The 288,358-nt window shown below is 38.5% G+C and overlaps 1 protein-coding gene across 2 annotated transcripts; it reads right to left on the bottom strand.

Annotated features, from left to right (window-relative positions):
- Positions 1–46,715: 46,715 nt before the first annotated feature.
- Pdgfc (platelet derived growth factor C) lies at positions 46,716–210,045 on the bottom strand. Of its 2 annotated transcripts, none has more exons than XM_028880127.2 (6): positions 209,482–210,045; positions 119,211–119,406; positions 91,975–92,155; positions 58,452–58,659; positions 53,925–54,142; positions 46,716–48,366 (listed from the first exon to the last, which is right to left on the bottom strand). In XM_028880127.2, the coding sequence occupies exons 1-6, from the start codon at positions 209,597–209,599 to the stop codon at positions 48,250–48,252; spliced, it is 1,038 nt and encodes a 345-aa protein (XP_028735960.1). In that variant the 5' UTR covers positions 209,600–210,045; the 3' UTR covers positions 46,716–48,249. The 2 variants fall into 2 exon arrangements, with proteins under 2 accessions (XP_028735960.1, XP_037062576.1); XM_037206681.1 differs by lacking the exon at positions 209,482–210,045 and adding an exon at positions 120,157–120,287.
- Between the last annotated feature and the right edge of the window lie 78,313 nt (positions 210,046–288,358).

Genomic DNA, 288,358 nt, shown 5'->3' with positions numbered 1-288,358 from the left:
CAACATCTAGACCTGAACACCAAAAATTGGAAGAAGCAGAAGAAAGTAGCCTTATGAGTAACTTCATGAAGAAGGTAGAGGCTTGTGTAGAAGAAAAGACAAGAAAATTGGAAGAACACTGTAAACAACTAGAGGAAAGGGCAAACAAATTAGAAGAAAACAATAAAGCCCTCCAAGAAAACAATAAACTCCTGGAAGAAAACAATAAAGTCCGGCAAGGAAACAATAAAGCACTGAAAGAAAATCATGAAAAAGTAATGAAACAAACAAAGGAAACAGTCCAAGAACTGAAAAGGGAAATTGAAAAAATAAAGAAGACACAAACAGAGGGAATGCTGGAAATAGAAAACCTGAGTAAAAGATTGGGAACTTCAGATGCAAGTATAACCAACAGAATGCAAGAGATGGAAGAGAGGATTTCTGGCATTGAAGATACAGTAGAAGAAATAGTTTCATCAGTCGAAGGAAACACTAAAGCCAACAAAGTCATGAACCAAAATGTCCAAGAAATTTGGGATACCATGAAAAGACCAAACCTACAAATTATAGGGATAGAAGAAGGTGAAGAATACCAACTCAAAGGCACAGAAAATATATTCAACAAAATTATAGAAGAAAACCTTCCCAACTTAAAGAAGGAAATGCCTATGAAGATACAAGAAGCCTATATAACACCAAACAGACTAGACCCCCCAAAAAAAGTCCCCTCAACACATAATAATTAAACAACTAAATGTACAGAATAAAGAAAGAATATTAAGAGCAGCCAAGGAAAAAGGCCAAGTGACCTATAAAGGTAAACCCATCAGAATAACACCCGATTTCTCAATGGAGTCTTTGAAAGCCAGAAGGACCTGGACAGATGTAATGCAGACACTAAGAGACCATGGATGTCAGCCCAGACTAATATACCCAGCAAAACTTTCAATCATCATAGACGGAAGGAACAAGACATTCGAAGACAAAGCCAGATTTAAACAATACCTATCCACAAACCCAGCCCTACAGAAAGCACTAGAAGGAAAATTCCAACCGAGGGAAGTCAGATACACACTCGAAAACACAGGCAACAGATAAAGCCACAACAGTAAACCCCAAAGAAGAGAAGTACACACACACTACCACCAAAAATAACAGGGATGAACAATCACTGGTCATTAGTATCCCTTAATATCAACGGACTTAATTCACCTATAAAAAGACATAGACTTACAGAATGGATACGAAAGCAGGACCCATCTTTCTGCTGCATACAAGAAACACATCTCAAATTCAAAGACAGACACTACCTAAGAATAAAAGGCTGGGAAAAGACTTTCCAATCAAATGGTCTTAAGAAACAAGCAGGGATAGCCATCCTGATATCCAACAAAATAGACTTCAAACTAAAATCAATCAAAAGAGATCAAGAAGGACATTACATCCTCATCACAGGAAAGATCCACCAAGGTGAAGTTTCAATTCTGAACATTTATGCCCCAAACACAAGGGCACCCACATATGTAAAAGAAACATTACTAAAGCTTAAACCACATATAAAACCCCACACATTAATAGTGGGAGATCTCAACACCCCACTTTCACCACTGGACAGATCTCCCAAATCGAAACTTAACAGAGAAATAAAGGACTTAACTGATGTCATGACCCAATTGGACCTAATAGATATCTACAGAACATTCCATCCTAACAAGAAAGAATATACCTTCTTCTCAGCACCCCATGGAACTTTCTCTAAAAATCGACCACATACTTGGCCACAAAGCAAATCTCAACAGATACAAAACAATTAGAATAACCTCCTGTGTTCTATCAGACATTTTTCTGGATAGGTACCACATACCTAAGTTAAATCAAGACCAGATAAACTATTTAAATAGTCCAACAACCCCCAAGGAAATAGAAACAGTCATTAAAAGTCTCCCAACCAAAAAAAAGCCCAGGACCAGATGGTTTCAGCGCAGAATTCTACCAGATCTTCAAAGAAGAGTTAATACCAATACTCTCTAAATTGTTCCACATAATAAAAACAGAAGGAACATTACCAAACTCCTTCTATGAGGCTACAATTACCCTGATTCCTAAACCTAACAAGGATGCAACAAAGAAAGAGAAGTACAGACCGATCTCCCTCATGAACATTGATGCAAAAATACTCAATAAAATACTGGCAAACAGACTCCAAGAACACATCAGAACAATTATCCACCATGATCAAGTAGGCTTCATCCCAGGGATGCAAGGGTGGTTCAACATACGAAAGTCCATCAATGTAATACACCATATAAACAAACTCAAAGAAAAAAACCACATGATCATCTCACTAGATGCAGAAAAGTCATTTGACAAAATCCAACACCCCTTCATGATAAAAGTCTTGGAGTGATCAGGAATACAGAGAACATACCTAAACATAATAAAGGCAATATATAGCAAACCAACAGCCAACATCAAATTAAATGGAGAGAAACTCAAAGCAATTCCACTAAAATCAGGAACGAGGCAAGGCTGTCCACTCTCCCCATACTTATTCAATATAGTACTTGAAGTTCTAGCCAGAGCAATAAGACAACATAAGGAGATTAAGGGGATTCAAATTGGAAAGGAAGAAGTCAAGCTTTCCCTATTTGCAGATGACATGATAGTATACTTGAGTGACCCCAAGGATTCCACCCAGGAATTGATAAAGCTTATAAACACCTTCAGCAACAGAGCAGGATACAAGATCAACTCAAAAAAATCAGTAGCCCTCCTATATACAATGGACAAAGAAGCTGAGAAGGCAATTAGAGATACATCACCTTTACAATAGCCAAAAATGACATAAAATACCTTGGGGTAACACTAACCAAGCAAGTGAAGGACCTATATGACAAGAACTTTAAGTCCCTGAAAGAAGAAATTGAAGAAGATCTCAGAAAATGGAAAGATCTCCCATGCTCATGGATAGGCTGTATTAACATAGTAAAAATGGCAATCTTACCAAAAGCAATTTACAGATTCAATACAATCCCCATCAAAATACCAACACAATTCTTCACAGACCTGGAAAGAATAATACTCAACTTCATATGGAAAAACAAAAAACCCAGGATAGCTAAAAGAAAGCTGTACAATAAAACAACTTCTGGAGGCATCACAATCCCTGACTTCAAGCTCTACTATAGAGCTACAGTAATAAAAACAGCTTGGTATTGGCATAAAAACTGACACGTGGACCAATGGAATCGAATTGAAGACCCTGACATTAACCCACACACCTCTGGACATATAATTTTTGACAAAGAAGCCAAAAGTGTACAATGGAAAAAAGAAAGCATCTTCAACAAATGGTGCTGGCATAACTGGATATCAACGTGTAGAAGGCTGTAAATAGATCCATATCTGTCACCGTGCACAAAACTTAAGTCCAAGTGGATCAAAGACCTCAACATAAATCCAGCTACTCTGAACCTGCTAGAAGAGAAAGTAGGAAGTAGTCTTGAACGCATTGGCATAGGAGATCACTTCCTAAATATAACACCAGTAGCGCAGACACTGAGACAAACAATCAATGGACCTCTTGAAACTGAGAAGCTTTTGTAGAGCAAAGGATACGGTCAACAAGGCAAAGCGACAGCCTACAGAATGGGAAAAGATCTTCACCAACCCCACATGTGACAGAGGACTGATATCCAGAATATATAAGGAACTCAAGAAATTAGACATCAAAACGACCAACAGTCCAATTGAGAAATGGGCTTTAGAATTAAACAGAGAATTCTCAACAGAGGAAACCCAAATGGCTGAAAGACATTTAAGGAATTGCTCAACATCCCTAATCATCAGGGAAATGCAAATCAAAACAACTCTGAGATACCACCTTACGACTGTCAGAGTGGCTAAGATCAAAAACACTGAAGACACTTTATGCTGGAGAGGATGTGGAACTAGGGGAACTCTCCTCCACTGCTGGTGGGAATCTAAGCTTGTACAACCACTTTGGAAATCAATATGGCGCTTTCTTAGAAAATTGGGAATCAATCTCCCCCAAGATCCAGCTATACCACTCCTGGGCATATACCCAAGAAATGCTCAATCATATCACAAGAGCACTTGCTCAGCTATGTTCATATCAGCATTGTTTGTAATAGCCAAAACCTGGAAACAACCTAGATGCCCTTCAACTGAAGAATGGATAAATAAATTGTGGCACATATACACAATGGAATACTACTCAGCAGAGAAAAACAGTGACATCATGAGGCTTGCAGGCAAATGGATGGATCTAGAAAAAATCATCCTGAGTGAGGTAACCCAGACTCAGAAAGACAAATATGGTATGTACTCACTCATAGGAAGATGCTAGATGTAGAACAAGGATGACTGGACTGCTACTCACATCACCAGTGAGGCTACCTGGAAAACAGGACCCCAAAAAAGACACAGAGAAAATGGACGAGATCTACATGAACAGCCTGGTCATGAGTGGGAAAAATGAAGGGCGACAGTCGAGGGAAAGAGAGTGGGAGATCCTAGCTGGATCAAGAAAAGAGAGGGAGAACAAGGAATAGGAGACCATGGTAAATGAAGACCACATGAGAAGGGGAGGAAGCAGAGAGCTAGGGAGGCCCACGGAGATCCACAAAGATACCCCCGCAAAAGACTGCTGGCAATGGTCAAGAGACGGCAGGAACTGACCTACTCTGGTGATGGGATGGCCAGACACCCTGATAGTTGTGCCATAAACCCCATCCAAGGACTGAGGAATCTGGATGCAGACATCCACGGCTGGGCCTCTGGTGGAGCACTGAAAGTCTAATTAATGAGAAAGAAGAGGGTTTATATGAGCGAGAATTGTTGAAGCCAAGGTTGGATAAAGCACAGGGACAAATAACCAAATGAATGGAAGCACAGGATCTATGAACCAGAGGCTGAGGGGCCCCCAACTGGATCAGGACCCTGAATGGGTGAGACAGTCATTTGGCTTGATCTGTTTGGGAGGCAGCTGTGCGTTGGTGCCGGGTCCTGGGCTCGTTGCATGAGTTGGCTGTTTGAATCCTGGGACTTATGCAGGGACACTTGGCTTGGTCTGGGAGGGGGGGAATGGACCTGCCTGGACTGAGTCTACCAGGTCGATCCCGGTCCTCGGGGGAGACCTTGATCTGGAGGAGGTGGGAATGGGGGGTGGGCTGGGGAAGGGGAAGGGGGCGAGAGGGGAGAACAGGGGAATCTGTGGCTATTATGTTGAACTGAATGGTGTTGTAAAATAAAAAAAAAATGTTTGTGAACTGTGGGGCGTTTACCCACCACCCCCACAACTTCCCAGAGTTTTCTTGAGTGCAATCAGCAGGAAATATTAGATAGAAGGATTTATAGTGGAGAATCTTGCGGAGATAAACAGATAAAAAATAAAGGATAGCCTTGAGAGGGCCTGGAACCTATTCCAACGGCCCCCGACTATCTCTGGCCCAGGGTTTTTATAGAGACACCAAGGGGTGGAGCAAAAGACCTCCTCCCCCAGCACAGCCAAGTGCAGACCATCTCAGACACCTGCACTCAGGCCCGTGGTCCTGATCATCCTCTATTCGGACCTGCTGGGTAAAGCCACGAGGGACCCGAGAACGGGCTCCCACAGTGAACCCAAGTAATGCCTTTGTTTCAGAACTTTGAGCAGAACAAGCCAGCAGGAACAGACCTTTAATTCTCCTTGGTGGAAATTTAATCATTCTCTGCTTAACTTTTCTTATTTTTCATCACAGATAGGAAAGGCAATCTAAATTTCTTAGATTTCTTGGAAGATGTTTCATGACCTGTTTCCTGTCTATGGCTCTGATTTCTTTGCTCAGAAATTAACTGAATATTAATCACATACTCTCTTCTCAGATATGAGGCTGCCACACTCATTACAGGTTTTTAACTTCTTCGGTGACTTTGCTCAGCCTGAAAAGCATATTGAGAGGGGCTTTGAAAAAATGAAGGATGAAAGAAAATTCATCCTGAAAAAAAAATGACAGAGTGTGATTGTATCATTCAGCCATCAACCAGCAAGAAAGAACTGAATTATCACAACTGAAAAATGAGATTGGCCTCGAACAACTAAAGATAAGCACCCCGGAATTACACTCCCTCACTCCGGACAGAAGGTACCTTCTCTAGTTCCACTCACTTCTATTGGAGAAGATGAGAGTAGCAGCTGGAGAGATGTCTCAGAGGTTAAGAGCGCTGGCTGCTCTTCCAGAGGTTCTGAGTTCAATTCCCAGCATGTGGGTTCACGACCATCTATACCTGTAGTCCCATGGGATCTGATACCATTTTCTGGTGTGCAGACATACATGTAGACAAGACACATATACATTAAAAGTAAATAAATACATCTAAAAAAATAGATGAACAATTAGAAAATTGTCTCTTTCTGGCTCCACCCCTCATTTGCCATATGGCAGTCTGGTGGTAAAGAAAGCCCCACCCTCCCAACACACACACACACACACACACACACACACACACACACACACACACATCGCTCAATGTCTGAAGAGGGTGGGCGAGCTGGCCCTGAGGTTGTAAGAACTGTAGAGCTGCCCCTGCCCCTCGCCAGCTGCAGCACTCGGGAAAGAGGCCATGCATCTCGCTGGGGCAGCATAGTAGAGCTGATCTGTTGGCAAAGGTTATGAGTCACCAAGCTCTGAAGCTGAGAACATGGGAGAGCAGTCCCCACCACTGTCATGTGGCAGCATGGGCGGGGGAGAGATGTTCCTCTTTATCCATCTCTGCCTGTGATAGACAGGGGGCTGACCCTCCCCCCTACCAGCTGCAGTCCTCAGGAAAGCGAGCCCTGCTCCTCACCTGGGCAGCACAGTAGAACCGACCCTGTTGGTGGAGGCAGAGGTGAGCTGGCCCTCAGGGTTTGAGAGTGGGATAGCTGGCCACACTCCCCTTCGCTGCCATGTGGTGGAGAGGGCAAAGGAAAGATACCCTCCCCGATTTGTCCCTTCCACCTTGGTGAGGTAGCTGACCTGCCCCGCCCTTACCAGCTGCAGCACAGCAGAGCTGACCCTTTTGACAGGGGTACAGGTGAACCAGCCCGGAGAATGTGTGATCTTAGGAAATCTGCCCAGACCTCTCATCTGCCATATGGTGGTGTGGGCAAGGGAGAGATGTCTGTGTCCCTGCCCCGCTCCGCCCCCCTCCCCAGCTGCTTATGGTGGGTGGAAGAGCTAGCCCTGAGATAAGAGCTAGAGATTTGTCCCTGCCCCTCACCAGCCACAGCACTCAGTAGAGTGGCCCCTGTGCCTTGTCTGGGCAACACAGTGGAGCTGTCCCTGATGGTACAGGTATGGGAGAGCTGACCCAGGAGAGCTGGTCCCACCCCTTGCTCATTGCTGCAAGGGATGCACTAGCCTGGACAATGCTGGAAAGCTCACCAAGGGTGTTGAGGACAGGGGAGAGCTGGCAGGCTGACCAATCAGTCCTACAACTACCCAGACTCAGAACCAGGGTTGTGAGTTGGCCCACCCCAATATCTACTTCATCTATGATCTATGGGAGCAACTGAAAGGGCCTGTCCTGCACACCCAAAGCTGCAGGACCTCCATGACACAGGGAAACAACAGGATATCCAAGAGGAGCCCCAGTGAGGGCTCAGCATCTACAGTGTAGAAGAAATCAGAAGCCTTGAACCAGACCAATGACTCTTTGCAAAGAACATTTGCAAGTAAAGCTATATGGATAAAGGGGTTTACTGAGTGACTCACTGTGACTTGCTACAGCTTCCAGGATGATATTTTTTCTTTTTTTTTTTCTCTTAAATTTTATTTTATTTGGTGGGAGGTGGTTTGCAAGGGCAGAGGGTGGATACAAGGAGACTGGAAATGAATGGGATTGAGATGCATGATGTGAAAGACACAAAGAATAAATAAAAGAAAGTTAAAATTCTCTCCTTTGGGACAACGCTGAGTTTTATAAATAATTTTGAATTTTTTTTAGTTTTGTGAAGATTTGAAAATTGACATTTTATGGTGATGGGTATTAAGGCAAGGGCTTAAAAATATCAAACATCATAGATAAAGTGTTCAGTTGTTTATCTTTTGGTTATATTAATCCAACTGTAACTTCTATGCTTTTCTAGAAATATGACCACTATTAAAGAAGAATTGTATTAACAATAAAGAATGAAGTTGTTATCAAGAAAACACAAAGTTCTTAGCATGAATATTAATATTTAATTCCATAATAGTTTGACCTGTTGGCATGTGCCTGTAATCCCAGCCAGAACTCAAGAGGCTGAACAAGGAGGCCTGCAGGTAGATAGCCAGTCTGGCTATACAAAATACCTTATTTTATACAAACAGATAAATGACCATAAAACACCATTTCAAAGGCTTGTGGTTAAGCTCTGGGTTATAATACTTACTTGTGATGCAGGAGATTCAGGATTCAATCCCCAGCACTGCCCCCTTCACTCCAGTGCATCCTATTTCACTTGCCCCATTGTAGTTTTCCCACTAGTAAAAACAAGGGGAGCAAAGCATTGAGATATAATTACCTAAGATGAGCTGAGCTGTAAGTTTAAAACTGAGCTTGTACACAATCAACACCACACCCATGGTGTCGATCTCCATATAGTCTTGCTCCTCAGAGTGGTTTTATTTTTGCCAAAGAAAATTAAACCATAAAAATTGTCTTAGAAAACTTTCTGAGTGATAGAATTCATAATAACATCATAAAAGCTAACTTCAACCATTATTACAATCTGAGACAATTCTATGTTTTAACAACTTGTATTTTTATTACATGAACTTTGCTGAGTTCATTTTTTTTTCTAAGATGATTGAGGCATCATAAGGTTTATATGCCATTAACCGTTGATACTGGACACCACCACAAGCTTCTCGGTCCCCTCCCCACCCTATCCTATTTCCTTGTGGTGAAGCCAAGTCTACAACCCAGCTGTCAGTCCTCTCCCCAAACCATGATCTGCTGAAGTCAGCAGTGCTTACTGACTGAGACCAATTCAATTTCAACCCACGAGGACATCTGCATGATACTCAAACTATCCCAACTGAGAATGTTCTGAGGGCACCCCACTCCCTGACTTCCCCATAGACAAAGCTGAGGTGCTTGTTAAACCTGTAGTGCTCACCATTTCCTCTGTCCTCTGGTGCTTGCTGTCCATTCCAGACATTCCCAATGAGCATTCTACATATTCATCTGCACCTCAGATGCTGCATTCCAGACAGAGCTGCACTGCCATCATTTTATAGTCCAATCAAGCTAGAAAATGACAACTTTTGCAGCTATCACCACTGTGAATGGAAAAACTTTCTCTTCTTTAAAAAAAAAAAAATTGCTCCCCAAAATCAAAAAAGCAAAAAAGCCTGGATTGATTATTTAAATTAGATAGATAGATAGATAGATATAGATAGGTTATATGTTGAGGCATAGATTTGACAAGATAAAGAAACTGCTGATCAGAAAGACAATTTAGTTTTCAGACACCATGATTAAAATGCACTGAAATATTTTAATGTTTTTATTATCATTTCTTTATAAAATACAATAAACTAGATTCAGTTTTAGAAATAAAACTAGACATTAAGTTTGTTCTTAAATATTTTATTTTATTTCTTAAAAGATGTTAAATTAAGAAATCTATTTTTGTACATGTGTATTTGAATTCCTGTATAGTGGTGAAGCAGGTTAGAAAACGCCCACCAAGCTTTTCTCTGACGCATTAGATCTGAAGGGAATGGGCAGGGGTCTCACCAACACTTTCAAAAGCATGCCTCTAATGACTTAACATCTGCCAGCCATGCTGCTACCTTCTTGAAAGTTTCATCACCTTCCAACAGTGTCATGAAATGATGCCAAAGCCTTTAATACATGAGCAACGAGAGGTAATTCATTGCCAAAATTATACTATTTGAAGAGAGAGAAACTGGCATATATAAAAATAGACAATAGGGATGCTCTTTTATGTGAAGACATTTGAGAAAGATAGCCATCTTCTTTCACCCTGTATTCTTCCCTAGACTTGAAGGTCCTTATTAATATATCAACACTATCTGGATGAATTGATTTTCATAGCAGTGCCATGAGAACAGAGCATGACAATAAACTGTATATGATTTCAACCAGGCATGCAGGTACCCCTCTGCTATTACCTCCATTCTCTGGGGACACTGAGGAATTTAGGTGCTAGGTGCAGACCCAGCTTTCCTCCATCCTGTGAATCCTCTCAGCCCTCTCTTCTAGCCATTCCCATTACTTTATGTCAGTTGCCAATACCTAGAAACATTCTCTGCTGGGCACCCAGTAGCCATACCCAGCGGGGACTCACTTAGGTGATTTTCATTTTCCTTTGTATCCTCTATTTCTCTCTCCAGTTTCATCCTCAGCCCTGTAGCAGCCTGCCTGCTGATGACACTCCATTCACTGGAGACCCCAACTCTGGATTCAGACCTAGGGTCCCCCAAGGCCTTTCATTTCTGTCTCTCCAGATTATTCTTCATCTGAAACCTACTTGCAGGAGTGCCTTTTCGCATCACACTTTGAACTCCCTAGGTGTTTTGCCACTATGTATGGACAGAATACTCTTACTTTTTCCCAAAGCCCCCTCAGACTTTTCTCTGAACACATCTCTATTCTCTCTGCTACACATCGACCTGCAGAAGCATAGGCTTCTACCAGGCAACCTACAACCATCACACACAGTTTCGTAAGATCCAGAAAGGTCAAAAATAAGAAAAAAGCTAAATAAAGCAAGGAATGGACCATCTACCTGACAAAGACAAGATCAGGTATCACTACCTAGAATCACCTCAGCTATGTTAACCTCAGATGCATAGACACCAGTATAACACACAAACATGAATACCAAAGACAATATGTCTGCACCAGAACCCAGTGACCCTACTGCAGTAGCCCCCGAGAAATGCAATAGAGCTGTAGCACAAGAGAAGAACTTCAAAATAACAAGTATGGATATGTCCAAAGATGATAAGTAAGCTGTGGATAAATCCCTTAATAAAGTCTATGAAAACACAAATTGTGGAATGAAATACTGAAAAGAGTTCAAGATGTGAAAGTAGAAATAAAACCACTACAGAGCCCCAAACTGTGATAAAACTGGAAGTGGAAAATTTAGGAATATAAACAAAACCTCAGAGGCAAGTTTCACTTACAGACATGGAAGAGTGAATCTCAGGTAGTACAGACAGTAGTGGAAATGCTTGTCTCGGTAAAAGAAACTGTTAATCTAAAAAGAAAGCTTAGGTACAAAACATGCAGGTAATCTAGACACTATGAAAAGACCCAATCTATGAATAAGAGTAGAGGAAGGAGAAGAAACCAACATCAAAGGCACATGAAATATTTTCAAGAAAATCATAGAAGAAAGTTTATTTAACCTAAAGAATGAGGTGTCCTGTAGCTAGAGTTTTCCTGCCTTGCCCACAATCAGACAAATCTTTGTCACCCGCCAGTCCCACAGCCACTCAGACCCAACCAAGTAAACAAAGTGACTTATATTGCTTACAAACTGTATGGCCATGGCAGGCTTCTTGCTAACTGTTCTTATAGCTTAAATTAATCCATTTCCATAAATCTATACCTGCCACATGGGTTGTGGCTTACCGGCATCTTCACATGCTGCTTGTCATGGCAGTGGCTGGCAGTCTCTCTACCTCCTTTCTGTTCTCTCAATTCTCCTCTCTGTTAGTCCTGCCTATACTTCCTACCTGATCACTGGCCAATCAGTGTTTTATTTATTGACCAATCAGAGCAATTTGACATACAGACCATCCCACAGCACTTCTCCTCCACCCCCTTTTTTTTTTAAAGAGGAAGGTTTTAACTTTTACACATCTCCAAAGCCAGCTTGGTATATTTGGGAATTTGGGCATAGCTTTTCTTATTACTTCCTGCTGTATCTTATGGGAACACAAAGAAAATTTTAGAATTTTGTAGTAGCCCGTGAGGGTGTATCATCTGAGCCAGTTGCCTTGAAACAGTTCTGGATGTTGGATCATCTGGGCCTTGGTGTCATCAGAGACCTTTCAGGGGGTCTTGGCTGGTCAAACCTGATGTATCTTAATCTGGAACAAATCCATAGCCTCTTCTTTCTGTGGAAACAAAAGCAGAGCCTCCTTTCCAAAGCAATATATCCTTACATCCAAATTTTGAAGTCAAGGTACCTTTAAAATATACATTTTGTCATAACTCAACAGCTTTTGCAATCAAATGTTTTTCTTCAGTTACAAATACCAAAGAGGACATAATCCAGATTCTCTGTATGGTAGCCATCTTTACGTGGCTTATTTTCTATATTACCTTGAGCATATTGCTTTAAACTGCAGCCTTCTAAGCCTGAAAAGGTGCTGTGGCTGCTGGCTCTGCCCACTTCAGCTTCTCAACATGGCGGTGGTACATTTTCCACCTGCTCTGGGAGCCATCAACTCTCAGAATTAGTGGGTCTATGCTTCTACCAAACAGCCTGTAGCCCAGAAACCACTTTTTGTTTTGTACTAGCAAAGGCTAAATCCATGATGCAGCTTAATGTGCCACTTGCAGAGGTCTCATTCCCGCCATATTTAAGGTCGAGTGCACACACCAGGAACCTGCCATAGTAGCTCAAACACGTAGGCTGCCGCTAACTTGAGAGAAACAACTTGGAACTGTTTTTAGCTCCGTTTTAGAATCTTTTTTCTCAGGTTTTAGGTAGAAACTCTTGCCAACACGTTGGGCGCCAGTGTCCCCATGGTACTGAACTAGTACCTCTAGATAAGTGAGACAGTTGTTTGGCTTGAACTGTTAGGGGGCCCCCAGGCAGTGCGACCAAGACCTGTCCCTAGTTCATGAGTTGGCTTTTTGGAACCTAGTGCCTATGCTGAGACACTTTGCACAGCCTTAGTGAAGGGAGGAGGAGCTTGGACCTGCCTCAACTGAATGTACTAGGCTGTGCTAACTCCCCATGGGAGACCTTGCCTTGGAGGAGGTGGGAATGGGGGTGGGAGGAGGGAGGACAGGACAATCTGAGGTTGATATGTAAAATGAATAGAAAATCTCTTAATTGAAAAAAATGTGTCTATCAAGACACAAGGATAATATTGATCACCAAATGGACTGGACAATGGTATAATATTCTGCTGTTAAAAAAAAAAAAGCAAAGAAATCATGAAATTTGCAGGCAAATGGATGGAGCTAGAAAAGAGCCATTCTGAGTGAACCCATTAATCTCAAACACCAAGAGACACATATGGTCTGTATTAGTTTATATGTAGATGTTAGTTTTTAGGCCTTTGATGGGCACACTACAATCCAAATAACCACAGAGGTTAGATATAGAGTATGGGATTACTGGAGAGGGGAGCATCACCCAAGTAGAAAGAAATAAGTAGATTCAAGGAGAGATGGGGGCAAACTGGAACATGAGGGTTATATAGGGAGGCAGAGGAGAGAGAGGATTAAAGGAGGGGACATGGTGAGGAAAAACTAACACTAAGGGTCATTTGAGTGGGCCGATGGCCACTGACTACTATAGAAACTTCTCAATAGATGGATATGAATGAAATCTAAACGGAATCAGCAAGTAACAAGGTAAATAATGCCCCAAATAGACATCTTTGCCATCAAATGAAACTTCCAGTGCCAGGAATGGATTATATCTAATTGAGTTGTCAGAGGAAGGGGCCCCATGGAAAGCCCCAAACAACTCAGACTACTGCCGAGGATACCAGTTGCACTTCACTAACTGATGATAAGGACATATTGCTGAAGAAAACATTTATGTATTTCCTTGAATATGGAAAAGTCAAGCTCCTGCCTAAGTAGAGCCTTCACCCTTACTGATGAGTGCTCATGATAGTGGAAAGTAATCTGCATGCTATCAAAGGAAATAGGTAATTACTGACCTAGCTACAAACCTTGTGATCTACATCAGTGATCTGCAAGATGTGCTAGTGTAATAGTGACACAAATGTTGTAGAAGTAACCAGTCAGTATCTGACCAAATTTTAGGCCCACTCCATGAGATAGAGCCCATGCCTGTCACTGCTCAGATAGCCAAGAACCTTAGACTAGATATGCCATGAGGAAAACCAAATGCTAATATTCTGCTGAAGGGACACCATAATGCTGAGAAGAACTAATAACATTCTGCTATACCTATAGATCAACGTTCTCCTCAGCCATCTTTGGAGAAGATTCTTCTTGCAGTAGATGGCGACTAACACAGAGACCCACACTGAACAATGTATAGATGCTGGGAGGTTTTGGAACACTAAGTCCTAAATGGAATGTCTTCATAAAACCACTTGACTTGGGGCTCAGGGAGCCAGCTATGTGAAAAAGGAGGTGCAGAGTTTGTAAGAGCCTGTTGGGATGGAAGACATCAAGGAAACAATGCCTCTAGATGGAACAGAACTGATGCACATATGAACCCACAGAGACTGTACAGACCCAAGCATGCCAGGGTCCCAGTGCTAAGAGGTGGGAAGGGGACATGATCTCCCATCCTGACTATGATGCTCTCTCACACTGACATCTGCTTGTAAAGAAAAAATCAGTTTTCTCCAGTGGCGTCTCACTGAGTATATAAACCACACTTACATGTAGTCTCCATGTATAGCATTAGATGGCCAACACATAATAAAATTCAATGTTTTTGTAGATGTTTTGTCTCATACTGCTTTGTTTGGGCTTTCTTTAAAAAATCTTACTTTCTTTTGTTTGTATATTATGGTTTTTTATTTTGTATTTTTATGTCATGCACACAAATTTGTGTGTGTGTATGTGTGTTTCTTATGATTTTGGGTTTTTATAAAAATTCTGGTTTCTTTGGTTTTGTTTTGCCAAAGAGAGAAAGAAAGCATAGTGTTGGGTTGTGGAAGGAATCTCAGAAGAGATGGGACAGTGGAAACCATGGTCAACATGTATTTTATGAATTTTCAAAAGAAAAATTAAAGATGAATACAAAACATATTGAGTAAAGGAAAAAATAACAAAATCATCCTAGAAAGTTCCACATTTAACTAACTCATATCTGTAAAATGGTGTGTATGCATTATTGTAGGAATCCTCATAACCATCTTGCTATTTATGTATTACTTATAATTTTTAAAAATAAATTTACAAATCAAGAGATTGGAATTTGGCAGAAAAAAATATTTCATTCAGAGACTTGCATAGGTCCATCCTTTCAAACCAGATTACCAAAAATAATTATGACTTACCAACACTTACTGGGTTTTTATATGCCAGACCCCATGCAGCTTTACAATTATTATCTCCTTCTTTTATAATTTTTTTTTTGGTTTTTTGAGAAAAAGTTTCTCTGCATAACAGTCCTGACTGCCATGGAACTTACTTTGTAGACAAGGCTGGCCTTGAACTCACTGAGATCCTCCTGCCTCTGCCTCCCAAGGGCTGGGATCAAAGGCATTCATCAATAAGTGAAATATTATAACTATTATCTTAATCATTCTTTCTATCAACCCAACCACGTCAGGGCTACAGATGGAAAACCGAGACTCAGAAGGGTAAATATTTTGCTTAAAATTATATAATATTAGGAAACAGTTCCCACATCTGTGAAGCAATCAGCCTCAGGCCACCTCTTCAGACTCCTCACTGTATCTTTTTCATAAAGAAAGAGATCACCAATTAATGACCCCTGCTTTTCATCCTATCCAGTCAAGGGAGTACTACAATCTTTTGATTTTTTTTTCCTCCACCTTGACTATTCAGTATCTTCAATTTATTTTATTAAATTATTTCATCCTTTCTACTTCATTTGACCCTTTCTACTTTATAAGAAAGTTTAGTCACTGTCCTTCACTGTCTCCTACATGCATCCCATCTTATCTAGTTTTTTCCATTAGCATATGTATTCTCAAATATTAGCTCCAATTCCTCATCAAGCAGTTTAAGCAGTTAGCAGAAAAATTCCCAGCAATACCAAGCGAGGTGAAGTGCGTTTGGTGATTACTTCCTATCCCCAGGATTACTCTACTCCTTCCACATTCCCACATGCATGTTATCACGAAGCAAGGTCTTTAGCTATTTGCTCAATAACATTTATTCATCTTATTCCTATTGTTATCACTAAAGTTTGATGAACTCGATATTGCTTTTACCATTAATTATCAATGCACATCTATTCCTCATATCTTTCACTTTCCCAATAGACAGATTAATCCTTTTAAGGAATGTAATCTCCTAGAACAGTACTTTGATCATATATTTGCTATTGATCTGAATTCTTGTGGCCTAGGGTAAGGTAGAAATGCTTTCATTCCATTTCTCAGGCTGTGAAAGTCTGAAATTTCACTTCAAGTTACCTTCCCATCCTCACACCTCTCGAAAATACATATGCCCAAATATTTCTTCCTTATACATTTTCATTCTACAGTACCATCCTTTGATCTGTCTATCGTTAACTGTTTGTGTCTATGCATGGTACATTCCCAGCATTGTTTATACCACTCCCATTCTTTCCAATCCCTCTGATCCTCTGCTAAGCATCCAGTTCAGTTCCCTCCAGAAACCTTGCATCAGTTTGTCAAACATTAGATGTCCTAATTTTATGTTCCATTTATTTAATCCCTGTAATTTTTTAATCATTATTTTAAATAATGAATATTTGGCTTCTTTACCAAATTCATGTTCCCGTAAAATCTTATGGAAAGTATACTTCCTTTTATCATCATAATGACTGCCTTTATTACTCTTCTACTTCTGTCTCTACCACATACAATACATAGCATCAATGCCATTTCCATGACAGGCCACTTTCACTAGAGCGGTCCTCATTTTAACGGCTGTCTCTGCTCCCCATCATACCATTACTGTTACTGCTTAAATAAAATAAATGTCTTTAAGCAAATCCTACACATTTGAACATGTGATAGTTAATTAGGAATAATTGATATGAGTTCAGTAGATTATTAATGGTGTATAAGTTCAGTAAGAATTAAAAATTGTGTTTTAATGCTGCCTTGTTAAAAGTAAATTAAGTTTCTTATTAAGATCTATTTTAGGACTCCATCTATTGGACTTGCTTCCATTTTCATCGTTTCCACCCAATAGAATCGATTTCTGTCTCTCCCATTTGTGTACTGGAGCAGCTGAGTCTCTGGCAAATAGTCTACTGTAAATTCAAATTGCTAGAGCACTAAAGTGTCTCAGCCCATTTCAAAGAATACTCTACTCTGGTCATAAAAAACTGAAATAAAATACAGCAGCTTCCATGTAGTCCAAAACAAATAGTAGCAATAATCACCTGAATGTAATGATCTGCACCAGTTTCTCCAAAGGCAGGCTAGTAGACCTCCATCTCTGTTCATTCCTTTTTTATGTTATTCTCAACCTCATGACCCTGTCTGACCTCACAAAAGTCATATCAATACCAACAAAGTCTTGGCCCTCTTCATTTTTTATCCTTAATTTTGGAGGCTAATTTAGAAAGAAATAATAGCAAATATATAAAATACATGGTAAACCAAGCAATATGTCCAGCTTTTAATGAACTTCTACTAACTCATAATTATCTGCCTTTTAAATGAATTGAACTATATCAGAAGGTAGAATGCTGGGTGCAGTTCTAACTTGAGAATTAAGAATGGTTTTCTAGAACTTCAGTCTCTATGGGGTGAAATCTGTGTAAATCACTGTGGGTATGTGGATACAGGCCCCGTCTCAAAACCAAAACAGTAGCAATAAAACAATAGGAAAAAAAAACCCACAAGGAACCACCAAATTTCATTCAAATATGTTAAACTGTAGCAATGGGGCCTACTAAATGTCAAGATGGTCTACATTGAAGCCACACATTATTACAAGCACTTTGGAAATTATTCACATTTTAATAGTAACAGTTACAAAATGAGGAGACATAGGAACAGAATTTGATTAAATAATCTAGATAAATCAGCACTACTTTCATTAAACATCATTCTGTTATTTCTTTTCTGGAATACAGGAATAAATAAAATCCTCCCCATTTCTCTCCATAAATATAGTAACACTCTCAGTGTCACCTGTGAAATAAAAAGAAGAATGTTCTGGTAAATGGAAAGGAGAAGAAGCCAAACAAGGATCACTGCTATGTGAACTGGACTCCTGGCTTATATAGCCTAGAACAGGCAGAGCAGCTGCTAGATAAGGAAATGACCTGGAAATGACAGTACATTGGGAGCACAACTTAAAACAACTCCCAAGAAAATACTTCTTTCTGTAATCAAATGATAGGAAATGAGAAGCTTAGAAAACAGACAATTTTAGAACCTAGCTCCTGGAATTCAGCCAAAGATTACAGAAAAAGCTACAGTACTTCGTTTCCCTGCCAGCAAATTCCAAATGGAGAGCTCAGACCTGTGTCCTCACAAGGACACATCAAAGACTCCTTGCCCTGGGGTAGGGTAACGGAAGCCTGGGTGGAGAGCCTTTCACTGATGAGATAGTATGACACTTTCCTTTCTACCTGACAATGCTGTAGAGAAGGCCAAGTGGAGACACCATCAGTATGAGGGGGTGTCATCATAGTGTGCTGTGGGGAGAGGTAATAAGGCACCTCAGTGATATTAGCCATTGACTTCTGTAGTCTTAGAGTTCATACCTTCACCCAGAACTAAGAATCATGGAGCCTTCTTACTACTTCAGTAAGGACCACATTGGAAGCCTGGACCTCTCTCCTTATTGAAGTACTAAAACTAGGTTCTCTTCCATGGTCAAACAGACATTGAGAGAGCCCTTCTAAAGATATTTAAAAAATAATTATTTTTCCCCATTTTTTTTTCTGAAATTATAATACAATTACATTTCTTGCTTCCCTATCCCCCTCCAAACCCTCCCACATACCCTTCCCTATGCTCCTTCAGATTCATGGCCTCTTTTTTCACTAATGATTTAAAGAAATTCAGAGTCACATAACATCAAAAATATCTAACTCTTAGGGACTCTTGGGTACCAAGAAACAGAAAATTTTCAGACTGAATGAGAGAAGACAACCCCCGGATATAAATACAGATGCTGATGCATTATGTTCAAAGGTTGAAGCTAATGTTATATGATGTGTGAATACAATACAATAGTATTATAGTTAGTGGAAGCTAGAATGGTAACGTCCACACTCCACTTGGAGTGCCAAGATGCTGCTATTAATATACTGTGGTAAGTTATGTATGTATAATGACATAGAGCCAAAAACCTGAAGCAACCACAAAAAACGTTATCCTAAAGGATGTGTTTAGAGACAGCACGGTGAACATAACAGAGATGCTAGCTCCGAGGAAGTGAAGGAAAAAGGATTTCAAGTATGAGAACAGTTACATGGCAAGTTCCACATGAGCAATCCCTTACTCAGAAGAGCTACAAATGTAAATGTCAAGAATTAGAACTGAAAACACCACAGAGATAGAAACTAGATCAATGGTGGGAGGAAATGAGTTCAGGGAAGGTGGAGGGAAGGTGGCTGATGATACAAAAGAGTAGTTAGCAGCTCTTAAGTGGATGAAGATGTTTTCTGTGTGAATGCTACAGTGGTTGCATGCCTTTCCATATATAATAGCATCACACATACACGAATGTGTAATTTTGGTATGCAATCATCATAGGAAACTGGGTGATGGGTATATGGTCCTCTAGTCTACTTTTGTACTTTCGATGTAGATTAAGGCGAAAGTATGCCTCTAACTACTCATCCTTGTGAGAGAAAAAACTTGAGAAACAAGGCACTCTAGAGTTCTGACTGCAGACAAAAGCTGTCAATTGGTTCTGTTTAGGAGTATCACGAACATCTATCCTTAAGCCTCCACAGTCTTGTATTGGGTTTGGTTGTATGCCAATTGCTGTTGTCAAGAAAATGGAACAATGAGGGTCCTCCTTTGGATGGTGGTTGTTGCTACTCCCAACCAAACATGTAAACATAGATAAGGAAGGATATGCCACAAATGGTTCCATGGTTTTCTTACCAGAAGAAAAGGGGAGATTAATTTACTGATATAAGTAATAGATGGTCACTAGAGCAAACTATAATAATCATGGTAAGATACTCTACTGCTACTAATACCATGTCAAATGGGCTATGTGTTTCTTTGCTCTTGAGCAATAGTTGCTTATCTGACTAAAGTCACAGAAAGCACATTGTTCAATACAATCAGTTATCAGTATACTCTTCATTGAAGAGCTGGCCTACTAAAGAATGAAGAAACTTCTCACAGAAGAAAAAAACACATGGAGAAAATAACATGAGAGAAACAGAAGAAATTCTTTCTTTAAAATCAGAAAATTTAAGAAATATAAAACCTTAAAAATATTTATTTAAAACTAATTGTTCCACAAAAAAGCTAACAATTGATAAGTCACACAATATTTTTAAGACAACAGCTATCTGTCCATAACACTGTTCATCTTAGATGATGAAGACCTCTAGATGATGATAGCTAGATATGATATGATATGATATGATATGATATGATATGATATGATATATAGACCTATGCAGGCAGGTAGACACAGATACATTCATACATATAGGCATAGATAAAAGATATGTTTATTTATACAGACAAATTGACATAAATACATAATATACATATAGACAAATACAGATGCATACGTACAAGCAGAAAAAACAGATATATGTATCCATATAGACAAAAAGAGATCCATATAGGTATATAGACAGATTCATGCATAGATATAGACAGACATAGATACATACATACATATAGGCATATATACAATTTTTAAATTGGTGATACTACACTGCAGAGAGAAAATGTTAAACACAAGGGTAAAACATATGTACATCTGTGTGTGTGTGTGTGTGTGTGTGTGTGTGTTGTGTGTTTAGGTACATATGCATATGTGTGTGTACATATGCCTAAATATGTAAGTGCAAGCTGCTTAGTCTGTATAATGTTACTTGTATATACTTTAGAGAAGAGCAAGGAAGGGTTACCTGGGAGGGTTTGAAGGGTAGACAGGGAAGGGGCACATTATATTATAATCTCAAAAAGCAATAATTAAAAAAAAAGAAAAGAAAAGCAAGCAGAGAACACATAAAATGATTCTAACAGCATCACTCATCAGTTTATCATTTCCTTCATCTCTTCCATTTCAGCTGGTAAAAGGGTTCTCTAGCATGCAAGTTCAATCCCCAGCATGATGTAGTGCCCTGTGATCTCAGGCACTGGCCCAGCCCCTCAGAGTGTGGGTGGGCCAGTGTGGATGTGCATGTGGAAGTGTTTCATGGGCTTGTTTCTCTTCTTTCCCTTAGGAGTGAAGAGAATAAAGAAGGAAATACATTAAAAGTATACCACCCAGACATCATTCAGGGTGATTCCTTTGTGTTTACAAGAGTTTAAACCTCAGCTACTATATTTAAGACAGTGCCCAGACTCTGGCACCATGATTGAGTGTTGTTTTTATAGCCGTGATACGCTAATGCTAGTGCCACAGAGCAAGATGTTTATACAATGAGCCTTGTTCATGGCTTTTCTACTGTAAGGAATGTTGCACTTATTTCTTTAAGTGCCATCTTAAAATGATGGGAAAGGGAATTATAATGTACTTTAAACAAACATTTAGCTTTACATTTTCAAAGGAACAAGCATATGCATTAGTGTGCTTTAAAGGAGCAAGAACCAGAAACTATTTTAAAGTAAAGATTAAGGAGTTTTCATCTCTGATCAGGAAGCAAAGTCACACATTGACTTGTGTAGATTTAACTCAAGTGTGCTACTATGGTGTGATTAGTGTAGAAAGCTCATTTTGTTCATCACAGCAGGCTACTGTTTCCAACTTCTAGGTTTCTAGAACTTTCAGATATGAATGACTTTTTTTGTTATATGAATGCAGCAGCCTTTGAACCATATTATAAAAGCAGTTTGCATTTCCAAAGCCAGTATCTGAATATCCATTACGTGTGGGGGGGGGGCGGGGGGGTTCTATACTACGGATAGAACCCAGGGTCTTATGCACTCTATCACCTATCTATACCATACAGCAACCTTCTCTTGCTACTTGTAGACCATTTTAACCTTCATGCATCTGACCTACATGTCCTTCTGGGATGTATCACAGAAGATAAAATTCTTGAGTGGGCAACAGGCATAGATCCATTACATTCTCAGAACAGGAAGATTTGGGGAGTTTTGTTTCACCTTGATCAGTCTTGTCCACAGTTCTGTCACTTCTCTCTCTCTCTCTCTCTCTCTCTCTCTCTCTCTCTCTCTCTCTCTCTCTCTCTCTCTCTCAGAGGTAGTGATAGAGTTGGAGCTGGAGCAGTTGAAATGGGGAAGTATAACCTAATATGAGTCTTCATGGTTAATTTTATGACTCTAAACCAGCCCCTCAGGTCTGAACACTGGGGCTTCTAGGGTTGTGAGTGTGTGTGTGTGGGGTGTGTGTGTGTGTGTGTGTGTGTGTGTGTGTGTGTGTGTGACTGAGAACTCCCTTGCAAGTTCTTTCTTGTCCTGAGTTAAAGAGAGCACACCTTTCCAAAATACCTCCTCCATGTCTTAAAATGCTTATGTGCCCAAGGCAACAAAGGCTCAGCATTCTGGTCCCAATTAAGAACATCCATGAAGCATATCCACTGTAGGGCCCCAGAGAGCTTGGCTCCTCTACTCACTCAATTCAGCAGATTCTTTTTCACTGGTAATAAGCCTGCAAAGGCTGGCAATAAACTCTTTTCATAGAATACTGTCTTCCACTTGCTTTCTGAAATCCAGTCTGTGACATCAATGATGTGACTGGTCTGATTTTTAGATGGGAACTTGCTTCATTCCAAGTTTGGAGCCATAAAATTTGATAACAAAAATTAAGAATTTAGAAGTAAATGTAACAGGATGGTGTCTAAAACTAAAGGACTGCATAAGGGCAGCTACATTGGACCTTACAGGGGCAAAGAAGCCAATGAAGTCAACAGGGAAAGGAGGATAACAGAAAAGAGTTCCTGGAGGAATAATGGACCATGTGCTGCAGAGGGAGGCTTCCTATTTTTACATCATTTTTCTTCTGAAAATTTCATGCATGTATCTAACATATCTTGATCATATCTACCCCTCACTTCTCCCTTCAACTGCTCCCAGGACATACCTCAACATATCATCCTCAAAACTTCATTTCCTCATTTAAAAATGAATTATTGTTTTAAATCCACTATTTCAAATTAGTGCTGCCCATATACACATGCATGGATGTATCCTTTGAAACATATAAGTGGCCAGCCACTACATTCCCCCAAAGTGGCTCTGAGCAGCCATGAACTACCAAAAGCTCTTCAGCCAGATGTGAACTCTAGAGAGTCTCCCCTCATCCACGTTGGACATTTTAACTAGATTCATTTTGTACAGGGCTTGTATAAGTAACTAACTCTTATGAATTCATGTGAGCAACGGTCACATCATGAACCAAAGAAAGCATTTCACAGCTTTCTTCTCCATTCTCAGATCTTACATTCTTTCAGCCCCCTCTTTCTATGGTGTTCCATGAGCATTGGAGGGGGTTGATATAATATCATCTATTGCTAAGCACTCAGTCACTTACTCTCTGCATTTTGAACCACCCCCCCCCCACTGCCATGAGAAACTTCTCTGACCAAAGTGTGGAGCTGCACAAATCTATGGATAAAAACATTAATATTTAGATGACTATTTAGAAGAACAGTATCAGAAGGTTCCCCTCTTGGGATCTGTGACTTCTCTAGCCATGTATCCTTAATCAAATTTTATAATTTAGTGAATAAATTCCAACTAAGACTTTGGAGATTCATTTTTCAGTGAATTTTTATGCTTTGTTACATATAACAAGATCTTGAAAGATTTTCTGATGGCTTTCAAAAGATGACAGTCTAGAGGGGATGCTGCACAGGGTGGCAGCATAGAACACTGGAAAGAAATGAGGTATAATAAATGTTCCATGAGAGGTCAGGCAAACTAAAACACTCAATTTTCATTTCAACTCATATAGCTGGCTTTCAAATAATTTACCATTTTAACATTTTCTTTTATAGATCCTATTATTTATAATACTCTCTATTAGTAAAGTAGTTAAGTTGTGATATTAAAACCATTATTTTTTTTCCAGTAGAATCAAAAGTATGAGGGTTCTGAGAAGACCTACCATTGCCTGCCTGATCTCTCAACAACTGTGGTTTTCAGCTTCTGAACTTTTCCTGTCCTCTGCCTATAGTCCATAGGCAGATCCCCCTGCTATACAGAAGTCTTGTAAAGAATTTATCCAGTGTTCTTCAGGGATCTACATCCTTCTCTTTAGCCTCCTATCCACAAATACCCTTATGCTCACACATTATGCAATATCAGCCTTAATTTCACCATAGTTAGCTAAAGGCTTCAAAAGTGTTCTCAGATTAAGGTCTAGTTATGCCTACTTTCTATTATTTCATCAACCATAAAATGCTGTGGATATGAGCAAACAGTTTCTTCTTGACTCATCATGAAACTATGTCCAAATAAAATCATCCAGTAGCTGTATCAGGATTATGTCACCAGGAGCTAAGAACTGTTAAAATTCCCTGTAGCTGATAGTTGAAGGGAGCAATTGTTGAAGCAGTCAGTCCAGGATCTCCAAATGTTCAGGATAATACATTAAGAAAACATTAGTTATCTGGATGAAAATAAAATTTTGAATACAACTAATTGATCAAAATATGTCTGTTCTAGAACAGTAGTTCTTGACCTTCCTAATGCTTCCTAATTAAAATCCTTCAATACTATTTCTCATGTTGTGGTGACCCCTAATCCTAAAATTAATTTTGATGCTACTTCATAACTGTAATTTTTGCTATTGTTACGAATCATATGTAAGCATCTGTGTTTTCCAATGATCTTAGGCCAGTCCTGTCAATGGGCCCTTCAACTGCCAAGGAGTCGAGATCCATAGGTTGAGAACCACTGTTCTGGAGCTCAGCATACTGGCCCCAGGATAGCCCTGAATTTGAGACCAGGCTGAGATCCACAGAAGACAGTCAATTCCGGATCAGTCTGAGCTACTATTAAGAAAAAGAAAAAGAAAATTTGTTCTAGATGCTGAGCTGTTTTATGTTTTTTTTTAAGATGCTTTTGATTAGTTCTTCATGTAAGCATAGTAGCTAGCTCCTTTTATGTCCCTATTATCTGTAGCTGAGGTATGTGATATTTACTGGCATTTGTCCTGTTTCCCCAGGCAACAATGCTGATCCTTGGTGATGAGGGTTTCAGCGGCATCTGCCCTCATCCTGGAGCTCCACCTATAACCTGCATGGGTTCATGAATTTTCACCATGTCTCTAAATGCTATAACAGCAAATATGTTATTGGAGTGCCCAGAATACTATAAGAAACAAACTTGTTTTACCAGTATGAGAATGGTGTAGACATACAAGAGAAACAGATTTTATGGAAACCATCATCTGTCAAGAAGGGAATGTGAATGAATTCATCCATGAAAGTACAGTGGAAGGTGGCTATATAGCCAAAATGCTGCTCAAAAGTGTTTAGCAGAGGCTCCTTCTGGCTCTCTATGTCAAGGGACATGAAGCAATCCCACTTCTCATTTAGGTACAAATGAGAAAAGGATACACTCTTAGAAATGTAGCATTTAGTGATTTAGCTCCCTATGCCCCAAGGACGAGTTGTTAAATGTGGAAAGACATGGGGTGTTCTTAATGAGGATGTGTCTCTCCACCCAGCAGCACTCAGGGAGAAAAGAAGTTAAAGGAATCAAAATTTTAAAAATAGGACTTGGGGTGTGCCTGCAGGATTTAGGGTATGATACAAACAGTGGAGGAAGGAATGTTAGGTGGGGTAGGAGACGTCATCATGAAAAATTTCCAGATGGATAGATCTTGAATGCAAAGCATCTTAAACACTTGATCTAATCTCTGTGTTTGATCTGAGCAAAATTGAATTATGTTAGATAAAACACAGATTCCACAGAGTCAAGGGAACACTAGGAGTGAAGGCACGAGAGTGTTGCAGTTCTTTGCTTTGGTTATTTACATTTTACATTCATATTTTTAACAGTTTGAGCATCCATCACGTGCTGCATTCAGTTCCAAAATTTCCTCAATAGTTTTAGAAAGCAAAACTCAATATTTTATTCATTCATTTGAAATTCCCTATTTAGCATGTTTTGATATTGTTCATCTGTATGTACAGTTGTGCGTGTTGTGTGTTTGTCTCAGTATATTCATTAGTGTTGGGAATGTGTCAAATTGTATGAATTGCATAAAAGTTCACAATCTCACATGCAGTTTTTATTCTCACTATTTCTGTGCATTAAATATACAACTTTTTCAAGAGGGATTTTAACTCAATAATGAACACATGACTGTCACCTATGAGGTCTTCCCTGGGTATGACGTCTAACACTAAAAAATAAATAAATAAATAAATAAAATAAGGATATAATATGGGAATGCAGAACTAAGGAGATTTGTGGAAGGAGGTTTTCACTTAAACCTTGGTTCTTTCCCCTGGAATCCTGTCTATTGTGTTGCAAAAGCCCTGTAAAGTTTTCAGAGGCAGCCTTCATACTGTTAGCTAAGTCAGGTCTACTCAGTGCCATGAAGGCTCCATAAACATAGGAGCAAGTCTAGCATGACTTAAAAGTATTCAGATCTAAAAATCACCAGTAGGGAAAATATAGATAATTTTAGTGCTGTTGGAATGGCAAGAGACTAACTACAGGTGAAAAAGGTCACCTGTGCCTAAATATGTTCCACAACGATTAAAAAATAGCAATAAATTTATCAACCCACACAAGACAGCAAGACATTCCTGGAACTCAATTCATTTCCTACTTGAGCTAGAAGGCACATTTAAAGGTGAAGGTGAGTTTTATTCATATTTGATTATCAAATCATGGATGAATTCCTATTTTTATAAATATGAGCAGGTAACAAGACTATTATTCTCTTTCTAGTCATTTCATTATCATCTTTTAAAAGCACATATATGTATAAATACATATTATATACATATATAATGTATGTGTATTATAATCATATATATGTATAATTTTTATTGATTGAATATTAGATATCCAGTGCAGGGTGGTAAGTCTTGAAACCATTTAAACATAAACAGCAAACAATGAAAACAGACACAGTAGGTTATATTTTTACATATTTGTGCATATATATACATATATGCTACACACACACACACACACACACACATATAACAGTAATAATTAAATAAAAACAAGTATCAATTGAGATTGAGAGTGAGGGGAGCCATGAAAGTGAGAGTATCTGGTAAAGGATGGAAGCAAGAAAGGTGGGGACAGAGAAAGTGATGTAATTATAGAAGGCATTTTTTTTAAAGAGACAAATGGAAAGAAAAATTATTTCTCCAGATTAATGATCTGTGTACAGGACAAGAAGAGCAGACACTATGCACTAAGAGGAAATTTACTTTAAAAAATTAACCTGCAATGTAGACAGAATTTTGATGAAGTAGACTTTCAGAGAGCATTAAACAACTTAATTTCACTCCTGCTTTGACATGGTCCCAATATTATACACAAATTAACATGTAGAAAATGTTTCTTGATGAGAAGAACAGGCCTGGATTCACAAACAGCCAAATAACAAGAGACCCTTGCAAAGTTTGCTATTTGTATGTATTATAAACAAATAATGCACTTGTGTTCTGCTGCAATTTATTCATAATACATTTTCCATAGGGCCAACCTCATATTGAATGTGATGGGAAGCAACTCAGTAGTAGATTCAAAATGAGTTTTCTGAGTAACAGAAGACACGAAAAGAACTTTAACAGAAAGGGAAGATAGACATAAAATTATATATCCAGGTATTGTGATATTATGAAGCTATTCAACTAAATTATAAGACTTTAATCAAATGGAAAAAGAGCTCATCCCTCATTACTAACCACAAAAATCAGAAAGTGACATTAATATTTTGATTCAAAATTTATTAAAGTTGATTGGAAAGAATTATTCAAGTGTTAACATGAAGAAATACTTCATTGCTAGATATTCATTCAAGGTATGCTTCTCAAGTTTGTTTTATTAGAGATTTTCCTATTGTTTATTTTGTATTATCTGTCAGAAGAAAGGGTTTAACATGAATTGTCATCTGTGAGTTATTTGAAGATGGGATGGACCTTTGGGAACTAATATGAAACTAATTTTAAACAGAGAAATAACACAGAGGACAGCTAACAAATCGAAGGCCTACTGTGGCCATGATCCAGGCAAGAATTCTTTTTCTATTTTTGCTCTCTAAATCAGGATAATGTTTTCTAAGCCACATGGCTTTTTTCTGGGCATGTAGAGAGGAGGTCTGCATTCTTAGGGACTAGGAGCTTGGTGTGGAAAGATCCTCAGTTTTAATCATGTGGAAAATCAGGTGGTCACTATGTTGGAGGCAAGTCCAAAATTGAGCAGAGGTTAATATGCTTAAGCCTTTGTTGTCTGCCCTGTCATCTCTTTCATAATTTCACCCAAGCAGGTTCTGTTTTCCTTCTGAGTAATTATCTCTGACATACATCTGGCAACTTAATCCTTGAGAATCTCTCTGCAGTTCTGCAAGGAGTGGAGTTCCCTGAGTGCATCACAGCATCCTTGAACTGAACTGTGGTGAGAATGCTAGCCTGATTCCTACTCCCACAGACACTCAGAGTGGCATTGATTTGTAGGGCTGCTTTCAGGGGTATTAAAGTAAAGTTCACTGCAGAGCAGATGAAAAAGATAATGTCTTAGGGAACCGTGTTCCTTCCTGCTGTGTGGCCTCTTCCGATAGATCAGGTTCCCTCTAGCCCACGAAGGGGGCAGTCTTATTCCCATCACCTTTCTTCAGAAATGCAGACTTTAACAGATGTGACCACATGACCTTCTAGCTTCCTTTATTGGTCACATTATGGATTCATAATGTTGTTTGCATCAAGAATCTTTTAACAGCATTAGGAAACTATCCCTGAGCAGTCTTACAAATGTTTCCTTGCCACCTCTTGTAATCCTCAGACACTGTGCAGTCAAGTGCACCCATGGGCCCTCATCTAGGAGTTCTTGTTATAGGTACTAAAATATATAAACAGATTTTTCTTGTAAAGTTGTTTGGTTGTGTGTGTGTGTGTGTGTGTGTGTGTTGTTTGGGACCCCAGTACCACATGCATGTAACATAAAGATTCTAGCCCTGAGATGCATCCACAGTAGCTATAATAGAATTTTAATATAAAAACTATCCTATTTGAGAATTAGGTTTGTTTCCTGGAAAACTACGTGATGGAATAATGATTTCTCTCACAATTTCTGAGATTGATTACTACTTATTGTTTAGGAAAAATATGATAAAATAATATTTTAATTCCAAAATCTCTGAAAAACAGTGATTTTCCAGTAGCCCTTTATCAATAAACCATACATTTTGAAATTTGAGAATGAAACATTAAGTCACTGGATGGAGAAAACTAACTTAATTGGATAAATACCTACAGATTTTTCTTGTAAATAAAATTACAGTGATTTGACTCATCATCTTTCTAGCTTTTTATCAAAACCCATCTCCAGCAGGTGAGGTGACAGCATGGGTAAACTGGGTGATTAAGTGAAAACCTCTCAAAAGTAGAGACGGCTCCCGTGGGAAGAAGAGTGGTAGAGCAAATGCCAGAGAAACAGTGGCAAGAGTAACTTCCAGACTGAGCACCTGTACACAACTGCATAGAATATGCCCCATAAACAGCATATATTAAAACAGTGAAGGAATGAGAGGTCCGTGTCTATGACCACAACACAATTGAGTCTAGTGAGCGGCTGTGGACGCAACATGATTGATAAGAGGAACATGGGAACGCAAGCATAGCTTTTATTAAAACAAACACAAGAGTCTGAATCAAACCACCCTTGCTTGGTCTTCCAGCTACTTGAAAGGCTGAGGCAAATTATTCAAGACCAAGAGTTCAGAGGGACCCACATATAAGAATAAAAATAAAGAAGGAAGAAAGGAAAGAGGGGATAAAGGAAGGGGAAAGGAAGGAAAGAGACAGGAATAAAAAAGCAAAAGAAGGAGAACCAAGAGAGTAATGTAGGAGTTCCCAGGGTAAATAAATGATGATGAAGGGAAGCATGCTGGGACTAGAGAGATGGGTCAGTGGCTAAGGGCTGAAGGGCACTTGTTACACTTGTAGAAGACAGAGGTTCAGTTTCTCAGCAATCACCTGGCAAATGAAAATTGTTTGTAACTTCAATTTCATGGGATCTGGTGCCTCTTCTGACCTCCGCAGGCTCCCTCATGTGCATGATACACATACACCAAGGCATGCACACATGTGCATAAAATAAAATAGAGAATAATTGAAAGCAAAGCAAAAGCAAAAGGGGCATGTGTGGGTGGGGGAACAGGCAACTGTGCCATCTAAATGGCTTGCCAGTGTTGTTCCATTCCTGTTACTGAGCAAGCACTGAGACACAGCACAGTACTAGTGAAGGCTCTTGGTGTAGCAAACATTTACTACTGCCCATTCAAAGATAAGATTAAGACACTGAGTAAGAGTTCTCCCTCTTCCAAGACTCTTTCACAACCTGTAGAGATGAGGACTTCCACAATAGTCTCAAATCATAAGGAGGGAGGGAGCAAATAATTAGTAACAATTATTGTATACCAGCCACTTGGCTTAACACTATTCTTAATCTGTAGATGCCCCTCGATCTCTGCATGTTCATTAGCAATCTGTAATGTCAACATAAGAAATGGTTTCAGGTCCTATTAGTATTACAAATGTCTTGCCTGTGAAGTCACTACAGCCTGGTTGTTTATAGGAGCCACTCTCTTCAGAAGGAAGCACCCAGGCCGGGCGGTGGTGGCGCATGCCTTTAATCCCAGCACTCGGGAGGCAGAGGCAGGCAGATCTCTGTGAGTTCGAGGCCAGCCTGGGCTACCAAGTGAGCTCCAGGAAAGGCGCAAAGCTACACAGAGAAACCCTGTCTTGAAAAACCAGAAAAAAAAAATGAAATTACTTATAGAACTGGTTTTGTGTTACAAATGGAACTGTTTAAATGGAGAGACTTGAAATCAAAACTAATCAGAGGAGATGTGGAATGACACTACATACTCATCAAAGGAAAAATCCACCAAGATGACATTTCAGTTCTTAACATCTGTGCTCCCAAACACAAGAGCACCCACGTTTGTAAAAGAAACCATATTGCAGATTATATTAAATCAAATATTGTCCATTACACACACAGTAAAATGGGAGAGTTAAATACCCCATACTCACAATGAACAGGTTATCCAGATAAAAACCTAAACAGTTAGCTCCAGCATTTCTTGACTTTATAAACTGTATACCTTGGCTCTATAAATCAAGTGGACCTACAGATATTTACAGAACATATCACCCAAATTAGAAGAATATACTGTCTTCTCAGCACCTCATAGAACTTTCTCCAATATTGAGCATATACATGGACACAAAGTGAATCTGAACATATATAAGAAAACTGAAATAACATCCTTCATTTTATTTGACCATCTTGGACTAAAGTTGCTTACCAACAACAATAATAAGTTTAAAAATTCATGGAAACTGACCCCCCTCACCATTGGATAAAAAAATGAGTTAAGACAAAAATTAATACAAAAATTAAACACATTCTAAAATTAAATGAATATGAATACACAGCAAACCCAAACTTATGGGACACAATGAAGGCAGTTCTAGGAGAAAAAAATTTATAACACAAAGTACCTAGATTAAAAAATTAGAGATATCTCATGCTAGTAACTCAACACACCTGTAAGCTGTAGTGCAATAAAAAATCACACTCAAAAGGATTAGACATCAAGAAATAATCAAACTCAGGACTCAAAACATTAAAATAGAAACAAAAAACCCACAAACAAATAAAAGTACAAATAATCACTAAAAAAAGAGTTGTAGCCGGGCGTGGTGGCGCAAGCCTTTAATCCCAGCACTCGGGAGGCAGAGCCAGGCGGATCTCTGTGAGTTCGAGGCCAGCCTGGGCTACCAAGTGAGCTCCAGGAAAGGCGCAAAGCTACACAGAGAAACCCTGTCTCGAAAAACCAAAAAAAAAAAAAAAAAAAAAAAAAAAAGAGTTGTATCTTGAGAAAGTCAATATGATTGGCAAACCCCTATCGAAATTAGATAAAGGGAGAGGAAAATATCCAAATTAGCAAAATCAGAAATGAAAAGGGGGACATGACAATAGACAATTAGAAAATACAGAGAATCTTAAGGATATATTTTAAAGCCTTGTACTCCACCAAACTGGAAACTTTAAAAGAAATGGATTGTTTTCTCAATACATACCATTTACCTAAGATAAGTCAAGGTCAGATAAACAATTTCAACAAACCTAGGACCTCAAGTGAAACAGAAGTTTTAAAGTCTCATAAACACAAAAATCCCAGGACCAGATGGTTTTAGCACACAATTCTACCAGACATTCAAAGAAGAGTTAATATCAATACTCCTCAAATTATTCTGTAAAATAGAAGCAGAAGGAACATTGTCCAATTCATTTTATGAAGTCAGTTACCCTTAAAACCACACAAAGACCTATGAAGAAAGAGAATTACAGACCAATTTCCCTTATAAACATAGACACAAAACTTACCAATAAAATACTTTCAAACTTAATCCAAGAACATATCATAAATATCATCTACCATGATCATATTGGCTTTATCCTAGAAATGCAGGGGTTGTTCAGCATGAGTAAATCGATAAATGTAACACAGCATATAAACAAACTGAAAGACAAAAATCACATGATCACCTCATTAGATGCAGAAAAGGTCTTTGACAAAATTCAACATCCCTTCTTGATATAAGTCCTGGACAGATCAAGGATACAAGAGACATACCTCAACATAATAAAGGAAGTTTATAGCAAGTCCATAGCCAAACTCAAAGCAACTTCACTAAAACTTCACAAGACAAGGTTGTCTATTTCCCCCAATATCTATTCACTATAGTAGTTGAAGATTTAGCTAAAGATATTAAACAACAACAACAAAAGAAGGACCTCAACAGGATACAAATTGGAAAGGAAGAAGTAAAGGTATCATTATTTGCAGATGATATAATAATATGTACAAGTAACCCTAAAAATTTACTTGGAAAATCCCACAACTGTTCAGTATTTTTAACAAAGTAGCTGAATTCAAAATTAACTCACAAAATTCAGTAGCCCTCCTACATACAAATGACAAATGAACTGAGGAAGAAATTACAGAAACAACACATTTTACAATAGCCTCAAATCATAAAAAATATCCTGTAGTAACTCAAACCAAGCACATGAAATACTTGTAAGATGAAAACTTTGTGACACTGAAGGAAGAAATTTAAGAAGTTATCAGAAGATGGAAAGGTCTTCCATGTTCATGGATCTGTAGGATTAACATAGTGAAAAATGGCTATCTTTCCAAAAGCAATCTACAGATTCAATACAATCTACATCAATATTCCAGAACAATTTTTCACAGATCTTGAATGAACAATCTTTAGTTTCTCATGGAAATCCAGAAACTCAGAATAGCTAAAGCAATCATGAATAACACAAGAACTGCTATAAGTATCACCATCCCTTATCTCAAGTTTTACTACAGAACTATAGTAATAGAAACAGCCTGGTATTTGCACAAAAACAGACACATCTATCAATGGAATCAAATTGAAGATCCAGACATAAATCCACACATCTATGGACAACTGATAAACAATTGATTTTTGGTAAAGAAGCAAGAAATACACACTGGAAAAAAAGACAGTCTCTTCAACAAATTTGTGCTGGTCAAACTGGATGACTGTACATACTAGAGTTCAAATAGGTCCATACTCATCACGTAGAACAAAACTCAACTCCAAGTTGTTCAAAGTCCTTGATGTAAAACCTGGTACACTGAACCTGATAGAAAAGAAAGTGGAGAATAACCTTGAACTCATTGACACAAGAAAATACTTTCTGAACAGAACTATGTTAGCTCAGGAACTAAGATCAGCCATGAATACATGGGACCTAAAGAAACTGAAAAGCTCCTGCAAGGCCAAAAACATTATCATTAAGACAAATTAGAAGCCTAAAGATTGGGAAAATATTTTTTATCAACTACAAGTCAGAAAGAGGGCTAATATCAAAAATATAGAAAGGACCAAAAAATAGATGCAGAGAAAACAAATAAGCCAATTAAAAATGCTGTACAGATATAAACAGAATTGTCAAAGGAGGAGAATCAACTGGCTGAGAAACACTTAATGAAATGTTCAACATCTTTATTCATCAGGGAAATGCAAATTGTAACAACTTTGAGATTTCATCTTACTCCTGTCAGAATGGCCAAGATCAATAAAACAAAGGACAGCTCATTTTGTCAAGAAGATGGAGCAAGGAAAAGACTCGTCCATTGCTTGCAGGAGTACAAACTTGTACAACCACTGTGGATATCACCATGGCAGTTCCTCAGAAATCTGGGACTCAATCTAATTCAAGATCCAGCTATATCACTCTTGGGCATATATCCAAAGGACGCTTCATCCTACCAAAGAGACACTTGCTCAACCTTGCTCTCTTTCTGCTCTCTTTCTAATAGCCAGAAATTTGAAACAAGGACATCCTCAACAGATGAATGGATAAAGAAAATATGGTACATTTACACAATGGAGTGCTAATCAGCTGATAAAAAATAACATCATGAAATGTTCAGGCAAATGGATGGAACTAGAAAAAAAAATCATCTTGAGTGAGGTAACCCACTCACAAAGGTAAACATGGCAGAAGCCCAGAATAATCATCATAGAAATGCTCCATCCAACTGATGAAAGCAGATGCAGAGACCCACAGCCAAACAATAAATGGGGTTTGGTGAATCTTGCAGAAGAGAGGGGGTAGGAAGGATTGTATAGCCAGAAGGGTCAAGGACACCATTAGAAAACCATCAAAAATCAACTAACTTGGACTCACAGTGGCTCAGAGATGGAACCAACCATCAGGGAGCCTCTATGGGTTTGACCTAGGTCCTCCCAATATATGCTATAGTTGTATAGTTTGGTCTTCTTCTGGGACTCCTATCAGTGGGAGTGGGGGCTAACTCTAACACATTGCCTGCTTTTGGCATCATTTCTTCCTAGTGGGTTGCCTAATTCAGCCTTAATATGAGGGGAGGCACCTAGCCTTATTGTAACTTTATATGTCATGTTTGATTAATCCCTGGGAGGCCTGCCCTTTTCTGGAGGGGAATAGAGGAAGAGTAGATGGGAGGAGGGAGGTATTGGGAGAAGGGGAGGGAAAATGCACTTAGGGTGTAATATATGGGAGAATAAATGAAAAAGAAAGAAACCATAAAATTCACAGGTAAATGGATGAATCCAGAGAAAAGACAAATATAGTATATATATTCATGTGGATATTAGTTGTTAAGTCAATGCTTAAAAAGATACATTTTGTAGAACCACAAAGGTTAGCTCTAGAGTAAGGGACTGAGTGGGGAAGATAGACCTCCCTAGAAATGAATAATAGAATAGATAGTTATAAATGGATATGGGTTGGGACAGGATCAAATGGAGAGTGGTTGAGAAGAGGAGAATGAGGGGGCAGATAGATCTCCCTAGAAATGAATAAAAGAATAAATAGTTATAGATGGATGGGGCCTGGGACAGGATCAAATGGAGAGTGGTTGAGAAGAAGGGAATGAGGAAGGGAATAGAGGGAGAGACAGCTAAAATTAAGGGTCATTTGTGGTGTAGTCTGTAAACCTAAGATAGTAGAAGCTTCCTAAAAAAATATACATAGATGAAGGCAATCTAAATGAATTCACCAAAGAGTGGGGGAGACAGAGACCCTAGTGGCCACCTCTTATCAGCAAATGAAACTTCCAGCACTGGGACGGTATTACAACTAATTACGTTGTTGGCCAAGGAAGTCCCATAGTTATCCCAAGAAACCCTGTCTGTTGCCAAGACTACAAGTTGTTCTTCACAAGCTGTCTGTGAGTCCTTGTTGCTGAAGACAATACTACACAACTAATTGAAAATGGAGAAGTCAAGTTGATGTCTCTACAAAACCTTCCCCCCTGTGTTCTAGCCTCTTTAGTATAGGAAGGTACTCTGCAAGCTACCAAAGGAGAAACTTAAACACCAGCCCAGCCATAAATCCTTTGATCTACAATTGTCTCTTGCCTGCAGCATATACTAGTGCAACTATGGCACAAAGTTTGTGGGAATAACCAACCAATATCTTATTTGATGGAAGGCCAACTCCACAGAGAACCCATATGCAAAACTGCTCGGCTGACCAAGTACTTGAGACTAGATAGCCCAGAAACCTAGGGAAATGTGGAACAGAATATTACTTTAACTATATAAAGATGTGTTACATTTGTTTATATTGTGGAATATTGCTTTAACTATTCAAAGGTATGTTGTATTTGCTTAACTAGGCAAAGATGTGTTACATTTGTTTATGTTGCTTTTGTTTCACTAGGTAAAGATGTATTGCTATTTTACCTTGCCTGCCTAAGGCATCTAATTAATATAATAAAAAGCTAAATAGCCAATAGCTAGGCAGTAGCTAGGGTTGGCAGACAGAAAGAATAAGTAGGAGAAATCTAGGCTCCAGAAAGATAAAAGGAAAAGAAGAGAATGAGGAAGAAAGAGAGGGAGATGCCCAGGGCTAGCCAGCTAGGCAGCAGCCAGCCAGCTAGATGTGGAGTAGAACATACACAATGCAAGAAAGGAAAAAAGCCCTGAGGCAAAATGTAGTTGAAAAGAAATAGGTTAAATTAAGTTATAAGAACTTGCAAAAAACAAGCTTAATCTAAGACTAACCATTTATAACTAATAATAAGTCTCCATGTCATGATTTGGGAGCTGGATGGTGGCCCACAAGAAAGCATGCTATAGGGTAAAACCAAAAGAAGCAATGATATGGCTCCTAATGACACTCTGCTATACTCAAAGATCAGTGTCTTCCTCAGTCATCATCAGAAAAGCTTCCTCTTGCAGCAGATGGAAATAAATAGAGGTTCACAAGTAGACATTATGAGGAGATTTAGGTGTTGGAGCACTCAGTCCTAAGTGGTATGTCTGCATAAAATCCTTCCCCTTAGAGCTCAGGGAACCCTGCAAAAGAGGAGGCAGAAAGAGTTTAAAGGTCAAAGGGATGGAGGAAACTGAGGAAACGTGGCCCTATAAATCAACAGGATCAAAGCGCGTATCAACTCATAAGAGTATGAGGCAGTGTGCCCAGGGCCTGCATGGGTCTGCACCAGATGTGGTCCAAGAGGTGAAAGGACAAGTGGAGACATGTCCCCATCCTTAACCAGAAACAAATTCCAATTGATAACCACTTGTAAGTAAATATTTAGTTTCCTCCAATGGAGGTCATTTAATGTAGGCTACAAAAGTAGACAGCCAACAGAAAACGAACTCAATGGCATCTTGGGAAGTACCATGTCTCACATGTTGTGTCACAGCTTTTCCTTTTTTATATGTATTAGTCAGGGTTCTCTAGAGCCACAGAACTTATGGAATGGTCCAGAGACAAATATGTGTAGCTCTAAACAGAAGATCTCATTGGAGCTGGTTGTCTATTCATACATTCCATAGGAGAGTTTTATTAGTAATTAAATAAAAGTTTGGTTTTGTCCCATCCCTGGGATATCTTTATAACTAACAGTAACCCTGACAGCAAATAGTGGTCTGTCACTTAAAAAACAAGTCTTGGACATATACTCAAAAAACTGCATAACCTACCACAAATATACTTGCGCAATCTTTTTTGTTGATGTTCTATTCACAATAGCAAGGGAATGGGAATCAGCCTAAATGACTATCAAGAGACAAGTAGATCACAAAATGCAATGAAATGCAATTGAGCTATAAGAAAAATGTAAATTAAGAAATTTGCAAAAAAATTGATGAATATGAGAAATATAATGTTAAGAGAAGTGAACCAAATTCAGAAAGACAAAAACAGCATGTTCTCCCTTATATATGAATCCTAGCCTGGACAGCAGGTTACACACACCACAAACACACACACACACACACACACACACACACACACACACACGCACACATTAGTATAATATAGGTGTGCATAGATTACATCTAAAGAAACAGGAAGGAGACTCGAAGAAAGTAAGAGAGGATGATAAGGAATGATGGGAAGAACAAAGGGAGACATGAAATATAAAAGAGAGGAAAAAAGTACTGGGGGAAATGGGTAGGAGGGGTGCAGTCAAGTAAGGTTTGTCTACTAAAATAGTCTTTGTAAACACCATAATAATGTCTAATAACCTGTATCTCTATTTTGAAAATTAAAAACATAAGGCCTTTTTAATTTTTATTGAAGTATTTAATTATAAATTAAATCACTTAAGATTACTGTAAAACTTATGACGTGTTTTTTCCCAAGTAGATGAAAATATACTTTTAGAAGATTGTTTCAAATTTAGCTCAGGAAATTATTATGCTCTTTGTCCAAGATCTGTGGAACAATTTATCTTACAAATGAGAAGGTATTGAAATCCCAGTGGTCCCTACAAATGGGCCGAGTAGCCATAACATTCTCAGTGCTAAGTAATATTAACGATGCTTCATAATAAGTGTATTTCCAGACTGAAATGCAGAGTACATGTGTTTTTACAGACATATATCCTATTTAATTCCTCATCAAAAAATGGAAATAATTTATTTTAGCATCAAAATAGATGTAAAAATTATTTTAGGATCACGCCAATACAAGACAGTGAATATTTTTCAACAGCACTGTCATAGTTGTGAACGGAAGTTGAACAGCAGAAACAACATCCTGACATGAACTAATAGTACCTAAGGAAGGGGCGTCCCTTTTGCTATAAACTTCAGAATGAAATCACTTGGGAGGCTTAGGGCAACTCACACCTTAGCCTCTCCTTTCAGAAAGAGCACTGAAATAAACTCCAGCCCCCTTACTGGTGTGGCTGGCTTGAAAGAGCACTTAAGGAGGTAGCATTATTATTATTTTTTCCCTACTTGAGTGAAAGGAGAGGAAAGAGGATTCTGGCAAGCTGGCTTCAGATGTAACATGAAAATTGAGAAGTTGGAACTGATGCCCTGGGATGAAAGCATAGCCTCCAGGTCTTCACACCGAGTTATGAATAAGATCTGACTTGTATTTTATCTGGCCTCTGTGCCTCTCATGAGGAATGGATGCGTGCCTCTGCCAGGGTTAATGCCAACAAAACATCTTTTCTGAGGAAGCTGAGTGTAATTACTTCATCAAAGTTCCTCTTTCAGCCAATCACTCTCAGCACCCTTGTCCCCAAAGAATTTCAAATTAAGTAGAGTATAACTAATCTTTTGTTGTTTTGTTTTCATGTTTCATATTTTTGAGTCAGGGTTTCTCTGTGTAACAGTCCTAGCTGTCCTGGAACTCACTTTGTAGACCAGGCTACCTCAAAGCCACAGAGACCTGACTGCTTCTGCCTCCTGAGTGCTGGTATTAAAGACATGCACCACTATCACCTGGCAAGTTTATATATAAACTGTAGTTCATTTTGTGAAAGAAATATTAGAAATGTGAAAATAGAGGCAACCCTTTCCTCTTTCTACAGCAGAGTAAATGAAGGTCTGGACAACTGTGCCCCAGTTAATGATCAGGAGATTGCTTAAAGGACTAGGGATTATGAAAATACTTTACATAGAAAAAGAAGATAGAAGGAAAGGAGGGGACATGATGGAGAAGAGAAAGATAAAGAAGGCAGAAATGGTCAAATTTCTTTAGAGAAAAAAAAAATAGAGCCTGAGTTAAGATTAATTGGTAGAGCACGAGGGAGAATTAAGCTCTGGATTTAACCTTCATTGCCACATAAACTAAATGTGGTGGGGATGCACTTGTAATCCATGCACTTGTGAGAAGAAGGCTGGAATCATAAATTCAAGGTCATTTTTGGTTATATAGCAAACTTGAGGCCAACCTGAGGCCCCACAAAACCCCATCTAACCAGAAGAAGTTGAGAAATATAAAGGCTGAGGGCACTAGAAGAAAGTTGAGAGATGCAGTGTGGGTAAATATGGACAAAATACATTGTATAAATGAATAAAATTTCAAAGAGCAAATAAAATATATATAAAACAAAGCAGCAGGAAAAATAAAGATGTGAGCATTTCACATTGTAGAGATTTTTATTAACACATAAACAGCATCGTGTTTCCTACATTCTTTTAACTTGTTTTAAATTTGTTAAATATTGGCATGTACTCACTCATTAAATGGTAAAACAAACACTATAATTAGCAAAAAGGAAGGTGATTATTTTAATGGTAGATGGAACTGTCAGTTAACCAACTCTCCCTTCTTAATTCATGTAAGATCAGGTGCTTTGTAACTTATTTTGTCTCTTTAATAGTTTAGTAACATTTTTGACATTCATTAAGATTCTTTTAAAGAGTTCTATGTCTATGATGAAAACATTTCCCATCATGTATGGTAGCTATTTTGTTGTTGCTGTTGTTATTTTTGTCTTCTAGCTTATTTGAATATTTTTGTATCTGAGTTTCAGGTGAAAATATCTACAGGACTGTATTACTACAAAAATAAAGTAGTGTAGTAGGGTGGTTATAGTGCACTCCTTTAATCCCAGCACTTGGGAAGCAGAGGAAGGTGGAGCTCTGTGTGTTTGAGGTCATCCTGATCTACAAATCCAGGAACTGTCCTGAGTTCCAGAACAGTCAGAGCTGTTATACAGAGAAACACCGACTTGAAAAAATTAAGATAGATAGATAGATAGATAGATAGATAGATAGATAGATAGATAGATAGATAGATTAGATAGATAGATAGATAGATAGATAGATAGATAGATAGATAGATAGATAGATAGATAGATAAAGTAGTGTGTTGGGGCTTGAGATATGGTTGAGTAATTACTGTGCAAGTGTGAAGAACTGAGCTTGAATACCGAGGACCCACATAGTGTACCATCATAGTAGTTACAGTAAGATGAGGGGTGGATACTGGGATCCTCTGAGGCCTCTGGCCAGTTATACTGAACTATAGCTGTGAACAACATATAAAAGATACTGCCTCAAACAAGGTGGAAGGTTCAGGTTCACAGTACAGTTTGGCCTCTGACCTCCACACACTCATTGTTGCATGCATGGGCCCACATTTACAAAAACAAATGTGTAAATAAGTGCATAGATATGTGCACACACCAAGTAGTATGCATCATTTGGTCGCATTTTTAATGAAATACCCCTTGGTGGATAACTGCCATAGTAATGGACAACAGATACCCCTAACATTTTGGTGACTCCCAACACAAGGCGCTATCTTCTCACATAAGCATCTGTAGGCTGCTTATACTAAACTGAAGTTGATTCCAGGGCAAGGATTAGACTCAGATGTGCACCTGGTGCTTGTGACAGCAGCATAACCTGCTTGTGATGATGACGTGTGTGAAAGTGAGAACATGTACCCACATAAGTGTGACTGCAGTCTTTGCACAGAGCACATAGGCTCTGCCTGTGCTTTGACTAAAACAAGATGGCGGCAAAGAAAGCAGGAAGTGACTGTCACCAGTGTTCAGCCTTGGCAAAGACAGATATGAGTGTGAAACATTACCAAATGGGGCAGCACCAAGACAAGTGATGACATCTTGCCCTCTAGCTTTTTAGGCTGCATACCAAGAGCAGGAAGCAGAGAGAAGATACACTTTTAGATGATCTTTGTCTTATTTTATTCCTTGCTTCTGGGATGGCATTGTATCTTAAATTTCACATTTTCAAAAACCAATTACTTAGGTTAAAGTAAATGGGTCTCAAAACAAACCCAAATTCATGAACCTGGAAAAGGGACTGGTATGAATGAGTGGATGTGAAGAGGAATGGGATGGAGATAAGAAAAGATGAGGAGAGAGTAATAAGAATATATTACATATATGTATGGAATTTTCAAATAACAAAAGTAACCAATAAAATATGTAAAAACAATAAAATGCAGTTCTATTGAGATATACTGCACACACCCAAATCACTTAGATTCAGCTTTGCATCATCAGTGCTGGTTTCAGAATACTTCCACCACTCTAAAAGAAATTGTCATTACCAACCACATCCAATAATCCATTCCCCATACCTTTGCAAACTAATATACTATGTCCATGTATCAATTTATTGTGTTTTTAATTTATCTGCAAATGGACTCACATGGTATGTCATCTTTTATGAATGGTTACTTCTTCTTTTTTTTTTTTTTTTTTTTTTTTGGTTTTTTGAGACAGGGTTTCTCTGCGTAGTTTTGCGCCTTTCCTGGAGCTCACTTGGTAGCCCAGGCTGGCCTCGAACTCACAGTGATTCGCCTGGCTCTGCCTCCCGAGTGCTGGGATTAAAGGCGTGCGCCACCACGGCCCGGCATGAATGGTTACTTCTATGTAGCATGTTTTCACTCTGCTGCATTTACTGATATGTCATTATTCTTTCTGATAGCATATTAATATCCCATTGTTGCAACATGACAAGCTGTTTTCCTTATCATTGGATGGATGTTGGATATTTTCTACTTTTGGAGTTTTCTCAAAAATCTGCTATGTACTTTATTGCTTAGGCATTTTGGTCCTTTTGGATTTCATTAATTGTTGAGTCATATTTAAACTCAGATGGTCATAGTGTTTTGTAACAGGGTTCTGATTTCTTTACACCTTCACAGAATGTGTAACTGTCTTTTCAATTCTAGCTATGTCAGTGAGTGTGAAGCATCTTATTGTGAATTTAATGTCCACTGTCCTGATCACTGATGGTCTTTTTTACATGTTTGTTGGTTATTTGTATATTATTGTGTGAAGTGTTTATTCAAGGCCTTTTTTCATTTTTAAATGAATTGTCATATCATTAAGCTGTTAGAATTATTTGTGTTCTTATCCTACTTTAACATATAACTTACACATATTTTATTGCACTGCATGAATCACTTTGTTTTGTTATCACATCAATTGAAACACAAATGTTTTTCATTATTTCCCTGTTTATCTTTTATCTACTTTTCACTTCTTACATTTTTGTAAGTATGCCTTACAACCAATTCCACGTCATAATATCCTTTCTTTGATTTACTTTCCTCAGCTTTGAGATTCTGAGTTTGGTGAGAATAGGATCCACATCCTTTTGCACGTGGCATCTATTTGTCCCAGAATAGTGTCCCTACTCTTTCACCACCAAACTGGATTTTCATTCCTGTCAAAAATCAACTGACCACAACTTCAAAGGTTTATTTTTGGATTCTCAGTTCTATCACATTGATCCATGTGTCTAACATTGTTAACCATGTCATAGCATTTCTGTGACTTGGCAGCAAGCTCAAAAATCCTGAATCTGAATCTGCTCATTTTGCACCCCTATATTCAAGATTTATCTGTCAGCTTGGCTTCCCCACACTCCTATATGAATATTAGGAGTATCTTATCAATTTCTATAAATGAGCCAGCTGGACTTAGATTGATATTTTAAAAAATAATAAAGGTATTAATCTTAAAACATAATTCCTAGGAAAGGGATATGTCTCATCTTTAAATTTCTTAAGGACTTATACTGGGCAAGATTTTCTGTACTGAGTTATGCAACAAATTGAATCTGGTGTAGATACAGTTGCCTGCTGAGGCAGTGCTTAAAAGATGAATCAGCATTTTACTAATTGCACATGGAGTGACTAAGGTAAATGCAGGAACGGAGCTTAGCATGGGCGTCTAGAAGAACATCAGTGTGTTCAGTGAACTGGGTGTCTCAATGTTGATGAGTCATAATAATTAAAAAAGATAAACTGTTGGATTACAGGTCATTAGCATGGACATGCTTTCTTGTTCAGAGTTTAAAGATTGTTTTATTCTGACAACAGTGTATCATAAGTAACTGAGATAAGAATAGTCTATGAAGGAATTATGAATCTTGACTTGAAAATAAGTAGCATGAAGTAAGGTTAGTGTGACAATCATCAACCAGAAAACCAACGTTAAAATCTCAAAATAGAAAAATAATTTTTACATTTATTTCTCTCTCTCTCTCTCTCTCTGTCTGTCTCTCTCTCTCTCTCTCTCTGTGTGTGTGTGTGTGTGTGTGTGTGTGTGTGTGTGTGTGTGTGTGTGTGTGTGAAGGTGCACCTATGGTGGTCATAGGACAACTTGTGGGAGTTGGTTCTCTTTCATCTTGTGGGTCATGGGTCTTGAACTCAGGTAGTCAGGCTTAGCAGCAAGCAACTTTACATACCAACTAATCTTCTGGGCCAAGAGAAAAGTAATTTTATAACCTTGCATCATGAGCAGCAGACAAAAGTCTCCCTGCTGTACTTACTGTGGCAGCTTCACTGCCAAAATAGTAGCCTCAACTGTGGAGAGCTGAAACGTCGCAGCTTCTGTCTCTTGTGTTCTTCATTTCACAGCTGAAGGCAAAAGTATCTAACAGCCCCAGGGTTTCCGAGTTCCAGTCTGTGCTCCACTTAACATCATTTACCCTCTTGTGCTCTCACCTCACCTATTCATTGATGCAGATTGTTAACTGACTCCCTGTTTGATTCAATGCCTCATTAGGCATTGGTGAAAGAATAATAATATAATTCCTGCTAAGATTCTCATTAATGAGAAACCAAAACAAGGTAATTTTAACTCAGTACAACACTATTTACAGTTGAACTATCCTTGTGAGTCTGTGCATGTGGAGAGAAGGGAACCAAGCTTGAGGGACTAGTGGTGTTTGACAGGGCACTTGGCAGGAAGCTACTGAGAAGGGTATGTGTAGGAGCTGTGCTCTTAAGAGAACGCAGTACACACTAGCATACACGGGAGCGGATGCTGGCATTTTTAGAAAACCACAAATATCCACCACAGCTGTGTCAGGCTTGATGGTGTAAAATGAACAGAAAGTGGTAAACAGTGAGATTAGGAGGGATTTGGTGTGCCATATGAAGATTAAAACGGAATCTTGTGGAGTTCTATCGGGGAAATTCTACCCATCATACATCATTGGCTTTGTTGAAAGGCCAGGCTCTTAGTGGTGTGCAGGATGAATCCGAGAGGAGAGAGTCCAAAGACACTAGAGTGGGGGAATTCAGGCTGTTTTACTAGATGGGGTGAGCCATGAGGCAGGGCCAGAAAGAAGGAAGCTATAGAAATGGGCTGTAGATAAAAATGTGAGAGAGGAAAAGGCAGTCAATGAGATCTGCTGATAGCGCAGGAAGTAGGAAAATAAAGCAAAGGTTGGGCTCTCAGAAACAGGACTGTACGTTATTAAAAAAATGACTTCTGAGAGTTCACTTAGCCTCAATATCAAATGTGAGAAGAAAGTGGACCACTGAGGAAACCTATTCAGACAGTATGATTTTCTGAGGGCTCACTGTTTTGTCCTTTGCACATTTACACGATATATATAAGGAATATTCAATGAGAAGGAGAAAGTAACAATGAGATGCAGAAATAAAAAAAAAATGTGGTCAGTAACACTGCTTCAAATAACTGTTCTTCTTCTTCTTCTTCTTCTTCTTCTTCTTCTTCTTCTTCTTCTTTTTTTTTTAATACACGTCACTATGAAAAATGGGCCTTTGCTCAGAAACAGAAGTCTGAGCCATGGATATGACATACTGAAAATATTTGTGGTCAATAAAGTCAACACGTCATGGACTTATGAGAAACTGCAGTCACCTTCTGTATGAATGTGTTAGCTTCTGTTGGCTTTGGTAAACACAATGTTATGAGAGTAATTGATCATCAGCTGTTAGTCTTGACACTCACCCTCACTCACCAGTGGTAGGGGATAGACTACTATCTTTATAATCACTTCGGGCCACCAAAGAAAACAACAAATATTTTAAAGTGTACATGGAATTGATAGAAATACCAAGGTAAACACATCAAGTAGGTAATTCACTGCAACTCATTACAGTCCTTGCTTTGCCACATCATAAACTACCAGCTTCTTTGCACTTTCTGTGATGCTTGGTGAAATTATTTCTGGGCCTTTACAGGGATGGGACAAAAGGGCAAAAGATTTAAAGAAATGAGGTAGAGAACAGGTTTATTTTGTGTACTTGTTTCTTATGGGGAAGGAGGCAGGGCAGGGCAGCCAGCAGTAGGAGAGCAGACAATGGGTGCTATTTGGAAGCTCAGCCTGGAGATACCAGGTCTGCACATGTGGTAATTCCATCAAGCCCAGGGCTAAGTGCTGAAGAAACCAGATCCCAAGAGGTCTGTGCCTGGAATGGAAGGACTCTACTTTGAAATAGCCTGGGTAATTCACAGACCAGCCGCTACTCAGTCCAGGCAGTTGATGCCACGGTAAATGAAGACAGGAATAGAGGCTTATGAAACCTACCCCACCTTCATCTCATCACATGGCATATCACTAAACATTTTACAGTGCACATGTAACTGTCAGGTTCCATGCAATATAATTAACCTGAAATTACTATTAATACCCCCGAAAAAGGGAACATCATTACATCATTGCAAAAAGACACTAGAAAGAAGAGGAAGCCAGGGGAGGCTCAGCTGAAACACTTTCTCTTCCATGTATTCTGAACAGATAGATACTTTTGTACAACGCAAATGATGACAACATCGGACTTTATAATCTTCATTTTCTTAGAATCCTAAGAGACCGACATGTTCACACACATGTACATGGCAGACACACACACACACACACACACACACACACAAACACACACACACACACATACACACACACACACACAGACTGATACTTCCACTTGTCCCCAAAATAGCCAGATTCTTTTATTTGATGATTCAATACATTTTAATCCAAATAGTCACCACATAACCTAGGCACAGTATTTAGCATTTACAAGCACTGTATTATGCTGATTTTCCTTTCAATTGCCAAAGAGTAGAGTAAGTGAACTCCTTAAATGATATACTTCTGTACATAAAAATATCCATGTATTTATACAAGTGTATGGAGCAGAGTTTAAAGGTAATAAAACCCTAGCCTCACAATAAATAGGATGTGTCCATACAGTGCAGCACACCACAGAGCGCTGTCGGGAAGTGGTCGCTCTGTTTCAGGAAGATGCCTCTGTGTTTCTCTGAGCTCTGCTCCTATTTCCCACAGAAAGTGTGAGATTAGCAATGACTCCATGTGAGTGTATACACATCTTCTGTTTTATTTGTATCGCTAAGAATAAAAGTGGGAAATGATAATAATTCAGTTGTTATCAAAATGTTCCTGCGACCTATCAATTCTATTGACTTCCCCATTCCATCTTTTCAAATACAGATGACTCTAAACTCTAGCACCATACAAGAAAGAAATACATGTGTTTCTGTCAGAGAAGTAAGATTTTATACCATCTTTGTTCCTCTGGCTATAGCAATTCTGTTTAGAAAAATTTTATCAAGCTAAAAATAATTGATCTAGGTTGTCATAAAAAAGAATATTAAATACCTTTGGTAAAAATAGAAATATTTAACAAGATTAGAAAAGCCAACAGTTATAATGTCAAAAGGAGAATATAAAAATGTACACAGTGAAACACATAAACCACCTCAGAGGGAAGGAAAGAAGGGAAGGGAAGGGAAGGGAAGGGAAGGGAAGGGAAGGGAAGGGAAGGGAAGGGAAGGGAAGGGAAGGGAAGGCCATTCCTCTGTGCAGGTGTGCCTCCTGCAAACCAGGACTGTACTTCTCTTCTTCCAAATGGCAAAGAAGTTACCAAGCATGAAAAATCCAGGCTTTCTTATCAGCACATTTAATTAATAGCAACATAGCTGCTATCTAAAAGCTGAGTTTGTAGAACATAGACCATTCGGATTTGTATATGCAAACATGAAGAGGAAATCCAAGTTTTTCTGCATTGATCGCAATCAGCTGTGAGTTTTCACCATTTTCTGGTGTTCATATCACTTGCCCATATCACGACAACTAAATTATAGCAATGCTGTCAGTGGAAAAGAAATGCTGTCAATCTGGAGCTTGCTAGGGATCCACAAACACTTGATTTGTTTCTGTGGTTGAAGACCTCTTCCATCCTTTGACCTTCCTCTAAAAAGCACTGCTGTGGAACTCCTGACTCCTCCCGGTGCCTCTTCTTTCAGAACACTTTTAAATCCTGCAAGTGGAAGACTGTTGAAGCAAACAACTGAGATTTTTGGATGGAGACAGTGAGTAAGATCTTTACCACAGCCAATGGCAGCATCTGACAGTCCTGTGGCAGATGCTGGTGGGGATGTGGGAGTCTAGTGGGGGGTTCAGGATGCCAGTGGGGATGTGGGCTGCTGTGGGGGATACAGTTACCCTCCTGTGTTTCCTTTACACACACAGTCACATTCCTCATGGTGTTCCAGGGCCACATCAGTGAGTGACTTATGCAACCCTTTGACTCCAAGTTTCGGTCTCAACTGAAGGACCTATAAGGGAATAAATATGCGACCTTTAAAAACCAATCTTTTTCCATGTTTGACATCAAGGACAAGTAACACTTCAAACAAAAAAATATGAAACCTTAAAACCTAAGAAAGACATACACACTTTAGTGTCTCATAAAGAAGGTGTATACACAGTCCTCCACTCTAGCCCCCAAGTCATCCACTATTGTCATTTCATAAAAGAAAGGGTGTGTTAATGGCAAAAGTTTCAAAGCACACTCCTCCCAGAATGCAGAACAGCTCTCAAATTGAAAGACTCACCTTGTGCCTAGTAATTCTAATTGTAATCATAGAAGAGACAATTTAACCTCAAGTATATTGAAACCACTAATACACAAATTGTTTTTCTGTTGTTTTAGCTTCTTATTCTAATACATTAATACACAGGCTGCACAGATATTTACCCTTGATACAGTACACTCAACCACGGAGACAGTTCGGAAAGAAACTTGATCATTCCACAGCTGAGCCTGCCCAATTACGCCACTCATTAATTTTCTTGGCTACATTTCAAGTCTTCTATAAACTTGATGAGATGGATTAGATGTACTTCATAGACATCATCCTCAGCCACAACTAAGTTTCTGCAGCTGAATCTTACTGGGCATCTCTAAGGAGGCTCAGCAGTAACAACGATGCCTTTATTAATTGAACTTATTCACAGTTTAGAGTGTGCAGGTTTCAAATAAAAAATATGGGCACCAAAATTAAAAATGTATCTTTGTAGTGCTGTGACTACAGGATCTAGTTGTGTATTCTATTAAAAGTATCTGAAGTATTAGACAGTCAATATTTCTTATAACAGAAACTATAAATTCTAGAAATTATGTTACTTGGTTTATGAGTGAAGACCAGGGCACATAATAACATAAATGTATTCATTTTCTCTGCTTTCCATGTATAACACAGATAACTCCATGAAGTGACTATGGAAATTTCCCATTCCTGTAAGTTGTCATTAATCCACAGAGACCCAAGTTGTCTTCTGTTTGTCTGAAGACTTACGAAATAAACCTGGGAAATGTGTACATAACTTTTGGAGCACATGATTCTATCAGAGTTTAATTAGCTCACATATTTTGAATACTTACTGTGTGCCAGGCACAATAATAATGTGTTTACATACTTCAACTCAACAATCCTATGAGGTAATCTATGGTTATTACTTTTCTTTACACATGAGTGAGTAGATTTAGACACACTTTGGGAAATAGTTGTTATTTGCACCTAGGCCAAAAGATGAGTTATTAAAAGTAGAACAATAAATAATATTTGGAAGAAGCTTCAATAACATTGATCATCAGTTAATTTAGCAGTAACTTACTTTCTTGAATGATAAAACTTCAAAGTCTTACAGTAAGTGTCAGAATGCTGAGCTTTGAAAGTAGTTTTCTCAGTCTATTCCATTTCCTAATTCTGGAGCACATGTCACTATATATGTATTCATGTAATTGCAATAATGACTAACTAGATAATTGGATATTATTTTACGTCACTAATGGCTGTTTTAAATTAGCTGGGGTGTCATGAATTATAAAGTTTACAATGGTGTTATTCCTTATCATATTCTTGTTTCATGTTTGTTTTCTTTTTCTGTAATAAGCTTTTTCATGTAAATCAGTATAGTATCAGTGTAACGTAGCATCAGTATAGTCAATGTCATCAACCCCCACCTCCACCTCCGCATGTTTCTCTATCCAGCAGGAATGAAACACAGTACAACAGGTGAAGTTCCTCTACAGTCTGGAGGGTTGCCCTGAGTTGCCCTTCTACCTCCTTCCTGACTCTCCTATGATGCATCTACTAAATATCGTCAAAAGGAGCAGAATGCTCTTCCTCCAGTCACCTCCTTTAAAGAACAGGTTAAGAAACTCTAGAACAGGGAGGGGGTATTCTGGAGGCAGAGGCAGACAGATCTTTGTGAGTTTGAGGCAAGCCTGGTCTACAGGGTCAGTTCCAGGACAGCCAAAGCTATACAAAGAAACCTTGTCTTGAGACACAAAATAAAAATAAAATGAAATATTTGAAGGAACTCTTGAGATGGGCCTTAGTTATATTGTACGGTGTTTACAGAGAATGAGTAAAACTGGGTTCACTCCTGTTTTGGTCTAATATGAAATGTCATTTTCAGACTCCTGTATTGGGCACTTGGCAACTGATGGAGCTATTTTAGCAAGTGACTGAAACTATAAGTTTCGTGGTCTAACTGGAGAATGCGGGTACAAAGGTTTACACATGCTCATTCTCTCTCATTTTCTCTCCTCCATTTTCTCCTGTCACCAAAATGTGAAATGAGTAATTAAATTTATGAAGTTATAAATAAGGAGAAATTATTGGGCCAGTTATGAAAATAGAAAAGCAAGAAAAACGTTCCTGCTATCAGAGTATCATACAGATTCTTTAGTCTCAGACAGCTGCCTTTCCCCAGTGTGAATTCACTCCTTCACTAATCATTCACCATAATAAAACACCAGACACAGAAGAAGATAGTTAATACTATATAGGAACGACTTGAAGTGTGCTGCATCTCATTCAAGTGTTTTGTACAGAATAACTCAACGAATCTCCAATACAACGTGTATGGGTATGTGGGATGGCAACCAACAGATAAGGAAAACGAGGCCCAGGGGGATTAAATAACTTCCTTAGAATCACACAGCTGAGAAATGTGAGAGGCTGCGAGGCATGGCTGACACTGAAGTTTGTATTTTTCAGTACTACACTGTAATGAGACTTACTTTCCACACATTTCCACTTGGCAGAAGCAAGAAATCATATGCAATTTTTATTTCATTTTAATGTATTTGTGTGCAGGGTGTGTGTGTGTGTGTGTGTGTGTGTGTGTGTGTGTGTGTGTGTGTATGGCACAGTGTCTATAGAGTTCAGAGGATGATCAGCAGGGGTCAGTTCTTTCCTTGTGCTAGGTGAATGAAGCTCAGGTTTTTTCGTCTTGGTGGAAGTAGTCTTTACCTGTTGATCCATCTTGCTAGCCCACAAATAATGATTTTGGAATAGTAAACTTCTCCCTAACACAGGCACCTTTTAAAGTCCTGTACATGGTGGATGCAGTGCTAGATCAGTGGGTACAAGCATTGACTACTCTTGCAGAGGTCCTGGGTTTGGTCCCCAGCATTTACATGGCGGCTTAGAACTGTCATTAATTCCAGTTCCAGGGGATCTGATGCCGTCTATGGCCTCTATGGCTTGAAATATCCATGTCATGTTTACATATGTGCACAAAAAACAGGCATACACATTATAAAATGTCCTGTACATATCTAAAGGATGACTTGGTTAGATATAATATGACTGACAGGGCACTAAAATGTGTTTCAAGAAAGATGTGATGTGCAAGTTTATGGACTTGCAAAGTTCCTGACCCTCTTTTCAGAAAAGTTTTACTTATGAAATAGAGAAATTGTGAAGGAATTACATTTACTTTCTAACACATTTTCTAACAAAGGGATCTGGTGTCTGATACAAAAGCATTAAGAATCATTAAAAGAGTTTAACATATCTATCTATCTATCATCTGTCTATTTGTGTGTGTGTGTGTGTGTGTGTGCCCGCACGCGTGCGAGCACACAAGTACATGTGGTGTGACTGAAAGTACATTTGGGGTTCAGATGTGTCCAGTCTTCCTGGAGTTTGATTGATAGTGGTTGTGGTCCAGTTGACATGGGTGCTGGGGATAGTAGCTGGGTTCTCTGCAGGAGTAGTGCATGCTCCTAACCATTGAACCATCTTTTCAGCCACAAGGATCTTATTAACAATATTGTATTTATCAACAGCATCATGGCAACAATTTTATTTTATAATTTATTTGTCTATCATTTATTCTTTGAGAAAATGGTCTCTTTTTTCCAAGCTGGCATTGACCTGGTTATGCAGCTGAGGCAGAAAAATCAGAAGGTCAAGTGTTATTTTCATTATTGAACTTTAGGTTAGAGGACTATTATAAAAGGTGGGTTATTGACATAGCCTTCCTGGAGCTCCAAGGACCATGTGCTACTGACAATCTACTTGAACCTGGAGCAGATATTCTGATGCTGGCAAGGGGACATCTGGAAGCAGATGGCATGAGCACACATGTAGAACAGGTAGAATGGTTTGTAAAGTCAGTCCTACTGTAATTACTGGATGCCAATTTTAGACAGTGCCTTCTAAAGGAAGGTAACTAACTTCAAATATGATGCCTAAGAAAGGGCTAGATGATTATCAGATTTATAGCAATTGTTTCTTATTGGAAGCTACAACAAGCTAATGGTAGATCTGAGTAGAAATAGGGTTGCTTATCTTCTGCAGCTTCCTGCTTTCTCCTGAACTTTCTCAACCACTAACATAGCATTATTGAAAAGCATGAAATTGTGTCATAAGAAGAACAGTTTATGACACCACTTTATGCAGAATCAAGAGTAGATGGTTTCACTGATGTCATGCTGTACATGAAAAATCATCCTTTGGGGTGCAAATAATAATTATCAAATGAAGTTAAACAAAAGTCACATCAGAGGATCAGACTTAATCAAATGCAGTCTGAAAAAATTGTAACAATTAAATCTGAATGACCAAAAAAGTATCTTCTCTGAACACACACACACACACACACACACACACACACACACACACACACACTGGTAGAGAAAGTGGGATATACTCAGTTATTCAGCATGAATGAGCCTGAGTTTTTCTGTGTTGCCCAGGTTAGCTTTGACTTCTGGGCTCAAGTGGTTCTCCTTCACAGCCACCAGGTAGCTGGGGCTGCAGGTGTGCGGCACTCAGCCTGCCTCCACTCATGAAGATTTTGAATATGATGGATCCTAAGGCTCTACATTGCAGTAATTGCTAATAGTTCAGATTATGTTTTTATGAAGTAAAATATCAAAGAATTCATAAAATTTGGAGCATGTTTTTTGAGGCAACAAGTGTGATAATGAATATCAGCCTAACTATAAATATGCCCTCACAGCATTTATGTTCTGACACTGGACCATATGTAAACACAATTATTAAAGGTCTCATTGCTCAAAATTAGACAGTGAAATGTTTCTCTGCTTGTCTTTAAACTATTCTCCTTCAATAGTTTGAAAATAAATTATAGTTAAAAAGCTTCACTCTGTTTTTCCTGGGAAAGGTGCTGTGTGCTTGATATAAGAAATAAAAATCTTGTATCATTGGGCTTGAGGTGGTAGTTCAACAATGGGGCACTTGATAAGCATACACAAATCCTGAGCTTGAACCCAGTATCACAGAAAACAACAAAAACAAAAACAGTTCAAAAACAAACAAACAAAAGAACCAAAGCTTCACTGATCAGCTACGATCTACCACTACATGTACTTTCTAAATTTTCAATGTCTGTGTCTTAAAATTAAAAGCCTTGATTTTAAAAGTGAAAATAGGAGCACTTTGTAGACCTGGTGCTTAGTTTTTCAGTGATGGGAAATGTCCTTCTCAAACACCTATGCATTTTAGATTCAGTCTTTTGTTTTTAGGAAACAAAATGTCCCATAAAACCACAAAGAAAATGATCTACTTACCTCATGGTACTTTTTCGTAACTTTACGTGGGACACACTGACATTCATTGCAATTATGGAGGCAACAGGCACAATTTCCTCCACAGCGCTTAACCAGGAGACAACCTGGCCAGAAAATGGTATCTGTCCTCTTTAGCTCTTCCCGTATGGACACTGAGAAGTTCCGAGGCGTGCAGCTGTAGAGTCGTACCTCCTCTTTGAGAAGGTTCAGATTCACCACTATGGGGCATAAAGAAAAGCAAGAGGGAAAAAATGACACTCATGTTTTGAGCCTGCTTCCATTTCTTTAAGCTCTTTTTATAAAAGAGATCTAGTTATTCCATGAATGATCACCCTAACAATATCCCTTCTCATTTTAACTAGGTTGTATGGCTCTACAGCTCACAAATTGAACTTTCTGTTTCACAGTAAACAAAGCTTCATTATGACTTAGTAACCAATGAAGAGGTGGTATTGTGCAATATGAAGAAAAGAGCCAACGAAAAGTTGAGAACTATAAATAGGAAACTTTATATAGAGAAAAGGGGCTACACCTTTTAACCTTAGTCAAAAAGCAGACAAAGAGAGCATTGCAGGGAAGAATAGCATGTAGGAGTATGAATGCTTTGATTAAAAGGCCAATGTAATTTTAAAAAAAGATTACAGGCTCTTACAATTAGTGCAGGAGAGCTTTTTGAAACCCTCCCACAGAACTTCTACAATCTCTGTGGCTATCAGGAACACAAAATATAAAGAGAATGAAGAAAATGTGGTTTTGAAGACAGCTGAATTGACAATACATGAAAGAAATGATACATTTGTCAGAGTGAGAACACTTGCTGGAAAGCTGATCTTCAGTGTGTTAGGAATTGGTGTTTTCTGAAATGTGGAACAATTGGCTTCCTTCAGATTTCTTTTGTTCCCTTGTTGAAAGATGGAGGCCTGTCTAATTCATAACCACAGACTCTATTCTTTCTAGGGAGTTGTTTAATTACACTATCTTTTAATTTTTTTTTTAAAGAACTGCTGTTGGCTAGGCAGTAGTGGCACACACAAGCCTTTAATCCCAGCACTCTAGAGGCAGAGGCGGGTGGATCTCTGTGAGTTGGAAGTTAGCCTGGTATTCAGAGCAAGATCCAGGACAGGCACTAAAACTACATAGAGAAACCTTGCCTTGGAAAAAACCCCATAAATAAATAAATAAATAAATAAATAAATAAATAAATAAATAAATAAATGCTTTTGATGAACGAGCAAAATATCCTTTCATTAGATGCACAAAGAAATTCTCTCATAGGACCATAGTATTTATTTACATGAATATTGCCTCAGGAAAGCTATATAAAAACAATGCCATGTTTACTATGAACTTATGCAGAAAAAGGAATTATAGGATATATATTCTAATTTCATTTTGGTTTGTGTTTTATGGCCTTGCCTATCTTATTTCTTAGAAATATTCCAAGTGTAATGAAATTTAAATGTTTCAAACCCATCTATTTTTCAAATTCTTTTTTCAAATTTAGTAACTATCTAAAATATATTGTTATAAAAATATAAAGAATTGGGTTTAGTATCTTTAAATTAATATTGGAAAAATTATAAAATAGAAATAAATGTGCTTTTTCTGAGCAAAAGATGTTTTAAATAGTAACAATCATTGTGATATACCAATTCTGAAAAGTAACAGTGACGGTTTTTAGTAGTTTTAACATGTGGTGGTAAATATGAATAAAGCACTTGTTTTCTTGACTTTATTAAACTAATACAGTTTGTTGAGGGGGGCTTTTAAAAATTCTAAGGAATATATTAGATTATGAATATTTAATTGCAAGTTATAACCATATTCAACTATAGGAGTGACCAAAAACATAGGTCAAGTCTATGAATGTCCAAAGCAATAGTAAAGGGCCCGTGTCAATGATTTTCTCAGCTGAAAATGTATTTATTAATTCAATATGAAATCATAATTTTGATTACTTAAGGATTTCATCTGAAAATGATCCCATGAAAGCAAAGCATTTTAAAAACTAAAAGCAAATGAGTCAATTGCTTGAAAGCCCCTGTAAAGACTGATTATCCATTATTAGTAAAGTTAATAGAGTTGCTATGTGAATGAGGCTACTGAGTCTACAGCATTCCATCTTGCTGAATAATATACACATATATTATATATATATAATACCTTTTCATTTTAAGGCTATGTGTGATTTTATTTGGCTCTTTTCTCTGCAAAGTTATGAAATCTGGACTGGGAGTGGAATACTTTTAAAAGGGACAATGCAAAGACTCACTGCCACAGTTTGTATGGTCTATCTAAATCTTCTTTGGAATGTGGATGAAGCGCCCAGCTTTTAAAGGACCCTCACCTACCACACACACACACATTTAAACAGCATTTCACAAAGCTAGAAAGGGGACTGCACATGTTCTGCTGAAAATGTTTACTTAACCACAATAAAGGGCTAGGGTGGATTTCCCAAGTGTGCTCTTGTACCTGCTACAATGTGAAAATTTAAACACACTTTCAACCCCGCTTCCACTCATTTATCATGCTTGACTCACAAGTCAAAAGGCTCCTTTGAAAGTGTTCTTAAGCATGACTTAGAAAATACCTTATTTAAGTTTTCTTTTCTTTCTTTTTTTTTTTTGTAGCCACATAATATGAATGAAAACTCTTGAGTTAGAGGAAGGGCTATAAAGAAAATAAGTCAAAACACTCTAAGTTTTTCCAGAGAGGATAATACTGACAAAAACATGGGTACATTTTACTTTGTTAGCTGTTCCTTCTTTTGCAGATATTCAATCCGAGGCTATCATATTACAGTAGTGCAATCTGAGGGTGGTCTTTCTAAAACCAGTGTGGTAACATTGTGATATGTTTATTCTGGGAAAAATCTATTTCAAGGTCTAATTAGACACTTTTAAAAGTATTTCCCTGTCCCTTTTTAGAAAGGCTTTTGCAGGGAAGCTGATTTGTCTTGAGATCTTAGCCAACACTTGCATTTCAGTGTGTAAAGTCCTAAAAGTATTCAAGACTTTTCTCACGCTTACTGTATGAATTAAAAATCTTATGTTTTGGCAAACTGCAAAGAGTTTCGATAGCGAAGGTGTTAAACGAAAATGTGAAAGACCTGGATCAACCTCAGATTCTTTTCAGTATAAGCTAGCATGTGATCAAATCTATGAGCAGCAGGCATGGGGATCCAGGCTTAACAATATGACTCAAAAAAGGTCCTAGGTTGAAATCCATAATCACTTCTCCAAAACTCTATGTATGCTTAAAACCAATTTCTCACTCCTGCTTCTTGTGGATGCACCTCATCCTCTAATTTGTATTGCTAAGAAAGGTACAATTCATGGGACGTTTGCCTACTTGTACAGAGCTTCAACTTCCTGTTCCTAAGTGCAGAAAAGGGAAGTGCCATTGTAATTTATTCATCAAGATCAGATCTGCTAAACATGTAACAGCATCCAGCATGTGGAAAGGATTCAGCTGCCCATGCCCTTGAACACAGCCATGTTCAAATACTTTTAAAAGGAAACCATGTCTGTCAGCACACTGAAATACCACGCCTGGGCAGGTCCAAACGTGACCTGCTGAGATGAAAGCTCATGATCTGGAAGGCTGCAAGGGCGTGAAGGAAAGGCAGGAATCAAGTTTCTTCTTACAGGATTTAGTAAAAGACTGGTGCAATCTGCTACGGTGAACGGCTCAAATTAGCCAAACACTGTTCCTTCCACATAAATTCTTACTGTCCTTCTAGTCTCTGAAGTATTCCCGAATGGACACTTCTGACAGACTGCAACCGTGTTTTCTGAGTGCAGTCTAATTTTCCTGCTACTTCTCTCCATTGTCATTTGTGTGATACAGCTCTCTCACAATCTCAATGTTCTCGTGAGAACTAGCTAACTTCACTGGAATCTTGGTTGATATCTTAACTTTTGCCCTTAAAAGAAGAAAGACCAATTTGGTCAAAAGTGATGGTTTCAAAGGAAAATGCACCAGGAGAAAAGTTCCCATTGCATGTTCCCCTGTAGGCTGCTGTCTTCTTGCTGTGAATCCTACCTTGGGAACTTCTCTCTCATCAAGTTGAACAATTACAATTTCCCCTACTCTTTAGAACTTTCTAAGTTTACAAAATGGATGCATCCTTGACCCAGGGAACACATAGCAAAAATGACTTCTATAAAATATCACCGTTTTTTTTTTTTTAAACCCTAAACCTGATTTTTCATCTCTAATCTTTTCTCTTGAATCTCAAAATGCAGATTAGCTTACTAGCAATGATTCTTATCAAACCCAATGGAGCGCTCAATCAAAACAATGTTTGACGAGACAGGAAGAGACTGGGATTTTCAACAGAAGTGTCTGATATCCCTCTTGTTTATATCCTCATTTAATATGTCCCTGTGCTTAGAAGATAATAAGATGGGTTGTTTTAGCATATCTCCAGAGGCATTGAAACTCTCCATTTCAGAAACTGTGGCAAATGAATCGGAAAACATCAGTCACTGACAGACATCGTAATCTGAAGAGGAAGCTTACCTTTGCTTTTTTTCCCATAAAGAAATGCTTTGCCCACAATCTGCCATGCTGGTTTGTACAGGCTGTCCAAGTCCATCTGCCATCGGTCGGGCTCTAGATACCGAATCAGCTCTTCCAAGGTACTGAAGGCGGTCACAGCATTATTAAGCAGGTCCAGTGACAACGCCGAAGGGGGCAACACTGACGGACTCGTGGTTTCGGTGACTTGCTGAAAGTAAAAGAAATCCCTCATTAACTGTTTTAGAAAGTGACAATGTATTCCTTTTCCACATGTACACCAAGATAGTCAGACTACTGCTGGAAGAACATGGAGAGCAAAACTACTTTCAAGCCAAGTCAGTAGCAAGCCTTCTGAAGCAGGTATATAACTGAAATACCATAACACAGAAGAAGGCTGAGACAGGAGGATTGCAAGCCTGAGGCCAATCTAGGATTCACTTATGATATTTTATCTATTTAAAAAAAGAGAGAGAGAGCCGGGCGGTGGTGGCGCACGCCTTTAATCCCAGCACTCGGAGGCAGAGGCAGGAGGATCTCTGTGAGTTCGAGGCCAGCCTGGGCTATCAAGTGAGTTCCAGGAAAGGCGCAAAGCTACACAGAGAAACCCTGTCTCGAAAAACCAAAAAAAAAAAAAAAAAAAAAAAAAAAAAAAAAAAAAAAAAAAAAAAAAAAAAAAAAAAAAAAAGAGAGAGAGAGAAGAAAAGCAAAGTGTAATTGTTTTACAAAACTCTATGTAGATGAATTTTGAGGAACGGCCTGTAAGAGTAAGACACTTATTTCCATCATCACAAACTAAGGGTGATGTGAATATTATTTATTCATATTAGACAATTAAAAGTACATGCTCTATATGCTAATCCATGGCTCCCCTGGAGCCCAGTGCCAGGTATGAGTTATGAGTTTAAAAATTCAAAGAGATAAAAAGATGAAAGATCTAAAGGTCTAAATTCATGTCTAATACAGATTAAGTCTTTAGAAGAGCAAAATAGACTCTCCACATTTCCATAACTAATGCAAGTCATTAGTTCTCTGATTCAGAAAGCACAATGGCTCCAAAAGTATTACAAATAAAGCTTTACCTGCTCACCTGAAAATATAAAAGTAAAAAGCATCTAAGCCATGAATGGCCAGCTTGAAAAATTTCCTCTACAGTTTTATTTTTAAAAATTCAAACGTATGATTAAGGTTAAAGAGAAACACCAGGAAAATACCTTGTTGATCTATACATCTGTTACAAAGTTTCTAACCAATGCCTCTTTTTGGTCAGTGAGGTCTCATAGATCCCTCAACAATGCAAGGTATTCTCTCTTGGTTATCCTCCAAAATCTTATGATAAGACTCTGTTGCTGAAGACACCTTATGATTTAATCACAGGACATGTGGAAATCAACCTGACACTGGCATGGAGCTTTCATCCTTACAGTCTACTTTTCACAGTGGTGGAAGATGATCTTCACACTACTCGGGGCAAAATAATCAACAGTCTTGTCCAGCTATAAACACAGTGACCAAAAATTACACCCACTGGTGCAATAATGGCACACATATTATGTAGATAACCATTCTCTGATTGGATTTAAGTCCCATTGCACAAAAGAAACCAAAACCTGGTACCATTATTTGTTCAAGAACCCGTGGCTAGACAAGTAGGTTGTAGAGGAGAATCTGCAAGTAATAATCTGCCAATAGTGAAACATATCCGATAGCCATGAGAAGGTTATTGCACACATGAGCTCATAGTGGCTGTGACTACACTCCCAAGGCCCACACAGGATCAAATCAGCCCAAATGCCAGCATGGATGAGTGATTTACTCATGAAGTTCCATCCCTAACTGAGGAGCTGTTGACAACTGATGGCTGTTGAGAGGGTAACAGTGAGTTTCCTTCATGGATGAGGTCCCATAGAGGCTACTTATGCTCCAGTAGATGGTTCTACAGCCATGTACATGTAGGAAGCACTAAGTGTGCATGTGTGTGTGCATGTGTGTCTGTGTGTGTGTATCTCTATATATCTATATCTGTATCTATATCTATATCATATCTATCTATATATGAGGTTAGGAGGGAAAAGTAAGAGAAATAGAAGAAAATTAGAGGGGAGGGAGAGAGGTGAATTCTATCAAAGCACATTACTTTAATGTATGAAATTTCAGAACAATAACATTAATACTATCTCTACAGTTCAAACATAGACTCACATTGAAAACTCTTGTACATTATATCAACTTTCCTCTTATTTTTCTGCTCTTCACTTTCCTTAACTTAGAAAATGGCCTTGTAGTTAATGTATGATCATGTCAGAAGAACTTAAACTTAACTCTGAAGTTAGAAGTATCTACTGTTCTTACAGAGGACCAAAGTTTGGTTCCAATACCAATATTGGGTAGTTCCCAACTATATACAACTCCAGCTCCAGGGGATTTGTCATCCTCTTATAGCTTCTAAGACAACTGCACTCAGGTATCCATGCACACAAAGACAGAGGAGAGAAAGCAATGCAAACACATATTTAAAAATTATAAAACTTAAAAATAAACTATTACAATCTAAATCACTGAAGTTCAGTGTGAGAAATTACCCTACATTCTTTTAATATAATAGAATTAAGGCACAAGGCAGTCACTTGGAGCATGCTGCCATGGATATCTGTATGCTGTGAATGTGTTGCTCTGATTGATTGATAAATAAAATGCTGATTGGCCAGTAGCCAGGCAGGAAGTATAGTATAGTCAAGATAAGCAGAGAGGAGATTTCTGAGAAGTGGAAGGCTGAGTAAGGAGATGCTGCCAGCTTTTGCCAGGTGAAGCAACATGTAAAGATACTGGTAAGTCATGAGCCACGTGGCAAGGTATAGATTAATAGAAATGGGTTAGTTTAAGATATAAGAAATAGAGAGCAAGAAACCTGCCACAGCCATACAGTTTATAAGTAATGTAAGTCTCTGTGTGTTTACTTGGGTCTGAGCAGGACTGGAGAAAACTCCAGCTACAACATGCCTTATCAAATCATGACTGTCAGTAGGCTAGTATCTAGAATATATCAAAAAAGAGATAATCAGATGGAAGAAATGAGCAACCTACAGATGAAACATTGAATAATCTGTAAGCTTAAGAAAATAAAACAAAATCCATTAATTCATGCAGAACAAAATGAAGTCATGTTTGCATACTAAGGAAGATATACAATTTCATATGCATGGTTTAGAAAATGTTACAAATGTGCTATTGATGGAGTGAGTGAACTGGAATTCCTTAACTGCGCCTACATGGGTGAATGTATGGGAGCATGCCTCTTCAGAGCTGAAGCTGAATTCAGTGGAGACCAGAGACTGGCATGTACCATGTCCCTGTAATTAAAATGAGTGCAAACACACTCATCACACTGTTACTTGAAACAGAGAAGCAATGGAGGCAACCTACATACCTACGTAGAGGAGAATTCATTAGAGCACCATAAAAGGAAAAACAGGAAACAAAATAAGTTGGTAATTTCAGGAAAGGTGGGGAAGTTTGAATTTTTTTTATCAGAAGCAGTAAAGTTCACAATTTTGTTCAATTTTTAATGCTGACTCAAGGTAAGATTTGCCATATCATAATTAAAGTGAAAATTAGGCCAAAATCAGTGCATGAACAAGTGCAGGATTTTCTACAATGTAAATGATATCACTTATCCAAATAAATGCAGGAGGCAGAATATCTAACAAGACACTTGTGTTGTTTCATGTTGATTTATAATGATATTTAAAATAATGAAAATGTGAAAAATATAAGCTTATAATATTAGAATAATGTGCCTTCAAAGTACAGAATGCTGGGAAGCCAATAAAATGACATCCTTCAAGAATTTATATTAACAAAAGAAACAATAAAAATTATTCTTAAAATATCCTCAATAAATGGTGATTTCAACATGCATCAATTAAAACAAAATAAAAATTTACCAGTAATGTCAAAGGATGAGAATGATTGTTTTTCATTGTTTTCTCATATATTCCTCTTGTTTTCATTTTTTTTCTATTGCAACTATGGATTTCTTTGGGAAATCCAATGAAAACAGCAACATCTATTATAATAAAGTACCATTGTATCAGATCTTCTTTCTCATTGGTAGTATTTGTGTACACCAACTCTGAGCCTTGTATCCTGAGTTCCTTCACACTGCTTTTGCCTGTAACTTCTGTTACTGAAATGTGGCTTAATTCACCAAAAATAAGATATCACTGACTGTGTGATTTCTCCTCTGAACCATAAAATCCAAATCCTCATCCAATATCCAAGCCCCACAATTAGCCCTTTTGCCTATTCCCTGCTCATGAAAGATGTGGACACTTTGTTCCCTTCATCCAGTCTCTTCCTAACACATATTGCACTCACCCCAGGCTCTGCCCACTCATTTCTTCCTTCTATGGATGGACATAGACTCATAACAGCTTCTCAAAGAGCACTCCATCCAATCATCTGTTTGTTTTCAGTAGCCTGGACTTCCCTAACATTAGTATAGGACTTACTACAAAGTTTGGATTTTTCTGAGAGATCTGATAAATGAACTCTGTGTATTCTGTGTTTATTTTTTAATATATATAATATATATATATATATATATATTATATATATATATATACTCTGTGTTTTCTCATTGTCCAGGTAACACATTTCTTTTGGTAGAACACACATAATAACCAGGAACTATGTTAAGGATAAAATTAATGACCTAGGAAAGGTATTGTTTTTCATTTTACCACTTTGGCTTTGATTAATTAACTATCCAATATGAAAGCACAATGAAAAATATTTTCAAATTTTAAAGATATAAAGCAAAATGTATATATTTATATGAAATGTAAGTTAAGAGACTCTTCAGAAGTTAATAGCACACATTTCATGATTATGAAAATTCGAAATTTTATAATCTGTCTACAAAAAATAACATGATGTTTTGAAAAGTCAGGCAATATGCATATATTAAAGTGCCAGATGGAAGATGGGGTGTGAAGAGTGATTTGAGAGATATACAGCTGACTGCCATCCCAGGTTGTCAACTCTCTCTGCTGCTTTCAGGTCTGTGGGAATCTGAGTAGAAAGGCTACAGTTGGAACCAAGGTGACAGTACAGCCAATAACATCAATACAAAAGAAAACTTCAAAAACAGGCCTATAGTATTGGGTCAGCAAAATAGATGAATCTTGATTTCAACGAAGTCTCCACGTCAAAGCCTTTCAAAAATGAGGAAAGTTGGAAGTAATGCCTCTTGCCATGTGTATGTGTAGACTGATTGATTGCTCTGCAAAATGCTTCAGCTTTCAGAGGGTTAAATTGAACAGAATAAATGAAAAGTACCCCCTCCCTGGAAGATTCCCCACCAATAATAAAGCATGGAAAAATTAACAGTGTACTTTTCTCTGGGTGCAGTGAACAGTCTGTGGGCAGAAGAGAGGAACGTCTGCATTTTCCAAATTTTGCTTCTCCTGGGTGGCTTATGTGGATTTTCAGAATGAGCAGACAATGGAGAACAGAAGTTAGAGAAAAGAACACCTTCTAATTTCTTTCCTATTGCAAATGGCCATTGTTCAGACCAGACTTTCAGACTTTTTCTTCTATATTTAGCACAGTGAAAATTCAAACAATATGTTTGATATTTAAAAGTATTTAAGGACCAGTATAATGACTCAAATTTGATAATCAGGTCTTTCCACAAATTATTCCTTGACCTCTACAAGTGTGTTTCTGCATGTACAACCCACCAAACAAACAAACACATAAATATAAATAAATAAATATTTTAAAAATCTTTAAATATTTATGATTGGATTGTTAAACTTGAAAGATGTAGAGGGCCCCTTGGACTTGATTTTCTATCTTCTGCTTTTTATTTCCTTTATCTCATAAAGATAGGGATCCATTGTGGGCCAGTAGGTGGCCATATTCTGGAATGTCAACAAATAAATGAACACCCTATGATCTACAGCATGGTTTTCAGCTCTTCCCTTCAGGACAGTGATGTCACCAATCTTACTCTAATCCATCTATTGACTCATTTAGCAAACATTTTCCAGAAGCCTACAGGGTGGGCACTATGCACCAGAGTGTAGAAGGTTTAGCCCTTATGAAGTTCATGTATCTTAAGACAAATATTCTGCAGTCTTCTCTCACTTAGAGATAACCAACTGGACAGTTTTCTGCTGTGAATCATGTAAGTGTCCAGACAAGTATTACACAAACCGTGGTAGGTGCAGATCACAAAAAGTGAACTTGATATAAAAGAGGAGCCGTGAGACAAATACATTTTCATTTCTATTATTGAAAAGTATCTGGCAGCCCATAAGGTCAAACAAAGTACTAGTAGTGTAATGGAGTGAATTGGTGTTACTGGAGCCAGGCAGCAAGCCTGGTTATGAAAGCAAATCTCCTCAACAGCTTCTCCAGTGAGACATTTGATACCCAGTGTTTTAGTGCTCGGTGTTTATTGTGGCTACATTAAGTGTTTTATGCACTTATTATCATCTTTGCCTCTTCTTTAGAAAAGAGAAAAGCTGCCTCCCTGCTTGGAAAAGTACAATCTGAACTGCTCATAAATTCACAATAATAGTAACTGCTTTCTAAAAGTCTCTAGCTTGTCATTTCATTGGGGTTTGCATGGTGAGTGCTATTTTAAAAGTATGGCGTTTACAATGAGGCTTCTCTGGACAAATACACACAAATATTTATCTTGAGTAGCATAGCAACTGCAAAATTATAGTGTCAATTATGATTTATGGTACGGTGTTCTCAGTCAACTGCATGCAACATATTTTAGACTGATAAGGTTTACACTTCATTCATGCCTAACACAGTTAGGAATGCATATTGGGCTGTGTTATAGTAGTTAAAAGTAAAACAACCAAATCAAAAAAGTTCAAAGTCAGGTATGTGCCGGTACTCCCTGCTGCTCAAGAGGCTGAGCCCAGGAGTTCAAGGCCAGCCCAGGTAGCATGGAGAAGATTCATCTCAGAAAGAAAGGAAAAGGATTTCAAAAGTCAAGCCTTGTGTAGCAGCCTTCACAGAGGTGTCTCCAGCCTCATTTATATAATGTCAACCTGATATATTGCACATAGCTTTGATGTTAAGCGCTTAAGCTGCAGACAGGGCATGCAGACAAAACTGCCTGCCAGGAACAACTGACAGGCAGTTCACTAAATGCACAAGAATGCCCTGGAACAATCCATTTCAGCGTGCTTCTTTTACTTTCCCCTGGCTCTTATCTAAACTCATGCAAAAAACTAATCTGGGTTTTGTTTTTAAATTATTTCTAAGCCAGCAAAGGAAAGCCAATGCTTGCATTCCGATGGAGGAACAGATGTTTGATACTGTGTGGGTGATGGAGATTATATATGTGAGTGAAAATTCCTAGGGAAGATAGCCAGTTGTGGTATATCAAGACTCTAGAGAGAGAAAGTCTCATAAAAAGAGCACTGTGATTGAATTTACCTTGATAAGTCTCCATCAGACTTTGAGACCCTAAGAGTAAGTAACTGGGCTTAAGCCAGCACTTCGAAATAGTGACTTCCCTTTGAAGCCTGAGATGGCTATTTGGAGGCCATGAACTTCACAACTCCATAAAATTCCCAAAGCAGTAAGATCTTGCCTAGTCTCATGTATTAAAAAAAAAAAATAAGATGGCAAGGTTGACCAAAATTAGCTTAAATGAAGTGCTGTTCATGTTCCTAAGTACCATATCTTCCAAACTTGGTGGGTTAACAATTGCAAGGGGCTCTTGTTTTCTCATCCCCTGATACTTGAGCCACAGGCTGTAGCTATGTTTGTAAAACAAGGCACCTTTACCTTTGAATCTCTCTCCCTAACTTGTTTGCAGTGCAAGATAAAGAAGGAACTGCACCTTGGTGTTTGCACCTGAGATTTAAGCTCCAGGGAAGCACTCCATGGAAGCAGATGCCTTGCTAAGCACAAGGTGGGATAGCTGGCAGTTGGTGAGTGTGAGTCAACTATTTTCACTTTTTAGGTAAAGTTGTACCACAGGAGTAACTATCCCCCAAAGCACTTTCCACAGTGGCATCTTTGGGAACCCAAGGCAAGTTTGTTTTGTTTTGTGCTAAGCTCTGAGAAATTTTTTCCTATAAATGAAAAACAATGACAGGCAAAAAAACAAAAAACAAAAAAAACAAACAAAAACAAAAAACCAAACAAACAAAAAAAACCTGAATAGCTCTTGGTAGCTGAAAACACTTGTGAGTAAAGTGTCATGTGACCTTTACCTTACCACACTGAACACTCGTGAAATTGTTCTTTATAGTGCTTAAGAAATGAGAGATAGTAAGAAAGAATATGAAGTAAAAACAGTTAGAAGAAAGCTAACACCCCCTTGCAAAGGCTTGAAATGGTGTTCCCTTCACCCCAGAATGCAAGAGAATGCATTCTCACAGAGATCTCTCTTCACTCAACATTTCACTCAGCAGCCATTGAGAAGAGCTGTGCAATGTGTAGTGGGATCCTAGCCCAGAGAGGTCGCTGTATTTGATAGATGTTCTTAATTGTGTGTTCAATATATTTAACAGTCAAGAGAAGAAACACCACTTCATTTTAACATTGTATGGGTCTTAAATGAAGGAGGTTATTCTGAGTGTTTTTATTTAAAATAGACTAATCAGGGAGCTGGGGACATGTCTTAGCAGTTAAAAACACTTTTGTTCTTGCCAAGGACCTGGGTTCCATTTCCAGCAGCTCACAACCATCTGTAACTCCAGTTACAGGGGATGCAGCACCCTTTTCTGACCTCCAAGTCTACTAGGCACCCATGCAGTGTACATTCATACACTCAGGCAAAATATTCAGACACATAAAACAAAATAAATTTAAAATAATTTAAAGGGACTAGCACTACAGTGTATAATTAATGAAAATTTAGACAGTAATAAATCACGCCTTGGCAATTGCCGCAGAGGTGGTTGGAATGGCTTTGAGAGTCACGTGTGACACATAGGTGGCTGAATCTCATGGTCTCACGTAGGTGTAATGCATTGTGCTCTATGGGTTTGCTTTCTGCCTGTCAGTCTGCTGTTCACAGGCTCTGTTGCCTGGTTCCCCCCCATCCCCAATTCTTCCTGCATGGATGGGACTTGTCTGTATTGTGCTTTCATTCTTTCCATTGATAATACCTGAATTTTCAAAGCACTGGATGTGATTTACATGAGAACTTCATCCTGCATGCTTTACTACCTCAGTAAACAGCAATGCTGCAGTTGGCAGTCACCCTTTGCTCCTTTCTCTGTCACACCAAGTCCCACAAAAGGTCACTGTGGTCCTATGCTCAGACAATGCCTAAACTTTGACAAGTTCCAGTCTAGGCCATCCTCTCAAGCAATCTTCTAATTGGTCCTTCTTTTACTTTTATTGGCAATTAACAATAAACAAGATAATTCTACACATCCTATCACAAGTGGCAAAAGGGTATTAATACAATTCTAAAAAATTAAACATTTAATTTTTCTAGAAATATATATCTGGTTTTAAAAATTAAACCTCAGAATTACCCTTTACTTTTAATACTGTTGAGATGGTTTACTGTGTAAGGTGTGTACACAGCTTCCAGAAATTTTAGTTTTCCCAAAGTGCTTCTGAAACCTGTTGCTTATGCTCCAAGAGGTACATTCTTTCTTGCCTAAAGGTGTTCACTAACTCTGCTATGGGCTGCTGCAGATGTGAACAATGCTTTCTTCTTTAGATGGGAAGACCAAGTCCAACTAACCATGACAATGAAATAGCCCTCTAGATTACACTCTACATGCCTTATTTTTGTGTGCATCTACAGGGATATAGTTTCCAAGCAAAAGTGAAACAACTTGCCTAGGAAAATTGTTATAAAGTAAAGCAAAATAATAGTTATAATTTTTAACTAATAAGCCTTCTCTATGCTTAGAAATTTCCATATACACAATGTTTATTGTACTTAATTATCTAAGTTGTAGTATTTTAGCAAAGAAAAATAATTATTGAAACATGATTTGATAACTTATGCTGGTCTGTGCTGTGTAAAGTGACATTACCTATTGGTGTGCCTTGGCATCTCTGTTCAGCACTTGGTTTACACACATAGATTATCTGACTCCACAGAGGAGATCTATGAACAAATTTCTCTCTTTGCTAACTGAGATTTACATTCACTAGCTGTTCTGTCAAAGAGGGAATTAGTGTTTTACAATAGTGAGCCCTAACATGACATTTGAGTCTGTTTATGGCCATGATGACCTCTATGCTAAGGAACTTAGCTATGGAATCTGTTTAGTTCACATCTCCTATGTCAGTTTATAAATTCATATTCATTGCCTTTCTTTACATGAAATAAGATAAAATTCCACCAAAAACAATTTCATTGGTCATGTCTACTGGACATGACTATCTTAATTACAAAGAATTGTGCTTTAATAGATGTCCATAATGTAACAAGTAATCATGAACTTCTCATGTCAACAGAAGCTAAGGTACCAGTGGCAAATGTTTTGGCTAATATTATCATTTATTTTCACATTCTTTTGCAATCACTCTATGACATTCCTATTCTGCTGTGATGTCTTTAGTTTTAGTTCCCAGATTTGAGCACCTCCCCAAATTGTAGAATAAACAATGTTTTGTTCTTGCATTGTGTTTTCTCATGTTTGAAACTCCACTGAAATGAACTTATATTACATAGTCAGAATTTACACAAGTCACAAAAATCACCTATGGCAACAAAGAACACAAATATTCCTGTGAAACATTACTGTACCACCCCACACTCCTGAAAGTGTCTACCATATGTTAATATAGTATGATATGGCTTTCAAAGGGGAGTAAGAAAGAAGGTAATTTGTTCAACAGACTGTTCTGTGTAACTGGTACATTCCGCACTAGGACACTGATGACGAATTCCAGAGCCACTGTAATGTTCTCATCTCTCTATGGACAAACTATGACCTTTAGGTAAGAGCCACAACACAGAGAAGGTGCCAAGTGCTATGAGAGCAGCTTCAGCATATAAAAAACATTCCAAGAGTAAAGCAGAATGGTGCCATATGGGTATTACAGAACTTGGGATGCTGAGACAGGATCACTGTGAATATGAAGCCAATCTGTGTCAATAGAGACATCCAGTCTGGAAAAACAAGCAAGCAAGCAAAATCTATCACATTTCGAGAGAGAGAGAGAGAGAGAGAGAGAGAGAGAGAGAGAGAGAGAGAGAGAAGAAGAAGAAGAAGAAGAAGAAGAAGAAGAAGAAGAAGAAGAAGAAGAAGAAGAAGGAAGAGGAGGAGGAGGAGGAAGGAAGGAAGGAAGGAAGGAAGGAAGGAAGGAAGGAAGGAAGGAAGGAAAGAAGGAGGGAAGCCAATAAACCCCAGACCCAATGAAAAAACATGCAAGTGCACCTCCCCCTCCACACACATACACCCACACACACATGTAGTTTGGGCAGTTGGGTAGGGTGGGAGATGGCGTGTTTTAAGAATACAAGGTCAGGCCGGGCGTTGGTGGCACACGCCTTTAATCCCAGCACTCGGGAGGCAGAGCCAGGCAGATCTCTGTGAGTTCGAGGCCAGCCTGGGCTACCAAGTGAGCTCCAGGAAAGGCACAAAGCTACACAGAGAAACCCTGTCTCAAAAAACCAAAAAAAAAAAAAAAAAAAAAAAAAAAAAAAAAGAATACAAGGTCACTTGCATAGATTAGAAGTAATGTAGACACTTACAAGTGCTTGACAGGGGTGGGTACGCCTTTGACCCAGCAGCATATACAAGAACATTGCTCTTGGTTGAGGAAAGGATGCAGGCTATGAGGCTACAGAAGATAGGAACAGTCTGAGTTGAAGGCTGCTATGTGTTTGATTATGGAATCTGGACATAAATGGAGTCAAGAATTTAAGAAAAGTGAGATGATCTGAAGCTTGTATGGTTGGTCTTCTAGCTGTACTCTATGTGTGCAGGTATTTTACTGGAAATAACACTCTGGTGGGAGCCACAGAATTTCCCTTTGTGTGTAATCTCCTTCCTCTCTGTCATTAGGAATCATCACACATAATGGAGAAACCTGCTTTTGTAGCAGGCTCTACTAATAACTTTGTTTTTCTCTTCAAGGACTTGATCATAATAGTCCACAAAAAGAGTTTACTTTAAAGGCAAACTGACAACAATAGTTTGAGTTAAACTTCTGTATCAGAAACGCAGAAGAGTGAAAAACACATACTTGATTTGAGCACTCATTTGCTTTTACGGTGAAATTAACAGGCTTTTTTTTAAAAAAAAATAACGTGTGTGTGTGTGTGTGTGTGTGTGTGTGTGTGTGTGTGTGTGTGTGTGTGTTATGCATGGGTATAAAGACCCAAGGAAAAAATGAGGAAATCAATGCTTTCCTTCTACCATGTGTACCCAGGCATTGAACTCAGTTCATCAGGGTTAGGAGAAAATATCTTTACCTGTTGAGATGTCTCATGTCTTCCCAAAAGGCTACTTGTCTAAGCAGAAAACAATAATGGCAAAATTATATTTGGAACATTCACTGCTGCTAATTAATTAGCTTATACAAAGCCTATTTGGTTAAAATGATTAAATGCATGAAAGCTTTGAGACTTTTGTGCTTTCAGATTTTAGAGAGGGTGAGCTAAAATGGATGATGGAAATGCACAGGCAATGAGTATTGTAAACCCCTTGTCAAAAACAGTTATTTTTGATTATCTCAGTAAAGATTCTAAAATGCAAAGACGTATTTTGGTTTCTGATTGTTTTGTATGGATTATTATGGAAATTATTATACTGGTACCAAGAAGACAGCATTTTTCTACATGCCCACCCACCATGAATCTGTTTTGTGCTCCTGATGCTGCTCCTGATAGTCTGGGAAGTGGTTCATTCTATTCCTTTGATTAGAGTTCAAGATGATATAATTGTTGACACTGGGATAACCTCATTCTTTGAGAGTCAGAACACGATATAACCTTTTATCAAATTGGTAAAACAGTTTCTTGGTGAACTTTGGACACACTTTAGTTTAGTCTACACCCTGAAAGCATGTACTTCCCATGCAGACCAGAGTGACTCAAATTCTAGGACGTGAGGTTCTTTATGTCCTTAATCAGACATAGAGTACAAGGAGAAAAATGTATGGCCCTTATACAGATTTCCAGAAAAAAAATAAAATATCTGATTGCACTGATTCAAGATGTACAAAATAAAAACAAGGCTTATAATTCTTCACATGACAACTTAGGACTCAATTGTAAATGATATATGCTTTTAAAACTGGGAGAAAGTCAGGGTTTTATGTGTATAAATGTATATGCATGCATGCATGTGCACACACACAGAGGAATGCATGCACACATGGAACACACACCAATGGAAGGACAAGCTGACAAAACAAAGTGACATAGGAATAGTGGAAATGGAGCACATAAAACTGACCTATACTCAGAACATCACTGGGAAGAATACTTGTGATTTTAAGAGTCATAGAAAGGCATGAAATTTTGAGTCAGAGAACCCAGGGATGAACCCAGTGTCCCCATTTCCTACCTGCCTATGTGATTATTGAAAAAAAAATCACTATTTTTCCTGTGCTTTAGAATATTTGGTTGTAGATAAAAAAATAATAATATAGAACAACCATCTTTCTGTAGATTGCAGATGATATGATGTATTATGTCTATTTTGTAAAGCACCCATGAACAAAAATCTTGCTGATTCATTTGTTTGAAATTGTAGTGGTTGTTCTATGTGCTAGGTGCTCTGTTATAAAAACAAAAGAAAGTAGTAGATCTATGGTTTGAAAGCATTTAAACTCTGGCCGTTCCTAAAAATGTATAATTTTTTTATGGTTTGTGTTCAGCTTATCATGCTTTACTATGAGCTAGATATAAAATAGAACTGTGTTGAGGCTGACATACCTCAAGAGGCCTAATAAAACACATTTCTTTTGATGAAGGACTATAATAAAAACTTTAGTAAATAAAGAAGAAAATAGATAAAATAATGTAAATTATATCCCCAAAGGCCTAATACACAAAGGCTCAAAAAGAAGTAGGGGATTCCAAACTATTGATTGACATGTGAACTGAAGAAAAAAAAAATCTGAAAAATAAAATCTTACAGAGTGTGATGTAAAACAAACCCCCAATGATTATTTACCTACTTATATGGTAATTATGTAGCTTCAGTTACTTAGTGTTAATCCAGTTGCTCTTAGATTATACAAAAGTCAGTTGAAGTAACCTTGCAGAGATAAAATTCTAAGGCAAGTCTTAAAACGTTAACAACAGGTCTCAATGAGTAATGCCTAGATGTATGCCAGCAGCAATATAATTTCCTGACTAGCCTGAATATGGAAACTTCATATCTACTTGACACTGAACATTCCAGTATGCTTTCACAATAGAAACTTTGACATGTCTAATGATACCCTCCTGTTTGTTATTAATTGAGAGACTAAAGGGAATAAGAGAAGCAGTCACAGAGCTTTTAGGTGGGTAATCTTTTTCTTTCAACCCAGAGAGTCTAAGAGAAAGACTTGGAATCCTTATGCTTAAAGTAAATGTGACAACAAATTAGACTTGTTAATGTTCTCAGAGACATAGCTTTGGGGATGGGTAACTGGGTAAGAAATCAATTAAATAAATACTACTGTTAACATGATTCACAATTTGAAGAAAAAATGAAGCAAGGATTTCAATGGAGATATGTTCCAAATATAGGGAGGAAAATGTAAACCTATGAATAAAATTCATTCATAATGCAAATGCGATGAGTAGTGTGAATGACTGGAAAAGTTGAACCAGACTGGAAGTGAGTTAAAACCCAAAACCACATTCCACGAAGAATGAGACAGCAGACGATTAAAAACAAATCATGTCAAGATCAGAACACAGAAGAGAAAGAAACCAGGTGAGCATGAATGAGGAGAGAACTGCTCGGAAATTCCAGAATCTTTGAAACAATATGTCTCCCCTAAGTGACAAGCCCTTTCTATACCAAAAGAAAAGAAAGAAAGAAAAAAGAAAAAGCATTATCTTTAGGCAGAAATATGATAAACAAACAGAGCAGAAGCCACTAAGGGCCCAATGTTGTGATGAGTGCATAGTTCAGGAAGCAAGCAGACCTGTCCAAACTCTCCAATATCTTTTGTCTGTTTCTTCAGTTCTACCAAGAACAAGAGAAGAATAACTACTTCCTACATTTCTTAGCACTCAGAAGGAGTAGTTCGCCTTGAGTCATAGCTCTAGTCTTCTCTTTGATTTCACTGAAAACTTAAGAAGAGCTGTGAGATGTACAGGAAACTCTTTCTTTGACCTGGGCTTGTGTTACTGACTCTGAATGGGGGACCATCTGGCTGCTAAGCTGTTCTGTAACTAAACCCTGAATTTCTGTGTCAAAGGGGGAAGTGGGGAGGCAGTGCAGTCCAACAGTACGAACACAGCAAGCGGTCTATGGCAGGGTAAGTAGGTGATCAATCATTTTCATTATCACTAAATGTATTAGTACAATTCTTTTTTTTTAAATTTAATTTTACAATACAATTCAGTTCTACATATCAGCCACGGATTCCCTTGTTCTCTCCCCTCCTGCCCCCTCCCCTTTTCCCCAGCCTATCCCCCATTCCCACCTCCTCCAAGGCAAAGCCTCCCCCAAGAACTGAGATCAACCTGGTAGACTCAGTCCAGGCAGGTCCAGTCCCCTCCTCCCAGGCTGAGCCAAGCATCCCTGCATAAGCCCCAGGTTTCAAACAGCCAACTCATGCAATGAGCACAGGACCTGGTCCCACTGCCTGGATGCCACCCAAACAGATCAAGCCAATCAACTGTCTCACCCATTCAGAGGGCCTGATCCAGTTGAGGGCCCCTCAGCCATTGGTTCATAGTTCATGTGTTTCCATTCATTTGGCTATTTGTCCCTATGCTTTATCCAACCTTGGTCTCAACAATTCTTGCTCATATAAACCCTCTTCTTTCTTGCTAATTGGACTCCTGGAGCTCCACCTGGGGCCTAGCCATGGATCTCTGCATTCAGTTCCCTCAGATTTTTAAAAATCATCCAGGTCAAGTTGATAAAAGTCATAATGGCTGCTGATGGAAACTTTGAACCTAGACTTTCAGGAATTCCTCCTGGGTTTTCCAGGTTAGAATAGAAAGTATTTTTGATTTCAAGTTGGGAATTTTTAGAAGTGATTTGTACCCATTTTGCTATAGAACAAAAATAAAGAAAAATGGACAAAGAACACAGTGTTTTGCAAGGTCAAGGGTGAATTCACAGCCACTTGTGTGCTAAAAACCCACTTGACCAAAAGTTCCAGCTGCTCCGGGGAATGTGCTTCTCATAGTCAATGTCAATCTGTTTCCAGCTCCAGTGGTACGGACTTTAAAGTATGTAAAATTGCAAATAACAAATATAGTAGCAGCACCAATCATTTTATACACTAAAGTTAACTTTTCCTTCCCTACTTAATTCCTTCTTCTTTTTTTTTCCTTAGCAGCCTAGGTAAGCATTTTACCCCTGAGCTACAGTCCTCAGCCCTTTTTAGTTTTTCAATGCTGAGAACGGGGTCTTGTCACATAGTTAACCTGACCATTAATCTGGTAACCACTAGCCTCCATGACTTGAGGTGCTGTGATTACAGTCATAGGCTGCTGCTGCCAATATGACATTTAAAAACATGGTCTCCTGTATATATACATACAGCATGATGACACTTTTCAAATTTTCCTTATTGTAGGTCTTGGTCAACAAGTACAAGAAATACCCATTTAGAAGAACAGTGTCTTCAGATCAAAACTTGTCAGTTTTGACCTGAAATAAAAGTAATAAATACTTCCTGCCCTCTGCATGCCAAACATTGAGCTAAGAATTTTATAAATAGTCCTCACAACAATGTTGGCAGAAACTTTCATTCTCTATGTCTTGTGTATAAGCCAGTTTGCTGGAAGAACTATACATTGCACAGAGGACAGAAAATCAAGCTAGATCAGAAACATTCAGAGCCACAGAAAGAAAGCAGACACAGCTTGGGCTGAGAGGCTTCACTGCTATGGCTACTGCTGCTTCCTTGTACTGTGACTCAAGCTCTGCACTGTATTTGATAGAATGTAAGGAAAAATAATCAGAGGATTATATTGAACCATGTCCCTTGCTTGATCTGCATGCATGCAGCCTTCACGTAAAGACACAATTGAGAAGTTAAGTGATGAAGGAGCTTGGTTGACATATTCCACTGTCTTTTTCCTTACTCCTTGAAGTGGAGCACACCTATGTTGGAAGAGTGTATTATACATTAGGAAGCAGAAACATTCACAAAATAGAACTTGGCTTTTTCATAAAGAAGTAGTGTTATGGTGAAGTACTGATAAAAGTTTTAAAAGAACTTTCAAAATAATGCAAGTAGATTATAAGGGTATATTTTCAAAGAGAGAGAGAAAGGAAGGGAGGAGGAGTGCTGTGGGATGTTATCTATGCTGTGAATGTGTTGCTCTGATTGGTTAATAAATAAAGTGATGATTGGCCAGTAGCAAGGCAGGAAGTATAGGTGGGACAAAGAGAAGAATTCTGGCAAGTTGAAGACTGAGAGAGGAGACGCTGCCGGGTGCCACTGCCATGAGAAGCAGATGTTAAGATACTGGTAAGCCACGAGCCATGTGGCAAGGTATAGTTTTATAGAAATGGGTTAATTTAAGATGTAAGAACTAGATAGCAAGAAGCCTACCACGGCCATACAGTTTATAAGTAATATAAGTCTCTATGTGTTTACTTGGCTGTGGGACTGTCTGGTGAGAGAGATTTGTCCTGACTCCAGGCCAGGCAGTTCCAGGAAAACTTCAGCTACAGAGGAGGAAGAAGGAGGAAGAGGGGGGACGAGAAGGAAGAGGAAGAGGAACCAAGATGGGGTGAGAAGAAAAGTGGGGAGAGGGAAGACAATTCTCCATCTGGAGCTCTATACACATTATCATTACTTTAGTAGGAAAATCAATCCTTCCCATGCCAAAAATCCTCCAGTGAACTAGTCTATCATAGATGGATTGAAAAATACTGAAGTTAAACCACAGGATAATTATGTAAAGGAACAAAGATGGATAACATATGCACACTGAAAGAGATATGTCTTCAGCTACCTTAATGCCCCAGGAAGACCCAATTGCCAATTACCTTTGTACTGACCTCATGCCCTGAACTGCACCTTCCAGTGACACTGGGCCAGGCAGAGTCTACCTGGAAACTGCACAAAGGACAAATGTCCTATTGTCATAATCGTCTCCCCAATGGCAGAAGAGCTTGATTGATGATGCCCACAACTCACTAAGCAATAGCTACCGATACTCTGTTCCTACAACCACTTGAACTGACACTTACTGATTCACATTTTGTTCCCAAGTGTTTATATCAGTAGTGCTTTTTACTACAATTATTAAGCTAGTTAAGCACTATATAACCCAATCAAATGTGGGTTCTTTGCTCCATGAAACTGGCGTGAATGCTTTGGAAGTACTCCATATAAATGAGCTGCTATAAAATTTGGTATTAAATTAGGTATGCAAGATACAACTATAGAATGTAGGAGGGAAGGCACTCATAAAACACTAGAAGGATCCACACACAGATTGCTTTTAAGTATTTTGGAGTTCTCATTTGTACTGAAAGAAGACCAAGATGAAAGCTGTAACTGAAGCATTATGACTGTGATGTTGTTTGAAGAAGGAGGACAGTATTTAGACTAACAAATTGTGCTTCTAGAAGGTCCCTGACCCTAACTGCAGAGGAGTGAATGGAAACTCGGTGTTCATGATATGTATCTCATTTTAATGATTCTCCTCTTGAACAATCAAGTCACCTCATGCACCAGTCTCCAAAGGCATTCCTCAATTCTAAAATGAAGAAACAAGTTGGGAGTGTACCGTCTTTTACTTTGAAAATGCTTTGACTCTTAGTTATTATACAGTTACATTGAATATGTAAATATTACCACATACCATACCTGTTGAAACCAAATTCTATAATTTTTTTGTATGAGAAGTGATTTAGTAAAACTAAAGTCATCAATCTCTTCTGGAGAAATGAAGGTGTTTTAAGCAATCAGTTCTGAGTCTTGACATTAGTTTAAAGCTATAGATTATATCTTGAGCTCTTAGCATCCTGAAACTTCATTAATCTCTGTCTTGTAGGCAGAAAGGGCTCATTCATGGATTTATGTATTGTGACTATTTATGTTTCACACATTCGCTTTGGATCCAACATCAAGAAGAATGCTTTATGGTATTACTTTTATTTTGTAATCATTAATCTACGATAGGAATTCCATTCTAAGTTGAAAAAAAAAATGCCTCCATACCACACCACAGACTTTTTTTTCATTTTTCTTTATTAAGAAATTTTCTACTCACTCTACATAACACCCACAGATTCCACCTCCTGCCTCCTCCCATCCCCCAGCCCTCTCTCCCAAGCCACCCCACATTCCAACATACCCAAAATCAAAGTCAGCAGAGGCTGGTACACTGAGCCTAGGCAGGTGCAAGTCCCTTCTTTTAGATGAGAATGTTTATGAAGGTACCAAATTGAGGATAAATATTTTCTCTTGAACAGTTGATACTTTTGAAGGACTCTTTTGAACCAAGACACATGTTCTCTATTTTAGATTGAACCAGATATATTTTCACTCTTATTTATGGAATATTTTTCATGTACTTATTACCTGGTAGGGTGCTTTGAACTTTTTTCTCATTCAGAGAAGAAAGAATCAAGATGTGGAGGGTGGGGGTGTTGCACTGACATCTCAATATCTATTTCAAGGTTGTAGTGTGATACACCAGTACTCTTCAGTACAAAACAGTTCCATGCTAATAGACCAATTCTTATTGGGAAATGTCTGGTTTAAAAAGCACGCAGTCCACCTAACTTACTCAGTTGCCAGACTAAGCAGTAAATCACACAGCGGGTTTGTCCAGCTGGCCTACATGACTGTCTGGGCACTGTGGTTGGCTACCATGGTTCAGCACCTCAAGTAAAGGTCTACAGATGGATCATATCAACAGGCTTTGGAAAGATCAAATGAGTATAATCTGAGAACCACCTACGTACACCTGTGCAAGATGGTAGTGTCTTTTGAGGAAAAAATAGATGAAGGGTCAATAGAATCTCTGATTTCTTACAAATTAGAAATAATCTCAAAATAAGTAATTTTTTTACATAACAAAAGTAATTTGGAAACATGACATTATGGCTAAAATTACAAGTTTTACTACAGCATTCTGCATTTATTTGCGATGAAACTTGGCAAGAAGTAGTCTCTATGGAAATTCTTTCTCTTATGTGAAAGAAAAATTTTTCTATGGTTTCTGCCAAAACTAAATGAGGTGACTTATAGAAAGAGTCTAATAGAACAGTAAGTGTTCAGGAAGTGCCGTAGGCATGCCCTCACTGATAGCACTAAATAGGTGAAGTGGGTGTTTTAAAGAGCACACAAGGGTGGAAGGGAAAAGAGGTAGGGAGGAACTAGGGGAATGATTTAATCCAAATGGGAGTGAATTTAATCAAAACACAGTATATTTGTGTACAAAATTGAAAATAAGTACAAATATTAAAATAAAACCATGAAATGGTGTACTAGAGCTGTTTCTGGAATATGGCTCAGTGATAGGGTCATTGCTTAGTGGATACCTGGTTTCCAGACTCTGAAGAAGATAAACATCAGCTCTAATGAATGAATCCTTTCCTTAAGCAATACTGCATCTTACCACACACTGATAAGTTAAATAAGGAAGAAATAAGTCAGGAACAAAGGCCAGAGGGAGGGAAATGTCTAAGGACTATATGTTACTGTGTGACTACGTGTGTGTGGCTGTGTGACTCTGTGTGTGTGTCCATGTGTGTCCATGTGTGTCTGTATGTCCCTGTGTGTGTGGTGTCAGGGCTTCAAGTTGTAGCCCAGGCTATCTGAGTACTTACTGTATAGTCATGGCTGGCTCCAAACTTAGCCTCCTATATGCTGGGAGGATAGGTCTGTGTCAATATCATGCTGCCTTTTAAAAAGTTGAGTGTGTTTTCTTTTTTATTAATTTTTCCATGTGTATGGGTGTCTTGTCTGAATATATGTATGTGTAACACCAATGTGCCTGGTGCTGCTGAAGGTAGAAGGTGGCATCAGATGCCCTGGAACTGAAGTGACAGATGGTTGTGAGCTGCTATGTGGATAGTGGAAACCAAACTCAGGGAGAAGTAACAACACTCTTAGAGCTGAACCACCTCTCCTGTTCCAAAAGGTGAGAACTCACATTAAAAGTTGAGATTCTTAAATTAACACCTAATGAAATGTGAGGTGAGGCAGAAGAAACAATGACAAATGTCTAAAGCCCTTGCAGCATAATTAACAAGTCCATTATGTAAGGAGACACACAGGATCCCATGACTTTGGGAAAACAGCTTAAATACATGGTAATTACACAGATCTTATCAGGGCGTTTCAATTACACACTCCAGTGAGGTGACATTTAATGGCAAATATTAAGCTTCTTTTAGCATTCTAAAGGTGACTCTAAGGGACACATAGCACTTCAGTTAGAAATAAATCCATTCTCTGCAAAAGAGTAAGTCAGAAGGGGTCCCAGGAAGTCAAATGAAAATAAGTCTTTGGTAGACTTGGGAATTCTTTGTGTTACATTTATCAGTAATGGATTAGGACAACCCTGGGCTTTGTCACTCATCATACCCCATAGAGAAAGGAAAATACTTATGTCAGAATGTTTGATATGGCTTTTAAGGACCTCATCCAGAGTATGTGTCATCAACTTTAATACCTCCCCATTCAGGTGTTGGAAGTCAAGCCTGGGCATGCAGTGTGCCTCATACTTCAAGGTCTCACACAGTTCTTTCTCTACAACAACTAATTACATTTAATGCTATTTCAATACCTTACAGCAGCATGAAAGTGACTTTTTGTTTTACCCTATCAAAATGTTTCTCTACTAGAAAAAGCATTTCCTCCACAGCAATGCAAGATAATATCAAAGCACAATATCAGAGGCAGTATTAAACACTGCATAGATTGATTTGGAGATGCATTACCAACTCCTACCTCAGATTTTGTTTTAAAGTCTTGGATCATTACCACTTTAATGGGTTTCTATTATCCTTTCATTTTAAAAGCAAAAAGAAGCAAGGCCTGGTGGCATCCTTTAATCCCAGCACTCAAGAGGCAGAGGCAGGAGGATCCCTGAGAGTTTGAGGATAGCCTGGTCTACAAATCAAGTTCCAAGACAGCTGGGGCTGTTACACAGAGAAACTCGGTCTTGAAAAACAAAACAAAATAAGAAAAAGGAGTTTCTAGCACAAGCCCTGGCTTTCTTAAGAAAGTACCTTGGAAATACTTGAATAATATAGTCCATACAGCCTTTTTATGTCAAGACATGACAGCCTTAATGTTCCACCTACAAAACTACCTGCAATGGAGAAGTACAGGAAAGAACTCTAGCCACACACTCACCATCTCAACATTACATTGACCTACATGGAAACAAAGCTAGGCTTAACAAGAATGCTGGTACCTGTGCACAGATAGGAACTCTGGACTGGGGGCTTGCAGCTTTGGCACCAGGCATCCTGCTGGCAGAATTTCCCTTCTAGATTCTCTGGGAACCTTGGTGGCCTAGAGTCAGTCATTGTTTATAGAAGCAGATACACAGCAAGGCTCATGCATATATTAGTCCTCTAATTTCATTTCCTTTTTTATTTATTTTAAACATGTATTGAGTGCATGTTCTATTTTAGACACTGTGCAAAAAGTGCCTCTTTTCAAACTAAAATGCTATGAGTCTTTTGTAGTTTAAGGCATTTTATTAAGTAGATACTTAGCAAAAGATGATTTCATTTGTTTATTATTTTAGGATATATCAAACACAGTGTGAGTGTGTGTGTGTGTATGTGTGTGTGTGTGTGTGTGTGTGTGTGCGTGCTTGTATCTATCTGTGTGGGCATATATGCACACTAGCACAAATGATCTTGAAGTGGTGAGATGCCTTGTGATCAGAGTTACAGGATATTGTAAAGACACTATACTGAGTGATTGGACTCAAACTCAGGGCCTCTGCAAGAGCATCACTTCCCAAGAACTTCTGTCTTCCTTGCCTTTGCATTGTAAGGTTACTCTAAGCAGACTACACAATTTAAACCCCATTATTCATCACTTTGCTGTTTATGATAACAATAGAAATAGTATGTAGTATGTTTTGGGATGATCAGAGAGGTTCAATTTGCTTTTATTCCTGAGTGATTATTCTCTGACTTCCAAAACCGGTCTTTAGAAATATCCTGGGATCTAAAATCGATTAAAAAGAAATTAATTAGTACGTTTATTTCTAAAATGTTACCTTCTCTGGATTTTAAATTTCAAATAATAGTATCATTACATCATGGTCATTAGATGACATGAAGTTGGGTGTGGTAGTGCACCCCTATAACTGCAGCAATATGAAGGTTGAGGCAGGAGGATCTTGTATGCAAACCCCAGCCTTGTCAACAAAATGAGTTCAACAGAACTCTGTCATTAAATTAAAAAAAAAAACAAGCAAATTAAAATTTACAAATAAGAGTAAATAAGTAAGAAAAAGAATGAAAGATGAAGAAAAATAGAATAAGGAAGGAAAGAAGGATGGAAGGAAGGAAAGGAGAAGGAAGGGAGAGTGGAAAGGCAATGAGAAAGACATAAGAACATCCATTACAAGAACAACCATTGGCATTGGTTTCAGTCTGTGTCATTCTTTTCCACATGACCCCAAAATACATACTCATTGTTTTATAAGGTCATTCTATCTAGACACACTGCAGGTGGATTTGAAATAATATAATTAAAATGTATTTAGTATTGGTGACATACTAAATATGTTAGCATACAACATAGACCTGCTTACTAGGAACTGGCCCACTGCCATGGCCACCAAAATTCAGGAGCATTGTGTCACCTGTCACACTGACAGTTAAGGAAAGAATCAGAACCTAAAATTTCAAGCAGAATTCCAGACGAAAGCATGCTGCTGAACACCATGCTGCAGCTGAAATCAAATCAGAAGTGGAGCCATTGAGAGTGGAGGACCTTGAAGTTTTAAGAACTTCTTTGATGAGCATTTATAATACATTCACTTGTCAACATTGATCTCTTTATGAGTATGAAATGCTAATTGTACTTACTTTTTGATTTTCATCAAAAACTAAAGGAAGACATAAAAACTGAGTTTATCCTGATCCTACTGCCAGGGGCCCCTTAAACAGACCAAACTACACAACTGTCTTACTTATGGTTCATGAGCTGACTTTTTGGAGCTCATTACCTACCGTGGGACACCTTGCACACCCTTGATGCAGGGAGGAGAGGCTTGGACCTGCCTCAAATGAATGTACCAGGTTTTCCTGACTCCCCATGAGAGGCCTTGCCTTGGAGGAAGGGATGGGAGGGTGGATTGGGGGTAAAACTTGGGTGAGGGAGCAGAAGGAAGGATGAGAGGGGCATCTGTGCTTTGTATGTAAAATGAATAAAAAATTTCTTAATAAAGGAAAAAAAATTGAGTATGTGTGTGTGTGTGTGTGTATCCATCTGAATTCAATGTAATCTTAACACATAAACAGTATTATTGAAATAGACAAATACTTGTAGAATAAAAGCCAACAAGGTTTTTCAATTACATATATCATATTGATCACAGACGACAGAACATTAGGGCTTGTAGATGAAATAAAAGAGTTGTATCAATTACATAAAGTGATAATTGTTAATAGTCCCTGTGCCTCATGAACAGAACATTCAGGAACACTGGATGCCAGGGTAAATGCACCAAAAATGAACATGTAACTCTTGAAGAGACATGAGGACTACATACATCTATACACAAATCCTTATATTCATCAGTTTTTGTTACCCAGTCAAGAAGCAGCTTTCCCCATCTCCATTCCCACCAATTCCCTCCTTATGAACTCAAAAGAAATGCATTTAAGCAAGATTATTGTCTCACTAGTTACAGAGGGACATGCTTATACGTCTAAGAATATACAAACAAATGGCTGAATGAAATAATTCAGGATATGAAAATTGAATTCAATAAAAAGGAATACTAAAGAAAATTCAAATTGAAATAAAATTAGAAATGAAACATTCAATAAGTCTAATTAAAAACCCTTAATGGGAAGCCTTGGCAGCACAATGGCTCGCACAGAAGATGGAACATTAGGGTTTGAAGATGAAATAAAGAAAATGGATCAATTAGAATAAAATGTTAATGGATAATAATCCTTATTCAGGGACACTGGGATATCATGAATAAACAACATCTCTAAGTTGTGGGAATAGAAAAAAATCCAGGTCAAAGGGATAGAACTGAACTTCAATGAAATTATAGAAGAAAACTCCCCAAATTCAGGGAAAGAGATGCCCAGTCAGGTACTAGAGTCATGTGACTCACATAAAGGTAAATCCATCAACATAACAGCTCAATGGAATCTTTAAAACCCAGAATAAGTTGCAGGCATGTGATGGATTTAAGTTCTGAAAGATGCTAAATATACCACTGATCTGACAAAACTATTGGTTATAAATGAAAGATAATGAAAATCTCATGATATCAACAGGCTAAAGAAATTTATAATCACCGAAGTATCTCTACAAAGAATACCAGAAGGAATATTTTGATGCAAGAACAATGTACATACTATGGGGGGAAAACGAATGAAGCTAGGATAGGGGTTATGTGAAGTAGGTCAAAGAAAAGAAGTACCATAAAACCAACAAAATGATAGCAATTAAATTATTAATCTATCAATAATAATTCTGACTATCAGTGGTCTCGATCTCTCAGTCAAAAGACACAAGCTTATTGGCTGAATCAGAAAGCAAGATGCATCGCTTTTGCTATCTCCAAGAAAAAAACATCGCACCTTCAAGGACAGGTACTAACTTGGAGTAAAAGGTATATAAATGTTAGAATTAAGTGACATTGTAGACTAAATGGACTTAATAGGCATCTACAAAATATTCCAGCCTAACATGACAGTATACAAATTTTCTCGTTTTTGTAAAAGAGGCCATGTATTAGGACGTACTGAATAAAACGAGATAAATACCAGAAGAAACTATAAATTGTACAAAACTCACTCAGCGTGAACATGCACTATTGAATGATGAAAGGGTCATCAGAGGATTAAACAAAAAAATAATTCTTGAAATTAAATGAGGTAAAGAACAGAAAGTCAGAAGGGTGGATGTGTAGTGCTAACTGCCCACATCAAAACACCAGAAAGAGCAGACTGATTGATTTACCTCAAGAATTTGAAAGAACAAAAAGAACAAATCAAAACCAGTATCAGTGCATTTGAAGAAATTATCAAAACATGGGCAGAAATCAATGGAAAAAAAAACACAATAGATCAATGAAACACAGAGTTTGTTCCTTTTAAAAGATAATCAAAATGTACAAGCCCTTAACCAGGTTAGCTAAAAAAAAGATAAAGGAGACTATCAATGACTACCAAGAGAGGAATAATCAGTTTTCTTCGGGGATAAAACCCTGGATAGATTATCAATCCCACGAGGTCAGCCTTAATCACTTGTACATACAAGAAACACTAAATGGGCTCAGTAGGTTGGACACACACACACACACACACACACACACACACACACACACACACAGAATGATTAAAGAAGAGGTCATGAATTTGACAGGGAGTTCAGTGAACTGAAAGGACTCAGAGGGGAGTGAGGAAGAGGAGGAGGAGAAATTATGTAAATACAGTAACTGTGTATAAATTGCCCAAAAATAAAAAATAAGCAAAAATACTAAGTTAAACAAAAGTTAAATGCAATGGCAAAGTATGAAGAAATGAAAAAAATATTTCCTTTATCTTATTTTATTGAAATGTTTCTTCACATAGTGGAACGAGAGAGTATCTGGTTTAGAACCATGCTGTGTGCTGGAATCACAACATCTGTGAAGAACCAGATAAGGCTAGTGCTGAGCAAGAACAAAAACAGAGGGTAATCCATCATAGCATTATGACTAACAGATACTGACAGTTGACAAATTGATAGTCCGACATATGCATCTTAGGAAAGTTGGAGCATGCAGGCAAGTGCTGTGATCTGAAACACGTCCTATAAACGCTATGAGAAATTCCTACCACTCTTTCTGCATGCTAAACAGTAACGAGGAAATACATGATACACTAGATATTAAATATGTACACAGACTCCAAGTCCAGTCACAAAATAAGCTTATTTGTTTGACTATAAAAACATTTCTCCAATGCTGTAATAAAACTCCTGCCCAATTTATATTTTACAGCCATTGCCCCATGCTTCCACCCAAAGCAATGGCAACAGATCAATGCCATACACAGTTCCTTGCATCAGTATCTCTAAGTAAGGCTGATGGAAAAACAACTGGTATCATTCCAGAACAAAAGCGAATCTATGACAAGTGAAAATAGGCATTTACGATAAGCTCTTCAGAGTTGTTTATGTCATATTTGATATCAAATTCATGCTGAATCATTGTTCAAGGTTTTATTAGTGTGATTGTTCAGTCTTTCTTTAAGAATTATGACATTCTTTACTTCTCAACAATTCCTCTACTATTTCTTAAAAAATGTCCCAAATCACTCACATGGCAAATTATATATTTATATGGATTTTTTTCTTTAAAGCAAGATAGAGTCAAAGTACTAGAATTTGGGTAAATATTAGCATATATATTTAAATTTTCTCAACTCCCTAGGGGAGACCTTGCCTTGGAGGAGGTGGGAGTAGGGGGTAGGTTGAGGGAAGGCTGAGAGGGTGGCAGGAGGGAGGACCAGGGAAACTGTGGCTGATATGTGAAATTAAGTTAATTATAAAATAAAAATACTATATAAAAAAAGAAATCTATAATTAAAAAAATAAACTCTGGATTTCCAAAATAATAATAATAATTTATTCAACAAAGTTTATTGAAATAATTCATGTGAGGGTTGGAGAGTTAGCAAGGCAGGTGAAGTGTTTACCTGGGTTCTATTCCCAGAACCGTCATTATTAACAACAAAAGACAATATTCCACAGGCACAGCGGCATGCCTGGAATATCACTCCTGGAGACATGCAGAGGAGAATGGCTGGGGGTCTCTAGCTGGCCAGCCTGGCCTACCTGGTAAGTTCCAGGTTGATGAAAAACCACCTCAGGGAAAAGGGAGGTGTCATTCCTGAGTTGATACACACGAGTTTGTACTTTGGTCTTTACATGCAAGGCACATGCATGTACTTATACACACACACACACAACACACACACATACACACACAACACACACTCACACATGAAAACATATACTCATCAAGACACATACACACACACTCACACTCATACACACATTCACACATGCACACACACCACACACACATATACACACACTCACACATGCACACACAACACACACACATACACACAATACACATAAATACATACACACTCACACATGCACACATATACACACCAACACACACACACACACACATGCATGCATATATGTGTGTGTGCCTGCAAGATATACACAGAAAAAATCCAAATGAAAACACAGTGGGGCTTCAATGCAAACCCCTCAATTTATAATTCCACTTACATTAATCTTTGGAGTACAATACCTTCTACAAGGTCTGGCTCCTGAACTAACTCCAATTTTTCCAATCTCCCTGGTCTTAGGTATATAATATTGATTTTTGAAACTCAAACTTCCAATTGTTCATGGCTTTTACTTATAACTCCATTCAAATATCTACCTGCCTTCTGCATATGCTGCAGGAGTTCTGGCTATATTCTCTAAACAGTGCATGTGAAGCCCCTTCTTGGAAGGCATGAAAGTAACCACAACAAAAGAGTCAGTAGAAACCAGAAAGGTGTGATTATGTCTTGTGAAGAACATTGCCCTTGGGTGGAAGTCAGTCTGATGATGGAGTAAACCACTTTTAGTGAAGTTCAGTCTCTGCAGCAATTGTGAAATATTCTTGATTCAGTGACCTCTCATCGTTCCTTTCCTAAATCCATAAGAATCTTGTGTATTTTTAAAGAATCTAGCTATGTGACAGCTGCTTGCAATGCCCTTAAAGTATTCAAACCTACTAAGACCTTTAAGACCATCATCAGTTTATTTGTTCTTTGTCTATGTAAATTAGAATTTGTTTTGAAAGCAAGTTCTAGTTTAATAGCGCAATGTGGGAGTGTGAGGCAATGAACTGTTAAGTTTAACGTTTTGGAGAATATTGACATATTCTACCACTGAGGACTGCCCCCACAGTACCTGTATGTAGGTACCACTCCAAGGAGTTTGTTGCTTTTATTCTAAGTAAAAAAGTGAAAACTGAATTTGAAGGCTTCCTTAAAGAGTCAATTGGAGTATTTCTTCACCTAATCAAAACAATGAATTTTGTCGTCAGACTGGAGACTTCTTTCTTCAGAACATTGACATGAAATGTCTCCTAACACAGCCAGAAGGAAAGGACAACAGCCTCCCTCCTTCCTCTCCCAACTCCAGTATCCACTGAATTGCTTTGTTCTCTGTCTGCATAATTAATAACTGTCCTGGCAATCAGTCATGCATTCCTCAATGGCACCTCAGGCACCAAGTGTCCTTCTAACCCCTCCCCACAGAAGAAACCACCACAATGGCTGTACACTGATTTAACTCAGGACAAGTCATTTACAAACTTGGTGTGAAGAAATACAACCTGGTTCTGACGCAGTTATAAGCAGAACCAGGGCTGCACTCCCCCATACAGCACAGCAGGGTTTTGATTTTTTTTTAAATTTATTGAGAGTTGCATTAGTTTATTTTCTTCTTATATAATTCTACTAACAAAAATAACAAAAACTTCTATTGCCAAGTAGGTGTCATTGAATAGGCATACTTGGAAAGAGGTAAAACATTAAAAAAAAAAAATAGGACAAATTTGGTAGAATCTTAAAGGTCGCTGGTCTGAAGTGGACGTGAGTGATGTGCCCCATTCATTATTTGCCTAACTGCCATCCACATGCCCCAGAAATAAAGAAAATGGTGGTGATACATGGGAGTCAAATGCGATGGTAGCTGCAGGATCTAGTTCTCTCAATATAGATCAATACCCATCAAATGGTAAAACAGAGTAAATAAATTGCTAGAAGTATTATCTTGTTACATCTCAGTAACTTCAAAACTGTTAAAAGTGAGATTCAATAAAATTACTTAAGAAAATATATTATTAGTGCAATAATTAATCAAAATTTTCACCCTATTGAAAGGAGAAAAACTAAAGCCCTCACATTTTGTAAACATTAAAAATAGCATTTTATATGCAGCATTATACTCAAGAAAAATTGTTTTATATATTAAGAAAAGGAAAACCCCTGAAAAGATGCAGACCCAAATTTATACATTTTTACTTAAAAACTCAGATATGCTTTTTTGAAACAGTTTCCTAAAAAACTGAGAAATAAAACTTTTAATCAGATATTTGATACTGGATGAAAAAAATTGTTCTGTTTAGGCTTTGCTTTTTTGTTTGTTTTTACCATTTTAAATAACGGTGTTGGTGCTGTACTACAGAACATGGCATACATAACCTAATACATGTTACTCCAACATTAAACAAGAATTTTTCTTTCTAAGAGATTTGACTTATGCTCAGGCTCTCACTGTGTGTGGGCTTCGAAGGGAAACAAGGTCCCAATGTTTTCATTTTTCTTAAACAATCTCTCACTACTAATCTACCAGGCTGTGTGTGTGAGCACTCCCCCCCTCCTTTTCTCTTTCTCTCTCTCTCCCCTCTCATCATAAAGGGGAAAAATACCAATGACATTATTAACTTCTTGTGAACAGTCATAAAACAATATATCATTTACTATAAAATTTACACAGATTTATCTTTCATTATTTATCAATGATACATGACTAGGGAATTATATTTCCATAATATTTTATTTGAAATAGTATTAAGATGTTAAAATTTTAAACCTATGTAGTATTTTTTTAAGCTATAACTCATTATGACATTACGTCAACATCTCACAGTGGTAGCTTTAAAACTAAGCCTAGCTAATGACACCAATATAACACAGAAAAATAGAGAGACACATTTAATTGGCATTATACCAAGTTACTTGGTAATCCAAAAAATCTGTTTCAACATTTCAGCAATATAAAGAAAACTATATTTATAAATCATGAAATATTCATTCAACTTGTGTTATTCAAAATAATCCAGAACTCCTTGCTTAGCTCTAGGGTAAATCATTTTACAACAGTAGACACAATTACTTAATGGGCATGCGTGACCAAAAAAAAATGCTTGTAACAAAAATAGATCTTTGTATACTTTTCTTCTATGACATGGTAATTTGAACCACAGAGAGTTCATGGCAGACCAGAATCTGATATCCATTCCTTTTCACAAATGAAACTACAGAGCAAGCTCCTTACTTTGAAAATATAACTCACTTTAAGGTACATTTTTGTCCTGTAGTTTGAGATTTAAAAATCATTCACTGACTTAAGTTTTTTGTGGCAGGTTGATGTAAAATATTCATATCAAGTTATATCAATCACATATTCATATCTATTTAGATAACCAAAAGCAGAGAAGGCTGTTTATATGGATGATTTTTATAAATAATAAAATGGTTTAAAAATGGATAGTGTGTCCTAAGTTCATTGACTGTAGTGGATATATCATTAACTGCCCCCCAACTCAGGCCTCCCCTTTACCATAACAAGGGAACCCAGACAACAATGACACCACAGTCCAGCTGTATCCCTAGTACCACAGACTAACACATGAGCAGCATCTGGAAAATACATGGCATCATTGTTGTAACTGGGGTTCTCTAATGTGTCTTCTCTGTCCTTAGTGACAACAAAGGTAACACACAACATCAGAGACATTAGGATATCCCACTCCAGTCTTAGACAAGTCTGTGGGAAGACGGCCAAATTTCCAGAAAAGCGTAATGCTGTGGGACTGGTATTAAGCTAGGTCTGTGCAACACAACTTAGTACAGAAAGCTAATGGTCTCCCGAGGCCTGTGGTTCATGCTATTTGCATCATTACCAAAGTAGAAAGCCATTGTGGTCAGCAGTACAGCAGGTCCTGCTTTGCAGCTAGGACTCTGCAGTCAGTCTGGTCATCACTTGTAGGGAAGTGGGGATGTCAATAAGAAAATGCATCCATGACAGAAGGAAAGAAGTGAATGAGGGATAATGCAGGGACAATTGCCCCTGAGCAAATACCACAAGATCCTTTAAGTCGGCTCTCCAAGAAGTATGCTTTCTTCCTTTAGGCTTTCATTTATCTGATTCATGGCTCAGACTGATGAATCTTGCCTGGCCAGGGTTAGCACAGGTGTGGGTGAGGGAGGGAGGGTGATATTTAGCAACACACAGTGATAATTCAAAACATTCTGCCAGGCTTGAAAGCATAATCACCTGTCACATTGTCACTCACCAAATCCCACTATTCGGCAGACAGTTACTGAAAATGGAATGGATGTGTTTCTAAGAAAGTAGTGAGGGGTACATGAAGCCGAAATGATAGGGTAAGGAGTGGCAGGTCAGCTACCAAAGTAAATGTGAACACAAATGAGCCAAAGTTTGTGGAAGTGGAAGAAAAAAAAATAGCAATTTTCTAACATCATCAGATTACACTTCTTAGGAAATGTAGGATTCGACCTTCATATTCTCTTGTTTCTTTCAGCCCATAGCCTGCTGTTTCCATAAAGATGATTAGAGTAATTATAACATCTTCATCTACTCATACAGTTCCATCTCCTACAGCCCAGTTCAGGGCAGTTTAGTGGCCAGAGTAGGGCATCCTGGTTGAGAGATGCTACAGGAACTGAAGACAGAATACAAAATCTGCATGCATAGCTCATCACACTCAATATCATTTAAACATGCATTGAATATGATTTTCATGTTGGAAATACTGACACAAACATGACCTAGTCCCTCAGGTTCACTGTGGACACATTACTTGCAAGTTTCAAGTAATGAATCTAAGTGAGATCTCAGGATCTTGAGTTTTTGAGGCAGGATCTCTGACTGGGCAGGAGCTCACCACCTAGGCTAGAGACTGGTGGCCAGAGAGTCCCAGGCACGTGTCTTTCTCTGCATCCCCAGAGCAGAATTATAAGTGGCCATGCTTGGCTTTTTAAAGTGAGTTCTGGGGATTGAAATCTGAGTTTCATTTGTTCAGGGTAAACATTTTACCAATTGAGCCATCTCCCTAGTTTGCTATCTTCCTATAACTATAAAAAACCCACATATTTCATTTTACTACATATTTAAGGCACTTAGCATTTCTAATCATCTACAGAGAAAACACTTCAGTTGATTATAACAATTATAGTGAGACCTTTGTGGTAAAAAAAAAAAAAAAGAATCCAAGCTAAAGAATGGTTTTGGATGTTTTGTATTCTGATTCTCATTTTACAATGAGGAATTGAAGTTAAAAATAGCTGACTTACTTAAGTAAGGATAATCTCAAAGTGGTACTTACTGGCATGACAATACTGTAGTGGATGCAGAATCCAGGTTCAGATGGAAAATACTCATCAGATACGAATCTTATCCTGATTTGATTTCCTTTAGAAGTCTGCTTTCCTGGCACAGTCCCAGAACCACACCAGCATCCTAAAATACTTCCATCACTGGGCTCCTCAACTTCTACAAAATCATACCTGTGAGGAGGCAAAGGGGTAGAAACATCATTGCTTATCTAGGCAATGAAAATTTTATATGTGCAAAACATCTATGGAGCAGATCAGTGTGTTGTTTCCAAGTAGGCCTGAATGAGAGCTCATTAGATGCAAAAGTTAAAGAGAACAAGAAGTGAAGACCAGTTCAAAAAATATGAAATATTTTTCAAAGCCTTCAGATTTGCTATTATCAAACTCAAGATTGATCAGACACTTAAAATTTAAATATTTTGTATAGAACAAAATTACATGACATTCAATCTATTAATAATTCAATTCTAGTTCCTATCTTAATTCCTATTATCATTGTTCAATTTCCCTAGATAGGGAAGATGTATTTTACTTAGAACTTTGCCAAAAGTTACTAATTTAGAAAAGCATAGTACCAAACAAATACTGAGAAATCTACTAATACTTACCAAGTAGAAGCAAACTACTGAAAACTTATTTATATTTTTAGGGTAGTTGATAATATGCATCTAGGTAGCAGCACACATTATTTTCTTCTAAAAATCACTTTGCTATTATTCCAGCTTTCTCTTTTACTTCTGGACATTGGGTCTAACACTTGCTAAGAAAATGCTCAAATACTGAGGAATACATCCCAAGCTTCACCTAACACAGAGACCATTTTTTAAAACAACTGCACATATAAATAAATGATGGCTTCTCTAGATTGAATATAAGATAATAAAGAGAAAGTTACAAAGATTTTAATGAGAGAGAAGTCTGACATGCTTGAAAAAATGATTGATAGATTTTAAAATACAATGTACTATAAATACACTAGATAGAATCAAACCCAACATTTTATATAGTATTAGGATTAAAGAAAAAAGTATTAATAAAAAGACAACATATGGGCCAACTATAGTTATGTTATGAATCTTCCCCTTAAGTAATGCAACAACATTCTTTAGTTTCATTTTTCTCACATAATTTTAGGAACTAAGACATTTTTAAATGGAAAAGCTTAATATATTTAAAGTCAGTTATTTTCTCTCATGATTTACACAAGGTTATGTTTCTTACTTTGTTTTCCCTGACCAGATGCCTTCAAAAGAATATGGAATTCATGAGAAGCTGTTTGTTTACTGTTTACTAATATAGGTCAAAACATCATGAAGAAAAAGAAGAGAGAAACAAATGAGAAAAACCATACATGTTGGTTGTATTGTCTGGTCTTGTGTGTCAACTTGATACAAGTTAGAGTCATCAGAGGAAGGGAACTCAGTCTAGGAAATGCCTCCATGAGATCTAGGTGCTGGAGTGTTGGTCCTGGGTTCTATAAGAAGGTGGGTTGAGAAAGCCATGGGAAGAAAGTCAGTAAGCAGCTCCCCTCCATAGCCGCTGTGTTAGTTCTTGCTTCCAGGATCTTGTCCTGTTTGAGTTCCTTTCCTGACTTACTTAAGTGATGAACAGAAATGCTGAAATATAATCGTAATAAACCCTTTTATCCCCAACGTGCTTTTTGGTCATGGTGCTTCATCATAGCGATAGAAACCTAACTAAGACATAGGGCATAGTGAAAGGAATGGGAAATTTAAAACAAGCCATTCCTACCTGCTCAGTTGACCATACTGGAGACACGGTAATCCTTACAATACACTCCCAGGTATTAATTTTCAAGGTGAACAATTGCCCATACCACTATTTAAGGGATTTACTCAGCCTATTTTATGAGCCAATCAAACATCACATTCCCAGTGCAACATGATGCAGCACACACAGTGCAAAGTGGCTGGGAAAGATCACTCCCTGTCTCTGCCATACTCCTGGGACCCTGGAAGGATTTATGTTCTTTTATGTTTAACAAACAAGTCTAATGTTGTAGACAAAATTTTCATTCTCCTGTGGGAATGTAGAAACTGCGAGGATATGGGAGCTATTTTCTTACTCCAAAGAATGTAAGGAGTATACCAGAGAAATAAATTCACCTGTAAACATAATTGTCAGACACCCAGTTTCTTTCAACAAAAATAAACCAGCCCTGCAGAACAGGCTGTCTCTAGTTCATACTGACTAAAACCCTGTCAATTAAACCTGTCCCATGAATTATCAAGCCTGACAGTGGTGAGAAACGATGCCAAACAAGTGTGGATTATAGAAAGCCTGGCTCTGCAAGTGTCAACTGGATCAGGAGCAGGTTGGGATAGGTAATAAAAATAATAAGATGGCAATTACTGTACAGAGCTTATCGGCTCATACTTTTGCTACCCAAACACAAACAGAATCTTCAGACTCCTATTCAAAGACTAGATATTCTTCTAGAGTCTAATTAATACTGAAAAGGCTTTGAAATAATTATCTACTTATGAGGTGATTACAATATGTCAGGCACTTTTTTTAAGTGCTTCTGAATTATTAACCCAATAGATCCTCTTAGCAAACCTAATTGGAAGGTTCTGATTATGAGTTTATGAGTTACTAAATATAGAGAGGTTAAACAATTTGGCTAAGCTTACAAGGTAACTAATTGTAATGTTACCCCTTTAGTTTCAAAGGCCAAATCTTAAACTCCAACGTCTTAGAATAGCCATTCTCAACCTGTGGATCCAAACCTTTTGAGGATCAAACAACCCTTTCACTGGGGTTGCCTAAGACCATAGAAAAACACATATTTACATGGTATTTCAAAACAATAGCAAAATTACAGTTATGAAGTGGCAATAAAAATAAATTTATGGTTGGGTTCACCACAACATGAAGAACTGTATTAAAGGGTCGAAGCATTAGAAAAGTTGAGAACTACTGTCTTAAAAGATAAGACCTGCTGGGTGATGGTGGTGCATGCCTTTAATCCCAGCTCTCAAGTGGCATAATCAGATGGATCACTGTGAGTTCAGGGCCAACCTGGTCTACAGAGTGAGTTTCAGGACAGCCGGGGGGGTTACACAGAGAAACCCTGTCTTGAAAACAAAACAAAACAAAAGTAAAGAAAAATAAAAGAAAAAGAAGAGGAGGAGGAAGAGGAGGAAGGAGAAGGAGAAGAAGTATCAGCTAAGATACTACTCACTATATTTAAAATACATCTCTATAATTAAATTTATTCTATTTGGCTAACTAACTATAGAGAAATTGTAGGTTTCTACACAAAAACTGACCATGAAGTCATGTTTAAGGGCTGGAAAACACAGACTATAATGAATGTAACTGAACATGTACCTTGCTAATTTAGGTATTTACTATAATTAATTTGATAAAGTTTATTATGAGTGACTCTAAAATCTCTGTAGAGAATTTTAAAACAATGTAGACTGTGGGAGCCAAACATAAAATCACAATTCCCAGAACTAACAACAAATAATGGAGAGATTCTCACAGGAACAGGAGAGTGCCGTGGGATGTCTTTCTGTATGCTGTGAATATGTGTTGTTCTGATTGGTTGATAAGTAAAATGCTGATTGGCCAGTAGCCAGACAGGAAGTATAGGCAAGGCAAGTAAACGAGGAGAATTCTGGGAAGAGGAAGAGCTGAGTCAGGAGTCACCAGCCAGACACAGAGGAAGCAAGATGTCAAGGCAGAACTGAGGAAAGATATCAAGCCACATGGCTAACCATAGATAAGAATTATGGGTTAATTTAAGTGTAAGAGCTAGTCAGTAATAAGCCTGAGCTAATGGCCAAGCAGTTATAATTAATATAAGCTCTTGATTGATTATTTTATATGCAGGCCACGGGACTGCAGGGGCCTGGTGGGACTGGAGAAGCCTTCCAGCTACAGGACAGCTCACCCTATGAGAAGTGGTTCAAGTTGCCATGGTATGAAGTTAAGATTTTAAATTCATCTTATTACTAAATAAAAGTAATGCAACTGTACAAGCCAACAGTTCAACTTACAAAACTAAGAATAATTAAGGACAAGAGAAAAAGTAAAAAAAGGACAACTACTAGAAATAAAATCTGTTAAGAAGTATAATCAAAGGCAAAGTTAATATTCATAATTAAAAACAAAAACTGGGAGTAAAAGAGAATAATGAAAGAAAAAAAGAAATGACGATAAACACAGCCACTAAACCAGGCAGAAGATATAATTACACTTAAGAATGTGTCTATCTGGGTAACATTGGCACATGCCTTTAATACCAGCACCTGGGAGGCAGACCCAGATAGATCTTTGTAAGTTCAAGGCCAGCCTGGTCTACAGAGTGAGATCCAGGATAAGCACCAAAACTACATGGAGAAACCCTGTCTTGAAAAACCAAAAAAAAAGTATCTAAATTTTATAGTTTATGAAATTTTTCACTGAATATATTTAGAAAATTGTATGAAATAGGTAGCTAAAATATGACCTGTCAACTTAGTAAAAACACTTAAAGTAAATAACAACTCTTAGAGAAATTTAAAAGTTGTTCAAGATTTGTCAGTAGAAAGGATGAAATGAAATGAGGTTTTATGAGACCTCTATTAAACTATAAACAAATATAAATTCCAATTTCTCATATATAATTACAAAACATTGAAAATGGTAATCTTCCCAATTAATAGCAAAATAGCAACCCCCCCCCCAAAAAAAACCCTAACCTAAACCTTGTATTGAATTCTCTGAAATGGAAATAGTTAGCATTCAGAAATATGGCCCATTTCACTCATGTAGGCTATTGCAAAAAATTTCTTATCTCTCCGCCATCAATAGATTACATGATTAGAATAATTGGCCCAGTATGAGATTTATCCATAAATAAAAATGAATGTAAAAATGCTCTACAAAATATTAAAAGGAATAACATGATCAAAGTAGTAAGTGAATCGCTAATATGGCTTAATTAATTGCTTATTAAAAATAACAGCAGAAAACTTTCAAATTTGCATGAAAAATTTCCTAACAGAAACTGACGGCATGTATTCTGTGAAATGAAGCTAGCAAACTTGATCATTACAGCCAAGCAGAGTGAGGGTTCCCATTACTACCCTGGGGTTTCAGAGAAGGAGTGTAGATAAATTTGAAATGGAAGAAACAAAAGTGTTGTGATAAGAACAGCGAAAATAAACAAGCATCCTTGGTTGCTGATAGATGTGTGTGTGTGTGTGTGTGTGTGTGTGTGTGTGAGAGAGAGGAGAGAGAGAGAGAGAGAGAGAGAGAGAGAGAGAGAGAGAGAGAGAGAGAGCGCTAGTGCATGTCTGTGCATATTTGCACCTGTATGAGGCCAGAGGTCAATTTCCTGTGAGACCCTGAGGAATGCTACCCACTTCCTTTGAAATGGGGTCTCTCATTGTCCTGGAACTCCACTAAGGAAGCTAGAGGCTGACATCATGATGCTTTCCTCAAGGGCTTCTCCAGTTTAGTTTTTGAGTCAAGGTATCCTGTTGAAGCAAGTGTTTGCTATTTCTGCTAGCCTGGCTATGCAGCAAGCCCACAGACATCCTGGCAGTTCCTTTCCCAGTATTATAAGGATATGTCACACTTGGTGTTTTTGCATCCATTCTGGGGACTGAGCAGATCTTCACCACTGCAAGTCAGGCATTTTACCAGGAGAACCTTCCCTACTCCCAGCCAATAGATTTTGAGAACAAACTTCAATAGTGTTAGTAGAGAGGCTGAAAAGCATAAGCAGAGGGCAGCAGGATTGGTGTGCCATGGAGGTAACTGTTACACATCATCTCTATTGAGTAGATCTAACAAGAGTGGGTGTGGGTCAGGAAAGACAGGAATCAATTTACTTTAAACTTTGAGCTTTTAGAAGGATTGAGAATAAATAAGAAAATTCAGTAAATGTGATATACAAAGATCAATATGTTTTGTTTATGACCTAATGCTGTGGATATCACTCTATATAAATAAAACACTGATGGCCAGTGACCAGACAGGAAGTATAGGCGGGACAAGGAGAGAGGAGAATTGGGGAAACAGGAAGAAGGGGAAAGAGACACTGCAGCCACCGCCAGGACAAGCAACATGTAAAGACACTGGTAAGCCACCAGCCACGTGGCAAGGTATAGATTTATAAAAATGGGTTAATTTAAGATATAAGAACAGTTAGCAAGAAGCCTGCCACAGCCATACAGTTTATAAGTAATTTAAGTGTCTAAGTGATTATTTTATACTTGGATTGTGGGACTGTGGGGCTTAGGGAACCTGGAGAGAAGCCCTCCAGCAACAACCTAAGACTCAGAAACTTCATGGAGAAAAAATGTAGGTCACTGCAGATGGCCAAACAACAAAGAAATACATTTAGCCAATAATGAATGACCACCTACTGTCTGAGAAAATGTATTACTGAATGACAAAAAAGTCATGGAATTTTTTTAAATCAAAATCTTGATAAGGTTTCTAGAATATTTGTGTAAAATAGTAATTACCCTAACACACAAAACATGATGAGGCACATACAAGGAACTGGTGCTTCACAAATACCAGCTCCATCGCCAAACAAAACTCATCTGGTCACTCCGACTATGCCCATGGCAGGGATACAAACAGGTTATGAAATAAAACAGTCATACATGCAAGAATGATAAAGGCAGAGGCAGAAGCCTGGCTGTAGGTTAGGAGTCCATGTTTGAAAGAATCATGCTGTCTCTGATTAAACAAGACACAGTGAAGAATCATTCTACCCTAAATGGCACTATTTATCACTAACTTTCTACAAGTCTCTTTTGAACACTGCCGAAGCTCTTTTACAAAACAAAGATAACAGTCATTAACTCAGAGAAAGGTTTTGTGAGGATTAAATGAGAGAGAGTACTTATACATGGTATGATCATAGCATCTAACAATAAACTGTTTAATAAACACTATCGTTTGCTTTTTAGGGGGTAGGCATACATGACTGTGGCTGGCATGCGTGTGCAGATGTAAGTGTCCTACAGCTTACCCTCTAAATTGGACTGGCTGGCTTGCAAACTTCAGGGATCTCACTATCTGTGCCTCCCCAGCACTGGTGATATAATGGGCACTGCCATACCTGACTTCTTATATGAAATCTGGGATATCTGAACTTGAATCCTTGTGCTTGTACTGAAAACATTTAATACACTGACCATCTCCCCAGCCCAGCAAATACCACTTCTTAAAGATAAAAATTGCCTTAATGTGACATATAAACTCTAATGAAAGACCAGCCCTATGGAAGAACAGGCTAGAATTCTTTATGCATTTATAAGCTAAGTGGTTATCTTGCCTTTAATTATAATGTTGGATTTATTTTCAAAGCACCAGGATATAGTTTCAAGTACAATATGATAATTTATACAACACTGGTTGTACAGTTAATTTAGGAAGTAATAAGGAGGCTTCTCAAAAAACATTGCAGAATTATGTATATCCCACTTTTGGATATAATTATTATATACGATTGTAAGCCAGTATATCAAGTAAACTTCTGTACTCTCATCCTCACTTTGGTGTTACTCACAATAGCAAAAGCATGGAATAAATTTAGTTATTATATACAGATGAGTAAATAAAATGTGGGATGTGTGAAAAAATGATTTACACATTTAAAAGGGAAAATGCTTAAAGTTCTGTCATTTACTACAATATATGAGGACATTATGATAAATGAAATAAGTCAGGCACACAGAAAAATAATGTTTAGCCTCACATATACCTGTTATCTAAAAAAAAAAAAGTCCACCTTTAACAAAACGGAGTAAAAAGATGGTAATCAGAGACAGAGCAAAGGGAGAGGTGATGCAAATGGTAGTTATTGACCACAAGGAAATGTTTCATTTAAGGTAAAGGAATAGGTTACTAATCATGGTACTGCACGGTAAGGACAAGCCACAGCCCTTGCCTGGCAACAGAGGCCAGACCCAACTCCTCTTATCATTTTCTCTGTGGAAACAGTTGTCTTGAATCTAGCCTGCCTAGAGTGAGATCAGAATGTAGATATATTCTTTTAACAGTTGCTCCTCTTGTAGTAAAGGGCAGATTCATTGGTCGCTTACAAAATCTCTGAGGACTTTCTTTTGTTTCTTTGGGTATCTATGTTGCTCAGTGTGGGGATTACCAGACCAAAGGATAAAAAGCACTTATCAAGAGGCTCAGAATCTCATTTCTAAGGTGGAACAGTTTCTGAAATACATAGTTACCCATCCTTACCCAGCTAATCCTAGGAATTTCCACTTTTAATGAAGTTCACTTTGTATCACAGTACTATTATTGACAGGAAGCCATGGTTTGGACAGCAGTTGTAAGTACAGACTCAAGATGGTTCCCAAGAAAGCATGCTACTAATAAGGCAAGGTGCAGAGTACTCAGATCCCTCTCCTCTAAGGAACATGTCCTTTACTTTCTAACACAGTCTAACTTGTAAGAAGTTTTACAAAAGCATCTCACTAACATGTGATTTTTTTGTGTGTGTGTGTGTGTGTGTACAGCTGTTCATTGCACCCAGGTTGTGTGAGTCACTAATAAATTAGTCACAACTAAACAGTTTATATTTAATAGACTGCCTTTACATATGTGGTGATAACTATATTGGGCATTAGTAAGGTCAAGTCAAGGAGCTTCATTTAAGAAATGAAACTATCATTCTGCAGAGGACCTAGATCCCAGTCATAGGGCAGTCTATGACTCCAGTTCCAGGGGTTATGACACTTTCTTTGGTCCCTGTGGGCAACAGCATGCACGTGTCGCACTAATATATGTGTAAGCACTCACACATGAACCTCAAACACTTTAAATGATAAAATGGACTTGGCTGTAGAAGGGGTAGCTCATCCCCACTGGATGAAGACTGAAATCAGCAAAGGAGACGTGGTGTACACACAGTCTTTATACTTTCTGGGAACACAAGTCTTGACAGAGGACAATAATTGATATTTTTCCATAAGAGACTTGAATCTCAGAAAGCAAGTAAATAAAATATCCTAATTCTACCTCACATGAAAAGCATAGAAACAGGTTTTTTGTTTGTTTGGTTGGTTGGTTTGGTTTATTTATTTTCTGGGATTGCCCCTTGGCTTTGTTTACTAGGACAAGGGATGAATGAGATCTGTGGGATTCTGTTTTTCACTGAAACCAGTGATTGAATAACGAGTGGTTATCCATCAAATGTTTTCATTTCCAAAGAAAGGAAACAAAGCAAAAAAGCTTTATCTCAAAGGGGCCAGTCCGGTTGTCAGGTGATGCAATCAGGGCTGTAAGTCCTGCTAAGGCGATTACTTCTTATTCCATGGTGTGAAAAGGGAAATGAGAAACATCAGGCTTAGTGCCCACTTGGATAATTCACCCCCAGACAAGGTCCCAAGGCAGGGATTATTTGGCAACAGTTTTATTTTATTTTCTTCTTGTTCCGTTTCAAATACTCTTTCATCTTTGCTCTCTATTTCCTCCCTCTCTGGTTGCCCCTTCCTGTTGCTTTTACACCAAAGACTCCGCCATCGTCTTTCACAGGTTCTCACATTGCCAGAAAACCTAGCAGTTTTAAACCATTTCCCACAGGACACTGCCATGTCTTCTGAATCTCATTAGTCTTATATATATATGATGTAAGTCATTAGTATGAATCTCAAAGCCATTGGTTGTAGGATAGCCTTTCATTAGTAAGACTTCAGTGATGTTTATAAAAGTAAACAAAAATTAAACTCTTTTATTTCAGATACAAATATGAAAAAAAAGTGCTAACTATCATACACACAGGTAAGGCTGGGAGACAATAAATGGTCATTCCTGATAATTTATTTACCTTAATTTCAATTGTTGATTTGTTTATATTTTTGTTTAAGCTAGAGCTTAAATATAGAAACTACACTGTAGTCTTAAAGAGAGAACAGACCAAAGACAATTCTAAAGATATTCCTGAGTATTATCTTCATGACTTTTGTTCGTTCAGTTGTTTACTACTACAGTGTGAGCATAAAAGACTCCATTAGGCTGATCTGAGAATGAAGGTCTTCAAGTTACCCAAGAGAAAGGCACACACACACACATCTGCTCTCTCTTGTCCCGCCGCCTTCAGTCAGAAAACCTTTGAAACTTTGCAGACAGCTCCTCAGTCTACTTGAGGGCTTTTGGGCAACTGAGTCATTGTGAACTACTTAAGCCTTTAGTCATTATGAACCTCAACCTGGGCGAGACAGCGTATTTCAGCAGATGGTAAATATGACCGCATGTTTTGGTACAGTGATTCCAGCAATAATGGCCCTGTCATAGGTCAAACACTTTATGTCACCAGATTATTACTCAGGGGTTCCAAGCTGCACAGCAGTACATTTCTTTGGATATGCTGAGAAAATGCCAAGTAGTAACTTTCAAGCATTACATGTCAATACTTTAAAAGTTATGTATCAAGTCCCCTAATGCAAGATTACCTGCCCAGTTCGCTTGACATAAATTCTACCGCCTCAAACTTCATCCACATAGGGGTTTCTTAGGCGAAGCCTTCTGGGAGTTCCAGAGGCTGAGGCAGTGAGTTCTTTGCAACATGGTCCATACCACACCCATCACAATTTTAAATTTTATTTTTCCATGAACATTCTTTTGCTTTTCAATGCTTCTGGAGTCCAAAGGGCCATTGAATAATCTTTGTAGCCCTCATATGTAGCATGATACTTGGTGGATGCATAGCAGGGTGCATGACGGCTGGCAGAATGGGAGGATGAGTAAGTACACACAGAGACAACAAGGCAACAGATTTATAGACAAATATCAAGAAACAATTTTGCCAAAAATATAATTCTACATATGGGGTTGCCATAGAAATAGCTCATATTTCTTAAACATTCCACTCATTCTTTTACTCCTAATTCCAGATATTTACATTAAATGCAAGCTAACTGATTTTTCTCAAGTGTAACTACGTTGTTCAGAGTAATGAGCTGGATATAGTATTTGAAATTTGTTTTGATGTTAATAGTCTTCCATTGCTCACTTGCTCGAGATGTCCATGGTAAGTGCTGAGCTCTGTGTACACGTCTCTCACTCTGGTTTAACAACTAGCTATGAGACTTGCTATACTTTAACCCCATGGTCTAGCTTTCTGTATCTTCATCCTTATGTGTCCTCAAGGCAATACATCATCAAGCAGTACTGGACACACGGCTAATTGAGAGCATACTTATGCTTATACATCCCACCTAGACAGTCCTTCCTGTACTGGATACAGAACTGGGAATGAAGCATTAACCACAAATTCACAAGTGATTGAAAACTCGTGTTCCTGATTAATCACTTTCTCTGACCAAATATTTTGCTTTATTTATTTATTTACAGGAAGAAACTGGAGAGATTGTAGTTAAATATTCTGATTTACCTCATATACTTTTAAAATAGGAGACAAAGGAATTCTAAAGAAGAATGTGACTAATCTTCAACCTCCTTCAAACAGCCACGATAGAAACAGTTATTTCAAATGGCTTTATTTAATATATTTTGTCTCTCTCCTTCCTATGTATTAGAAACCTACAATATAAGGTCCTTGTCATCTTACTACAGATGGACCCTCATAAGAACTCTGAAGTCTCCTCCTCTTGCACACTCCTCTCCAATATCACCAAGGGCTTGCCTTCCTTAATAGCATGTCTTAATTGGTCATGCTACCTTCTTAAAATACAAATTTGGGTGTCAATCATAGCTATTTTCTTTCAAATCTGGATCTCTAGGGTCACCCCTTCATCAATATGTGTTGCATTTCTTTCTGTTTTCTACACTGATTATTTTCCAGGAGCCTGTAATTGAGCAACTCAATAACAGTTCGGTGGGTGGTGCCAAGCAGATGTTGAGTCATCCCTGCTAAAAGCCATATCCCAGTGCAGAAATTCATGAAGGTGAACGCCAATGTTTGATGTTTCTTTGCAGCCAGCTTGCTGATTATCTGCAAATCTCTTCAGATCGCATTTCTGTTTGCACGTCTCTACTATCAGTCAGCTACCTGTCATTATTACAAAATACCTGAGACAACCTACTCTCTTACAGAGAAGTGCTGTTTTGGCCCCCATCTTTGGAGGTTTCTGTTCATGAATGGTTGTGCCGCATTGTCCAGCCTGTGATGAGGCAAAACAGCATAAAAGGAGAACAGAGTCCAGCAAAAACTCTCCTATCATGAACCAAGGAGGAAATGCACAGGATGTCTGCAGACATACAATCCCCCTTAAGGTTAGACAAATATGTCCTAATGACCTCCTACTAAACCCTACCTTTCAGAGGTTCTACTACCTCCCAGTAGTGTCATCTGGTTATCAAACTTTAGCACAAACACCACTAGAGGACATTCATCATCCAAACCACAGAATACACTTTCTTTTCATCATCCTTATTATTATTTTTATTTATTTATTTATTTTTGGTTTTTCGAGACAAGGTTTCTCTGTGTAGCTTTGCACCTTTCCTGGAACTCACTTGGTAACCCAGGCTGGCCTTGAACTCACAGAGATCCGCCTGGCTCTGCCTCCCAAGTGCTGGGATTAAAGGCACCATCCTTCTTCTTCTTCTTCTTCTTCTTCTTCTTCTTCTTCTTCTTCTTCTTCTTCTTCTTCTTCTTCTTCTTCTTCTTCTTCTTTTTTCTTCTTCTTCTTCTTCTTCTTCTTCTTATTATTATTATTATTATTATTATTATTAAGAAATTTTCTGTTCATTTTACATACCAACCACAGGTGCCCCTTTCCTCTCCCCACCCCCCCAACCCCATTCCCATCCCCTCCAAGGCAAGGACTCCCAAGGGAAATCAGCAGAGCCTGGTACATTCAGTCTAGGCAGGTCAAAGCCCCTTCCCTGAACCAAGTTTGTGTAAGGTGTCCCACCACAGACACTAGGTTCCAAATAGCCCACTCATGTAGCAGGGATGGATCCTGATTCCACTGCTAAGGGCCCCTTAAGCAGGTCAAGCTAACAACTGTCTTGCCTATGCAGAGGGCCTAGTCCAGTCCCATAGAATCTACAGCTATTGGTCCGCAGTTCATGAGTTCCCACGTGTTTGGTTTGGTTGTCTCTGTATGTTTCCCCATCATGATCTTGATGCCCCTTGCTCATAGAATCCCTCTTCTCTCTCTTTGACTGAACTTGTGGAGCTCAGCCCGGTGCTTGGCTGTGGATCTCTGCATCTGCTTCCAACAGTTTCTGGATGGAGGCTCTATTATGACAGTTAGGGTATTCACCAATCTGATTACCGGAGTAGGCCAATTCAGGCACCTTCTTCACTATTGCTAGTAGTCTAAGAATACCCTTTCAAATCCAAATGATACTATATACTACATCTACTCTGTAAGTATATTGATTCTTTTCAAAACAGCCTTTTATTTCATACTTTCTTGCTTCTGTTTTTGTTTGACAGGCATACTAAGTATTCTTCTGAGGACATAGGTTATACTAATGCTTCTAGCCTGCCACTCAAGCTTACCTACTCTCTATAGATGTGCAGTAAGCATATATTAATGCTGGTATAGAACAGGGACTTCCACCTGATCTGCATGTAACAATCTGGAGCATAACATCCATATTAACAGATTGAACATGTAATGAAATATTCTAAACGTGAGTCTGCCTCACTGCCATAATGACCCCATAGGAAGGCAACAATTCATATGATGGTTGCCCGTTAGTAGATAATCCGTAGTTTTGTTTTTATTTACTTTCTGGATAAAGAGAAAAGACAGAATGGATTTTGTTTGACATGGGAAATACTAAAGCCGTGAATAACAATAGAGAGAGTGATTACAGATTAATCATCATTATTATTATCATCGTCATTATCACTATTATGTAACCTGTATGAGTGTTTAGCCTATACATATGTGTGTTTACATATGCACATGCCAGAGGAAGTTATTGGATCCCCTGAATCTGGACTTATACCCCCTTTTTTAGCTGTCATGTTGTTGCTGGGAACAAAACACAGGTCATTCTCTGCCTGAGCAGTGAGTGTTCTTGACTGCTGAGCCCCAACCGTTTGACTGCTGTGTGTGGTGACACACTTACAGCTGGGAAGCCATCTCTACTAGCTCTGCAAGATCAGGCACATTGCTTTCACCTCTGATCTTGGTCTGAACCCTCACTGGTTGAGCAGGTAACAGTAGGACTACATGAAGTTACTTCCATGTTGATTCGAAAAGATCTTTTCCTAGATGTAGAGAAGAGACTAGGATAGGGAGAGACAGGTGAGTGCATAGGATAATTTCTTGTGTTTTATTATATAGTAGTGTGACCATAACATGATGTATATTTCTACATAGGCACAGGAATTTATGAGTGGTCTCACCAATAAGGAAGAATAAATATTAGAGGTGACAGATATGCTGAATGTCCTGATTTGATCACTGCATAGTATACACATGTCTCAAAGTGGTCCACTACTTCCATACATACATGCAATAATAATTGAATTTAAAATAATAGCAATCTCTACCACCATAAAAGATCCATGAAAGTTTGGAGTTGCTGTAGATATCCACGATAATTCATGCCACTGTTGCTTGATAAATAGTGGGAAAGCATGTCTGGTTGCCTTGGTTTCTCTAACCCAGCTCCCCAAAACTTGAAAGCATCCGAAAGACATACAATGTGCAAGCAGTTTCAACCTACACATGTTATGTGTTATCTTTTTCCATTCTCCCCCTTCCCCTTCTCCTCTTTTTCTTTCTTTCCTTTCTGTCTAAATATGTCACATGGAAACTTAGCATATACTTTTGGATGTTCCTTTTCGTCATGTGAGAAAGACAAATACACAAGGGTCTGAATTTTGCTAAGCTTAACAAAGAATGACCACAATCAGCAACCTGTTTTCAAATTACTAAGGACAGTATTTGGAAGTTCTTAATCAAGATAAATAGCAGGGAAACTGAAATGAAAGAAATTTTTCTCCTCAAAAATCGCTGTAATAACATAGAGTGAAAGCCTCATTTCCACTGAGATGATCCCCAATGCCTCAGCACAAACAAGGCCTACCACAATCCCATGAAATAATTTTAGAAGCAATAAATTATGGTTCATTCAATTTACACAAATATTTTGATATCTTGAACTGGCTTGCTTGTTCAAACCGACCAACTGAGATGGAGAACTACAGAGAGAGAGTACACAAAGAAACTTTTTTTCCAGTCAATATGGGGATTTCTGGTGAGAATTGGGCAGGAGCCTGAATCAGCTGCTGCCTGGGATGTCAATTGTCTCTCCTCAGACTGAGGGCAAAGCTTACCTGAAGACTGAAAATTTACTTAGACATTTCCCAAGTTATTCCAAAAGCTATGAGGAATAACTTTCCAGGGCAAAAATGTTTCAAAATCTGCTGAGGGTGACAGGTGACATGGTAGCATTTCATAAACATAAGCACCATGCTGAATGGAAGATTTCTTGGTTTCATGGGTTCAAGTCCTATGGTGAAAAGCCGGGTAAGATGCACACTGACTGTTGTCTGAGAAGAGGTGTGTAGTGAGGAAATATGTCAGGAATTTGTCACAACAGATTCCCTGCAAAGAAATTCTTTTCACTGAACTGACTCCAATATGGACTTTGCTGTTAATTTAAGCATTTTCCATTTAAAAACTAATGTTGGATTAGATATGAATTTTAATGTGAGGAATTATCAGTGCATCAAATTGGTTTAGAAACTAGAGTAATATATCTTCATTTCTAGTCCTCGCAAAGTATTTTTATTAAAAAAAAACTTGAATATTTTCAAAGCAGATTCATAAAATATTGTTTACCTGGAGACAAAATTCTTTGTATCTTATTATATATTTAAAACCTTCAAAAAGACAAAAATAATAGAAATCTACCCAGTGCTAAAAAGAACTGTATCTTCTATGCCAATATAATCCATTTATTTTAGTGTATTCTAAGAATTTATTGATGTGGCTCAATACATTTAACAGGTAGAGTGCTTGCTTAGCATATTATCTTAGTCTATTGATGTGAAGAGACAACATAACCATAGCAACTCTTATAAAGAAAAGCATTTAATTGGGGCTGGCTTACAATTTCAGACGTTTAGTTCATTAGCATCATGGCAAGGAGCATGTGGCACACAGAGAGATACAGTGCTGGAGAGGTAGCTGAGATTTCTACATCTGAATTCCCATGCAGTAGGAAGAGAGAGACTCTGGGCCTGGCTTGGGCTTTTGAAAACCTCAAATCCTAGCCCCAGTAAAACACTTCCTCCAACAAGGCCACACCTCCTAATACTTCTCAAGGAGTGCCACTCCCTGATGACTAAGAACTCAAATCTACAAGCCTATAAGGACCATTCTTATTCAAACCACCACATATATGTAAAGTTCTAGTTTCATTCTCAGTACCACAAAACAGCAACAAAACAAATAAAATGATTAAGTAGGCAAAGTGCTTTAGCCAAGACCATCCTGCTAGTAGCAAGTCACCTAAGTGAATAGAAGACATGACAGGCATCCTAAATAGACATTGTTGCCAATAAATTGAATTCTTACATGCAAGCAGGTTTCCAATTCATCCTAAACAAAAGTCAAGGAAATCAATATGCTGAATGGAGCTAACATTTGCAATTTCCAAACCAGTTGTTCCCTTGTGTGGGTGCTAAAAACTACATTTGGGATTGGGATTTGACCTTGATTCTGACAAAACAATCACCTTTTCTTGGGTGTTATATTAGATTGTAGTAATTGTAACCCTGGCAGGAACACAAACCTCGGTATACTAATGACTTAAGTGTGCTCCCAACAAAAACCAAAGATGAGTTCTAGATTTCATGCCCATGCAAACACATACATATACATCCTCTCTCTCTCTCTGTCTGTCTCTCTCTGTGTCTCTCTCTCTGTCTGTCTCTCTCTGTGTCTCTCTCTCTGTCTTTCTCTGTCTCTCTCTGTGTCTCTCTCTGTCTCTCTCTCTCTCTTTCTCTCTCTCTCTCTCTCTCTCTCTCTCTCTCTCTCACACACACACACACACACACACACACTGGCACATGCATTCAAATACAAATCCCACATGCTTTTTCTCTCTTTTGTTTGCAGTACTGAGGACTAATCATAAATGCTCAAGCACTCTACCATGGAGCAACAACATTAACCTGAGAAGGTGCATACTTACGTAACTGAAAATGTAAGGAGGTATTCTACGTGGAGCAAATTTTACTATCTACATACAGAGAAGGGCACCCCTATGTTGTCTTTTATGTTTACACTCTAAAACTAAGTTCACAGAGAGCTCTGTCTAGGAGAAAAAGGACATCTGGCCATCTGGCCTCCTACACTGCCCACCTTTGGGTAAACGTCTGTGAAAAAGGCAAGGCATGGCTTATACAAGCATGTACCATGACCGCCACTCAGTTTCAATAAATCTTAAGCAAGCCATAACCACCATATATCTTTACTTCAGCACACTGCACAAAGATTCCCCTTTGAAGTGAATTAATGAAATGTTACATTTAAATGAGGCTTTTCCTATAACATTTGTACTCACAAAGTTTTGATCTAATAATGAATGCTGTCTTTAATTCCGTGTCTATATAACTATAGAAATCTTTTCTTCATTTTTAACATTTATTTTTCAATAGACACATGGGGGCTGTAATTTTATGAGGGGCATTATTGCAATGTGAAACACATCAACAGTGTGGAATGTGAAACTCAGGAGCAGTGGTACTTCTATCTCCTCAAATATGAGTGCCTGTGTACCGGGTGTGGATCAATACTCCTGTAAATTGTTGTCCAGTCATTGAACCCTCTGGAGGCTTTCCTAACGATGCAGGTCACTGTCATTTTTAAATTTATTAAAAATTGACAAAATCATGTTTTTATCCAATATACTATGATCATATTTCCCCAACTATCCTCTACCATGCCCCTACTCCTAGTAACCCTTATCTTTTTCCAGCTACTCCCCATATAGTCTTATGTCCCTCATTCATATTCTTTCTTGGTCTCTCTATCTCTCTTTCTATTTCTCGGTCACTCTGTTTCTGTCTCTGTCTCTCTCTGTCTCTGTCTGCCTGTCTTCTCCCTCTCTCCCTCCCTCCCTCCCTCCCTCCCTCCCTCCTTCCCTCCCTTCCTTCCTTCTTTCCTGGCCCACTGGACCCAAGGCTGTGGCCACTGGACACTGTGATTTTCTTTGCTGCCACCCCTGGCTTCCCAGACTTATGGAACTTCTATCTTTCTGTGGTTGATATCCACAGCCCTTCCACAGCATTCACTTCAAAATACAGTTATAAATTTGTTGTTTTGGTATCTCTGTTTAGGGGAAGAGAGGTGGACACAACTATTTAGCCATCTTGAAATCTTTCCAGGTTTTCTGCTGTTTTGTTACTAATTGTCAGTAGGGCTAGCAGCTACTTCTGACTCACTGGTATATTAGATTGTAGTAACTGTAACCCTGGCAGGAACACAAATCTCTGTGTACTAATGACCTAAGTGTGCTCCTGACAAAAACTAATGATTAGCTCTAGAGCTGATGTATGCTCACTCACACATGCACACGTGTGCATGCCCATGCAAACACACGAACACCACACCACATGCACTCACATACACACTCCTACATGCGTTCTCTCTCTCTCTCTCTCTCTCTCTCTCTCTCTCTCTCTCTCTCTCTCTCTCTCTCTCACACACACACACACACACACACACACACACACACACACTTGTAGTACTGAGGACTAGGCATAGATGCTCAAGCACTCTACCATGGAGTAACAACATTAATCTAAGAAGGAGCATACTTACTACAACTGAAAATTAAAGGAGGTGTTCTATTTTGGGTAAATCTCAATATCTACATTACAGAGAAGGGCACCCCTATATTGTCTATTTTGCTTTTATTTTTAAAAACTGAGTTCACAGAGAGTTCTGTCTGTACATAGACAGCAGTGTACAGGTGCTCCCTGCTCCCCCTGATGAGAATGAACATCCTGCCTTCTCTGAAAATGGTGGCATGAAGATGCATCTTGGGTGAGTCGCTTCCATCAACTTCTCTCACAACCAATCAAATGCAGTGAAGAGGCCCTTAGTGTCAGTGCTGTGTCCCTCTGTTCATTTAACCCTGATCAGTTGCACACAAACACCGATCCTTTTGCACAAGTTGACTTTCTTTTCCATTCTGTCACTTTTCAAAGGAGAAGATCAAATGACTTAGAAATAAATCCATCTAATAATGAGACGTATATCTTAACCAGCATCTGTCTGCATTATAAACGACTGGGGAAGCAGGCTACCAAAAGACTAACTTTATTAATAGGGAGCCTTTTCCTTTTAGACAGGTGGGACTTCAGTGGAATCTAGTTTCCAGAAGGCAGGTAATTAAAATGCCAGGTTAGGTCAAGAATGTGTTAGATGTGAGCCTCAAGGTTTCTCAGCCGATGAAGTCCTAATCACCCTAGTCCCATCCCTGGGAACAGCACAGTGGAAGGAGAGAACCAACTCTGGAAAGTTGCTCTCTGATTTCTACATGTGCCAGGCAAGTGTGCCACGCCTACCACACACACACCAAAAAAGTATTTGTTAAAAAATATGTTATTTGAAAGACCATATGGCAAAATGAAATGAATGCTTTAATATCAGAGACATAATTACATTACACACACCATGGAAAGAGAAGCTGAGATGGAAAGGCTAACACAGAGTGTACCATTTCAAGTTTACTCATTCCAAAGTCCTTTCTTAGCCAGCCATGATCCTGGCTTCCACTGCTTGTGCTTTCTTTCTGATTAGACAATCCGGGTTAATTACTCATTCAAACAATGAACTTACATTTCTTCAGTCCTATGTTGTTGTTGTCCATATACAAGCCAATATGCCACTTAAATAGCCTAAGTAAGTGGCTTCATCATGACCCCCAGTAAGACAATGTAAAGTAAGGGCATGTCACAAAGAAAGCTTCCAGCAGCCCAGAATCTCATAGCCTACAATCCATCAGGCTCTGCCTGGGTCAGTGAAGAAAAGAGGCTTCTGGGTAACACAATCACCAGGAATGTGGGCAAGGGAAGACTAGCAGAAGGAAATGCTGGGATATAAGAAGAAGGTGTAGGGAAAATAGCAGAGCCTACGGAGAGACAAATACTAGGGTAGGCAGACAGGAGTGTGGGGCATTACAAACACTTATTTTTTTTTCTACTAGGAATGTTGATTTTGAACTTTTCAAAACATAAAACCAAAACATTTCATTAGCTAACAGCATATCCCTTTGATCTAGCCTTATTCGAATCCCCACCCATCATTTTAAGTCCTCTGAGGAATGTTTTTTGTTTTGTTTTGCTGATTTTTTTAAACTATGAAAGTACATTCTACAGAGGTCAAAGGAAAACAAAGCTATAAATTATGCCACTGAGCTAACTATACTCAAAAGAGTTGCTGGAAATGGCAATTGCCCTCCAAAAGGAGCTTTATTCTGTGGCCAAAAGTACAGGTGGGAAAACAGTAACTGGGAATTTGAAAGCTGCATGGCAGTCTTGACTGCCCTTAGCACCAAGAAGAGGCACTACTATTTTTGTACCACCTCTTCCTCTCTAAGTACAGAGACAGGTTTGCTTTCAGGAACCCAAATCACAGTGCATCACCTTGACTTGGGGAATGGGCATGAACTGGAAGATTGCCAATCCTAGTAGCACAGTTTCCAGTTCCAGTTACTGCAAGTCTTTTTTTTATTTTTTTTATTTAGGCCTTAGTACTCCATTCATACCCTTCCACACCAAAATCCCTCTGACAGCAATTACAAAAATAGCTCCTTTCCCCATAGCTTAATTGGCATCTGAAAAGAACAGGGATCTAGAGAAGGAAGTCATCTAGAGAGGGAGACAGAGGCAAAAAAGAGTAGCAGGCACCATCCTGTTAGTTCAGCCGCTGGATAAAGTCACCACTGAAACCTTCAGCGACATGATCCAAACTGGTTGTCTTCCCTAGAAAGCTTTTGTGGCTGGCTGAAAAATAATCCCAATAATACTCCTCGAATTGACCTCACTATCTTTCCAGTCAGGCCACTGACTATCTAGGGAAATGAGTTTTAGTACTGCACAGCTCCAGCAGCATGTAAGATTATTCCCAAACACCCAGTCAGCAAGGGCTCTGGGCCTGCTCCAGTGTTTTCTTGATGTTTCCACCCTGTAGAAGGCAGAGAGAGAAGGAATACCTCTCCACAAGACCACAGAATGGCACGATCTCAAGGGATTTTCTCTAGTGAAAATTCTAGCAGTGTTGACAATATACAATTAGCTATTTTGTCTTGAAGCAACAGATAACAGATTTTAAATAGAAAACACTGAAGTCCTGTAAATTCTCATCGCACCCAAATGCATGAGTACCCTAGCTCCTAGTGCATCAACGGGAAAAAGTATAAAGCAGTAGAAGTATGTTCTTTATTTTTGGAGCAATTGAAAAAGAATCTGCTGAAGTGCAAGACTGAAGAGTTACAGTCATGTAAGTTTGGAGCTAGGGAAGTCAAAACTGAAAATCCGCCAAGAACTCTGACCACCTGCAGTCTCTCTTTGGATGCATGCATTCCCAGAAATGTCTTCCTATGGATCAGAGCAGGATTCTTTAGCAACAACAGCCTTGTCTTCATACAGCATGAGAAAAGATGCTCATAACCAGCTCAGAGTTCAACGATCTTCACCTCAAGACCCCAGCCATCACTGCAGATTCTCCACTCACCATGGCATTTCTCACTCCAGCCAAACCCCTTGTTCTCACAGTGCCTACATTTCCCAGTTCTGGCAAACTGAGCCTTCACTTCTAAATCATGCAGCCATCAGTTGATTTTGAGTAACTTTGATGGGGCACACCTCATACACATTTTGGAGCTGTTCTCACTAGAACCTGTCCTCCTAAATTTTAGTGCATGTGAGTCTCTTTTTAGTCACACCATAGCAATGTCCAGGTGCCATTGTTGCCTCCTCCCCTTCTCCACAGCTTCAGTGAATTGTTTTGGGAACATGAGTGATGTGAATGTGTGTAACTTCTCAAAATTCCTCTACTAATCTATAACTCCTAGGCTGTGATGGTGTGTTAAGACAGAAAACCTTGGGTGGTGATGAGATTATGAATGTCATTGTTATCCTCACAAAAATTAAAATAAATACCTCATTCCTTGTGCCATGTGGAGAGAGAGCAAGAAGACAACATCTGTGGCCAGGCTGCCATCACCCTCCCCCACCGAGATCTCTTGGCACCTCAAACTTGGACTTTCATTCAGAACTGAGAAATAAAATTCTGTAGCTTATAAGCTACCTGCCTATGGCATTGCGTTACATTAGCCTAAATGGACAGAGACAACAATGAGCATCTTCATACCTCAGCTCAGGGTGCCTCCTAAAGCAAGGTCTGGAGAGGTCAATGATGCTGCCAGCCATTCTGGCTGCCCCTGTGAAGACAAGCTAGCCACAGAGTTTCCATGACATCTAGGGTCCAGGAATACAACCATCTCTGTCTTCTAGAAGATGTCCAAAGCCTCCCTCCAGAAGCACTGCTTTGTTTGCTCCTTCTGTCTTGTGTGCGCATCAACATAAAACTGAAGTAATGAGTTACAGTATACCCTGAATCTGAATCTTGGGCTCAGGTAGGGAGAGGCTGGACATAGGGTATCTAAAAAGATACATGGAGTGGCTTTGGCTTTCTCCAGTATCAAATATGGAATTGTTTAAACCAAATATGAACTATTAATAGTATGGCCCTCTTTCCCTCAGTCCTTTTAAGGATCCCCAAAACCCATTTTGCTTGGGAAGTCCTTGTGATACACTTAAAGGACTCCGTGGTTAGTATCAGCCACATAAACAACACTGTCTTTATTTAAGCTGTATGGCCACCAACTAAGGCATGTTTTATTGTTTGCATAAAGTGACATTTCCTCAAAAATTTTATGTTGCACAACTTGCAAAGGTTTTATTAAACTGGTATAAGAAATCTATGGCATTCTCAAACACAGAAGTCAGGGTAATACACAAAAAAATTGATGTTTGAGATGTGAGGTCTGTGTGGAAAGTTTAGTCTACCCATCCTATGTAGAACTGATATTTATTTATTTGTTAGCCCAAATACCCACTTATGGTATGATTTATAAAATGGACAGCAAAGCAGTGTAAACCCAATCCATTAAAGTAAGAACTGTTCTGTCTGTGCACTGGGTGAGTAGCATTTTATCTTGTCTGTTTACTAGCCTTTACCCTAACTATGAACTATGTGAGGGCACAGACATCTCCTGCACACTGCTGTCATCATATTACCCAACACAGTGCTCAATAAATATTTGTTGAATGTGGGAATAAATAAATGAGTAAATAATAAGGCCACATTAATTCTACTATAAACAGGAGGGAGACAAGCAAATGTCTAGAGGGAATGTTTTACTTTTAGAGAAAGGCTGTAAATATTTGATAATCTTAAATTCTAAATATTAAAAAATCTCCATTTAATTTAGGAAATTCATCATTTCCATAATCCACTAAGTTCCCTTCATAATCAGTCCCCACTCGTTTGTTCCAGTGTTCCTACCTAAAAAAGCCAAATGTGGTGAACCATTACTGTCAGTCAGATTGGCAATTAATAAATCCTTCTCAAATGCCATCTCTTTTGATCTTTCTTACTGAAGCTTATGTGCAGTGAAGATATTCTTTATACCAGAAAAAGGAACAAACAAAAAGAAATGTTATAAAAAGTTTCCTACTAAACTCTTCTCCTTGGCACATTACATCTCTCTAACATCAAAATCCATGGAAGAAGAGGGTCAGTAAATAATATATTAAATATGACTGTGTAGAATGGAGGGCCATAAGCCTCTTAATACAATCATCCTTCTCCATATCAGCCCACCTATTCAGATAGACAGACAGACAGACAGACAGATAGGAGCAGAGACAGAAAGACAGTTAAAAAGCAAGAGAAACTGAGAAAAAACATCTCCTGTTTATATAAGGCAGTAGATGCATGCATATGTGCTTATAATATTCATCTGCCCTATTTCTGCATGACCCTCCCAAATCCTACCCCACCGGCTGCATATTGTATTGGCTGAAGCCAATGGTCTAGTCCTGCTCACTGTGTATATCAACACACTATTACCACAATGCTGCCTTCCATGGAGCCCAGGGATTCTCCTGTACCCAGGTAAACAAGGCTACTGTTGATTCATGGATCATACTTGCCTAAAGCATGATCTATTTTCTTTTCTTTTTTTTTTTCATGAAAAGCAGCAGCAGTTGACATTGACAAACACAGCCAGCCCCTTAGGTCACTGATTCAATGCTGCTACATCCAGGTCCTTATGTAACTGTAATTGTGAATTTTAATTGTCAAAGTGACATGGTCGGGAAAGAAGAGAATATCAGTGAGGGACTGTCTGGACCAGGTGAGCCTGAGTTCATGTCTGTTAGAAGCAGTCTTGATTACTAAATCTTAACTGATATAAAAAGTCCTTGCCCACTGTGTTCACAACCATTACCTGGACAGAGGCTCCTGAAATGCGTAATTGTAAACAGTGGGCAGAACCCTAACAGGAGCATGTTTATTTCTCTCTCTGCTCTTCACTGTGCATGTGGCATGCTGTTTTAAGTCCTTACCTTGACTTCTCAACAAAGATGGACTGTAACCTGAAAAAACCCTTTCTTCCTAAACTTGCTCTGGCAGAGTACTTCCCTGCAAAACCAATCCATCTCCCATCTCCATATCCCCACAATGAAAGAGCCATCTGAAGCTCAATTCAAGCGTACCACCAGTTTGAGGATGACCTGAGTCACATATCAAGTATCTGTCTCAAAAAGATTTGCATAGGAAATAAGACCAGAGGCAAGAACAGGCATTTCAAAGACCAGGAAGCAAAGGTGGCAAGTAGTAACTATGAAATGTCTCAATTTCATAAGAATTGAAATTCATCAGAAAACAAAATTCAAGTTAACGAACACGTGCAATTTCATACTTGCTGTGTTATCAAAAATTGAAAGAAAGACAAGGAAAAAATTCAGAAAGAAAGCTACAAAACAGAGATCTTTGTTTATCAGTGGTCGATGTTTAAAATGGTCACTGTTAAAGGTAATTTAATTCCCTTAGTCAAGTTAGGAATATAGTATATTAGGCCTGCATTCTGACCATTCTTAGACATAAATGCAAAAATTCCTTGTGTGATGTAGAAGAATGCCAGATATTCCAATGATTCGCTGCAGTGGTGGGAACAGAGGAAGGTTGGCTAGGGCCTGTGGGTATCATTCAGGGGCACAACACTTGTAGGAACGAGATAATGCAATCAGAGAGGAAAGCATAGGAAGAGGGGCTTCTTAAAGTTGAGCTCCATGCTGGATGAAATCTTATCACACACTGGTAATGGCAGATAAGATAATAGTCATCTTCTAATTGTTATCTAAAAACATATGTTTCTTAGGCAGCATACACACACATTATGCTCTCTCTATGATAACCCTGTCAGTTATACACATGTTTCTGGGGTCCCTTCTACTGATCTAGATTAGGGCTTTTCAACTCACTGGGGTAGACCTCAGTCTCTTCATGTGCTTCACAAGACTTGGAATTCTTATTCACAACAAAAATATCTAAAAAGAAACCAAGAAACACAAATTTTCCTTTGTGTTTAGGTACAGAATATGTGTCAGTTCCCAGGCAGTCACTCACTCCTCTCACATGCATGATACCCTATAGAATGCGGGATTGAATCCTGGTCATCTCGGGAGAGCTCCTATTTCTAATGGTTTATATTACAAATAGAAGGAAAATCACAGTGCAAACCTGAGTCATAGACAGAAGAAAGTCTGGGAAATGATGCTAAAGCTAAAAGCTGACTACAAAGTATGAAATTTAGTTGACATGCACTGAAATATTTATCTGTAATATATGACAAAAAGAAATTTCTCTTTTACACTAAGGACAGGTCCCAATCCCACTGCCTGGGGGCCTCCCAAACAGTTCAAGCTAATCGACTGTCTCATTTATCCAGAGGGCCTGATCCAGTTCCCTGGGGGCTGGGAGGACAGGGGAATCTGTGGCTGATATGTAAAATTAAATTAATTATAAAATAATAAAAAAAAACATTAAAACTCAAAAAAAGAAATTTCTCTTTTAACTTGCATAGCAAAGAAGACACAAGGAATCCAGCAAAGACCATCAAGTAAAATATTTTCATGATACACAAATGGCCCTGAAATGGAAATTCTTAAGACCACCAACCTTGACAGGCATAGTCACATGGGATTGAAAGAGGAACATTGGTCTGACTTAGAGTAGTACTTCTAAGTGGATGAACTATCCCACCTGACCAGATCTTGAATGCTGCTGAGAACCATGGTGCATTCCTACATTTCATTTTTATCCTGAATGTCAAAGTCTGCTCTTCAAACTGTATGCCTTCCTTCTTATGAGACATAGGCTTCTTAGATCCTCATGCATGTAGTTAGGTATCAGTGTTTCATATAAATAATGTACATCTTTAGATACAGCTTTTGCTTGTGCACATACACGTATGTGTGTGTAAGTGTGTGTGTGTGTGTGTGTGTGTGTGTGTGTGTGTGTGTGTGTGATATATTCATGTGTAAGTGATTTGTGGGTGTACATGTGTGTGTATGTCTGTGGAGGCCAAAACCCAATACAGGGTGACTTACTCAGCTGCTTCGCTACCTTAATATTTTGAGACAGGATATCTTTGGTTGGACCTGGAGTTCACAGCTTCAGATACGTTGACTGGCCAAAGAGTTGCACAGTTCTGTCTCTGTCCACCCCAGCTTGAGATTTGACACCAGCTACGTGGGTGCTAGAGGTGTGAAATCAGACATTCATGCCAGCAATGGCAAGTTTACCCACTGAGCCATTATCCTGACTCTCTTCAAATATCCTCATCTCAGTGACTTGATTTTCAGGAAGCTCAAATATAAAATTAATGCTAGTGGTAATCCAGAATGTCTGATATAAGTACAATCCTTTAAATAGCTCTTACTATCTATTTTCTCTTATAAGCAGTTGCACTCAGATATGGTTTTCACAAATTATATCAAGGCAGATAGAAAGACAGAAATCAATCACTGAGTTTGTGCATGCATGAGGATTCTGATTCTTTTAAAAGAAGGCCTTAGTGGAAATAGAATTTGAAGTGTTTGTAAACTGAGGTTCATCAAAACAAACCTAAGATTCCATTTAAAACTATATTATGGAAGCAGCTTGAAAAACACAGAGCTCCATGCTGCTGGAACTGCAAATGTGCCACTCACTTGCAAATATCCTCTTCAGGGTCTTCCAGCCCAAATCTCTCATCAAACGTCAGCTGGATCCGCATGTTTTCATCAGCTGCAACTAATCTCCACACCAGCACCGTATTTCTTGGGTAAGTATGTGGAAACTTCGGGCTGTGGATGGTCCCATTAGCAGAGACAGTGACAACTCTCTCATGCTGGGGATCTTGCACTCCTAAAGCAAAGAGACAGTCACGGGGACACTATTAGAACAAATGTCTCCAAAATCACAGGCTTTAAGACAATACACTACTTTTATTATTCACATTTGATTCCAGGTGTTGAAGTCAAGCATGCCTTCTACAATATAAATCAAGTGTCAATCCTTTCAAAATATATCATTTCTTTTAAAGCTATGTATTTTTACTATGGAAAGAAAATGGAAAATCAGTCTTTTTAATATAGTTACTGAACTGTAAGTCACTAACTTTTTGGATTCTAAATGAGTTTGATATAATTCTATAATTTTATAACATTATTTTTTTTAAATAGGATCCCATGTAGCCCACACTATCCACACACTCACTATGGAGCTGGTTTTAAACTCCTGATTATCCTGTGTCCATTTTCCAAGTGTTTGGAAGATAGACTTGAGCCATCAAACCCAACAATATAATTACATTGAAAAAATACAAATAATTATTAGCTTCCTAAATAATGATTGCTTTGGCTAGTAAGGGTGTACTTATTTCATAGTTTGCATAAATTTTATTTATGAGAAAATATGAAATGCTTGGAGAAAAAGAATTTGAGGCTACATAAGTGAAATGGAACACGATAGAAAGAGGTCATCATTGTCTCCCATATCTGATGGCATTGTCAACAGCAGACCACACCACAAGCTTGCAGACCTGTCTATCTGCTCTAATTCCCAGTGCCTGAGAAACAAACCAACAAAACCAAAACGATGCCAATAGGAGCTTACTATTTCTACCCAGATGTATCCAGTAGAAGCTTAGCATTTCAGAGGAGCTGGAATTGCTGACTCCACATCTTAGATGACCTTCCAAAACAGAGCTTCTCGACCTGTGGGTAGCAACCCCTTTGGGAGTTACACATCAGATATCCTGCATATCAGATATTAACATTACAATTCAAAACATTAGCAAAACTTCAGTTATGAAGTAGCAGTGAAAATACCTCTATGGTTGGAGGTCATCACAACCTGTGGAACTGTATTAAATGGTCACAGCATTAGGAAAGTTGAGAACCATTGTTCTAAAGTAAAATAAGAGCAAAGTGATGGCCTTGATTTTTGTTACAAGAGAATTTTGTGACCAAATAAAGACAACAAAATATAGCCAAGCTTGCAGCGTTTCTCAATGCTTTAGCTGGTTACCATTTTTTTTTTTAATTTCTAAAAGAATATATTGTAAAATATGATACCTGAGGTTCCCTGGTTGGGTATTTTCCTATCGGTAAAATGAGATATTCATATATCTCTCAAACTACATGGCTGATGATATCTTTTTTTTTCTTTTGATGTGTTTGTAATTACATAAAAAAGCAGACTTTAATCCACTTAGAATAAAGACTAAGATAGTGAAGTCTTCAGGCCGTTAAAATTCATTCACAGAGGAAAACAAATAAGCAAAACTAGCAAACTTTTAAACCATCCTTTATTCAATTTCTCATATAATGCTATGAAAAATGTTACAAAGGCTAAATGTACCTGAACACATGAAGGAAGGAGCATGGCAGGATACGTGACAAGATGGGTTGGCAGTTTCTATCCTCACAGTAGCATCAGGCCACTTATGATGGCAGGTCCAGAGGACCACTCACATAGAGAAACACTACAGCACAGTGGGCCCTCTTGGCAGTTGGATTCCAGAGAGCTGAAAGCATCCTTATCTTAAGGCATCACATTGGAGCCTGATTGTCGATGACTAGGAGCTTAGATGTATGGTTACCTACAGTAAGAGAGTAAGTTCTTGATACCAACCTTTGGTTATGTCCCTTCGGTCTACAGCAGTGTTAGTACAGCCTGTTACACTGTCACATTTCAGATGCAGCTGGGCACTTTCCTTTTCTTTTTGTGTTTTGATTTTCTGACATTTACTTTTCTCACACTTTCCCTCTCTATAACTTTTTAATCAATTTCCTAGTTTTCTTATTCTCAAGTCATTCTCATTTTTTAATTTAATTTTATTATTTTGTATGTATGGGTATTTTGCCTGTATGTACGTCTGTTTATCTGGTGCCCACAGGGACCAAAAGAGGATGTCAGATCCCTTGGAACTGTAGTAACAGATAGTTGTTAGCCACCATTTGGTGCTGGGAATCAAACCTGGGCCCTCTAGCAGATTAGCCAATGCTCTTTCTTAAAATTACAGATTTCACACTAGTAACCTCACTTTCTTAGTGATAGGAAGGAGTCTCACATGTCTGTCCATCAAGCCATCCTGGCCTTGTTGAACTCTGCTCAAATGTGGGGCCTGCTGACTCAGATCAATCAAGAGGCAGATTTCTTGTAAGGATATAACCCAAGTATATAGAACCCATAGAAGAAGTTTGGGTTCATCTTAATCTGAGAGAAATCATGCAGTGTGAGGGATTCAGTGGGAGAGGGATTCTTGCTTTGACCATGTAAGATGTTTTAAAGCTTGAACAGAGGACCAGGGATGCTAGGCAGCAGGGAAATATGAATCTTATTCTGTAACCTCAAGAAACATGAAGGCATTGACGGCAATCTCTTTTCAGCTACCCCCAGGAACAATGATAATCTAGTAGACCAGTTTAGGTCTCCTGAGATGCTGAGCAGGAACTCTGTTACACAGAGCTTTCACTGGCCACATAAAAAAGTATGAATGAATATGCAGACATTCCTATGTTACTAAATTTGTGTCAATTTCCTATACACTGTTAGAAAACTAACAAACATTCTATTGTACAAAAAGCTTAGATTGCAAACATTTCTTTTTGTTCCCAATCTTCAACAGTAATTACAGCAATTGAATCAAAGTTTTCCTTAAAACTATGTTACTAAAACCAAGTTGATAAAATAAAATTTAGGAATAATGAATTTTTAAGGTGAAAGAGCAAACGGTTTCATCCTTAAACTACTCAGGGTGAATTTTTCATGGTATTAAATAATGTAGTGCCATATTTTTCTCCATACTTTGACTAGTCCTTGGAAGCAAGCCTTTGTTCAGAAAGTTTTCCTCTTTCTGGGTGTTAATGACGGATACTGTTTTTGACTATGCTTACTTACATAAAATAATCATGGCTCGAGGCTAGCTCTGTGGCAGAACACTGGCCCAGCAGATGCAATGACCTAGATTCCATCTCCAGTAGCACACATACAAGAGTAAATAAATAAGTAAATAAATATATGAATAAATAAATATAAATATATGCATAAATAAAACCACTATTTCTCTAATGAAAATAGCTTGACACCAGTATATTTCTTAGGATCAGAGAGGGATCTAGCCTCATAAATTTTATTTTAAAAATGACCATGAGCTATTGAAATATTCACAGATTATCTAAGTTTTATTAATTAATTAATTAATTAATTAACTAATTTTACATCCTGACCACAGCCTCCCCTCCCTCTTCTCCTCCCACTCCATCCCTCCCTCATCCCGTTCATACCCGTCCTATCCATGCCTCTGCTGTAATCACTCAGAAAGAGGCAGGCCTTCCATGGGCTTCAGCAAAGCATGGTTTATCAAGCTGCCATAAGACCTCCCCCTGTATTCAGGCTGGGCAAGGTAACCTAGCATGAGAAATAGGTTCCCAAGAGCCAATCAATTGACTGAGGTCAGCCTTTGGTCCCATTGCTGGGAGTGCCACATGTGGACCAAGCCACACAAATGTCACATATATGCAGAGGTGGTTGATTCAGACACTGAATTCCCATAAGCCAGGCTCATGGTTTCTGTGTGTTTTCCTGCCTTGTTGCTGACACCCCTGTGTCCTACAACTCCTCCTCCCTCTCCTCAACAGGATTTCCTGAGTGGGTGCCAATGTTTGGCTATGAATCTCTGAATCCACCTCCATCAGTCACTGGATGAAGGCTTTCAGATAACAGTCAGGGTAGTCACCAATGTGATCATAGGGAATATCTAGTTCAGGTTATGCATCCTCTGCTGCTTGGTGTCTAACCTGGGGTCATCCTTGTAGACTCATGGAAGTTTCCCTTATATCAGGCTTCCATAAATCACCCATTCTAGTCATCTTTCTCAACACTGTCCCCTTCTGTCTACCCTCCAACCTGATCTCTCAAGTTCCCATGCCCCCTCCCCCCAGTCCAATCAGATCTCCTCTATTTTCCCTTCCCAGGGAGATCCATAAATCCCTACTTGGGCCCTCCTTGTTACCTAGCCTCTGTGTGTGTGTGGATTGTAGCATGGTTACCCTTTACTTTACAGTTAATATCCAGTTATGAATACGTGCATAGCATGTTTGTCTTTCTGTGTCTAGGTTACCTCACTCAGAATTATTTTTTCTAGTTCCATCCATTTGCCTTTGAATTTGCCCTTATGGTAGGATGGCATGTCCTTTGGATATATGCCCAAGAGTAGTATAGCTGGGACTTGAAGTACATCAATTCCCAATATTCTGAGTAACCACCATATTGACTTTCATCAAAAATGGAGGAGTATTTCCCCTGCTCCACATCCTCCAGTATAGGCTGTCATTTGTGGTTTTGGTCTTAGCCATTCTGACAAGTATAAGATGGAATCTCAGAGTTATTTTGATTTGCACTTCTCTGATGACTAAGGATGATGATGAATATATTTCTTTGAGTGTTTCTCTGCCATTTGAGATTCTTCTATTGAGAATTCTCTATTTAGGTCAGTACCCCATTTTTAACTTGGATTATTTGTTGTGTTTTTTGATATCTAGTTTCTTGAGTTCTTTCTATATTTAGAAGATCAGTCCTCTGTCGGATAGGTGAAGATCTTTTCCCATTCTATTGGCTGCAATTTTGTCCTATTAAAAGTATATTTTGCTGTACAGAAACTTTTCAGTTTCATGAGGTCCCATTTATTAATTATTGCCCTCAGTGTCTGTGCTACTGGTGTTCTATTCAGGAAGTTGTCTCCTGTGCCAATGCATTCAAAGTTCTTTCATCCTTTCTCTTCTATCAGGTCCAGTGTAACTGGATTTATGTTGAGGTTTTTGATCTACTTGGACTTGAGGTTTGTGCAGATTGATAGATATGAATCTATTTGCATTCTTCTACATGCCAACAGGGTTTCAAGATAGGGTTTCCCCATGTAAAGTCTTGGTCATCCTGGAACTCACTCTGTAGACCCAGCTGGCCTTGAACTCAGAGATCCATCTGCCATTGCCTACTGAGTACTGGGACTAAAGGCATGTACCACCATTGCCTGCTTATATTTAAGTATTTTTAAAGTAAGCTATCTTTCTATTTTTCAGGTTTTTTTGATAGCCCCCTACATGTGTCAGAGATATATACAGCAGTAACTTGCATAGCAGCTAATATTTTAATGAACAATTTTTCTAAAAACATCTATTAATATTCAATATATATCCTACTATATCTCAAAACACATCCCTTATATGCAATATGTACTTGATAAATTTAGCATCCATTGTCATATACAACTTGGAATAGTGGTTCTCAATTTGTAGATCACAACCCATTTGGAGTCAAAGAAACCTTTCAACAGTGGCCTTAGTCGATGAGAAAACACAGATATTTACATTATGATACACAATGGTAGTACAATTACAGCTATGAAGTAAAAACAAAAATAATTTTATGGTTGTGATCACTGCAACTCTATTTAAGGGCTGTAGTATTAGAAAGGTTGAGGACCACTGATCTGGAACAAAACTGCTAGCTATTAAAAGATTATAACTCTATTTTCATATACACAATCAAAAGTTCATGACTAAAGTACATATACTTAGTTCTCTGTTACTTAGCTCTCTGTTTACAGTTTTTTGCCTTTATAGTTCATGATTTCAATAACCATCATTTGAAGAAAAAAAAACTCTAGCCCCTCTTTGTGGTAATAAGAATTGTAAATTTTAATTTAAGTTAAAATTTCAGCTTCCAAAATTCACTTCAAAAGGTGAAGTAAACAAGACATACCACCAACCTATGTGATTTGCAGGTGACAGTCAATGTTTCATGTAGATCTCAAACAACTAGGCCTATAATCAAAAAGGAAAAAAGAAAGAAAGAGGGTGGAGACAACAACAAGCATTACACTCTACCAAATTAAGCCTCGGCACTACAATTCTGTGGTCTTTACAGCCATCGCTCCAAAATATAACTTGACTGGGAATGTAAGCATAAACACGTCTACAGTAACGTACAGAGTGTGTGCCTAGTTTAATGAGCATTTGCTTTGCTCAAAGCCAGTGACGAACACACCAAAACTACCAATAAAAATCATGTTTATAGATAAATGACTCAGCTACCAACATAAAGGCTTGCAATGTATAAGAAATAACAATCCTTGTATATCATAGACAAGAGGAAAGACTACATGAAAAATCTAGATTTTTTAGAATTCGTAATTATAGCCAATGCCATATTATCTGGCCCAAATCCTCTTAAGGGAACAGCATTCAAAACCAAAATGAGTCAAAAGCAGAAAAAAAGGAAAGAGTAGAGATTAATAATGTAAGTACTATAAAAATACTGACTACATATATACAGCTGAAACTCAATTATTCAGACATTAAAACAGTTTATTATTAAAGAAAAAGAAATTCCTTATTATCTTCCATGCATTACATATCAATGATTCTTTAAAAGACATACTTGATATGGTTGGCAGGGAGTAGTATAGCAAGAAGATCATAAAATCAATAAAATTTGTAATATTTCAACATCTATTATTGGTAAAGATAACATTTAAATGGTTTATTGATAATATTTAACTCGTGAAGAAAGACAAATCATCCTGTCTCTTTGCTCACACATACCCCAAGTGCTGGGATTACAGGAGTGTGCCACCATACCCAGTCTAATACGTTAATATTTTACCCTGATATTAGCAAAAAAAAAAGACTATAGAAATTAAAGTTTGGTAAATAAAATCTGGCTTTTTCTATGAACTCTAGCACATTCTGTGTCTGTCTGGCAGAATCAAGACCGTTATCAGCAGTTTGTCACCACCCACAGGCTGGCAGACTTCACAGATGGCCTGTGAGATGTGCAACATGCTCCCTTCCAAGTACATGTTATTTTAAAATGTTCAAAACATTTCTTTATGAATCAGAGCATCAATTGCTAATCCTCACTTGACAAGCTCATGTAGTCACTAGTCCTATTTGTGCTTTGGTTTGCCTATCTTTTGATTACGTATTTACTTATCTATCATTTTGCCCGATTATCACCCTTCCTTATCTTCATCTTGATAATTTGTGTATGTGGCTAATTAACAAATTTCATTTTAAGAATAGTGAAAATCCTTTGACATACAGCATGGATGTTTGTACAAATCTATTCATTGAGTCCAAGAACAGAAACTAGTTTTTCTAGAAAAGTCAGAATGATGTCACCATCCTCTTATTTGTTTATTCAGAGAAAAGGCAAACTTGAATTTCACAGCAGAACAAACACTTCCTATCCATTTTGTCTATATAGAAGAACCCCACAAGCACTATGGAGTCTTAATATTCTACATAAAAATAAATGAGTAAGATAATACAAGAAACAGGAACCCTGGATTTTAGCTTTTGTCTTACCATTATTTTAACCATTGTTTTAGCAAAATCTACTATTTCCAGTGTCTTTAAAACTGTAGCAGAACAACAGAAAGATAATCAACAAGCCTAGAGCCTGCTCTCTATCATAGTTTACTTGTTAGGAGAGCAAATGGCTTCTAACAGGGAGTGAAAGAAGGGATTGCTATACTAAGTGTACAACAAAAACTAATATAATTATTATTTAAGATATGCCCAGCCGGACGGTGGTGGCGCACGCCTTTAATCCCAGCACTCGGGAGGCAGAGGCAGGCGGATCTCTGTGAGTTCGAGGCCAGCCTGGGCTACCAAGTGAGTCCTAGGAAGGCGCAAAGCTACACAGAGAAACCCTGTCTCGAAAAACCAAAAAAAAAAAAAAAAAAAAAAAAAAAAAAAAAAAGATATGCCCAATTAAGGTTCTTAGACATACTGTAGCTGATACACTTTTGTTCCCCCTAATAGGAGTAAACTACCAAAAAAAAAAAACTGTTTAACAACTTTGAGACATCAGAAACTAAACAGAGCCCAGTCCTCTTAACATTGTAATTAGTAGGGCTAACTTAGTTTCATACTTGGCAGTCCAACTAAGGATATTCAGCTACCAAAACTGGCTGCAAATGTAACCTTTCTACAATGCACTCAATGTTTCCCACTGTCTGCTACTTTAGATCTGCAAATGTAGAGTATAACAAGACATTCTGGTGCTTTATTTTTTTCTTTTCTGCTACACCATGACTTTCATAATGCAAATGGTTTTATAGAATTATGTAAATGTTATCTAGTCTCTTTCCTAAGGGTGTCACTTACTCTCACATGCTGATATAATAAAGAAATGTGTATCCCAGAACATTGCAGAAAAGAGTGCTACACATTATTTCTGCATTTAAAGAGTTCACCCTCCAATCCTCGGTTTACAAAGATTATACCTGATAAGGATACTAATGGTTCACTCAGCACAGTTAAATTCCATAATTTATGTTATATTAATTCTTAATTAAATCCCATCATTTGTATTAGAGATCTTAGCTAAAGTTCATCTACATAATGTATACATATGCGAGCCAAGAACCTACACTGGAGAGTACTCATTATTGAGATTGAACAGTTTCTTAATGTGAATGCTTATTTTAAAAAAAATAAAGCATGTTCAGTAATGTTACATACTCTGGGAATGTATAACACAGTATTATAGTACTTACTTTACTTAAGCTCTAAAATATGAATCAATCAAAGACAAAAATTCTGATATTTGGGGAAAGCCATTTGATACTTGCTTTTTATTAACTGGGGATAATCATATACTATTAAAAAATTATAATATTAAAAATTGCATAGCTATATATAAATGAATGAGAAAAGCTGCTCATAACACTCTAATTCAAACAGAATGAGGAAAACGTTAAACAATTATCACGTTTCTTGATGCCATTAATCAGAAGGCTGTTATGTGAAGCATAATGCAGTATACACACACACACACACACACACACACACACACACACACATATATATATATATATATATGAACATCCCCTATTTCCCAAGAACAAGTCCATGGAGCTGCAGCTGTGACTTCTAGGCAATGGTTTAGGAATTTGATGAGGAAAAGCAGCACTTTATCTGAAATGTGCTATGACACCATCATTTACAAAAGTTTACAATTCCCTTAAATCTAAAGATATTTACATTTCTTTTGAACCTAAGAAATTGTAAGAGTGGAGGTACTTAGTGGATGCTTATACCTGGGAAGTGTTCATGCACAGTGAGGAAAAGTTAAGCATAGAGAGTCTCCTTATTTGTTACTCTGAAGAAGTAGGGGATAAGGGTTGTTCTGGTCCTACCCACAATGACGGTGGAAAATTATTAATGTAAATTGAATTTTGTCATTGTCCAGATCTCATTATTGTGGCATTTGGAATGAACTCAATGGTCTCTTCTCAGTATTTGAAAACGAGATAATTTGAAGGTAAAAATGAGATATTAGCTATGCTGGCTCTTCAACTATGACAACAGAATATATAAATGTGATGATTTTAAGAGAATAGAGACCATAAGTGAATAATAAAATTTACATAAGTTGATGGAAAATGGGGTGCTTCAGCTATGTTTCTTGAGTGATATATATTGTAAAAACAACAAAGTACCCAGTTGCAGCAAGCTATTGAATCACAGCTTATTTTACCATCTCCAGGGCCTGTGGAAGAAGAGTGAAGATGTGTAAATATGAAGAATCTCTTCATTCCAGAACAAATTTGAATCTATCCACTGTCAGTTTCTCGGCAACAGCTATCTTTGCAAGATAATTTTAAAAATAGAGTCAAAAATAAAAACACATTCATCCTAAGATGAGGAAAGGAAGGCTTAGAGTCCATAAAAGAAGCAATTTTGTTTCAAAGAGCAACTGAATCTGACTTTCCCAAGTCCACAAGAATGTCCATCTGTGAGGGAGGTTTTCCTCTGATGCTCTTGTTATCACTCCTCCTTTGATCATTATTGAAAACTCCGTATCGTCTAATCTCAGGAGGCTATTTCTGTCAAGTTGGATGCTGTTAGATCTAGATCTTCTGCTGGAAGACCTGAGATCTCTCTTTGTGATATTATTGCTGTTTATGTTAGGCTAATCCCTCAGCCAACAAATGGACCAGCTGCATTCATGACCTCCCAGGATGTGAGCAGACCTGTTTGAACAGAGCACTTCCTTGCAAATTCTTGTCCTTGCAATCTAATTCTAAAGTTGAAAACTATTCACTCTTATTCCTTATAAATTTACTTACTAAATAAATGAAACTGCTAGGAGAATTTGAACAACCTGGTGAGCAAATCTGGGGGAGGAGGGACAAGGAGAAGAGAATGGATAGGAAAATTCTTTGAACCATGCTCAATTTAGTAGCAGCAAATGTAGTAGTACCAATTATCTTGACAAATGGCTGTTACTCCAAATCTTAAGTTGAGATAAAGATTTGCAAAGAAAGTTGTGCATGGGAAAAGCCTAAGGACAACTATTCCTAACATTTTTAAATACATATGGAGGTCTTATGAAGATTCTGTTGTAAACCACACCAAGCAAAAACTATTTCATTGCAGCTACATTTTATATATTTTATAGCAAAGCAGTATAGATTATATACTGCAGTTTCATCACAATGATGCAATCTTGATAATAGTAAGCCAATACAATTCCAACAAAACCAAAATACCAAATCCTCTCTCTCTCTCTCTCTCTCTCTCTCTCTCTCTCACACACACACACACACACACACACACACACACACACACACAAACACGTATTTGCTAAGACTGACTTGTTAATTAACTAGGAAGCTTGATTCATTTCCTTCTACAGATGAAAATACTAATAAGTGAAGGCTCAGAAAATATTCTAAGAATTCTAAGAAACACCAGAGGGAAAAACGTATATCCCAGAAAGAAACATATTTCTACTCTCTCTAAATTCTCACACTTCAAATAATTAATTCAGATAGTGTTCTCTTTACCATGTCAGAGAGTCTACAGAAGTGAGTATATTCTATATGCATTTATGTGATGACCGGAAGACAGGACTCAATCATTAGAATGACCAGATAGAAACTCAAAGTTACCCAGACATAAAAGACTGTCATGATGAAAGAAAAGCCTTCATGTCTATATCTATTCACATGGGAGGACCAGCCAAGAGTACTACATCACCTGAACTTCTCTCATTCCATGATGGCTCCTTATAGTAACCGTCAGTACTGGGACATACAACACAGTGTGTGACAGAAAAGTGTACAAATTCAGAGGAAATAAAAATGTACATTCAGCTTACCTTTTAATGTTCTTTCTCCTCTTTTCTATGCCAGTCCAGATGCTGGGGTATAGTTCCTCCCTGCCAGTAGATGGAGATAGTAAAATTGAGTCTTGGTGACCTCAAATCCTAATCTAGGTGGTTCAGAATTTTCAATTTTGGATTTTGGAAGTTAAAAAAATTGAATAATTGAAAAACACAAAGTTTGTAAAACTGTCGGAGTCAGTCAAATGAACTTTTATTTGTGGATATTAGTGCTAATTTTTATGGGAGAGGGTCTTGGCTGGCATAGAAAAAATATAAGAAAGAGCATTATTTGGTAGAATATATAACTTACACACTTCAGTTCTCTCGAAACTCTCTCATTCACTCAACTAATACCTATATTTACTCTGAATATGTTACTGGCCAAATGTTTAATATACATTATTCAGTTAACATTTTAATAACCCTGTGAATTTATTCTTCCCCGAATCCATGCTGTCCCAGAAACTGAATTTGTTTAAGTCCAATGTGGTGATTCTTGCATGCCACGATTCTCAGTACCCCTAAGTATTTAAAGTGTCCTCTTCGTTAGGCTACTAGGCTCTTCTTACTACTGATGAAGGGGCCTTAGCATTACAAACCACTTTGATTGTGTTAAAAACTGGTTTTGTATTTTTTTGTTTCAAATCAACATATCCTTTCACAATTATCCAGAGCGAAATTCATAAAGCCAAAATGTCATCATTTGTAGAGATTAGATGGATTAGCTTTAAAAGAACAAGAGGAGCCAAGGAACAAGATACACGACTTTGTTTGAGGACTGCATTCTTGAGACCAAGTTTAAAGGGAAAACCATAAAAGTCTGTGCTTGTTGGCAACACCTTATGGAAACAATGTGGATACTGTCACTTTCAATATCTAGTGAGGCCCCCTTGATGATGATAAGGAAGCTAACTGAAGGCTGTTTTAAACTGAATTTAACACCAAAGGAATGATGAAATCACCGGTCCTCCTTTCCTCGCTCAATATATACACCCACTGAACCACTGTGAACAGACATCACTCCTCTTCTATGTCCCAAGCACAGCATAAATGCCAGTGCTACTTGTTGACATGATCTATTCCTTGCTTTCAATAAAGCCATGTTGTGGGAAAACAGCATTGTACAGTTAATCAAATAAAAAATATTACAAATTTATTCAAAAATGACATTCCTGAAATAGAAGTATATCCTTTTATAGAGTTACCTCATCACTCTTTCCAAATGAGGAAACTATTTTTAACAGTGTTTTATAGGTCTTACCATTTTTAAGTTGCAAAAGTATTTTCCAGAGAGGACAATGGCCTTAAATACTAATCATATCAACAAGAGTTTTCCTATGGAAATAGCATTATTTTTCCTAACATGGGTGGTCATAGAAGATTTTGTTTAAAGCAATACATTCATTTTTCTATATTTTAATTGTGTGTGTGAGTGTGTGGTATATGCACATATGTGTGTAAATGCACTTGTCAGTGCAAGTATGAAGAGGCCAGAAGAGAATGCCAGATTATCCCTCTGTATCACTGTGTGGCTTCTTTTCTTGAAATAAGGTATCATACTGAACCCTGTGCTAAACTGGAGAGCACTGTGCACCATTGATCCTTTGGTCTCCAGTGCTGTCCCAACATTTCAGTAACAGGCATGTTCATACCATCACCCAGCTTTATATGAGTTCTGGGCATTTGATCTTGGGTCCTTATGCTCTTACATGTTGAGGCATATCTAGAGCCCATACCAATATATTTTTCAAAATAAAAGAGAGTGACAGTGTAATATCAGATACACAGATATAAACCATAAAATGGTTCCATAAAACTTAGATATATGGTTATCTTAATAGCAAAAGACAGCATCAACCTTCAATCCAAATCACCCTAGTATAATGGCTATCAACTCCCTTTCCATCATATTAAATATCACAGATCATGTCTACAGTAACACTGGCACTTGCATTCTGTTTGAGACAGTGAAGAGGAATGATGCTCTTTCACAGTGGGTTGGGTAGATGTCCTGTATTGAGTAAGAAAAGGACGACCACTGATTCCATCATTCCATGAGAGTAAAATTCAGGTTCCTAAAGAATGTAGGTTTTCCTTTTTGCATCCTCTTCAGTTTAGCTCATTGAGTAAAACTTTTTTTGTTTTTACAAATTTGGTAATATTGCTTATAGTTACGGTATTTTACTCAAATAGGTTAAAACAACAACAACAAAGTGACCCCATAATATTCTTTGTATGCTTGGCTTTACTAAAATTGTGATCTGGGAACATATATTGCCAGTCATTACTGATCTGCTAATTTCTGGAGTCTTTTCAATGCAATGACCCTAATTCAACCTCTGAAAGTAGAGATTATTCTGGAACTTAGTATTCCTTAAAAGGTGTCAAATTTCAAAGATCACTTAAAGGGTGTTAAATAATCAGGTGTTGGAGAAAACAGAGAAAGTAAAATTGCCAAAATTAGTACTTTCTATCCTTCAAATGATCATTTAGTTATTTGATTATTTCATTTTAAGAACATGTGTGACTTTTATAACAATCTAAAAAAGACCCTAGATTTTGCAAATACTTTTTGTTCTTTCCATTTACCCTCGAGTCACCCAAAGATCATCACAGTTCCTCATACCACACAGACAGTAAGTGTGTATGAACCGGTTAGATGTCTAAGACAACACCACCTGCAAACACATCTACAAAGAAAATTTAGTAAATTAAAAGAATGGCATATGAGTTGATTTGGGGACTTTCATTGATATCCAAAAGTTACCTTTAGAGAAATGTTTTTATTTCAGCTTAAGTAGGGGTCATGATTTACATATGAAATGGCACCAGCATCCCTTCCAGTGACTGAAAATTCTATTCCTTCAGAATGCAGTTATATTCAATTAATGTTTGCAAATAGACTCCTGTGTTCTTCAAGATCTCTAATAAAGCTTCCAAGATGTAATAAACATTACATTCTAAAATCAAAAGGCACACATTTATTTTTAAAAAAAGGAGTCTTTGTGCTATCAGCCAGACTTGGGAAGTGACTAAATAATAATAACCTGCAATAAGGTTCTTGAACGATTGTCACAATCCCAAGATCAAAATGTATCTTAGATAGGCTGATTGTTTTTTATTTTTCTGTGGTAGATGAGGTATGAGGTGAGGGGTTAATGAGTGATCTAAAACATGAGGTAGGGCTGGATAGCGAAGCTTCATCATCATAGTAAAGTGCTTGCCTGCAGGATGACCTAGACAAAGGAACACAGAGATGTTCAGAAGCTTTTGAGACAAATGCCCACAGTCTTTCTTGCCTTTGTAATTGCTCTTATCACAAAAGCATCCTTCCAATTCCTCCAGTATGGCAAACTTTGAACTAAGTCTACAGAAAAGAAATGCCACATTTTAATTTTTATATCATGAGTTTAAGAAAGTTTTGGGATTTATAAAAGTCTAGATGCTCAAACAAGAAGATTATACATCGGATTATGTATTCTAAAATAGTTTTCACACAAAAGAATGTAGAGTTTTAACTCTGCCCTTGGAAGTTACCCTTTAACTTTTTGTTGGCCAAATTTTCTATTTCTCTGAAAATAACCTTGTCACCATAAAGCAAAAACAAATCTATTTTTTTCAATATGAGAACACATAAGCAGCATGTGAGTCATTTGTTTTTTGTAGCTCTGTGGATGGTACACTCTCCTAGCCCATGATGGGTAAGTGTTTTTACCCATGACCTATACTCCCAGTTTCAAGTCCTTGAAAAGACAGAAGGAATGGATGGGTGGCTCAAGTTTTTGTGTAAAATAGATACAATTTCACATATTCCTAATCAACTATTTGTAAAAAATATATAATACACTCCTTGAAAGAAAATGTATTTTCAGTGCATAATTTAAAGCAACCTAAGCCAAAAAAAAAATGATGCCCAATGTGTACTTGCAAATGAAAAATTAGTTGTCTTTAATGGAGTATCACTGGGTACACCATCCATTTTTAAGGCCAGGCCCCATGCTCAGCAGTAGATGGCCAACACAAAACTGATTACATGGCAGTTTTAGAGACAGGCCTTCTGTATGTGTGTGTGTGTATAGTTTCTGCTTTTGTGTGTTTAAAGGATCTCTGTGTATGAGACTGTGTGTATCACAGAGTTTACATGTTTTTTATGCTTTGTCTTTAGCTCTTTTTCTTCAGTTCATTTATTTTGATCTATTTTTTAAATTTGTATTATTTTATTATCTTATTTTTTAGATGCCTACTTGTACTCTAATGAGATATGGAAAAAAAAGGCATGGAATTGGGTGGGTTTGGAATTGGGGAGGAGCTTGGAGGATTTGGGGGAGGGTAAACCATAATCAGAATATATTGTATGAAAAAAATATTTTATTTTAAAAAACAAAACAAGCAAACTAAGATGCCTTTACAGTTATCAATTTAAAATATAATCCATGGGACTGGAAGGATAGCTTAGCAGTCCAGAACTCTTGCTACTCTTGGAGAAGACTCAGCTCCCACATTACAGATCACAACCGGCTAAACCTCCAGTTCCAGATGATCCAACACCTACTTCTAGCCTCCATCAGCACTGGGCATGCATGCATATGGGACACAGACGTACATGCAGGCAAAACATTTATAAAAATAAAATAGAAAAAATTTAAAAACTATCAAGGCTGAGAATGCAGCTCTTTGATAGAGTACAGGGAGTACAAGTCCATAAGTAACATTCCAAGCAACTAGTTACCCTCCAATAATGTTTTCAGAAGAAACTATGTAGGTCTGTCATAAAAAAATGTATGTTTACTAAATAAAGAACATTATAGTAGAAAGTTCACCTCCCATGACTTTATTCCAACATGAAGGAATTAAAAAAAAAAAAAAAAAAAAAAAAAAAAAAAAAAAAAAAAAAAAAAAAAACTCTTCCCCAATCTGAAGCATGGCATCTTTTTAGTATAAATAAAAAGGTAAGTGATGAACACATCCTAACTAACTATTTGCACTATTGTTTTCTATTAATAAACCACCAAATGCAAATTTAAAAATAGCAGTGACTGGCTAATTATTGAATGGATTTATTCTCCTGTGTTGTCTGGCCCTACTTTGTATTTCTTTTCCAATTGTGGGTATTCTTTTGAAGGGCCTCCTCCTAAATATGGTACTAGCTCTTCCCCAAGCTATCTTCAGTCATCCTTCCATAATCCCAAATCCCTACTGACCTCAGGGACTTCTTACACTTAGATAAACACTATCCCTAAGCAGAGATCCTTTGAATCTGCATCAGAAGCTCGGGACTCTCTTTTAAGTCACAGGATCACATTCACAAATGCATTTCCCCATTTGGATTCAATACATCAACTCGAGATGCATACACAATTTATGAGCTCTACTCCTTTCCCACTTCCTAATCCCCAGGATTGGACTTGCCATTTCACCAAGCAGGCCACCATAAACATTTCATTATAACACTGTTCCACTGACCTTGGTTGAGATAATGTTTAAGTGACACATCACTAAGCACACACTCAGTGTTCTACATTTCAGTTGTTTCTGCAGTTGTCTTCAACAGGAATTATCCTCCCTTTCCTAAATAAAAGGCAAGTGTTCCATCCTCCTGACAAAGAATTTTGTTGCCTTAAATGATCTTTGTATTTTTATACCAGTTGGACACATTTATTAGTTTAAAATGATGTGTAAATAAAGAGCTAATCTCATACTTTCCAAAATAATCAATTTAAGAGGTAAGATTATTTCAACAAGTAGGCCTATTCACATCTGTTCTTATTAAGCTAAATGGTTAAATAGGTCAGCAAGATGGCTTAGACACTAAGGGGTCTTACCACCAAGGCTAGTGAACTGAGTTTTACATCAGGAACCTATGTAGACAAAGGAGAAAATTGATTTCTCATAAATATCTTTTGACCTCCAATTGTGTGCATTAGAGGACATGTGCGCATGCGAGCGTGCACACGCATGCATGCATGCATGCATGCAGAATGACAGGTAAGTGGACAGACAGACAAAAACATACCTTTAAAACAAATGACTGAGTAAATAATTTCAGTATGGGACTAGTTCTAAATTAAGTTATTCTTCAAATTTTGTTAATGTTTTATTTCCTTATACCCAAAGGCTTAACTTTAATATAAAAGAATTTATTTCTAATTTAAGAAAATATACCTTTCATAATAAGAAAAAAACATTCAGATTTCACCTCTTAATGTTTTAACTATTTCTGTACATTATGGATTGTGTGCAACGCTGTCCAGCATACTAAAAACCATTCACTGCACAGTTCAGACTCCCCATTTCGCCTCCTGTCATATTACTTCGAAGAAACACGTTGCTAGTTTCTAACAGGTGTCATTAAAAACTCAGCTAACATTGACCCTTCATTCTTCTTTATTCTCCTAGTTGAACCCAAAATCTCATGCATATTAAACAAGTACTCTACCACTACTCAGTTCAAACACTTACTGATCTAGTTCCCCAAGAAACTCATAGTAATTATGTTTATTTCATAAAATTATTTGGGCACTTTCATGTAGCTATATTATTAAGTTTACCCACCAATAAGCATGGCTTCTCTGTCTCCATTTACTCTGACTTCCTGTTTCCTTTTCTTTTTAATACTAGCTGAATAACTGGGAATATAGATACTGGAAATAAAAGGGACCAAAATAAAACTGCCCATAATAACCAATGAGTAAAGGCTATGTACGGGATCCCTGTCAACTTGGAAATTGCCCAAGCCACACTGGATCACCTTCCATAAACTGATCACTGATCCAAGATAGAAAATATCAACAATGGGACAGTAGAAGTTAACCACTTCTGTATCCTTCAGAAATCCCTGTCAATATATTCTAAATATTAGCTACCTCTCCCCAGTTTAAAGATATTAATCCTAGGTTAAGCCACAGCTACTACCTTAATAGTTCTGTAGCTGCTGTTAACTTTTAAATATTCCCGTATCTTATTTTAACAGTTGGATCAGTGGGATTTTTATTCATTGTTTTTATCATAGGATTCTTTGTCACATCACTTTAAGTTTTATGGTCCTGAGTAGTAGGCATCTCTGACATTATCTTGTTCAACAGAACTGACTTTGTCATCCTCTCTCCAGAGCACATTATTTAAAGGCAAGAGATGCAGTCTGTTTTGTTTATTGCTAAGTCTCCAGCAGCTAGAAGACTATAGGGGTGCACAAAACATATTAACAGATTAGTGTTTATATAATGACATGGTTTACTCGTATATAGTCAGAATTTGTCAGACCAGCTATACAAAATCTTAAACCTCTTATCTTTTAAAGAACAACAAAGAAACTCAAGATCGCCAATGGATCAGAAGACTCAACTTCACAAAAATGACTGTCTTTCTTAGCCATGTCTTTCCAAATTATCATTACCTTTACTTCCTTCTATATTCTAACTGACTTTTTATAAATCTGACTTTTTTTCTGTTATTCAGTTGGGATGAGGTTTTTCTCTTTCCTCTCCTCCGATCTTTTGTCATATATCTCATTCATAGGAATTTCTCTAGAAATTAGCTCCAGAGTGCTTTAGGACAGAGAGTATTGCTCAGTATTATAAAGCTACAAGGACATGTCTTGAATGAAAAGATGAGCATCCAACATAGTACATGGTATTTTTAGGAGTATTTCCTTTGAGGCATACAGCATCTGTAGAATATGTTCTTTTCTAGAGACTTGAAGTAGGAATTATCCCTGCTCTGCCCAGTAGCCACTCCCCTATAAACAAATTGTTTTCCTCCTCTATAAACAAATACTGTAAACTCACTTCAACATGATTGTTAATTCAATCATTTAATAAATACAGTATAGATTGAGTGCCTTAAAGAATGTTCAGTCTCATGCAGTTGGTACAAAAATACCCTGAAGATTAAGAACTCTTTTTAATACAAAACCACTTCCTAAAACTAACTGAGGGACCATCCAGCCCACTGTTGACATAGTTTTCCATAATATCAGCTGTTTTTTTTTTTTTTTTTTTTTTTTTGGCTTTTTGAGACAGGGTTTCTCTGTGCAGCTTTGCGCCTTTCCTGGAACTCACTTGGTAGCCCAGGCTGGCCTTGAACTCACAGAGATCCGCCTGCCTCTGCCTCCTGAGTGCTGGGATTAAAGGCGTGCGCCACCACCGCCCGGCCAGCTGATTTTAATATTATATATTTACCATGCATTAGATTTTTGTTATATGACCAAAACGATGTAATGTATGGTAACATGGTTCAAAACTTGAAGAAATTATACAAAAAATTAAGTTAATTGAAATAATAATAATAATAATAATAATAATAAACATATTGAATGCTAAGAGGTACAAATGCTAAAGTTCACATGGTGAGAAATCCTAAAAGGAAACAGAACCGCTGCATGCAGGAACATGTTTAGGTTCTGTGTCTGGCAAAGAAGCAAAGTAAGAAGAAATGGTAGATGCTTTGGAGTTCACTTTGCTGAAATGCCATTGGAGGCAGAGCTGTGTCTTCCTTTAGCAGCACTGAAAACAGGGATTGAACCAATTGTCAATGGAAACTGCGTAAGAAACTCCTGAAAAACATTAGAAACAAAATATTGTCCTGGCAAATACTGCAGAGAGAGAAAATAAAGGCTTAATGATAAGAAATCAATGAGTCTAAGCAAAGTGTCCATGTGCTGTTCTGAGGGTTTGACTGAAGAGAGCAAGAGCTGCAGTTAGTTAAAGTGACGGAAGAGGCACACAGACAGACAAGTGAGCCCTCTGGAGAGTCCCCTTCTGTCACTGCTCTCCTATGTGTCAAAACCTTCAGTCATTTAGCTGAGTATGTACACATTTACATTGGTTTTTACATATGGATTAAATATGAAGTATCCTTAAAACACTTTGTGTAAATGAAAACTAGTTAAGACATGTTTATGAAAATAATTTTGTGTTCAGATTATTTCATTCCGCATTATTTTTCTGTCTGATTAGATTTTTGTTATGTGACAAAAAAATGTAATATGTGGTGAAATGGCTGAAAAGCTCAAAAAAAAAAAAAAAAAAAACTACACCAAGGTTTATTTATATTGAGAATAATAGGAAAAGTTCATAGACTGGCTGTGAATGCCTGCTTTAGCTCCCTGAGGGCTGGCATCACAGACACAAACAAACCCAGTGAACACGGCATGTTAAAAAGAAAGCATGTCTGACAATAAACTGCTTACAAAATGTAGGCTGGGCTTTAAACTAGTTGCTTTAAAAACAGTATTTCAGATTAAACTGCATTTTTGAGTGATACATGGGTAAAAGGTTCCATACAAGTATTTTTTTCTTACAAATAAACTTAAGAATATCCCTCATGTTTGTCCATGGGAAGAAAGGGCTTTTTCATATTTTAAGACATCTATAGGATTTTTAGGCTTCCAAGAATTTTTTTTGTCATTGTTCTTTTTTTTTTCTTTTTTCTTTTCTTTTTTTTTTTTTGGTTTTGGTTTTTCGAAAAGGGTTTCTCTGGGTAGCTTTGCACCTTTCCTGGAACTCACTTGGTAGCCCAGGCTGGTCTCGAACTCACAGAGATCAACCTGGCTCTGCCTCCCGAGTGCTGGGATTAAAGGTATGTGCCACCACCGCCCAGCTAGCTTCCAATAATTTAATGGAAAACTTTAGAGAAACGATAAGTGAATATTAATACTGTAAATATCCTGTTTATAAAAAGAACACTCTTAATAAGATGTTGGACACATGGAAGAGAGCTCTCATTTACCTCTATAGACAAAATAATAATAATAATAACAACAACAACATTGTCTACTCTGAGTAAATCATGACAGGCACAGTTGCTCCAAAATTTTATGCTTGTTTATTTTATATGTCATAATATGTTGATAAAATGAAATGTATGTGTAGGTGTACATACACATTTATACACAGTTGAATACATATAGGCAAACAGACAGACAGACAGACAGACACACACACACACACACACACACACACACACACATCAATAAATCTGAATGGTTTATCCAGCAATGGAAGAAACAAAAACAGGACTAGATCTTCCAATCCAAAAATCTGACTAAGGATTTCTTGTTTCTAACACATCCATCAGCAAACACTGCCAATGCACTCCGACTGGGATACCTTGTTGACTCAAGACTTCAAAGGACCAGTGAGTCTGATGTGTTGCATAAAGCCTGGGATACACAGCACACAATGATCTCATCCCCTCTGGATGCCCAAGGCACATCTTTCAGACTCACATTATGCAAGTGAAGCTTGTAGGTCTGATCGCTCTATAATTGCCGGATATGTTTAGGTTTTTCCCCCTTCTTAACTAGACTGGAAATAACTTAAGGCTACAAAACATGTCTTAGGATTATATTCTTTCAGTGTTCCTGGTACTGCTACTGGGTACATTTCAACTTGATCTTGCAAAAAATAAACACTTAACTTTAGTCACTTTAGAAAAGCTGTGGGGAAAAACAAAACAACAATACCGACAAAAAAAAAATTTTCCCTTCCGGGCTACTGTTGGGGGGAATTAATTATTATAGGGGAAAATGCACATATATGTGATACTGACTGCATAAGGAGATTAGAGACATGTAAAATGCATACTGTTTATTACAAACTCTACACTTCAGGGAAGTGTTTTCATTACTCATCAGTGTCAGTAGCTCATCAATAACTGATTTTGGTTTAAGAGCAAGTTTAACAATAGCACTAAGCCCCTACCAATCAATTCCTAAAATGGCCACGAGAGCCAACATTCTCCCAGGATGTTCAGCTCAGCACTGGGGCTCTGAAACATGGTTTCTTAAAGTGACCTATGATACCACCAGGCTCTGAGTGAGGTTGTTATATAATACATAAGAAGTTATGCTTGCTAACAACTGGTGATGTATGTTATATATAATAAATGTGTATATATATATATATATTTCTGTGATATATAAAACACTAGATGGGCTTGCTAACTGTCGATATTCTACTTTATATAATTGTTTATGTAGACATTTCCCATATCTTCCTGTAAGAGTCGGAGCTGGAGCAATAGCAGAGCTGTTTAGAGCCCTTGCTGCTCTTCCAGAGGATCTGTGTTCAGTTCCCAGCACCCACATCAAGTAACTTTTTACTTCTTGTAGATTTAGATCCAGAGAATCCAACACCACTGGTCTTTGAGGGCACTTGTGCTCATGGTCATATAACCGCCCCCAGAGATACATATATATATGCATATAATTAAAATTCAAATAAATCATAGAGTCTTCATCTAGGAACTGATGGAAGCAGATGCAGAGATCTACAGTCAAGCACCAGGCTGAGCTCCAGGAGTCCAGATGAAGAGAGAGAAGAGAGAGTCTATGAGCAAGGGGCATCAAGATCATGATGGGGAAACCTATAGAGACAACCAAACTAAACTAGTTGGAACTCATGAATTTAGACCAACACCTTTGGAGCCTCTATGGGCATGGACTAGGCCCTCTGCATATTGAGACAGTTGTATAGATTGATCAAATTAAGGGCTCTCTGGCAGTAGGATCAGAATCCAACCCTGGTGCATGAGCTGGCTTTTTGGAGCCCATTACCTATGGGGAAAGACCTTGCACAGCCTTGATGCAAGGGGAGGGCAGAGCCTGCCTCAACTATGCTAACACTGGGCAGGAGGACACGAGGATTCTTGGGGCTCATGGGCAGCCAATCTATCTAAATGGATAGACCTGTCTCAAAATATAGGTAGGTGAAGAGAGTGAAGAAAACATCTGACATTGACCTATGGCCTCTATGTAGGTATGCACATGCATGTACATATAGACACACATGTGAACAAGAACACACACACACACACACACTCCCCTTAAGTCATCTTTATACATTTCTCAGGGTCTTTGTCATCACAACTTCCCTTTAATATAACTCCTGTATGTTTCCTAAAACAGAGGATGGTAGCAGCAATCATTTCCTTGTGATGTAAAACTTCTGATGAGGACCTTAGTAGATACTTGAACTCTATAACCATAAGTTGCCCTTTATACAATAGGGTGGGATGAGTGTCTTTATCAAAGTTGTGGAACTTAGAAGCTTATCATATTGTTTAGCACATTTTTTAATTTTTGAAACAAGAAAACTATTTCATCACAATTCCAAAGCACAATACAAAACTGTGTCCTCTTTCAAAATAGTGTAAGTGCTAAAGCACATCTTAACAAATCCATGAGTGTGTTGCATCAACAATCAAGAACAATCCCAAATGCCAAAAGAATCAGCCCATCTCCTGGATCATCTCAACCTCGGCAAAAAACTAGCAGTTTATAAGTGTCTAGCCTCATTTCAACATTACTGTTCTTTAATATTAAATGTATCCATGAAAAATGGATAATTCTGTTTTCATAAAAATTACTCCTTTCTTCTTAACTCTATCCTGTGTCTGGCAGGGCTTTCCTCGTCATCCTACTTAACAAGTATTTGAGAAATAAGTAAGTGAGTATGTGGGGGGCTGATATATCCTTCATGTCTAAGCACTTTTTACAATATATCTGTCTAGACCCATCTCAAATGCACAGTTTTCAGTATTATTATATTTTCTATTACTACATGATGTTATATAGAAAGAACTTCAGAAGTCATTAGTTCCAACTTGTAATTTACAGATGAACATCCAATTGTTCAATGAAATAATTGGGTCAAAGTCATTCGTATTTGGAGAGGGATTCCAAGAGTGAAAGTGTCCCAAGACGATTGTCAGAATCTTGGGCTGCTTGTCCCAGCCTGCTGAATTATCTTCTATTCAACAGGTTTACTTCTGCCATGGCCCCAATATTAAATAATAAACTTCAGACAGGGGCTAACTGACTATATTGGAGAAATGCATAAGGCTTGTGTGGTATTTTGTTAAGCTACTGTCTTAACAGATTACATTTTCTATTTATAATATGCAGAAGAAAACAAATTCGTTTGAGTACAGCCAGACACAACTGACTATTGCACAGACTTGAACCACAACCCTCCCAGTGTGTTCTCCTAACATTCTCAATAAAGATAATAGCATCTTTGAGCTCATGGATTTTTCATATTTCACATATGTGTGTGTGTGTGTGTGTGTGTGTGTGTGTGTGTGCGCGCGCGCGTGTGTGTAAAACTGTACCTAACGGTATCTTCTAAATTGTTATGTCAAGTGACTGAAAGTACAGCTAACTCTGTCATCTTAGCTGAAAGGAGTGTTTCAGGGATTTTGTTACTACTTCACAGTTGTCTGACACTTTTGCTTTGCATTTTCGGTCCATGCTGGATGCATTTCCACCCATGGGGTGTGAACTGACTGGCAAAGTGTTCCTATGTTAATCTTGAAAAGGAAGTAAAATTCTATCTGTCTCCATTGAGCACTCAGAATCTTCTAAGGACTCTGCTTTTAGTAAAAGGTTTAAAATCAGGTAATTGCCTTTGGTTCATTACTTCTTCCACTCTGTAATGTCCTATCTTCCAAAAAGGAGAGCTAAGGCTGATCAGGTGGGGAACAAGGGCAACAGAGGCAGAGGTGAGGATAGCAGTGCCTTCTCTGTATTTGGTGTAAGCACTTCCAATCTTTGTGCACGAATTCTCTCTGTTGCTGCTAAAATGATGAAACTTTCTAAGGTCCGGCCTAGGGTGGTTTCCTTGTCAAAAAAGATAAGAAGGAGAGCTAGTGTGGGAGGCCTTTCATGGTTTCCAAGGCGAGTCCACAGAAATTCAGAGGGGAGGTAATAAATTCTGTCCCTTCTGCCTGGAAGGCATGCTTCTACCTTAATACCCAAAGTCCAGCCTGGCAGAAGTTACATATCGCTCACTAGAAGAAAGCTTGCCTTTCACAAATAAGTTTCCCTTTCTAACAGGTAAAACCTTAAACAGTTAAGTATCTGGGTCAAAATAAATAAAATAACAATTGGATCATGCTTCTTCATGCTCCTAACACAAAACACACATAATTGAGCTGGGATTGATGGTGAGCAACTGCAATCACAGCACTTGGAAGGTAAAAGGAGAAATTTCAGTATTTAAGTGTTTTATTTGATGATATTAAGTACCTTCTAAACATTTTTATTCTTATGTTCAAAGGAAAAAGAGAAAGTTTAATGCTTAATTTAAAACACATTACAAAATTCAAATTGTTAATATCTAAATACACCCACACTACATAAATGTTAAGAAACTAGCTCAATAAAAGTGTCATAGTGAATTATAAATTAATAAATATGTGACTCTATTCTATGATAGATCATGTGTAATAGTAAATTTTCATTGGCAACTTGGCTAGATTTAGATTCACCATGGAAACAGGCCACTGGCATGCCAACAAAAATGTTTCCAGAAATGAAAAAAGATGATCCAACCTAGATGTAAGCAGCTATGTAAATGGGCTAGAATTTTGGAACTATGATAAAGGAAAAATAGAGATAAGAACCAGTGTTCACCTCTTGCTGTTGTCTGATTATGGATGCAATGTGAACATGGCACCTGGTCCACTAAGGCCACTGTTGCTAATTCCATAAAGAGAACAAATTAAGAAACTCAGTTACTACACTGGTGCATGCCTCTTACCTATCCTTTGACTTTGTTCTCTTATTTTTATTTTATAGAGTAATTTACATGGCCAGGTGCAGCCACACACACCTATAATCCCAGTACTTGGAAGGCTGAGGCAGGAGGATCCTGAGTCAAAGCCAGCCTAGACTCAGTCTTCTAAGTACCAATACATAAATAAAGTTATATAACAAATGCAATAGCTGTGAGTTGCTCCAAAAGTTTTTGGGTGCTTACTGTTTATGCCAATTTTGGTGATATTTTTCAACCTCTGAGTTCTTGGTTCTCATTAAAATTCAGCCTTGGCATCCTTAGAGAAATATAGATGCAGACTCTATATTGCAGACTCTATATAGAAGCAGCAACAAATGCATTGCTTACAGGGTTTAGTGAGTGCTCCCAAGCTCTCACATATTATTTTTGCATTTAAATCTATTTAGAGTCCATAACAAACATCAGATTCATTTGCTTTATATTCAATAACCTCTAGTGAATTCAGTTAATGTGTTTTTTTGTTTTTTGTTTTTTTTGTTTTGTTTTGTTTTGTTTTTTTTTTTTTTTGGTTTTTCAAGACAGGGTTTCTCTGTGTAGCTTTGCACCTTTCCTGGAACTCACTTGGTAGACCAGGCTGGCCTTGAACTCACAGAGATCCGCCTGCCTCTGCCTCCCAAGTGCTGGGATTAAAGGCGTGCGCCACCACCGCCCTGCTGAATTCAGTTAATGTGTAACATTTGTAAAATGTGAAGAATTCTTATCCTTCTTGTTGCTACCCTTGTCTCATAAGAGAGCTAGATTATGAAATCAAGCATATACAAGCACAGTATGCTACAATATAGAGTTTATTATTTGTTTCTGTGACCGCAATATATATGGCTATGTGGGTAGAATGTTTAGTGTCAGGTGTCTGACACAGACAGAAAGAGACTTCGCTCACTTGACAGGAGAGTACGGCAGATGACTTTGTTCTGTCCCCAAGGTCAAATATGCTGAACTATTCCTATCCCAAATCAATTCAAAACTTCCCACTCTCCTAAAATATGAGAGAAAATTTACTTATACAAGCTAGTGTCAAGATGAGCATTATTTTAGGAATTCCCAGGAGCGAAAGAGACACTTCAGGTCCAAACCTCAAGCACAAGCACAATATAACTAATCCAATCGTATCATGAAGATACAGTTTAGAGACTCCCATTGTCAATAAACTGTAAACAAACACAGACTACTTCACAATGCATGGAATGTTCACAGAGACAAAATAATCAGCTGCTGTAACACCCTGCTTCCTATAGTAAGACTTGTGTCTAGTGGAGATTTTTTAACTCTATAGTTTTGGAAAGATTTTATTGTCTAGCAGGTTATAGGAAACATTTTAAATTAATATGTTTCTGACACATTTTATCACCAACTCAATTCTCTATATCAGTTAGCAGAATCTCAATTTTATGTCTTGTCTTCAAAGGATCATATCTTGAGAAATGCTAAACACCACTCCAGGTCCATTGGTGAAGTACAATTATATAATAACATATAGCTATGGCAAATATAATTAGTCCAGGTCTCCTCAGGGAGTATTGCTCTGAGTGAAGCTATGGGATCCAGTCCTCACCAATAACAGAGAAGTTGCTTTACAAAGACACAAAGATGTGGTTGTAGAAAAGTTCGATTTTTCCAGTGTGGACTTGGTTGGGACAAGCCTGAGGCTTCAAGGTAGAAAAAGATGAGGGGAAAGTTTCATGAGCCCAGCGATGCCATCACTACATCCTCAAATTGACCCTTTATCTGAATTCTAGACTTCTTATTCTATGAGACACACATTTAAGTCTAATTTGGGATTTCTTATTATCTGCAGCTAGAATCATCATAAGTTATAATCCTCTGTTAGAAATTCTGTCGGTATGTGCACACGCATACAAATATGTACCCTAACACAGAGCTGTGTTACTTACTGATAGAGAACCAAACCATTTGTGTATTTACACATTTGATCACACATCCAGCAGGATGGGAGAAGATGACTATGGCAACCCATGAGCATCATTCCTTAGTGTCGATGTAAAAAGTTGCTATAGATTTATAAATTATTCATATACTTATAAGCTAGAAACCCATTAACCTAATAAACCTGAGATTTCCTCTCATTCTGCTTATTTTACAAGTGATGCATGGAGCACAGGCCTGCCATGTCTCTCTGCCATTGTCCATCTACAATATTGATGTTCACAGAGTAACATGTTATGAATTTGAATAAATATTAATGTTTCTATAGCTTGCCTGAAGTCACACGATTTTCATTATTTCTAACTAATAAGTAAATTGGTATTATCAAAGATTATTAACGTTTTTCAAAAACCAAGCCTCCATCAATTAAGAAAAACTTAAGTATCCATGCTTGTATCAAGAAAAAAAGTGACATGTGTTTGAGAGAAAACTAATAAAGGAAAAATAGAAAATTTGTTGTTTTCTATGATGCCTTGAAATAGTTTAGAGTAAAACAAATGTTTATATACCACTCACTTTTAGAAAACATTTTCTTAATAAATATCAACAGAATGTTTAAGTATGTCCAAAGGGTTATATACACAATTCCACAATGCTGTAGTCATTGAAATTCATGTCAGATGTGACAGGGCTCCTGTGGCCCCTCGGGTCTACACATTAGAGCTTACTTGCTGCCAGGGATTAAGTAATGAGATCTCAACTCTGCTCTAGTGCTAACATTGGACACTCTTATCTTTATTTCGTATTTACTTGAAATATCACATGCATCTTGCTAAAGAGTAAAATGTGGGCAAAGAAAACTTCGTATCTCAAAGTATAAGCTTTATCTTGTTATAATTAATCAATTACCACTACACACACATTGTTATATAGCTTAATTTTGTGCACACGTTTATCCTGTTTAAACATTTGCAGTTTGATTTAGATTCATCATGCCTTTTCAGGCCAACCAGGAACTTCCACATGTAGGCAAGTGCTCAGCCACTGGCTGCTCTTCAGCCTCCTGCCACATTTTTCTAGTTGTGCATCATCCAGAAGTCTTTATTTGGAATTTCCTCACTTTAAAAACTAACCTTTTTTAACGACACTTTTTAACTGTTAACTTGCTCTCACTCTTCCTATAGCATTTTCATTTCCCAGATTTGCATTAATTGCAATTCATGTTTTCACTCAGTTTTATTCTCATGCCCTGGGATTTATACACATATCATTTTTATATTTATCATTGGTCATTTTAAAATTTCTTATCCATTAGTTTATTAGCCTCTGGTTGGTGCATATGTTAAGCATTTAAAGTGCTGTAGAGGAAAACCAGGCACATGTAACTTTTGCACAATTAGAGAAGGTATTGCTTAACCAAGAACTCCATGCCCAGGAAATGGGAAAAAAAGGAAAAAAAAGAAAAAAACAATTTTAAAAAGTATGTTCATTACCTTGATACTTTAAGTTACTCCTGTGGAGCAGTCTAATGTTGAACTTCATCTCATATTAATGATTCCTCTGTGAAATTCCCTCAGAACTTTGAAAGAATAAACACTCCTACTGAGTGATAAGGAATTCAGAAAAGCATCCAGACTCTATCCTGGAGGATTACAAACCTCTCATCTTTCACTCAAAGTTATTTTCATCAGAAATCTCATTTTCATGCCCAGACAGAGGCCTAGCCTCCCCTTGGCTGTGATTTCTCAACATGGTCCGTTGTTACTTTTCTCTCATCCTTTTACCTAACCCATTACCCATTGCGACTACAACATCTCCCACACAGGTGTGGCAACACCCCTAAACTTCAAATCTGCATATCAATCCCACCTTTGATTGTAGCACATTTTGCCCTTTCTAACATAAAAAGCTATATAAGGTATCAGGCATCTCTTACAGTATGCCAGAAATACTCAGAAAGAAAGGATATTATTGTCATGATACATGGAAGCAAAAAGTACTTAGCCTGCCTGTTAAAACTGGGTTTCAAGTCAGTTCTTTAAGCTCCAGGCACTTAATAACCATTTGTCCAGATGTACAGGTAACAATAGAATAAATAGGGTTTATATTTTACAAATGTGAGCCTGTAATGCAGGTGTTTTTTTGTTTTGTTTTTTTTTTTTTAAGTTCTTAAGCCAGTAGAGCTCCATGCAACTCACCTCCCCAGAACCTTTCAGGGCAGCTAAGCTTAGACATCTCAGAACTAAAAGCAAACCTGTACCTGGCAAGCACCATTCTGTTTTATTTTCTGATCTTGAGGTTTGCTCAATTTTTAACAGCAGTCAGTTTTCTTTCATGAGGAACAGATTCTAGCGCAACTGTACATCTAAATTGCAACTTCGCAGGTTTGCTTATGTAGGATTGACTATAACTGAAGTTGTGTGCTTACAGATTTTTACTATACTTATTATTTTAAGATTAATATAATTACAGCATTTCCCCTTCCCTTTCTTCCTTCCAAGCCCTCCCATATACCCCTTCCTTGATCTTTTTCAAATTCTTGACATCTTTTTCATTAATTGTTGTAACATACAATACATATATGTGTATTTTTAAAATGTAGAATGGTCCAAGTGTTGGATGACAGGAAAAATGGTGAATTTTTAAATATATATATAAATATTTACATATAAATTATATTACTTGGTAATTTATTGTGTGTAATGTATTATAATTTATGTCATTTTATTGGTTATTTGGTTAATTGCTTAATGATTTTTTTTATTCATCCATCCTTAAGCAGATCTCCTAAATTAAGGCACAATGACACTTATCTGGGTTCATACGTGCAGTCCGACTGCATTTTCCCAGTCTTTGGTTACCATGAGAGTGAGCCTTGGTCTGGAACCTGTGTGTGTCAAGTGTGGTGACAGAAGCAATGGGAAGAGGGATGAGTTGGAAGCAGTATTCAGAGAATAGAATGGCCAGGATGGAAAAGGTCCAACTGCTATTTGGCACACTGTGTTCCTCCTCGTACTCTTGAGTCTTGGTAATCCATAAATGATTATCCACTGACTGTAGCCCTCAGCTACTTGAGTCAAGTGACTATCCATCAACAATCCCAAAACCCGTTGCTTCAGCATTTGGCACACACTGCTGCCAAATGTCCTTTTCTGCCTGACCCATGCCTTCCATCACTGAGACCTAGGAAAAGCCTTTCTGGAGACTTCACGAGCTCCTGTGGCCTGCCACCACCAAGATTCCCAACTTACTGGAGGTTCAGACTTATTTCCCATGCTTCCAAGGTACATGTGCAATGTTTTGGTTGGTTTATTTGTCACTAAACTGGGAAACCCTAAACACAGAAACAAGATTTCGTGCTCTTGTACCAAGAACTTAGCACACAATAAAATTAAAACTAAATGAAAGTGTTGCTAAAAATGCCACTATAGAACTACACTAGTAAACTATACAATAACACAAAATTGTAAAAGCATCTTGTACAATGCAATATTTCTTAAAAAGTATTCTTTTAGTATTGAGGCTCCTATCCCCAAATGTATACATTTGGTAAAATGTATATGTGTTTGTGTATGTGTGTATGTGTATATATATATATGTGTGGTGTGTATGTGTGTGTGTGTATGTACATATATACTATATATTCATCTGGTAAAGTATATATATATGTATATATATGGCAAAAGCATGGTATATTCATCTGGTAAAGTACACACACACACACACATACACACACACACACACACACACACACACATATATATGGCAAATGGTGATTTGATGAAAATATATACTAAACTCTACTTGCAAACTATTTCAGAAGATTATAAGATCAGAACTAGGTTTTTAAGACAAGCATCAGTTATCTTCAGTTAATATTCAAACCTTTTTCAGTGAGGACTGCCAAAGCCAAAGCCAGTCTCCAGTCTAATGGAGTGTGTTTAGGAATAGTGACTCCCACCAGCTAGTACCAACAGATAAACTGAGACTTCAGATTAAGCTTTTATCAAACTTTTATGGTGCTCAGATAAATAAGTTGAGTGCAGATTCAGCAATCGAATATAAGTCAGGCCCCCCTTGGCATGTTCTGAGAAATGGTGGCAACTGAGTAAGTCACCAGCCATTAATGTCAAAGAGAAAGTTTTAGCTGTGGGTGTTCATTTTCCACTAAAAATGAGATCTTCCACTGACACCGCTGTATATTAAAAATTTCATGATTGAAAAACTTGGAAACAAACATAAATCAGAACTCATATTGCAAAAGACACTATAAAAATGAGGAAAGATTTTATTTGGACACAATGCACATAGTGGTCTTGTATTTACTCATCTCTCAGTGGGAGTTTTGGAGAGGATTAGAGCGAGCTCTGAACACCATCCTGAGTAGACACAGATGCTGTGGTGCCACCTATCTAAGTGCACAACAGAGCTCTGACCTGGAAGCTTTATCTGTAGAACTTGGTAAATAATACCTTCCTCATAGGGTAAAAAAAAAAAAAAATAGGTAAAAAATCAGTAAGTGATAGAAAATGATAGTGGCAGATGTCACAACAACAACGATGCCCAATCACCTTACTAGATAGCAGTCAAGTTCAGGTAGCATTAACAAGAGTGATACATGTTTCTCAGTTCAGGTATTAAACCTCACAGGCAGCAACAATTCAATGAATCCCAGAAAGAATTAATGGTTCCTTCCCCCAGAAACAGCTCTGAGGGTTTATATTTTTGATGTTGTAATTGTTCAGTTTTTAATTTTTTTCTGGCAGTACCATCTCTCTTATCCAAACTCTCAACTAGAAATGAAATTACATGATAAAACATTCTCCTAATTCATGGAAAGTGTAAACCGAGAAACCCCATAATATGAACATCTGCAGGGATAACTAGGGTGGGAATAGTTCAGGGGTAAAAAGACTACCTATAATAAGAAATTTAAAAACAGATAAAAATGTCAAAATATAGCTAGACATCATGGCAAACAGCACTTGGGAGGCAAAGACAGGCAGATATCATGAGTTTGAAGCCAGCTGGGTTTACAGAGCTAGTTCCAGGACAACCAGGGCTACACGAAGAAACCTTGTCTCAAAAGAAGGTAGAAAAGGAAAGACACTGTTCTTAGAAAAACTGCAATAACTGAGCCATTCAGACAAAGGATTTCTGCTGATCTTGTAATTTCCCAGCAAGAGCTGGTGACATCATTTCCCATTGCTCAGGCATGTGTGCCCCATAGCTACTGCCTACAGGTGGAGCACCAGGTAGCTGGCACTCAGACTATTTCCTCCTGTGTCAGCCTGCAGGTTCTCACGACTATGTCCTTGCTGGCATTTTAAAGGACTAAATCCTCTTAGTTAATGCGTTGGTTTACAAACTACAAAACCTTGACACTTATCGGATGAAGTCCTCACCAACTGCTGCCCACACCACAATGGTTCATTAACTAACACCTCACAACCTTCTTGCCTACTGGCCTAAACCGTGTAGTTGGTACTCTAACTTGCAATAGTTAGAAAAATAGAAGCCATAGGCTATCATCTGAAAGTGGCTCACCTGGTGAATGCTTGGCCCCTAGTTACGATGTTATTTTGAAGGCTGTAAAGCTTTTATCACGTGGTACCTGGCTAGTGGAAGCAGATCTTCTCCATCAGGCCTCGGAAGGCTATCTCTGCCCTCTTCCCAGCTTGTTTCTCCACTTAACGGTACATGTAAGAGAAGCATCTGCCTTGCTCCCAGGCCACCCATGAATGCTGCAATGATAGGCTGAAACTACTCTGAGATCCTCAGCCCAAACAAACATCCTTCCCTTCTTTCTGTCAGATTTTGTCATTCTATGCCAAAAATAGCTAACGCACCATATCTGTTATATTTTTAATTATTCTCTATAAATAGAATAACAACTAGTTAACAAACAGAAAATGTTAAGATACGATCAGAATTTGTTTTTCATGCAAAAATGACTACTCAGTTTATTACATGCAGTGAGAGAGAACCATGCACTTGAACTTTCAGTCCTGAGATTCAAAATAAGGCAGACTCCATACGTACAACAAATAAAAAGGCCATGCTACATTTACTTATGAGATCGCACATTACCATTAAAAATAGATTTTGCAAGTGGTGGTGCACACCTTTAACCCCAGCACTTGGGAGGCAGAGGCAGGCAAAACTCTGAGTTCAAGGCCAGCCTGGTCTACAGAGTGGTTTACCCAGGATAGCCAGGTCTACCCAGAGAAACCCTGTGTCAAACAAACCAGATAAATAAATCAATAATTTACTAATTTTACTGAAGCCATAATGGGGACTTAAGTGTGTCAGTTTCTATGCTTGGCTGATGAGTAATGAGCTGAATAAGTAAATTCCATAGTGATAAAAACACACACTTTATATACTCAAATTCTGACATCTTAAATGGAAAAGTATCAATTATATCTATATTTACATAGACACATCCTATTTTTAAAGTCATCCACGAAAATCATACAGACTGTCACATTTTCTCTCTCACAGGAAAGTTAATGGCCTTGATTTACATGGCATTTTCCTTGATGTTCACCATAATGTAATATTCACCTTTTATTACTGACTTTGCCAAGGTGCTTAAGATGTAGCAGGAACTGAGAAACCATTATTGAACTAGCTTATCCATTGCTTAACCCATAGCTAACAGGACAGTTATACCTAAATTCATCCCTACTTCAGCAAAGGCATACTAATTAGCAACAAGCATGTTGAATTCGTATCCTCCTCTGGGCAATTCTGAGTAACTATTTTATTTTCATAATCTTGACATATTGTTGGGCTATTTTGATGTCTTTGGAGAAGTAAATAATCTAATTATAGTCCAAACTGAATAACATAGAATATTATACCCTGTATTATTACACTACCTTCCTAACTGGACAGACTAATTATTCACACACACACACACACACACACACACACACACACACACGCTGGGCATAAGCAAATGAATCTCTCCACAAACAACACTGCATCATTACCTCTGTGTGTGTGTCGTTGTGAATGACCCATGTCAGCAAGGCTGATCCTACCTCTACTGGTGGGTGCATTAGGCATAGAAACTAATTAATCACATCCTAAGAACATTTTAATTTCCAAAACAATGTACTCAAAGCCAATTAATCTTATTTATAGGCAGTATGTGCAAATAGGAAATTGATAGTATGAGGTAGGGGCATAATTGAAATTCTATCAAAAAAGAAATTAAAAAGACTCTGGTTAATAAATCATTAGCCTTTTTCTAAAAAAATTAATGCTAAAAGTGAAATTAAAAGCAACAGACTCTTAGTCACTTTGGACACATTGATTCAGGCTTAAATTCTTTCTATATTTAGATCCAGGATCATATTTATCAATGAAACTTGTCTAGTTTTTGCTAACTACCCTCAAGATTATCACAGCCCCTTCCTACACAGTCAACTAATTCTGCAAACACACTAGTATGCCATCACATGACGCTATTTCCATTTCCTCTTTATTACTATAGTGTCCTTGAGTAAAGTATATGTTCTTTGAATTCAGACAATACAGCATATTTTTCTTGTTTCCCTTACAGATTGCACTACCTCTTAAATGATATAGGAGACACCCCAGGGTAGCCATAGACAACATCATGCATACATGCTTTTGGTACTACATAGGATCTCTACTAGTAAAGATGTAAGATAGAAATGGGCAAAAGCAGCATATGTTGCTTGCTTAATTCTCAAAATAGTCTATCGCTACATAATCTCAAATATTAGAATAATTCAAAACATGTAAAATAGTTTAAATACTTTCTTACACTTCTAATTTACTTTACTTTTTATTTCTGAGATTATAGTATAATTACATGTCTCCCTTCCCTTTTATCCCTTCAAACCTTCTCACACACTCCTCCCCCCTCTCCTTCAAATTCATGGCTTCTTTTTATTCATCATTTGTTAGTCTATGAATCTGTGTATACACATATATCTTTTCCAATACACATGCTCAGTCTATATAAGGTACTTGTTCAGCTCTGATCATTTGGTATTAAAATACCTCTCCTGCTTTCAGGTTTCTTCAGTTTCCTTTAGTTTTTTTCTGTAAGGTTGGGGCCTTGTGGTCTTTATCCATCCATTTTGACATGTCCATTGGTATTGTCCTTGGTATTATTATTATTATATTTTTTATTTACCATTTTACATTTAAAGGACAACTTGCAGGAATTGTTTCTCTTCTTCAACCATGTGAGTTCCAGGGACCGAACTCAAATCCTCAGACTTGACAGTAAACAATATTAGCCCGAGCCACCTTGTCTACCCCTCAAATTGAAATATAGTTACATGCAATAATATATAACAATCAATAGGAAAGAACCTATATGTCCAGCACTGTTGCCAAAAAACAATAAATTCTACCTGTTCCTCAAAGAGATTAACAAATATGTGGCCTGAACTGAGAAGATAGACCAGTCAAACTGCTTGTCATTCGAACATGAGCATGGGAGTCCAGACACACAACACCAACACAGAAGCTGAACTGAGCAACTTGAGACTGTAATCTCAGCTCTGGGTGGCTGGGGTGCCTAAAGTTCACTGGCCAAGCAGTCTACTCAAATCAACAGGCTCAAAGTTGAATGAGAACTCTTGTCTCAAAAAATAAAATAAAGTAGACATGGAGTGAGAATGACAGCCAGCGCCCACCTCTGGCATCCTTGTGCACCCACACACACTTACACACACAGGAACATGCACAGACACCACAGATGTGCACAATGTATTTCCACATGTGTATATGTCTGTGTATATGGCACATAAGTGACTTTGAACAAAGCATGAGACGAGACTCACAGGAAGACCTAGAGTAAGTAGGAAAGAAGAGTGAAACAAAAGTTAATAAGGCCACAAAAGAGCTGAGTGATGATTCACTGAGACAGTAAACACCACAAACCTATTAAAGGTTAGCTCTGCTGCATTAATAATTAATCCATTTTCATTAGAGTGAATCAAAACAAGCTAATGTAGCCAAACTTCCACAGAAAACAAGTGAGGTTAGATGACTGTAATATTTTAACTACAAACTTCAAAGAAAGAGATACCAGGATTAAGGGATCCTGGTTAATTAAACATTAATAAAAGCAACAAACACATCAAGTCTAATGTACATTTACCAGATACATTGTTTAAAAACATACAGGGAGTAATTGAAGATTTTTTAAAGGATAATTCAACAGTTCTTAGCAGTCTAAAGTATAAAGTTTGTAGAGTTAGATCTAGAAATCATTGCCATGAAGTTTGTTTATGAGGACCATCAGCTCTTAATGAGTCTCTGTAAATACATCGTTCACAGCTACAGGCATACTAGATGCGTTCATACACTGACTCACATCTTCACTTATTCTCCTAAACTAAGAATTAACAGTGTTGTCAGTTTACAGAAGCCACACCTGTGGATCAAGGGACCCCTTGCTCTTGAGTACACAGCTGTCTAGACTAGATTGTAAAGGAAAATATCCTCTGTGGTGGATTCCTCTGTCCCCATGCCAGTTTCCATCAGCAAAATGATGACAACTGTTATTTGAATTTGAACATAAAGTTGTATTTAGCATATTAGTAAGTATTTAATGTAAATAAATAGAATTTAAGTTGCATGATAGAAAACTCATGCTTAAAACATTAATTGTACATTAAAAGCTGAAAATGAACAAGGGAGTAACTCTGGCCTAATGTGTCCACACGAAAGGGCCTGAGCTCCACACTGGCTTTACAAATAAAACAGAGGTAAAAACAGAGGAAAACACTGCAAGACACCACTGTGCTTTCTGAACAGCAAGTAACTGTCGTTATCAACTGAAAGAAGAAATGAGAATGTCATTCTATCGGGGACTATGGGGGTCCAGCCCCTCGATAGTCCCCTCCCAGGGTCCGGGGAAGAATCTAAAACCAGCTGATAATTAATCTTTGATGAAAATAAATGAATCTATGTACAAGAAACTCCTTAGTTCGTACACTTTATTATTATTCTGTGATAGTTCTCTACACAGCTTCTATTCTGCTCTCATGCCTAGTTCCTTCCTTGCTTGATTTCTCTATATTTGTCTACTGTCCCCTCTAGGTTCTATCTTAATTCCTTCATCTAGTTCTGTCCCTTCTAGGTTCTCATCTCTCTAGTTCTTTCTTCTATCAGCTCCTCTCCCGTCTCCTTCTCTCTCATCTGGCTCTTCCTCATCTTGTTCTTCCCCATCTGGCTCTTCCTCATCTTCCATCTTGTTCCTCTTGTCCTCTCTTCTAGCCCTTCAATCTAGTTCTTCCCCATCTCAGTTCGTTCCTCTCAAGTTCTTACCCATCTAGTTCTTCCATTCTCTTTTCTCTTCTCTGTCCTCTCGTGCCCTGGAAGTCCTGGTATATATACACTTACAAGCAGTATTCCCTTAGCAGTGCAAAACCAGGCTTCCAGGGTCAAATGGAGGGTTGATAAGAATCACATAGGGAGGCAATAACCATTAATTATCATTTGCAACCCCAAAGGGAAGTTATCAATGGGGAAATGAATTAACTAAAGGCTAAATTCAGGTAATATCTAGGGCTCTTATGTGCTCAACTATAATCTTAGAAAGTGTTAAGAATCTATAAGTTGCTAGGTCAATGGGAGAAAATAAAACTGTCTTCTTTTTTTTCCTGTGGCTCCTATCTGTTGAAGCTATCTGCCATTTTTCTGCAGGGTGGGGGAAAGTGTGCTCGGTCGCTAGGCAACCTGTGTACAGCTAGATGCCTCTGGTGATAGTTAAAGGGAGATCTGGAGCTGGAGGTAAGGTTTGGGAAAGGAGGAAGTAAGGCTTAATTGGCACATCCGCCAGGCCTTCTCAAACAGGTAGCCTGGATGCTTAAGTCTGTTCTTAGAGAGTACAGAATATCTCTGATAAAGTACTTTCATCCAACTGGGGATGGACCTGGCCGGATGCTGCTAATGATAATTACAGGGAGGCTTGAACTGGGGTTCTGGCTGAGCATAGCTGTCAGGACAGAAGGTTATCTAAATATTCCTAGAAGTGGTTAGGTAAGGAATTAGCGGTCTATAAAGTTGGTAAGGCTGTAAGAAAGGAGGGTTCGTGCTGAATTTTGTAAAGCTATTACTTAACATCCACCTGACCTAGGCGGTGTCTCCTTATGGAATTTATCTTAAATCAGGAGAATTGCATGTGGACTGTTATTACTGCTAGTCCCACTGCCCTATTAAATTATCTTTTAATGTTACTCACTGAAATTCTAACTGCAACATCCAAAACAACTTCTGATCTTTATTTTGTGTCACTGTTCTGCAGCATGTGACATTGTATGCTACCTCCTCTCTCAATAAAAGCATGACTCTTCTGGCACTACCTATTGTCTGACTGATGTGTCCCTAAGTTCAGTTCTCAGCTTCTCTTTAAATAGCGGCATTTATAGCACTTCATATCATAAACTTTCCATTTCTCACTTTAGATGATAGTCTAACCCAACATTTCAGGGATTGCAATTGACTGACATCTTCCAAACACTTCATTTTTATACCTAAGGTCATAAGCTATCTCTCTAAATAGACATGTTCATGCCTATTAAATTAATAAATGAAAAACATAGACCAAAGGAACACGAATGTTAAAAGTTCCAACTCCTCCATCTCCTCTATTCTAGGATGGCCATCACCTCTGTTTTCATTGACTCCTCATCTCCAATCTTAACTTCTAAACATCTAATTTATAATTCATGCTGGAATTATCTGTGTCCAAGTTTGATCTTCATTTTCTATCAGAGCTAAAAATGCAGGATCAAATTCAACCATCAAGAGGGCAAGGTCATTTCTTTAAACGTTTTAAAGGCCCACCACATGTCAGAAACCGTGTCGTATGTAACACTCAAAGTCCAGAAGCATCAAGACTAAAAAGTACCACACTGCAGCAAAGCTTTAATAGACAAAGCATGCAGGCAAGTATGTGAAGTCTGGGAAGTGACAGGTGTAATTTTAAGATGAAATGTTGCCATATTATAGTCCTAAAGGATGAGCAAGAGTGACTCAGCGAGCCAGACGGAAGGGGATGAATACAGAATTAGTCTTCCCTTCCAGTGCAAAGAGATGTGCTTTCTGTAACCAATGGAAAGTTTTCCAATTGTACTAAGCACCTAGCTTATCTGGGTGTTTAACAATACCGAGAGTCACTCCTAGAGTTCTAACCCATCAGCTCTGAAGAAATATCAAGAATCCACACTCTTTTCCATCTTATTGGCTTTATTTATCTTGGAGTGGTGAGCATGCCTTGGCACATCTGTGGAGGCCTGTAGGAACTGGTTCTCTCCTTCCACCATGTAGGAGAAGAGGGATCTACCACAGGGCTTCAGGCTTGTGGGCAAGCCTCAATATTGACTGAGCCATTTCCCAGACCCAGAATCTATATTCTGACCAGGGATCCCAGGAGGCTTAGATATTAGAGCTATTCAGAAATCCCACAAAATGCTCCTACAAATGAAGAAAGTCATAAAAGGCACTCAGCAAGCACATGTAATAGTCAGGATCACTGATGGAACCAGCTGACTGATCATAGGAAGTCTGTAAATACAAGGGAGAGCTACTAAAAGGCAGGAAAGAGGGACTAAAGATCTCAGCCCAAGGGAAAGATACTGAAAGGTGCTACTGAAGAGCAGGAAAGAGGGACTAAAGGTCCTGGCCTAAGGGATAGAAAGGGCTTCAAGAGAGGACATGACATGAAGCTGTAGAGATGTGAAAAAGGGAGGGGGGCATGAAAGATAACTAACCTTACATTGATTGTTAGACCAAATAAGATACCGAGATTAATATAAAAGATGTTTCTTTTTGGACATGCTGCATTCACAGTGAGACCAGAATATCTTCAGTAGGACAGAAAAAGCTCACACTGAGAGAAGCAAGAGGGATGAGATTGCTCTACTGGCTGTGGAATCAACATAACAATGAGTTACAAGAAGGATCCTAGTAGAAACACTCTTACCAGAAGCCCCAAAGCTAAGCAAGCCATAACCAATATCTGCACTCTGGTTCCTGCCTACATTAACTTATTTTTACATAGCTACAGATGGTTGATGCTATGAATATATGTGTGGCATCAGTCACTAACTACTTCAGACATACAGTTCTGAAAGTAACATAAGCAGCATCTTCTATGCCGTTCAGCAAGTCTTGGTATTCTGCGAAATCTGCTTCAGAATTTTTTTAAAAGAAATTAATCCATGAACACACAGAATAAAAGTGATGCAAGTAATTAAAGCATGAAGTTTGATTTGTGAGTCTGATCAGTACAAAAATAGCACACCTGTCGAGGAAATTGTTAAAAGACAAATAAGCCCACTAAAGCAAAGTATGTGACCCCAAACAATAACAAACAGACTGTACAATCAATTTTTGTTAAACCAGCAGTTCAGTACAACTTGTGCTATAATCCAGACTCACTTTAAATACAAGAAAAAAGAACAAGTAGAACAGATAAACTATTACACAGCTTGCAGGACTAAGGGAAACATCATTGACATGACATCAGACTTTAAGAAGGCTGACTGAAACATGTCTTGCTAGTGACTCGAAACCAGGTTTTCAATAAACTTAAAACAGCAAAAATGACATAAAATTAAAATGTGAGAATTAACTTTGTAAATTAAAAGGGACACAGCTATTATACTGGTGTAATGAGACTACAGAATAATTTAAAAGAAAATTGGAATTAAATGTAATTAAAACTAGATACATGCAGCTAATGGGTGACTTTCAGGTATTTAATAGTACAGAGAACTAAAGTCCTTAGCAACCTCCTTGAATTTTCAGCTTTTCAGTGCCCTAATTTCTCATGAAAGACCTGGATGAAAGGGAAAGTGAATGGGATTGAAAGTCCTTCCCTTAGTCATTAACTGTGCCTTTGGGCAAATTAGTAAATTTTACAGAACTCCTAACACCTCTGAGACAAGGGTTAACAATACTTCCTTAAACCACTGCGAACATTAAATAGCTGATGAGAAGAGTTATAGAAACCCATCACTCACTTACCACAACTACCTACCATTTATCAATTACACATGGTACCACTTTCTCTTTTATAAAATCTAAATAAGAATTCATATACAGCACAATTAAGAAACTGTTGATATAAAATTTGACAGAAATTTTAAAAACCTTGAGAAAGTGTCTTGCATTTGGGGATAGTAGTGCTTGTGTGTGACAGGGAAGCTGACTATGAAGTCTCAGATGTCATGCAGCTGTTTCCTTCTGGTTGAAACATGCCAGGGTAGGGGATAGAGCTCACAAGCTCATGAGGCTCATGAAACTCCTAAGAGCCTCACATGATTCACAAACTCCTCCTGGAGAATATATAAAAAGTTTGCAAGTGCTAGGGATTGGAGATTCTTTGGTCTGCAGCTGTCACACAAAGGACTCCAACCATATCTTTTTCGTGCTGTCTCTGAGCCTGGGATGGGATTTTCAATAATACAGGTGCTCAAGCCACCCATGCTGCCATGAATAACCTCTCACCCATGCTTCTCTGAGGAACTCCAATAAATCCATTGGTTCTCCGAGCCTCATTAGACAAAAAATCTTTCTTTCATCTTGTGTTGCTTCATCATTCACTCTATGTGAACAGAAATACACTCTCTAGTAAAACCAACCCATCACTGGAAGCTCAAATGCATCTCGTCAACAAAGTCTTCCCTGGCTACTAAATCATAGATGCCAACCAGGGCTCAGGAGTTCCAGGCCTGAATCATGGTTTAATTTTCTGCTTGGCATGTGTGCATCACCTTTGTCTCTGTTATATATATACATATTTGATCTTACAGAACTTATATATAACATATATATATGCTATACTGACTAACAGGCGGTGTATAGCAGGTACTCAATAAATATCTGCTTATAAAATTATGAGTTAAAAAGAAAACTATGTGGAGGCTATCTTTAAAAAACTTAACCTGAAAGAAAGTGGAACAAGGAAACTCATGCTACTTTAAATCTTCCATGTCATTGCAAATCTACCCTGGGAATGATGCAGTAGCCTGAATCAAAGTCTCCACCACACAACAGGGATGAAGACAACAAGGACTGGATATGACTGAGAGTAGGCTTGCAACTAGAAGTAAATGCCAAATACAAATAGAGCCATCAGGTTTATTTTATCAATCAAACTTGCTCAATGGCTAAGAGTGTGGCGATCTGCGGATGTCTGTTAAGCAATGAATGCATTGCTCCAACTGTGTAGGCCAGACATTGTTTTGATGCCCCCTGTTCATGATTGTGTTGAGTTTTCAGCAAAAGCCTATGAGTAGCTGCAAAATGGCTCTTTAATACTGTATGCCAGATGCCCTGGTAAGGTATTTCATGCAATTGTTTTGTGCTGGTTTTCATATTCAAAGGTGGTTAATTCTTAAAGTGCAGCTGTATGAACTGAAATGTGACTCCAACTTAGTGATCAAGTTTAAGTAACACAGACTGAAGGACTAGAGGCAAGATTTGTATCTAACCTGTGACTGCAAATCTCCTATTTTGTCTATGATATTCTTACCTTCTGAGATTTTCTCATCATCTGTCTCAACTGTACAGAATCTCCCTTCCCCAGTAACCATTTATACTGTGCATCCAATCACTGATTCAATCCCCAAGAAATACTACTTAGCCAGACACTAAAGTAAATCCACTTAGAAAGTTAAGAGCTCAGCCTCACTTTAATTACACTAGAGAGGCCATTCTGGATGACCCACAGGGCACTTGGCCTGCACTACATACTTGAAACAACAGGCGTATGCACTGCCCCACTCTGAATAAATAGAGTTCTTAGATCTCATTGCTTACAAGTTAATCATGCAAAACACCACAAAACAAATGATAATTCATGCTACCCAGAACAAGTACAATTTGTGTGGGCAAGCAAAGAAGTATATATGCACTTACTAGCTACACATTTGCATATATATGTGTGTGTATGTATATATATATATATGTGTGTGTGTGTGTGCGTGTGTGTGTGTGTGTGTGTGTGTGTGTGTGTTTGTGTGTGTGTGTGCGTGTGTACAAGGATAAGTGTAGTGTATATATAATATACAGTTTTCATGTTACTATTTCTGGAGTTACCAAGTTGGAAATGTGAAAATTTTAACAGTGTTTCATAAGCTCAGTATATTCAACAAGACATGTCACTTAAAATTATGACCTGTTTATGCTTCTTAAGGTCCTACATTTTAAGTATTCCATGATCTTTAAAATTGTATCCATTGCTAAAGATAGTAAATACAGTTTCACTTCATTGTTTATAATTCTCAAATAGTTGCTGCTTATGGGGAAAGGGCTGGCTTTTCTCTTTTATTTAACATAAACTGGGAATAATCACTTTAATTTGATTTACAGCATTGTTTTCTACCACTTGTGAAACATGTGATAGAATGGAATGTAAAGCTATCATTTTAAGAGCAGGCAGGTGAATGATAGCCATTGACTTCCTGGTTTTTCACTTGGTCGTAATTAGAATTCTTGGAAAGTAGCTTAGGGGGATAGGATTTTTTTTCTAAGATTTATGATGTACTTTTAAAAATTCCTGAGCATGGGCAAACGTTTATCTTTGAAGTTCTGGGATATAATTAAAGGTAAATAGACTTTCGATTCCTACTGAGGCTATGAAAGCATTTTTTTTTTCTTGCAGACCCAGGGTTCTGGTTATTCGTCATTGTTCTGAAGAAGGTTAGATGAGGGGAAAGAGAAGAGGGGTGGCGGCTAAACTTGGCACCTGTCTTGTTTTTCTCAATTACGTGTCATTATGTACAATCTTACGGTTTCAGTCTACAGAAATTGGAGTTCTTAGAAAAACTGTGAAGGTAGTCCAAAGTACTCCTCTGTCCTGTTTCTGCTTTTGTCTCTCATTAGGGAGTTAACATTCAGCTGTTCCAACTGCTCTAGTTAATGAACCAGTGTTACCATTGTTAACCAACACCAGCATCTTAATCAAATTTTCTTAGTTTTGCCAAAAGGCCTTCTGTTCCAAGATACTGTATTTACACCTGGCCAATGTGTTGGTTGCTTTGAGTTTCTCTTGTGGAGTTTTTCCCAGATTTTTTTTTTCCTTTTGTGTGTTTATGGTTGTGTCTTCCTTGTTTGTGGATAGCATAATAGTACAGGGGAGTACTGGACAGAGGCTTTGTAAAAGGTATCTCTGTTTAAAGTTTGCTGCTTCCTCACAATCAGACTGTGGTCTATAGACTTGACTACCAGGACACAGAATAAACTTCTATTATTATCATGTCATATTAAAAGAATAAGCTATCCAAAAAACTATCATTGCTAGTGGTGCTCCAAACCACTATGCTAGGGAGCATGGGGCAGATTCTTTTGTTTGATTGCTGTCTATGTCTCATTTCCATAATTTTTAAGAAAGAGAAATTCAACCCTATTTCTTCCATGATGGAGAATCTGCACCAAATTTGCATGTCTTTTACTGGAGAAATTTGTCTTTCCCCCCTCATTTCTATTCAAATATTTATTCATACGAGTATGTGTATTAATTTACATGTGGGATTTGATATACTTTACATAATTACTGTGTTTCAGGCTACATTACAGGGGAGAGCAGCTTTTCGGTAAAAAGGACAACAGCAATCAAAAACATTCAGCGTTACCCCTCATTTTGTGTTTTAAAGAATATGATATACAAAGACCCACCAGCTTGCACACACAAAAACTGGTGGTGGTTAGTGTTATATCACTTAAATCAGTCACTTGCTAGATTGTTCCATAGAATAATGACATAAATACTATTAATTTGGTTTAAAATTTGAACATTAGTGGCTTCTATTCTAATTTATGATGATGGCATCTATCTAATTCAAAATCAAATATTAAAATTAGCAAAAATATATTTCCATAAGATCATGAAACTTGTGAGTTTAAACTTTTCTCAAATGTAATACATAAATGAACACAGGAAGAGAAAACACTTAACACGTTAACTATTAAAGTTAAATTTAAAAAAAGAATCTCTGAATCACATGAAATGACAAAAAATAAGCCTGTGAAATTTCATCATAAATTTTAGCCCTTCCAATTAGTAATTTCACATTTACAAATCCATCCATATCTTTTAAAATGATCTTTTGGAAATAACAATTAAGAGTTGAAAACCAAAGCTTATGGACATTCAAATGGTAGTTTAATGTTGTGCATTTATGTTTAAACGACTCTAAGGAACAAGCAAAATTGAGTTGAGGTGACAGAATTCAAAAGAGGTCACTGTAGAAGGCAGTAATGACTGGCTACGTGGAGCCATGCAGCCCTCACCAAGCTGTGCACCTAAGATTAGCACACTGCCATACTTCATTGCATCTGTTACCATGCACTGCTTATAGTTACACAGCAATGGAATTGGAATGAAGAAATATTCCCAGAGCTGGGTAGACATGACGAGTGGGTGTGTCTAGGAGGGTGCTGGTGGCAAAAATTAATTAACATTTACATCAACAGACTAAAACACTAATATTTTTGTCACTCAAAAACTAAAATCACTTTATATGTTATTATTTTGTGCCATATTTTCATAAAAGTAGCCCCAAATTCTATTCATAAACTACACATTTGCCAGCACATATGTGATATATATAAAATAGAAACTTTATATAAAATACTTGCCTAAAGGGTAAACAAAAGAAAACCAAAATGGGCTTAAAGATGACTAATAACTAGCTGTAGCTGAACAATAAATACAAAATTAGATGGTTTGATTAAAATTCTAACTTAAAAAGAAGAAAGTGTAGAGTCACAGTTTGAGGGACAAGGAAAGTTTTGTTGTGATGTAGACAAAAAACAAAGAAAACACTAAGAACCTAAGAACAAATCTAGTCCAGAACTTGGAAATGGAAGTGTTTTTATTTTGTTTTGTATTGTTTTGTTTTGTTTCTGGGAGTCAGAAGAAAAGCCTGTATTACACATAGGGATACTCAAACCTTCAGGATAGAAGCAGAGAAACTCATAATTATCTTCAAAACTGAAAGTAGTTGGACTCCTTTTATCTCATTTACCTCCATTCACCTTTGAGAAGTTGAAAGCTCAAGGCCAAGAGTTCTGCCTTTTTCAACATTGAGTCAGCTACCAGAACTCACTAGATGGTAGGTGCTAAAATACACAAATGTCTGTCAATAAGGTCTTTATATTTTCTTGGCACCAACTACCAGTAGAGTAAAGATTCCCCAGTATAGAATCCCATTTCATCCTTCAGCCAGAATAGACAATTTTTAACAAAAATCTCCAGTAGAATAGGTCAATAGTTTTGTTTGTTTGTTTTGTTTTGTTTTAATTATTTTATTGATAGGCAAATGCATCCATAATAATTCACCCATTGAAATGTACAATTCATAAATTTTAGTGCTATGAAACTAAGCACTAAATTTCCAGAGCTATGAAACTAAGATGTTTTAACTAGATCATTAAACTGACATTAATAGAGTTACCATTTCTTTAATTTATCCTTTAAGAACTACCTTTAGAGCTGGGAGGTGGTGGTGCACAGCTTTAATCCCAGCACTCAGGAGGCAGAGGCAGGTGGATCACTCTGAGTTTGAGGACAGCCTGGCTTCACAGAGAAACCCTGTCTCAAAAACAAAAACAAAAACAAAAACAAAAACAAAACAACTACCTTTATTCTTATCATAATTTCATAAAACACTGACTTAGCACATTGTCAAAATAATGTCTGTCCTTCCCTACTTTAAGTAAGGACACTTTTAAAGGAGTTAATGCCTGTCACCTACATGCAACACTAACTTTTAATTGTTCTCTTTGAACTTGAGTTTATGAAGTACCCTGGGGGTGAGTCACTAAGGGAGCTGAAGCTGAAGGAAGGGTATAGAGAGTTGAGGAATTCTACACTCCTTAGCTTCCCTTTTGTATCCAGACAGCTGCAGAGTGTACTCCCCAACAAGAGTCATTGGCAAAGAGATACATGTCCAATACAAAGTCTCGTACTTAATACACCGCATGAAAATTATGAACACAGAATAAAAGTGGCAAATCCTCTCCATTCAGAGTCAATTGGATATGAATATAATTGAAAAATCACAATAAAATCATCCAAAATGCCATCACACTTGAACATACATTATGCTCAAATTTAAACCTAAAGCGATTTTCATTTCTATCTTGAGTCTGATCTATTTCTTTTACTTATTTTTAAATTAATGTAATGAAAGACCCTGGTAAACACAGTCTTTAAATTGGAGCTTTAAAACACTTATCTTGCAAAACCTTTAAGAAATTAATTTAATCCAACTTTAACCCAGCATTTGTAGTTTATAAGCTTTTAAATGTTCAAAGTTAAAAGAAAATTCTGTACTAACTACAAAAAAAATTTACTTTTGTTTTCCTAAGTTGCTCAAGTTGGTTGAGAATCAACAGCGCTTGTGTCTTCCAAAACACAGAAACGGTTCAGTTTGTTCCAAATCAAATTAAACTCCATCTTTCCATCATTGGCGGGGTGGTTGTTAGAGAATTCAGCTGTATGCCAAAGCACATTACCTCTGGAGCTAGAGGAAAATAGGAAGCTGACGTTGCTGAGATCAAACGCTTCAGCCATGTAAACCTTAAGCCATAATTGAGCACATTTCCTTCTTTTCTAATTTGCCTTGGGGTGCTAATTAAATTTAGTTTTTCTAAGGGTACCAGTTACTTTTTTGTTACTGTGATAAAACAACACGATCTAAAGAGACTCGCTGAACAAAAAAAAAAGAAAAAAGAAAAAGAGTTTATGGTTCCAAAGGCATTATAGCAAGGAGACATGACAAGCAGCAGAAGACATGGAGGCAGGAGCAGGAAGCTGAGAGGGCACACTTTCAACCAAAACAAATAGCAGAGAGAGAACAATGGGAGAGGGGTAAGGCTATGAACTCTCAAAGCCAGTTCCCAGTGACACATTACCCCTAGCAAACCTGCACCAATTCCCCCAACAGCACCACCAATTGAAAACCAAGTGCTCAGATATCTGAGCCTATGTGGGACACTCTTCTCCAGACAACCACATTAACCTTACATATCTATTTACAAAGAACCATTCTTAAGGAATTTATTCCAAGTTATCATCATTTTAATACTAAGACTATACAACAGGATTGGGTATAGCTCAGTGATAAACTGCTTAGCCTACAGCCATGAGGTCCTGGATTTAGGCCACCGAGTCACAAAGCAGAGGGGAAGCAGGCCAAAACAGAATGAACTCAGTGGCATCTTTGGAGGTTCCTTGTCTCATAATGCCACAACAGGGCTTTGCCATGTGTGTGTGTGTGTGTGTGTGTGTGTGTGTGTGTGTATGTATGTGTATATGTATGTATATATGTATGCATGTATATTATTCTTTTTTTCTTCTTTCTTTTTACCCTACAGGTGCTTTGTATAAGTATTGTGGCTTCCAGTTTAGTGTTTTTATGTTATTCCTTAGTGTGCAAACAAGTGGGTCTCCATCTAATCTGTCTTCTTTTGGGCTTTTCTCCTTCTCTTTGTTTGCTTTATCAGATTTTAATGTGTTTGGTTTCATCTTATTTTTTTTTTCTATTTTAATATATTGCATTGGTATCCCTGAAAAATCTCCTTGTTTTCTAAGGAGAGACAGAAAGGGGGTAGATCCATATGGAAAGAAAGGTAAGGAAGAACTAGGACGACTACAGGGAGGGGAAACCATAGTCAGGATCTACTGTAAAAGAAAGAAAAAAATCTATTTTTAATAATAGCAAAATATAATTAATTAATTAATTAAAATGGAACTGGGGTAAATATTGTATAGCATGGTAGAGCTACTAGGACATACACTATTCAATAAAAGGCTATCTACTGTTTTGTTTTGTTTTTTTTAAAAGGCCCAATTTAATTAAAGTGACGTATAGGGAAAAAAGTCTCAGGTAAAATTGCTAAAATTGGATATAGTAGCAACACATTATATTAGTCAGCAAGTATTTCTCTATGGTTTACTAACACAGACAAAAGAGTTGAAAGAAGTAGCTTGTCACCCTATCTGGCCACCCCTTGTGGGTGGGGGTGAGAAGGCATGGCATCAATGACACAGACACTGGGAGTCAGATAGAAAGCAAGCAGCGGACTTGTTTAGTGTGGCTATGGATATGGGACAATATATATACCCCCTCTCGAATTCCCATTGGCAGCCAGATGCTCTTTTAGCTGTGTTGTCTCTTTCTCATTGGCCCCAGCATTCTGATGGCCTTGCATCCCAATCACCAAGTGCAGCAGCAGACTCCAAGTTGGGTCAGCAGGAAGTAACTAGCATGCATGCCTATGCACACTACTTGGGCAGCTAACCAACAGGGCAGCTGCAGTTTTATCAGGCTAGCTGGCTGCATTCCTCCTATAGTAGAAGATATATTCATGTCCTAACAATTTACAGGAAATCACAAACAGAAACTAGCAAAGATGATGGAAGTAGATGGGCTAGAGCAAAGAGAAGACAGGCAACTACATGATGGAGAAAGAAAAGGTTTATGATTGGGAATTGTTGATGCTTAGGCACCAAAGTTGGGAACTGCTGATGTTTATTCCCTGACAATATTATTCTTTCAAAGACTTGCTTAGTGTGTCACTCTGGTTAAACAGCCTTGTCTAAACTACACAAAAGAGCTACTCAATAAACGTTGGCCCAATGGATGGCTAAAACTTTGTGCTCTTTGTAAAGCTGTTCCATATTGAGTTCAAGACTCATTAAATGCAATCAAGTGTCTACTGATTGGTAGTTGAACAACTTCATCCTACAAAGTACATTCTTGAAACTAGGCCTTTTTACATATACCTAAAACCATTACCTATTTAATTATCAATCATTTATTTAGCTCATGTATTTATTCTTGTTTAATGAAATGAAGAAATGCTCACAAAAATCTAATGGGGCCTTTAAATAAAGATGTCTAAAGTAAAACAGAAAATGTCAGAGTAGCAAGTGTTCAGAGAATCAAAATGACTGGACATGAACAAGTCAAGATACCACAAAGTGTCTTAAATTTGATTTTCTGAGACATGAACTTCGGGATGGAGATTCAAATGAAATAATATATTCTAATGGTTGAAGAAAACTTAGTGGGAAGCCATGACAAGGTAATAAATAACCAAGGAGAGGTCCTCATGAGAACAACTGCCATAGTGAGCAATGTCTGTCACTTTCCAGTGGGGATGTTCTTGGTCCATGCACCTGAGGAACAGGAGAGATCACTAGTGTTTATATACCAAGTCCTATGAGTCACTGGAGGAGAGAGTTACCCTGTTCTGTTCTGCTGAGCTGCAAGGAGAGAGCTTGCAGGAGGGAGACAGTGAGCAGACTTAGAAGGCAGGTGCTTCTAGGTGCAATGCAAAGAAGAAGCCAGGGAGCCAAGGGGGCCTACAGAGGTACTTATGGAGACCTGAATGCAAAGCTGGTGAATGGTTCCAGAGAGAAGCAATCATCAGAGCAGGCTGAAGCTCAGTATACTTGCCACAAGGAAAGGTTGGTCAGACTAGATGGTCAGAGTAGATGTCCATGTAACAACAGGTGAGGAGAGCAGGCAAAGATCTGATTACAAAGGCTCCATGAACCAGAGTTAAATGCTTGGCAGCATCGGGTTGGGTTTGCATTCTTAACAGATTACACTAGTGCAAATGACTGTAGGTGACCATAAGATCAAAGAAAAAAAAAAAAAAAAAAACTCAGGAAGTCATCACATTGGCGCGGGCGAGGGTAGCATGTATGCAGAAATCTGACTTGTTCACAAACCCGTGAATCAATAATAAGAGTTAGCAGAGAGACAGACTGGAGTGGTGCCTTCTTTGTTCATCAGCAACTCTATGAGGTAAAGACAGCGGTCTCCTCTAAGAAGAGGAGAAGTGGGAAGGCATAGGTGTGGGGAAAAGTAAATATTTGTTTGGATTGTTAGAATTCCGATGTGTATTAGGTTACAGAGATTGGGAATCAGAGCAAGCAGCAAAACACACACATGTACGTACGTACTCAGGGCACATTTGAAAGTTGCACACTATATTGCATTTGAAGTCAAGAGATAGATGAGTTATAATATAAAAACAAGAGAGGGGGAATCCACAAGATAAGGTTGTATTCATAATCTTTTATTATGTTATAAATCATTAAATGGTCAGTTCAATGTTTCACTTATTCATTCTATAAATATTGAGCATCAAAGAAATTATGAACAAATGTGGAGAGCTGTGGCATAGTAATGATATTTCCTGTATCAATCCTCATTTTCAAGTGCTGAGACCCCAAAATGATCAAAGAGTTTCCTAGCAGATAAAGGTCTATGAGCACTTGGGTGAAGGTGATTCTCACAAGGCGCAAACACAGGCAGTTTTGAGAATTAAAAGACATTGAAACTATTTAAAGAAACAGAGCCTTTAAAAATCTGACATGAAAATGCTTACAATATGAACCTACTCTCAATGAGAAATGCAAAGAAACAACTTTGGAGCTGAGACACTCATAAAAGTCTAATTCAGAGTTCAATAAATAGTCGAATCTGTTCTGTGTTAAAGTACATAAATAGGGTGATCAGGCACTATTCGTAACATTAAAATCATTAAATATACTTCCAAAGAATTAAATATTAAATAATGATTTATTTTTTTTCAGGTTGCCAAAGTATTAGTTTGGGCTCAAAGAAACACAAACAAAGAAACATGCCTGCACTTCCGCTTTATACCATATGATTTTCCTTAATACAATTGAACTATGAACAATGATAATGACTTAGTAATTTTTTTCTCACATTGCCCATTCTGTTTTTATTTTGCCAGTCTGTAGGTCACTTCCTAGAACATTTTCATCCATCTAGTATTATTCCTAAAGATTGAAATCACATGAATTACACATAGATCCATAATATGCATTCAAGGATGAAATTACTGGATTTGGATAAGCGAAAAGGAAAATATCTTCCTTGAGTAGTGAAAAGATGAAAGCCAGGCTCAGAATAGCTGTCTGAACAGTAAGAGACAAGGGTCAAGCTGCTCAGAAGAATGTATGGTGCTCAAACGGTCAAGGAGGGGCCAGGTCAATGCACAGACCACAAGAGGACTTTACACCCTGTGGCATGCTCTGCACTTGTCTCTGCATCCTCATATTTAAACTCACTGACTTGGTTTCATTTTTCCCTTCTACAAAAGACTCTAAGAAACATCCTCATGTGGTAGCCTTTGAGGAATTTGTAGTACACAACACCTGAAGAACAGAAATTAACATAATAGACTTCTTGCAAAACACTACATAAACCGCATTTCTTTTTTTTTTTTTTCTCATAATCAAGAAGTTCATAGTTACTAAGTGTGGATATTTTCAGTGGCTCTTTTTTTATTATTATTTATTTTGGGGCATGTGGATGTAAGAAGATGTTCTCGTGCCTGTGCTCATGCATGTGAACATATATGTACATATGGTGGCCAAAGGTTGACATGGGATGTCTTCTCAATTTCTTTCCAACTTATTTCTATAAAATAGCTTCTCTCACTATACCTGGAGCTTACCAGCTCAGCTAGACTTGAAAAAATCAGTGAATCTTTGACAGCCTCCTGTCTCTACTTCCCTGTACTAGAATTACAGGTACATGCTACCACATTGGGCTTTTTAACACAAATCCTGAGTGCATCAAACTAAGATTGCTCTACTTGTTCAGCAAGCACTTTACTGACAGAGTGATCTTCCCATCTCTTCCAGGTGATTCTAAAGAGGACAGCCATGTGAACAATACATGAACACATGTCTAGGAGAGCCAAGCAAGGCAATAAAAAGAAATGTAATAGAGAAAAAAAATAAAAATACAAAACATGTGCCTGGTATCCAAAACGCACAAGGAATAACAAGAAAAATATTGATCAATAATTCTGTGAGATGCCACTTAAGAGAGCCAGCAACAGACAAGGACACTGTGACTATTCTACTAATGAAGTCCTCTGAGACACATCCGTCATCCCATCATTTAGGAATCTGCAGAAGAAAGACAAGCCTGTGAGATGGCATGAAAATCAGTTGGCCTTTGGAAAGAAATGTCATAAAAATAAAAACACTACAATTTGTAAAAGCAATGCTGCAGCATCTGTGTATGTTCAGAGAGTATTTATTATCATCTCTTATATACCCACACATTGTGGGAAAAGTAGCTTTGCTCAGCCACCCAGGGTAGTTACCTGTTGGAGAAGAAATAGAAGAACATGGAAATAGAAGAAATACAAAGTAATTATCATATCTTTTAAAAAAGTCTTAGGAATCATAAAATCAGTTTTTAATTTAATAAGCAATAAAATAACAATTCTTAGTTCCACAAAACACAACTGGTTTTGCTTCATCAAATCAGAACATGAAATTTATAGGCTTTCATCTCTCCAAAAGCATGATAAGACAAAGGAATTAGCCCAAGAGAACAAATATCTCTGCTTCTTCCTAATCCTCCATCCATTAATGGCATGAGGTTCAGCAAGAGTCAGCTCTGGTCCAGTAACAAAATGGGAGTCCTTCCTCTCAGTGCAGAGAAGAATGGAAGAGAGTCCCCACTTCCTTATCTGCCCTGTACTTATGACATCAGGAATCACTGATAACACTTTAAAATTGGGGATTTCAAAAGTTTGTTCTCCTACATTTCAAATGGTCCTTTGAAGATATCAGTGTTGACAAGCCAGAGCTTGCAATGTCTTGAGAAGAAAAAAGCCCTGCTCCAAAGCCCACACAAGTAGAAATGTTGAAAAAAATTCCTCAGGTCACACATGGTGATACGCCAGATGTTAGAACACCAAATAGGCAGTCACTAAATCTAAACCAAAGGACCTGGCTTGCTCACTCAATTAGTTTGCCACTATACTGGCATGTCTCTGTAACCTCTCAAAAGCACATTACTCCAACATTCCTAGGTGGTGCTAGGTGAATACCAGTTAATCTGCACACACTGTGTGCAAAATACAAATATTTCTTAAAACTATAATTTTAGGAGGTAATCTCATTCAAAAGTCAATTTATTCCACAGAATTCTGTATGGCTCACTCTTATTGACATACATCTTTTTCCAAGTAGACAGGTGGAGCAATTTCAGGCAGTAGGAAAAACACACATATAAAAATCATGGAAAATCACTGCCAAAACCCAGAGCTGAGAGACATGGGAAATATACCTAAGGTGGAAAGGTGGATACTTGACCTGATCAATGGAAGATCTGTGTAACAGACCCAAATGTGAATAATTTTTTGAGGTAGGAAAAAACATACAGTGTAAACTCCTTATAGAATCTTAAAAAGGCATTTCATATGGCCTTGTGATGACAGCTATATAACTGTGAAGAAAAATAAAAACTTCTTGTAAAAGTGAAACACCGTGTCCAAATTATCAGCTTATGATAATTAGGTACCACAATTATAGCTTTATAGTTTTAATACATATAAGCTTCAGTCTGTATTTATATTCTTTTAATTCTGGTTTAATTTCCTTGCACAGTAATACTAGAACTGACTTTCACACACACCTCCTTCTGCTGGTTTTGAGTGAGGTGGAGGATGTTGTTAATCAGTCATGTACAGAATACAACAAAACTTTCTGAACTAATAAAAACTCTGAAAGCAAAGGACACAAAGGTCTTAGAATTCTGTTGGTTAGTGCTTAAAATCAATAAGCATGGATCCTTCTGTGTGGTAGGTAAAATAGCAAGTCGGTCCTATTATTAGAATATTTTTGTGCCGGGTAGTGGTGGCGCACGCCTTTAATCCTAGCACTCGGGAGGCAGAGCCAGGTGGATCTCTGTGAGTTCGAGGCCAGCCTGGGCTACCAAGTGAGTTCCAGGAAAGGCGCAAAGCTACACAGAGAAACCCTGTCTCAAAAAACAAAAAAAAAAAAAAAAAAGGAAAAAAAAAGAATATTTTTGCAAATCCAGTTAGATGCCTTGGAGCTATAGGAAAAAGAGTAATATTTCTACTGATAAGGAACCTAAAATTATTGGCAAAGATCCAGGGAGGCTTCTGAGCTCCTGGATGGTACTCACCTCTGCTTAGTACCTTGACTTCAGGATGTCTGCCTGGGGGAGGATCAGGATTTATTCTCTCCCAGTTTAAACACACAAGCACACACACACACACACACACACACACACACACACACACACAGGGGGGTAGGGAGAGGGAGAAGAAGAGGGAGGGGGAGAGAAGCCCTGACATTCATCCCACCTTAACTGTTTTTTAGCACTGCATGGCTAAGATCTCACCAGTGGGCAAACGCAAGGCTCCTCTGTTAAGAGAGGAAGCCTGCTGGCCCTGATGCCCCAACATGCTCCAGTCTCAGAAGCTTTGGACCACCCAGACATTAGCTATGCTAACTATCCTCTTAAAGTAAAGAGGAGATATTTATTCAGAGTTATGGTTTATACTTACACTGGGATAGATATTTGTATGGATTTTTAAACATTACATTTATAGGATTTTTAAACATTACATTTATAGGAGGTTTGGGGTTTTTTTTTTCTCTTTTAATACCTGTTGAACAGAAAACTCTCGGATATCAAAGTGTTCTTCAAAGTTGTATTTTAGAATTTTCCTCCCCTTGAAGATGGCTCTGAACATCCCTCACCAAAAAAAAAAAAAAAAAAAAAAAAAAAAAAAAAAAAAAAAAAAAAAAAAAACCATGCATTTCATAACCATTTTAAAGTACCTATAACACCTGTCCATGACATTTATACTGAATGATTCTGGTTTTAAAATAGCTCCAAGTTTTAGAAAATATATAAACAAGAGAGATTAAGACAGGGATGTTTACTCCCCAATATAAAACCAGTTTAATCTATTATTAGTAAAGTTTGTAAGCTTTGTTTTGATTAGGGCCCACTTGGTAGAGATTATTTTCACATATCCTATGTATGTCTTACATTGATTTCAATTATTTTCCCTTCTATTTTTACATACGTGTGTGTGTGTGTGCATGGATCCATGTGTGTGCATGCCCAGAGAGGCCATAAGAGAGCCTCAGATCCCCTGGAGCTAGAGATACAGGTATTTGTGAGCCACTGGCTTGCAAGAAACAAACTCTGGTCCTCGACAGGAGCAGCAAGTACTCTTAATCTCTTAGCTATCTCTCCAAGTTTGTTACATGTATATGATTGTCTTGTCTGCATGTATGTATGTGTGTCACATAGTTCCTGACACTCAGGGAAGTCAGAAGCCATCAGGTCCCCTGAAGCCAGAGTTATAGATGTTTGTAACTCAGCATGTGGGTGATGGGAACCAAGCCCAGACCCTCTGCGAGATCACCAGTGCTCTTAACCACCAAGCTAAGAAAACCAGCCCCATTTTCTTTGCTTTTGAAACAAGGTCTCCTATATCGTATACTAACTCGGTGCTAGCTATGTAACCCAAGGTGACCTTGAACTTCTGATCCTCCTGCCTCCACTCCCCAAAGTCTGCATTACAGTTGGGCACCACCACCAACTAAGCTACAATCCCTTATCACTTAAATTCTTGAGGGCATTTTCCTTAATTTTATAAATTAATGCCTTTAAGTCTAGCATTCACAAATCAAAATAGGCATGTTTACCTTACCTAGATAAAGGAACTGAGCCTAAACCAAACATACTATATTTATCTCAAAGAGCTAAGAAAAAGTTTGGAACGAGAACTCTGACAGCCATTATGGTAGAGCCAGTCTGGTGTAGCATGAATCCTAAAAGTTCTTATTAATAAAAGCAAATCTGAGGCCAGTTATTGGGGTGAACACTGAAAGATCAGAGAACCAGAACAAGCCACAGCTAACCTCAACCTGGCCAACTTCTCAGCTGATCTTGTTTCCTCAGACTGGAAGCCTCTGTGTCCTCATATCCGAATGGCTCTCAGCTGAACTGTGCTGCTCAAAACCTAAAAGCTTAACCAGCCAAATGCTTCTAGTTTCTGGTCCTCACGCCTTATATCTTTCTGCTTTCTGCCTCACTCCCTGGGATTAAAGGCTCGCTTTCTGGGATTAAAGGCGTGAGTCACCATGCTTGGCTGTATCCTTGAACACATGAATTTCTGCCTCTGGAATGCTAGGATTAAAGGTGATGTGCTACCACTGCCTATCCTCTATGTTTAATATTGTGGCTGTTCTGTCTCTGACCCCAGATAAGTTTATTAGGGTGCACAATATTTTGGGGAACACAATACCACCACAGTCTGGCCTTTAGAGAATCTTGGTCCTGGCACTTCACACTTAACTATGGACCAGGACTAGTTTCCATAGCTAGCATCCCTGCCTTTGTGCCTCTTCACCCTCACAAGGACACCAGAAATCCACACGGCTTTTAAAGACTTTGGTGAAATAATGCTAATGAAATGTTGGCCTGTAGTAGTTATAGCTAGCTAAAGCTCTGTCACCAAAAACAAGGAAAGGAACATGGTTCAAATACAGTCTGTACAATTATGACAGGTGATAATAAACTGATGTGTGTATTTGCAATATTTTATATTGCTATAGATCATACTCTTCCTATATACAGATGAGTTTAGCGCAAATCACTCCATGGTCCTACACCAGCAGCAGCCTCAAGTATCTCTTCTTTATATCAAGAGACTATATGATGCCACTGACCTATGCCATGCAGGTTTGTACCCGAACCCTATAAAAGTTCAAATTGAAATCATCCAAAAATACATGACTCAGAACTGGCCTCAATAGGGATTGTGTTACTGCATTTAGTAATGTATCTGGATTCATTAAAATAAAGTCTCCTTATTTAAAGTCTGTGTTAATGAATTTGCCTACTCACTAAAATTATTTGTAAGAGGTAAATCAATACCTAGTAGATAACACCATTTGTGGTCCTGAAAACACTGGCAGATGCTATAGTGAGTAACACAGGGGCATTGGTTTCCCCTGCTGACGTTCCCAGGCTCTGTTCAGCTCAAATATGTTAGAAACATTTCTCTTTTTGAAGGACATTTCATCCTAGGTTCTGTATTTGTATGCTTTCTATCAATAGATGAGCTTTACAGACAAAACATATGTGTTTGGCAAGCTTCATTCATAAAGGAGGAGCGGTAGTGTTGGCCAGGAGGAGTGCCACATAAAATATGTAAAGGTAAACCTCCTTAGAAAATACCAGTGGCAACAGAAATGTGTTTTTTAACAGAAACACAAGGGAAACAAGGGTCTTCAATGATCAGCTGATGAAGATGGGACCAGAAACCTTCACAAGAGACTTTCTTCTATCTTCCTGCTGTCTCTCTTTCACAGGGCTTCACTCCCTCTCCAAGCTCCCAAAACCATGTCTCATGCTTCCTGCTACTCAGGAGACGGAAGAAGCAAGCACATTCTACTGGAATATTGAGAGATTTTCTTTGCCTTTGAAAAGGTTAACTATATTAACAGCTTATCTGTTCAAAGGCAAATGCAGAGAGAGGGTAAACACTAACACTTTTTTTCTTCTCTACATATTTTTAAGCAAGAAGTCCATCGTGGATAGATTGTGGAAGAAGATTCTTGTAAGAGGTAACTGGTAATCTGGAAGAGTACAAAGACATACTGAGGAACTGAACTTAGATTTCATCTAAAAAGGCACAGAAAAATGTGGAGGAATTTCAGAGGTGATACGGCTGACCATAGGGCTGGGGTGAGGGACAGACCACACTCATTAAAGAGAAACTCAAATTAGAGGTCACCATGGTGTTCCAGGAATACTGACTTCCTGAACTAAGCAACAGAGGGAATTAATAGAATATGTGAGATATTTTGGAGACAGTAGGAACAACAGATTTGGGTAAACATGGAAATAAAGGGGTGGAAAAGAGAAGAGAGATACAGACTTCTGAAGCTAACGATTTGCTGAAAATACTATTTTGCACTGCACAGTAAAATTCACAAGAAGAATCACATTTGGAAACTGAGTAAGAAGATCATATGAGATCTGTTAAAAAAAATTGAGGTATGTAAGTGATTATCTACTACCTTCTACCCAATAATCACACAGACATGACTCTGAGAGGCAAAAGTGAGATATGCAACCAAAACAGAAATGTGAAAATAATCAACAAATGGCTGCAGGAAGTGCAGTCATAGAAAAATTTTTGAGAGAAAAGATGACAGAGTGTCTTGGAAAAATCATCATTTAAAGAATGTAACTCATCTCTCAAGAACTGGATACAAAGCCCCTTCGTGAATAACCATTGTCTCCCCATTGCAAGCCCAATAGAACACATCTCTGCAAAACAGCTTAACAATGCTGGAAGAATCCATGAAATGATTCATATAAGCACGAACAGGAAGCTCCTGTATATCTACCTGAACATGGAAAGCAAAATAGTTTTTTTGTTTGTTTGTTTGTTTTTTTGTTTTGTTTGTTTTTTTGTTTTTCAAGACAGGGTTTCTCTGTAGTTTTGCACCTTTCCTGGAACTCACTCTGTAGTCCAGGCTGGCCTCGAACTCACAGAGATCCACCTGGCTCTGCCTCCCGAGTGCTGGGATTAAAGGCGTGCGCCACCACCGCCTGGCCCAGCAAAATAGTTTTTATAATCCAAACTTTCTCAACAATATCTCTAAATTGCATCACCAAATGTTTTCTAGTATGTGTTGAAATAAACATGTCTTTAGCAACACCTTAATTTCTAGAATGAAGAAACCTATCGACAGGCAAATTCTTCAGAAAATACCAAAGAAATACTAAAAACAGGAAAGCAGAGCCTGCAAATTCTTTTCCATTTTAATCATTTAGAAATTATTACTTTATAATCTACTACTTAATCCATACATTAAACTTATCAAGCAGGAAAATATATTAAAATCCATGATAATGGAAAATGGCACTCATGTAGTTCTCAGGGTTTTAAGGGAGTTTTACATACTCTCTCAAGTATATCAAATATAAGTTAAAAGTAAAGTTTTGATTTACAGGAAGTCATGTAGTGAAATACACAGGAAAACATGTAAAAAGAAGAAAATTACCTGGGTGATTATTGTAGGGCTGTTATAATGTCCAAATTTAATACAGCCTTAGAGCCTAGCTATAAGGGGCTGACTGAACAAATTTTAAGTTGTTATCAGAGGCAGGAATCCTGTGGAGCAATAAAGAATGAAGCAGGTCTAGTGCTACCTGGAGAGATTTATAGTCCAGATACCCTGAGCACTTCATATAATATTCTCTTGTGTATAAATTTTTATGAGAGAAAGAAATGTTTCATGTATTATTTTTGGCATATACAATGACTTCAGAGAGTTGAAGAGCCACTGACAATAACAAGTATTTATAGAGGAAAAACATTGACAAAAGCTTGTACTGTGAATGAAGCGTCTATAAATAATACCCATGAAACCTTGCATCTATGAAAAAAATGACTTAAGTAAATACTCACATGTAGAAAACTAAGTGTTATGCAAGAAAATGTTAAATGGGTTTTGCAAGTAAATGTTAGGCATTTTTATTCAGAAGAAAAAATCTGAAAATTATCCATGAGCCTCACAAATCATGCTGTCTCTATGAGTATAGTACTTATGTAACAGCATGACATGCCTACAAATACACTAAGAAACTGTTAACATATTACTATTAACTATATGACTATTGACGTACTACCATTAGCATATGACAAAATATAATCTATTATGAAAGTGCAACTTACTTCACATTTTCAATACTCAGAAAATAATCTTGATGGTGACTAGGTGCAATAATTTAAATTCTTCAGGTCATATTTATTTGAGATAAAGACTGCCTTAGTATAAAATAAGAGAATAGAATCTCTTCTAAGTAGGAGATAAAGCCAATGTAGATTTCTGTTTGAGTAACTGAATGTGGTGGCTTCTCTCTCAGCTTCTGGATGAATAACATCTATGTCCATACTATCAATTAACTAATTTTTTTTGTTATTCAATCTATGTATCACTAGATAGTCTAAAGGTTGTTCAGTTATACCCTCACACTACCCTACCTCTACTGTAGACTCACTACTTTTATTTAGATTGTGTGTATCTTCTTTTATCCGGTTCCAAATATCATCTTACATTATATAACAACATATTGTGTTGTAAACTTGTACTACTGACATCATGAACAATGTGAACTCATTAGAAAAATAATTCAATGACTCACATGTACAAACAAGAAATAACATGCAGGTTCTCTACTCCTTGAACAATAACCTGCCAATCTTTAGGGACCAAGTGGGAAGTGCCTGAATTTTCTTTCAAAAACCTAACAAATAAAGCCAGGCTCATCAAGGGGAACTTGGAAAGATGACCCATACAACCTGAGTTGTTAAGAAAACATCTGATTCATTTCAGTAGCAATGGAGAAGTAACAAGAGACTTGTGCTTGGTATAAATGAAATCTAAGAAATAAATGTTCGACATTATATATACAAATCACGGTTTATGTACAAAAGATACCTCTTGACATTGTTGTTGACATAAAAGTGTCTTCCAATGAAAGTGAGTGAACATATCATTCTGAAAATGCTTCATTTCAAACATGTGTTACACAATCATTTCAAGTCGAACTCTGACCCTTCTGTAAGCTTTACTCCCTAAATATTATCCCTACTATACAGAACTGCTAGAAAGGATCCAGTTCAGTGAAGACAAAAGGCAGAATGGACTGGGAATGTAATTACTTGGGTTTATCATATGCAAAGCAGTTAGGTACTAACTGGAGAGGAAGTCCTGTAGTTGCTATGCAACACAACTTTCTAGACTCACTCTTCCCAACTCACAATCATGTGCCTGGGAGAAAGAGTCACTGCTACCATACTGTAGCAAATAATGATCAAGGTAGGCTATTAACATGCCAAAGGTCTTTATGTTACTTAACAATGTGCACTGTAAATGTACATATTTAGGGCCAGCAAGATGGCTCAGTGAGTATAGACACCTGACACCAAGCCGGACAACCTGAGTTTCATCTCTGGGACCCACATGGCGGAGTGAGAGAACTAACATCTGCAAGCTGACTTCTGGCTTGTGCAAGTATGCTATGGGAAGTGTACACATACACATACATACACCACACAAAATAAATCAATAAATATGTATAAATGTCATTTTAAATTTGTAAATGCATACCTACTATACCTATTTAAAGGTAATAAAAACTGCCTTGCAGCCAAAGAACTGTGAAGAAACCATCTTGCTGTTACATTAAGTCAGCTCTTCTCTCTTGTCAGCACAGACTTCTCTCTAAGGACTTCAGTCAGTTTCTAAGTGTCTTGAGAAAATTCAGAAGTTGAAACCCATGAGACTTCTGTGAGATCATGGAATCCTGTCTAATAAGCAAGGCCAGTGCTACTTAGGCTACACCCTTCAAGGCTCCCTAGCCTGCAAACTTGCACCATGAGCTGGGGACTGAAGGTTAAAAACATGAGCTCATGGAGGACATTTCAAATTCAAACCAGACACTACTTGAGTGATCAGTAAGATAGAGTGCAATCCTTGACAGAACATGAACTATGAAACTATGCTGGTCTATAGAGAGCATGCCCCTCCCTCAAAAAAAGAGTTCCTGCTTTGAAAATAGACCCTATTAGCAAAACTAAGGAGAAGCCTAGATGGATTAAAAAGGATTAAAAGGATGACATTTTCCCCTATAAAACACTTTATAAGTTCCTGAACGATCTTGTAGGGAATAAAGGCAAATATCTGAAAAATACATCCAAGATTTCACAAAAGGGAGTCAAACTGTGAATCCACTCTTAGAGATGGTATCAAAAATATACTAAAACACACAGTTCTGTGGTCTGCCTGTGGGCCAGAGGGGAGCCCGGTTGACCATAAAAGGGCTGTCTGCACATTCTCAGCGGACCGCACACAGGATCATATTTACTATGCAGTCCATTCTTTTGTGCTCACCGGAGCTCCTGAGGGCTGCCAGCACAGGACTGTCTTAGGACTCAAAGCAAGCAGGATTCAAAAACCTAGCACAATCCTCCCATCATCTAACGTATTTTGTTTTTCTGGCTTAGCTTCTTTACACACACACACACACACACACACACACACACACACACACACACACACACACCATAAGAGTCACTATAATATAACAGGTGAAAATTTTAGAAATACTCAAAAGAAGCCTCTTATAGATAGAAAGCCCTTTCCAGTAACACTGAAGTTGCTGAAAAAGTGAAGAATGAAGAAGAATGTATTTGTATCAAGCAGTTACACCACTTAGCAACTGAAAAGACTATTCTGTAAGTTCTTAGAAACAGGTAGTGTATAAATCACTAAAAGGAGCAAAATGGAAAAATCATAATCAAAATGCAAAAAAGGGATTGAAGGTAGTGCACCCTGGAGGCACACGGTGCTGCACACTGAGCAGGCAGGTATGAATGCACAGCGGCTGGGCAGGGATGACATGACCACAGGGGCGCTCCAGAAAATGGGTGTAAAAATAAGCTGGGCTTCTATCTCAGCCTCTGAAGGGATTCTGAGATCTCTGTTCAATGATGGATGTTGACAGACACCAACCACCTAGGACCCAGATTATGATTCTCAGATAGTTAGCATTTGATTTCATCACGCCAAAAGATCCTGACGGTTTCTGACGGTTAGTTATCTAAATGATAACCTCTTGCCGGTATGGGGGTGGGGGTGGGGGGGGATTCCCTCTAAAACACATAAGCTGTTTATGTGGGGTCTCAAAACAGATGCAGAGCTCATAAACAAGGGGCCAGCATTAAGAGTTTCTGCACACAAAACAAGCAAAAAAATAATTTAAAAACCAAATCTAACACACACAGACCTCAGAACATGCACACAATTCTTTTTCTTGAACAGATTAATTTAAATTTATTTTCCTTATCACCTGTTTTTAGAAACTTCTATATTTATTTATAGTCTATCTAGCCAGGAAGATGGAGAAAGAAATTAATATATATTAATCAGGCCAGGAATTCTGCTGAGAGCCCTCACTGAAGTAGTCCTTAATCTTTAAGTTTTACAAATTAAGAAATCAAGTGCTGGGAAAGACTGAGTACAGATCGTGTGACTGAGAAGCGGACCAGCCAGAACTTACATACTGTTTGACTTCTGCTTTCAGATATCCATATTTACCTCTTATTCCACCAAAGCGTCTTCATATCCCAAATATCTGGGCTTTTCCTTAAAATAACTCGAGAATACCAATAAGAATCAACAAACAAAATCACAGGGGCAATGGACTGGCATTTTTCCATCAGGATGGGGTGGCGGCTCTAAGCTCAAAACCTTGCAGAAAGCACCTTGGGAATTTTAGTGGCCACACAGACACAGCAGTCTGGTTTCAATTCTCTTCTGAAGTCAGTCACCGCTGTGCCAGTCCCTGTTTGTGACCCAGCTCACCCATGAGCCCCGCCCCCCACACCTCAATCACGAGGCTTCTGGCATAAAGATTCTGGCTCTTTTCTTTCAATGCCAATTAGACCTTCCACTATACATGAACCGCAAGAAATCACAACTCAAAACTCATATTCTACCCTCTACTGGGTTTGACAATATTTGTCTTTTCAACAACTACAAGCTTATGCTGAAGCCGGTAAACCATATATACACAAAACCTCCAAGGCATGATTGTTTTTTTATGTCACTGTGATAAATAACTTAAAGAAACAACTTAGAAAGAAGGAGTTTTCGCTCACGGTTTCAGAAATTTCAGCCAATGGTTGGCAGTCTCAATGGATTGTCACCACATGTCTGAGCAAAGATGTGCTGTTTATGGGGAATGTAGAGTAAACGTTCTTCATCTCATGGAAAACACAGGCATGAGAGAGAGGAAGGGACTGGAAAGCAGACATGACCTCAAAGTTCTATCTCAGTGCCTACTTCCTGTAGCTTCTTAAGTTTCCAGAACCTCCCCCAAAAATACTGTTACCAGCTGGGACCCAACCACTCAGTAGATGAGCCTTTAGGAAGGAAACTTCCTATCTCTATGGCAGAGTTATATACTCCTTTTAAAAGTCTACAGAAAACACAAAAAGAAGGAGTGAAACTAACAGAAATTCCTCCTTGTGCCTGGCAGGGAAGCCATGGAGGGAAAGCTTTCAATATGTGGGATGCTGAATCTGTCCTTATCGATCACCTGAAATACGGGATATTTGATCACACTGAGGAAAAGCTGGCTCTGTCTCCACAGCATCCAGTGAACCAGTAAGCAGAATTGCCATAGCTTGTAAACCCAAATGTGCAAACACCGCAGTCCTACAGGTTATTCCACTCACTCCAGCTGACTTTCATTAACAATGAAACCGTAAGCAAGTATTCTAGGTAACAAGGTTCTTACCTATGAGGTGAAAGGGAGGCTTTGGTTTATTTTTCATTTGCTGCACGTGACATCAGAAGTTATTTGCTTACAAACAACTCCTTTTCCTGGAGGAGGTCAAATCTGCCAAGGTCACTAAAGAAAGGGCTACTGCATTTTCTCACCACATGGAGTAACTTGTTTTTTTTTTTTATTAAATCTTTCTTTTTTCATGAAAAAGTTTATATTTATTTGTAATACTTTTCTATAAGTGGGGGCTTTTAATTTTCAATTTATCATGTGGCCTATACAAGCTAAAGGCATACCAGGAGAAAGCAGTCAGGCACGGGCCAGCCTTCTTTTCCAGCCCCTCTTCCAGCCACCTAAATGAGTAAGACAGTGTGACCCCACTGCTTCCGGAATGACCTCACTTCTACAAGGCAGGAGAATTGGACAGGCATTTGTGACATCAAAGTCACTCCCGGCCTGTGTCTTTGTATTTTTAAAGATTTTCTTGATCTGAACAAGTCCAGTGTACAAGAACTTAAGAATGTTATCTTTCAGCTTAAAAATACTGGAGACTGTTGGGCATCACTTAAGCAAGAATGAAAAAGACCCCCAGCCTTCACTTGAGAGGCTGGGATGCGGGCAGCACCTGGACCTGTCCCTATGGTCAGAGGCCAGAAGAGCAGTCTCAATGAGTGAGTCAGCTGAGTCACCAATATCAGTACAGTGAGAAGGAGGCATAGTGGTCCCAGTGAGTAGGAACGAAAGAGGACTGAAGACCAAAGGCAAGAGGGCCGGAAGAGCCAGGCTGCTCATCTGCGTTTTTCTTTGGATGAATGAGCAAATGACACATTAATGAATGATGGCATTCCCAAATAATTGCTTGCACCGAGGTATAGCTGCATTCACAGGCAAAAAACAAAACCAAACAAACAAAAACCACACCACTAACAGGGGGATTTGTTTCATAAATGCAAATTATAGTGCTCCCTTCATAAAGCAAGATAGTATAGTACCCTGGAGCTGAAATTTCACCATTCTTTTTTTTTATTAAAATTTTAAATTTATTTTACATGCCAACTACAGTTTCCCCTCCTCCCTTCTCTCTTCCTGTTGCCGCCTCCCCCTCCTCCTTTTTACACCCCCATCCACTCCTCAAAAAGACTAAGGCCTCCCATGGGAGTCAACAAAGCATGGTGTACCAAGTTAAGGCAGGAACAAGCTCTACCCCATTGCATCAAGGCTGAGCACAGCATCTCATCACAGGGAACAGATTTCAAAAAGCCAGCTCATGCACCAGATACAGATCTTGGTCCCACTGCTAGAGGCCACAAACAGACCAAGCTATACAACTCTCACCCACATGCAGAGGGCTGAGGTTGGTCCCATGCAGGCTCCATAGCTCTCAGTCTAATGTCCCTGAGCTCCCAGGAGGTCAGGTCAGCTGTCTCTGTGGGTTTAAGAAAACAGTTCAAGACTGGAAAATTGAAATAGAGGCAATACAGAAAACATAAAGGGGGAATTCTGGAAATGGAAAATCCGGGTAAATGAAAAGGAACTACAGATGCAAGCATAATCAACAGAATACAAAAGATGGAAGAGACCCAGGCAGTGGTGGCGCATGCCTTTTAATCCCAGCAGTCGGGCCATCTCCGTGAGTTTGAGGCCAGTCTGGGCTACAGAGTGAGTTCCAGGAAAGGCTCCAAAGCTACACAGAGAAACACTGTCTCAAGATAAAAAAGACATGGAGGAGAGAATCTCCTCAGGCGTTGAAAATACCATAGAGGAAATAGATTCACTGGTCAAAGAAAATATTAGATCCAACAAATTCTTAATTTTCCCCATTCTTTATACCTGCAGTCTGAAAGAGCTTTCCCTTGGTTAGAAGTCCAAATAAGTAAGTATACATGTCCAGGTAGGAAAGCATGAACAGGCATCATTCAGATCAAATACAAGCAGTTTGTTTCAATTAGATATAGGTGCTGGTATGCTTGAGAGATTTATCATATTTAGAAGTTAATTTATAGTTAGTTCTCCATTCTGTCAGTACAGGCTTTGGATGGACGCTACAAGTAAGCTGTAAACACGGTAATTTCTCATATGGTTTATACACTCCCATACACATTGGTCTCTCAAGACCATGGTGTACAACCAGATGGTATATTCCCAGTGCTTCCAACAAGTGTCCAGGAAAAAAACAAAACAAACAACAGAAAAAGAAAGAAATGAAACAAATTAATAAAGGAAGGAAACAAAGAAAAACAGTGGGGGGACTTTATGTTGGCAGCTATCTTTTTTCCCAGAAAAACCCTTAGATCTTAGGAAAAACAGCTTTTCTAGTGAGGTGCCAACAACAACAAAGATAATTGTTACTACGACTGTACTGTGGGCATGGGGCATGCACTCTCCTGCACCGACTGCAGCCATGCTAGCCTCTAGTATAAAAGGCAGTGCCAAGTTTAAAATCTTAACCCTAAAGGGCCACCTTCAGGCACCTTCTTAACCATGCCTTGACCTGGTTAGTCACATCAAAACCTTGCACTTCAGATATTGTCTTTAGGATGAAATAAAATGCTGCTTGCATTTGCTCTCACCCAAGCCTCTGGATTAGGCTTAGCAATGAACACAGAGCTGTTTCTAGTGTACTGTGGGCTCACTGGAGAACATTTCCAAAAGAGGAAATGTATTTTAGGAAGTGCATTCCTAATATCTCTACCGCTTCCTACCCTGGCTCTAATCAATAAAATATTTATATTTACAATATGAGCCGTTCCGTCCCTAGGGTTAAAAACAGACGCTATCCCAGGTATCACTGTAGTGTTTATCCACTCATGGAAATACTTGTGAAGACATGTAAAAAAATTTAAGGTGTTAGTATGAGCAATGAGGATTTTCCAGTGGGGAGGGGCTATTTGTACTATCTTCTGAATCCCATGAGTAATGTAAGCTCAGTAATTCACAGATTTTCTCATAAGAGATTTACTGCCGGGCTGGAGAGATGGTTCAGCGGTTAAGAGCACTGGCTGCTCTTCCAAAGGTCCTGAGTTCAATTCCCAGCAACCACATGGTAGTTCACAACCATCTATAATGAGATCTGATGCCTTCTTCTGGCCTACAGGCAAAACATGTAGACACTTTAGACATAATAAATAAATAAATCTGAGAGAGAGAGGGAGAGAGAGAGAGAGAGACTTACTGCCCTAGGGCCCAGCCATCTAAGCATGGTTACATTCAGGGGTAGCATGTGTAGTACCAGTATGAGAAAGGTAGGAAAGAATTATAGTCCATGGGGTACCAGGTCCAGCATCCTCTCCAAATTCACCTACACTCTCAGTGATTGAGTTCTTCCTGGAAAGACCTTCCTTCCTTCCTTTCTTTGTTTCTTCCTCCCTTCCTCCCTCTTTCCCTCCCTCCCTTCTTTTTCTTCTTTCTTTTTTTTTTCAATTAAGAACCAAAAAAAAAAAAAAAAAAGAACAATTTATTCTGTGGTTTCCTAATAACTACAAAGCCTAGGAAGAATGCTTAATTATTCCTTTAAATACTCAAATCGTTCAAAGGCGAACAAAGCAGAAACTGAAGCCACTTGGTTGAAAAAGCATTCAGGACATTCCTCTTAAGAGTTTGATGTCCTTTTTAACATGCAAAGTAATGGGGGATTTAATGTTCACTTTCCTCTCTAGAGCATCAATATTCTGGTTTGTCATTAAGGAGAACACACACACACTCACACACTCATACACACACTATCACACTCACATACATACTCACACTCTCTCAGACACACACATACACACATTCATACACACATTATCGCACTCATACCCACATACACACTCACACTGTCTGCAAGGCAATGTGTAATGTTTCCTTATAACAAACTGGCCTCAGGAAATTATTAATGAGGGGTGAGGAGGTTACAGAGCAGCTAAGCCCACAAGAATGCCTATGCAAAGAAAACTGACTATTCAGACAGGAGCTGAGAGCTGTGTGGGGAACACTGACACTTTGAAAGGAATTCCTTCCTAGGCAAGACATTTTCTATACTGTGCACAGCCAAAATAAAATGAGTCATAACACTCCAGGTTTCCTAACTGTGTACTAATGGGATGACCTCTGATTCCTAAGGAAGTCAAGGGCAGCAGTAATTAAAAACCAGTCCTGTCCCTCTACCCCTTCTCCACACATGAGATGACACAGGTGTGGTCCCACCAGATGCTATTGCTATTACACACTGGATGACACAGTATTTGTAACTTTTGGCTTTATTTTCAGGAAGGGAAGCAGGAAAACCCATGCCAGGAAACAGGGCAGCTGTACTCTTTGGACAAGCCCAGGCATGCCCCAATGACACCAGCACGGGCTGAACCCTGTCTTCCTTGAGAAAGTTTGCCTGCCACTAGAAAAGTTTGAAGCAATGATTTTGAAGGCTCCAGAATAGAACCTTTAGTCACTCTGCTGGAGCAGGAGGCTTGTTTGGGGCCAAAAGCAGCCGAGAATCAACAATAAAGAACAATGTTTTCACTCATTGTGCACCAATAAACACTGGGTACATCTTTTCTCTGTGAAGATGGTCTGAAATCACCTGTCCCCAAATCAGGGTGGAGAACTCAAGCCTTACCCTTTGGAAAAGAGAGATGGTACCAAGAGGAGTCCTATAAACATACCTTCTTACAGTAGCCCTCATGTAACACTGCTACTTCCACATGTTTTCCCCAGCCACTTTTCTAAACTATATTTGCCCAAATCTCATTCCCTTTATCTTATCCCTCTGTACAATTTATCATCTATGGTTAAGATGGCACACAAAGTCCCATGTCTAACTACTTCCTTAGGTTTCTACATCTTTCTGTGAAGTGCCAGAGCCTATAAAATGTTAAAACCCCTGTATCTTTTCTCTTCCTACACTGTCATTTTCAGCTTAACCTGTACACCTCAGCTCCAAAAGCTAAGGCGTAAAGCTGTGACTCCCTTCCTGAGGCAAAACAAGTAGTAGTATACTATAAAAAAAACGTACATTTATACTTATAATTATAAAATTTTCTAAAATGCTTATAAGTGCTCTATTGCTAAGTAAATATATTTATGAAATCAAAAATAAAACATGACAATAATATCAAATATATCAAAACAAATTTTATAAGAAATCAGATTTTCACAGATTTAAATGCTTACTTTTTAAACGTCTAAATGCCTACTAAGGCCTGAACATGATGACATTGTAGGTGTGATGGCTTATATTCTAAACATGGAGGGGAGAGGTGGACAATTTTCCTTTTTTTCTGAGTCTTTTGTCTTTGGACAGTGAGTACTTATTGCCTGTAGTGAGGTTCTAGGTTCAATAAACAAAACAGGGAAAGGAGGAAACAGACCTACCCTACTAACAACAGCCTCAGCCTTCACCGTAGTGGATGTCCAGGGACTTCATTTATGATGCTGCCTTCCAAAAATATCAAGCAGCACAGCTTAATGCTAAATTAAACCAGATTTCATCTCAGGATGCTACTCCTACAATCTATGCAAGTGTAGTTAAGGCGTGAGGGATACATGTATTTGGGTATTTACATGCTTATGAATATGAGAATAAATTTTGTTAAAATTTGAAATCCCCATTAGCATGAAAGTTCTAATAATTAAATTGTAATGTTACTGAATGAGTCCAGAAAGGTTTCCACTCTACACTGTCACAAAGCAGCAAATAAATTAGCAAGACTCCTGAGTGGTCTCCAGTTTAAGACAGATACTACAGGTCCTGGTAAAAGTTCAGCTGGCTAATTGGCTGCTTTATACACATGTGGTCTTGAGTTTGGTTACCAGAACCCATGCAAAAGTAATGCATAAGTAAATTAATGAAATTAAACAAAGCAAGGTGTGGTAGATGCCCCAGTGCTGGGAGGTGGAGACAGGCAGATACCTGGGAATTACCAGCCAGCCAATCCTACCTAACTGGTTAGTTAGAGGACTGTGAAAGACCTTGTCTTGTAAAAATGTGGATGGCACTTGAGGGACTATACTAGAGATTGAATTCAGCATCCTTCCCTCAAAACACACACACACACACACACACACACACACACACACACACACGCACGCACATATATACACAGAGAGACAGAGGAAAAGAAGGTATTTCTCAATTAGATAAGATCTGAGCCTGATGGTCCACTCTCCATCTTGTTAAAAATAGTTGAATCCTTGCTTCCTACAAAATGTGTGGCAGAAAAGATTAAATCAAATCCTTCCTAGAGCCAAAGATACACTCACACAACAACATAGTCCACATTGAAAATTTCTAGATGTTTCCAAGTATGGATTTTAGGGGCAATGAAACTGCCAGTAACTTGCTTACATGCAAAGGAAAAAAATGTTCTTCTCCCTGTAATACTGTCTTGCTCTAGACTTAATTCTCCAAAACTGAGTAAAATAACAATATAGGTCATATTGCTGTCTATATGTTATTATTTGTTTGAACATGTAGGCTGAAATAAAATAAGTATGACATGTCTACAGGAGTACAAAGTACTCATCAAAAGGGAGAATCTTCCCAATCTCACTATCTTTAAAATAAGCAAAACTTTCTTCTGAAGCTTTGCCTAAATCTCTGGTTTGACCAACACTCTCCCTTCACATGAGCATTCAAGTCAGATAAGAGTCAGCAACAGGAACTTGAAGTCACAGGGTAACAGGAGAGCCTATGTTACAAGTCAGCTATTACAGAAATATTCAACTACACCCCCAAGCTTCTTAAGAAACACTGTACCTATCTCTTAGTATTATGTCACTGGGGAAAATACTACGAGTTAACCACTACCTAGAACTCAGATTCCTTTCAAATTGTTTCATTACAACTGTACTTTCATGACTCACTGGCAATATTGACCACACTAAAACTAAGTCTATTAATGTTTTAAGATACTAAGTATCCTTTAACCTGCTATCAGTTCCAGTACAAAGACCCTGGTGACACACAAAATGTGGAAATCAATTTTGGTGGCTAGACAAGCATGAGAACAGGAGAGGCCAGTTCTCCCCCAAGACTCAGGAGGCTCCTCATATTAAATACTTAAAAATTGATTTATTAAAGGTCCACGAAAAGCTAGCACCATTCTTCAACTTGCTAATCACCACTAAAGAAATACAGTTGTGTTTATTAGCCTCTAATTGACTTAAATTATAGGAATAAACTATAGAGAAACTTTTTTTATTTGATTTGGGTTGTGATTTCTTCTTCTTTTCTAGTACCAAAATTAGACATAAAAAGCTCAGGGAAAACCTATAACCATTTTCAAATTTTTGAGCATGAAGAATATTGATTAATTAGCATGAAAAAAGCAGTTCAGGAAAGTTTGTTTCTTTAATCTATGTTGAAGATAATTGTTTACAAAATAGACATACTAAATTTTGTCTTTTTATGGAAACATGAAGGAAATCTTAAGAATAAAATGTTTGAAATACAAACAAAAAGCCAAAGCACAATGTTTAAATTACAAAGCTTGAAACATAAGATAACTTCTTAAATATGTTGGGCTCTGTCAATTGAATAGAAGGGTTTACACAGTCAAGCTCCACTGGTTCATATAGGAGTTACTCCTTACATTATTTTTTTCTTACATCCTTCACAAATGAAGCCCTCTCCCTCCACACCAAAGATCATCCCTTTCTATCAACAACTATGTTGAGAAACTTCCTTTTGACACTGAGTCACAGGAACATTCCTCAAAGGGCAGAATCAGACAAAATGTTTAAAATGTTCTGTAAGTTGGATACTTGCCAGACAGTATTCTAGACTTGAGTCAGCTAAAAGGGAGGTAGAAGGAATTTGAGAAGAACATGGAACTTTGAAAAGAATGGGTCAGGATTCACATCTGATGTAATATCACCCCAGCAGATGTAACACAACTTTTTCTACAGAACTCATTTCCAATACCACTGTATTCTCACCTTTTTATTACAGTTCCTGTGCAAGTGCAAAACAGTATTATCACTGTTTGAATTATTATATGTATTTGTCTTATGAAAGCAGAGAAAAGAAAGTGACTCCCATCAATGCCTCTGATAGTTTATTGTCCTTACAAATCAAGTAGATAGTAGCTTATAAGGATATTTACCATAAAAAAAGCAGCAAATGTGTTTTCTTATCAAAAGTATGCATGTCAATTTCTTTTTCAAGAAGATGGAACACAAGCCAAGATCCTGAATAAGATGCAACGTACAAAAGAACAAAGATGATCAATATGTCTATGAAGAAGTTCATGTTCAGTTGGATGATCAGTACACCTAAGTACTCAGCCCAGGAGTGAAGGGTGCCAGGATGACACTGCCTACTCATATTTACAATAGCACAAGGCCAATCTGCATTTCTGCTAAATGTCACCACTTCTGATTGTAGCTGACTTCAAGTCTAAACATACATAATAAAGAAAATAATTAAGTAATTAATAACTCTCCCTCATAGAGAAAAAAAGCTAATGTGAAATAAATGCCAGGTTTTATGTGTCCCAAACAATGTACTGCCTTCCACACAACACATGCCTGTGCAGTCTAGGCACCACACTTATGTAAATAGCAGTGTGTGGTTTTAGTTTGCTTGTGACACCATAAATATTGGCATACTGAACATGTGCTTCTTGCCATGAATTCTGAACTCTCTCTCCAGGGTCTGCTTCTGTTTTGTCCACACGCCAGAGCAACAGAAGACTTGCCCATAATCTCATATGTTCACAGCTGAGAAAATCAACTTCATTTTCAAGGAAGAAGAAAACATATCCTTTGAGTGACTATAAAACAACATCAACAACAAAACCCCACCTTTTTAATATTTTTCCTTCCAGCAGACAATTTAGAAATATAAATCTCAAAACCCCAAGGCACAAAGAGAAAACTGAAAATAAGGAGAAAACACCTGAGCTGCATCTTAGGTTAACTGGAAATTTCAGAAGGGGGATGAGAATCCTAAAGTTAAAGTTTTTGCAAAGAAACATTTGGTAGGTCATGATCTTCTCTGAACGGATCAACTGCAATGAAATATTTTCACAAAGTTCACAGTTTCAAAGTCTTTTTTCCTGGAAATGATACATTTCTGTTTTCTGGTTAAGGAAATAACATTCTAAGCAGTCATCATTATAATCTGCCCATCAGGTTCTTGGTTCATCAATTTTATTCAGTCTAAGCAGAAAGACTGAGGCCATTCTGTGTGTCCCCTTTTAGTTCCTCAAATTGAAGCCAGACGTTAGTTGCATCCCTCAGTTGTGAAATAAGGCATATGACTCACTTAAAGATCTTAGAAGTTGGTTTAGGATCCCAGAAGCGAACAGCACAGCAGGACAAGCTGTGCTGGGTCTAAGTACGCTGTTTATATTTCACTCAAGACCTACCATCTGAGGCCCTGTACTAAAGACTGTTCAACGTTTTATTGACTGACACTTAAAAGTTATGGAAGATAAGACCCATTGGTAACTGGAATCCACAATAACAAGTGGTGACCACTGGAGCACTCTGGGAGCTTGGAGAATGAGAACAGCAAACTGAGAAACGGGAAAGGGTTTTAGTGGAGCAGGGAAGGATGGGCCCTAAATGTCTGTGTGCTTTGTGTGAAAAAACTCCTGCTCCACTCACAAGCACTTACTAAATGGCAGTATCGTCAGCCCCTGGCAGGTCAAATACAGTATACACCTTCTAAACCCTCTGTCCTTCACAAGAACACTGACAGACCCTCTAGCAAATAAAAACCAAACAAGTGTGTATTAAAGAAATATAGTTTTGAAATGTAACATCATGTTCACAAAAAGATGATCATGTGAGGTTATGGATGATTAGCTGATTTGTGGTAGTGATTTTCCACATATCAAAACATTGAATTAAATATGGTAAACACATTTTTTATTTATCAATTATATTTGATAAAGTTGGGAAAATATAGGATTCTAAAGTAATGGTATGAAAAATATTAGGCATGTATTTTAAAGGAAAGCAAAATCAAGCATTAGGAACATAATCTAAATCTAAAAGCAAAAACCTTTGTTGGCTTTTTAAGATCTTATCAACAACATTCACATAGTTCTATAGTATGTCAGATATAGACCTTCATCATTAACAAATAACTTTTCAGTTCTGTTTTTTCCACAACAAAGAGGTGAACTGTGAAAAGGTAATTGCATGCCGAAGGCATAGACATGCTCTCTCATAAGTTCCGCATGGAACTCTTCCTTTCCTACTACATCCTTTATCCTTGAAGATCTCCCTTAGATAATGACTATCTCAGGGACTATCTATTGAGTCAGCAAGATGACTGGGTATTGGGAAAATGAAGATGTCCATGGTACATACAGATCAGCTGTGGGGCATCTTGTATAAGAAGGAATAAGGAAGGAGTCTCAGTAGCCCTTGAGAGCCACAAAGGTTTGGACCTTAGTCCTTAGCCCAGCACCACCACCACCTATGAGCTTGTTCAAATGCAGACTCTTGGGCTCCACTCAGGGCCTACTAACTCAGAATGTGAACTTCAATCTGATCCCCAGGTCGTGTGCATCCACACCTGACTGGGGTAGACTCACTCACAACTCCACTGTAGGGAAGTTATCTGGTATTTACCCTCATTCAGCCGATCAAAAGGGTAAGGGGGAGCAGCTAAAACCTAGATCACAGAGTAATAAGGGCACTTTGGCACAGTTTGTGCCATCGGTAACTAGCACCACACTTTGGATAATGACAGAGAGCAGAAAAACGCAAATGCAGCTATAAATATTTTACCTGCAAATAGAAATGTCAATATTCACTCACTACCCTGAAAATCATTCTGGCCTTCTTTAATGGACTATGTTATACGTTTGGAGTCTTTGTGTTGGAATGCAGAACAGAAACGGTGTCTTTGAAGTTGCAATTTCACATTGGAGTGCTAAGACGAAGACACCCCATGAGACTCTGAAAGTACTCTAAACATATGTGAAATTGGATCACTGGATGGCAATGAGATATCTACAAGATGGGTGTACTAGGATATCAAAGTAACAGCAAGAGAGATGTGCTCAGTGTTCCAATTTTCAGAGGAAATGATATGATGTTCGGTGAATGCTGAATTCCTGAGAGGAATGAAGAATTGAAATCTTTTTGCCCCTCCAGTGAGAAGCAGGTATGTGACAGGCATGATAAGACCTACTCAGAGTATGGCAAGACCAGTGATTTGACTCATTGATTTGGATTTGATGCTCAAGCCTAGCAACATGGATTTGATCCTCAGGACTCACATCACTTCTCTTGCCTCAGTCTTCCTAGTGCTGGAATTAGAAGTATATGACATTATGCCTGGCCCTCAGAACCTACACAAAAGTGAAAGGAGATAACTGACTCCACAACGTTGTTCTTTGACCTCAGTGCATGCATGTGTGTGTGTGTGTGTGTGTGTGTGTGTGTGTGTGTGTGTGACACACACACACACACACACAGAGTTTACACAATAAAAACGTGTCACTTAAGAGCGAGCTAGAAAATCAGTATCAGGAAGAATGCACAATCTCTGTGCATTTCACCTGCATTTCCCTGATGCATAAGGACTATGGGAGCCTGGATCTTGTTCTTTACTATGTATGGAACCTGTCCCTTTCCTCTGCCTGTCTCCCCTGTCCTAAAAGCACGCCAGTATAGAAACGAATCATTGCTTCCCCTCTGTACTTCTACTCTAGGACCACTCTGATGTCTGTTTCTGCCTTAACGCTCAAGACCTCAGACCCTTACTTAGCCATTCTTCCATACCTCTCATTGCATTGAAGCATTCAAATTTCTGTTTTCATTTCCACTGGTCACTCTATTCTTGATTCTGTTGTTTTTCAAGCTTCTCTATTGACCCTTGGCATCCTGTACTTTCTACCAGTGCCCCCTTGCCTGGACTGCAACCCCTTCGTGGGGTTTTCTTCATGCAGTTTTTTTTATTCCTTTAACTGCAATCTTCACTGATGAGCAGTGTTCATATGCCTCCATCTCTACTCAGGAGGAGTTAGATGTAGCTCATCATTTGACTTACTGAAGCCCAGGGATGGTGGTCCAGCTAGACAGGATCGTTGATTCCTTGATGAGTACTGTGGATTACTTACACACTCACTTCCTTTAAAGCCATGCAAACCAATCAGAGCTGAGGGACCAGAGAATTAAGATGTGCTACAGCCTCAATGGAGAAGTTATTTACCATCTTCTGCACACTTTGATGCTCACAAGGATGATTGGCTTCTGCTGTCCACCTAATGTGGAAGGTTTATGCCCCTAGCTCTCTGGGCTCTGTGTTGTGGATCAGTGTGACACAATCCTCCTGCTCAATTTCAAAGAAGGGAAAGGAATTTTCTAATGCAGTGTGGAGGCTCTACTGAGAGGAGGAAAACTGGGGACTGGATTTAAGATCTAACTCTCCAAGAAGATGAACCGATGTCATATGTGGTTTGTCATAAGAGGACTAATTCCAAGACAAGCAGAGTTCCAATGACCATAAGTCATAACTGCTGTTTGGATTTCTATTTTACATAGCTGTAGTTGAAGGTCTCCTCTTGTGAGCCAGAACAATTATTTTACAATTAGTTTCGACATGTCTGAGCCTAGAAGGAAAATTTCAATTTCAATCATCATATTTTCCTTTAATAGAACCCAGTGCGAACAAAAAGTAGGCCAATTCAACTTTTCATATAAAGTGGAATGGACAGACAAAAGACAAATATATATGGACTAAATCTTAGGTATTTTCAAACTATACAATAAAATAGCAATGATGGGATTTCACGTGCTAGACAAAAACAAACACACAAACAGCCAAATTTATCCCCTTACTCTCAAGTAGGAATATAGGCATGACCCTATAAAACATCACATGCAGCCCTAAATTTGGACTGCAAATCTATCACTTAAACATCTAGTAAATGACCCAATTTGTTTACACGGCCCTCTAGCTTTTTATGGACTTTCCATAAAGAAGTTATTACATCCATTCCCTTTATTTTGTTTAAGAGTGTTTGAATGAGCCCCAGAACCACAGGCTAGTTAAACAAGCCTTACTTAGATGGACGTGGTCTCATATAATTCACCACTACCGGGGAACTTTGCAGAACAGTGTTTGTAGTTTGGAAACAGCCACACATTCCCCCATGCCAAAAGTATTTCCTGTGCTTTATGCAGTTTTAAATGTTCGGCAGATAGAGCATAGGAGGCTCATTTTCCCAGTTTTTTTCCAATGCAGAGTGTGGCATTTGCACTTCTTCCCGAAGGTCTGCACCTCTGAGGGTTTTGCTTTGGCAGGCTAACCATTCTGAACAGGCTGCAGAGGAACACTGCAAAGGAAATGGGAAATCCAGTCAAGCTAATTGGTTTCCTAAGATATAAATGCAGGCTCTAGAAGGAAATCATTTTAAAGCAGTTAGCTTAATGGGGTGCCCAACTGATGCCTATTAAAAGTTATCGGTACAGATTAAAAATGAATTTCCACCAGGAAAGACAAACTCTTTTTTTAAGAAGCAGAGAGATTATTTGATTCCTTATTCCATGTGCTTAATCGTGCCTTTAAAGCTCAAGTCTGCAAATGCTCTTAAAAAAAAAAAAAAAAAAATGAAAGTTACTCTTTAATGGTTTAGTGTCACCAATTAAGTTCCTAGAGGAGCCTCTCAATATCCTGACCAGATCTCAACCTGCAAAGCTATGCTATTCTTAGATGGTTGTTTCTTGTGCAAATAATTAAGACAGTTTTGACTACAATGAGCAACACAGTGCAAGATTCTGTTGTAATCATCATCTATGTCTCTAATAGGTAGAAAATTGCATCAAAGGCTATGAAATATCTCTGTGCTGTGACATGTGGTCTTGGTACTATGAGGCTCCCCATGTGCTTATAGAATGCCAGCAATAGCACACTAAACTGTATGCATAGTTTGAGACACTGTTGCATCCAACTTAATTAGCTATTATTATTATTATCATTATTATTATCATCATCATCATCAATACACCCAGCTTGGCCCCCAGGTTGCCTCCCTTTGACTGTATGTACAGATCCATGCTTTTCAGATATATCAAATTTTAAACTTTTTAGCCCGTTTAAAAATTGCAATAATATATTCAGATCAATTTATTAGTAAATCTATTTTTATTGTTATTGATGGAAACTGGAGCTTTATACATGCTAAGTCTGTTCTCCAGTGATCTGATGGCAGGTCACACTTTACCAAGCATTACTATTGATTTATGGTGTCTCCTAAGTTCTTAAATGATGTGAAGCTCAGTCCGCATAATCATGTCTAGGTTTAAAATAGGACAAGTCACTTTGAATTGTCCCAGTTTCCCAAACTGACCAAGAAAACACCCACCAATAAGAAAATTGAAATTTCTGGCTAGGCATGGTTGCACACACACCTTTAATCCCAGCACTTGGGAGGCAGAGGCAGACAGATCTTTGTGAGTTTGAGGCTAGCCTGGACTACATAGTGAGTTCCAGGACAGCCAGGGCTGTGTAGAAAGATGTTGTTTGAAAAGAAAGGGAGAGAGAGAGAGAGAGAGAGAGAGAGAGAGGGAGAGAGAGAGAGAGAGAGAGAGAGAGAGAGAAGAAAGAAAATGAAAAGTTGAATATTTCTTTCATCTCATCTGTTCACATCTTGCTCACATCTCAAGCAAATGCACTGATTATAAACACACTCTGCTGCCATTGAAAGGGAAATTATAGCATTTTAATGCCTCCCAATTTACATTTCTAATTACTCTAGCTATGAATATGTGTGGCAATATGGGATATAAGCTGTGATTTATCCCTCAGTAGAGAGAAAAGATAAATGATATGACTGTTTAAAAAACAGATGTCCTTCTAAATAGCCAGAAAAAAAGAACTGCCAGAAACAACGTGTCGTGAAAATGTAACTTCTGCTGATGGTTTCTCATCTGTTTTATGAACTAAGGACAGGTACAGTGGGCAGCTGGGCATTCTTAAGCCAGAGGCCTAGCTCAATCTTACAAATACTGAAATGCTTAAAATAGCATCCACCTAGGAACAAGGTTTTCCTGGAGTTCAAAGAGTATAGCCTCAAATAATGGCAACACAACTGCACAGCATGCTCACCATAATTGAGTCATTTCTGGTCCTTCACTACCTTAAGATACTGTAGGCGTTGTTATATATACAGAGGCCAGAGGTAACCTCAACAGAGAACTGATGCAGTTTCTCAGCAAAGGCATCTCATAAGGATTAATAACCTACTATACTTGAATTAGTCTTCCCTTAAAAATGTTAAAGCTGTTGTCGTCCATGTTTAAGTAATAGCTTCATTACACTAATGCCCTGTAACAGAAGCTGCCTCTTGTCAACCTCTGGAACCCTCCCCCAGCCTCCTTCTGCATACCATCTCCTTCATGAATGAAGTGTGAAAATAGCTCTTTGTTTATGTAAAGGAGGCATAACAGAAGAGTGTGAACATGGGTAGGGCTTGGGAACTGGTACAGAGATTATGCAGTTTGCTCATCTGGCCAATTCAGAATATGCTTAACTACTGAAAGAAAAGAAAGGCTCAAGCAACAAGTAATTAACCATGGGCACCAAAGCAGAACTCTTTCTCTGCATGCCTGTTTAGAAAATACCTAAGAAATGGTGGTTTTGAGATGAATTGTAAACACGAAGACAATTTTGTCTTTCATTGTGTCGATGACCACGCTGCAGGAAGCAGACACTGAAAAGAGCCTCAAGACTTCAAATCCGCCAGCTCAGGACATCTTTCCACTTTTCCTGCTTTTGCTCTAGAGTCTAGACTGTTCTTGCCTCTGTTGTTTGGTTCAGGCTGTTCCCTTCTGTAGAATGTTTCTCTTTATCTTAAACACTCATTTCGAATCAAATCAACTTAGACTTAAAGAAGCATTTCTCCTTGAACCTGCTATTTAGGCAAAATCAGCCATCCAGACTCAGAAACTATTCAAGTGTGGTCAGTCCTTTTCATCCTTGTGGTTATTGTTGACACAGAGCTGATAGCACGTGAGGTAAAGGATGGTTCTGCCAACTTCTGTAGCAGATTTTCAAGGGCAGTAATTGCCCTAGTACTCAGAAAGATGAAGCAGGAGAATGGTGAGTTATAAAAACAGCCCCAACTACAATAGTGCTATCAAGACCAGCTTGAACTACAAAATAAGACCAGATGTTTAAAATGGAAGAGGAGGGGAAAGAGGAGGAGGGTGGGAATAACAAGTTCTTCTTCATGTACCCAGCAGAACCCCAGCATCTAGGGCAGAACTAGGCATAGAGCACATGCTCATTGTATTTGCTGATTGAAAGCAATGTCCTAATAAAGCATTCAAGATCTGTTTCATAAAGACTAGGCACATGACTACAAGGCCTGTCTTGGAGGCAGACTTAAGCAGAATATTTCACCAGCTGTGGGAACTCTACTAAGCTGCTTGTTTATCTGAATGCCTCATGGGATGCTCACAGGTGAACTGTGTGCTTTATGCAAACAAGGAGCATGAATATTCTCCCTGACAGGCACACCTAAGAACTCATAAAGCTTTCAAAATGAGAGACTCATAGGGAGCCTCCAAGAATCATCCCTATACTGTGGGTTCTATGTTTTCCTGGTGGTCCTTCTTGTCTTATCAGTGCACAATGGACACTGTAGTAATGGAAACATGTGTCCTTGAACTTAAAATAGTGTGACTTTTGGAATTGGGAGGTTGGCTTCCTTCAAGGGAACACAATATTCCTCAGGAGGTGTTCAGCAACACACCTCATCTCACTGGGAAATGACTCAACTCAATTGGAAAGGGATAAAGCCAAGTACCAAAGCATCATCGTTTGAAAGTTAGAGGAATTACCCACAGAACAGGAATAAAGCAAAAGCAAAAAACTAGCCTTAGAAAGACAATTGGGAAGCCGGGCATGGTGGCGGCTCAGGCCTTTAATCCCAGCACTCGGGAGGCAGAGCCAGGCGGATCTCTGTGAGTTCGAGGCCAGCCTGGGCTACCAAGTGAGCTCCAGGAAAGGCGCAAGGCTACACAGAGAAACCCTGTCTCAAAAAAAAAAAAAAAAAAAAAAAAAAAAAAAAAAAAAAAAGAAAGACAATTGGGGTGACAACCAAGACTAATGTCCCAAAGGAGGCAATGCCACCTCCAATAGACCAGAGTAACATCTATGAGGTTTAGAGATACAATGGAAAGAGAGTGCAATGCCATCAGTGTAGGAGACATGAGCTTAGAATGTACAAAAAAAATATCACACTTAAGGACTTAGCTTACAGTTTCAGATCATTTGTGCTCAGATTTAATCATTTCAACAAACAAGCTTCTAATAAACTAAACCTATCCTATTTTAGGCAATTAATTGTTCTATTGTGGAGAGTTTATTTTCTGATGTTCTTGGCTTTGTTAAAAACAAAAACAATGAACTTCTGAATGGGACTAACCATGTAACATACGTAAAATCAGACTTCCCTCATGAAATCTTCAATAGAATAACACACCATGTTTTTTCTCATCCACCACATGATTATTCATCTATTTCTAGGAAACATTTAGTAAAAAAAAATCTTTCTATATACAAGATTGACACTTAAAAAATACATACAACTCCCTTTTAGGAGAAACGTTGCAAATGTCAACCATCCATTTCATCACTGTCCACTGTTGAACTGAAATATCAATTAAAATAATTCATCAAGCAGTTGACCTGTTTGCTGTGCAGCTATGAAACTGAATGGTAAGAATTCTAAAGGCAGTCTTTGTAGTCATTTGTCAAACTGTCCCATGTTTTATGAAACTGAATGGTAAGAATTCTAAAGGCAGTCTTTGTAGTCATTTGCCAGATTGTTCCATGTTTATACTATGGAATTATCACAGTGTGCATTAGCCAGACAAACTGATCTATGAATTGAATGTGCCCATTATGAAGTTCTTTGCTTTAATGTTCATGTAGATAGTGTTTTATCTCTTAGACAAGCAAAGCACAAAAGCATCTTACATTTAAAAAAAATGCTTCAAAAACTGTCTCATTTGATTGTCTCATGGCTTATTTGATTCTAATATAAGGAAAATTATATCATATTAGCAATTGACTGCTGATATGCTATCTCATGCCTTTACAAGGGATGTCTTCTCTTTAATGCCTCACCCAGTTTTCTTATCAGTGGATCCTAGGATCTTCCCAGGTCAAACATCATCAGCATAGTTGCTGATTTCTAGCATCTTTTTGTTGTTGTTGTTGTTGTTGTTGTTGTTGTTTTCTTTGTTTTGTTTTTCAAGACAGGCTTTTTCTGTGTAGTTTTGGTGCCTGTCCTGGATCTCACTCTGTAGACCAAGCTGGCCTCGAACTCACAGAGCTCCACCTGGCTCTGCCCCCCAAGTGCTGGGATTAAAGGCGTGTGCCACCACCACCTTGCATCTTAAGGTACATGCTGTATATGAGTCAAAGCACAAAATTAAAGTCATCTCGATTTTGTAGGTTTTCATCTACTTACCATTCCCAACGGTCTTAGTCAGCATCAAATCCCCATCCTCAGAAAACACATGTATACAAGCAAACAGCACTTTTAAGAGAGTAGCCAACATCACATTATACCTAGGTAACCTGCCCATTGTTTGGTACCCACACACTTGGGAATTTGGTATGTTCACCAAAATTGTCAAGTAGTATTCTTATCTGTCCTACCATTCCAAAGTTTATCTTCCTATGAAAAGGACCAAACACTGTGGACTATATCTTTAAAGAGGGCCAGATTCTAAAGTAGATACCACTGTCTTGATATAAAAAAGCATCTCACATCCATAATATTTCACAGATATTGAGTGGGAACACAGCATTTGCTACACCCAGATCCAGGGGCTATTGCTCCTACAGAGGACAAGTCAGACTAGGCCCATGTTCTCAAAGGACTCAGACTCCATAGTAAGAGCTAAGAAGAATAGACCACCAATTAAAAGAAGAGAAAAAAGAATCAATATAACAAAGCATGGAAAGTTCTATGTAGCTAATTATCCTTGATGATACAGGAAGGCTGGATAGTTTGGACTGAAGGGTCAGCAAAACCTGTCCTGAGGGAAGGTACGTCTAGTATCCATGACAGGAAGCTGCAAGGAGGTGAGGTGTAGCCAAAAGAAGCCAACCCCTTCTTCACTCCAGGTCCCTCCAGTGAGTTTACCTGAAATCTGAGCTAAGTTGTCCACAGTGTCAGAAAGCTTTGCTGTTGGGAGGATAAGAACACTAACCAATCAGTTCTGAGATTCAGGTTGAAGAAGGTTTCCTCAGGCTTGGGGCTGTACCAGGAAGCTTTGAATGGCTGCTCCCTTTGTGCTGGTGGAAGAGTGGACCCACTACAAACATTTCCCCCATTTTAACAGTATAGCATAAGTACTATGGCACAACAATTGGAAATCAACCTCTGGATAGATTCATAGGAGAAAGGAAAGGGTAATTTCTTACTCACAACAAGTGAAGCCAGAAGTGGAGACATATACCCAGCACAGAATTTTTAAAACTGAATTAGCAATTTCATGAATAGTACAGAGATACTTTGGTCACAGATAATAGTTTCAAATAAATGATCCAAAATATTAAAACGAGAATAATCCAGTGAAGGAACTTTGATTCTGACATGGTATTTTGACACAGCACAAAGCCTATGGGGACCACTTTAGTGGTCTTAGAAATGCTTGATTTGCGGGTGCTTTATATAAATTAACATAGGTTATCCTCAGGGTTTTCAAATAAAAGACACGGAAGTTTATAGACAGAGTTGAGAATCTTACCAGTACAGAAGCTATAAGCACAAAGGTAGAAGTGGGCATAAGACAGGTGAGAGGCCAGGAGGGCTAATCTGACCAGACACTGCTAAGGCTTAGCTGAGTGAGAGAGCTATACCACTCAGGCTACAACTAGAGAGACAGCTTAGTTCTGATACCAGCATCAGTTCACAAGGAATTAGCAAATCCCATGCCCATCTGCAGCGCTTCTGCAGGACCTTGACACGTTCTGCATACCTTTTCAATCTAATGTGACGTGTACTTGATTCAGTACAAACTACCACTGTTGGTGCAGGACTTTTGAAACCCACCTATTGGAAGGAAAGGGCAGGACTCATCGTTACATAAGAGTTTTTTTCCTTAGTCAGCTGCCTCAGCTCTCTCATACAGAACAAAACCATAGGAGGAAGTTTCTTTTTAAAGCCCCTAAATGACAAAAAAAATAAATGTTACAAAGGTCACGCACTAAAACTTAAGGGCTGCCTTGCAGGAACATCGTTCTAGCTCTTACTCAGACCCCGTGCACGGTTGGGCACCTTTCTCAAGCCTCAGCAAAGTATGTTCACAAAAGAACTTCCAGACTACGCCTAAAGGGGTAAGAGGTGGGCACAGTTTGATTAGGTGCAGGCATGTGTCAACCATAGGAAGGAAGAGCTAACACTAAAAGGGGACCAAAAACTCCAAAGCATTCCTAGTGGACCATTCTCCCGAAGCTAAGCTGTCCCAAGAACTATGAAGGACCCCGTAGGAAAGAGGATATGCAATAACTGATGGTCATAAGTGAGCCCCAATAAAGGCAAACTCTTAAGTCAAAACTCAAAGTGGTTAGGGAGATTGAGGACAGTAAGAAGCAATTTCAGATTATGGGTCAATTAAATTCACGGACACAACATAGGTGAAGAAGCATCACTCCCCCAACAGCTTTGTAATTGCTCTCTGTGAGGGCTCTATTCAGTGCACAAAATAAGCCTTTCTTCTTGTTGTTTCTGAACATATATGTGGTTTCACCTGCTGCAACTCAGAAGCACTCAGGAAGAACGTCCACACCCCACAGTAGGCATTCTCATCCCTAACACTTATGTCATACCTAGTTTAACAGCCAGAAATCCTCCAAGTAGGTCAATGTTATTTTTCAATTCATTTCCTCAAGGGAAAATCTAGAAAGCTTTGCGTCATACAGGAGCCTTCAAGGTATGAAATAAGCCTTCAGGGATGAAGAAGGGCAGGGGATAAGGTTCAGTGGTATAAGGCTTATCTCACATGTGTGAGTTCTGGTTCCTTTACTAACAGTTCGGGGTGTGGTGTGCATAGATAAAAGTGTTTTTCATTTAAATAACAAAAGCAATAATCTTACCATAAGAAACAAACAAACAAACAAGTAACTGGTAACCAGGCAAATGATGCCTATCCCTAAGTTTCAGTCATGCCCACATGCTCCACTCTAAGTGTGTATGTATATCTAGCTCAAATATGGAATAGACATTTTCCCACTTATGACATCAAAGTAATACTAAAACTAATAAGGCCTAGGAATATCAGCACTATGAGGAGGGGGCCTTGAAAACAGAGCCAAGCTCTTTCCGCCATCTTTCCACGTCAGCCTGCTCCAAAGTCATCATTAGGTTTCTAACTGTGATGATGAAGCATGGTTACATTGGTGAGCTTGAAATCATCGACAACCACAGAGATGCGAAAATCGTCGTGAACCTCACAGGCAGGTTGAACAAGTGTGGAGTGATAAGCCCTAGATTTGATGTGCAACTCAAAGACCTAGAAAAATGGCAGAACAATCTGCTCCCATCCAGTCAGTTTGGTTTCATTGTACTGACAACCTCAGCTGGCATCATGGACCATGAAGAAGCAAGACGAAAACATACAGGAGGAAAAATCCTGTGATTCTTTTTCTAGAGATGTAAAACACATTAATAAAAAGCCTCCGTGGACTGTGAAAAATAAGAAAGAAAGAAAGAAAAGAAAACAGAGCCAAGTGCCTATTATCACAAAACAAGATCAATTTGGACACTGCATTTGGCCTTTGGAAGGCCTTTGCACACAGTGCATCAAGTGGGCCCCTGACATTCTCTAGGTGGAATTTGTTAGGAGGGTTCACATCTACGGAATTGAACAATCATCAACACAAAGAGCAACGGAGCAATCAAAACTCAAACACATCCCAATAGGAGGGTGAAAAATAACCCAAATAAGGAAGTGACAATTTTGCAAGCCAAAGAGAAGGAAGAAGTAGTTTTTATTCCAGGAAATCTGGTCACATTCCGGAGGGATCTTCTTCCACACCCACCTGTTAGCTTCAAATTCTGAAACCCCCATGAACTGGAAAATTCAACCTGAGCATGTGCAGAAAAATAGCTCTATATTGCCCCCTAGCGCTAGCCAGTCCTACCTCTGGTTAGGCTGGAAACTATAAGGTGAGTAGTTCCTCTGCTCTCTGCTTACTTCCTGCTGCCAACACTCCAAGAGCTAAACATAGCCAGATCCTCTGCCCACAGATTAGGAAACGACTAGGCTATTTTTAGCATCGTGCATCTTAGGAATGAGAATGGCCCAGCCTCAGATGGCACCAGAATGTGTGTGGCCTGGCTTACTGAACTCACATCTCCTGAGGATGTGAAGCTACCCAGTGGCTGCAGACAGCTGAAAGCTCTAGGGCTCATTACAAAGTGGTGATAGCACATGGATCACAAGAAAGGACTGCAAGAAAAGAGCAAGGGCATGTACACACTCACATACAGAGGAGTCTGGGAGATGCTGGGGCACAGCAATAAGACATGAGGGACTGGGAAGAGAGGAAGAGAGGAGTACTGTGCACTGGTCTCCTGGAGAAACTGATCCAGTAAGAAGTGATATTTTGAACTGGACATTTATTTTGCATTAGAAAGGACAAAGGTTGGTTGGTGCTGCTTCCTGCCTTGGTATAGCTGGTGTTGTGGCTCCTTTGACCCCTTAGCCCTCTTCAAGTCCTATGATTATAGACAGATCACTAGACTGCCCTTTGATCAGTAGTTCAAGAGCCTGCAGATGCCGCATGCCATCACATTAGCTAGGGGTAAGGAGCAAGCACGACAATAAATGTGATACCATATCCTGGCACAGTGAGGGATAATGAAGAGTACTTATGTATTTTGGGGCTTTGTTTTAAGATGAACATTTTATAGAGTTGAAATCCAGATGTGGAGCCTTGAAGCATCCCCTATATATAGAAAATGTCACTATGAGTTAAACAATGCTTGCACTTGATTCTCGTTCTCCAAATGCTGCTCACAGACTTCTTACCTGGTTAGTGAACTTGCATTGTAAACAAATGACAAAGTAGAAAAACATGTACATTTCTTTTCAAATAGCAGCAAGAACCTCCACTTGTAAACAGAGTGTTTAATATTCCAGTTTCAGACAGCCTACATTAACATTGTGGTTCCATGTGCAGTATAAAATTTCTATTTACAAAAGAGTCTCAAAAATTACTTCATAATGGCAGATCAAGAGCAAAAGAGTTTAGAAATGGAATGATGTAAATCATATGGAGTTCAGAGGCTAAGCAAATTACACACCCGAAGCTTCCCTAGCCTTATGAAAGGAGCCTTTCTCCAGCTCTGTGCAATCCCAGCCCAGGGGAACTTGCATCTGAAAGTTTTCTAAACATTTCAGGTACACTTGAAAGCTGAAAGTAATTCTCATTTCCTATGCGGGATTAACTCGTTTCCAACACACACAAAATGGTCATTCACGAACACACACACAAAAAAACACACCACCAAAAGGTGAGGACTTCAGGGCACAAAGGCAAGTTTTTAAGAAAGAAAAAAAAGTACACGAGAAAAACCATCACTGATTCCCTTGAAAATGTTCAAGTAACCTCTCGACCTCCATATTCTCACCTATTTCTTAATTGGTGCCTGCCTTCCCATATACAGTGTTTCAATTAAGGACACTGATACCTTTCCTGAACTCTTCATTCTACCAGGCGAAACTATACCTATACCTGCGTAAAGTCAAACTTGCCAAGATTCATTCATTTTTTATTTCTTCTTAAAGGTGCTCTTTTACTTGTAACTCTGGCTATATGCCACCCTGCAATGTGGTTCTAGTTGACTTTTCCAATCCTTCCCACTGCCCAAGCGTCCTCTTCAAGCTGAAGTTGTGGGGCACTCCCGCTTCGGCTGCCGGGTCAGTTTTGGAAGTTGCAAACTCCCAGAATCCCCGCCACCCCCCTAAAGTGCACGCGGACTCACAGGACTCCATCTGCAGCACCAGAGACCCGACCATCAGCTCCAAGGCTGGAGGACCCCACACGCCACCGCACAATGCCAACCGGAACGCACAGAGAGAAGCGGGAAGGGGGAGGATGGGGCGAGACTCACCGTTCTGCTCCTTGTCGCTGGAGAGCTGCAACTTGCTGCTCAGGTTGGACTCAGCCCGAGTCCCGGTTCTCTGGCCGGCCAGGGCAGATGTCAGCAGGAGGAGGCCGAGGAGGAGCATTTGGCTGACTGGGGCGAGGGCTCACTCGCGGCGGGCACTGGGGAAGAGGCGACTCCGAGGCTCAGCCCAGCCTGGGGAAGGCTGCGCTGCGGTGGAAGCGCCTGGCCGGCTCTGGCAGCGGAGAATCGCAGGGTAGTTTCCACATAATCCCATCCAAAACTTTTTCCTAGAGCCCTCTTCTGTGTCTCCAGTTTTTGAAAAGGATCAAAGCAAAACCTGGACCTGAACCAGTTTCCCAAGGTTTAAACAAATCCTGAGCTGTGCCGAAGTGCCGGGGGTGGGGGGAGGCGAGGGAGGAAAGAGGGGGTGGGGACGCGGGGGAGCGGCGATGAGTCGTGGCGACTCGTAGGGAGCACCTGTCAGTTTGGGGGGCAGGACGCAGGCGAGGACTCGAAGTCCCGCCGAGCCAGTCTGGAAGCCAGGTCGGCAGCGAGGCGAGCACCTTGGGATCAATGACAAAGCTGCGGAACGGGGCGGCCGGCGGCGCCCCACCCCCACCTGGGGGGAGGGGACCGTGCCCGGCGAGCGCCGCGCGGGTCCCGGGCGGGCAGGGAGGCCGCGTGGGCGACTCGGGACTGGCCCCGATCCACCGCGGAGCCGCCGCTGAGCTGCAGTCCGCGGCCACCGAAGTCCTCCCGGGTACAAGCTAGGCTCTTGCAGGAAGCCGGGAGACTTAAGGCGGCTCCGAGTCCCGCGCGCTCGCGTGCCCGAGCTGCCGCAGGGCTGGACGCGCGGCTGGGGAGCGGTGGCCGCTTTGCACTGGCTGCGCTGAGAAGGCCTGGCGGGCCGGGAGGACGGCGTTTGTCCCCTCCCCGTCTCCACCTTCCCCCAGCGGGCGGCGCGCGGGGCGCGGGGCGGGCGGCCGGGCGGGCGCTGGGGGCGCGGGGGGCGCGGGCCGCCAGCTGGCGGGCCAACAGGTGCTGGCGCAGACAGGGGGTGCTGCGGGGCCCGCGGCAGACGGAGCTCACACTGTGGCGCGGAATGCCGCCAGGCGGCCCCCGGCTTCCTTTCCCCTGGGCGCCCCTAACCCCAAATAAGGAGCCTGCGGGCTGCTCAAGGGTGCCGCAAAGGCAGAAAGCAAAGTCGGAGAGGATAGCCACTCCTCCTCTGGCTCTCCCTGGCTGTGACTTGTCTTTCATTTCTAAGGGGATCCCCACTCCCAAAGAGCTTTGCCGGGGCTCGTGGCCAGAGTTCTGAACTGACTGCCGGAGGGAAGTGGAACTCAAGATCCCTGTACAATGACTCTGTCTGAAGGAGGATGAAGAAAACAAAAGTGAAGATAGAGTCCAAGTTGTCACATGAATTGAAACCATGCATCACTGTATCCAAATGCACCCTGTCAAGCAAGGAACTGGGGTTGGAAAGCAGCATCGAACACCCTGCACTGTGCAGCTGGGTGCTTCATGACAGTTTACTTGAAATCCAGCTCCTGGAGTGTCTGGGGACACAGTGTGGCAATTCGCATACTGTCCTAGGCTGCCCTGGAGCCCAGATGTTTGAACAGGTTGCCTTCATGCAAGAAGTGCTTCCTGCTGAGACCTAAATGGGTTTGTTCTTATGGGTTTGTGAGCAGGGCCTAAGGTGGTTTCATGTGCAATGCATGTGTCTGTGACAGGCTCTAACATGCTTTCCTTATCAAAGGGCAGAAAAATTCTCAGGAAAGTGTTGAAGGCACAAGCGAAGTTTTAAAGCTAAATAAAAGGTTGCATCTTCTTGGGCAATAAGAAAGAGAATGAAACTAAGAAAAATTTAAATAACGTATCAAGCAAACACCTTGATGTGCAGTCAGTGTGTCATCAAACCTTTTGTGGAATCAGCCAGTGCAAGCACTTCAACCACAGAACCAAGATATCAATATTCCTGAAATCCAGGCATCATGTGGAGCCAGGAATAGACTACTGGTCTAGTCCCTATGCTAAAATGTCCAGCTTTTTTCTGTTTTCGGACACCACTGGGGCCTACCCAGCAGCCCTCCTGCTAGCCAGGTCCCAGTCCTCTTCTCCCCTCTTCCAACTGGGCACTGGACAGATTGTTCCTTAGGGTAACTCCTGTTGGCATCCACAAGGTCCTGAGTTCCATCCCCAGCACCAAATAAATAAATATGCAGTTCTCTCGCATGAAATCTTTGCAAGCGTGTCTCCTTCATTCATCCTTGTTCCGTGGTTCCTACCTTCACGGTGCTGGATATAAAGACAAGTCAGTCCCTCACTTAGACCCTAAGAATATGCATGTTAATGGTACAAGTCTTGTGACTTAATCAAGTTAGCAGCATCTCAACTTCAGGGCAAGTCCATCACGGCACGTGGGAATTCCAAAACCGTTTTGCACATTTTTGAATGTGCAAAGGAGAATTCCCAACTTTAGTCAGAATTAGTCCCAGAAAAGACATGCCTTATGAATGGATCTATCTGCAGTCCAATCCATTGCTGTCCAGCCTTCTTAATTTTCTTAGTTTTCTGATCAGGGGTTTTCTAAATGAGCTTTTTGCATCTCCATACGGTGGGTGTTCTTGACCACCCACATAGGATATGTGTGTGTGTGTGTGTGTGTGTGCGCGCGCGCGCGCGCGCGCGCGCGCGCGCTCAGATTTAATCCATTTGCAATCGAGACTGCAAGGGGTGATGACTAAACTTTATTTTGTATCACTTCAGAATGGCTAGAACAGTGCCTGGCACACCGGGATCATAAATAAACACACTGGGCTGACTGACAGCTTACTTTATTGGACTCACATTCTCCCTGGAATTTCAGAGAAGGTTGTATTTGAAAAGTTACAGATGATCCACAATAAGACTCCACCTCTGTGTTTCACCTCATCCATATTCTACAGAATGATTTGACAATTGCCTTACAAATAAAGCCAGCCAGGTTCTCCTGAGTGACCCCAAGACAAAATCACATCCACATTGGCTGGTTTCTTTTCAGTGTGCTCACATGGTTGTTGTTTGAACTGCCCTTGCCCTTGGCAAAGTTCTTTTTAACACTTTGTCCTCTGCTGGTGTTTTTTTCCCTTTTGCTTTTAAACTTTCCCCCAGGAAAGTAAAACCCTTGCACTGAAAGTCAGTTTTACAAAATCCAGAGTCCTGCAATTACTAAACAATCTATTTTGAATGAATATGGCTTTGTTTTAGCCCAAGGCATTTTCCTTGAGGAACGGCATCCGTGCCGCCAACCAAGAAAAAAAAAATCATTTCAAACATTCTTTGTGGTTTTCATTTTTTTTTTTTTAAAGTAGGAAGCCATGGGCACAGCAATCCTACTGGATGCATTGGTAGTGAGTGAGTACAACCTGTAAATTATTACTGAGAACTATGGCAGGATGTGTTTGACTTCTGAATGGCCATATAGGTGTGGGGAGGAGGAGTTGTCTCTATAATTTTTTTTCTGAAGCTGAAATAAACTTAACAAGATATTACACCAGTTAGTCCTAAAATAATGGGAAGGGAAGAATGGCAAGGACCATGAAAATGTATTTTTAACCCAGAAAATCAAATAATATAAATTATATTGTTCTTTCTCAGTACAACACACACACACACACACACACACACACACACACACACACATTACTATTTTATGACATTTCACAGAACTTTTCAGAATTTTAGCAGTAGGTAATTGAACATCAGTTCTCAAAATTCTAAAACTTTTGTTCTGCATAAACGCCCATCCATCCTGTTTTCAAAATGCTAGCAAGCAACAATTATACCCACATATGGAAAAGGCTGGGCCCAGGAAATCATTACTAAGCAAAGCAAATGCCACAGACCACAGAGAAATAATGTCTGCTCCTGGGGAAAAAAATAGCAATAAATAAATGAAGCACTCTCTCTGAAAGCTTTTCTCACTTCCATCTATTTTCTTCAACCACCCATATTGGTGCTAGAAGCTCTACTTTAGTAATTGATGGTGATGATAGTAGATTTTGAGGCTAGATATCCAATCTAGAAATAATGAAGCACACTTGTTCTTATACTTCCCTCTCTTGGCCTCAGGCATTGCTTCCTCTCAGTGCCGTCCAGAAACGGCTTACCTTCTATGGCAAATATGCGAAGGCCCTTCTCTCCAAGGAATGGAAATGTGTTCATTTTGACTTGAAAGTTGGGTAAGAGAGTAAAAGGTAGGGAGCTAGATGTGTGTGGTCCAAGACAGGATACAAGGGTGACAAGGACAGTCGTTGAAGAGGCCCTCTGTGGCCTTTCTCACTGAAGAAAAGCTGCTGTTTCCTTTTGGAAATCATAGTGAGTATGCACAGATTTTTGCAAACTCTCAGAAGTGCTTGTCTGACTCAGACTTCAGAGAAAGTAAGCAGTCAGGAACCAGCCCCAAGAAAGAGGAGGCGGGATAACCTCTGGCCCAGGGCAACACAAGCTCACTTCACAAGGAACTGGGAGACCATGGGCTGAGTCTGCCTGTACCTCTAACAAACAACACTCCTCTCTCCACCTCCTGTTCTTTTTCCCAGGAAATCAATCCTGGATGCTATCCCAGACCCCTGACTGGTTTCAAATTCTTTGATTCTTTGAGCGATTATAGATAATGATGGCAATGTATTTTCAACCTTGTGTGCTTTTGTTTTAATGACTAGCACAGAGATTTGCTAGCCATAGCCTCAGATGTCTTTATGGCTGGCTAGAAAATTGCTAAATAGATGCTGCTGCTTAAACTTGCCCAGTCAAAACAAGTCCCATTGAATGTATTATTATTATTATGCTTGAGAAGTTTAGAACGATGTTCTACTGATAACGCAAAAGAAGGGAGAGAATGGAGTTTGGAAATCACTGGCTAGAGCAAGAATCACAAATTTTATCGCATCCAAGGACACTAATAAACTACGGGTGCTGACCACATTTTAATTTTTAATATTTGGCTGGTATGACAAGAACTCCAAGAGGAAGCCTGGTCCCAAGTCTATATCACATTAAAGTGAAATAGCTAGTGTGAAAAATGACTTGGAAATAATATTGTTGTCAGCCAAGAACAGAAGGTTGATCTCATACCGTTCTATAGAGTCACACTGGTGGAATGTGAAGCAATCCACAGAGCAAGGAGTAGCCCATAAAAGCATGGACTACAACCCATCACAGCTCTTGGCCCCACCGTGGAGTCAGTATGATGTCAGTTTTCTCTCCCTTGCAATCATTTGTAGACTATGAAAGCCATTATCTCATCGTGACAAATCATAGTAAAGAGGTCAAGTCACAACCACAGACCCTCTGTTCTCAGACAGTGACCCTCTTATGTCAAAGGTCATGGGAGAAGAGTCTTTTTACTTTGTGATCATTGTTTCAAGCACAGTCCTTTTCTTGGCTACAAGCCTTTGTAGAGGACATAGTCTCAGGTCATTACTTCACAGTAAATATTTTTAAAGTGCTATTGATTTTTGTGTAGATTTTAAGTTATCATATCATATCCTATAAATACATGCAATAGCTATAAGAAAATTTAAATGTATATATATATATGTAATATATATATATATATATACACACGTGTGTGTATGTGTATATATGTATGTATGTATAGGTATAATGAGTTTGCATACATGTTTGTGGTGTGTGTGTGTGTGTGTGTGTGTGTGTGTGTGTGTGTTGAAAAGGCCTTACCCAACACACAAGACAACTTTCACAGTATTGAAAGTACCATGGCTCACTTTTGAAGTTCAGGCTAGAACAACAAATCTTCATCACCAGGACTGAGATCACTTCCATTTCCTTCTTTGTCATCCTCACAGTGATAAACACGCTTCTTCCATTCCCCCTTAAAATAGAGCAATACTTTTGAGGCCTGATTTCAAAAAGTTTTATTTCTGTTGGCAAAATCTGGGTCTATGCTTCTTTCACCTTTTTCCACTCCTTACCCCTATAAATGGAAGCTCCTGGGGGAAAAAGGCACCTGCCACAGAACCCTCTACAAGACTGAACATCAAACTAGAACTTCAAGGATTGTGGAGAGGTTGGTATGTAGCAAGTCCAGAGTCCATTTGCAGTTTGTTCGGAACTATTGTTGGCCCCTTGAATAGCCATTCCTTGGCCACCTCTGATTCTGACTTAACATTCCTGTGACTAACAAATAAAACTTTTAGATTTTTTTTTTATCTTAACAGACCACTAACACCTGCCGAACAAAAGCCTAAGAATCTTACTAGTAGCATCTGAGGCCTATGGTGGAGATGTCCTTACTTTTCTATAGCCCACCTACCTAATGTTTCTACAATGTATTTGAAAAGTGCATTTATTTATTCTTTTCTTTGTTCTGCTATTATACAAGTTTTGTCAAACTATTGTCTCATTTGAACTTGGAGGATGGAATAACTAAATCTGTCTCTGTCCATGGTCACTCATGCTTGGGTCCAAAATTACATTATTTTACAGCCTTTGTCGTGAGAGCTGTGTTTATATAAGTCATCTTGTTTTTCTTCAGCTAACTCTGCTTTGAATTACCTTCCTGGAAATTAGGGGAAAATGTTTTCCTCTTGAAGATTGCTGAAAAGCAAGTCAAAGAAATGAAAATGAAAGAATCATTCACTTTCAATCCCATTTTTTGAAGTTTTTACCAAAGCATAGGAACTGTAGATACATTCAGAAACATATTATCAATTAATCTTCTCACCAATCCTTTGAGTAAGGGCATAGCATCCCTCTCTTCTATAAGACAGGATTTCACTGTGTAGCTCTGGCTGTCCTGGAACTCTCTATGTAGATCAAGTTGGGTTTGATCTCACAGATATCTGCCTGCGTGTCTCCTGAGTACTGAGATTGAGGCTAGGCCTAGCTAGCTTCCCCCTTTTACTATATAAATAAAACCAAGGCAGTAGTGTTAATATTCTCAGAGGGATGTAATAATGACAGTTTGTTTCGTATATACTTTCCTGGTGACTTCAGTGTGACACCTTTAGGCCCTGGACCTTGGACAAAAGCACCCTTACTTGAAGATTTCCTAGAGTCTCCTTCTTGCTTTTATTCTTCATAACTTCATATTTTCCTCTACAATGAATGCTACAGGCCCAGTAGACAAGCTCTCGCACAAGTTTAGGAACACTAATAGAGCATAAGACGATTTAACTTAATTGAAAAAATCCAAAAGAGAGGAACGAATGTGGATCTTTTGAGGCAGTGATGGTGACTAAGGCCTCAACCAGCCAGTCTCTTGGTGCAGCCCACCCAAATTGTGGGCTGGCTAGAATTGTTTGCTTGCTAGTAGGCCTTAGTCATCTAGTGGTTGCCTGAGTTGAGCCCATCTGCGGGCAGTTATGTCGCAGATTCTGACTCCTGCACTTTAAGGAAAAAGGGAATGAATTATCATTCCTTTTTTGCTATTCATGATTGCCACTGAATTGAAGCATCACAACTGGGAAGAAGTCTTCTCTCTTGCCCCTTATTCCTTCTGGGGAATGGACTTATTATTATCTATGGAGGTCAAAATCACTCATGCACTCTTGTGCTCTTCCCCTCAGCCATACGTTTCTGATTTAAACTTCTGGGTGGAGGGTTTTCTTAAACTGTAAGGCAAATTTGCATCACCATTGATACCTTTACAAAGGTATTTTAGATTAGTTGGAGGGATTCCAAGCTCAAAGATCGCTGCATGCAAGGACTGGTTAAGCCCTCAGGCAAGCAAGTCTCCAGTTGAAGTTCTGACTTCATAGATAATTTCCATTGGGGTCTGAGGGCATGCAACTTATAAAATATCCCTGGTAGTGCCAATTTTGTCTCACCCCACAGCTCTTGGGGGCATATATATATATATATATATATATATATATATATATATATTAATCACATATTACTTAAGACATATGAAACTAAACAGAAAAATGCAAGAATCAGCAGTTTATTTATCACTCTTTTTCATACTCAATGATGGAACCGATTGCACTCTGCCTCTACAAAAAACTATCTTAAGAATTTAAAGCACTTCAAAATAACCTTTCCTCTGTGCCCGTCTAGATCTGTTTCTTGCTGCTTGTGTAGACTTCTGTTTAAAGATTATTATCATGGTGTACAACTGCATTCAGCTCTGTCAGCACCACTAAGAGACAGAAACTTCTCATGCCTCAAGACCAAGTTAGTCTGGTACAAAAATTCACCTTGGCTGGCATGGAGCCAAGGTGCACTGCTTCTTTTCATTTTATATCATATGAAGTTGGTATCACTTTATTGTGTTTTTGTCTGCTCACTTGTTTGTTTATTTGTGTGATGCTGGGGATCACACCTGAGCCTCATTCCTGTTAGGTATACATTCCACCCCTGAGCTCCATCCCTGGCTCTTACATTCTTTCTTTATTATTAATTGACAACATATCTTGTATAAGTTTGGAGAACTCAAAGTGATAGCATGACTCATGAATGTACAATAGGTAAATCCAGCCAGTTAAAGGATTAGTTTTAAAAATTTAACCTTCTCATGATGAGAATATTTGAATTCACTTTCATAGCACTTTTGGAAGTATTGAAGTCCCTGTTTTTAACTTTTTGTCACCTTGTAAACAATAACTTACTCCTTCCATAAACTATAACTTACTCCTCCTGGATCCTTAAAGCCCCCAAACATCATCTCCCCATTTCCGGTCTCTAGCCCCAGGTAATCACCATGTCCCTCTTTGTAACTATGTGTCCATTGCTTTAGATTCTGCCTAGGTGGGAGTGTGGAGTATTTCTGTCTATGCCTTGTTTGTTCCAGTCCACATACATTCTCCTGTGCCCTCTATATTGGTACAAAAGACACAAGTTAACATTTTAAAGGCCACAAAGTACTTAACTGAGCATCTATGCCACATTTGCCTTATGCCCTTTTTGCTTCTGGGCCCTTGGGTTGTTTTCATCATTTGGGTACTGTGCCTCAGTGAAGGTGAGGGTCCTGACATCTCTTTGACAAATTGATTTCAATTCTTTTGGGTAAAAGAGCCATAGCAGTATGGCTGGATTCAAACTGAAATGCCATTTTGAGGAGGTTTCATTCAGTTTTCCATATGGCTCCACTCGCTGACCTTCCACTGGACAGTGTGAGCCTTCCCTTTCCTCCGCGTCCTCCTCACCAGCACCTTTCATCCTCTCTTTCTGATAAAAGCCATTCCAAGGGTGTGAGATGCTATCTCCCTGTGGCTGCATTCTACATTCTCCAAGGACCTCGAACCACAAAGAGATTTTGTAACCTAGGTCACAGGGTGTTTAGGTCTTGAAGGTGGGTTTGAAGTGGTTCTTTCTCATCACTGTCCCCAAATATCTCCTCAGTGAAAAGTAGACAACGCCTCAGGAAAATGTTTCAAACTTTTAGTAAGCCTACATTTGTATTAAGCATGTGGTGTTTATTTTATAACTCCCCATAATTTTAGTAATAAATAGGTAACTTCAAATCCCGTTGCCCCAACAAAATATAAACTATCCTGATTTTGCCTGGATATCAAAAGGATAATGACTCAGGCGTAAGAGGAAGCAGGTATCCAGTCGATAAAAAATGTCAGTATCTTGGTGGAATGCTCTGTTTAGTGGGATGAGAAGGAAGAGATGAATCTTCTGAAACAACAAGAAAGATTAAGAACTAGTGTTCGTTTATTCACAATAAAGCTCAGCAATAAAACTCCCCCTGAGACCTGTGTCCAGTTCCGACAACGGAAATGAAGGGAGAGCAGGGGTTAGATTCAAACAAGCTCTGAAGGGCTGTCCTGTGAACAGCAGCTGCTGCGATGCCTTTATGAAAGTGAGGGTTACAAGTGGGAGAGACGTGTTTGCTGTTACCACCGAGATTATCACCGACTTTACGAAAATAGCTATCTATCAGGAACATTAATAGCAAGCAGTTGGACCACAGAAGTTACAATGTAAGTAAAAAGACATTATTGCAGCCTTCAACTGCTCTCTCTGAGTTTACCCAGCCAACCTCTCCGCGTTTGCTTTAGTTTCCACCTCAAGCCTAACCCCTGTCTTCTCGAATTATCTACTCCCTGCACAGAGGCCTCCCACCTGCTCTCGGCTGGGCGCACTCTTCCTCCCCTCCACTGTCAGTCCTTGGAGGACCAGCTTGATCTAGTTAGATCTAGATCCCCGGTGTTAAAGGTTTCAGGCCACCTTGCCTGCAAGATCAAAGCTATTCTGGCCTCTGATCAATGATCTGTTTTTCTTTATGTGCCCGAGTCTCCAGCTCCCTGTGCCTTGCAGACACAGTATATTGTGTGTGCTCACATCATTCTCAGTGGGGTTTACATATTCCCTTATGCTCTCTCCACAGCAGTAGATACTAGTATAGGTTATTATTTTGTTTGGCTTTTATATTTTCTTCCCAGTACTTAACATATAGCACCTACTAGTGATAACTGCGTCTTCCCATGGAAAAGTCACTTTTGTGAGAATTTCCGGTGTGTTTATCCTCACAAGAAAATACAATATCTACGGTATAAAACCATAATGATCTCCTAAAGACATTGGTGGGATAAAGAGTGACCGCAGCTCTTGGTATCACCCAGTAACACTCAGTAACTCAGTAACTCGCAGGTGTTAAGCTGTGGCCCGGCTGGAGTTTGAGTTAGCATTTTCAAGTGCTTTTTAAATGTTAACTCTAAACTCCATACATGTATCCTTTTCATCATTCTTTTTCATTTAATAGAGGATGCTCAAATATTCCAAGAAATAGAATCAGGGTGAAAACTTCTTGAACATTTAACCATCTGAGAAAACATAGACAGAAACCGAATATTCCCAACATCTGTTGCACTAGCATTACATATAAATAACAGAGGAATCTTTGAAGTCCACAGGATTACATAGGATAAGGTATGAAAAGTGTTTAGTGAAGCACTCTGCATGTTTTACATATGCAACCTATACAATCAGTTCCATAGATACAAGTTGAAATTATGAGATGATCACTTTCTATTTTATTATCTATGGAATCGAAGGCAGGACATCTCAATTAATTAGTAGGATACTTGGAAGCCATTTCTTTTCTCTTCTCTCTAGAGTGTTATTGCTAACTTGATATCCCATTTTATGATCCATGGAGACAAAGTCAAGAAAATACTAATACATGTGCTTAACCAAGAAACTTTTTCCTATGTTTTGTCAGTTTTTGCCCATCACTGTGATACCAGAGTGAGAGTCTCTCATCTTCTAAAAGCTTTGCAGAACAAATCCATAGCCTCATCACACTCAACATTAATGGGTTTATTTTCTAGTTTTATTGACATATTTTCCTGGGTATTGGTTGCAAACTTCTGATGTAAGAAGTTTTGTATTTTGCTTTTTGATTTCTCTCTGTCAGCCATGTGTGTTCCAACACCTGTTTTACTATGTAGCCCTATCTGTGTTGGGAATGGTAGCATGCGGCACTTCACACATGTTTAACACATGTTTTAATACTTGTTGAGGGGAATTTAAAAAAATCATGAAGTTACTAGATGCAGATGCACCCATGCTCATGTTTAGGAAGAGACAAAGATGGAAAATCAGCAACTTCTGACACTGCTAGGGTGACTGGAGCATGTGGAGATCATTTTCTCACTTGGCTGTCAGTCAAAGCAGGGATCTAGGAAAGGAAGTGCTAAATTACAGAAAACAGCAGTCAAACTGTGTGATTCCCCAAGTTCTCACCTACGTCTAAGTGAAAATCGCACAGATAAATGGAAGTGACAATGTGCATGTCTTTTTGTAAATATGGTGCTAAATTCCATCCCAACATCACTGAGCTTTCTCTAAGGCCTGGCAGACAGCCTGTGCCCATATTGTCTGACTGGATTAGGTAGAGTTAATTCTTTCTGATAGAGAAGTTGTACACAACATATGGTTTACAAGTGTCTGTCTACTTAATAATCAAGCCATTTCATCCAAGATGTCATCATTTTGGCAAATAATTTACAAGAAAGTATTGTTGCTTCTTGATAAGAAGATACTGAATGCAATTCTCTTTTTATTTTAAATTTGTATGATATAGTCTAAAATGTGTGTTATATGTGAACACGTATGCTTATTAATAATAATTAAACTGCTGCTGCTTGAATTGAAGGTATTTTAAGACTTAGGAAGCCATATAAAACATGGGATGTTATGATATCATGAATTGTCATCTCTATAATAATTTAACTAAACAATAATTTGTTTGAAATTTATGTGCTTTGGGAAACCTAATTTATTACAAAAGTGTATGCTGCAGCCCTGAGTTAGTAGCATAAAAGACAAAGTACCATAGAATGAACCAAATATGACTTTTTATTCCCTATCAAGAACAAATTCATTATTTTAAGAAATGAATATGTACTGATACTTTATTCCAAGAAATAAATTTATTAATAACATAGTGACAGCAAACTGTCTTAATGATATAATAACATATAATTATGCGTGTTATTTTCAAATTCATAAATATTTATTATCCTTAATGTTAGACTTTTAAAACCTGCTCAGGATTATTTTAAATCCCTTTATGGGTCTGTCCAGATACATGCTATATACTTAAGTGATTCATTTGTAACTCAAGTGGGTGTGGAATTTTCAGCCATACTCCACCTAAATGTGCCTGCAAAACTCATGGGGCAAAAGATTAGAGGACAAAGGTCACATGTGCTCTTGAAGTCAGCAATGAATTTTCAGTTGTAATTTAGTTTTGAAAGGTTTGAAAAAATGTTTCAAAATAAAGTAATTGTTGGTCTAGGATATTGATTTGTTTTAGGACACCATTATATAACAAAAAGTATTCACGAACAGGAATATGCATTTTTCTTCAGATAATGAGAGAAAGAAGCAAGCAAGCAAACAGACTAACTAGCTAACTAACTTACTTCTATAGTCCTGAGTTTTTATAACTAGGAAAGTGAAGTATACCTGGCTGAGTTCTCATTTTCCTCATTTTTCAGTTCACTCTACAATAGTTTCATCTTCAACCAAACTCTCTTTTTTCTCTTTCTCTGTTTAGATTGATAGATGATTGATGGAGAGATAGTAAGACAGATGATTGACTGGGAGATGATAGAGGACAGATAGATAAGCCTTCATGGGTGTCCTTGTGGAAGGATAATTCTAAAGGTCATCATGTCTGGGACTGTGAAATAGTTTTGACCTAAAAAAACATAAATCTGAAAACATTAACATTGGTTTAAAACAAACAAACAAACAAACAAAAAAGCTTATCCAGGAATGAGAAAAAAATTAAAAATATAAGAAACTGAGACAGAATGGAAGTGAAGTCAAAAGTAGGAAGACTGAGATCTTTCAGCAGAATATCTATTTATAGAGAAAAATCGATTAGTCCTAATATTCAAAATTTAGGACTTATGTTATAAATCACTTGTGTAAGTGTAAGTGTGTTTGTGTGTGTACTTAAGTGTTACAAAATGTCAGAGGTCAGTTTCTACTTTGGTTGTGCAAATGCTAATCAGGCCGTGTTGTTTGGACTCTAGAGAGCAGGGAGAACTATGTTGATTGAGAACTCTGTGTATTCTGCCACACATATGCAAATTATGAACATAAATGTTAATATTTTAGCTACCAGTTACAGAAGAAATACTTCCATTACCATAGCACAGTTACATAATAATGAATGTTAATATTGTATAGGTTAAATATAAATTAAGACCACTACAGCTATTAAAACTTTTCTCACTATGTGTGGTTATGAATCTGTTCTTTGCTTTTCTGTGAGTCTAATGTTGTGCAGTTATTCACATTGATAACACCAGGAGGCACATAGAGGAGGCACTGCATCTGTTACTATAGTGACTGGTACACATATTTTAAAAGGAGAGCAACCATCATGGGTGCACAAATTTATAACATTACTGTCCACCTACTTTCAAGCTGTTGAGGAGTTGGCATTACTTCATTTAAGGTCATTTGCTCTCCATTTTTCTTCTTAAGGAAACCAGTTTATGTCAAAGATACAAATAAATCAGATTGCTAGGAGTAATAAGATAAAAATTTCATTTTCTTTTAAAAAGTCCCAAGTCATTATGAAGTGAGCAGTTTGGAAAAAAAGAAAACCAGATCTAGCTTGAATCATTAACTTCAACACATATTCAATCTTTACCACCAGCTGTGACACAGAAGAGTCACAGAGAGGAGCTGCAATAAGTGAGATGTAGTTTAGTGCACAATTATTTTGAAAATGAAAGGGCAGATAGAGAAATTTAATAATTCATTTGCTCAGTTGAAAGTACTATTGTTAACTTGTATTTTGGGGTGTGTGTGTGTGTGTGTATGTTGTACGTGTTTGTATATGCATTTTGTATGAGTGCATATGTATGTACATGAGTACACATGCATGTGGAGGCCAGAGGACTGCATCAAGGGTCTTCCTCAGTCATTTTCAACTTCCTTCATTCACTCACTTACTAATTTGTTTATTCAGAGGCAGGATCTCTCCCTGAGCGTGAGCTCACCGACTAAGACTTGCTGGCTATTGAGTTGCAGCCTGCCTGTCGTGGTCCTCCTGGCCCTGCTCTTTCACGTGGGTGCAGGGCATCAGCACTCAAGACTTCTGCTTGAACAGAAAGCACTTCACGCACAGAACAGCCTCCCAGCCTCGTTTTAACCTAGTAAAAGCTCTTTCTTTTCAGGTAGTAAGTCAGGATACCCAGTGAGGCTTTGCTTTCATTCTCAGCCTCTCCCACTCCCTCTGTCTGTCTCTCTGTCTCTGTCTGTCTCTCAGTCTCTGTCTGTGTGTCTCTCTATTTCTGCCTATGTCTCTCTCCTTCTCTCTTTCTGTCTCTGTCTCTCTCTGTCTCTGTCTCTCTCTTCCTCTGTATCTGCCCTCTTACCCCGTGTGTGTGTGTGTGTGTGTGTGTGTGTGTGTGTGTGTGTGTGTGTGTGTGACTTCTGGGGCTCAAATCCAGGCCAATTACTCTGTCATTTAGCTACATTTCTTACCCTTTAATCACGCCATTTAAAAACACTATTAACTGTGGTTATCAGGTACAGTGCTAGACCCTTAGAGACAGCAGAGAAAGTAGAAAGTAAAAGGAAAAGAAACCCAGATAAACCTTAAGAGCTTGGGTAGAGAAAAACTACATGGGAAGAGTTGGAAAGTAAATTACAAATTTGATTTAAAACAAAATGTTCACTCAAGTATGGGAATTCAGATATGCAATTCTAGCATTTGGGAGAATGAAACATGAGGATTGTGAGTTCCAGACTAACCTGGGATACATAAAGAGACATCATCTCCAAAAAATCTTTTAATTTTCATTCCTTTTCAAGTAAACACTTGCATTTAAAGGGTACCCTTTGATGTTTTATCAGATGTACACACTGAGGACATAGAACATATTTTTCATTCTTTGTTCCACTGCCCTTTTCTCTCTCTTCTACCCTAGTCCTGATGGCCACACTCCTGCTTTCCATCACTACTAAAAAGCTCGCATTGTTAGAATGATACAGAAGGAGAAACATTCAGTGTATCTTCTTCTGTTTATGGCTTCTGTCAATGGCCTTGACTCTTCCTTTCAAGCAAGTTACTGAGGTAGTGACTTATTCCTTCTTATTACTGATAATTATTCTGTTTCATCACTCTGTGTCACTCATCTAGTGATGGATATTTTGGCAAGTTCCAGGATTCTTGGTATTACGATCTCTCAACATTCAATGTAAATGCCATGAAAATTTGTCTTAGTTGTAATTCTTAGCATACATTGTGTAGTAGATGTACATTTTAATTTTTTATTAGTTTTCTGGGCTTGAGAAAGTGGCTCAGCAGCTGAGAGCTCTTGCTGCTCTTGCAGAGGGCCTAGGTTCAGCTCTCTTGACCTACATGGTGGTCACAGCCATATGTAACTCCAGTTCTAGAGGATCTGGTGCCATCTTTTGCAGACATCAAACATTAATGCCCATAAAATAAAATAAATCCTTAAATTAGTATCATCAGATTTGTGACATTTTTACACTTATATTGACATTTCATAAGATTTCTATTTGTCCTACAATTGGCAATGTCAGCAACTTTTAACTTTATACATTCAAAACATTGTGATTTTTAATTTGCGTCACTAGAGATAATGATTGGCAATGTCTGCATTCTTTCCATGCTCTTGCTGGACACTGTAAACTCTTTGTTCTGTATATCTAGCATTTGAAAATATTTTAAAGTGTGTGTGTGTGTGTGTGTGTGTGTGTGTGTGTGTGTGTGTGTGTGTGTAGGGGGGTATGTGAGCATGTGTATGGATATGTGTATATGATTTTAGGTGCCTGAGGAGGCCAGCAGATTTGCATTGTCCTGGAACTGGAGTTATAGACAATTATGTTACCTCATGTAACTCACATCTGTTGCTTAGGAACTGCAAACAGGTTCTCTGATCTTAACAGCTGTCCCATCTCTCCAGCCTCATTTTTAGTGTTTTCAGTATGAGTCTCTTTTTCTGGTCTTGTCTGTTGGGTGTTCTAAATGCTTCCTATAATCAAATGGTCATCTCCTCTCTTTCCCTAGAGGTGGGGAATTTTCTGATATTATTTCTTATGCCTTTAGGATGAAATTCTTCTCTAACTTCCATGTCCACAATTCATATATTTGGTTTTTTTCATAGTTTCTCATAGGTCTGAAATGTTCTAATCATCGTTTCATATTAATTTACCTGTGTCATTATTGGAATGTTCCAATTCTTCAGTCTTGTCTTCAAACCCTTATATCCTGTCATTCCCTCAATCCATTATCATGGTGGGACTTTCTACAAAGCTTTTTATTTGACTCACCGAATTTTTTATTTACAGTATTTCAGTTTCTTTTATCTTCATTGTTTCAAGGGCTTTATTGAATGACACTTTGATATCCCTTTTGACTCCTTTATTCTATTCAGTTGCTTATAGTATTCTCTTTGAATTCGTTAGGAGTTTATTTGTGTGCTCTTTGATTTGTTTGAACATACATCACTCTTTTGCATTCTTTGTCTGGAAATTGATTTTATTTACTACATTTTATTGGAGGCCAGTAGTATAGGATTAGGAATTTTTGGAGGATTTGTGTTTCCTTTTTTTGTTTTTTTTTAATGATTCTTGTGTTTTTATGTTGGGACTTATCCTCTCAGGTTATATTATTCAGTGAAGTTTGCTTTTTTGTTCATTTATTTTTAAACTATTCATTCTTTCAGTGGAAGTGATACAATGTTCATAAAGGGCTAAGTAGTAATAGGGCTAAAGGGCTAAGTAGTAATAGGGCTAACATGTCTCCTTTTTTATTTTTTGTTGTTGTTTTGGTTTCTTGTTTATTTGTTTTTCCTGCTAGATTGCTCTTTGGGACACCAGGCTTGATTCCTAGTAATTACCTGAGAGTAGAATACTGTTAGCAAAAGCAACCACGATCAAAGGCTAGGTCCACTACAAAAATGGAATATAGTCGAATAAAAAGCAAGGCTTTATGTTTGGTATTTAAATGCCTCCTATCCATTGCTTTAGGAGATAGAGAAACACTGATAGTATTGCACGCACAAATATATTATATATTATATTAGTGCAATGGGCATGAATGGAAAGGGAAAGAAGCAGAGTAATATTAGTGATTACTATTGAGTTGAAATAGTGAAATGGGAGAAGTAGGAATGTAAACTTAAGGAAGAGCAGGGACATGATGAGGAAATTTGACTAAGTTTAGACTAAAAAGGGAAACACTAATAAATAAACCAAATAACCTAAAACAGCTCCCAGGAAGCTGAGACACAGAGAGCTCACCAACAAGGCTGTTCTATGCCCTTTGGGCAAGCCTATGAAAAGGGAGATATAAAAGGAGAAAATATAGGTAGGAAGCAGAAAAAGAAAGTGGAGAGAGGACAAGGACAGAACAAGACAACTACATGTGAACAAACGAGTTGGTTGCAGGGGCAGAGTATGGAGAGCCTGTCCTCTTGTTGGTTCCAGTCTGAGTAGCTCAGCATTCCATCCTGGACTTGCAGATGCCTATCAAAACCCTAGGTATTCCTTTGGAAGGGTGAATCACAGATGCTATTCACACCTCTGGGCGGGCGTGATTTGAGCTGAGAATGTTGTTCTTACCTCCAGCCATCCTTTGGGATTACATGCTAAGGATACTTCTCTGGTCAGAGTACTGTACTTTATATATGAAGTTGTGAATGCTGATCAGACTTCTGGGTGATCCTTTAGAAATCCAGATACAAATAATAAATACTGGCCCTGCCTCGGTTGCTATTTATACTGGTTAGTTTTTATTGTCAACTTGACAAAAACTGGAGTTACCTGGCAAGAAAGAACCTCTGTTGGGTAATTGTCTCCAATAGATTGCCCTGTGGGCAAGTCTGTTGGGAATTTTCACGATTGATGACTAATTTTGAATGGTCCAGCCTATGGCTGGCAGCACCATTCCTAAGTAGGTGGGCTTTGGCTGTATACAAAAGCAAGCAGAACCAACCAGAGGGAGTAGGCTCTTAGGTTGAGTCCCCCAAAATTTATGCTTTAGTTCCTACCTCCAAGGTTCACTCTCTGCTCTGCTTCAGTTTCTGCATTTGCTCCCCACCACCTGGATCTGGAAAGAGCTAAGGCCCACCTTCCCCTGGAATTCTCAGAGAGCTCGTGGCCCCATCAACAATTTTATTTGGGACCACAAGCATGAGCAACTTTTCCTGTTGTGGGTTCTTTGTTATAGGAGCCCAGGGAAACATACTCATTATAAATAAAAAGATTTTATTTCTTTCTCCTCAATTTTTATGCATTTCATTTCTTTTCCACCTGTATCCTTACAGTGGCCAGAATATACAATATAATGAAATCAAAGTAAAAGTGAGATATTGGTCACTGGGTGGATCCTGATCTCAGAGGTCATGCATTCAATGTTGTGTCAGAACCTGTTTGTCTCGGGCCTAGAAGGTAGCAAGAAAGGAACTAGAGTCCTAATAGTACCCTTAGGACATGCCCCCAATGATTGGGTGATTTCCCACTGCCCTGACCCCTCAGTAGCTCCATCACCTCAAAATAGCATGATTCAGGGGACTGTACCTTTGATAAATGGACCTCTGGGGACAGTCCAGTTCCAAACTTTAGCAAAACTGTACATGTCAAACTTGTAAAATAGGAGTACTTATGTCCAAAAGTCAGGCATAAGACACTATAGCCCTTCCATAAACATTTGCTAAATAAATAAATGTATTATTGCTTGTAAAAATTTGAAAATAGTTCAAAATGGAGGAGCCCATTTGGGCATGGTGGCTCATGCTTGTATTCCCGAATTCTGGAGTCTAATGCAGGAAGATTGCTGTGTTCAAAGCCATCCTGAGCTACAAAGTACTTTCAAATAAATGTTTGTTAAAGCCAAATTTAGTCATCTTAGTTTATGGACATAGTTCTAAGAGAGACATAAATTTAAATGACGATTTTTGTTACCTCATGAACTCACTAGAAAGGCATCTCATAAAAGGTCTGCATGTAACAAGTGTGTACAACAGAGATCTGTTACCCTGTTTATCTCCATGTAGACAACACAAGAGCTGCTCAGTATGTTTTTGATCAAGTGAGTTTTGTGTTCGACTATACAAACGTGAACAAGAAAAGATTTAAGATGTTTGCTTGGAAGACTGTGGCATTGAATCGTGTGTTGAGAGGTGATTCCTATTCATGTTTCAATAATTTAGTCAAGTCCAGAAAGGAAACAAGTCTCATGAAGCAATTATAGGCTGCTGTGGATATTGCTCTATATAAATAAAACACTGATGGCCAGTGACCAGGCAGGAAGTAGGTTGCCAGGCAGGAAGTTGGTGGGACAAGGAGAGAGGAGAATTCTGGGAAGCAGAAGGCTGAGGAAGGAGACACTGCAGCCACCTCCAGGACAAGTAACATGTAAAGACTCTGGTAAGCCACCAGCCACGTGGCAAGGCATAGATTTATAAAAATGGGTTAATTTAAGATAAAAGAACTGTTAGCAAGAAGCCTGTCATGGCCATACAGTTTATAAGTGATATAAGTGTCTGAGTGATTATTTTATAAGTGGATTGTGGGACTGCGGGGCTTGGGGAACCTGGAGAGAAGCCCTCCATCAACAATAGGCGCCATTGCCATAGATGTGGCAGTGTAGGAAAACAAAATATTATTTGATGCTTGCTTTGCAAGTGTTCATTAACAGATTACTAATTCTTATAAGGAGTATTAGAAACTTAATAAAGAGTAGAATGCAATGAATTCACATATTTAAAACACCACTAATAACTTCTTTATTCCACATCTCCCTTTTCAATGAATGAAAGGTATACAGATGACAAGTATAACTGCTAATAGATAGCAAGATTTATATGGAGCATAATGTAATTCTTACTTCTTTTCAAAATGGTAGTTGCTATTGTGTTATGCCTTCAGGAGGAATGTAGTGCTGTAGATTAGCCACCAGGGGTTCTGCTTTTTCTGAAAGGATTATCCATGTTAAATGTGTCTGCTCAGCAAGCACTTACTGCATGAATGCTTGACACTTGACTACTCAAAACTAAAATGAAGAGAAATATGTAGGTTTTAGTTAGTCTATTGAGAACTCATGTTCACAATTAATTCTACAACGAAGTGTAGATATTCTGGAAAAAAAGAGAAAGCTACAAGCATACAGAATCATAAATAAAGGCCTTCATGTATTCTGCCTAATTAGCTATAAACCAAAACTGGGTGTTGGGAAATTGATGCTAGCTGTCTTTTGCTAGAAGGCAAGGAACTCTGTTCGGTTCAAAGGTCACCACTTGTACTGTTTATTTCCCTGCTCTGCCTGCCTCTTTCTTCTTTCCCTTTCTTACCAGCAAGCCCCTGGCCTTTGGCAATCTCTGTCTCCCCTCCACACTATCATACTTTCAGGGCAGAGGAACCTAGAAGAGTTAGGACTAAGACAATGAAAATCATTCAGCCTGCAGCTGGACTAAGAGCCAGATCTATTTATTTTTTAAAAGATCTCTTATATATGATATTAATATTTCTCCCTGCCTCTTATTTGACCAGGCTGGGAACAGAGAAGTAGCCAGCCAGAAATAGTCAGTGATGAATTAGGTAGTTAAAGAGAGAAAAGAAGATACAAATCCTCCAGCCATATATCAATAAATAAATTAATTGCTATAGTACATCTTCATTATTAACTTTACAGTCATTGTGAACACATTTTTGCACATGTCTATGACAAAGATGTGTCCAGAAAGATTTAATTGACCAGGGAAGACCCACCTTGAATCTGATCAATACCATACCCAGGCTAGAGATGCGGACTGAATAAAAAAAGAGATAGTGAGTGGAGCACCAGCATTCACACTGAGTCCTCATTGTGGGGGAGAGTTGACCAACCATTCTACACTCCTCCTGCTCTGCCTTCCCCAGTATGATCTGTACCCTCAAACTGTGTGTCCAAGTAAATCCTTCCCTCTATAAGCTGCTTTGGTCAGATATTTTGCTAAAGAAATGAGAAGAGTAACTGATTCATTAGTGTTCTCAGGTAACTAATGAAGAAAGTTGATTATGTCATCTATTTCAAAGGAACAAAAGACAGAGACAGGCCGGGTGGCGGTGGCGCACACCTTTAATCCCAGCACTAGGGAGGCAGAGGCAGGCAGATCTCTGTGAGTTCGAGGCCAGCCTGGTCTACAGTGCGAATTCCAGGAAAGGCGCAAAACTACACAGAGAAACCCTGTCTCAAAAAACCAAAAAAAAAAAAAAAAAAAAAAAAAAGACAGAAACAAAAAAAACAAAAAACAAAAAAACAAACAAACAAACAAACAAAAAAAACCTTCAATATCACACTAGAAAAGCCACGGAGAAACTTCTCTCCTACAAAGCAGTTAAAAGCAAGACTAGGAGCCTTGTATCCAGTCATTGTCCTAAACCTTGTATCCCAGGAACAACAGAGACAGACTAGAGCCCAAATGAGGGCAAGTATCCAGGACTAAGCAGCTTCACTCTGAATAAGAGTTATCTCCCTGATTGCTAACTTATCCACTCAAGAAGTAAGGACTTCTGGGACCACTCTGAGAAAGCAGAACAGGGCCAATGGACCACACCATGACCAAGACTGTTTAGTTATACATACCTCTTTCTCTGTGCCCCAGTTATGCCTTTATTTAAGCCTAAATTTCATGCCATTGCCCTTAAGATGGACTTGAGGACAAGGGATTTTTGTACTTACTCCTTTCAACATGTCACATTGATTACATATTCTCTCCCTGCCTCTCTGTCTCTAATTAGGATGATGGCTGAGCCTGGACTCTTGGGACCTGTGGATACATGATGGGGGTGAATTTTATCATCAGCTTTGGGTATGACTTGTGAAGAGTGAGCTTATGTTTGGACATGAAGGGTTACTGTGACAACTAAAGCCAGTTGCTAAAGTTAGCTAGATTTGTTTTTGTGCAAGCTAAAAATAATCACCCCTCAGCCCACCCGCTCTACAAATCTGCCTTTTGGGGTCCTTTCTTTGTTGCCTCCCAAATGCAATGGACATATACTACTATCTACCAGTGCCTCTTGGATATTAGCATAGTTTCCTGTGGAGTTATTGAACTATCGCTCCCATCTAATGTCATAATTCCAATTTCACGAAGATTCTCCAGGCCCCGAGTCCCCCACATTTTCTACAGTTTGGCAAAGGAGGCCGGCAACCTGACCACATCCGCTGTCCCACTTGCTCCTCCTCTCCTCCTCCTCTGCCGCTCCTCCTCCCACCACATTGATGCTAGATGCAAGACCAAGAGGGAAAGGACAAGTCCTTACGGGACTGGTGCTCTTGCAATAATGAATGTGGGTCTTCTGTCAGGGCAAGTGACCAAACAATTTCTCCCGGGCTGGCTTTGGACACTCCTCATGCTCCTCCCCCCCCCCCAGCTCTAATGCTGTTCTATTTCCTAACCCAGGCAGTAAAGTATTGATGTTCCTTTACAATGGCCACTCAGGTCTTGCCCCAGCTCTATTCCTAGTGCTCCTGGGCTGAGTTCTTTCCTGATGACTCCTACCTGATGACTCATACCTGGCCAGCTTCCAAGGCTGTTGCCTCCAGCTTTGGGAAACAGTCCCATTTCTTCAAGGACTGGTCCCTCCCCTAGCAGCTGCAATCTTTGATCTGATTGTCAAGCAGCCTCAGCAATAGACTTTGACTCTTCTAGCAAAGAACCAATCCCCAGTGTCCCAACAACCATTCCCTCATGCCCCAGAGATCACACAGTCCCCAGGGTCAGCGACTGCTGGGAGAGACCTGAGTTAAGTGCCCATCTGGGTGTGTGCCGACGTCTATGTTTCTGAGAAGTGGACAAGCACTCCACTCTTGATCCTAAATCATTCACTTCAAGGATTCCTGTCATGCCTTGTCCTCATCTTTGAAGCCTGTGGCAAATTCACAGACAACAGGGAAAGTCTCACCATACCATATAAAAATGATAAAAGGTAGACTACTAAATCTATTATGAAAAGAAAAAAGAGAGAATATGGTTATGATAAGATAAAAAGGGAGATTATGGAATCTACTTTTAAAAAGGAATTACTTGTTTTAAATAAGTAATGAAAATTTTTTGTCTGAATTTGCAAATGTTATTGGACTGGACATTGTTATATATTAATGGAGTTTTTTGTCTGGATCTGTCAAATGTTAATGGACTAGACATTGTTAATGTAATCTTGACTGTATATTGCATATACTTATTGAAGATAGTTTTTCTTGTATTAGTTATAAGCTTTTTTAATTTTAGACAAAAAGAGAGGAAATGTGGTGGTATTGTGTTCCCCAAAATATTGTGTACTCTAATAAATTTATCTGGGGTCAGAGAACAGACTGTCACTAGATACAAAGGCTAGAAAATGGTGGCACTCACACCTTTAATCCTAGCATTCCAGAGATAGAAATCCCTCTGGATCTCTGTGAGTTCAAGGCCACATTGGAAATAGCCAAGCATGGTGACACACGCCTTAAATCCCAGAAAGCCAGCCTTTAATCCCAGGGAGTGGTGGTAGAAAACAGAAAGATATATAAGGTGTGAGGACCAGAAACTAGAAGATTTTGGCTGGTTAAGCATTCAGGCTTTTGAGCAGTAATTCAGCTGAGACCCATTCCGGATGAGGACTCAGAGGCCTCCAGTCTGAGGAGACAAGACCAGCTGAGGATCCGGTGAGGTGAGATAGCTGTGGCTTGTTCTGTCTCTCTGATCTACCAGCATGAACCCCAATAACTCACCTCAGGTTTGATTTTATTAATAAGAACTTTTAAGATTCCTGCAACAATACCACCCTACAAAACAGGCATTTCAGTAACTCTAGTTACGATGGCTCCCAAAGCATGGACACTCCATGCTAACACCATAGCATCACCTAAGTGATTTTGAAATAGTCCTGCTAACAAAGGTTCATGCCAAAACCCCTGCTCCACAGAATGCTCTGCTTCTCCAGATATGGATTAAAGAGACAGGAACAGAGAACACAGAAAGGAGAATTAATCAGTGAGACACATTTGGAAAAGGAGCAGATAAAGGGTCCAGTGGTCACTGAAGAGTTGGAAAATCAGCCCATTCCTTGGGTGAGGGCATTAAAGTAGCCTTAGGGTTTATTTTATTTTATTTATTTATGAAGTCTCTTGCACTGGATTTAATAAGAAATGTCCTATGTGAGATCAGATATTTAAATACTCGGTGCCTAGTTAGTGGCACTTTTTGGGATGCTATGGGAACATTTGGGAGGCATGGCCTCACTGGGGGAAGTACATCACTGGGGGCAGGCTTTAAGGGTTTATAGCTCTCCCCAATTCTTTAACAGTTTCTGCTTTCTGCCAAAAGGGTAAAGATATGCTTTCTCATATGGCTGCTTGCTATTGCCACTTAAAATTATGGACTCTCCCTCTGGAACCATAAACCAGAAATCAACTCTTTTTCTGTAAGTCTACTTGGTCATGGTGTTTCATCACAACAGCAAAAGGTAACTAAGACACACATTAAGACAAAGTTACTTCCTCCTGGTCAAAAGAATCAAATCTAAGGTTTACCTGTGGTCCGAAGGAGATCCAAGGTATTACAGGCTATTGACTTCTTCTTCTTCTCCTCCTCCTCCTCCTCCTCCTCCTCCTCCTCCTCCTCCTTCTTCTTCTTCTTCTAATTTAATCTAGCTGTGTCTGTCAATCACCTGACCAGGACTATAGTCAGCTGAAGTTATCCTAAAGAGGAGGAAGGACTAATTATGACCTTAATCAAATAATGTCCTTGCCCTTCCCCAAGGCCTCTTCCTTGGAACAGATGCTGACAGAGCTCCCACTGCATAGCCATACATCTCTGAGTTATTAAAAAGGGTAACTTCTTCCTATCTCTTTGTTTTGCACACTGAAAGCCCAGCATGCTTTCCCATGCACTCTAGACTTTGGCTTTCTTTTCTTCTGAAGCTACCCTCCTTTTGCCATATAGCTACTTGGGCTTTCCACCTTCTTCCTGAGAAAGCTGACTTAATGTTTTCTTGTTGACTCAAATAAAGATTGCTCTTTCCTTTCAAATCTATTTGTATAAATTCCTTTACTTAAGAAACTATAAAAGGGAACCTCAGTTTCCCCAGTAGCAATGGGGGGGCCTAAAGGTAGAAATTTCTCATCTAAAACATCTTCCCAGAAGATAGGTTAAAGAAAATTTAAGTGAAACTAGAGTTCAGGTGAGGAATAGGATGCATGGTAAGAAGGCAATCTGATTGAGGACAGAAAGAACCAATTGTATCATATCTTTATGCACTGAGGGTTTTTGTTGTTGTTGTTTTGGTTTTTCAGGCAGATCTCTGAGTTCTTCAAAGCTATCCTAGTCTACAGAGTGAGTTCCAGGACAGCCAGTACTACACAGGGAAACCTTGCCTCATATAAACCAAAAAGAACCCCACCCCCCAAAAACAATCAATTGAGGTTTAAACTGCAGTGTGGCATGGCATGGAAAATATGTTGTACCCAGGATGGTGTGAACCTTGGATGCAAAAACTGTGCTGCACCTCCTTTGACCAATAAAGGAAGAAATAATTAACCACATCATTACTATTGGTCAAGATTTTTAATTAGTTGAATAATGTTCTGTATGTCCCAAAACTCAGGCTGGGTATTTGAAATGCAAATAGATTCATTACTATGAATCTATCTTTGGCTATTGTTAGTTTTAGGCAAGGAAGGCACAGTATGTATGGAAAACAGGCTTTTTTGTTTTGTTTGTTTGTTTAATGGTTTCTTGCTGTTTACGGATCTTCAGCAGCTCTTCTGCTTAGTTTTCCACTAAGGAGTGAGACACAGTTTGGGAATTTTTTTGTTTGTTTGTTTGTTTTTCAAGACAGGGTTTCTCTGGGTAGCTTTGCGCCTTTCCTGGAACTCACTTGGTAGCCCAGGCTGGCCTCAAACTCACAGAGATCCGCCTGCCTCTGCCTCCCAAGTGCTGGAATTAAAGACGTGCGCCACCACTGCCCGGCGGGAATTATTTTTAATGAAATGTAAACTATTGAAATTTTAACCTGACTCGGAATCTGCCTCTTCCCATGTTTCCTACTTGTTGCCTACTCTGACACAATGAACCTAATCCCATCATTGGGGCACTAGCAGGAGCTTTAGGCTTGAACAGAGGGAAACTGTGGCAAGAGGTTTGCACAATTAATCTGTCTTAATTGTTTTCTCAGTTCTGTCCCTATAAGGTGATGGAAGGTGATCGCTTGAGGGAACAAACTGTTTCTCAGGAGGTGATTACTGCTGGCCCAGCCTTGCCAGCTTTTAGAATTGACCTCATTTTAGGTGGAGACATGAATTCTGTAATACATAAAGGTATTTCTCAATCAGTCTTACTCTTCCTGAAACCTGAGGTGACTGTAGGTTTAGGACGATGGCTGTCCCCCAAGCTTTAATAGTGCTTTTCATTACCTTCTGGCCCAAAGTAGGTTGGTACTATTTGGCAAGAACAGTTTCTAAGTGATACTTATAGCTCTTTAGAGGCAAATTACCAGAATACCTGGTCAAATTCCATAGTGTGGATTGAAGTTCTCCAAAGGAGAAATATTAAAAGAAGAAAAAAAAAGGTCACAAAGCAACACCTACATTAAAGATGCTACAAGGCTCAAATAAGTAAACTTCAGGATTGTGGAGAGTCAGATTGGAAAGATGCCTCAGTGGTTAAAAGCACACTAAATGTTCTTGCAAAGGACACAGGTTCAATTACAAGCACCCACAATGAGCAGCTCATACCTACCTGTAACTTCTGTTTCAGGTGATTTGATACCTTCTAGACTGGACAGGCTCCTGCATGCATGTGGCATATATATGCTCATGTAGGTATACACACAAACACTTACATATCAAATTTAAAGTAGCAATTAAAAAAGAAATCTTAAATATTATGAAGAATTAAAATGTTACATGCCAGAGACAAATTATCTTTGGCTGTTTTATCCCATTAAAAGTTATCCATTATGCACACCTGTGCCTGACCCTACAGCCTGTGACTACCCAAATCCTACAAAGTACTCTTAACAGATCCCAAGCTTTCCTCAAACCAAAGCTAAGAATGTCATCAGTTAACATCTAAAGTTCTAACAGATATTTCTCTCTGTGTTGCTATAATCCACTTATCTGTGGCCCCTACTAACATATTTAGTAAATATTTTTCTATGTGACTTTCTTTGTTTTTTAAACCAATATAAACTCATACACCCAATTAAACAGTGGAACATGGTATTTAAGGAAATTTGAATCTGCATTCCCATGGCATGGACACTCATATTTCGTCCCAGAATAAATTATCCCATGTTCTCTTTGAGGTGAGAATTGTGGTTTTGGTGCATTGACAATAGCCAACACACCAAACAAAAACAACCAGACATAGACTTTTAAAAGATTTCATAAAAATTTCACTTGAATTCCTCCATTTCTTTTGGTAAATTTGGGAACTTTTCTGTGAAATTGATTTGAATAGATTTTCTGAGACTAGTTTTCATCAGGGTTTTTCATTCTATCCCATGAATTCTGAGATTTGGATTCATTATCATAGTCCAGAGTTCTTGGAAGTTGTGGGCATGGTTGTTTATTTACTTTCCGTATTGATGTTTGAATATAATATTTCCTTCATCGTAGTCTTCATTCCTTTTTTCTTCTTAATCTGTTAGTTGTGATTCCAGATGATGTCATATAATGTGGGATTGTGGGGGAAAAAACCTGACAATAGTGTCATTTTTATGAATATGAAATGTCCCAAAATTACTTCAAAATATAACTTGTAATGAGTGCCAAGTGTTTCTGACATCTCCTTCCCATGTTGTATCACACGACTCCACTGCACCCCTTAGTTCTGAATGTGTACCAAGCAGCCTCACATGACACATACCTGGTGTCATGTCACACATTAACAGTAAGTACTCCCTCAAACACTTGGGGCTGGACTCCAGATTTATGGCAGGAATCTCACAGTTTTTTCTTTGTTTGATTGGTTTGGGTGGGTGGTTGTTTTTTTCTCTAAAGGAACATAGTGGTTTAATTATAGAATACAAAGTGTTTAAGTTTTCTTTATGTTGTTCCTCAACAGGTAAGTATCAAAATGATACATATTTCTTCTTTTTCTTTTCTTTTTTTTGGTTTTTTGAGACAGGGTTTCTCTGTGTAGCTTTGTGCCTTTCCTGGAACTCACTCTGTAGCCCAGGCTGTCCTTGAACTCATAGAGATCTGCCTGGCTCTGCCTCCCGAGTGCTGGGATTAAAGGCATGTGTTTTGCCTGGCGATACATATTTATATTGCATTGTTTTAAAATGGTTGTTTTTACAAAAAGGTTTAAATTGCTAAGTTATATAAAAATGTTAAATAAAATTTAGCTTGATAGTAGGACATAAATCTCAATGATTTTGAAATGGCCCTAAAACTGTTTGTGCTATTTTGTACTAAGTATATGTGTGAGGTAGAATTCTCACAAAAATCCAACCATTGATGACCTCTGAAAAATTTTAAAGATGATCTATATACTGTAGTATCATATAATCATCCATGCTATAATTATTTATACAAAAATAAATAATTACATCACTCTCATGAGTATGTACATTTGTTTTGTCATTAAAAAGTAGTAAAATTATAATTACAACACAGAATATTTTAAAAATATTTTTTCGTAATTTATTATTAATAAATGCTTGATTTTCATACCTACTTTACATATTCTGTATATCTAGGTTCATATTATACAAAAATTTCTCAGGTCTAAAGGGATTATGAGTTGAAAAAGTTTAAGAAGTCTTGTCATTGTGTTTTCTGTTGTGTTTTCTAGATTCTTTGAACTTTTCAATTTTTTTTAATCCAATTTCCTTGCTGAGTGTCTCATCCATTTTGATTTCACAGCACTTTATTAACTTATTTATGTATATATAATTTATATATTTATACTTATTTGTATTATTGTTTTCTTCTCCCTTTCCTGAATTGCTTTCCTTATTTCATTCATCATTCTGTTTGTATCATCTTTGAAATCATTGACTGTTTTTACAATTAACCTTTTGAATTCTCTATTTGACATTTCACCCATTTCAATATCTGTGAATTTAGTTATGGATGAATTACAATCCTTTTGAGGCTTAGTGTAGCTTTGTTTTTCTTACGTTTCTTTAATTTCTTTAGTAGGACATGTTTATTGATCGGCTTGGGTATCACTCTAGCTTTACTTAGGAATATCTTTTGGGAGCAGCCCACCCATGTGAGCTTGATCTCAAGGACCACTCAGAGAGGAGATTACCAACTACTGTAATAGCAGCACCAACGAATCAATTTCTAACACTTTAAATCAATTAAAGCCAATGAATACACCAGCAACATAACCACCATAAGATACAAAATGGGAAAGCTAACATTGAATGTGCTATAAAATTAAATATTATTTAGGGCAAACATTGTAACAGTAAATGAGCAAGATAACAGAAGGGGGCCAGGAAAGGGAAAGTGTGGAAAAGAGACAGGGATAAAAAAAGAAAAGGAAAAGAGAAGTACAGAGAAGAAGAAGAAAGAGGAAGAAAGAAAAGCAAGGGATTAAAGAAAGACTTTCCAAGGGTAAAAAAAAAAAATACGCAAAGTTTAAGTAAATGTAGAGAGAGGAATACAAATTAGAGAACTAGCATTTGAAATAGTGAAATAAAATAATATTAAATGTCTAGTAAAAAGAGGTGGGAACTCAGGGACAATAGAACATAAATGAAAAGCAACATTGTGAAGCTTGGAAGTTTGCTCTGTGTCCACTAAAATTAAAGAGGTTGGTACATACAATGAGGGTCATCTGTGCTCTTTGTTTGTGCTGATGCTTACCCTACACTGGAGAGGTACCAGCTTTCACCAGAGCTGCCTTCACTTTTAGCTGCTATATAAAGACAGCTTTACAGTCTGTGGACTGGACAGGTTCCCCCACCCTCCCTCGGGATGGCTATTGTTTGACCAGTGACTTAACTGTGATGCTTGAGGGGCTACTATCTGACCAAATTCGACAGCTGGACTCCAGGTTTGTGAGAACCGTGGACTTGCCGTATTTCCAGGTCTGTTTGATTTGTCTTTTCTATGAAATGTCCACAGCCCCTGTTCCTGCTGGGGAGAACTGAACTGGAACTTAGTGCTACTTATCTTTACCGAGTTTTCCCTCTATTTCTCCACTCCTTTTAGCTGTCCTTTCACTCTCTTTGTGAATTCTGGGCCTCTTCTCCTTCTCTTTCTGTAATACAGTCAATTCTTTGCTATCCTGACTGTTCTCATCACCTCATCACGTGGAAGCAGCTTCTAATCATGGATCTTACCTGGGAATCTTTATTCATTCATTAATTAGGTCAATTTCTTCTTATAGTTAACCAAATCTTCTAGAAATTTAATAGGAAATGAAATAGGAGGCTCATTTTTTTTTGTAGAAATTTAAGTTATAAGCAGAATAAAAGCAGATATAAAAATAAATGAATACCGAGGATGAAGTTCAGCAGGAGAACACTCACTTGGCACATATGTAGAGCTAAGCCCTTTTCCCAGTACCACACAAAGAGAAAAGACTATATCTTAAAGATTTGATTAAGTGTATCAGGTTAGAAATCAGGCAGCATAATAATTGGCTCAAAGTGAATCTAAACAGTGCACAGAGAGTACAACTTTCCATCAGGGATGATCTGTAGAATGTCTAAAGGACAGAGAAAATTTTACACACACACACACACACACACACACACACACACATACACCAACACACACACATACACATACATACACACACACACATACACACACACACACACACACACACACACACACGAATATGTTCAAATTGCTATTCTTTGTCTACAACTAACAAGATTATGAAGTAAAGAAAATCTCCTACATGCTTCTCAAGCATGTTCTTTTTCCATTGATGTGACTCTGGAGGCCAAAGATGGGACACATTCTGGAGTCACAGAGAACACTAGACTAGAGCCCTTTCTGTCTTTGAAGGGAGCTGCCTACAGACGTCCCACAGATGTGAAGTGTGTGCCTCCTTGCACACATTCGTGCATACACATACCAGGGAAACCACTAAACTTTCCGAATTCACTATAACAACATAGGTTATTCCAGTACTTGTGGAAATGCCATATGTGAAGTTGTTAGAGTGACAGAAACCACATGGCAAAGAAATCAAAAGAAAAATACAGATTATTGCTAAACAGAATTATGGTAGTGGAGAGAAAAGAAAGGAATGAATAAAAATTTCACTCCCAAATGAAGGGGATCTTTTTGGTGTTCTATTTAATTTTATAAAATCTAGGACAAAATTAAGTTATTCCAAAATGACTTGTTAGATTTTTCAGATGATGAATTTAAAACACTGTTTCTTGGGTAATGGCCACTCTTTGACTTGTTATCTCTGAGTTTGATTGGAGATTCATCACAGGGTTTACATGTTTGGAGATTTGAGAAGAACTTGACCTCATCGCCTTATATTGGATCTCCTGAAGCTAAGGAGTGCCTTGAGTCACTTTTATTCTTTCCAGTAAATATTCTCTGTCATTGTGTCCTCTGGATTACTGAAGCATATTTAGATAGAGTTTGGCTTTTAAATTCATCATAGACTATTTTCTTGGGAATTTTTCTTTAATTTCTTCCACAAATTACCAGATAAGAACAATGTGTTCTAATTCCAGGAAGTTGTGTTACAGCTGTCAAAAATGATGGGCTGCATAATCAGTAACAGTAAATAGAACAATTCTTTGAAGCCATTCCTGCTGGAAGGTGTGTAGACTATCCACTGGAGAGTGCCAAAGAACACCTGCCAAGAAGTGAAACCCAGCGGGTGAAAGTCAGTGATAAATAAGGAAATGGGCTATAACTGTCATGAAATCCTGAAATATGAGACCGGGAAGGCATTGTGAAAGTACACAGTGGTCCCCTGTTTTATGTGATGAAGCATTCTGGAGGGAAAGGAGTTATCTTGGAGTAACCCACTTTCAGTGCTAGGTCTTGAGAATGTGCAATTATGTCAATGCGAAGGAAGGAAAAGGAGCCCTTTACTCCTCAAAGCAAAGTGCAAGGAGGGTGCTCTACACATTTTGAGTATCATGAAAATGAATACAACAGTGAGACCACTGAGCAATTGGTCCAGAAAGTGAAAAAAAACTAATCCGTAGCGAAGCCTAAGAATGGGTTTTGTCAGGGATTCTAATCTCCAGGGTAAGTTCAGGGTATTAGTGGAAAGAGGGAGCAGGTTGTTTGGCCCTACTGGTTGATAACTGAGATGAAACCAGAGAAAGGGCTCTGAGGCTTGTCACTAAAGCTTAAATGACTATCCAAGTTGTGAAAATGATTGGAGAGATACTGTTGGAAAGAAGTCAAATAGAGAAGCAAGAGTGATGTCCAAATCACCAGCTGTTTTCCTTGGAAGAGAAAATTAGATTCATGCCAGGGGACAGAAACCAGGAGAAAAAAAAAAGATAAGAGCTGACTGAGGTCAAAGAGTCAAACTTAAACAAATCGTTGGAAATAGAGTCACAGTGGCAACAAATTCTTAGAAGACAAAACAAGCACACTGAAGTACGGAAGGATCTCTACATCCTGCTTTCTACTTCCCCTTTCTGTCCCAGAGAGAGCAGCTTTGATGCTCAGCAGACATACTGCATTCCAGGAAAAATGAATACTTTCCCCCATCTCTTTTCTAGCTAGTTATGGCCAAGAAACCATGTGCTAGCAAAAGCACTATATCAAAAGTGTTCAAGGCTATCTCTAGGAAGTACACTTTAAAGAACATATGCTGACAGGCACTACATCACTGTTTTTAAGTTATGTCTGCTTTCATCTACCATGCTGTTTGGATGGCTGGTGGTCCAGAAAGTATTGTTGGTCTTTAGTTTCATGCTAGAAAAAGTAGACTAGACTAAACAATATGTAGGAGCTGGGTATCTGTAAGGACTTCATGAGACTTTTATATTAACTGCTCACCTATGCTATGTTTTTTTTTTGTGAGTAAAAATGGCTATTCTTTCCAATTTTTGACTTCATGTGTCTACTACAATAGAGTCCAGCCAGCCTAAGCATTTGTAATTATCTTTTATTGTGATGACATTTTGTTTGTGATCTAACAAACAAAGCTTACCTCAATATCAGAGTGCAAGCTAAGCCACTAGTTAGCCATAAAGGTCAGGCAGTGGTGGCACACACCTTTAATCCCAGCACTCAGAAGGCAGAGGCAGGTTAATCTCTGTGAGTTCAAGGCCACCCTGGGATATACAAGATTGATCCAGTCTAAAAGGGAAACAGAACCAGGCAGTGGTGGCTCATACCTTTGATCCCAGCACTTGAGATCTCATGCCTTTATTCCCAGCACTAAGGAGGTGGAGACAGGAAGTGATATGGCTGGGCAGAGAGAGGAATACAAGGCAGGAGTAGACAGGAACTCAGTTTCTTTCAGGCTGAGGAGTTGTCAAGGTAAGAGGTGGTGGCTGTGACTTGCTCTTTTGTCTCTCTGATCTTTCAGCATTTACCCCTATATCTGACTCTGGGTTTCTATTATTAAGACCAATTAAGATTCAAGCTACATTTTATGTTCTTGCTAAGAAAGGGATAATATTAAGTATAATAAAATCATGTATAACTAAATATGAACTTGATAAGCATTGTTAGTAACAGATAATACTAAGCACTGAGTAGCCTATTACAATACTTGAAAGCTTTCATAGGTTTTGGGTCACTGTAAAAGCAGAATATGTTTATGACCTAATGATGGTTTACATTTATTGGCTGAATTAATTGTAATTGTCGTATAATTTTAAAATAGTGAGAAACCTAGCCTAATCCTCTGAACGTCCAGAGAAAAATACTGATTTAGGTTTATTTCACAAAAATGTGAAATAAATTTAAAAAAAAACTCCCTAATTGGTTGTAGAAATTGAAAGAGCTCCTAACTGTGCTGACTTCCAGCGTGATGTGTTCTGCTCAGCTGTAACATCAGCCTTCCCAGCTGGAGAAGTGCCTACAGGACAGGGGCTACTGTTTGGTCCACGTTGAAAGGCTTAACAATCTCTCATAAAAATACTGAGAGCCATCTTAAAATTTTAAATTTTATCCCAACAAGTTTATTTCAGTTTACAATACCATTCCATCTGTATTCTAATGTATTGGGATTTTAAAAGTCAATAGTGCATTCTAATATTTCAAGTATTTTCACTCCCGTGTATGCAATATCTAAATGAAAATAATATACCTGTAGCCTTGTAGAAATCTATGAAACTGAGTTTAGACTCTGTGCAGATGTAGCTTTTATACCTTGCAGCATTTTTAATCAAATAACAAAATTATAAAAATGAGAGAAAATAACAGCTCAATTTTTAATTAGGATGACAAACTAAAGAATATTTTAGTAACAAATTTCACAAACATGGCTGAGGGAATTGGTACAATATTTTAATAAATTAAGTACCAAATATGTCCCTGTATTGTTTTTCCTGCAGCATATCAATGCATATTTTAATCTCTTTTTCAATATTTTAACTATTGTTAAATATTTACTACATGAAATTTACTATTTAAAAAATTATTGTTAATATTTAAATATTAACAATTGCTAGAACAGAGAGATAATTTAACCATTTTTATGGCATGGTAAGTCAGATTCCTTTCTCTCCCCCCCCCCCTTTTAGGCAGCAGAAACAAGGACAGCTTTTTAGAAAATGATATATATGTCCAAGAAAGGAAACTGAGCAGTAAGTGCTGGAAAGAGAGAGGGAGAAAGTTTAGAAGCTCAAATGGCCACAAACATGGCCACATTGTACACAAGGTAGAGCATTATAATAATGTGGGCTTTGGAGGTCATCTACATTAGAGTGGGCTTTCTCAAACATACTATGACATGTATTTCTTATAACATTTTTTCAGATTGAATCTTTGGGTATTTCACATAATGTATCCCAAACCCATGCATTTCCCAGTCTTTCAATATCTGCCCTCCACCCTGTAGGTTCCCCGAAAAAAAAAATAATAAAAAATAATTAGAAAAGAAAAAAGAAAAGGAAAAAAAAGAAAAACAAACAACAAAAACCATCTTGTTGACCCCTCTGGGCAATGACCTGCTCCTCTACCAACTGCAGCATTCTGTGCATGCACCATTCTGCTCCTCCATCTTTCTTAGATCCCCATCACATAGCCATTCATCGTTACAGTCTGGCACATAGTACACCCTTTTGCCCAACCAGCCCAAATAGCTTGACTTGTGAACGTTCATTGCAAGTCATTAGGATGGTTCAAGGCCCCTGACTTCTGCTTAAATGTCAATTTTGGACCTTCATAAAGACTCCCAGATAGCCTGCTGTTGCGCTATCTGTGGATCCTCAAGGGTGGTCCCTTCACAAAATCCAGCAATGACTAGATGGGGAAGGTGCTGAAATGGGCTAACTTAAAGCCCTGAATCTGGGCCTAGGTTAAGTTGGTCAACCTGCCAGATTTCTCTCATCCATGTGACCAGAGTCAGCTCCCCCTCTAGCCAAGCAAGGGGCTGGGGTTGCTCTCCCACTCTGCTATGTCCAAGCCTCTGGGGCCAGCTCTCCTATACCTGAGCCCCCAGGGCCAGTTCTCCTGCTCTGGTCAGGTGAGGAGCAAATCCAGCTGTCCTGCAACTGTACCACTCTTGGTGAGAACTAAGGCCACCTCTCCCACACCCATGCCCAGGAAGCCAGCTCTCAGGTGCTGCCTAGACAGTTCTCCCACACCACCCAGGCAAGGGGTGGGACCAGTTCTCTGGAATCTATAGCACTGAGCAACTGGCAAGGGAGAGGAACAACTCTCCAGTGTTCATGCCATTGGGGCTACTGGGGGGCAGCTTTCCCACATCCTCGACACCAGGACCTACCAGATTTATTTCTTGTTCCTGATATTTTATAAATGATTGTTTCAAATTTCCAGCTCATTCTTGACAGTATGTTTTATACCTTTAGGACTGTGGTTATATGTAAGTAGGCTTCTATTTGGTTTATTCAACTTTGAACTAGGTGTTTTCAATAAATTTCAAGTGGGTTTTTTGTTTTGTTTTCTTATTATTCTAGGATTCATCTGGACCAGAATGTCAAAGCCATCCATTGCACTACCAATAAACTTGTTGCATTTACATGCATACATGTGTTGTGAATATGAGTAACATCAATGCTACTGATGTTAGTGTTTCATATTAAATTAGCTATAAACTCTTGAATAATGTCCCAAATAGTAAATGAGCAGGCTTACTGCAGATGTAGGAATGAATATGGACAAAGACATGGTCTGGCCACCGTGAGGCATTCAACTTATGATGACATACAATGATCTGGTCAGAAATGTGGTAATACCAGGAGAGAAGCATGAAGTGTTGATAAGTAGCTTTGGGAAACCACTTTCTGTAAAATAACTACCCACCTATTAGTAGATCACAAAGTCAATATAAGGCAGCAAATGCATTGTGAATATTGTCACTTGCTGATGGGGGCTGGGGCAGGAGGCTCTTCCTATGGAGTGTCTGGCCAGAATTGGATTTTTCTTATAGCACACAGCAGTCTCTTCCCAGCCCCACACGCTTGCATTTCTAACAACAGCTTGATGTCAGCTTCTGAAGGTCCTACTCTGGATAGTTGATATGGCCAGTGGACAGCAGTATGAAGGTAGATGGGATTGGTGGGTTGCATTCTCCACTTTTCCACACGGTGCAAGTGCCAGAACAAGTTTCTAGAATAAGGTGCCCGTCCAGTGGTTGAGGGGTTCCCAGAAATGGCCTGGGAAGATGTTTTGGTGCTGGGAAATCCTCATTCCAGACAGCAACTGTGCAAATTAAACGGACTGTGGCAGCAGCTTCTATGTGAACAGATGTGGAGAGACTTGTGATAAGTGGGGCTGAGAGCCCTAAAAACAGATCAAGTAGCACAAAGGAAACCAATCCACAAGCTTTGAGGTGGGAGCTGATGTCACAGTCACTTGACCAGGGCCTTAGAAAGAAAACTCCTAAAAGTTTCAAGACAGAGAAATGGGGGAGAGAGAGACATATAAGGGTATATTTTAGGTGGAGGCGTGTTTTAATGTATACTCACAGAACAAATGTAATTACACTATGGAAAATACACTGAAAAATTATTGCCAAAAAAGGAAATTCAAATGGCTGAGAAACACTTAAAGACATATTTAACATCCTTAGTCACCATGCAAATACAAATTAACAACTATTTTGAAATTTCATCTTACACCATCAAAATGGCTAGGATGAATAAACAAATGACAGCTCATGTTGGTGAGCATGTGGAGTAAAAGAAATAATAGTCCATTGCTGGTGGTGCTGCAAACTTGCACAGCTACTATGGAAATAACTGTGGTGATTCCTCATTAAGATAGTAATTGATCTACCTCTAGTTCCAGCTATATCACTCTTGGGCATATACACAAAGGATGCTTCATACTACCACATAGACATTTGCTCAACCATGTTCATTGCTGCTCTATTCATAATAGCCAGAAACTGGAAACAACCTAGATGCCCCTCAATAGATGGATAGATAAAGAAAATGTGTTACATTTATACAATGGAATATTACTCGGCTATTATAAAATGAAATCATGCTATTTGCAAGGAAATGGACAGAACAACAACAAAAGCATCCCAAGGGATGTAACCCCAACCCAGAAAGACAAATATACTATGTATTGATTATATGTGGATATTAGCTAGTAAGTCAGTATTAAGCAAGCTACAATCCATACACTCATAGAGGTTACATATAGAGTAAGGGACTGGAAGGGGGCGGAGAGATAGATCTCCCTAGGAAAGGGAAATAGAATAGACAATTAAGCATGGATGAGGGTGGTACTGGGATGGGAGGATCAATTAGGGAAGAGGCATGAAGAGAGGAATTAGGGAGAGACTATACAATTAAGGGCCAATTATTTACTGTGTTACCTAATACAGTAAAATCTTCCTAAAATATATACATATATGAAGGCAATCTAAATGATCTTGCAAAACAATGGGAGAGACAGAGTCCCAAGTAGGCATTTCTTGTCACCAAATGAAGCTGAATTACACACAATAGAAATATTGGCCAAAGGGATCTAATGGGAATCATCCAGCAACTCAGGTTGTTGCCCAGTCTATAGGTGGCTCTCCACAAGCTGTCAGAAAAGCCCTACTGTTAAAGATAACACCAACACAACTCATTAAACATGGGGAAGTCTAGCTGCTGCCTACATATAGCCTTTATCCTTACAAGCTAATGTTCTTGGTACTGTAAAGTACTCTGCATGCTACCAAAGGAGAAACATAAACAAAACATCAACCAAACCACATGCCCTCCAGTCTCCCACAGTGTCTTGTCTACAAGATACGCTAGTGCAATATTGGCATGAGTCTTGTGGGAGTAACCAACCAATATCTGATTTGTGTAGCAGGAATCTTAAAAGTTCTTATTAATTAAATCAAACCCGAGGCCAGTTATTGGGGTCAATGCTGGTAGATCAGAGAGACAGAACAAGCCACAGATAACCTCACCTGGCCAACTTCTCAGCTGGTCCTGTTTCCTCAGACTGGAAGCTTCTGTGTCCTCATCCAGAATGAATCTCAGCTGAACTGCTGCTCGAAAGCCTGAAGCTTAACCAGGCACATGCTTAACCAGCCAAATGCCTCTAGTTTCTGGTCCTCGCGCCTTATATATCTTTCTGCTTTCTACCACCACTCCCTGGGATTAAAGGCTGGCTTTCTGGGATTAAAGGTGTGAGTCACCATGCTTGGCTTTTTCCAATGTGGCCTTGAACTCACAGAAATCCAGAGGGATTTCTATCTCTGGAATGCTAGAATTAAAGGTGTGTGCTATCACTGCCAACTAGTGGCTTTTCTGTTCTCTGACCCCAGATAAGTTTATTAAGGTACACGATATTTTGGGGAACACAATATCACCACATTTCCTCTCTTTTTGTCTAAAATTAAAGAAAGCTTATAACTAATACAAGAAATACTATCCAATAAGTATATACAATATATACAGCCAAAAATTACATTAATGATGTCTAGTCCATTAACATCTGATATACTCAGACCAAAAAATTTTCATTACTTATCTTATTTAAAACAAGCAGTTCCTTTTTAAAAGTAATTTCCATAATCTCCTTTTTTATCTTATCATATCCATATTCTCTCTTTTTTCTTTTCATAATAGATTCAGTAGTCTACCTTTTGTCATTTTTATATCTTCCCCTTTTTCTTCAGTGTAGTTTCAATGATCCACCTATTTATCCTATTATTTCTTTATCTTTTTTCTCAGAGTAGATTAGATGATCTATCTCATATCTATTTTCTCTTTTTCTTTTTGTTTCTAGGGGTGAAGATATCTTTAGGGAATCTTGAAAAGAAAATTTTTGGGTTAATTGTCAAGTCCTGTATCATTTGTCCAGTCTTTGCATAAAAGGAAAGTTCAGGGCTTGTTTCAAGTCTTTGTTCAAGTAGTCTGTCAGGCTGGATCATCTCAGCTAGCCATTTCAAAATTGTCCTAAGCAGTTTGTAGTCCAAAGCAGAACTTTCCGTGGTGTTAATCAGCTTAATGGCTTTACCATAGTCCTTTTGAAGATTTCAAAGTTGCTGTTAGGTGTGGTCATGGTTCCATGCAGACTTTTTTTTTTTTTTTTTTTTTTTGTGCCTCTTCTGTGGTTTGGAGCAATCACAGTCTGATAAATGTCTGTCTCTCGGAACCATGAACATTCTTCCCTAGAACAGAAAATCATCACGGCAATTTTTCCCCACCATTTGTCTTGCCAAACTTTTCCAAACTGACCTTTGCTGATGCAATTTTTAGTTTCATGACCTATATTCATACTCATTCCTGCATTAACACACAGATATAATAAGTAGAAGTCAGAATCTGAAGGATCTGTATATTAGAGATAACATTTACTATTTGTCTTTCTTAAATCTGTTTCTCCATCTTAGATGTAAACTTCAAAGATCCTTTCAGTGACAAATATTCCATTTATTTTTTGGAATGTCCCAAATAATATTGAGAATGTACCAAAAGCTTATAATGTCTTGATTTCAGTAACAACTGGTTGGTATGTAAAATAAATAAAAATAATTAATAAAAAACAGGCATTTGCAGGAGGTGGCATGGGAGATGAACAGACCACATGTGAAATGAAAATGTAGGGGAAAGTGAGAGATGAGAGGGTACAGCTGAGGAAGAGAGACAGGAAAAGAAGGAGAGGAGCCAGAGATGAGATCAGCCAAAATAGTCTGTCTAAAGATGCCATAAGGAAACATGCTATTTTGTGTGCCGATTAATAATAATAATCTAAAATCCCAAACCCTAAATGAAAACCACCACAAATAAATTCATGTTTTCCATTTATTCCTTAAGTAAATACAATTCCACATAGAATATGCATTTTATCCGATCTCACACTTGCAGGATTGAAGTTCAAAGTTATCATCTATTGAGTGACGTACATTTCACATTCTCTTCCACTCTCACTCTGGATCCCTCCTTCTATGTCACCAGGCCTGTTCAAAGTTTACTCATTATATTTGACTTTTAAAGTAGTATTGCCTAATATTTCTTATTTTATATTTCATAGTCTTTTTGCTACTGTCACTGTTTTTTTAACCTTTCTTTTCCTTGAGAGCTTTCTCATTGTACTTTTTCTAACCTTTTGAGTGAATAACTCATTCATATCTAATGTTGCTCCTGCTACTGGAATCTACTGATTTGCCTTAACTAGCTATTTTTTTTAATCCTTAAATTATCATTTCTGTTGCTTTTACTATTACTGTTACTATTGTTCCTTCTAACCCATGAATTAACCTAGTGTGTGCACATAAATGCCTGTATAGCTTTGATTTTCCAAATGCATACTTCAGTTCTTCAGTCATTATTGGAGAAATTATTTTGGCCACTCCACGTAGTTAAAAGGATATTTATTTAATGGCGTAACTCACAAATTAAGTGAAAGGTAGGTTGCAGGGTCTGGGGAAGATATATCGCAGTCCAGCCGTGTTCTCCGGAGCTCTGCACAGTCCACCTTCACCGTTCAGCGTCCCGGCACAGAGAGAGTGCACAGAGTGAGCGCTGGCCCATCCAGCTCTCAGGTCTCCAGGCGCCTCCCCTCGCCCCGCCTCGTAGGTGTTACAGTTGCCAGAGTCTCAATGGGGGTTGGAACTTCCAGATCCAAGCTGGAATGGCTACCCACTACATCTCCCCCTTTTTGTCTAAATAAGAAGGTTCTAAACTAATACAAGACTATATACGAAGGAATGGTTATCAAATATTGTCCAGAAATAATGAGGGATAATGACCTAGATAAGATGTAACTACAACCAATGCAAACAATATCAAGCAAGAAACACATACTAAAATCCAGAGAAGTATAGAGCATAGGAAAATGGCATGTTATAAAGATCATTCAAAGGTGTCCTATCCTAAAGAACTTGAATCTAATACTTAATATGTTCTATCTAAGATATTATATATACTAAGTTGTAACTATAACTGCTAGTCTTCAATCTCATCAAAGACCTGAGAAGGAACATAATGGTACCTGAGAAATGGTAGATGGATGCAAGCAACTTTCGGGAATCTTGCAAGAGTAGACCAAGACAGCTGGCAGCCTGGACAGTCACCTAATGTTTCTCAGCATTGTTGGTGCATTCAAATTGGCTACAGGCCTAGAGTATCTGACAGACCATTTTCAGAAGCAGGATTTCTGAAAGATCATCTTACCCTGTCTTGGCAGAGTACAGTGGTCGCTTTCCTTGTGTCCCGCTTGTCCAGAAAGGACAGCATTGCATTTGTACTGTCAGCCATCAAGGCAAGGGCAGTTCTTTGCCCAGTAGACCATTTTGTGACAAGAAGACAAACTTTCAAATGGAAATGTCTTAGAAGCCCAACATTCTCTCGGGATCAATTGGCGCAGCCAGGAGCAATTGTGTCTCACGTCAACAGAATTCTAAGTTATTTAAATGCCATATTCTCTAGGTCTATGAAGTGTTTGAAGATTACCTGCCCATCTGACCTATGTATCTGTAAATCTGGATGACCTAACTAACGTAACTATAGAGATGACAGGCATAGGCGACTATAAATCTATAAGTCTTATCTACCGAAATAACCTAAGGACTAAGGCTTCACGTAAACAAGGTAAACAGTCTATAAGCAAATGTATGGTGAAGAACGATGACTTCAAAATTGTGACAATACACAAGATATTTATAACAGAGGTAGGAATATATAGTGCGATATGCAATATGACAATAATCTTAAATATATATCAATATACCAAATAACCTAAACAGAAGTAGAACATATATAAAGTATGACAGATATAAATTTACATTTGTATCAATATAAAAATGTTTCAAATAAGAGTAGAAATATATGTACATTATAACAAATATAGTTCTGTATTTGTATCAATATACAAATTATCTTAAACAGGAGTATAAAAATAGTTTACATTTGTATCAACATATAAGGATCTATAACAGTACAAATTACAGTGCAAATTATCTAAGGTTGCTATTTTACTAAATTTGTTTACTAGTATATACAATGATTTACCATCATATCTTATACCTATCCATTCCATTTCTTCTCCCCCCCCCCTTTTTTTTGCAATACTGAGTCTAATATTTTCTTCCACCCCTATCCCTATAACCGTCATCCATAACCCTAAGAATTATGAAACCTAAGGGAAAAGGGGCATCATTTTCTTAGAATTGCTTCCTGCCGTTTAGAGGGTGATGTTATCTCTGTTGAGTACTGTGAGAAAGCTCAGATAGTTAAATCTCAGTTAGACTAACTGTAGGTTCTGCCGCAAGTTTTAGAGTAATGGGTAAGATTGTCTGAATTTCTGGCAAGAAGTGTAGTATGATGATGATTACCATGGCATCATTCTGGATTGGGTAGAGTTGTTGTTGTTGGGGCCCCATCTTCCTTCTGGAGACTTCTGAGATTGCTATTAGAAAAACTTATTCGCTATCAAAAATGGGAGGTTTGGATTTAAAGAGGACATAGCATGTAAGAAAGGATTCTGAGAAATCAAGAGTAAGCATGGAGAGAATTAGAATTTAGAAGACAATGGTCCCTTTTTATTGGTTTCCTTCTGTCTTACACCAGAGGGCTCTTCTGATATGGGACTGAAGAATCTCTCAAACTTTTCTTTTAGCAATATGCTTGGGTTTAGAGAAGGAGTGAGCCAATTCCATCTCCAAAACCAGCTTGGCTTATAATTGAATTGGAACCACAACTTTTCTAGATTGATAGAGAGATAGATGTTAGACAGTGAGATTTTACCATGTGTAGATTGGTACCAATATATTCTTCCTTTCTACTGTAAACATCTGGATATCCAAGGCTTTATGAGTTTTGGAAGATGGGTGTTTTCATTATCCTGGAAAGACAAAAACAGAACCCTACCCCACCCTTTGATTGTTAAATTTTTCTTACAACTTGTAGAGATGTCACATTGGTGGATGATCTTTTACTTCTCTTCATCAAGGGTTTTTCCTGTTCAAATCGAATTTTTATTAATTTTGTTGGTATCCATAGCTTTTCTTCTCCTGCGGAAACAAAGGCAAAACCCCTTCCCCAACGTAGAACATATCCAGGTTTCCATTCTGAGGTCAGCACATCCTTGAAATAAACTGGTTGGTTTAGCTCAGGAGTTTTGTCTGTCGTCCAATGTCTCTCCGCAGCTGTTGTTCCTTTCTCATTAGCATTGAGAAAATTCAAGGTTAATAAAGCACTATGCAGTCTATTTCTAGGAGTCATTGTTACCTGTTGCTGTTTATTTAGCATATGCTTTAAAGTTCGATTGGATTTCTCCATGACTGCTTGGCCTGTGGGATTGTGTGGTATACCTGTAACATGCTTTATATTGTAATAAGCAAAGAATTGTCTCATTTTATTGGAGACATATGCTGGGGTATTGTCTGTCTTAATTTGTACAGGTATTCCCATGATGGCCATAACTTCTAATAGGTGTGTAATCACAGAATCAGCCTTTTCAGAACTCATAGGAGTTGCCCATTGAAATCCTGAATAGGTGTCAATGGTATGATGTACATACTTTAATCTTCCAAATTCTGCAAAATGAAACACATCCATCTGCCAAATTTCATTTCTTTGTATACCTTTTGGATTACTCCCTGCAGGTAATGGAGTTTGGTTATAGATGGAACAAGTAGGACATTTTTTCACAATATCCTTAGCCTGTTGCCAAGTGATGGAGAAATCCTTCTTCAAACCTTTGCTTTTTACATGGTATTTCTTATGACATTCTGAGGCTTCTAGCACATTACCTATTAGTAACTGATCAATCTCATCATTACCTTGTGCTAAAGGTCCTGGCAGAACTGTATGGGATCTGATATGTGTTATATATATAGGATGTTCCCCTTTTCTGATGATTTCCTGCAATTGTATGAATAATGAAGTTAATTCTGTATTATCAGGAATAAATTCAGCAGTTTCAATATGTAAAACAACTCTCTCTGCATATTGAGAGTCAGTGACTATATTGAGGGGTTCTGTGAAGTCCATCAGTACCATAAGAATGGCATACAGTTCTGCCTTTTGTACAGAGCTATATGGACATTGTACCACTTTACTTAAGTCTCCTGATTTATATCCTGCTTTCCCTGATTTACTTGCATAAGTATAGAATGTGAGGACTCCAGAAATTGGCTTTTGTCGTACAATGTGAGGAAGGACCCATTCAGTCTTCTTTATGAATTCTATTCTCTTGCTTTTGGGATAGTGGCTGTTAATCTCTCCCAAAAAGTTACTGCAGGCTCTCTGCCAGTATTCATTATCTTTCCATAGTGATGAAATTTCCTTAGTTAACGGTACTACAATTTCTGCTGGGTCCATTCCTGTCAACTGGCAAAGTCTTAATTTACCCTTTTGAATCAAATCAGAGATCTTTTCTATATAAGTCTTTAATTTCTTATTTGCTTTACGTGGTAGGAATATCCATTCCAATATAATATCTTCCCTCTGCATCAAAATACCTGTTGTGGAATGTCTGGAGAGGAATATGACAAGAATGCATTTAAGTTCTGGATCCACACGATCCACATGTGCTTCTCGAATTGTCTTTTCTACTAGAGCCAATTCCTTCTCAGCTTCGGCTGATAATTCTCTTGGACTATTTAATTCTTTGTCCCCTTCTATTACAAATATTAGCCAAATTTTGTAGTCCATCTTTGGGTATTCCCATGATACCCAGTAAGTTGGAAATGCTTCCTAATAACTTTTGAAAATCATTAAGAGTCTTCAATCTATCTCTTATTAGTTGTACCTTTTGGGGTCTAATTTTTTGTAGCTCTATCTTATATTCTAAGTAATTAATAGAATCTCCTCTTTGTATTTTTTCAGGAGCAATTTGCAGTCCCCAGCGAGGCAAAACTTTTTTTTACTTCTTCAAACATGCTTTCTAATGTATCTAACTTTGGATCAGCTAATAGGATATCATCCATATAGTGATAAATTATGGATTGTGGAAACTTTACACGAATTATCACTAATGGTTTCTGCACAAAGTATTGACACAAAGTAGGGCTGTTTAACATTCCCTGTGGGAGGACCTTCCATTGATATCTCTTGACTGGCTGAGAATTATTATAGTTAGGTACTGTGAAGGCAAATTTTTCTTTATCATTTTCTTGTCAGGGTATGGTAAAGAAACAGTCTTTTAAGTCAATAACTATTATAGGCCATTCTTTGGGTAGCAGAGAGGGCAAGGGCATCCCAGTCTGTAGGGAGCCCATTGGCTGGATTACTTTATTAATAGCTCTCAGATCTGTCAGCATTCTCCAATTACCAGCTTTTTTTAAATAACAAATACAGGAGAATTCCAAGGGCTGGTAGATTCTTCAATGTGTCGAGCATTTAACCGCTCTTGAACCAGCTGTTCTAAAGCTTGTAGTTTCTCTTTTGTCAAAGGCCATTGTCCAACCCAGACAGGTTTATTAGTTAGCCATTTTAAAGATAAGGCAGTTGGTACTTCCGATAGTTCAACTACAGTCATGCTCTGTTTGTGAACAGCCTGAATGGTTGGTGACTGATTTTTATAGCATGTTATTATTCCTAGAAACATGCATTGATCTGCATTCCTTTTTTGAAAGTGTAGGAATTTTAATCTGGGTATTCCACTGTTGTAACAGATCTCGGCCCCAAAGATTTACTGCTACATTTGCTACATATGTCTTCAGCCTTCCTCTCTGTCCTTCTGGCCCTATGCATTCAACCCATATCGAACTCTGTTTTATCTGAGATGGGGTGCCAATCCCTAAAAGTTGGACATCTACCTCTTGAAGAGGCCAATTCGGATGCCATGATTTTGGTGTAATTATAGTCACATCTGCACCTGTGTCTACCAGGCCCATCAGAACCAGGCCATTAATTCGAATTCTAAGCTTTGGTCTTTGTTCATTTATGGAAGTCTGCCAAAATATTTGTTTTATAGTGTTTTTTGTAAACTGTGATCCATCTATCAAAGCTGTATTATCATCCATTGCAGTATCGGTTTTTACATTAGGCATTGGTTTATTCAGTTGTCCAGGAGAGGAATTTCTTCCACAGTGGCTGGGGAATGTTCATACTACATTTGGTTTGGGGGCCTGCAAGAGGGCCCCCTGAGGCGTTTCCTGCCAGTAAAGGGTTGCCTTGTATATCTATTTTTGATCTGCACTCACTGGTCCAATGTCGGCCTTTGCCACATCTTCTACATAATCCAGGAGGTGGTTGGGGTCTCCTGTTTAGGCTATTCCTAGAAGGAGTATTACTCCTAGGAGTACCCCATGTACAGTTTTTACTTATATGACCTGGTGTACCACATTTAAAACATTTGGTACTATGGGGCCTTCTTTCACCTCTGGGATTTGTCTCTCCTATCCAAACCTCATTACTGTAGTTAAGAGACTGAACACCATTAGTATATTAAATCCATTCTTTCAAAGGTGCTGATCTGATCTTTAATGGCGTAAGTATTCTATTGCATTCTGCATTAGCATTGTCGAACGCCAAGGACTCAGTTAATACTTTTCTTAATTCTTTGTCTAACACAGCTCTTGTTATAGCTGTGTTCAGTCTTTGTTAAAAAATCAGTGAAGGGTTTGTGTGGTCCTTGAAACATCTTTGTGTATACCTCAGTTGGTTTTCCAGGTTCTGGAATTTTTTCCCAAGCATTTAGAGCTGCTGTACGGTATGCTCATCATAAGTGGCTTGTACATTCCTGTCAGCGAAACATCCCTCACCAAGTATTTGATCAAAACCTCTGATTTTACCTTGTTGTTCTAAATTTTTTGCCTCTTCTCTCAACCAGCTTTTCCACTGTAACTGCTGGCTATATTCTAGAACAGCTGAAATTAACTGATGCCAGTCATCTGGAATGATTCTATGTGAGGTAAACCACAAATTTAACATCTGTCTTACATATGTGGAGTGTATCCCATACGTAACTACTGCTTCCTTTATATTTTTAAAGTCCCTTGTTGAAATTGGTTGTAATGTATATGTCATATATGATTTGGGGTGTATGTCATCTGCTGGCTTCTCATGGACAATAGCAGGATAAGCCATTGTATGAGAGCCATTTGGAGATGTTACAACCTCTATGGTCTTGACCTTCTGCTTATTAGTTCCCTTGTCATGTTTACTGAGAGTTTCTTCTAGGGCTTGCAAATGAGCACCTAGGGTCTGTTCTAGGGAGTGAACCTCCTCTCTTGCAAGGGACTCCAGATTTCTCATGGAATCATAGAAGTTTTTATGTTCCTCAGAAACACATGATTCCATGGACCTTATCCTATCAATTAATGATAATCTTTCTTCCTTATATACTGTCTGAGTAACCACAACTTCACTCTGGAGAGTTAGTGTTCTATCCATTAAATATTCACATTTATTATCAATAAAATCAATTTTGGGTACAAGCCTGTTTTGTAAATCCTGATTAGCAGATTCTAGAGAAAGAATCTTTTTCTGTAAGCCTTCATTGCTATCTTCGAAAGCCTGTAAATCCTGGTTAGCAGATTCCAGAGAGAGAATCTTTTTCTGTAAGCCTTCATTGCTATCTTTTAAAGCCTGTATCAGTTCCAATAATGACTCATCTTTATTCTTAAACCAGTGTTTGAACACTGTGTGAATTATTATGATGAATGCCAAAATGGTATAGCCCAGATATGCCTTCGGAATGTCGTATTATTTCCAGGAAGATGTCATTCATCATACAGGCAAAAAGGTTTTTAAATTCTTGTGAGGTAATGTTGTCGGCCATATTACAAGAATTACTCAAAATTTGTTAGTCAATTTTAAGGTGTAAAATTATCAAGTACCTTTACTTGAAACAATATGCTTACCTTTCGTGGGTTTTGGGGCGTGTAGTAGCACTTTTCAGCCAGCAGGTGGCGTTGGTACAGCTCCAAAACAGGGTCTGCTGGCGATCTTGGCTGGAGTTGGAGATGGAGGAAATTGGAGCCAGCACTCCCCTGCCTCTTTCGCTGATCTGGGTCTAAGCTTGGGAATTGAGATCGGACTAGCTGCTCCCTTTTTTGGGTATGGAACCGTGTAGGTGTTCCCTGGTTATATGGAACTTTGCAGGCGGGTTTAGGTACCCGCCAGCTAGGGAGGAGAGGGCAGGAGCCTCCCGGGCCTTTAGAGTTTGCCCCCCGTGAGCGCCAGATATTGGAGGAATTATTTTGGCCATTCCACGTAGTTAAAAGGCTATTTATTTAATGGCATAACTCACAAATTAAGTGAAAGGTAAGGTCGCAGGGTCTGGGGAAGGTGTATCGCAGTCCAGCGGTGTTCTCTGGAGCTCTGCACAATCCACCTTTCACCGTTCAGCGTCCCAGCACAGAGCGAGTGCTGGCCCATCCAGCTCTCGGGTTTCCAGGCGCCTCCCCTGGCCCCGCCTCGTAGGTGTGACAGTTGCCAGAGTCTCAATGGGGGTTGGAACTTCCAGATCCAAGCTGGAATGACTACCCACTACAGTCATTTTTATAATTAATTTGTAATTTTAATATATTGTGATTAAAGAAACTACACATATCAATAAAAAAATCAGTGAAAATTCATGTTTTTCTATTGATTCACAAAAGAGAAGCTTGATACCAAGGGAGCCAGTGTAAAATTATAATTTATTATCAATATATCAAGGAAACTGGGCAAGGCTAATGCCAACAGACATGTAAAACTCAATTAAACATGTCTGCTTCTACGAGTTACGAAGAAGATAACTTCTCCCTGGTATGAAGGAGCAGTTACCAGTGAGGAAAAATCCTCAGGCTCCCATGCTTCTGAGGCTCCTGCAGCATTCCTTCCTTTGAGGAAGCTGTTTGTCATCAATGAAGATCATTAGGACAGTTTCTCTCCCACACCTTCAGGCTGTGTACAAGTTTGCTTCAGTCATACAATACTCGTTTCCTTTCCTTTACCCCAACTCAATAAGGCACATGGGCTTCTTCTGAAGTCATAAACCTGGATCAAGAAAACCATGATACCCAGGTTGTTGCTATTACTGTGTGAGTGTTGGTCAGGTTTCCATCACCATGACAAAATACCTCTTATAATCAGCTTTTAAGGAGGATAGGTTTCTGTGGGGCCATAATTTCAGAAGCCTGTGGTCACTTGGCTTTGTTGATTTGCGGCTAGGGTAAAGTAGTAAATCCTGCAGGAGCATGTGTTAGACTAAAGCTCATCACTCGTTGTCAGTGGGGAGCAAAAGGGACTGGAAGGGGATAGAGGCCCAATATTTCTCTCAAGGACATACCTCCAAGGATCTGCACATCCACAAAACCATGCCAGTCTAACTCAGTTTACAAACAGCATGACGACAGATCCTTCAGAGTTTAGCACCTTCAATGGCAATGGAGGGTATGAAGTCCTAGCTAGTGGAAAGCGGTGAAGAACTTTCACACAGCCAGAAACAGATAGCATGCCAGTTAGCCAGGAAGAAGTTCCTGACTGTCTAAGGCTCCTAAGAAATTATCTTCCCATAGATTTGTAAGGAGCCCACAGATCTTCATTACTTAGATTGTTGTTAGTCACAACTGAAAGGAAAGCTGAGTGGAATGGTATTATTATAAGCACAGGTCTGTCATGAACATTTCTCACGATACAGCATGGTGAAGCCAGAGGAGCTGGACACTTATGGCCTTGCCCTCAAGATTTGTGTGTTAGTTGCTATTGACTTGCTATGAGCAAATACCTAACAGTAACATCTCAGAGGAGGAAATACTGGATCAGCGTTTCAAGGAGCTTTGGTCTATCACAGGGAGAAAGGCATGGCAGAGTTCATAGAAGCCAGGGCATGGGCTAGAGGCTCCTCACATCACAGTGTATCCGAAATCAGCGGATGGTTATCACCTTCAAAGTCCCACCATATTTATGGTGGTTTGAATGAGAAATGTTCTTCAAAGCCTCATGCCTTTGTACACTTGATCCCTGGTTGATGTTTCTGGTTATGGGAGGTTATGGGATTTATGAAACTTTTAGGATAGGAGTCTTGCTGGAGGAAAAACATCACAGTTGATGGGCTTTGGGGATTTTCCATTATTCCTAATAATTACACCCTAGATGCAATGAAGTCCCAGACCCTGAAACCTACCTATCGCTTCACTTGTAAGTTGCCACTAAATAAACCTCCCTTTGAACTACGTGGAGTGGCCTTAATAATTTCACCAATAGGTGGGAAAACTGAAATGTGAATACATGGTGAGAAATCATGCATCAGCTCCCCTCTAGCCTTTTTGAGACAGAGTCCTGCTGTGTAGCCCATTCTGGTCTTGAAACTTACCACAATCCCTCTGCCGCATCCTCTTCAGTGCTGTATTTCTAGACATACGCTGCCATGCCCAGCTGTTGATGCTGTTTTAACAATACCACATAGATGGTACAATTTAAATGTCATTGTGGCAGTGAGACCTTCCTATTACTGTAACTACTACATACATAGACAGTTGAAGCAATGGCTGAAGCCCACCTACCTGTGTCAGGCTGTCACAGGGTTCCTCAATACAGTAGCAGCCCCACGACCTCTGCCCCTCTAGCTTGTCTCATCAGTTGACAAGCATGCACATTTCTACTTCTAATACATACTTACCACACAAAACCATGGTGAAACAGGGTTCTTAAAAGCAAGAAGATACACACACACACAGAGGCATGTACACACATATGTACTCACATACACATACTAAAATAGAATCTTTCAAATATACATTATTATATCACCACATTGCACTTTAAATATTTGGTTTGGCTTTTTCTCATGGGTGACAGTGCATAAGACTTTTCTTTAAGTGGGCACTATGAAATTTTTGCTTTTTATTTACATTTTTTATGAACGGCATAGGACAGCAGATGAAGATAGCTAAGAACAGAACAATTCTCACGAACTGGCTTGTAGCTTATTGTAAAAACAACATGCAAACTTAGTGTAATTGTATGTAAAGTTTATTGTATATAGCTTAATTTGTATATTCAAAACATTTTAATAAGATTTTTAAGTTAAAAATACTAATAAGTAAAAGCATCACAAACCAAAATTAACCAGTTAGAGCTGGCATTTGAAATGGAAGAAGCAAAGCTTTGCATTGCGTTTTACACTTTCAGTATTCAATATATTTTATGCATTTATCCATCACAAAAATCCAAAATTCCATGACAGAATTAGAACTAGAAAAACAATGAGCTTTATAATCTCTTTCATAACTCGTGTCTTTCCCTACATCCACTCTTTCCTTACGTTACTTGTTCTCTTTTCTTCATAGTAAACTGTACCCACATACACATTTGTTTACATACCTGCATATTGGTCTATTTGTCTGTCTATCTGTCTGTATTAAATCCCACATATGGGAGAGAACATGCAGTTTCTTTTGGAGAGTGTGTGGTGTCACTCCATATTATGCATTCTAGTTCATTCATTTCCTTACAGCTTTTAAACTTCTGTTTTATTTTTATTTTCTAAATTACTAAATGATTTCTATTTGTGGTTGTAGAGTTTCTTTTTTGATGACACTATGTAATCTACATTTCTGTTCTTTATTGTTCAGTATAGCTATTTTATAAGTTCTTTATCTTATAATTAAAAAAAATGTCTACAGTAGATTTACATCTGGGTTTGGACTTAGCATCTCAGCCCATATCCAGTTCTTTGCTTTTATGGCTGACGAATATATGCTGCTTTCTCTGTCAAACATTATTCTTTCAAATCTGCTAACTTCATTCTTATTTAGAGCTGAGTAGTATTCCACTATTATTACATCATTAAATAGCCAGAATCTGATAACAATTTTAAAATATCCATTAAGATTATATGCTTTCATGAAAGAGATATCTTGATAGAGGAAGACATGATAGGGATAGGGAGAAACCTAGTGCTAGGGAAGTTCCCAGGAATTCACAAGGATGACCCCAGCTTAGACTACTAGCAATAGTGAAGGGGTGCCTGAACTGGCCTTCCCCTGTGATCAGATTGGTGAATACTGTCATCATAGAGCCTTCATCCAGTAACTGATGGAAGCAGATGCGGAGATCCTCAGTCAAGCACCAGGATGAGCTCCAGGAGTCCAGTTGAAGACAGAGAAGAGGAATTCTATGAGCAAGGGCATCAAGATCATGATGGGGAAACTTACAGAGACAGCTGAACCCAAGCTAGTGGGAACTCATGAACTTTAGACTAACAGCTGTGGAGATTGCATGAGACTAGACTAGGCCCTCTGCATAAGTGAGACCGATGTGTAGCTTGGTCTGTTTAAGAGGCCGCTGGCAGTGGGATCAGGATCCATCCCTGGTACATGAGCTGGCTTTTCGAGGCCCATTGCCTTTGATGGGATACCTTGCACAGTCTTGATGCAGGGAACAGTGGGGTAACCAGCCCCCACTTTTATGACCAGGGTACTCTTGAACAGGGAGAAGTGAGGAATATTTAGATAGAAAGAGATACCTAGATGATGAGAGGAAAGACAGAAACACAGTATAGCCTCGGGAGGGTCTGGATCAAAACACATCAGCCCCTTCTGTCTCTACTAAAGGACTTTTAAAGGAATGCCAAGGGGTGGAACTAAAGACCTCCCACCCCCCACCCCCCGAGCATAGCCAAGGGCAGACCATCCCAGACACCTGGTGACCATGTACATGGTCAAGCCATCACCTTGTGCAGCCCTGCTGTGTAAAGCAATCTCAGATCTAACTAGGAAACCTTTGTGTACTCCCTCAGGGGAGGCTGTACCTTTTTGGAGGAGGGGATGGGGTGTGGGCTGGGGGGAGGGAGCTGAGGGGGAGCTGCAGGAGGGATGATAGGGGCATCTGTGGTTGGTATGTAAAATGAATAAAAAATTTCTTAATAATAAAAGAAAAAAAGATTATATCCTTTCAGAGCTATTAAGCAGAGGACATTGTGAACTATGTGGACATTACTGCACATGCTGTGGTTTGGATCTGGAATGTGCTCTAAGCTCACATGGGTTGGAAGCTTGTTTCAGGAGGAGCTGGAACTATAAGAGACAGGGCCATGGTGAGTGTAAAGCAGGTTACTTATCATGCCCTGTAAGGGGTATTAGCCCTGGCCTTTGTTACCTTTGTCTTACCCTCTGGACTGCAGTGGGGTAAGCTACTCTGTGTACCTGAGTGCTTTCCACCACGGCATATGCCTATTGCAGTCCAGAAGTAACAAGCTGTGATCCCAAAACCTTTTCCACTTTCTACATTCTTTCAAAGTGATGGCTGACAAATACCACCCACTAGCACCAAGGAGCCTGGTGAACAGAGGTACTCAGGACTCACAGTGAATGAGAACTATGTGAATCTGCTTATGGTCTCAGACTATGGGTGGGTGTTACCGGACTGTATCTATATAATAATTCAGGAAATTTTGATGCTTTTACTAGTTAATCTGGAGATCAGTTATACGGCTTGAATTACTACAGTTGATAAACATCCACAAGGCATGTCTTGCTAATTCATCCAGAAAAGCAAACTTAAACTATTAACCTCCTCTGCTGATGGTTGCTTTTATGGAAAAATAAATTGTATTATATGAAATAAAATTTAAAAAGCCCCTTCTGTGTCAAAATGAACTACCTACATTTAACTGTTACATCATCAACCACAAACATGGCAAACCTCTTCCTATTGTCAGTGCGACACAAACACTCCTCTTCTTCCTAACTCACTTCTCTGCCATGACTCTTCCTAATCTGCTTTATGGTTAGATTGGGACCATGTGATATACCTGATTATAGATAAAAGCTGTACACACTGTTCTAACGTCTCCCTTTGAGTTAATAAATATTTTAGGAATACTTCTAGATCCAATAGATAGAAAAGCCCGAGTTTCTGAGTCACTGTCTGGGGTGTTTTCCACCTCACCCATTTTGCCTCCTATCATGTGCCCATCAGTCCACAATGAACTGTGGCAGATGTTGTCAACAACCTTTACTTATGAATCTGAAATCTCAACATTGTTTATTGCAGAATTCACCCCCACCTTGAATTAAACAATGCATTGCCCTGTTTCATCACACAGTGTTTCCTAATTAGGGTCATAGGACCTGCTAGATTTATGTCTTTTCTCCTACAGAATTTCCCCAACTCATAGGAAGTACTGATAAATGTTGAAGAAGTGAATGAATATTCTAGACAAGAGATAATAGACATTGTAACTAAAGCAATGGCATATAACAATATAAAAATAATACTTAAAGAAGTTTTCAGGGCCTGGGTATATAGCTAGGTGGTAGAGCATTTGCCTAATTTACCCAAGGTCCTAGGCCTGATCAATTGCTCCATAAAAAGAAAAGAACATCAAAAATGTCTTCAACATAAACATTATTTTAGAAGAGAATATTTATTTTCTAGTATTTAAAACTATAAATATTTTTATTGTGTGATCATTTACTATTTCTGTACTTAAATTAATATTGTTTACAGAATATAGCACATTTATTTTTAAATATCAAGCTTTGGGGCTGGAGTGTTACCTTAGCCGTTAAGAGCACTTGTTGATTCAGGCAGTGGTGGTGTGTGCCTTTAATCCCAGCACTCAGGAGGCAGAGGCAGGGGGATCTCTGTGAGTTTGAGGCCAGTCAGGTCTGCAAGTGAGTTCCAGGACAGCCAGGACTGTTAGAGAAATCTTGTCTTGGAAAAACAAACAAACAAACAAAAACACAAAGAAAGAAAGAGCACTTGTTCTTGCAGAGGACCTGGGTTCTGTAACTTTAGTCCCAGAGGGGTCAGGCCAGATGATCTGTTCTGACATTGCTCTTGGTGAATACCAGCTACAGATGTGGTGCACATACATGCATGAAGACAAAAAATTCATACACATAAAAACAAGAAAGTAATAAAAGTTAAAAATACAAAGCTTTTAAACTAATAGTAAATATGTGTCGGCATTTATACAGCATTAAAAACACTGTTTTCCAAATCTCTGTAGGATTATCATGAGAAAAATATTCCCTTCCTCTAAGCATTTCTTCATGTTAGAATCTTCTATCAGTGTACTGAATGTTGCAATTGATGAACAAATACCATTCAATGGAAAAATAATGGATGCATACATTATTATTATCTAAACTTCACTGTTTACATTAGGGTTCACTCTGTGTATATTGTTTGGCTTGTAATGTATGATGACAAGCTTTCACACTTATATGCAGAATAATTTTATTGCACTCAAAACCCCACATGCTGTTGATTGGTCACTTATTCAGACATCAACAGAGAGACTTACTTCTGCAGCAGATGGGAACAAATACAGAGACTCACAGCCAGATATTTACAGAGAAAGAGACATAGGAACATACATCTCTGTATTAAATATCTCCATCAAATCTCTCCCCTCAGGCTCAAGGAACCCTGCAGAAGAAGAAGCAGAAGGAGTATGTGAGCCAGAGAGGACAGAGAACACCAAGAAGACAAGGCCCTCTGAATCACCTGAGCAAAGCTCATATGAACTCAGAGACTGAAGCAGCATGCACAGGGCCTATATGGGTCTGCACCACATCCTTTGTGAATATATCATAGCTTTCAGTTTACTACTTTATGAGACTCCCAAGTGTGTGAATGAGTGAGTCTCTTGCCTTCTCTTGGGTTCTTTTCCTTCTGTTAGTTTGTGTTGTTCAACTTCGATGTGATGGGTTTTGTTTTGTCTTATGTTGTATTTTGTTTAAAAAAAAAAACACTATTGAAAAAAGTTCAGGATATCAGAGAATAAAATAGAATACATGTTGACAAATGCCTGAAATTATCTTAATTCCACAACAAAATTTCATATTATAAAAATATACTACTGTTCTGATACACACTGTACAGGATTTTCATTGTATTTCATATAAATCTCACTAAAAATCATAATTATAATAAATAATGCTTCATAATCATTAAAAAAAATCCCACCTGATCTTTCCCTTCACCTGAGGCCCTGGCAGCCACTGATCCTTTACTATGCCCACACTTTTGTCTTTTCCATTGTTAAAGAAAACCGAGTAACATATGTAGGCCTTTTTAGAATGGATACTTTCACATTTAAGTTCTCTCTAGTTTGTTCCATACCCTGGCAGCAAATCTCATTTCCTATCTCCGAATATTATTCCACTGAATATATCTACCATACCAATCCTTCCATTGAAGGGGATCTCGGTTGCTTTCACATTCAGGCAAATGAGTAAAGCTGCTGTAAATTTCCATATGCTGATGTGGACATAGGCACTGGTAACTTTGTGACATACCAAGTGATACAAGTTACAGCACATGATATGAATATGTTTTGCTTCATCCAAAACTGACAAAGCATCTTCAAGTGTAGTTGATCCATTTCTGGCTATCTCAGCAGCAGTAATGAGACCTCTCTCTGCTCCACACTCTAATCTGCAGTCAGCTCTGTCAGCACTTTGGATTTGTGGGGTTCTGATCTCAAGGCTGTAGTCATTCTTCTCAAAGTCTGATTTCATGGTGGTTTTTTTTTTTTTTCTCTGTCGTTTGTTTTCAGACAGATGTTCTCCTTATTGTGTGTGAAAACTGGAAGGAACTAATAAAGAGCTGAGATTCGCCTTTGATAATCAGGTTTAATGGATTTATATTTTCCATTACTTTTTAAAATCTGAGACCCAAATTAATGTATGAAGTGAAGACTTTCATGTGAAGAACTTGCTGCTGAAAGTCCTAATGGCCCTGCAATCAGCGCTATCCTTCACTCACTCCATGTTTTTGGGACACCATCCACGTGCAGGGAAGGCTATTGTGGTGACTAACTAGAATGGATTATATTGTGCCCCTAAAGAACCAGGGGGACTGCCTGGTTGTTCCAGCCTTAGTTTCTGTGCATTTCTGTCTCCATATGAAATCGGAGCTCATTATCAGATGAACAGGTGGGACACTGACATCAGCAGCTGGTATAAGATTTCTTCGGAAGCACTGAATCCCTCCCCCTCATCCCCACAGTTGTGAAGTCTGACAGATGGATGACATAACAGCCACAGGAAGGCTGGCCATGAGGACGCATTCATGGAGTGGCTCCTCTGGTGGGGTGGCTTGTTTTTTTATTTTTTGCAGAGTGCCAGAAATCTGTTAGCACATAGAAATGACTATCAGGTGCAAAGCGCAGTCTCTAAAGGTTCTGAGAATGGATGGATAAGCTGGATTCTTCATCAGAGAAATACAGCCTGTCTTTGTTCACACTTCCCTCTTGGCAGCCAGCTTCAAGATGATTGCTCTAAGCCTGACCCTTGAACGTAAATATTATCTAAAGGATGAAAGCTACAGTTTCATATCATTCAAAAGAATTCCAAACCCTTCACCAGCGATGATGAGAGGAAGGGCTGCGGGGCTGGAAGTGGGAGATGTTTTACTTTGTGCCTCGTTTATATTGGAAGCAAGCGTCTTTTTAAGTGAAAAGCCACACCGAGTTTTTCTTTACGATGCTATAGTTAGAATGAAAGAGAGTTTACTTGTCAAACATAATTCAGTGTAGCTGTGGAGCTATTAAGTAAGATAGACATTTGTCCAGAAGACTAATAAATGCATACTGATACATTAAAATTGGTTTTTTATTAAGAAAAATATATTATTCATTTTCCATACCAAAGATGCCCCTCTTCCTTCTTCCCATCCCTCCAGCCTCCCCCTCCCAACCCACCCTCCCATTCCCTCCTACAAGAAGGTAAGGCTTCCCATTGGGAGGTACATTTTGGAGAGACAGGTCCAAGCTCCTACCCCTGCCTCAAGGCTATGCGAGGTGTCCCATCATAGGCAGTGGGCTCCAAAAAGCCTGCTCATGCACCAGGGATGGATAAACTGGTGATGAGCCGTGGGCAATGGAGGGTAGGGGATGGGAGATGAGAACATAAGGGAATGGAATGGTCCAACTGGAACAAGGATGGAGTGGGAGAGTAATAGAAGAGATACCATGATAGAGGGAGACATCATGGGGAATAGGGAAAAGCCGCGTGCTGGGGAGGTTCCCAGGAGTCCCCAAAGATGACCTCAGCTTGGAATACCAGCAACAGTGGAGAGGGTGCCTGAACTGGCTTACCCCAGTAATTAGATCGGCGAATACCCTAACTGTCATTATAGAGCCTTTCTCCAGTGGCTGATGGAGGCAGATGAAGATATCCACAGCCAGGTACTAGTCCCTCTGCATAGCGAGACAGTTGTGTAACTTGATTTGCTTAAGGGGCCCCCTGGCAGTGGAATCAGAATCCATGTCTGTGCTATTCTAATCACATGTCACATGTAACTTGCGTATTACTAGACCTAACTGTCATTTCTGTGTGCCATGTACTCCAGGGTCTGTGTTAACACTAGGAAGGTGAGCCCACAATTTCAGTAGAGGCATGTATAGAGAACAAAGGAGTAAATATGTTCATTATTTTCAAAATAATGAGGATAATAATTAGGACATTATTAAAACTAGTTACCCTAAAAATACCTGAGGGATTGAGGCATCCTGGTGGATAATCCTTACTTCTACACCCCCATTACCTTCAGTGAACCTCACCATCATAAGATGTGGGCCAATAACAGCTTAGCCAGACTCATAAACTCTTCAACAAATACTCTATTCTTTTGTCTGACACTTAACAATGTCAGGACGGGTCATATGACTCAATATGACCAATGGAATATGGCCAGAGGGAACACTTGGACACATTACTTACCAGCATCCACCAATCAGTAAGGCACACTTGACTGGAAGTCACATCCTGGTCACAACTGCATCACACAAGTAGCAGTGTGAACAAGCGGCAGGTACTACCAAAATCTGTCACCACTATTTGAATATTTTAAAAAATCTCCTTAGTTGTGAAAAAAATAATCTTTTAAAGCTGATAGAGAGAGATATTGAAACATAGAAGCAAAAACATTTTCACGATGACAAGAAATAAAAGAAATGACTGAAATTGATTGTTTTGTGTGAGGCAGTGAAACTTAGAAGAATCCAGCAAGATGATAAGCCAGGTTGCATAATCAAGATCTATGTGGCTAAATGCATTTAATCCTTTGAGTATTGGGAACTCAATATATTTGGTATTTGGAGGTTGTTGTCATTTGCTAGATATATGAAGACAGTACAGGAATGAACAAGTTTAGGAAGGAGTATACTCCCATTGGGAGGTGAGTAGAATAAAAGGAAATATGGAGCCTTGGGAAAAAAAATTGTGAGATCAGAAGGGAGGGCTTTTTATATATCTGGTTTGTCATAAACTTGAGAAATATCTTGGTCCAGGAATGTTGATAACAACTGTGTTACAACCTCAGAGCTAAACCAAACCAACACAGGGTAAGCACGCATTTCCTTAGAGCATTCCATTGTGGACTCTGGTAGTTGAGTATTTTCTTTCAGTTGGATGAAAGACTGAGGAAAAGTGGGTCCCTGGGAATTGCACAGCACTGGTGATTAAGTCTAAGGAAACATGACTCAAAAGAATTTGGCGTGACTAGGTGTCTAGAAAACAAAGAAAAAACCAATCCCAAAGCTAAGTTAATGGTACTAGTAACCTGGGTCAGGAGAGTGCCTCTGCAAAACATAAATGGATACTTGGGCCACCAGTTCTATGAGTAAGAAAAAGGTCTAGAAAACAGGCCAGCCATCCCTATTATTTTTAATAGCAACAACTTAATTGCAATCCAGGGAATAAACCGGAGAGAGGACATGGCAGAAGGTGCTTCCAAGTGCAATGGAGAGACTAGATGGAGGAAAAAAAATCCTTCAGCAACAACAACCCTCCAGCAAGGTCTGGTGGTACATGCCTGTAATCTCAGCTATTCAAAGCAAATGAACCCCAAGACTGAGTCCAGCCTTGGCATATTAGTGGAACCTTGTCTCAAAGAAGTGAAATGATGGCTATGGATGCATATCACAGTTTCACCCTCTTCTTTGCTCCTCCTATTCCACTGAGACAGTTCCAAAGCTAGCCTAAAACTTACGATGGAGGCCAGGCATGCTCCACATTCACAGTGTTCCTCCTGACTGAATTGTCCAAGTGTTGGGATGACAGGTGTGGGTCACCACACCAGGCTAACACACACCTTAAACTGTGGGTTGCAACCCAATCTGGGGTCCTGCAATTGAATGTGAGGTCAAAAAAAAATCTTGGCAACAATAAAAGGTTTTTAAATGTGTAGCAACCAAAACTCGATTCAAAGCCGAATGTGTAATGAATCTGAAATGTTTCTGGCAGTGTTTGCTATGTTACGCTGAGACACTGTACGACAGCCTGAAGTCCTTTGTGCTATATGTGCAGTCACACCACACAGCACCAACGAACACTGCCTGAACCGTGCTGGCTTAGATTTGAGACTATTGCATAATACAAATTATCTGCAGTGACAACTATAAAATCAAAACATCTACCAACTCTGCAAAGAGTTGAAGCTGCTCTATCCCCAGTAGAATCAGGTATTCAGCCAAGATTTATGCAAAAATAAGCAAGCACAACCATCTAATTGGCATGCAAATTTACTTTCCCCCTTAGTACAGAATAAAATTATCTGCATAACAAATAGCTGCTTTCAAATAAATTTCTCTGACTTCATTTGACAAATATTTGATTTTCATATATCCATACGTCACATAATGGGGTCACATAAAAAGTTGTAAGGCAAAAGGGATTGTGAGTGAGTGATGGTTAAACTCAATTACCAACTTGAGATATAGGAACACCTGTTGGATGGGCCTCTAGGTATGGTTGTGTGTGTCTGTTGGGGGAATTATCTTGATCAGGTTAATAGAGGAATGAAAACCTGACCACTGTGTGTGGTACTACTTTCTGGGCTGGGATCCTGTGAGGCATAAAATGGAGAATGTGACCAGCATATCTTATCTTCCTCTGCTTGCTGACTTCTGATACAACGTAACCAGTGTTTCAATTTACCACCCTGACCTCCAGCCACGGGCCATTATAACCTTGAACTGTGAGACAAAAGAAACCCTTTCTCCCTTAAATTGAGCTTGTCAGGATATTTTATTACAGTGACAGGAAAAGAACTCGGGTAGCATGGAGAATTTTAAGAAGCCCTGGACTCGAATGACTGAGGCCCTAGTTTAAATCTCCAGCACTGCAAAACAGAGAAGATCCTTGTAAGATTTGCCCAGCTGGACTTCAGAGTTGTTAGGGCCCAGGGACCAAATGTACCAAACTCGTTCCACAATCAGGATGGGGGTTGATTGGAGTTATATGTGCTTTGTCCTACAGTTATATTTAGGAATGGGATATGAATGGACAAGGTTCTTCCTAAAAGTTAAATGCAGCCACATTAGTCTTTATGAAGAGACTGTCATGGGGCCCAGCACTCACTTTGTGGTGACATTATGTAATGTCTTCCTTGCAGAAAAGGTAAAAGAATTTTGCATGTGAAGAACAAAAGTGAGTAAGACCAAGATGGAAAACTAAAGAAAAATGTGTTATCGCTTAACAAATGTTCACTCTTCCCTTTGTCCCCCTGGCTTAGGAAGAAAATATATCTCTACTTGGCTATGCTGGTTAGGGCTGCAAGGTTTCCTTTTGCCAGCAAAGGGAAATGAAAGTGACACTGTGTTAATAAGGATGAGGCTTTGTGAGCATTCAATTCACTGAAGTTTTATGAACCTCCTCTGTATTCTTGCCCTTATGACATGAACATCTCATTCCAGGTAGAATGCTGCACACCTGGACTTCAGACTGACCAGAAGTGCAGCAAAAATTCTGAGCTTGACCCAACTTCTTGTAGCAGATTTAATAATAGTTATTATGAAGAAGTAAGTATGGAGGTTAAAACCTTCCAGCAATTTGCACATGTTTATTATTTCAACAACCCTAGTAAAATCCAAGTAATTTTTAGGTTTACAGGGTTGGGGGAAAGACAAAATGCCTAATGCCTATGACTTTTCACTCTGCTGCTTTTGTGGAGTTTATAAAGCAAGTTCAGATGCAGAAAGTAAGGTACAGAGGAGCCTCTCAGCATAGTACCTAAACTTCATTTGGGAGTAGATTAATATGAACACTAGAGTGAGGAGTTACATTTGATTATACATAACTGTAGTTCCACCACTAGAGATGCTGAGGTAGGAGGATCATGAATTTGAAACTAGCTTGGGTAACAAAGTCAGATACTATTTCAAAAACTTAAACCAAATATAAAGGAATCTTTTTCTGTTCCAATGGCTTGCTCCCAAATAATCAACACAATAGCTTAATATTATTTATTAATGCTCAGCTGGTAGCTCAGGCTTGTTACTAGCTAACTCTTACAATTAAATTAACCCATAATTCTTATCTATGTTTAGCCATGTGGCTTGGTACCTTTTCTCAGTAGGACATTCTCATCTTGCTTCTCTGCATTTCCTAGCCACTCTGATTCTGCCCCTTCTCCTTCCCATCATCCTTAGTTTAGTTGCCCTGTCTATACTTCCTGCCTAACTAATAGCCAATCAATGTTTTACTAAACCAATTAAAATGACAAATCTTTACAATGTACAAGAGAATTATTCCATATCAACCAAAAAACAAAACAAAATGCAACAAAAGGATAGTGAGAAACTCAAATCTTTTTAGGTCTAACATCTGACCATTATGATAGCTGTCAGTTTAATATAAACTTTAGAATGGTTCTGTGCAGCTGTTGTTATTTGACAATGAGAATTTTATTAAAGTAATTTTTTAAGAAGTTGGGAGACAAGATAAAGAAATTTCCATCTGAGAATTAAACAATATAATCAGCCTTAGAAGGTAAGAGTCTGGTAGACTCTAAAATACTAAGCCTGGGCATGGGAGATACCTCATGGATTAAGAATACTGGCTGCTCTTCCCAAGGACCCTGGTTTAATTTCCAGTGCCCACATGATGGCTTACAACTGTCTGTAACTCCAGCCCCAGGGATTTCTTCTGCCCTCCTTGGGCAAACTGTACACATGTGATCCATGCACATTCATGCAGGCAAAACAACAGATACATAAATAATGAAAGATAACATTTGGGAAACAAACAAACAAACAAAAAACACAACGAAGTACTAAGTCTTTAGCCAGAGAATCAATTAGAACATGTCCACACACCTGAAGAAAGCATATCACGTTTAAGGAAGGTGGTTCTCCAGGATAGCATCCACAAAATCTCACAAGGGAATGTTGGCTACACTGTCCAAACTTGTCTAGACTCTCCTAATTCCCACTGGGGAGTGGAATGATATTACATATGCTCAATGAAAATGCAGCCCTCAGAATCTGCTGGATCCTTCATAGCTAACCAGGCAGCTCAGAGTTCAATTACAAACTTGTACTATAATCCCCCAATGATGTCACATCACTGACGATATGATTTTTCAGCAGTTTCTGTGGTTAAAAACAAATGCTGCCTGATAATTGACATGATACAGGAAATGAGATTAGACTGCATGATTGCATTTCAAGATTTCATAAGCTGCATAGATACAACAGGTGCTCATATCATTAGAACTTGAAAATATTTTAGAATGAAATGTAAATATACTTTAAACCAGCAGTTCTCAACCTGTAGGCTATGACCTCTTTAGATGGTTGAACGACCCCTTCACAGGGATCACCTAAGACCATTGGAAAAAAACAGATATTTGTTAAGATTCATAACAGTAACAAAATTACAGTTAAGTAGTAATGAAAATAATTTTATGGTTGGGGGTCACCACAGCATGAGGAACTATATTAAAGGGTCTCAGCATTAGGATGATTGAGAACCACTGCTTTAAACTTTTTATGCGCATGCTTAGTACTCATGGTTAGGAAATATAATGGTTAATCTTAACTGTCAACTTGATGGGATTTAGGATCACCATGGAAACAAATCTCAGGGTATACTTGTGAAGAATTTTCTAGATTAGGTTAATTGAGTTAACAGGTGTCACTATAAATATGAAGGCACTTTTCCCTATCCTGGGGTTCCAGTATGAATGAATAAAGGCAAGAAAACAATGAGCTGGGCTTGCTTTCCTTGAATATTAATTGCTTCCTCCCTCATTTAGGGTGGAATTGACCACTTCCTGCTCATGTGGCCATACCTTCCCTGCCATGATAGATTGTGTTCCCTGAAAATGTAAGCCAAAATAAACTCTTCCAGAAGTTGTATTTGTCAGATGTATTTTCACAGAAAGAAAAGAATTAAATAACATATTAAATTTCTAGGACAGATTTTGGCCATTGTAACTTAATAGAATGAACTATTAGATAATTCTCTTGTCTTGTAAGCATTTGGAAAAATACAGACACTAAGGATACTCTGAACTTGCAAATTTTGGGAATCTTTGGTCTGGCCTGAGTAATGGTAGAAGTCCATTGAACAAAGACCACATTGGATTCATGCTGGAGATGAAAATCTTACTGTGAAGATCAGACCATCATGCTCTCTGATATTTGCAGTGGATTAACCTAACTACAACCCTGTTTTTAATTTATCTCCAGTAATCTTTCAGGGTCAAAGGGTCTTGGGTATCAGAACATGGTTTCTTAGGCCATGGATGAGCTGTGCTACTAATTATGAATTAATACTCTATTTAGTATCATTCTTATGTTTCCCTCATAGCATTTTGGTTTTTTAAATTAAAAACAAAGTTAATGAATCCCTTGGAGAATATTCCAGACAGTCCATGGGTAGAGAGATAAAGAATATTTCTTAATTTACATGGCTGAGACTCTGATTCTGAGCCACTGCCTTTATAACACAGTAATGGAAGAACCTCCTTAGGTTTCAGGACACCAACGACAGAACTGGTCCAGAGGCTACTTGCTGATTTCTTCATTTTTAGCAACACATGAGGGGAAAATGGCTTGATTCAAATCTTGGTTTCACCATCAAATTTGTACCCTTGAGCTAATTCTTCAACTTTTCTAAATTTCAGCTTTTGTGTGTATGCATGCGTGTGTGTGTGTGTGTGTGTGTGTGTGTGTGTGTGTGTGTGTGTGTGCTTGTAGAGACCAGAGGACAACCTCGGGTACTATTTCTCTCCACCTTTTTATTGAAACTAGACTTGTCATTGTCTGAGGCTCACCAAGTAGGCTTGGTAGCAGTAGGTTAGGCTGGCTTGCCACCAAGCCTGGGATCCTATTATCCTGAACTTCCCAGTACCAGGATTACAAATGTGTGTCACAACACCTGGCTTTTTGTCTTGTGTGGGCTCTGGAGATTGAAATTGGATCCTCATGCATGAAAGGGAAGTAGTTCACCCACTGAGCTTTTCTCCAGGTCTGAACTTTCGGTTTTCTTAGCTATAAAATGTATATTGTTTATATTAATTGCTTAGGATGGTTGTTTTATAGATTAAGTTAAATGATAGAAGTTTTTAGAGTATGTCTGACACATCTAAATCCTAAGTAAACACTACTTCTTATTTACAATCTCAATCTTTGTAATACCATCGTTGCCACTGTTGGCCATGGTTGCATTCTTACTTTTGCTTTCCACCAGATGTATCTGCCACACTCAATGCTGAAGTGCGACTTGGATGGTTCATGAAATTCCTGACCACAATCCAAGCCTGTGAGTGTGCCAAAGGTTCAATTTCTCAGCAGTATCTACATGGGCCTATGCAATTAGGAGGGGCATGTGACTGGTTGTGACCAAAACCTCAAAACCAAAAACCAAAAAAAGGAAAAAGGAAAAGGATAAAAGGGAAAAAATATGCAAGTATGAGATTGTGCAAAGATCACACGTGATCTCTCAGTCTCCTCTTTTTCCATTTCAGCAAACATGGAGAACTTATATTCCAAATATACAACTATTTGGTAGGGACACACACACACACACACTAACTTGGATTCCTCTGTAACTCAATGGAGCAAACCCATCTACTGCTTATGACGAATATGTCCTGTGATAAACAAACAAGTACAACTGTGTGGTCACAGGGATATAGTGGGTAGCTGTTCTAGCTATGACCTTGAAGCCCTGCCCTTAGTGAGGTAGTAGGTAACTGTTATACCTGCCTATGACCTTGAAGCATATTTCCCTAGTGTGTGGCCGCTTGGGATCCTTAAGGCCTTGGATGTATGTAAGCAGCTCTCTTTGCTCACTGGTGATTTTGGATGCTAGAGACAGACCAGGCAAAAGAACAGCATGGGACTGTGCCTCAGCCTTCCATGACCCTGCAATAATTTCTCTGTTCTATATAGTGAGTTTTCTTTCTCTAATAAATTCCTTTGCCCTTTAAGCAGACTCTGTGGATTGCTAGCAGTATCAAGACTCATTACAGTGATTCCACACCGTATTCTACACACAAATACAATAGGCACAGGGGACCCCCATTAGAAGCTAGTTCTTAGTAGTGACCTAATGTTCAGAAAAAAATGCATTTACAAAAATCTTTATAAATATTTGCTCAAACAACTGACAGTGTTACATATGTACGTATTATTTTTCTTACTTGAACTCTAATGGAGCTGAAGATAGACATTGACAGGATCTCTGATCCCTTATATATTTTATTGGTATGATTGATATCAAAGATGTATTTTCCTATAAGCTGGTACATGGTAACTAACTTTCACTTAGGAACATGGTTGAGGCTGTTGACCAGAACATGCATATATGGCTTCTCCATGTAGCATCAGTCTCTTACTGTACATCAATGAGAACCCAAAAGACAATGAACTCCTTACTACTGAGTGTACCGAGATTAGTCACAGATGAAGTTGAATGTCATTCATTAGTCTCAACTTCAAATTTCTTTGGCCTTAAATGGGCTGCAACCCATTATGTAAATGAATCTCCAAGTTGAGGGGTTTGGGGGTGTCAGGATTACATGAGAAAAAGTGAAAATATACCTTTCTATCACAGTCTTCCTAAATAATACTCATTAAATACTGTGGAGATTTAAAGAAAATGATCCCCAAAGAGAGTGGCACTATTGGGAGGTATGGCTTTGTAGGCATAGGTGTGGCCTTGTTGGAGGAAGTGTGTTACTATGGGGGTGGGCTTTGAGGTGTTCTTTGCTCAAGCTATGATCAATGAAACAGTTCACTTCCTGTTACCTATGGGTCAAGATATAGAATTGTCAACACGTTCTCCAGCATCATGCCTGCCTGCATGGTTCAGTGTCCTGCCATGATGATAATGAACTAAACCTCTGAAACTGCAAGTCAGCCAATTAAATGTTTTCCTTTATAAGAGTTGCTGTGGTCATGGTGTCTCTTTATAGCAAATAGAAATCCTAACTAAGACAAATATATACAAGCTCACAAATTAAAATTCTTGTAAGCAGTAGCTATGTGAATATCTCTACTATTTTATTATAAGTTAACATCTCTTCTAATGCTCATTTTTTAATTTATCCTGATATATGCTCACTTATAACTGCTGGGTAAATTCACAAAGTTTGGGTAAAGTGTACACCTTTGAATTTTTCTAGTGTCTTCCATATTATCTAGGCTATAGATGTTCCAGAAATGTGGGGGAAGGATTCTAGTATATAAAGTAAGAATATTCTGACAGTAATTTAAATCATGAGTTAAAATATTCCCTCTAAAACTATCATATTTTAAAATTATATTTGCTTACAAAATAATAGTGCAACACTGTTAAGTCTAAACCATGTTTCATATTATCTTGCAAGGTCTGACTGAAAAGCTGATGACTATCCTCCAATGTTTCTTCTTTCTGGTTTGTATTTTATTTTCTTCCTGTATCCCAGGCTGACCTGGAACTCGTGGCATAAACCAACTTGGCCCATTCTTGTTCTTCTGCTGCCTTAGCCTAGGAATCTATTTTTAAAAGTTAAAAATCAACCGGTTGTAACACACAAGAGAGCAGGCTCTGTACGCGGTCTGGGTAACACACTAGAGCAAAGTCTGTTGTCAGGAATGCAGGTGAGCTAGCCCTGAGGGCATGAAAGCAACAGAACTGACACCCTCCACCCCACATAACCCATCTGCCAGTTGGAGACTTGGATGAGGGAAAGATGCCCTCCCCACTCTGCCCCTTGCTACTGTGACAGGAGAGAGAGCTGCACCATGAGAGTGAGAGAACTAGACCTGTCCCTCACCAGCTGAAGCACACAGGAGAGCAGGCCCTGCTCCTGTCCTGGGTAGCATACCTCACCTGGGCAAAATAGTAGAGCTCGACCTGGTGTGAGTGTGGGTGAGCCAGATCTGAAGACCTGAGAGCAGGAGAACTGTGCCCCTCACCCACCGCTCCTTACTATAGGTTGCATTGTGTGAGTTAGCTGAGTCAGTGCTGGAGAGCTTGCCCTGTTAGTGATGGTGAGAGAAAGCTGACAAGCTGACCAACCTAGCTACCATCCAGGCCCAGAACATCCACCAATTCTATGAACTGTTGGAGCATGTGAAGGATACAAACCTACAGATCCAAACCAGCAGGATCTCCATGACAAAGAACAACAGGATAACCAAGAGGAGCCCCAGTTAAAGGCCATTAGTGGTAGTAGAGCGGAAGCCAGAGGCCTTGAGTTGGACCAATGACTCATAGCAATTAATATTTGCCAAGTGAAGATGAATGGACTAAAGGGTAAACTGTGTGACTCAACAAGCCACACTACAGCTTCCACATGAGATTCTCCTTTCTGTTTGTTTGTTTTATTTAGTTTTTTTTTTAAATTTTGTTTTGTTTTGGGGAGGAGATTGAAAGGGCAGATGGAGGATGTGGAATGTGAAGGGATGGGGTGAAAAGTGGGATTGGGATGCATGATGTGAGAGCCACAAACAATCAATAAAAGGTAAATAAATAAATAAATATTTTATAAGAAGAAGAAAAAAAGAATCAATTTTCAATAAAAAGAACAAGGGAAAATTAAAAATCACACCAATCAAATAATAAATGTATAATGGTATATATGTATACATATATACATATATTACTAAATTTGATCTTCATAACCAGACTATCAGTGAACTGAGATGCATGCCAGGGGATGGGACTAAGGTGGCAGGAAGCAAGCTGGGGTTTTACTTGGAGCAAGAACTACAGTTCTGCCTGTATAGTGTGCCAAGTTCAACTCTAGTTTTTAAGTACTTGTCTGCACACGCCATTCTTTGACACATTCGATACAAACTAGATAATGGTAGATTTACGATCTTAGAAAATGACATATCCTAAATTCTAAAATTCTGCAAAGGGAACACAAATTTAACACCAAATACTTCAATTAAAGGATGAACTACACATTCAATAAGTAAATTTACTCATTTGGAAAAACATCATTTTGGAAGATTTTTAAAGGTAACATTATAAAATACATTCTCAAAATAAAAACATAGGCTTTGGCCAATGATGAGGATATTATCTATCAGTCTCTATTTTATTCCAAAAAAATACTATACATTTTTAATGCAACTAGCTAAAGGTAAAAAATAAGTAGAATGGGACAATTTATTTCTAAGTCATCACTTTGTTACCATACAGATTCCTCCTTTTGGGAACCTTGCCAACAGTGTTCCTGGAATGTGGCACCAACTTCCAGAGCTCACAAATCTGTTTGATTATTGCTGTCTGTCTTCAAGGATAGCTTCTTTCTCAGGAGAGAACTTCAAGTGAGTGCTAATGAGCTTCATGGTACAAAAGATATTTGCCAATAATACCCAGTATTCATTGATGCCCCTCTTCTGCTGCAAAAGTGATTCATGGCAGAAAATGGAAAACATATTTTGCACTTCCTTCAGTCCTGACTCTCTGTGTCTCTTCCTGTTTATTATCTGTTTGTCTACCTGTTTCACAGAAACATACATCTCATAATGAGAGAAAACACTGTTAGATTTTGACTTATTAAAACGCATAATTTCCCTATATTTTCTACAATATTCCAGAATACATAAAGTGTTCTGCTCAAGAAAGCATTATAAGTGAAAATTGTTTCACCATTTATCTAAGTCATTTGTTTAAAATGTCATAGGTATGGTAATTTACAATGACATAAACACAGAGACTTAAATAATGAGACCAGCATGTGTTTTTCTCACAATGCTTCATATATTTGTCAAGCATTGGACCAGGTTGAATTAAATACCAAGTTTTGTTCATTTAACATCTGAATTATAGACTAATTCTTGGCATGGGGAGCAATAGACATGCTTCAGATGAGTTAGATGCACCTCACAACAGATCCAGTTCAGGTCACAAGTATTGCAGGGCAATCTGCAATGTATAACAGCCTTGCAAGGTATCCACTCAGATCTGCCAATGAGTGGAGCCCAGGGGTCTTCGTTCCTAATGTTCATTCTTTAAGAGATTCTAAGGCAAAGTAATGAAAATCAGGCCTATTTGGTGCTTATAAAAAGACAGATTTTACCATATATTTATCCATATTTTCATAGGCCATTGAGGGTTTCAGCATTTTCATCCAGTAAAGAAGAAAACTGTTTTGTTAATTGTTTCATTTTTCCCTCCTAAATTAAAGAAGCAGTAAGGTCAGCATTAGAATCCTGTTTCTACAATTCTGGAGAGGGATGTTTGCTTCCAGATTGCCTAGATTTTTTCCATGTCTCTTCCCTGCAACACTATCGTGTCAAGCAAGGAACAGAATAGGGGCAAGAATTTACTTGGCCAAAGTAGGCCATAGCCCCAAAATGTCTTAAAGTTTAATTTGAGGATGGCAACTAACCCAGATATTTTAAGAGCATGTAAGAAACCACTCAGAACCATATTCTGAAGTCTCTGCATTCGGCTGCAGGCAAGACTGAATCCTCTAGGGTACATTTGTATACATTATCCACTCAAAACAAATTTCCATTCAATAAGGCACACAAGTCAATCAGATATCTTCATGTTTGTCTTTGGTTATTTTTTTATCATTACTAATGATACTATTTCCCAATTTTAAGTCCCCTGAAAGATATTGCTAAGATCTCAAAAAATATCTTTTATTCCTTACCTCACTAGAAACATACTTAGTACTAGAGTTATAGTCCAAACACAGACACTAGTGTTGAATTTTCATGTATGGTTTTAATATATTTTCTTTTTGTTCCTACTCAGAATGTTTGCTTTTATGCATAATCATAACTTAAATATCAGTGACTTAAGTATGTGTTCAGCAGCTTTCAAAGCCCAGTTGAATGGCTTAATTCTTATATTGTTTCAGATTAGGGACAATCTTTCATTATACCTGATGATATACCTCCTGGAATCATGTCCAAATTTCTCCTCAGAACAGGGGACTGTATTCTAGCACTTGACATAGATTTGTTTATTCAAAGGGTTGATAGGTGACATCCTTTAAAATAACCATGCAGTGCACTCACGTCGAACACATTCACTCCTTTGCTTATTTTCCATCTACAACCAGTCTTTGATGCTGATCATTTTTGTTGGCCCATTAATTGCATTTTTCTTTGTGTAATAAAGTCCCTGAATGCTCATGTTGAGTTGCCAAGAATAGATGAGAGGAATGGTACCAGAGAAGTCACTGCTGTTCTTGGCCACAGGCAATTCCAGTCTGAACAATGGCTTTGTTCCTCACAGCTTTCAGCATTCTCATATTGTGAGCATGAACTTCGTGAGGTCAACGAAGTAATGGCAGAGCTGCAGATCTCTGGAAGGTAGTCAGGAAATGCGAGACGGATTACGAGAACACAAAGGTATAGCATGATGTCTGGGTCAAAAAGCAAAACCAAAGTGCTAAACTATGCTTTAAAACTCAGATGATTCTCTCAGCATATTGGCTTTTTTTTTCTGAGGGATCTATTTCTGTATGAGGAACAAAAAGGGAGAGATCAAAATGTTGGGCTGCCAGACAATATAAAAATACTAAGAACGCACATTTTATAAGAATACAAACCGGTTTAAGGTATTTTATTTGCAGTATTGCAAAATTCTTACCCTTTGTAAATTCTTATTCTTTTTCTCATAAGTCGTTGTTGAAACTCATGAGGACTTCTTTTTAAAAGATTTTATTTTATTTTTAATTATGTGTATTGAGCTATATTCAAATTTGAGTTATGTGCATGTGAGTGCGGGTGCCCATAAAAGACAGAATGTGAGGTCAGATCTCCTGGAGCTAGTGTTATAAACAGGTGTGAGCCACCTAACATGGATCCTCCAGAAGAGCAGCAAGCATTATTAACCATTGAAACATCTCTTCATCCATTATTTAAATAATAGTAATTATTTAAAGTTAGTATTTTACAGACTGGAAGCATTAAAATGGAGTCCATCCTAGTGTTACAGGAATAGGAAAGGCAACATGAAATAAAATAAGCCTGAGAAGCCTAAACAAAACATGCTCATGGATGAGGATGTACCTTCCCTGAATTTCACAGGAAGGCATGAGTGAGAGATGAGACACTAGAGGAAAACCCAGGGTGGGGGCTGGGATTTAGCTCAGTAGTAGAGCCCTTGCCTCCAAGCACAGGACCCTGGATTTGTTCTTCAGCTCCAGCAATAAAACCAAACAAAACAGAAAAAAAAAGATCCAGGTCTTAATAAAATTCAAACATATAAAGAGTTTTATTGAAAAATGCCCAAGGCCTAAGGAAACTCCTTAAACTTCTTAAAATCTGTTTCTCAACGTTCTGAAAAAAGATAGCTCTTGCTCCAATTTTCTCTTCCTATCTTCAGTATTCTAAACTTTTTCTTACTATTCCATGCTGGTTTTAAATTTTTTAGTTCTTATAAATCTCTTCATTCTGTGAATCTAGCTGGTCCTCCTTAGTCTCACATTGAACTGCCTTCATTACTCCTACCAGAGAGAGCTGCATATACAAATCCTCATCATTGGACCATAACGGTAGAGATATTGGTGTTAGTGGTTCAGAAAGAGAATATAACTTCCTCTCTGTCCCTTCCTCTGTGCCTTTCATACCTACTGGATAAAGCAGATCATTCCTTACAGTCTTCCTCCACCACCCTATCCCTTTGTTTCAGCCTCCTACTCACACAGGCACACCCACAGAACCTGTTGATCACTCCAGCCTCATTCTCCTTCATCTACTTCCATTCCAGTTCCCCAGCCTTTGTAGCAGACCACCTGATATGGCCTCTCCTTCATCTCTGTCCCTGTACTCATGGGTCTACACAGATCCTGGTGGCAAACCAATATTTCCTACCTCCTACAAACCATCTCAGACTTTCCCAACTTTTATTCCATCACCATTTTTTAATGTCAGCTGCCGATACCTAGGGGCAAAAATACCTCTGTAGCAGATAGGAACAAATACAGAGATTCACAGCTGGCCAATGTGCAGAGAGTGGAAGACCTTGAAACCCTTAGTCCTAAATGGAATATCTCCATCAAATTCTTCTCTTCCGGTCTCAGGGAACCCCTCAGAAGAGGAGTCTGAAAGATTGTAAAAGCCAGAAGAAATGGGAGACACCAAAGAAACAAGGCCTTCAAAACACAGCAGGACAAGTAATCATATGAATCCACAGAGATTTAGCAGCTTGCACAGACCTGCATTGGTCTGTGACAGATGGTGATCCCAGAGCTATGAGGAGAAGTGGCCACATGCCCCCATCTCTAACCCAGAAGCTAGCTGCAACTGATAACAGCTTGCAAATGAAATGTTCATTGTTTTTTTCTAATTGAATCTTGGGGAATACAAACTACTCTTAAGGCCAGGTCTCATGCATAGTAGTAGATGGCCAACAAAAAACGAACCTAGTAGCATCTTTGGAGATTTATTGTGTTGTAATATTTTGTCAGCACATTTTTTTCTTAAACCTTACAGGTCCTTTGGGTATACATTATGACTTGTGGTTTTATGTTATTAGGTGATTCCTGTGTGTATGAATGAACATGTATGTCTCTGGGTCTACATGCGTTTTTTATGGCTTTTCTTTAGCTCTTTTTTTATTTGTTTGATTTGTCTTATAACAGCTTTCTTGTTTTATATTATTTATTTTATTATTATTTAGATGCCTGTTTGTTTTCCAATGAGAGACAAAAAGGGTCTAAATTCAAATGGGAGAAGAGGTAGGAATGATCATGAAGGAGCTGAGGGAGGAAAAATCATAATCAGATTATATTGTATGGGAAATAGCTCTTTTCAGTACAAAGAAGAAAAGACTTCTCTGTATCAATATGTGAGCAAAATCTTCTTGACCTAAACTTTATGACCTTCAAGGCTCTTAAATAGCAGAGCAATTGAAATAACTTGTTTACTAGCCTGACAATGTTGACAAAATAATTTGTGATTTGCAATTTTAAGTCAATAAAACACACTTTCTGATAGACAGGAAACATTGAACAAGTATGTACTCAACTGTAAGATAAAATGAGACTGGAATCCAGGCACAGTGATGTGTGTCTGGATCCCCAGCTACCTAGAGGAATGTGGCAAGAGGACTGCTTTGTGCTAGCCTGGGCTGCATATAGAAAGATGCTCCTCTGTCTAATAACAGGAGCAAATGCAGATATGAGTAAACTGAAGTATCTGATCAAAGAGGAGGAGGAAACAGCATATCATTTTCATCTTCCTACTAGTTAAATAAAATATCAAGATAACTCAGTTTTATTTGTAAGGAAAACCTAATAATTCCTTGGCCAATAAACTCATTGATTTATGAAGATAGCAAATAACCTTTTACATTAAGAATAACTAGCAAGTGTTAAAGGACAGGAAGCTTTCAGATATCTCAATGTAATCCATTTTCTGCTCATTGTCTTTGTGGTCACCAAGTTGTGCTGTCCTGCATGTCCCTGTTATCTGCTTCTGAAAGACAATGGCTAAAATTTATGTGCTGTTTTGTGAACCATTTTCTTAAGAGATCCACATATAAGAAATCACATTGAAAATTACAATTAAATAAAGTACTTGCTAGCAGTTCAAGCACGGGGATTTGAGTTTGAATCCCCTGAACTCACACAAAGTCTGATTCTGTAGCACATCTATAATCCAAGTATTCCTAAAGGTGAGATGGGAGGTGGAGGCAGGGAAGTCTACTGACGCTTATAAAACTCATGGTCCAGCTAGCTTGGTGTACACTGCAGGCAGTGGTGAGTTAGCAAAGAGATTTTATATCAGAAAACAATGTGAAAGATGTGGGCTAACTGAAACCCAAAGATGTACACTGACCACAGGAATGCCATAGCATCTGCATGCCTGGCACTCACATACAAGGTATACAGAAAAACAGACAGAGAGAGAAAAAGAGAGAGAGAGAGAGAGAGAGAGAGAGAGAGAGAGAGAGAGAGAGAGAGATTTAAAAGATAAAAATGCAATTAAAATTAAGATAAAGACATAACAACCAATTTAAGTTCACCTTTTTTCATTATTTTTATTCAATTTATTATCTACTTTGTAGTAACATTTCTTTTGTATTTGTACAATGACAAAGCTGTAACATTTGACAAGTTCATACACCTCTTCCCAAGTCCATATTTAGGTCATAGATGTATCTGTCAGACACAGAAGGAGTATTTTCTGAAAACAGGCAAACAGTGAAAACCACGGAATTCATCGCGTTAGACAACTTGTTATTAAACACTTCCTAGCATGTCTCTGACTCATGTTTGTTTGATGTTACGTAGAACATGATGACAGTGATCTGTGGGGGGTAAATCACACTTTCTCCGATTCCCACAATTGTACTATTGTGTTCTTCATTTATAATAAAATCACTTTAAAATGTCCTATTGCCAAAGGTCACAGTTAGGAAGATATTGTCCTTGAAAAGGCTACCTAAACCCAGCCCTTGTGGGTAGAGCAATTGCAGCATCCCCATGGAGACACAGGACAGCTCTGGCTCTTTGCCATGTTCTGCGCTGACCTCCAGCTCTGGGTGTTCTCACAGCTAGTGAAGTTCACCTTGTGTGCGTAGAGCACGGGGGGCTTCCACACTAACTCACAAGAGTCCATGTTCCCGGCAATTTGAGCTTCTTGATGATTTATTTGGTAATGATATCAATGCTTCTTGTGTACATTTAACTACCAAAACAATGCAACTGATGCATGTATCTACTGACAGTTCCTATGCGTCCACAGCGATTACACATCCATTCTGCTCTGCCCACCTTTTAGTTTCTTCAAAGGCAGGCTGAGGAACTCCTGGCAAGCTTTCTCATTCTCACTCATGACCTTTCTGACCCAATGAAAATGGAATGTTCTGTGGTTTGGGAACTCTCATGTAAATTATTTGATTCATATTCAGATACAGTTTGCCATGATACTCACCTTAGATGTTTGTTTTTCAGTCACTTTTTACATTATGTAAAGAGAAAAACTTAAATAGAATGTAAATTTTTCCTGATAGCAAATGTATGCTAAAGAATAATGAGCTTTGGTGGGCCACAAAAAACTAAATGTCATTTATGTCTTTCAGGAGAGAAGTTTCTCTTGGAAACTTGGCAAACTAGAGGCCGTGCTATCCGTTCTGATAACCATGTCTTTTTTCTGAGGACTTCCTTGGAAGCTAACTACCTATATTTCAATCTGCTTACCTGAAAACATCCACTGATTTCCCCCCACAAATTTAGAAGGTATATCTACAAAAAAAAGCTGATTATACAGACGTATTAAATGTATTTCTTCAACTGCTTCTTTCAGTACTTGAACTTTATATTAGATGCCTTTGGGATGAAGAACCAACTCTCAGACAAGCTAGAGAAGTAGTATTCAGTCAATATTACCACTGAACATGTATGGCAATTTATATTCAAGTCAGTTTAAATCAACTAAAGTTAAAAATTCAGTCCAATTTACATCTTAGTAAATATTGTTGTCTTGTGTGTAGAACATTCTGAAGCATACCTATGGGACTGTCACTGTTTTGGAAGCCATGCTGGACCAAATTACCTTGTTCAGAAACTTCTCCTCAGAGTTTTTGAGACAAACGGATGGCTTCCAACCCAGACTCTCTAGATCATAATTTTCTCCTCTCACAAAACACCTAGGTGCAATGCAAGGGTCCATCATAGGAAGACCTCTGGGAAGAGGTTGTTATTAAATTTGTTCCTAAATAATCACCCTGTTGTTATGTGCAATGTTAAAAGATTCCTAAGTTTTGTGTTTTACATCCTAAGATTAGAACACTTTCCAATCATTTCTTTTTATTCCATGGTAAAACATGTTTTACTAAATAATTCTAGTGAGAATTATTTATTTATGACTATGTTTATTCTTTCAGGATCCTTGAAAATCACAGAAAACACTGGAGAAAAGCAGAAACAAAGAGCTTCTCATCATAAGGTACCACTATTTTGGATGGTGAAGATTTTTTGTTCAACAAGACCAACAACTCCTAAGATGGAACTGCAGATGGAAAGAAGTAGATATTCACACTTCTAGTAGGATATCATGTGATAATCCAATTTTAGAGGCAAACATAATAAATATTCTATATTCATCTTTATATATACAAAGCCCAATACATTTGATTATTATAAAATCATAAAATAAGAATTTATATCTTCAAGTTGCAAAGTCACTTATTGTGGAAATATTTGAAACCAAAGGGTATCTTACTTGACCATTATATATGTTACAACTTGTTTCATGAGTAACGAATTGTTTTTATGACAGTTATTAACATGTCAGCCATCAAAATTAATACTGAGTTTTAGTAGTTAGGTCATTAGAACTCAATTATGTTCTACATATTTTTTTCACAAAAAGCCAAGAATTAGAAATAAGCAGTTATTTTAAAGATGTAGAGGGTTTAGTTCAGACACTGAAAATAACTAGAAAGCTCCACACATGGGACATCCTTGAATTCCAACTCTTGAGATGAAATGGGGATCCAAATAAAATAAGATAATCTGGCTCAAGCTTCATAATATCATGCCAAAGTTCCATCTTTAACTGTTTAAAATATATATATACTTTTTAGTAGCCAAAGAGAAAAACAATCACATTATTTTCTGATGAGGACTTCTCTGAAGTGAGATCAATTTTATTTTTCTTCTGGCTGAGCTCCCTTTCAAGGATTACAATTTGCAAATCTAAATAATCAAGAACTTGTTCAAAGTGAAAGATTTTTCAGTGTTCTAAGTTCAC

This window comes from Peromyscus leucopus, chromosome 6, assembly GCF_004664715.2.
Source record: "Peromyscus leucopus breed LL Stock chromosome 6, UCI_PerLeu_2.1, whole genome shotgun sequence".
Classification (NCBI taxonomy): Eukaryota; Metazoa; Chordata; class Mammalia; order Rodentia; family Cricetidae; genus Peromyscus; species Peromyscus leucopus.
The sequence above is the reverse complement of the archived record's forward strand: the minus strand, read 5'-3'. Positions and strand labels throughout refer to the sequence as shown.

What these genes read in the sequence shown, in the direction of transcription:
- Pdgfc (XM_028880127.2), bottom strand. Translation starts at nt 209,599, where the DNA reads ATGCTCCTCCTCGGCCTCCTCCTGCTGACATCTGCCCTGGCCGGCCAG. An exon ending in CCTGAAGAGGATATTTGCAA is followed by an intron (nt 92,156 to 119,210) that starts GTGAGTGGCACA and finishes GCCTCCTCACAG; the next exon opens with GTATGATTTTGTAGAAGTTG. An exon ending in TTATGGGAAAAAAAGCAAAG is followed by an intron (nt 54,143 to 58,451) that starts GTAAGCTTCCTC and finishes TATGCCCCATAG; the next exon opens with TGGTGAATCTGAACCTTCTC.